This window comes from Brachyistius frenatus, unplaced genomic scaffold (genome assembly GCF_029030835.1).
Source record: "Brachyistius frenatus isolate BFR_SWC_R1_liver_20210118 unplaced genomic scaffold, ASM2903083v1 Contig_68, whole genome shotgun sequence".
NCBI lineage: Eukaryota > Metazoa > Chordata > Actinopteri > Embiotocidae > Brachyistius > Brachyistius frenatus.
Window position 1 is genome coordinate 759,086 of NW_027210667.1, and position 288,358 is coordinate 1,047,443.

The window sequence follows — 288,358 nt, forward strand, 5'->3', positions numbered from 1 at the left end:
TTGACAGTCAAACATTATTAAAAAACAGTCCTTGTAATTTATACTTCTGCATATTTAAGTACATTGCGAATGTACTTGCAGCAGGTGTTACGAATGGTAGTTCAGTAACAGTAATCTGTATGGACTCTAGAATTGCAGAAGCACATATTGCTGAGTGATGTCTAATGATAAAAGAATTGAGGATGTGTATATGAGAAGCACAATTTAGACTGCATGGGAATAATCACCCGATGTCTTAAAGATTTTACTTTTAAAATTTTGGCAAATTAGTTCCTCCAACCATCCTGCTGCTCAGTCACATATTGTAAATGAAGAACCTTCTGGCACCTGCCACCTTCGTCTGAGTTCTGGTTTAGCAAAGATATTAGGATCAAAGCAAACCTGTCATTCTCCTACATTTTAGAATTTATGACAAAAAAACGCATTGACAATAGGATTTGTTTTTTGATAGGAATTCCGGGATTTTGTAACTAAATTTAGGTTTGATAAGGAGTTATGGGGTTATACTCACGGCAAGCTGGAATTTGTTTTTATGGATGATGCTGCTTTATGGGCAGATTTTTGAACCACTGTGATACTTCAGTCACAGCTGTAAATTTGCAGAAGCCTCGGAGAAGGACATCTGACTTAAAGACTGATGAATTAAAAGGACAGCACCATGGTAACCATCAGTCTTTCGCTGTCCTCTGCTTCATACACAAATCCTAGTTTTAATGGTCTTGAAAAGGTTAAGATGGTAATTAAATTGGTGTGTATTTTAAACTTAAGAGATGGGTATTTAAAGCAAAATGTGATGTGCTGTCTCTTACAACCTGTCGCTGAATTACTACTATGGTGGGACCATGCTCTGTTGGATGAGAGAGGAAGCAGGAGTGGCACAGCTTTCCAGTCCATAAATGTTATGTTTATTTTTGAAGTTCTGGCCTGGTGTGCACCATTTCCTAAAATACCATCTCTATGAATCAAAATGGTGGGTGTACAAAGCCTGTCAGCTCTGACCTGGATGGTTTGGCCTTTAGTCCTGGGATGTAGGAGCAGGATGTTCATCAGTTCAAAGACATTTTAGCCACTTGTGATCATGTCAGGCCAAACTTCTTCCCTTTGGTGCAGCGAGAGAGAAAAAAAGATTATTTATGACATCAGTCTCTTCCATGCCACAATGTGCTACACCACTCAGCACTGATATGGAAAAAGCATGTAGAAACTGAGCAAAGCATAATTTGTTTTAATACAACCAGATATTTCCATTTCTTTAACACAAAAACTCGCTTTAGAGTTATATTCTTTTCTTGCTTCTTTTGGTGCAACTGTAAATCAAAAGGTTATACATTATACTTGTGTTGACTTCCTCTATTACGATCCCAGTAGCACAACTGGATAGAGGTGCTGGGTGGTTTCCAGAGAACTCTTTTCCGCAGCTGAAGCCACTTTACCATGCCTGTTTTCACCACAGTGAACCACAGGCCCTTCTGTGAGGTTACTGTGCTTCCGCTGTGTGCCTCTCAGAGCTTCCCCGGCCCTGCTCACGATAACACTACAGCCAACGCTGTTGAAGGATCAAAGATCACCTCACGCTTAACAAACAGCTAGACACTTGGCCTATCAGAAACATGTGGGAGTGGTTGGTTGCAGCTGCTGGTGTATGCCCACACCCCTGAAACAATCAGGATGCAGGCCAGATGTGGAGATCATCTCACGTAAGGTACAGATGTTTCTGTTCTTCAGAGTCAGTCACCACAGGGAGAAGTAGGATGCTTTCTGAAGTCCTATTAAATTTAGACTGTTTGTGCTGCTCCCAGATTGGGTTCGCTGCCTTGGGATACGCCACTGGCTTGTGGGTTGTCACTATTCGGAAAGCTGATTGAAAACAGTTCTGCATGCAAAATCTTATAGAAAAGAGCTCAAAAAAACAATGTTTTTTTTCCAAATGGGTGAATGTGAACCACTAAATATCACCTAGTCTGACCCTACTGATATACAGAGACAAAAATGTTGCAGAACTTTTTCATACATTTCACATAATAAGCACTTATATTGCAGTTCTAGAAATATAGTCCCTAAATCTAGTGCTTTTTGTCTAACACAGGACACTTGTAACATCCCATAACCTCTTAATGTCAAACCCTAGCAACTGTTCCACTCGGCTGTTTGCATGTGACACTTCTAAGTAGATGAAATATGTAGAAGACTAAAACATGACATGTAACATTCTTACTTACATTTCCAGACTTAAAAGAACAGTAGAAAGTACTATAAAGTAGTAGCAGTAAAATGTATATGTGTCTGTATCTGCATTATATTGTTGATTATCAATGTGTCAGGGTGGGCAAGCTATAGCCTCATACACAGAAATATGATGTGGTTGGTATCCATAACTCATTGATTCTTCAAAAGAATATATTTACACGTAAGGTTCTACACATTTAAATGTGATTTTGAAGGATAGTTTGCCATGTTTTTCAACATGTTTGATCTGTGCTCATTGATTAATCTTCAAGTCACATTAAATCATAAAATCTATACTGCCACAGCCCAGTTTGAGGAAACTCATCCAAACAAACTTTTCCCACACCATGCAATGTCTAATGAGAAATGTACAAAGACAGGTTTGCCTCAGTGTAAAGTATTGTACATGGTGCATTAGGATCCACTGTGGACATGTAAAGTTAATGATTCTTAGACACGAAGACACCCATTGAGTGATTGCGGGGTTGACATATTAATGCAGTGGATATGATGTTAATACCAGACCTGAGGCGGTCTAGAGAGAATCTTCCGCTCCTGGAGGCTCCCTATAGTGATTAGAAAAACACTTTGGTGGATATTACACCCTGTTATTCTTCCCCTCTCCTGTCTCTGCCTGTTCCCTCTCTCTGCACACCATTAAAACAACATCTTTGACCCAGGCTCACCGAGCATGACATCAGAAGGTAAGTTCAGCGCTTCACTGAACTTAACTCACGGTGAGTTCTCATCCCCCGTTCTCATAAATGCAATGGTTTTGTTGTGTACATCAAAGAGTGGTTTTCTGTTTGTACAAATTTGATTTTCCGTGAGTCTCTTTCTCCACTGTTCTCCTGTAATGTAGGCATGATGAGTTAGTCTTTTTAGAAGCACTTATCATGTCCTTGATGTGCAATTGTTTTTTGCTCTCAAATTTAGAATATCCTCCATTGTTGAAGTCAGATGTCTGCACTGCTTTTGCTGTCTCTCCACCTTCAGTTGTTCTTCTGCCTGGCGGTCCAGGAAGGGCCTTAATGTGGAACCATGTTAGTACCCAGAGGTCTTAACACTCAGGGGACAGTTACCTGAAAGAAGAAAGAAGATGTTGCTGTTAGTCAAATTGTGCTTTCATTGACAACCTTACTCCAGATATATCGTGCCAGCAGATACATGAGGAGAGTTAACAGGGTTTTCTTGTCAGTCAGTAGATGTGCTAGAGCAGTTCTTCCTCATCGTGATAAATCTCTCAAGCTTTTCGGCGTATCTATGATATTTCAATTATCAACCAATCTCTTGGCATATATTGCAATAAAAATCATCATTTAAAATGTAAGTCATACTATTCAAAATTACTTGCTTACTACTTTGACTTTGCTCTTTGTAACTGGTCTGTGACCTTACCAACATGCAGAAGCCAGCTGTCTGTCATTCATTTTGAGCCTCTTTCACACCATTGTTAGGTTAGGTTAGGTTAGGTTAGGTTAGGTTAGGTTAGGTTAGGTTAGGTTAGGTTAGGTTAGGTTAGGTTAGGTTAGGTTAGGTTAGGTTAGGTTAGGTTAGGTTAGGTTAGGTTAGGTTAGGTTAGGTTAGGTAGTTGTGATCATTGTGATCATACAGATGCTTTATCTGTTATGACAACCTTCCCATTTTGTTAATTATTTAGCTGTAGGTTTTTGGCTGCAGGTCCCTGAACTGCTTAGTAAGGGAATAAAGTGGCTTCTTGTGCTTCAGGAAAAGGATCTGGGCTCAAAACCTCGGTGAATCATCAAAGGGTAAAAAACGGATGTGATTATTTTTATACATCTGAGGTTATAAAATGATCTCTTTCACAATTAAAATGATTACGCTGGTATATTTATCTGTAATTTCTTATGTGAAACCTTGAACGTATATTTTTAGTTATGGACTCAGCAGCTGGTTTATAGAGTGCTACTGATTATAGAGTTTGTGCAAACCAATGAACATGTGTTTTTTTGACAGTGTCATAGCAGCTCCCCTCTTAAACATCTGTGCATGACGAACACTGCAACATGACATACTGATGTAGGATCTTCCCATGAGTCCTTTATACATTAGATTTACTCCCCATCACCTTTATACTTCATACCTCTTCTTGAGCGTGCCATGAATTTCATTAGCTTTACTATTTAGCATTGTTCCTAAACTTCTGACGAGCATTTATTGATTCCCAAGATGTGCCTATTTCACACAACAGGCTGTGTTGCATGCTACATGCACTGTTAAATTGGATGATTTAAGGCCAGAGATTATAGCTGACCAGCTGTCCAGACTCTCAGTAAATGGATGTACATGGTCACAGCTGTGTGTTACTGCCCTTTGATGTCACAATATTCCTGAGATTCTCACAGTATAAATTTGAGGTTAGATTCCTGGATTCAGCAGCTGAGCCAAGAAAACAAAACATATAAGTCTTTACAATTTAAAGGCTTTTCCCCAAGGACAAGCACACCATGGAAACCGAGGCCCATAGAGAATAATTTGTTTTGTTATTTATCAAACAGTCATATAAATCACTGCAGTGTATGAATGTGCCAGATACGATTCCAGCGAGATGTTTCTTCCAATAAATAAATCTTATCACTATGTAAATATCAATATTTGCTGAATACTTTCTTTTACTGTGCCCTCATATGGAGAAAAATGAGACACTTTATTATGAAAGGTAATCAGAGGAGTGTTGTCATTAATATCAATATAACAACAATAATATTGTTTATGAACCATAGTTTATGGTGCTCAAATTGTGGTTGTCTAATCCAGAAACTTACTTGCCCACTTTTAAGTTGGTTTTTTTTGGTACCCATCACATATTTTCCCAAATAAAATCATGTAAAATATAGAAATAGGTATTACAAATCTTTCCACCTTCTATGTTATACACAGTTGTGTTGTAGTCTTATTATTTGAATAATGACTTGTGCTCTTGATATTTGTATTCAATACAAATGAAAACCTTTAAACACATGCACATTTGAGACTTGAGGAATTTGAATTATTGAAAATGTATGGTTGTCAAAGATGAGCAGACATGCAGTACAGCAAGTGTATTAGACCTTAAAGTAGGATGTTGATATTGCCAAACTGTAGAAACCTAAAACGAACCCTGAGGATGAATATAGATCTGTGGGCCAGCAGGTTCCAAGGAGCTTCCATCATCACTGCACAGAGCTGATGAGGAATGGCCTTTAACTGTTCACGAAGATGCATAATTCCAGTGCATACTTCCTCGAACAGATAGCCAGATTCCCTGGACCTCTTATCCCACAGTCCTGGTGGGGGTTCTCCTCATAGCTGAATGATGATGACATTAGCATTCCCCTCTGTAGATGTGGACCTGTCTGTCGGCGCCTGGATCCACATAGTTTTTGAAAAACAACTCAGTATTAGCTCAATATAGGCTTCTGCTTTCGTTGTGCAGAAAGAAACATTACAAAAATAAATAAACAATTAGACTTCACAAGGCCATACTATGGCAGTAAATGAAGAAACCATGAAAGGTATTTGGTTGGGGTAATTCATACTTTCATCATGAAAGCGGACAATCAAAAATGTTCAAAGACAGACCAGGTTTCTGATTTGCAGGCTGTGGAACAATAACAATATATGTAAAGATTCCACATTGCTGTTGGCAAGATTTGTTCTTCTAATTTTTAGCAACAAATAAAAAAGACAGGAAAAAAGTGTAAATCCTCAGTTTTATGTTTTGGACCGGTTGCCATCAGAAAGCTGTTTTGTATTTGTATCTCCATGAGGAACCGTTTACCATTTCTAACTATTCAGCCCTGTTTCTTGTTATGTAAATGTTTGCTCATGAGCATGACCATATGGATCATGTGACCCTTGGACAAATTGTTGGTGAAGTTGGCAGCCTTGAGGGCCAATGCCTTATACCCCGCATAACACAACTGGCAGAACAACATTCTTGCACATTATGTCCTTTGAAAATGTAACCACAGCATAAAATAAACACACAAAAATCCTGCTGATACCTCGAACAAGAAAAATGTATGTTTGAACTATCAATGCAATAACATTGTTCAGAGGAACTTCGGCAACCTTAAATTACTTTAAAACAAATGACACTGACGCTTCTTCTGGACATTATACAGATCAGGTCAGTTTCTCCAAATCAACATGTCTCAAAGAGGTTGGCCATTCACTGTTTTGTTTTTTTCCCGAAATGTGGGTCACGGAAAACATTTTACAAATTGTTATTTACTATTCAGCTTCAGTATCTTTTCCCTGTGAACTGATGTTGATTGACAAGTTCAGATCTACGAGATTGTGCAAAGAGATGCCTTTTGGACCCCATAAATAAAGGAATATAATTTATTGTTGATAGTAGGGTGTGGGTCATTCATGTTTCCTGTGGAACCAACTGAAAGCTGCACATCTGCCAAAGAAAATGATCACAGCAACTGACTCATGGCAGAGAAAATAGTTTCCACGGTTATATATTATTTCAGTTCATCCTATCAATCCATCTATATGATGCTTTTAGTAAGCACCCTTTTTCTGTTAGTATTATTGGATGTGATCTGCTTGGGCGGTGAAAACATGCAGTTTTGATGGAGGGAGAGTTCAGTCAGGTTGCCATGATGAAATGGAGGAATTCCCTCAGGTTGCTCTGTGCTCACCCTGACAGTGATTGTTCACTTCAATGCCAAGTCTCATTGCAATGGTGTGTTTCAAAATGACAAACCAAGTAGAGTCAACCAATTCTAAACTTCCTCCTGTGACAGCATTGTGAAGTGTGGAGTAATGGGATTAGAGGCTTTTTCTCTCAAGTTGTTTTTTTTCTTTTCCTCAAAGAAATGATTGCTTGAGCAATTTAATTGTTTTGGGAATTCCAGGGCATCTCTCTCAATGCTGTGCATTCCTTCCCTCCATAACACAATGCATTCCTGGAGAATAAAAGTGATCTCCATCAGAATTAGTTAGACTCCCTACAATGACTCAGGAATTCCGTCCTGCAGGAGAACGACATGTTGGACCTTGTGATTGATAGTGTATTAATTAGAAAGCATTTGTCACTGAAGTGGGTGTCATTGTTACAAGCAAGACTGCTGTTAACTGGACAAAAGGCCCAAATGAGGTCTGATAGCATTTAGAGCCAATGAAATTTGCAGGATAGAGAATATTAGATTTTAATATTTTGGGATGTTGATTTAGCTTTTTAGGTCTGAGGTAATTAAATGAATTTTGACTCTTCAAGTAGCAAATATTTAATTCCAAATTGCATTAGTGATTGCATCCTCCAGTGAGAAAAATCATTTTCCTGACATGCTGAATTATTTTCCTTACTTACCTTTATAGCTTCCGTTTCACTCCTGGTTACAAGAAGAGCTCTTTTCTGTGTTCAATAAGGGTTTTTATTGATTTTCTCCTCAATTTGATTTATTTCCTACTTGCCCTAAGGCTCTTTTAAAAAACGTCATATATAAAATAATTGTCATTAACTAAAGCTGTTTGTACAATAAGCCTGTTATTTGAAAAAGCAGGACAACGGTGGCACTGCGTACCTTTTGATTGAACCCAGGATTAAAAAAAAAAAACTAAATAAATCATGTTTTGTCAGCTTCATTACACATCACGGTAAGAAGGCCAAACAAATTGTTAACGAAACATTAAACTCAATCTGAAACATTGGATATTCTTATTCTGTTTACTGTTTCTCATCAGTCATGACATATTTTATGTTTAACTGTTAAGGCAACCATTTGGCCTAAAAAAAAAAAAAAAAAACCTGTTCACTTGGAGAATCCCTGCCTCAGGTTGCAAAGTTCTCCAGTTTCAACCAGTAAAAAGCAGAATTTAAATAAAGATAAAGATACTACAACAAACAACATATCAGGACCCGAAATACAAGTGTATAGCCCTGGCTTTTTTTGCAGCAAAGTCTGTCTGCATACAATATGTAAAAGAAAAGCAAATACGTCACAGGCAACTTACTGGCTTTGTTGTCACAGAAGGCACGGAAAACATAATGTTGTTGTGGTTTGTGGGACTTTCTTTTTTTTGCCATTTTAATCCACCCAAGCTTTTACAGTGCAGGAAAGGTCTTTGTCTACAGAGCCGTGTTTTGTATTTATGTTGTCACGCATATTCACACCTTGGATTTGCTGAGCATAATCACATCTTTCCTCACAGGTCCCTGAGTCCTAACTGTCGAGGAAGAGCACGATGCTGCCAGAAGTATGCTTTGCCTCCCGGGTGACATTCTAGAAAAAATGACAAATGACAAACGAACACCATGTTTTTAAAGTCTTTATTCTTGTTTGGAGTAATAAATTATCTCTTCCCTTTGTCCATTGTTACAATGTGGAAAATGAGACCACAGTTTTAGACACAGGGAAAAACGAATTTAACAACTGAAAATTATTCATGATGGTTTGTGTAAACAGCTGCAAGAGAACATGGAACAAAAATGTCCTTTATCTGGCAGCTCAGACAGAAAATAATTACGTTTTCATCTGGCTGCTATCAAAGACAAGTTTGACCAGCAGCAGCAGGAGAGTGTTGGTAGGATCAGCTCTATACCACCATGGTAGAGGGACTTGAGAACAAACCTCTGAATTCTAAATTATGAGGAGTCTGTGGGCTTTTCTCTCAGGGTCCAGTCTGAGGTAACACAAGGACTTTTTTTTACTTAACATAAATGATTTATTGTGGCAAGTTTTGGAGACAGACGGCAGTAGTAAAACAAAGCAGAAATCTGTAAAAGATCTTTCAGATCATGATTAACCAGAAGATGACAAAGAGCTATGCCTTCCCAGAACTCAAATGAAAACCATCTGTGCACTCAATATTTAATATCCTTTAAAAAAAGATCATGCAGTGTGGGTCAATATGGAATATGTCAATACATACAACAAATGGACAAAGCCGGAGCACATATATGCAAATGTACTTTCATACAGTGCAAATTCAGATACTCAGATCTCAGGTTTCTGCATTTGATTTACACAATGTGTATCAAACATATTATGAACTTGTCCCATCCACATCTTTTAATGGAAACATTCAACAAACCAAAGCTCAGATTTCCTCAAATGCACAGCAATTTGGAGGAAATGGTCCACCAGTGCTTCTGGTTAGTGTTTTGTCTCAATGAGAGTCTACGTTAGACCTCTGCTCAAACACATGCCCAACCCCCCCCAAACATTCAACACAACCCACCTTAAAGACATATTATGTTGCTCTAGTAGAGCAGCAATGTGGAACCAGTATCCCTGCTGACTTCTGGTTTGCAGAGTATTTACATTTAATAAACATAAATTGATCCAGGACTTTTACAGAATAAACAGAATGTGAGTATGTTGAGATTACTTGTGCTTTAGTAGCTTCGGTTACAATGTATGTGCTGCTAAAATCTGTTTAATGGTTTTATGTATTGTGCAAAGTAATTTAAATTATGGATGCAGAAGGACAGAATTTTTAAAAAGTGGTGCCAAATTTGAATTACCTTTAGTTTTCTCTCTATTTTGTTATTTCCAACGTATGTTATGAATCACCAGAGATCATGCCCCGTTTCCGCAACTTTATTTTTTAAGGCTTGATAAAACTCAGATTTGTATTAACACGTGCTGCAAAAAGCAAACATTTAAAGGCTTTCCTGTTCACAAAAGTAGACTTGCCAACTGTAACAGAGACAAATCATAAATTCACAATTATTTAAAATGTATTGTAAATAAAATATTTAAAAAAGTGTAACATTGGTTTTAAAAAAGAAAGTCTAAAATATGCCTCCATAAAATAAAGTTCATTTTAATGTGAAATGTAACAGGTCACATGACCAAAGTTTACTGAAAGGCATGACTGTGGTACTGTGGGTCAGAACTCAACATGGAAGTGGAGTCAAGACAGACGACCCAAAGCGAACCTGATTCTACATGTGATCCTGGAAGTGCACAAGTTAACTGCTGCGGTTACTTTATAACTGTGGATAATGTTCGTTGATTTACATGGACATTGAGGTGCACTTTCAGGTATTTAATTTAATTTTGTCACGGTTCTGTTCTGCTGCTGTTTTTAAAAACTTTATTGTCACAAAAATATTCACAAACAAGACAGGGAATACATGAACAAAGACTTGGAATAGACATTGAATAACAATGGTGAAGATGTTACGGCACAATCTAAAGAGAGACACAAAACATAAAGGGGAGTTGGAGAACCTTTACTTTTGATTTTTTTTGGTGGTTTTCATGGTGTCTCCTCATGAAAATGTGAGAGAGAAACTAAATAAATCTTCAAAAGACATCTGTTTGATGTGTGGCCATTACTTTGAACAATAAAAACTTTGTGAGTGTAACAAACTCACCCCAGACATGGAGGATCTTCAGGTCACCTGCTGCACGAAAGAAAAATGGAAAAGAAATTTTAAAAAAAGGTGTCAAGAAAACCAAAAGTATTTCTTTATAACACAAAGAATTATTGGTTAGACGTACAGTTGAGTTTTATTCAGCTTCCCACTGCATTGACATTGCTTGTGGCAGCTCAATAATGATTGACTTCAGCGACTGTAGGGCAGAGCTTCATAATGTTTTTCAGAAAGCATTCATCAAATTCATACTTAATCTCATTTTATTACTTTCTGTGTGTCAGCTTGGATGAAATTTTGTTCTATTTGATATCAATTCCTTTGACAGAATGTCTTACCTTTAATTTTTATTAAACTTGATCTGTTTATTATTTCTTCTATGGACTTTCAGTGAGGCTAAAGGAACCAAGCTATGTGGTTTCCCCTCTAATCCATGGTCAAATGTCACTAAAATAGGCATCACAGAAAAATTACCAAGACCACAACCCTGTGATGTGGACAGCACCAAACCTCAAAGTAGAATTGCAGACTTATCCATCATTACAGCACCTTGTTTTTCTATTCATGGTCTTCGATGACTCACAGGAGGAGTCAAGACGCTCTAAATTCACTCAAAGCGCATTATATATTGGGCAATCTCATGCATGGAAAAAGGACATCAAAAATACAGTGAAAGTGTGAAGTTACCGCGGGTAAAATTAATGCAGATTAAGTTTTAAAGATGTAGACAGCCAAACAGGAACTTGAGAGCAAAGTTTTACTTTTCACTAATGATGCCATAAGGAATAGATGCTCCCCTGATGTTTGCTTGCTGTTTATCCACAGTATATACCTGAATCCATATCTGCTTGTTGTTTGTAAAACCATAAACAGATGCATCTGTTTGACATGTTTCACTTTTGGCTTCAGAATTTTTTTTCATCTTTGATAATTTATCAAAGTCAGAGTTGTCAGTTTTGTCCAGCAGGCATTTTGTCTGATTAGTGATGGTGACAGGATATTTGACAATCCATTGCCTTGTCAACAGACCACCAAAACTTTACCATGGAAAGGATATTTACAATAAAAGTGCATCCTGATAAGGCAAGAAATTTCACCATGTTTAATAAAACACATGGTGACAAACTGCACAGATATCATCTCAGTCATAAGTTTAGTCAACAATATGAAAAAGACCCACAGGTTATCTAAGAAAATAAATAAAAAAAACATAAACAATGTCCTTTGATTTCTTTCCAGATCTGCTATATATCTATGTATACTGCTACACGGACATTTAATAGATACCTTTCTTAGCGTCATATTTGTCTTCTTACTTCATTTCATGCAATGTGCAAAAAATATTTTGGTTGCAACATACTATTCAACTCTGTTTTTTAATTATTTTCATCCTTTGCTGGCTAAATTGCATATTATGCATAAAGAACAAAGTGAAATGTCACTTTAATTTCTGCTGTCTGTCTGGCATTGAAATAGCAACAGGTAGTGCAGATAATACAGATTATTGTCCCTGGATATATAGCTACAGGGTTTTCTGAGCATGTTGATTGGTGTGAGTTTCCCTCCCTTGCTCTGCTGTCACAGTCATAATGAGAAGCTGGCGCCGCTGGAACTCATTCCACTTGGTAATAGAGTCGTTCACAGAGTGAGAGTGGGGAAACATAATTAGCTCACCCGGAGGGAAGAAGGTTAGTCCATACAAATATTGTAATTGTAAAAACTGTAATAGGGATGACATTAAGAAAACTTTTATCATGATTTTTATTTATTTTCTAGTGCAAACAAAATAATATAACTATGTACTATTTATACTGACTTGTGTATGGTCACTGTATTTGGCTAATATGATTTTATTATAAATCATATGACTTCATTTTGTTTCACCAAATGTAAGTCAGTTTTAAAATGTTTCTTTATTCATGCTTACAAAGATCAATACACTTTGTTGCTATTCATCCTATTTATGTCAGCACAGCTGGGCCCCTCTGTTGTTCTCTTGTTTATAGGCTCTAAATGCAAAGTGACAAGGGTTTAATACATTTCAGAGCTTTCTGTGATTGATAAGAAAGTGAAGCAGAGTTATAGCTGCAACATGACAAGAGATAAAAGTGGAAGTTCTCTTGGGAGTTGATTGGAGATGTAGGCTTTGCTCCTTCCAATAGTCACAAGATATGACAAAAAGTTCCAGGCATGGTCTCTTTTCTGGATTTAGATGAAAAATATCTGGAGGAGGTTCTTGACTTAAAACATTTGAAGAAAAATGATCTTTGTATGATAGCTAGGCCGCCTTATGTTGCTGTGGTTTTTGTTGAGATTTTGTTGTTTTAGGTAGAAACTGAGCCTCATTATAGCACCGAAGAGTCTGAAAGTATAAGCAATTGAACATGATAACAGTTATTCATGCTTTTGTGTGTCCAGAAAGTTTTACACAAATTATTAGGGAACAGAAAGAAGTAGCACAGAGCCAAATCCGGCAACTAGGGGTGATGAGAGACGACTGTGTTGTTGTGGGTGAGAAACTAAAGCTCACAAAAGCCTGTGAAACTCAAGTGCTGATTTTTCTTTTTGATCCCCCTGAAAATATTCCAAATCATCCAGGAGGACACTATTTCAAAAGCATAAAATGTATACAGATATAATTGTGGCACTCAACATTTCAGAGATCCGGTCTATTTAGTTTTAAATCACACGTGGGCCTTTAGTGTGTGTCCATATAAATGCATATTATGGCAAAACATTTCTGGCCAATTGTACTTTATCACATTTTTCAGACTACTCAAACATTTAAAGTAACACTATGATAAGCCACGCAGATCACTGCAAGTTATATAGCTGATTTACAGTTCCCTTTTGCATAGGATGGTGGCACCAAAGCTCAGCATAACCTGGCCTGCCTCTCCACGGCCGGTGTGGTTCCTTGTGGTAATCACAGCAGCAGCAGCAGTAGAGCAGAGGAGCAGGAGGTTGCACTCTGTCACGTGTTCAATAAATTAGATTTTGGAAGCGGACATCCACCGCTCGGCCCCCACATCGTTTGGTTTCAGTTAGCGTGCGGCAGCAGTGAGTCTGCGACCAGACAGAGAGACAGAAAGACAGAGAGACAGACAGGCGGTGGATGCCGACAACTTGATAACGTCCACTAGAAGAGGACTGGAAAGTTTTGCAAGACACAACTTTGCATTTTTTACTTGTGATCTTTTCGTCTGACAAGAAATCGTTCAGAACTGATTTGGAGTTCAGCAAAGAAACGAATTGTGTGCAACGGGGCGAAATCTCCAGTCACTGGCGAAGAATTCAAGATTTTCCTGAGATGGATGTAACTTTAACTTTGTGCTTCGTCTTCAAAGGGGAATACTGAGAGGAATTTGGATACCTTGAAACTCGACTTGTCTCAAAAACACCGGAGAGGAACAGATGAATGTAAGTATCCTTCACAGCACAACCAATATCCACAAACTGATGTGTTGAAGTTGTCCATCAGTGCAGTCACACGTCTTTTTACTTTACAATTTAAACTCGGCGATCATGGCTGCAGTAGAGGCTTTCAGTGGTGTAAAACTCAGACGTTGGCCACTTTTTTGCAGATCGATGTTTAACTCAGTCGTGCCCAACCTTCTGTGGCGGTTCACTTCCACTACATTCATGCAACCTTACCTCTTTACCTTTTAAAAGTTCAAAATCGTTTTAAAACCCGATGCAAACTTATAGAAATGGAAAATATCATCATAAAAACAAACAAACAAACAAACAAACAAACAAAAAAAACAACAACAACTGCAATTAAATAAGCAATGTTTGAGTTGGTGTTTGCCGTTATTGCAAAAGATATACAGCGTGAAATGTTCTTGTGTTTTTGCCTTAAACATGACTGGTTGCTACACAGAGAAGTCTCGCTTTGCGCGCACACTTTGAAGAGCAGCCAAAAAAAACAAAATTGGACTGGCTGTTTTGTCGCACCTTATTAAAGCCCCCCTGAGACGGAGACATTCCTCTCAAATTGGTCAACCTACGGAGTTATTGTGTTGTCCTCCGAGTTCTGCTGCAGCCGCTGCGCCTTGCCTCCCTCTTAACTCCACTTGAACACATACCAAATGATTACCCACAGGTCGGCGCCGTTATTGTGATGGCAGACTTGTGTTCATTGACCGCGAATGGGTGTTTCTTTCCCTCAATTAATAAATTAATTAAATCTCCACTGGGTTCCATCAGCGCGCACTTTAGCTGTGAGAGTGATGGTTGACATGGTGCAGCTGCGTAACTCTGCAGCATTTTTTTTTCAGCTTCAGGCAAAACAACGACTGTGGCTCCTCCTTTCTTCAGTTTTTTTTTATTTTTTTTATTTCTCACCACCAATCATCATTTGGAGGAAGACGAAAAACTCCTGCTTTTGATTTAATTTGTTGCTGCCAGTCTAGAATACTTAAAACTTAGTAGTATTGAGGTATTCACTGGACCCTGACAGTGTAGCCAACCACTAAAGCTGAGGAAAATGTCTATTGTATTCCTTGCATCCATTCACCCATGCATTCATTTCTGTACCGGATTAGTTTTTGGGGAAACCTCAACTTTTTTTGGTGACAATTTCCATCAGTTTTTCTATTGCAGCTCCTCCAGTGTGAAACATGAATCTAATGTGTGCCATTTTTTTTTAAACAATGAGTTGAGTTCATGTCTATAACTCACAGGGAAAACAAACAAAAAAGCAGCACTGATGGATAAAACCAAAACTTGGACCTCCGCAGCTTTTGCAACAATCCAAGGATTATGTCATGAACCCATGGCGCAGTGCATGAAGTAATCATTTCACTGGTCTTGTCTTTGTACTGTGCATATGCTGTTGATGAAGCTAGTGTTCAAGACTCCTAAAAAAAGAATGACAAACACAAGATATGTTTCTCCCACTATGGCCACACCAGCACCACCCACCAAGTTTCTTGTTGCTAGCATTTCTGAAAATTGCCTGGATGTGGTTTTAGTCATGTCCTTGCAGTGTCGTCATCAATGAAGTAAGCCAAGTGTATATCAACCATGGGCTTTTGAGGCTGTTGTGCCAGAAGACTGTCACCTCTGGAGTTCATTTAATCATTTGTCAGCAGACTCTGTCATTTATAATAAATCATCTACATTTATGCTGAAAGCAGGAAACTTTTTGGGATTTTTTAAAAAATCCCGATTAGACATGAGAACGTGTGACTGTTCACACATGAGCTGAACTTTTACCTTAGTTGTGGTGCTGTTGTTACTCTTTGCACCCCTGCTACTGTAACCCGATGCACATGTGTTTTTAATGATGCAATCGCTAGTACTGCCCGTGCAATGTCAGACGGTGTCATCTTCAAAGACATTAGGTGTATGTTTTTTTTATCTGGAACATCTTACACAAACAGCTGAACCAACCCATGCTGCTCTTGCTGTGGGAAAGAGATGATCTCTCTTGTCACGGACCCTCAGAACCCTCACCGTGAAAAAGTATAGCCAGTGTGCTTTCCCAATCCGATGTTTGTTATGGCCGTGAAGTGCACACGTATCTGAGGCCCGTGATGGCTTTTCCTGGCCCTTTTTACATGCCCGGGGACTGAAGTTTCAAAGACTAATGCAGGGCACAGAAATGCGGCGCTTAGTCTGGCAAACATTCAGAGCATTTCACTTTTCTTTGTGCTAAGCCTGTCATCCTCATGTCCAGTCAATCTGCAGTTCTGTCTGTGGTTTCCATTATGGCTCCATTGAGCCTCAAGCAGGCTGGCATGTTCTCCAAACCACAAAAGTTTTCTTTGAGTTAACTGGAATCATGACATGGAATTAGAAGCTCATTTTACGTAGTCTGTCACTATAGTAGTCCCGCTTGGCCTGTTGGTGGTTGAAATGGTTTGGTTGTGTTAATTAAAGTAGTGCAGCTGAAGTACTGTATTTTGGGGTCATGTTTTTTATGCTTTTGATGAATTGAGATAGATTTTAGCCAGTATTTAGGCTGAGTCTTCCTAGATCAGAAACTTTAGTCAGATCAGGAAAGTGCCTGATTGACTTTTAAGGGATTCAATCTCAAATATTGTGCCATGTGGTTTGAGATATTAGCCAAAGACAAGTATTTGACAATTATTCAGTTTCAGGGCTATTCTCAAACTATGTAATCTCAGATGAAGTAATATGACTTGGCTGTATGATCTATGGCAAATCCACTGTTTTTATTCTCTTGTTTAACAGTATCTTTTGCTCGCATTGGTAAAAATTTTACCGTTGGCAGTCTTCTTTAATATAGGTAATGAATCATGGAGAGGCAGCAGTGTTTGTTTAGATATATTGCCTGTTTAAAGATTTGCCAAACCAAAGGCCTGCCAGTCTTGATAGCATCACGAGAAAGAAAAATAATATAATAGTTCACAGAAAACTGAAAAGCCAAATAGGAATAAGCAAATGTATTTTCAGCTATTAAGTTAATGTCTTACACATTTTGCCAAACACGATCTCGACAAGAGTGGAGAGGAAAAAGCACCGCCCTGATGTTCCCACTGTTCACTGCTGCCAGGGATTTTGGTGCCGATTCCAGTCATGCGAGCAAAGTACTCCGAATGATATGCACAGTATTCAAACAGAGGTTTAATTCTGCATGTAAATCCTACAAACCTTGGATTTGGTCGGTTGACTTAGTTGAAAGGATTCAAAAGAAACTGGGTCAGTCCTGTAGTAACTGCTAACAGTGAGGTGTATATATGATGTGTCACACACATATGTAAGTTTTAACAAAAAAATAACCTCAATGAAGCTCTAGCGACGTACAAATTAAATATCTTGGTGTCATTGTTGAAAGTACATGGGGGTTAATCCTCTTGAAGTTACATCATCTTAACAAAACTCATTAACAATGTTTAACAACCAGTATAGACGGACTATTAAGTGGGACAATGATGCAAGGAAAGCATTTGAATCCAAACCACAAAGGGATTGGCTGACTAAATGCAACAGCTTTCAACCATCATCAGCTTTTCTGAACTGTTTTTTTTTTCTTGCTGGATTGATTTCCTTGAAGCCCTATGCACAAATATGTCCTGCCTGCGAACTGGCTACTAACTTTCAGACATGAAACTCTCAGTGATGGAGGCCTGTGTGGGTGGGCGACAGTGTTAGTTATATCTGGTGAACGTCTTAGCTTTAAAGTGTAGAAATTTCTCTTTAACTTCATGGAGTCTTTTCAAACCATATGTCCTACTTAACCTGGTATTGTGCAATTAGGCTACCCAACTGTGTCTGCTATATCCATTAGGCTCCGCCGCTCTGCAGAGGCCCTCCGCTGCAGCTCAACCAGAAAGTGCATTATTTCAGTTGTGGCATTTGGTCCAAGATTCTGGCCTTGAAAAGCTATCCTTTGTGCTTTGTTGAAGTTCATCCCCAGTGTTGCAGTAAAGTAAATCAATGCTGAGACTTTAAAGTGCTGTCAAGATTCTCAGCCTGTCATGGATGTGCTTATGTTTTTTTTTTGCCAAGAACAGAGCTCACAAAAAAAAACCAAAGTAAGGAATGTAATGGTGAATTTGTAGTGCTTGACTTACACAGAATGGTCCATTCATTTGCAATTATTATGGTCTCTGTGAAAGCATTATGAATTAGAATGCCACACATTTGATCCAGCGCTCAGTTCTAGTATTGACCTGTTAAATAAACTTGAACTGGTAACGCATGAGGGAAAACATGTTAACAACACTGATTCTTTTGTCCTATTTCAAAACAAGGAGTGCTCAAAGGTGTCTTACCACTCACACTTAAGTTGAATTCAAAGCGATTTATGACGTTAAAGTTAGCATCTTCAGTGTTGTGGGCTCCAAATCATGGCAGACTGAAATAAGCACTGGAATCTTGTGTGCTTATGGCCAACTTCCAGCAGACCTCAATTACAATGCTGCAGAGCCAGAAAAAGGGAAAGAGGTAGACTGCATGGAGCCCTTCAATTCTGCTGTACTACTGTGTCACTCAAACACAGTGGTACCGCCGTGGCTAAGACAGATCGCCACACTGCGTTCAGGGAGACATGGGAGGCATTTAGTGCACACACACACACACACACACACACACACACACACACACACACACACACACACACACACACACACACACACACACACACACACACACACACACACACACACACACACACACACACACACACACACAGAGGATCTGCATACTCTCACCACAGATACACAGATGTCCTGTGGATGTTTCCTTGCAGGAATCATTTAAACCACTGGGGGGAGCCTTTAAGTGCTTTCACAAGAAACTAAATTCCTCAAAATTCAAAACACTGTAATGTTCCCTAATATTTCCCTAAAATTAAGGCAAAATTTACTTTGCAAACAAGTCAAAATAGTTTTGAATTACACAAATTCAGACAGAACCACAAGCAATTTGAAGCTGTACTCTTTATTTAATAAAACTGACACAATAAATTTTTGTGTGCCAGACACTTGGTGGTTTTGGATCATTCTGCAGATGATGACAGACTTGTTGAACAATTTCCACATTGCTCCACAGTGTCTTTCAGTCTCAATTACACATTATCTGCCGTGGTGAGGATCCATTGCCAGAGTGTGCCTATTGTTTACGCAAAGAATTCGAATATCCTCGCTACTTTTAAATGTCAATATTTGAATAATTTTTTTCCCCTTGATTCAATATTCAAACTGTTAATTCTGAAAAGATGGATAGATCTGTTGGTTTTGGGAGTGTTAAATTAATTAAACGGTTCTTGGAGGAGTGTTTTAAAGCTGCTCACTCCATGAGAGTTAAATGTGGTGGTAAATATTAAATCCAGGACTTCAACTCCCAGACTTACTAGAGAGTGTGCTGCTATGGTGAACACTGGGTAGCCTGGCAAATGAGATTCTCGCACCTTTTTTAATTAGAGCTGAATAGCGACAATCAAAGACTCCCTGTCTAAGGTGGTATGCTGTGGCCTGTGGTTTTGATGTTTCTTTAGCAAAGGAGCGCATTCTGGTATGTCGGAGGAACAAGGTGTTGACTTACTAGGTGAACTAAGAAGTGTAGGAAAATGTTTTGTGCTGGGCCTGTTGCATGTGGTGTGGTCGGGAACAGTACCAATAAAACATATGGGAAAGTGTTTAAGGCACATACCTGTTTTTCTTGCATTAACTTGCTCTAAAAATAATACACCTTTTCTTAGTTTCTGCTGTTGTGAGATTTTGATATTGCTCAGCTTTTCCTTTTTTTTTTCATCTCCAGGTTTAAAGAGAAAGGGCCAAAATGAAGACAGCTGCCAAGGGCTTTGGGAAGTCTATAATGGATCCTTTGCACCGTGAGGGTTGGTGGAGCAAAAGGATAGTGCTAATGGTGTATGTGGTCTTGGAGCTTGTAACGGTCCACTCACCCGTCGTCCTGGGGACCCTTGAGCTACAGCTCGATGAGGAACAACCAGCAGGCACAATTGTAGGTGACATCAGTGCAGGACTTCCCCCTGGCATCACAGCATCTTTGTACTTTATTTCAGACCATGAGGGCACAGGAGTGGGCAGCGATTTGGACATAGATGAAAGCACGGGCATTATTAAGACCGCCAAGGTTCTGGACAGAGAATTGAGGGATAGATACAACTTCATTGCAGTAACCATGACAGGTGTGACAGTGGAGGTGACTATCAAGGTGAATGATATAAATGACCACGCCCCAAAGTTCCCCAGAAAAAGGGCCACGTTTAAAATCCCTGAGCAGACAGCTATCGGCACCAGGTTTCCTCTTGAGCCAGCTGTTGACAGTGATAAAGGCCATCTCACAACACAGGGTTACCTAATCAAGGATGGAAATGTTGGCCAGGCATTCACCTTGGAGACCAGGAGGGGAAGCAATGAGGTCCTCTATCTTGACTTGGTGGTCAATGCCATTCTAGACAGAGAGAAAAGATCTACTTATACTCTGTCTTTGGAGGCTTTCGATGGTGGTTCCCCCAAAAGGACCGATCAGATGACATTAGATGTCACTGTACAAGATATCAACGACAATGCTCCTGTTTTCAACCAGAGCCGCTACCATGCTATAATATCAGAAAACCTCCAACCAGGAAGCAACATCCTGCAGGTTTTTGCCACAGATGCAGATGAGGGAGACAACGGAATGGTGCTTTATGAAATCAATAGGAGACAAAGTGACCCGGACCGCTACTTTGTCATAGACTCGCGCACCGGCGTCATCACGCTCAACAAGCCGTTGGACTTTGAGATGAGAAGAGTCCACGAGCTGGTGGTCCAGGCGCAAGACAACGCGACCCATCCTGAAGTGACCAATTCCTTCGCCACTATCCACGTCAGAGACTACAACGACAACCAGCCCACGATGACCATCATCTTTCTCAGTGAGGATGGATCTCCCAGAATCTCAGAAGGGGCACAGCCCGGCCAGTATGTAGCCCGCATCTCAGTCACTGACCCAGACTATGGCGAGTATGCCAATGTCAACGTGTCCCTAGAGGGAGGTGATGGAAAGTTTGCCCTGACCACGAAGGATAGCATCATTTATCTCATCTGTGTGGATCAGATTCTGGACCGGGAGGAGAGAGACACCTACGAGCTGAGGGTGATGGCGACAGACTCGGGCACACCTCCTCTCAGGGCCGAGTCCTCTTTCATCATCCAAGTGACCGACATCAACGACAACCCTCCTCTGTTTGACCAGCCAGTGTACAGACAAGTCATCCCTGAAGTGGTCTTTCCAGGCAGCTTTGTGTTACAGGTAACGGCTCGGGATAAAGACCAGGGGCCCAATGGGGACGTTAGCTACAGCATCCTGCAAGACCAAAGTGCTTACTATAGCTGGTTCAGTATAGACTCTGTTACGGGCATCATCACCACTCTCTCCCAGCTGGATTATGAAAAGAACCCTAGTCCCAGTGTAACGGTGGTGGCCACCGATGGAGGGAAGCCGCCCCTTTCCTCCACTGCAGTGGTAAACATCGTACTTCAGGATATAAATGACAACGAGCCTGTTTTTGAGAGAAACTTCTACAATATGTCCATTAAGGAGAACATGGCACCGGGGACCTGCATTCTTGAGGTAGGACATTTTCTTTGAGTTTTATTTCATTGAAAAGTTTGTGAATTGATTGTTAAATCACCCACACTGAGTCCATGAAAGAGTCCGTCCTCAACTTGGGGATAGTTGTGGAGAGCATAATGAATTGAACTTTTTTTTTTTAGACAAATAGGAGAGTTTGTTGAATTCCGTCATTCCGCTATGAAGACTTATCTTTTTGAATCGGAAAGCCGTTTAAATCGGACGGTGTAAGTGAGGATTTACCTGCAACTTTCAGCCAAGATGACCTCCTCTTTGGCTGTTCTCTTCACCTCTCAAAAGGTTTCCAGGGTAACAGAGGCTGTGTAAAGTCCTCTGTCAGCAAAGGCACAAAGGGGTTTTCACATATTCACAGGCAGAGACAAATTTAGGGCTTTATCTAAAGAAATAGTGTCACTTCACTCTGAAAAGGCACCTTAATTAGGCTTATTGAGCGTGAGAAAAAAATGTCCATAGGTGACAAGATGAATTAAAGTTCAGACAAATTACAGCACCCCATGTCGCTGCGGTTTTGTTTCTTTAAAAATATTGCTTTGTCAAGTTGTTCTTGGCCATCTTATTTAAAAGACAGCAATTACAAAAAGAAAAAGAAGCGTATCAGGTGTTAAAGCCATTCAAGAAGTTTTACACATCAGCAAAGCTTGTGTTTCTTTTTACAAGTATAAAAGTTCATATAAAATCTATTTTGCAAGTGTCTGCAGTAGTATACCATGGATCAAGGAGTTGGATGTAGAGTGCAGTCCAGATGGAGGGCCCAGCAGATGAGATCTTGGCCCACGGTTTGGCTGTGGGACATGGAGGGGTGAAGGGAGACGCAGACCTTTCTGGGACACTTGGCTTGAATGTAGAAATAGAAGCTATGAGGGCTTAGAAAAGAGAATGTACTGTAACTGATTGAAGAATTTGGAAAGTGAACCAAAGAATGATTTCAAAAATGTATGTTTTGGAGAAGTGTAAAGCTCTGCGATCACTGTTTCCAATACGGGTTGGAGTTCATGTTTTATGAAAATATGTGGAATATGTTTACTTTCAATAGATTTTTGAGTTTTTTTTCTTTCATCTGTATTGCCTACCTTACTACCTGCTCTCAGACAGTTCGTGGATGAAATGCTTGATCAGTTGGCTTATCGGGTGCAAGTTTGAAGTAGCTCTTCAAAGCCATTGCTCTCTGGCCTCCTTTGGGCCCGCGTGGTTGGTGCAGACGTGTTTGGCCGACCATGTGAGAACAGACTGCTCTTACTTAGGGTGCCAGCTCTACATCCAAACATCACAGCAAGACATCTAGTGGTTGCCTTTTTTCTCTGTAGTTGAAATTCTCACTGTCCCCCATTTTTCTGTACACAATGCTGTCCAAAAAATTTTGATTGAAGAGGTTTGAAGCTGCTTTTTAAAAAAAAAAAAAAAATTTTTTTTTCTATGCTGGTCACCAGCGCAACACTTATTATTATAATGTAGTCTGGCTCCACAGTGCTGAGCCTGTGATATTTTGTCACTTTCTGTTAAACATCAATTGGTTTATGGATGATTTCATAATTAGATGTGTGGGGGAAAAGATAACTAAAAATAAGGACTTAAGCCTATTAACAGCAATCAGTCTTGTAATTCAATATGTAAGATCTGCTGCAAAGAAAATAGGTCATTCTTGGGAGTGGAAATCAAACATGACATGAAAAACAAAATTTGTAAAACTATGAGCTGCGCTGTGGAATGTGTTTCATGAGGCATTAATTCCATCCTCTGTTATTAGTTTTCCAACTGTGTCCAATTTTACAAACTCTGGATGGTGTGGAGGTCAAATATAACTGTTGCACCTCAAATCTGAGGCCATTAGGAACCACAACACCATAATTTCTTGCCATAGTCTTTGCATGCATATATTTTATCCTTTTATTTTTGATGCAAATTATGTTCTCCTTCTTGATTTTGCATCTGTTTTACACTTTGAATTGCAAGCGTGTGTTCTCCCAGGAGGATCTTTTACACTGTGTCATGCCATTGTGCATTTTCAAAAAAAAGAAGTAAATAGATGAAAAATTTAATTATTTCACAGTTACTTAATTAGGGCTGTTAAGCAGGGGCTTTTGATTCTGACATGGAGAAGAGGAATAATACAAGGTGTTGTTAAGGATAATGAGTGTCCAAATTCAGTCAAATAAAGCATGCTTGTCTTGGCTTTGAGAGCTAGCCATTCATTCCCTATGTGTTATTTTACTTATGAAGTAATGACGCTTTTCTGTTGGTTATGTCAGAATCTTGCACTGGGGAATAATTTACACCTCATATTATTGTGTTTTTTGGTGAATTTGGAGGGCCTCTGAACATAATTGTGCCTCTGTCTGTTCTGGGGGGTTCTTCTGGCTCCAGCAGAAAGGCGAGAGGGGGTCTCCAGGCAGCTGAGGGGGAAATGAACCCTGACAGGCGCTTGCATGAGTGGCGGAGGTGACATGCGTAGGGGGGCTTCCTTGTCTGTCTGTTGGTCTGGCCATTTCCAAATTCTTATCTGATCTCACTTCATTTCTCATTAGCGAGGTGTGAGGATAGGCCAGATCTAATTTTTAAACCCACCTCCCCCACGTCCATGACAGAATGGACCACTTGTCATCCCTACAACCCCCTTTGCAACATGAGACGAGCAGTGATTGCTGCGATTGAAGGAGCAAAAATGTTTGCCATCTTCCTTTCTTGAACTTGTTACTTAAACTTTTGTATTTCTATGTTCCTTTGCAGCCCAAAGTGGTTCCCGTCCTGATGATGTTTTGGCAGCCTTTTCACGAAACATAATCTCCTTTTGAAAAAGTATTTGTGATATTGTGCAGGATTTTTCTACTTTGGCTACAATATTTTTTTATACAGCAATGATATAAACCTGCATATTTTTTGTGTAGATTAGTATGCGTACAAAGTATTTTTTTCAGCAATTTGACTTTCAGCAACGGTAAAATATATTCATTATTTCACACTGAATTCTTTTAAGGCAGCCTAGTTGAAAGAGGTACCTCAGTGAAGTGGCACTCTAAATCACTTCTCTGTTCCTGCCAACATAAAAGCTACCAATCCACGTGGGGGAAAAAGAGCACTTATAATTGCCCTGGAGAGAAAATATGAATGATTGAAATAATGTGTTTCTTTCACACTAGTCCCTTGTAGTTCCCACAGTTTTTTTTTTTTATACTGGCCACCTACAGTTAACTGGTAGGCATGTGCTAATAATGCAGTGTTCAGTACCCCAAGACACGGAGTCCTAAATCTGCAGTGTGGTCAGGACTAAGGTTTCACTGTTTAATTGAAGTTGCTTTTGTTCTAGTTTTCTCTGTGGAAAGGCTTCATTGCTGAATTACACGTTTTTCACAATCTGTCTTTATTCTTTTGTCTGTTCCCTTTAGAATAGACTCATTATACTTCATATCTAAATTTTTTTTATTATTTTTTTAATTTTTTTTTATATTTACTGATAGTAAATACATCAAGTTAACTATAAGTGAGATTTAGCTTGTAGCAAAAATGTGTTTGTTGTCATCTCTTTTATTTTTAAAACAATAATCTCCTATATTTTTATAATTGAACATTTACATTATGTAGCTTTCAGTGTTTTAGCTGATACTTTTAAATCACTATCACATTTTCCCAGGACTTTTCAACGTAGTGCATAAAAATTACTCATTTTGACTTGAACCAAAATTAAAGTTCTGCATAACAGCCATGTAAAGTGCAATGAGTTTTTTTTTACTGACAGGGACACCAGACGGCTCAATCACTCAGGCTACATATATTTCTAGATCCCCAAGTAAAGATTTTCTGGAGTATTCAAATGAGAGTTCATCTTTTTGAAAATAAGTGCGACCAACTATGAAGATGAGGGGAATTGCCAGTTTTAGACTGATATTTTGGTACACAAACCATGTAATCAATTCTCACCAGACATTTTTCTGGGGATGGTTTGTGTCAAATGAAATGTTCACTTGTCTGTTTTAATACCATACTGGCCTGTCTCCCCAATGAGACTGGCTTAGCTCGAGGCAAGTTGACTCTGCTTATGGTCTCTGTTCTGTTTCTTTTTCCTCCTACTAACTACCAAGCTTCACTGTGGCTCTGCGGTATAACAGTATTTTCAGGGAATGGTAAAATTGCAGGAAACTGGATGTGCTACTTAATGTGTTTGTGAATGTAATACTTCCTTGAACACTTACTCCTGGGCCTAGCTGGGGCAGTGAAGCGTACATAAACACTGATGTACATCTGGCTGGAGTGTGGGTGTTCAGGTCAAAGTTGCTGTGCTTGAGACAGCTGAGCGCATATTATTATGCTTAGATGTCCATCAGCGAATCCACTGCCTCTTTCTTTCCAACAGCATGGGAAGAGGAAAAAGTTGTGATGAAAAATGTAATGTTATATGGCTGAATACAGACGCTAGGAGGAAATACTGTTCATTTGTATAAAACCAAAGCTGTGAAACTAAATGGAAGGAACACTGCAGCTTTTACGGACTAAAAGTGAAACTTATGTGTTGTACTGTGGGAGGGCTGCAACTAAAATTCTGACAGGTGCACCAGCCAGTGATATTTTGAAAAACATGCACTCAAAATGTGGGTGTTGGCTGTTGTCCATGATGCGAGCACTGAGTGTTAAAGCAAAACTTCAGAGCAATGATGCAGCCACATGGCCATAAAGCCAAAGTTGTTAGGGATAAAAGCCCTCTGGAGGGGTTTCCTGCCCACATCTGGCAAGGAAGGAAGATGGATTTATATATTCCTCTTGTGGGACACGAAATTTCATTAATGCAGTCTGTCACCCAGACTGTCTGCTGCAGGTGAGGCAGACCTCTGAGCACTGCGGCCAAGTTTCTTTTAAAGAGTGTGTGAGTGTACAGAGAGAAAGAAAGAAAACAGTTGAGAGTGTCCGGAGGGACGCTCGGCCTCTGGCAGCTGTGACAAAGCTCCAACTCAGCATATGGATCCAGCTGTTGATCCTTATTTTCACATCTCTCCTCTGAGTCTGAGTTGGGATATTACTCTTCCTCTGTCATTGTCTGTGTTTGTCTCTCTTCACACTTTCTGCCTGAGCAGACTTCTTATCTTTTCCCGCTTCCTTTTCCCACACTGCTGTGGTCCCCTTTGTGATCCAATTACACCTCTTCACTTCCCCCTGTTTCCCTGCGGAGTGATGACATGTGGATCAGAGCAGGTGAGAGCAGCACATCTGCCTGCCTGGGGATGCACAGGCCTCCCTGTAGTGACACAAACACATTGCCTTGCGGGTCTCAGTCAGATCAGGCCCAGGCTTATCTACAAGGAGAGTAAATTGCTGACATGGTGAAGTCAGACTGCAGGTGTGCGTCTTCGTAGTCATGTTGTCACAGTGTTGCGTTCGGGGACGAGAGGAGCACTTTTGTTTGACCTTTGTAAATAGAGACAATTACTCACTTTTCGTTTTCCTTTGAGACAAACGGATGGGGAGGGGCGTAGACTTCGACGCTGACTGTGATGACGGCTGCCAGGCCTTCTGTTCTCACAGGCATTGGTCCTGCTGCACATGTGCAAGGCAGTTGGCACTGCTAAACAAGCTGGGCATCAGGAAGCATCATCTGCTCGTAATATTAATTCTGTTCCAAAGCAAATCTGTGCTAAATCATCCATGCCGTCCCCTGCTGTCCATCAGAAGCCACCAGACTGGAAAGCAGACGCTAAGTGACGTCTTGCCAGGTAACAAAAATCAGTAACCAGGAGACGATGGATTCCAAACAAACGGCAACAAATCAATTTTGGTGTGATGATGACAGGCTGGTATTGTAATTGTAGATAGCAGTTGCCAGCGTGTTGAATTTTACATTCATGAAAAAAGTACCTCTTCCTAGAAAAGCATGCATATATATATACACAGCCCTAAAATATCTCAACCACAGAGCAAATGTCTCCATATCCAGAACTTGACTGTTACAAAGAATGCGTTGCTTTCGCCTGCCAGCAACCTCAGCCCCCTCTTTTGCTCCAGCCTCTCTACTGCATTGACTGCCAGTTTAAAAAACGATTGTGAAGAATGTTACCGAGCCCAACAAACTCATGGGCGGAGCGGTGCGTTCAGTTACAGGGCGTGTGTCTGCTCTCAATTAGATCAGTTGTGGTTTTACAAGCAGGTCTGAGAAGATGGCTCAAATAAGGGATTGTTGAATAGCTGCTCATGTGATAAATAGATATAAATTGTGAACTGGCACTTTGTACCACCTTTTTTGATTCTTCTTTGACATGACAGATTTTAGAATTAAATTATAATTTTGGCAACTTTTGCCTGTTTTTTTTTCTTAAACCAAAGTTCTTATACAGCTGCGTGTTTTATTTGACGTTTGAGAAGTTTTGTTCTTTTTTTCACAAGTTGTAATTATTTATTTAAAAAAAACAACATTCTAGATTTATATTCCCCAAAGTAATATATTGGTAATAACATTTATCTGTATTGACATTTAGAAATACATTTCAGTTGTGATGGTGCTGAAATGATTAACGAATAGAACGGAACGGACAATGTTTCAACAGCAAACATTTTCTGTTACTGTTGGCCCACTTCTGAGTAGTTTTTTTCTTTTTCAAGCCCTGTACGACAGCACGTTTGGAGAGAGTGACAACAATCACAGAGAAGGAGCTTTGTGAGTAGAGATGCTCCACTTCTACGTTGTGGTTTGCCAGCGTTGCCCATCTTGGCTTCAGACAGAAAGGCACCCAGGCCTGCTTTAACCAGACTCCCAATCTGTGTGAACTGACACTCCATGGTGGTCCATCCTCGCACTGTCGTTTGCATATCTCGAAGCCTTCACTACATCCACCAGAAATGCCTGTAGTGTTAGAAGGAAGGACATCTGTTATGCCTTTTCTATTATATGGTAAAGCATCGACCCAGTAGGTTACTTGTAATAAGGTGACAACTGCTTGGCTCAGTGCTGATTTCCTCCGAGTGCATGGGGGTGATTTAAAGATTGAGCAGCAAAACTAATTACCACAGGGTTGTGTACCTCATCAATAAGGCTAATCTGGGCTGGTGCTGCAGAATTTATGTTGAGAGTTGTGTGCTGCTTCTTTTAGCCAGCGTGTTGAAAGGCTAAAAACTTTGTTTAGATTGTTGTGTATAGCCTGGTGCTGTGAGGATCCCGCACGGCACTTTGGGAGTAGAGGGACTCTCTGCTGTAATTAGATAGAGATGGTAGGCAGGACGACAGATGTGTGATGTGGTATCAGAGCAGGCGAACATAAAGCCAAGGGACGGAGTATGTGTGCACGTCATGGTGCAGACAAAGCTTTAGGGTGGAAGAAATATTCTCTTTTTGAGGCCCTCGGTTCCTCTCTGCTTCACAAAAGCATCTTGTTGAATCCTGATCATCAACATAGCAGACTCGGGAGCAAGGAATATGGAGTAGATGTGATTTTGGCTGTCTGCACTTAAACTAAAATGCTGCAGTCACTGCTGTGCACCACCCATCTATTCCAGCATAAATTTAAGGCGTCACATGAAGCCAATCAGATCCAATCAGGTCAGAACCACTCTGAGTTGAAGTGTGAAGTGAAAAATAATGACCTTACATTTTTGTTTTTAAAATATGATTGGCCCTAAGCACACTGCACAGAGATTCTCCGTCAGGCTTTCAGGTGAAGCTGATCACCCTCAGAGGATGAACGAAAAAAATACTTCATGGACAAGTGGTCAGAAAAAGTGTGTGTTGTCTACAGCGGCCTCTGCGAAGTAAACTACAGATTCAAATCAATGCAGACAAGGAGCCGGTTATTGGAGAAGCCGGCATAATGGAGAAATGAGTTGTGGAGGATTTCAACAAGTCAATGTATCATTGCCAAGGCTGAAGGCATCCAGACATCTGGTTTGGGAAGCGGTATCCATTCAAACCTGGCTGTGTCTTTATCGAGCATCCCTGAAAATTATACATCTTTCATCTGATCCCTGTTGCAACAGAGCCAAAAATCCTAGTATGACATTTTTGTCATGTTCTACAAGACACTGTATTATCTCGTCCTTCAACATATACTGTAACAGATCCACTTTACCTTCTTTACAACCAAGTGACCTTTTTAACCACCTGCTTTCTTAGACTTAGACTTTATTAATCCCACGGTGGTGAAATGTAGTCGTCGCAGCACAGAAACACAAAAAGTTTACAAATACGTAAACATAAAATAAGATGGATAAAAATAATTATTTTAGCAAAAAAAAAAAAAATTTGATAAATAAGAGCAATGAATAAATAAATACTCTCACACACACACAGAAATACAGCTTGGGATGAATGGAAAGTGTCAGGTGCTATGAAATCAAATCAAATGAACAGTGCAACGTTATTTTATGGTGGTGTTGAACAGTCTGACAGCCGTCGGAACCAACGACCTACGGTAGCGCTCTTTCCTGCACTGAGGGTGCAGCAGTCTGCCACTGAAGGAGCTGCTTAAAGCTCCTACAGTCTCATGAGAGATGTTGTCCATGATCGATGTTAGCTTGGCTCTATGGAGTCCAGAGGACTGTCCAGGACAGCGCTGGCCCTTTTGACCAGCCTGTTTAGTCTCCTCCTGTCCCTCTCTGTGCCTGCACAGCCCCAGCAGACCGCTGCATAGAAGATGTCCGACGCCACCACAGTGTCGTAGAACGTCCTCAGCAGAGTCCTGCAGACTCCGAAGGACCTCAGTCTTCTCAGCAGATGGAGTCGACTCTGGCCCTTCTTGAAGAGGAGATTCGTGTTGTCCGACCGGTCCAGTTTATTGTAGAGGTGAACACCCAGGAATTTATAAGTGTCCACAATGTCAATGTCCAATCCCTGGATGTTCACAGGTGTAGTTGGTGTTGCCTTCCTGCGGAAATCAATCACCATCTCCTTCGTCTTACTGTCGTTAATCCGGAGGTGATTGAGATGACAAAGTGCAGCTCTGAAACAACACAAGCGCTTTCAGAGGTTTAATTTTTGCACAACAGTTGTAGAGTGGCTTGAATACAAACATACTTTTATGTGGCGAACAGTGCTACCCGCATGTTATCTCACTGACAATGAGACTCTGTGGTGTGTAGATGTGAATGATCTTTGTTTGATGCCCGGAGTGAACTAAAGCGTCACAACTTACATCCTTGCAAGCTTTGATTATCCCAGACAATAGATACGATGACTCATGTAGGAATTTGCCCTTTGGATGTGAAGTCACGGCATGCTTGAATAACACTAACTCATCTAAAGATCTGCCTTACACTGCGTAGTTTATTTCCTTCTTGTGTCCGAATGATAGTTTTCCAGTGCTACCCCGGTCTCCACCTTGAAGGTCACTGAGCCGGTTTTGTTAAAGTGTAGTTTGTTGTTGTGGGAGGAAGAATTAATTACTCTAGTCACATTTACCCAGTTCATCAGGCTGGCACAGCTGTCACACTTTGAGTTGGGAGCCTGCTGGTGTGAGGTTGTGATGATCATAGTCTCCTGACAGATCAGCCAACACCAAACACAGGACACAGGCAGTTTCACCGCTGCTATTATACCAAAAGCTTTGATTAAAAATAAATACTGTGTTCAAACCAAGGAAAGCCATTGAGTGATGTTTAAAGATAACATCTGAAAAATCTCCCTGGCCTGTATCCAGTCAATGTGTGGTCTCCAAAGTAAATGCAATGTGTGATAAAATATAGTGCTGCAGTGTAGGTAATACCCTCATTCTCCTCATGTTTAATGTAAAAGCTGCTGCAGTACGTGCAGGGTTTTTAATGCACTTTATGATGGTATTGCATTCCTAAAATGTAATGTAGTGTGAGCATCCTGTAATATTTACAGTGATTAATTCTGCTGCATTAGAAATGGCCTCGATCAGTGTACCTGAGAGAAACTAAAATATCTGAAAGAAAATCTGACTTCCAACAATGTAACTCTGCATTGACAAATAATTTCCTTTATACCGTGCGTAATTTGAGCGTTTATGGTTAAGTTCAGAAGTTATATGCTCTGTCACAATGCTTTGACATTGATATTTTAGTGAGGAATCATGCACTGAGTATATTATGACTGTGCAACAGAAAATTGAGAAAATGATTAGGTGTATTTTCTAGCTTTAAATCTTATCTGGTTTCAGTCAGCGCCCTTCCCCTGTCACCATTCATGTCATCACTATTACTGCACTATTTTTTATTTATGGGCCCTTCCCTTGCATGTTTTTTTTTTTTTTTTTTTTTACCTCAAGCATGCTAATTTTACAGTCTGATAGGCTTAGTGGTATCTATGCATTTTTCATTCTCTTTTTCTACCATTGAGTCATCATGCATGGAAATCTCTTCCTCGTGATGTTTTCTACCTAAGAGGCAACATTTAGTTTTGAAGTAACCTTATTTCAGATAGTAGAGCCAGTAGTGCTTTTCTGCAGCCTCGTTTTATGAGGGCTTTACTTGGTGGAACTCCTCCAAGCCCCCCCCTGCCCCCCTCCGCAGTTCTGTAAATGACTTGTAAACAGGCTGTTTAAGTGTGAAGTCACCCTGTGCCCTGCTTCCGCTCTTTATTCATCACACTGACACACATACACATAGAAGCATAGTGAATGTTTTTGCTAAAGAGCCGGGGGAAGGGCACCACTGCAGTTGTGGGACTGGGCCAAGCTCTGACACACTCTGCAGAAAGTTATTTGTGCAGGAGAGGCACCAGAATTTTTTCTAAGAAAGACTCTTTTTTTAAAAAAAAATTATTTATTTATTTTTTTTTTTAACTCCGACTCATTCAAAATTGGGTTTGTTATTATTACTCTGTGATGTAAAGCATTAAAATAACTCAATATTTCTGACTGACATTTCGAAACTGCCCATTTAAGCCCGTCTCTTTAGACATTTCTTTAGTGATCTAATCCATAATGTATAAAGATAGAGATTTTAGAGTCCTAAATTGGTCAAAACTATGAAAAAAGAAAGTCATGAAGATGCTGAATGAAAGATTGAGCAGAAAAGAAGACTTAGCGAGGAAAATGGAAAATGATTGACTAAAATGGGGATCGCAGAGGGAGGGTGAATGACAAAGAAAGCAGATGCTGAGAGGGGAAAAAGAGGCAATTTACCTCATACGGAGCGCGTGCAAAAGTGGCGTGTATATGACGCTCAAGAGGTGGTTTGTTACCATGGGGATATTGGGAAATGAGGGAGAGTAAAGAGAAGCCCATTGAATTCATTGGCAAATCATCATCCCAAAGTGTCTGTTCTTTGGTTGTATGTATTTCAGTGGTGTAATTATGCACTAGGATAGTCTCTAAATGAAATGTGAGAGGTGAACTTGTGTAACTTAGAAAGCTCAGCCACTCCACAGCTTGTGCAAACACAATTCTTCACTTTTTGTTTTTTCAAGGTAGTGGCATGTTTATAGTTAAGCTGTCCTTTTTTTCCCCCCCAGAGTTCATCACTGTTTCTTTTTGGACTGTCTTGCTGTCTCAGCTATCACACGACATTATCAACATCCTAGAGGTCCAGGGAACATGTAGCAAGGTCTGAGGATGTTTGTTTGGAGATAGAAACATCATGATCTCTTGGCTAAGGAAGGTACATTTATCCTGGTGTATATAAACACATAGTATAAACTGAGCTATCAGATGAATCTATATTGTATATCAACTGAGATTTTCATTTGGAGGGGAAATCATGGGGGTAGCAGAGGTCTGAATACATTTATTCAACATGTTGGCCCTCCTCAACCCCCACCCTCACATTTAGTCAGTGGCTGGGCCTCTGAATCTGTCATGACGGACACACATGAGGGAGAGTTCACAAGGCCTCCTCTCTCCTAAATCCCGTATATAGTCGTTTTTTCCCTGCTTTTTGTCTCACTACGGGGGCTTCCCTTAACCTGGTCCTTCCCAACTCTCCTGGGCTCTGATAACAGATTGGGGCTACCTTAATGAAGTGCCAGCATGATTAGATTCAATTTGTCCCTCGCTTTCTTCTTGGGAGGGAAGAGCTATCGGTCTAAAAAACACTTCCCTTCAGAAACAGACTTATCCCACACCTACATCCCCCGCTGTTGCCAGAAGCTGCTAGACCGTTGCTAACATTCAGCCTTTATCTCCCACATGTTAGCCATGTGAAGAAACAAACACAAATCTCTTATCTCAGACTGGACAAAGCTTATATGGGCACAGTGGACAACAATATAAACCCTAAAGGAGAGCTTCAATTGGACTGGCGAGCATCTGAGGAAACAGGATGTGTTTGTCTGAAATATCAATTTTGGTAACATTTTTAAAAGGTTATATTACTTCTCACATGTCAGTCTAATTCAAGACATGTGGTTTCATAACAGAGAAGTGTGCCTTTCTGACGAACAGTATTTTTTTTGCTTGTTAAATGTTGTTGGGTTTCGGTATTACATTACATTTCATTTAGCTGACGCTTTTGTCCAAAGCGACTTACAATAAGTGCATTTCAACTATGAGGGTACAAAACCCAGAACAGCAAGAATCAAGAAAATATAATTTCTTCAAGAAAGCCAAACTACAAAGTGCTAAAAGTAAGTGCCATTTTAAGCGCTACTAGAGTGTTACCTATTCAAGGTAAAGTCGGAAGAGGTGTGTTTTTAGTTTGCGGCGGAAGATGTACAGAGTTTCCGCTGTCCTGATGTCGTTGGGGAGCTCTGGTAGTGACAGGAACTCTCTACATGATGGTAAAGTAAAACTTATTAGGAACATGTATTTTCCGGTCTAGTACTCAAAGCACCTAAATTATCGCTCTGAGATGTATCTAAAATTTCTTGAAAATTTTAGACCCAGGCAGGTCCAGGTTTGTGCAACAGGAGAAGTGTGCATCACAAGATGAAGCCAAACAAGCTGAAAAGATTTTGGCTTGGACATGAAGGAGACAATGCTCCAATCACAGCAGATTCTTACAGAGAAAGCAGTGGGATCTGAGAGGAATCTTTGACTTAATTGACCTAATTCTTCTGTGTATGCTTGTGATTGAATTAAATACATCAAATATAATTAACAAACTAATCTTATGACCAGACAAGTACTTAAAAATTGGAGCTTATTCAAAGAAATTAGATTATGTTAGAGAGGCCAATTTAACAGTCTGAATACAGTGTCACATCTGTCGATGTTGAGATGCACTTATAACCAAAAAGGCAAATTGAAAAGCAGCATCAATAAAAAATAAAAAATAAACTGTGCACGCGCTGGAAAAGGGGTACACTACAATTCGAAAAAAACAACTCAAATAATTGGCTTTGGCCCATGAAGAGTGATCTCATCTAGGTCATGACATGATTATGGGAATTGGTACATTTTAAGGGAAAAAAAGTACTATGGCGTTGGTGTTGCAACTTGTAACTAAACTATTTGAACTACTTTGGTCTATTGTTACCCTCATGAGAGCCTCCTCTCATCTGTAGGAGCAGCTCTACCATTTAGACATTTGTTAAAAACTCTACTGATTTGTTATAAACTTTATTGAAGTGGTTCAGTCTTTTCCTTTAAGTTAAATAATACCCCAGAGCCCCGTTTCCCTTTCTGGTACCGGCTCTACGCTACTCGATTCTACTCGCCTTTGGTACCAGCTAGTTTTCAGGAGTTTGTTTTCCGTTGCAGATAGTACCCCATCGCTATAGTAACTACACCTCACCGTAGGGTCATCTTTAGCGCGACACACACCCTCCCTGGATTCTTTCGTCGGCAACCAAAAAGAGGAACGTCTGCACCTTCTCAATCCCCTCCTGCGGACTGCCACAAATCGGGATGTCCAGTGAATAAAGAACGCTGCGTCCATCATAGCTGAAGTAAACGATAGCAGTTTTGTGCAAGATTTCCCATGTCGCACACGATTGTGCAGTGATTTTGACAATTCTCTCTAACCGATCAGTGGTCGGCAGTGTTTTCATGTCACCTTTTAGTATCGGCTCAACATGCTTGGAAACTGGACGGAGGTGATACTAAAAATATACACAACTTTTTCCCCGATGAAACCCCCCCCCCCCCCCCAAAAAAAAAAAAAGAGACTCAGTCGAGCCGAGCCGGCCCTTTTCTACCATTTCATGTGTGGCATTACAATCCTCTTGCTCCAGTTGTGTAATCCACCATAGCAGGCAACAAACATGTTTGATAACAAGTTAAGGGCAGATTGATTTCAAAAGTTTGCACCATGTTACACCATAAAAATTCATGCATACGACCTCTGTTTCACTGGTGCAGCTCTTAGTGCTTTGCCTTGTGTGAAGTCCATTACTGGTTTACAGTGTGTAATAAGCCTCATTAAAGCAATCCCAGGAGTGCTCACTCTTCTGTTTGGAGAACCGGGAGGTTGTGGGGGTGGGTGAGGGTTTGGTGTGGTCTTCCTGAGGCTTGGGTGGTATGGTGAAAGGGATTAATTGCGTGACGTCAGAGTGCTCTGACTGGAAAGAGTCGCATGATATGCTCACATAACTGTGTTCACACTGGACAGCATGTTAGTTTCCAATCTTCCCTTAAGCCTAGGAAACTTCAGATGTGGGTACCAAAGGAAACCAGTGGAAATGAACACCATGGCAGTGGTGTGCTCTGTGGATGACAGAGAGGAAATTGCTTGCTCACACAGCAGCAAACGAATTCACGGTTTTTGAACCATTTCCAGGCTCACCAAAGAAAACTTTATTATATAAGTAACTTTGTTTGCTATCTTTTTTTCTTTTAGCTCATTAGATGTACAAAAACAAAGAATGAGAGCAAACTGTTTTTCTAAAGCAGTGTCAGACTAGATTGATGGATCAACCATTTCCCCATATTCACACTATTCTGCAAAGTAAATTATTCAAATGAATTCAACTCAGCCAGGACAGCTCTCAGAATACTTTGTGTGAAACTCCTTTTTTGAGATACAGAGCTCGTTTCGCCACAGTTGTTGGTAGTGATTGGTGATGCTGAGAGGAAAGCAGTTTTTTTTCTAAATAAATCAAATAATTCTTTTGTCTTTTGCCAAGTACCATCTGACTTTCCTTTTGTCCTTTAATTTAAAAAACAAAAAAAACAAAACACCGTCTCAAGAGCAAAATAAATATCAACAGTTACAGACCTTTATTACTGTTTGGGACCCTGATAATTATGGTACTGACCCCACTGCTAACCTCATACTACTTACAAATCAAACTGTAGTTATTGTTTGTTCCAAACTAGAGTTATGGTAACCATTCCTAATTAGGCTTTTATTTACAAGTGCATCAGTATCCTTGTTGCACTGTTTCTTTTTTAACCCGGAGTGCTAATGTGAAGTGAGGGTCTCTTTAGAGGACTCGTCTAGACGCTTTTCACTCTGTGAGCTCGCTGTTGCCAGGCTGTGAAAAAATGCCGGAGGAGTTGCCACAATGTGGTTGTATAGAATGGCTTATGGCACAAACACTGCACTGTCTGTGTGTGTAGGGACTGTTGATGTGGACAGCTGCTTTATGATGGAAAACTCCTTTCCTGAAAGCTGGGGGACCCCCTGCAAACTCACCGGCATGTGAATCCACTCAACATGTTGGATTAGCTGGTTAAATGCAGTGATTCATTCCCTTAAAAGTACAATCATGACATTTAGGGGATTCTTATTCAAATAAAGACTTCTATTTTTCAGGACTTGATTTTCACGTTTTTTCTTGGCTCAATGCTCAAAGACATCAACCTGCATGTTAATTATTTGTGTGCAAATCTATGCTAAAGGTCATATGTTGGAATTAAATTGAAGTTTGATGGAGGCACGAGAGACTAGACAGTTTTGTGGTTTTGCCTCTGTTGTAAATATAGATGGCTGGATACATGGCTTTTTTGCTTAAGGGTTAAAGCACTTTATATACATTACACTGCACTACCGCCAAACCAGTGACAGGGAGCTGTAGCCATTTTGGCAAGTGTATGCGCAAAATAAATACAGCAAGAAAGAGAAGGGAAAAAAGCAAGTGAATATTGGGATCCAAACCAGGAACCGACCCATGTAGCTTTTTTTTACTTGTTATGCACGCACACTGAAACACCACACTCAGCACTATAGAAGAAGAAGAAAAAGATAGATAGAAGACAGTGTTGAAGAGATAGACGGAAAAGGCAAAACTAGAGAGTTGAAAAAAAGCGCAAGAGTGGTCTGAGTAGGGTAGAAGAAAAAAAAAGAAAGCCAGAAAATGGAATAAAAATAGGCTCATGATGGAGATGGTGTCTCGATGAGGCAGCCCGCTAACCTCAGAGGCGCCACACTCCCTGGCTTATCCCGGCCCAGTGAAAAGGAGGGGCCTCACCACAGATCTTTCTGGCTGCCAAGGCTCCAGCGCCAGGCCGACTCTCTCTCTTTCAGCCTGGTCGTGGGGGGGCCGGGCATTTCAGACTTTCAAAGACAACAAAGCGTGACTCCCAGGATGACAGGGCAGCCTCTCACGCCTCAGAGCAGTGACAGCTCCCAGCTAGGTGTCACTTTAGACCCTCAAGTGTTTTTTTTTCTCTGTATGTGACTGCCAGGATGGTTGTGTAGGTTTAGTAAAGGTACTGACTCAGTGTGGGAGATGGCTGCCACTGAGTCAGAAGCCTGACATCCGAACTGCCCAGGCAATATGACTGCATGCTGCAGAGTGGGTCATATCAGTCACAGCAAGTCGGGGCTCAGTGCATCAGACAGGAACCTGGCAGGTGGTCAGTGACCCGGGAGGGAAATTCCACTGGTTTACCATCACTTCCTGTTCTTCTGTGCTTTCCACAGGGATGGCTCAGTTAATATTAGTACAGTTTTCAATTTGGAAAATCTAATTAAATCCATTCCTGTGATCTCTATAATTTGCAATATACCTCTGCCTTGTACAGGTTATCAAATGTCTGAGGCAGCAAGGGATTGGCAGTTTTCAGAGCAGGTTTCTGCTTTGAAGTGTCATAAAATTGACTTTGTGCTGCATATGAAGACGACTGAATCTGATCTATCGGGAAGTCTACTCTGTCATCTGTGAAATATTGACAGACAAAGAAGGGAAGAGAACTAGACAGCTCAACATGATCGCTCATCTGGGGGATATTCAGAGGAAAAATGTTTTCATAACTCTTTGAAATTTTACATATTAGGTGGATTAAGGGTTCTGTACACACATATTTTCCACTCCAAAAAAAAAAAAAAACAACACATCTGGAGTGCATTAGTTGTGTTTTACAGAGAGTATAATGCTTCTTTCGATTTGTCACTTTTCAGTCAGACAGAAAACATAAAAAGATGTATTTTATTGTATTTGTCGCTTTTTGGAAACTTCCTTGAAAAAACCTCCAAAAAAACTACATACAGTATTGTTATAAGAATAACAATACTGTTACAATACAATACAATACAATACAATTTGGTGCCCAACGTGGGGCGCCAAATTGTCAAAAGAGTTTTTCGTTGACTTTTAGACAGAGGAGACCGGAGCCACAAGTTAAAAGGTTTAATCAGCAGTTGATTAATCTTGTACAAGAGGAGCCTTTTACTCTGTAACCACATGATGTCGGTGCATTGTTAAAACGCTCCTCTTGTACAAGATTAATCAACTGCTGATCCTTTTAACTTGTATTCTGGCTCCGATCTCCTCTGTCTAAAAGTCAACGAAAAACTCTTTTGACAAGTATACTGTAATTACGCTACAACAAAATAAAACCTGTTTTTTTTTAGAGCCCACAAACGTTTAAAATTTGATTTGCTGAATGGGTACATTGCTTTATTGTTCTATGGCAGGAATTGGCCAGTTAAGTCTTACTTTAGTAGAAAAGACCTGCAAAATTGCAGACTGGTTTCAGTCCCCCACTCAGTTCCTTTCTCTACAAAGAAAAGAGGAAATGATGTTGAAGTAGAATATGTTATATTCTTTCTTTGACAAGGCAGGTATAGTGTTTTTAAATTTCTTGCTTGCAATGAAATTGTGTGTCTGCACTGTGGCATCAACATTTTTTGCGCCAATAGCGGTAATACGTAGCCTGGTTCAAGTAGTTTGTCCCACCTGTTGCTCACAGTCTGGAAACGCTCTCTTCAGATGAGAGTTCGATTCGACCCTCTGAAGGGCAGACCATTCATTGACCAGTGGGGCCGGCTAAGTACGATGATTTTGGAGTCGTGTGTTTGTTTTTGAATGTAGTTCCAACAATGGCAGCGGTGGTGGAGCAAGATGAAGCGATTTGAACTGTTGTAGCAACAGTAGCAAATATTGAGAAATTGAAGCCCGAGCAAGAACAATGCCTAAAATTAAAAACAGAAATAAGTCAACAATGGTCATTAAACTACATGGCACGGCACTCTGCTCACACTGGGGGAGACACTTTGTTGTTTACAGCTTGGTGAGTTTCAACGCACAACGTATGGTAGTCAATGCCAATTGGTTAAAGGCTCTAATAGTTAAAAAAAAAAAAAAAAAAAACGAGGTCTACGCCCATTAGGATGCAACAACAGGAACTGATCCCATTGGAGCATAGCCAGACCCATATACTCATGCAGTGAACTCTGGTAAAATACCAGGCTATGTAAAAAGGACAGAAGTTAAAATATCAAAGAGCCCCTTTTGAAGAAAGTTGAAATGATGAAAATAATCATTTGTTTTGTTTAAGAGGAAGTCTCATTAGTCAAAATAAGGTGTTTAACCGCATTCCTAAAATGGAAAACAATAATTTGAAATTAATTTATGTACAAAGTCCAAGCCGCTCACGGACAAGCTTACTCCTTCAGCAGCATGTCTGCTTTGTTGCCAAGACAGAAAGACCTTTGAGATATTTCAATTTGGTGAATGTTTGTATTTATCTTTTGCAATAAAAGCTCACCAGAATAAATTTGTACTACACTTGATCTCATTGGGAGGCAAGCCCCACAAGTTCTGTACAACTTATTTTTGCAGAGCTGTAAACTTCTATATTTCCCTTGTTTTCCACACTTAATCACCCAGCAACCAAGACAAAAGGGAAGCTTAACACATTGCTGAAAGCCATTTTTGCAAAGCTTTAAGTTCATTTTTCAACTGTTTTTTCAAAATGGTTAACCTCAAAATACCTACTACCACCGAATATTTTGCTTTCGGCAAATAGGAGAAGACTTTTATTCAATATTCATTGGTTGTTGTTCAAAACTCTCATTATTGGACCATTTAGAGCCAAGTTTTGCTTCTGTCCATGTCACACTGCTGTTCTTTATTTCGTGTCTTCCTTGATAAAACTCTTGGGTGAGTGTAGAGTTATAGTGGCATTCAAAACCGCCCAGTTTGCACTCTAAGACCTTTTCATCTGGTAGCAATCTCTCTGTGAGCAGTTTCAGCCACCAAAAGCTCAATCCATCAGCCACTGTCATGTGCCGCAATGAAATGTAAAAGTAGAGAGGGATAATGTTTTTTTAAAATGGAAAATACCAGTTTAAATTTCATTTTTGCATAATTGCGTTTGGGAGAACAAGAAAATAAGAACATCTATTTAATATTCCCCTTATTTATTTTAAGCATTAAATGAAACACGTTTCTCTTTTTAAACTTGTCGGCTGTTCATTACTCTTAAGAAAACAATGGGATTGGGGTTAAATGTGCTTATTTCATTTATATACAACAGACTGGTTTTAATTGGTGCCTCTTTTATGTGTCATGGAACTGTCACCACACTGTGTTTGAGTTTGATGTGGAAAATGAGCACCAGATTGCATAAACTCCAATGCAAACAGGGTAAATGGGTGCTGTGTGCATGCAATGTAAGTGATTGTTGCCAGATTATATGCACCATATGTGTTCCTTTCAGAAAGTAGACCGTATATCCCTTTTTGAATTCCTCCCAAAGTCATCACATAGTGAAACCATATTGTCTTGAGCCCGTGGACAGAAGATAACAGCACAGCAGGTCATAGAAGGACAGGACAGCCTTCAGCTATCTCCCACACATAAAACAACTCCTATTCACTCAACTTTAAAGACTAAAACCTCGGATAAAAGGTAATAATAACTGTCTGTCTAAACAGATGAAAAGCATTCTGAGAGCATGCAGTCTCCTCGATCCTGCCCCGAGCACTGGGCATACGGTCAATGCTGCACAGTGCGTCCCCTCATAGAGGTCAATGGAGGGCTGCGTCAAGGGATTACGGGATGCAAGATGTCTGCCCTTACTAGACCGAGAGAAGGAAATGAGAGGTGTCTAAATAAAGCCAGTTAAAATGAGTCTGACAAAAAGTGAACGAGCATCTTGCACCATTCACTTGTGGCTTAAGATGAGAAGAACTTACTCTCAGAAAAGGATAATAAGGGATACAGAGAGAGAGAGAGAGAGAGAGAGGAGGCGAGGGGGGGGGGGCAGTCTTGCAAATCACAGTTGTTGGAAACACAAGCTGACTGACATTATTGAATTTCTCCTGTGGAGAAATGAGGGCTATGGGGTTGAAGGGTTACTTTGACAAACAAGAAAATTGATTTATTTTTAGAATTTGTTGTTGTGCTGTTTACCTAGTAATTTAACATTTTAGATAACTTTTAGATTGATTTATTCAAAAAGACCTAAAGTTGAGATTCATGCTGGGGCATTGCTATGGACCTCCATGATTGTTATCAGACTATTGATTAGGCAGTAATCATTGCACATATATCCTAAATATATGGACTAGTATGTGGCTTTTATCATCAATTTATTTCCTTGGTCCATTTAGACAGGGCTACTTGTACCTATACTGGTAGGCCATAAGGTTTAATTTATTCTAGTGGCTGCAGTAATTATGACGGGAGCAAACAAGTAGGTCACGTCACCTCGTATAAAGAGTGACAAAGTCCTTGTAGGGAAGAGGTCAAGGCTTTTTGGAAAGTTTAAACATAAGACCTTCTCCCAGGAGACTGCCGTTAGTGTCCCGCATGAGAACAAGGCAATGCTGACTTTATTTAGAGTTACCTGCTTAGGTTAACTTATGTAACATGTTTAAGTTGCACTGCGCACATCACGTAAGTTTAATACGTCAATCAACATCTTTTAAACCTAACTATGATCTGCTAAATCTAACCAAGTGGTTTTGGTGCCCAAACCAAACAGCAACCTTGTCACACTACGCCTGTCACTGGTGCTGTCCTATGGTTTGTAAAGGTTTGACTAGGTAATTATAATGGATACATTTAATGCAGGTCTTTCTCCTTGTATTTAAGACTGTCAGTAGTCAGTTTGTTAACGACCTACTCGGTCCACTAGGCCCCTACTAGCACATATACTTGAGTCAGACGTTCAATAGTCTGATAACAGTCAAACCTGGCAACCATCATCAGGCTTAGAAAAGTGATGGGTTGACTTATATCGTTCAACATCACCAGGGTGTCTCCGCGCCTGTAATGGTCTGATTTACATTGTTGCCGGGGAGGATTATGTGATATCTGATGGTACTGCTTGTGCTATACTTGTATTTGAAAAACACTCAGCCAATTTCCTTTATTCTTAACAAGTCTAATGCTACACCCTGGTCGGCTACAATGAGATGCTGCATCACACCAGATATATGCTTGTATATTCATGTTACAGTGCAAACATGTCAGCTGTGTGAACGTTGCTCTACAATTTTGAAACCACATATATTATAAGCACTATTCTCTTTGATTGAAAGTGAATGCTGAAGTTGTATATAGGTCAAACACTGTGATTGCATCATTTTTGAAGGATGGTTTTGAGTACACATTGTTAGTGTTTCTTGGTATGTTTCATATGAAATTGCAACTTTAAGAACCTGCCCTGTAGTTTATGGTTATTCAAATGATTTATTCCATTTACATGAATGGTTTTACCAGGGTAAAGTGAGGTCCAGCAAGTAGTCAGGAATAAGCAGCTGCTTCTCATCTTGTCTACAAGCATGAGTGTTATGGCTCCGCTCTGATTGGGTATCACATAACCCCCCCCCCCCTAGTATCTTCTGGGCCTTTTGAGACTGAATTATAGTCACTGTCTGTTTCATTAAGGCACCACAAGGGTTTCTGCACTATACTTTGTGAATAGCTCATGTCAGAAACAATGTTAAATGCTTAGCCATCATTTATTGTTTTATTAAGCAGACTAAACACTATACAGCTGACAAGATAAAGAAAAACACTTATAGGTGAATACAAGTTTTATTTTATTCTTTTATCAATGTTTTTTTCCAGCTACCTGTTATCATGAATGCAGTATCTGTTGAAGTTTACTGTTGTGTGTTGCAGTTTAGTAAACCTTTTTCCATTTTGCATGTCAAAAACACTTCTCATGAAAATCTAATTTCATTTAAGAGTTCAGCTAAAGCCCAAAAGTAACATCACTTTCTGAATTCTGTTGTAGAAGTTCATTATTGGACAGCAACTACTCAACCACCATTCAGGATGACATCTCCTTTTTAAGTTATCCCAGCTCTCTTTTCTCCCTTTCTTGTCAGGGTTCAGTTACTCAGATATAAACCTGGTCTCATGCCAGACGCAGACTTATATCTGTTTCTCTGTTTTGTAAGCTGGCTCCTCCACTTCCCCAATCGTGCACGGCAGTCCTTAAGGTTGTTTGTGAAATGGAAGTAGCACGGTACTCCTCTGGGACATAACAGAGAAGGCTAGGTCTGCAGCCCCCTCACCTCTGTGTTCCTGCAGAGTCCCCAGTGTCTCAACCAACAGCGGCCTCGCTATGCTGCTCTTTAGATTTCTTGTATTTGTGTTTGTCTGAGAAAGAGAGTGGTCTCTACATTTGCGTGTCGAGGGTGGTTCTTTTTTCTTTTTCTTTTTTTTTACGTTAAAGTAGATGTCATACTGAGTTAGTCCAGCAGTCTGGTGAGATCTGGCGAGACTGAAGAACAATATTTTTCCAAGATTGCCCTGAAGTGGCAGTAACCAACATGTAGAGATGCTGCCATCTAAGCTTCTTTCCATTCCTCTTGTTTCTCTGCATCATGCTTTCTAGCTCCATATTATTTTTATTTTTTTTATTTTGCTGCATCCTTGCAACAGGTTAAAATATGCAAATTTTCCACCTTATAACACATATTGTCTATGCCAGCCTATTAGTCTCGGTTTACCCCTGTAACACGGTGAGCTGCAGTGAGGTTTGCATACTCTTATCCTTATCTGCAGGATGCACCAGGCAGACTGCAGGAATACAGTCTGACTGAAGGGTGGTGTATTTACTGTGGGACAGACATCATTTATATCCAGCACCTTATTTCTGTGGTATCATTTGTAATTGATTTCAGTTGTGCTTTGTTCAGTTTTCTCATATTACTGGATATTCCCTTCTGTCCCGAAGCTTATTTACTGTAACTTTCAGGCTTGTTCGAGCTCATCAGTTGTAAAGGCAGATTTTCTTATCTGTGAAAATGTTTAAATCGATTAATAACAAGAAATATTTTCTTGGATGAGACATGAAACTCGTGCTCCACTAGTAGCAAATTAGGCTACCTCATTTATTCTCAACAAAAGCTCTGGGATATCCTCCATTACTTGCCAAATACTTGAATGAGGTGAAGGTCCACCCAATCTCACACTACCAGTGCTATAAAATTCAGTAGTTTCCATGCTCCACGTTTTTGCTCTTTTGTTTTTATTTTCAAAGCAGTAAATGCAAAGTGTTATGGGACATCATGCACACTTCCACTGGGTGTCTCTGGGCAGCTGTCTCACATAATGTACAGGTGGGGGTATTATTGACCGGGCGTAGTCGAGAGCAGAACTGTCTGGTCGCCAGCTTTAGCACGAATTCTATCAACACCAGCATGTTGTCTGTCAGCTGCACTAATCTGAAGCTGACAGTTGTAAAAATAGGAATGTTAGATGAAAGATATCCCTTCATCGACTCAAGTCCTCTGTTTTAATCCTGCAGTTGTTCCCCTGATTGGAAACAAATGCATCCTTTATCACTGCTGTCATCAAAACTACAATTCCTCCTAACAGGTTGATCTAAAGATGAATTAACATTTGATCAATGTTTTCCTTATGATAAACAGTATTTAGTGAAGTCAGTGCAGCAGCTTGTTACTGGCAGCTATTTTTATATATTCTTTTTTTAAACACTGGGTGCTTTAAGCTTTTTAGAAACAGACAGAATTAACTTCTGGCAGTGGAAGAATACACATTTAGGCATAAATTATGTTCAAAAGTGAAAGGCATGAAATAGTCTTTTGAGCAGCAAAAATGTAAGTCAGACACTTATTCTGTTCTTGTCTGGCCCCAGATCATCAGGGTAGGTAAAGCCAAGGGTCAGGGGTCAGAGGAGGGCCAAAAGTAGGCTTAGCAACTCGCCTTAAAGGCACCAGTAAATTAAAGACTCACTCACTGCTCAAAGCTATGCTCCAGGATTCTCAATCGAATCAGGTTTTTCCAAATGTGAACAAGAAGAAATAAAAACACTGAGACGGTCTCTCCCCAAGTCTCTGCTGCTTTCTCCACTCCAAATTTGATCTTTTTGTCTGGGTCTGGTGGGATCTGCTATATCCATTACCCCGCAGAGGCCTGTAGCTCTTTGTCTGAAGGAATATGTCAGTCTGCTAGCAGTGTATGGTGTATTGGCACATAACATCCTGCACAGAATTAAACCATGGGCTTTAAAAGAGAAACCGCTAAAAGGTTGACAGACGAAGTGAATGGAGTCCGTCAGCCATTAGCCATGGAGACGATTGGTCTCAGCTTTGACTTTCCAAAAACCAGGCTAAAGAATTTAGTTTGTAATTCTCAGATTAATGTAAATCTTACATGTTCAGAGAAAATGGCGAATAATGTATTTGACATTTAGAACAAGGATTCACCTGAATTTATTTCTCAAGTCAGTCATAAGCTTCATGATTTCATATATGAAAAAGTGATAAACAAAATTTGTGTCTTTTATAGTAGGTTGTGAATTTTTTACGTGGTGACCATTTGGGGATCCCTTGACAGATGAAGGTGGCTTTAAAAAAGACCATACACAGAGCATTTGGTTCTGTGCAGAGGAAGTTAGTGCTGAAAGAAAAGATGGTTAACGAATTGACCGACCCAAAGGGAAGCCTTGATGTCCAAATGACTATACCAGAAACAAAAGGGAAAGAGAGGTAAAGAAGCTACCATAAAACTGATTTGACCTTTGAAACATATTCTTTTCAACATAACGCAGTTTTTGTGAATCCAATGGCTCATTGCTGTCATCGTCCTGTGCATATTTAAAGAAAAACAAAACAGAAATACATGATAGGAGGTATTTTTTCTTCCAGTCTTTGTCCAAAGTCAGTGCCGTGAAGCATAAAAGAAAATCTTCACATACTGCAGGGAATTTAGGTGACTGTTGAGCCTTTGTTAGTTTATAAATGAGTGGTTTGTTATTTCCGTTGCCGCCTCCGCTGATTCAAGATCCCCGTCGTCTGTCTCTGGCTCTGTTTGGCAGTGCACGTTGTTGTGTTGCTTGTGGTGTCAAGCAGCAGGTCCACCAAAGTCATCCAGAAGCCAGGCCTCGAACCGTGAGAAAAGACTGCTGTGTGATTGGATTAACTTTTGAGCGCCACATTGCTTAATTAATGAAAATGACCCGGGAGCAGAGAGTGAAGTCATTGTCTACACAGTGACAAAGACCCTGCCCATCAACAGTATCCTCAACAGGATTTCACAAAGTACGCAAAGCGTTCTTAATTTGTTGGCTGAGACCACTGCAGAAAGACCCTGGCAGCTGAAATGTTGTCTTTTTTGCAGTGGAGAGTTTTCAGACACTCGCAGTTAAAGTCAGAATCACGAAAAAGAAGTTGAATTTTAAGTGGCATTTGTTCATTAGTTTTGTTTTGGCAGAGCGTTAACAGAGCCTTTTCACACGCCTTTCCCTCTCATCTTTAAACTGGCAAAAATGCTGTCCAGTGATCTAAGCCCTATTTCCATTTAGGCAGCCAGCAACTTACACCTGCACATTTTGGCACATTCATTTATTTCACATGTGAACAGTAGCTATGGCTCACTTGATGATGTGCGAGTCCCTCCTCTTTCCATCCTTCTCTCGTTCGTCTTCTTGTACCTTTCTATTGAGGGATGTCAATGTGGGCTGATGTAATGAAGGTGATGACCCAGCACGGTCTTCTGAGAGGTTCAGCAGAACCAGTGTGACCAGATTACTTTTTACATTCCTCAGTGCTGAATAGCTTTCTGGAAACTATTACCTGGAATTACTTCAAATCAAAGACTTATTATTATTATTTCATCAGTATCAGTCAAAGGAGACCATTCTGTGACTGCTAGTTAAGATGTTAGAATAACAACACTGCATACCTGTTTCCTTGACAACTATACCATGGATTTGCTGAATTAATCAACCAAAAAAATGTTTGACTTGGCAATTATGGAATGAAAAGTTAAAGTAATTAGACACTCTTATTAAACTTACATGTTTGTAATTACTTCTGTGCAATTATCCCCTGACAACTCAAGCAAACTAATAAAACAGGTTTATATGTTTTTTTTTTTTAACCGTTCTTGTTACCAAGACAAACACACACACACACACACACACACACACACACACGCACGCACGCACACACACACACACACACACACACACACACACACACACACACACACACACACACACACACACACACACACACACACACACTGCTGAGGTCCACACCTGTCAGTCTCTCTCCGCAGCCTCATGTTTCAATCACTGCTAACGCCTACTGACAGAGATAAATATTCCCCGACGCTCACTCTCTCATCATGGTGATGAAGATGTGTCGGACACAGTGGTGTGCTTTGTGTCTGCAGCCTATAGAAGACAGACTTCCTCTTGTGCACCTAACAGATTGTCCAACAGGACAACTGCTATATGAAAGGAGAGCTTATATTAGAGCAATGGCACACAGTTCCCAGACGTAGGGGCCAAGCAGTGGTTGTGAATCTGAGGAGAGTAATGCTGGAGTGAAAAATAAAGGTGAGCAAAAAGCAGAAACGTCAGAGACTGTGGCGCTCCCAACATTGAATCTTGAAAATTGTGACTTAATCTGAATTTTGCTAGCCATTGAGTAAGTCACATTTAGCTACTCACCGTGACCAAGACTCTTAATGGGCCTCTGAATATATGTTTTAAGTTTCTCTTTGATGTTTTTAAATATCTTCTCAAATTTGATATGCCATAAAACCTGCCTCCTTCTTCTCAATGCTTTTCTGGCCTTTTGTTATTCTTTCCCCCCCACAAGTGTTCGTGGTTTCAAATTTCTGCTTGGCCTACAAAGATCTGCAAATCTCTGGAGCTTTTGACTCCATCTGGAACACCGAACTTCTCATGCTCCGAGATAAAAAGTCTGTAATGGTTAATCCAGGGGATGTGTCTTCACAGCTTTGATTTTCACTGAGTTTTCATGATCATAAATTGAATCTTTTATTTCACTCTTCTCCAAGGAGAACATAAATTAATAACAAGCAATGGAGTAGACTTTGCTGCTTTGTAGTCACAGAGCAGTACAATTTAAACAACAGAGGGAAGGGGGAGTTATACATGAATAACTTCTACATGAATGAACTCTCCGGTTCTTTTTGGACAGTTTTTGGGCTTTTGAGTATCTCCATTTTGAACTGGTGTAGAGTCCCAAGCTACTTGTAGTTGGTTGGGCCTCTCGCTTTAGGAAGGTGAACAACAGCTCAAACACAAATGATCTATTATCTCCATAGTACTATGACCAGGGTTTATGGGCAGCTTGCCCACATACTTCTCTGACTGCAAGAGCATTTCATAAGATGTTTGTCTGTTTATCTGTACCTCACAAAATTACAGAATAAATACCTTTTACAGTATATGAGTGAATGCTGAGAGGGAAAAAGATCAACATCTTGCCTTCTTTGCTTTGTTCTCTTTATCTTACTATTAAAAAATTATGTATGATCTCCTTGACAAGGTGTGAACATACATTTTACTACAGAACTTCGACAATCAGTGTCCAACTCTGTCAAGATTAGAAAAGCGAAGTTTTTTTCCTCCCTGGTGCTCATGTTAACTCACAGCACATTTTGACTAGGACAAGCACGTACAGCCCTGCTATGACCTACAGTTTAAAATGTACATCATAAAAATGTCAGTCAGAGGAAAGGCATTTATCATTTCACAGATTCCCGCTGGAAAACATATCGGAAACAAATGGATCCAGAATCTGGAGACAGCCTCCCAGTTTTAGGTTATGTACTCAATACTTACAGTATAGCTGTTAGCACAACCCAGCTAACCCAGTGTCTAAACAGCTGTAGCAGTTAGACAGTAACACAGGAACACACAGGCACAATGGTACAGAAGTTATTGCTGTAAAAACGCCTGTAATCTAGGTGTGAAATCTGTGACTCTGTGTCTTGGTGAAAATCCAAGATGAAAACTTTTTAAAAATACAATCCAGGAAAACATAACGTGCGTTGTCAGAGATGAGGGCACTTTTGGTGGACTGCGAAAGGCAACAATCGTTTGCAGGTGTTGTGTTTTTAGTAGCACACGTGTTCACACCCTGAGGTCTAACCAGAGTCCTTACATGTCAAAGTAACATGTTTTATAGGTCAATCTGAGATAGGCTTTCTTGCCCTAAGTGCCACATATGTTAAGAAACTGGGAATTAGCTCTTTCTCGGTCAGTTTTGTAGAGAAGTATTGTAAAACATGCAGTTCTAAAACATAAAAAAGAGGTTGCATAATGACACTAAACTAACTTAGAAAAGTCTGAAAATTTAAGAAGTGGACCTTAGGTTATTTTTGTTAGATACGACACAGATACGATATATTAATTCACCCACATGATCTTAAATGTGCATATAGCATAAATAAATAATGGACTGATTTAAAAGAAACTTTGACTTTGGTACAAAAAACAAAACTGACAATGAAAACTAAACTCTGGACAGGAAACGGAAAAGATACATCTTCACCTGAATAAGCATGGATGTTAGTTTAAGATTTTGTTAACTTCTACAGTGTAAGTAGGTACAATTACAAAACCAACACTAAGCCCATATTTCCTCTTGCTGGAGCCACATGTACAAAAAATAAGTGAAGATTTGGACAGGATTAAATCACAGACATGTCCTGTGATGACTGTGACATGCCTCTGCTTTGCTTTATAAAAATAATCCCACATGAACAGGGCCTGAAGACTACATGCTATACATTTACTAGATCAAAGTAAATATGAAACCGTTTCTTCTCATTCATGTGTCCCAAGTCACTGGAAGATAAACAATTGTTACATCTAATTCTTCACTGGATTCTAAATAGAGCAAATAAATAATGCTGTTCAATGTAAACTCTTCTGTGATCACTGATTTAATCCTTTTCAACCTGTCTGATTTACAAGACCCTCTACAAATAAATGTACTTTCTGTGTGTCTGATATAATACCAACACTGACCAAACTACTGCTTATAAGATGTGAAAGATTCTGTGTGCGTAGTACTACGGTTGCTGTTCCATCCAATCATTAGCTACACCCGACTGGTGGATCAGAGAGTAAGGCAACAATTACTGCTGACATTCACAACTATGATCGATTCGGAAGTGCCTTTTTACCGAACATACATGTCTTTGGACTCTAGAAGAAGAAAAAAAACCACTGACTGCTGCACCATCCTGACGTCTCATTCTTACTCTCTAGTCCTGCTGAATGCAACTTTTTTTTTCAGTGTGGACTTAACTTTGGGTTTGTGCTTTTACTAGAGTTAAAGGTTGGCTCTTACCTCATAAATTATTCCCTTTTTTTCTCAGTTCATTGCTATGTCAACGACCTCAGTAATACATTCATAGATATGCTTATAGAATTTGTAAGAGAAAATAGTGTTTGGTATTTTATTTGGTTGGTGCTTAGCTTTGCAACAAGGCAACTACAGCATGCTGCTGGTGGTATAATTTTGATTACAGCTCATTTTTGAACAGCTCATTTGACAGTAAGTCCAATATCAAACAGGTTTACTAGAAGAGTTTGTGTGTCGTGAAGTGGCTTGTAAGGTGCCCGGTTCCTCTGATACTACATATAGAGAGGTGGGGCGTGATCACAGGCCACACACTCGGATCCATGCCGCCTGCTCCTTCAGCACATTTACTCACTGCCCCGCGTTCATTACCGATATTCTCCGAGCATGTTTTCTCAGCCGGCGTGTGACATCATCACATTTCAAAGCATCTCATAAACACAAAGTCTGGGAAAGCTTATAGCCACCCCACCACTCGCCGAGCCATTGTCTTTGCGGTGTTAGTGATCTAAGAGTCCATGAATGATGAAGGCACCTGAAAGAAAAGCAAAAAATTTGGGAGATTATAAAATATTTTTAGATCTAGGTTTGAATAGTTCCGTAGTATCTGTTTTTATTCACCTCAGCTTTAATTACAATACTAGGTGTTCTCATTGGGCATGCTGGGTACCAAGCTGTGCTATGTGGACAATGTTTTATTTATTCTGCCTTTACAAAACTCCTGGAATGTCTACAAATAATCCTCAAAGTATTTAAAAATGAATAAATAAATAAAAACAAATCCACAACACAGAAAAACATACAAAAAGTCAGTCTCTGGTCAGCTAAAAGGTCTTATGTCAGGTCATAATCATGAAGCCGAAAACTTAAAATGTGTGATGCCTGTTTTCCAATAGTATTGCCTTTTAAACCTTTAAGCAAAGGCCATGCAGGGCGCAGAACAAAAAGGGAAATATCTCAGAAATGGGGGCTTTGATCTGCACAGCAAGTGTTTGTCAATGAAAAAACAGTTTCTGCACTAAACTGCTTAATGGGGCTCAAAGAAAAGGCAGTAATCATCATGCACAAGCACTTCAACAGCCTGTTGGTGTGGTGAATCATAATGTGCACATGGTTCAAACAGATGCTGCTATCATTCCTCATTAACTATTGATCACTGATTTTTGGGTCATCATTTGCACTTTCCCACTTCAGAACCGGAGAAAAACAAAAAGGCTGCTGATATGGGGGTTTTGATCTGTGAATAGACAGATCAGGGATTTAGACTTGATCTACATTTGTCAGAATATCTCATTAATTCACATTTTTCTCACAGTAAAAGAGGAGAGAAACTTGATGATGTGCCACAGGTGGTTCTTTTGTGCAAAAATAGTCATGTCTTCTGCTGTAGTATGGCATGACACTGATTTGTTATCCAAAAAATATTTGATTTGACAGGAAATCATAGGGGAGTAGCAACAGTTCCTTTTCATACATAATGTACAGCATATGATCTTCCAGTCCAGTTTTGGTGTTCTCAGTTTTACCAGTTCTTCTCTCTGAGCTTTTCTCTGAAATAAGATGTAATCCCTTTGAGGGCTGGTTGATCAGCTTATCGTATAGCTATGCACAGAGCTAGTTTCCCCCCCAAATAATCTATCATGTGACATCTGAATCCTAAACCCGTCAAATGAGCTTAATTTATACAGGTGAAGCAAAGTTTTAGAGGTCCCATGATTTGCCAATAATCCACACTCCCTGTTTCCCCATTGTTTTTTTTTTTTTTTTTTAAATTACAATATGTTTTCTTTGTGGCATTTTTCTTTTCTGCTGCTAATGCTAGAACAGCCCGCATGGCCTTGGCTTTCTTTATGAAAGCCACAAATAATCTCTCATTACCCCACATTCAGGCATTTACCAAAATGTTTGCAATTAGCCTTGTATGTGGTCTTGCTGGTATAGTGGAATCAGCAATCCACAGCTGAGAATATCCAATACATACAATAAAAAAGCATCTTCTTTAGAGGCTCTCTGTGATGACCTGTGCCATATGAGGTTATTTTCTATGTCCTCCCATATGTCTCTTGCCATCATGCTGATCTATGAAAGTCACGGCCCCTCACAGCAGCTTCGGTTTCGGGAGATGCTGCAAACGGTTTGTAGTTGAAGAGAATGGACTCAAATGTGCTGATGTAATCTGTTAAAGGGAAGAAAAACATTGTATAGTTGCTTGTGAATGAGCCCTGGAAGGCCCTGGCCTCAGAGGGAAATGGAGGGGGGGTCAGACTTTGGCATTACTTTCTTTCCTCACTTTTTTCCTCACAGTTTTTCCCAGTTTCCTTTCGTTGTAAGAGGGTACTAAATTTGCTCCTGGCTTCATACAATGCAGCCTTTTACACTTTCAGACAAGTATAACTGGCAGTGTTAAGTTAGTGTTCAGTGTTTTGAATAAAACTACTTGACAATGCAAGATCTGAGATCAGTGTTATCTTTCCACACACAAATCATTACAACAGGACAGAGAATATTAACACATAGATCCACTTCGATTTTCTCAAAAGAACCTCAGACTAAATCTGAGCATGTGGTCACATAATGGTTATGCATTATCTTCAGCATTGTTGGTGTTCTTTAATGTGGCTTTATTTTCCAGTTCCAGTGCGCCCAATAAAGAGAAGACATCAGCAGTTTTTAAACCATAATAGAGTTCAAACCATACTTTGGCTGCCCTGCCAGTGAGCACGATGCTTATGTGAATGTTGAGGTCCACAGTTTGAGAGAATTGTCGAGGTTTTCCATGCTACATCCCAAATGTGATGATTTACTGAAAACTAAAACCAGGAAGTAGGCTACAGTAATGGATAGGAAACTAAAGTTTTAATGTCTCAGACAATACTCCTACACCACGTGATCTCGGGCATTAGTTGTGTTTTCATGTGTGATAAGGCAGGATTAATCAGCGAACCCATAAGGGTGCCATGTGCTCTGTTTTTCCTGCACATTTTTTTCTCCTTCTGTTACGCTCAAGTAGGTCACGTTTATCTTGACGTGGAAACCAACTCTGCTCCTCCAGAGCAGTTGTCCTTGCTCTATTTCAGTGTACTACTCAGTTCCGGAAGTAGAGACGTGCCAAGAGAAGAATAATGCCCCCCCCCCCCTTTTTTTTTTTTCTTTTTTTTTTAAGAAAATAATTTAAAGACCCTCCTCTTTTGTGTCACCAATGAAAACACATTCTCAAATCCTTATTTTCTTTTCGTCTCTTGTAAAGTCTCTGCTGTGTGTTTTTATTAGGTTGTTTATTTAGTTAACCTTTTTCCTTTGTCTGACTGGCTCGGAGCTGCTCTGCCACTCACACCAGTTCATCCACAATCCACGGAAATCCGTGACCAGGGCAGCCTCGCTGTCTTGACTCTTCTCCCATTTCACAGAAGCCCCAGGAGCATAAGGCACGCGTGCACGTGTCTTTCAGACAGTTTCTCCTCCTTATAACAGGACTTGAATTGCTCAGTATCCCCTGTCATTAAACAGTCTTCACCTCCCTTTGATCTGGTCAAGGTCTACGTCCTTTCTCTCTATCTGCTTTCATGACCTCTCCTGTAGCCCTATACTAAAATGTCACTATGAATGCCGTTATCTCCAAATGAGGATATGGCTCAGCCTCTACACTAACACTGAGCTTGAGATATGCTGACAGGTTTATGTCAGGAATAGGCTTTCTAAAACTACAAAGCAGTCTCTTATATTTAGCCAATTTTTTTATGGAACAGGTGCTGAGAGAATCTGTTCAAATTTTTTGCCACTAATATAAAGACCATATGAGGATTAATCTGAAAGTCAGTTCAAAAGCAAGAGCACATACCTGTACAGAGGAACCCATTCGATCCCAGTTAGCTCCTCTGTGTGTTACAGAAGACTCAAAAGAATGAAAATGCCAAAAATAACTGTTGGAAAATGTTTTCAAGCAACAACTTCTATAGAAAAGTCGCATCACCTTAACTTTGCCGCATTTGCTGAGATCAAAGTCTGGACACTCTGCTGGACAGTCTGCTGCCTTTGAGGAGTGACCTTTTAAATTCAGCAATATACCAATTACATAGCAGTTCATTAAATATCAGCAAACTAATGCTACATCTGAAGAAAGCTGCACTGTTTTTGCCTCCTTTTATATCAAGTAATCAGAGTGCAGCTAGTTTTAATACACAAGATTAAACAGGATGGCTTCATATGATTTCTGGCTGCTAAAGTAAACACTTATCTCATGCAGTTTACAGTTAACTTTTGTCTCTGTTTGACACAGATTTCTTTAGTTCCTGATCTTTCATCTTTTTCCCTTCATTTCTGTGCTCTTTTCAGAAAAAAACAGACTCCACCATAACATCCTTAACATCTTCCCCTTTAATCCACTGCTTCCCCTTTAAACCTTGCATAGGCAAGGAAGAGAAACAGTGACCTTTGACTGGTGCTGTGTCTGTTCGGTCAGGCGGTCCTCGCACCATGTGACACATTCCACTCCTGCCCATAAATCAGGAATCAAACTTTGATTTATTTCTGCCATTGTCACAGGGGTCTAGAGTCAAAGTGCTCAACTGAGAGTCACAGAGGTTAGTGCTCAGGGTCTCGCAGCAGGACATGATACATTATCCCATTCAGTTCCTGTGTAATGTCTTTAACACTGCTTTAATGGGTTCATTTGTTTAAGTATTATGGGCATGTTTGAAAGACTAATATGCATGACTATAAATAATATGGCCAACTGAACAATAACACGTGCAAGACACAAGAACTGATTTAGAATAATGAGTCCCTCTTAGGACCACAGTCAGCTGGAGACGTACAAATAATATGCTGCAATTTTAATTTGATTTGAGGTACATAGAATGCAACATTGCGTGGCAGGGAATATGTAAGACACCACTGAAACCCGATTTCTCTGCACCTGCTGGCATTAAGACACGAGGAAACAGAAATAGACCTGATGATCTTGGATTTAGCATAGTAAATCTTGGTCAATATATTATTGTGTTTACTGAATGCTTTCATGAGTAAATAACAAGTTTACCATTGTGTGAATGTTTTTCGTTTGAGGCTTATTCAAGCTGCCAATTCAGTTTGATATTTGTAGTGTTTGTAGTGCTCTTCATGTGACTTTTTGATCTCATCATTTGCATGTAAAATGTAATGCTTTAAGTCACACGAAAGTAATACATTTTAACGTGCTTGTTAAAAAAAAAAAAAAAAAAAAAAAGATATCTGACTAAAAAAATTGTGAGGATCAGCATCATGCGAGTTGAAAAAAAACATCTGGTATGCTCCTGTGAATCAAATAGGAGAGGAGTCAGAGAGATACTGGCATCAGCAGGCAGAGAGCTATTTGCACCCAGCTGGAAAGATGTCTTCTGCAGAGTATTCACATGAAACTAGTGATGATGAAGCTGTGCTGGCAGCTGATTATCTGCTCTCGGACAGAAAAGGATTTGACATTAACCATAGCACCCTGACATATGTTTTACTGGAACAATGTCCTACCGCAACCATACTAACAGCAGAAGTTCAGATTGAATTCGTTGGATGTGTGTGCAGATATGGAGATGATAGATGATCACCCATTCACCTCATCTGTGTGCATGATGTGTGCATTCAGTTGAAATGATGTCTCTCTGTTGTGCTCCTGAGGTCACTGCAACTCGGTGCAGTTTGTTCAGTTTGCGTTATGATTTTCATCACTCATAGAACAACTAGCCACAAATTGAGATTAAATGAAACGCCAATGATGCCTGGAAATGGATGTTTCAACATAGCCAATGAAGCGTTGACTCCAAGATCTAAATGACAGAGTGTGAATGGTGAACTGTAGCAAAACATATTAAAGCATTAGATGCAATGTTGTCTTTTTGCTTGACTTTCTTGTTTAATAAGTAGGTTACTGTTTGTGGCTTTTTTGAAGATCATATGGTGGACCGAGATGCCCTGTAATATCATACCTCAGAACATCAGAGGAGTCTTTAATTACAAGGGCAGCGCAGAATATACTGGGATGAACACAAAAGACTCCAGGGAGACGTTAGGTGCCAATTTATCTGTAATTTATATTACCCTTCCTTTTTCCTGTGCTGTAATTCACTTGTCTGTTATTGATGAAGGCTCGCTGACACACAAGTGGCGGGTGGCTGGTTACCACATGAAAGACAGAATAGATGGTTGCCGGGTCGAAGGTCACGGAGGGCAGCTGGACGTTTGGCTGACCTCTGACCCCGGACCTCACATGTTAGTCAGAACTTTCTGCTTGATTGGATTTGTTTAGCTATGCTTTGTAACCCCTTCTGTGTAAATCACACACACACACACACACACACACACACACACACACACACACACACACACACACACACACACACACACACACACACACACACACACACACACACACACACACACACACACACACACACACACAGATGCATAAAGTCTCACGAGCATAATCGTTGATTGTGTTTGCGGCTGGATTGGAAGACCCATGATCTCTTAAGACTGGAAAAATATGTCAGTTTCAGTTTTAGAAGCACAACATAGAGCTCACAGCTCATTATTTCAACCGCTTTCTGTGTTTTGTGTTGTGCGAACACCAAACAATCCTCACAAACAAGGTGGTTTCAGTTTGACTTTACAGAGCATGTAGCCTGTTTGAAAACAATACGATTTTTGCTTTGACAAGCAGAGACAACTGCTTCATTCATTTTTGCATTTAGTGCTTTGAAGGAAAAATATACATAATTATAGTGTGTCTTAGTTTTATAATAACAAAGGAGTTCAATTAGCATAACATTTATCTTTTATTTGTAATTATGTGGTTTTGTTTGATTTTGTTACATCTGATTTTGTCAGGAAACCGTTCCCTTATTTTTTTAAAAAGAAAACCAAATAAAGTTATTATAAGAGTATATATTAGCATAATGAAAAGACTCTTTTACCATACAACCACCATACAACCTTCTCATTATACTCTAATATACTCTATAACTGTACCTTTCATGCTTCAATTCCCAAACGACTAAACAGCTTACCTCTCTTCTCATATATCTATATTTTCAGTATCAATCAAAGAAACATTAATATTATGCTGGTATGTTTCAAAGTGACCCGTAATTTTGGAGTACACTCACAAACAGGCAAATATTGAGCTCAAAACATTTCTTTAATGAGCATTTCCTGCACTGTACACTCCCAGCATGATGCTTGTTTGAGTGTCTTGTTAAAAAATGACAGGCAGTGGACTCGTACCAAACACAAAGTGTAGTTAAAGCTGATGGGAATGTCAGTTACCTACACCAAGGAGGTCATTTTTTACAGTTTGTTTGTTTGTTTGTTTGTTTGTGTCAGCAGCAACACGACAAAACTTCCTGCCCCATTTCATGAAACTTGGTGTTGTGTCTGTGCTCTTGGCTGAATCGAGCTTCAATCTTTGGCTCTCGCAATTTTACAAATTAACAACAGATCCAAATATCGACTCAAAGGTAGGATTTGATATTACTGGGAAGCTTGCATCACTGAGCGTCTTTCCTCCAAAAGCACACAGAAGACACTCTCTTGCACAGCTGGACAAGTAATTAATAGTAAAGCATATGTCCAGACACCTGATAATAACAACTCCTTTCTATATAAGTCTGGTTGCTGAGCAACAAGCAGGAAATGTATCACTGAGCAGCTTTTGACCTGTGAATAAGTGCCGTCTGATAGTATGTGATGTGAATTTGAGGTGTGCATGAGTGTACTACAGGGATCATCAGACGGAAGGTTCTGGGTAAAGTTTGGCTTTTTTGTCTAACCCAAAGAGGTTTTTATGGTTTAAATAGATGAAATGTGTTTGATTGAGACTTGTTTTTGTTCCTTTTTAGGAGCTTGCGTGAGTGTAGTCTTGTGGAGGACATGTTTACTGCTGAGGTCGCTTTTGCTCTGAGAAACAACTGAAGTGCTCACTGACTACCTTATGTATACGCCAAGCGGATTGTTTAAAATATATCACGTGAAGGAGGGGATTGGACATATATACAAGATAAAATATAATTACCCTATCAACTAAATATTTTGCTGGGAACTAAATAAATATCCTCGCGAGGAAATGAAACCTGCCTATGGCTTTGGAGGCTCAAAGAATTTAAGTGAAAAAAACAAAAAGCTGCTCATGAATCAGAGCAAACATCATAGAAATTATATTGAATATGTCGTAAAGGGACCGAGCTCTAACATAACAGAAATGGTTCTAGTTCAGGAGGTGACTTTTATGTATAAAAACCTGCATGTGGAACAATGGAAAACCTCCCCAACAGATTGTCCAACACATTTAAAATCAGGATAAAAGGTGAGACGATGACAGGCTGCCAGAATCGCTATCCATCTCTATGTCACACAGCCAGAGGTTTATGTGAAAAGCAGCTGTTGTTTGTTGTTGGCAGGAAAGTTACTGTACATATCACGTGTGTGTGTGTGTGTGTGTGTGTGTGTGTGTGTGTGTGTGTGTGTGTGTGTGTGTGTGTGTGTGTGTGTGTGTGTGTGTGTGTGTGTGTGTGTGTGTGTGTGTGTGCGCGCGCGGGCACTCATCTGGTTATCTGTACATGCTTCTCTGTCCACCTCAGGATGGATCTGTCTTGGCTCACAATTATGCTACTCGGCAAAACAAAAGACTGAGATCTAAACAGATGCTCGGCTCTCTGGAAAAACTCCACTGCTGGAGTGTGTTGTCTTTGTGTCCGACCCATGCCTGAACCAGGGATGACTTCCTTCAACACTGGGCTTACAGCTAAACATAAGCTTACTGGAGAAACGGCACGCAACGCTAGGACGCAGCCCGAGCAGACTTAGTTTGTTTGCGGTGTTTATCGGTCAGTGACAGGGTGTGTTTATACGTAAGGTTCCAGTAGGCAGTCATGACCTCAATGCCCTGGCTCCACCCCACTCACACACACACACACACACACACACACACACACACACACACACACACACACACACACACACACACACACACACACACACACACACACACACACACACACACACACATCTCCCCCTCTAGTTTCCCACATTGCAGAGAGCATCATTAGAGAGTGATCCAGTTTTCTTCACTGACGAATGATTGTCACCACCAGAGTAGCGCTGTGAAGCGCTGGCTGCGAGGTGCTTGCTTTTTGGAGCTGGGTTGTAATCACTTCTTTTTAATCAGTAAGCTTACACTAACGTGCTTGAATGTTTACATGGATGATGAACTTCTTCACCATGTCAGAAAACTTGTTAAGGACATGCAGTATCTCTTTGGAAAACTGGAAAAAGAAAAAGAACAGAAATATTTGGGCTTAGTCATTACACACGTAAAGTTGTACAGTGTGACGTGTTACTCTGGCAGACAGCTGTATTAATTAAAACACATTGTGTCTAATCTGTCAGACAGCTGTGAAACGGACAACTGAAAGCTGATGTGAGATTCTGTGCAGATGAAATGCTGAAGGACCTTTCGCTATCAAAGAAAATGAGTGCTCACTGAGATGAAACTAACGGATTAAAATTGCCATGATATTGTGAAACAGTACAGAATGGTCATCAATGAGACTGTGCCAAAGAGAAGGACAGATTTTATTGACATCCATCGTGTCACAGCCCAGGTAGATAACCTTTTGTGTGAAAAAAAATGCCAGGAGAGGGTATACGAAACACTGCTCTCACACAGAAATGCGACATTGGAAAGAGTTTTTGCTGTCAATATGCAAATAAAGGTTGAAAACAAGGTAAGTACTTAAGTGTGCTCATTTGACACCAGTGGGTGGAATTAACACGTTTGTGGTAACAAAGGCCTTTACATCAGTCTGCATCCTTAGCAAGACAGCCAAACAGTGTGTGTGTGTGTGTGTGTGTGTGTGTGTGTGTGTGTGTGTGTGTGTGTGTGTGTGTGTGTGTGTGTGTGTGTGTGTGTGTGTAAAGTTTGTGTTATTTGTTGTTAAAGGCAGTAATATTAGAACTTCATATATTTAATGTTAAGTGCTGTGATATTTAATACTTTAGACATAAGTTCATGTTTGTAATCAATCCAAGTAAATTCATTACTTTTGTCCCATTTAAGAAAAACATTTTGCACCAAGTTTGTTGCATCAGGGTCGATGTGTTTATCATTGTGTATAGACTTAGTTGTGTGTGATCATAATTGTGCAAAATGTTGAAGCAGTGAAAACGTTAAGTTGTGTCCTTAAAACGCCTTTAAACCAGTAAATAAAGCTTGCAAATTGATGTGAAAAAGATAACGTGGCTGTTTTGTGTCTGCTCAGCAAAAAGGCAGCCTGTTTTTATGTTTATTATAGGTCACAGAAATACAGCTTTTAAATCAGTGAAAGTCAGGGAAAAGTCACTGACAAGTGGGAACCCTGATAGTATATTATTTTCCTGTTAGTTTATCTGTGAGACTGGATGGGTCTAGAATTTTAAATTCAGCAACTTCACAGTGACACAGTACTCCGTCTCTGCTTTCCAAACTGTCAGATTTAATTGTTGTTTTCAAGCAAGAAATTACAATGGTATGACTCTCGATAAACATCTTCCAAACTATATCACTTTGAAATATCAACCACCTAAAATGCCCATGTTTTTTGGAAGCTGCCAGTTGTGTGTGCGTGTGTGTGCATGCGTGTTTTCCCCCAGTTCCTGCCCTCTGAAAGATGAAAGCAGTGGGGGGGTTTAGTTTGAGTATTTCATCAGAGCCCTACTGATGCTGTCTAGTAAGCACTGCCGAGCACTGAAAGACTCGCATCTCTTTCACACCACAGGTATGGCTCCCTCTGCTGCACTAGTGAACCCGACCAATCCCTCCCAGTGTTACACTAACTGTGAACCTCAGCAGGGCGTCAAAGACAACACTGTAAATGTACAAAAAGTGAGCGCTGCCTGCATGTTTTCGTCTACAAGTCTGGATCGGTGGACACGATATGTGTCACATTGTCAGCGTCTGTATGCGAGTCTGTGTGCAGCCGAGGGTTCTTCATGCAAATTTGAAAGATTATTAAAGTCGAGATCTGCTAAATGAACAGTCAGTCTAAGTGTTATCCGAAGACAACTGGACCGGCTTGACAGCTTTTTCAAGGAATTCCAGTTGCCTTTGGATAACAAATCTGAGGTCTGCAATGTGTTATTCATTATTCTCAGGTTGAACACTGAATAATAAATCTACCTTGTGGTTGCATGGTTCTTATTTTGAATGTCTCTATTGGAGAACACAAATCTATGTAAATGATAAAGGGTTTACCATCTCCGAGAGGATTGGGGATTTTGTTGGTTCGGTTCTTTGTTGCCAGTTGTGTTTCCAAATTTACTGAAAGACAGCTTGATCATAGGAATGTTGCAGCTTGTACTGTTGACCTGGCTCACGCAGAGAAAAGAGAACGAACTCCAGAACTGAATAATCTCCATCCACCTCATCAAACAGGCTCGTGGCTCTTTGGTAACCAGGTCCAAACAGGCTCAGCAACCGCATCTGCACTGTGTTTGTGCATGCCATGCTCAGTGGGCATTCTCCCACCCACTGCAGGCAGCTGTAGCACTCCATCCTAGCCCACATGAGTACTCCTGAACCCCCCATGCTGTGCACGGTTCGTATCCGCTCCCCTCCCTGCAATGCCTCAGCAGATCAGTGCTCAGCACAGCTATTGGATGGCTGTGAAAGGGATGACTGGCTGAAACGGAGCCAAGCAAGAGCCTGACAAGGCTGCCTCCATGGGTATCTGATAGAGGGTCACCTAACCTAGTCCTGTGAGAGGGAATCAACTCGGCAAGCTTCTAGCATCAGTTCACCTCCCAAACTCTCTGAGGTTTTAAAATGGCTTTACCAGGGATTGTGATAGTTTGAATATACATGAGGTTACTTCAGAGGTGTGCTGTGACCCATCATGTACCGTCAAACATCATCAGTAAACATCCCTTTGCATTGTTCAAAATGTAATATGAACGAAAGAATCGACAACAGCAAGGCAGCTAAAGGCAAACACCTTTACGGCCATTACAAATATAAAGCTGAGGTAAAACGGAGCTTCCTCCAACGCATTGTTTGTTTTAAATCCTCTAACCTCTACATCGTGTGTCATTTAAAATTATTGTTCTTCGATGTGAATAAATCAAGCCAACAATTTTCTCTTTGTTTTTTTTCCCATTGACTAAGCAGAGATCAGCATGCATAAGAAAATAATGGCAGGTATGTTTCCCCTATTTGACCTTTGGAAAACAAACAGACTAATGTTTTGAGCAGGAGCCTCTCGAATGGAGCCTCTGTCATTCCAGGAGGCCGGAGGTCAATGCCACACCAGCGGTCCACTCAGCTAGAGCAACGCAATGAGAATTTTCCTTCATGTTGTTTAAAAATGTTTTTTTCAGCGGTTGCAAAGACTGCTTGTAATGGTGAAAACCTCACCAGCTGTGAACCTATACCAGGGTCAGCCACTTGTTGGGCACAAAGTGCTTTCCTTCCATTGTCCGCAAACCTTTGCACACGTGGTTTTCAAAAGTGAAAAGTCTTTTATTTGGTCCTGCTGCAGTACAGTTTATAAAAGAGCTATACAAATCAATGCACCTTTTTAAACTGTTTGGCTCATGGTTCATATCGAATACTGACTGAGTCATTACAGATAAGAGGTATTTCAAAAAACAACTTTGAAGTTGTTTTCAACGTGCTTTAGTAGCATTCCATCTTGATGACCTGCAACCTGCCTGTACATACACATAAGTACTATACACATGCTTTTATAGCATCCTCACCCTCTGTAGGCCTTTTTTTTTTATCATCATTATTACAAGAGTTTGTACTTTATTAACTTGCACAGATGATTTAAAAGCTATAATGTGGTATTGCATGTCTGGTCTTGAATGCACTTTCCACTCCATTCAGCTTTATTAGCTCTACTTTTTTTTTCTTTAGCTGCCTAATATTCCCCCTCCCCCTGCTCATTCTGTCTTTTTTTTTTTTTGGAACCCTTCTCTCCTTAAATGGTTAGATGGTTTAATTGCTTCCAGATGTGAGGTCCAGATGAAAGACAGAGGCTTTGGTTTTAGAGGAAAGTAATGAAAGTTTAAAAAAAACGCAGGCCACCTAATGCCCAACTGAAGTTTGTCACAACTCTTGAATTGCAAACTACAAAGTGCCTGAATATATAAAACATGTATTGTGAGAATTGAAGATATTTTTTTCGTTGATTTATTTAGACTACATTTCTTTTGTTGTTAGATTCCTTTTTTAGAAATAAAAAAGGACAATTTTATACATTTATACTACATCTGGTGTGAAAAGTTTATTAGGGCAAATTCATAATTATCATCAGAGTATAGCATTAAACTTTGAAATGTTCTTGCTAAATGATTCATGCTGCAATAATGTCACGGCATTATTAAACTTAACAGAAAATCTCAAAAGCAAAACTGTATGTTTTTGGAAAGTGGACTTCCTAAAAATCATCCTTGGTAACATAAACATATTCAGTACTCTGACCCAATGTTCTTAAATTACATGTTATATCACATTTAATTAAGCAACACACTGACCTGACTTGTGCAGTGTAGTAGTTACGGTGAGGTATGTAGGAGAGAAAAGGAAAGAGACAAAACTTACCCCATCCAAAGTCTGCACTCGAGCACAGAGTGTTATTATTTCCCTGTCTGCTATATTACCTCCCCTCTGTTCCTCTGCCAGACATGTGAACCTTACAGCATACTAACCTGCTGCCCTCAACCAAGGTCCTCCACATTTATTTCAGTACATTACACAGAGAAAGACAAAAAAGCTGCAGTTCTTGGAGCCATTGTTGATTTAGGAAGCAATACTTCTTTGTCCCCTCGTGTGAGGAAGTTGTTTTTTTAATGACCTAAAACAGCTGAGACAATCCAATTCCAAGAAACGAGGACAGAAGAACCTGCATGGGGCTGTAAGGTTGGCAAAATGCTGCTTTCACACTGCCGATCAGTCAAACAGAAATTGCACAGTTTATTTATAGGCAGCCAAACGTTTCTCAGACTGGGCAACTGAATTATGTCAAGGCCAAATAATGTTGGAAAGATTTGTGTAAAATGTTATCTGTTGTCATATTTATCAGGCAGCATGTGTAATGGATTTCATTAGTGTTCATCTACAGTTCGCGTCTGGTTGGATCGTTACCTCTGCAAGGACAGTTGGAGCCCATTTCTACGGTGAAAGGACAGTTCTGGATGACAGGATTTGGAAACCTGAACACGTGATATTTTTTGGTGAAATCAGTGTGATTAAGACAGTTACTGACCATGACAGTTATACAGTGTGGCGCCGGACACTGGACAGATGTTTTTTAATTACTTCTGGAGAGCACCTGACAAATCTGGTATAAATTGTTCATATTCAAGTCATGCTGCGACACTGAAGGAGGTTTTGTGAATTAGAATTGCTAATGACAATGAATAAATCTAGCTGTTCTGTAATTATCAAGACTATGCCGCAGTGCCAACATAAGTGTATTGTTGATGAGGCTTTTACAATGGAAATTATGAGAGGGAAAATTGAGAGCCGGTGTGAAATATTAATTTAAAGGAGTTGCGCTTCAAGTGTTTTATTTGAATGTTTCTAATGAATTGAATTTTTTTGGCAGGCCACACAAAAAGGTTTTCTCCCAACCAAAATATTTTTTCCCCCAAAAGCAGCGGGGTCTAAGCAGGTTAAGGTTGTGTATTATCCCACCTGAAGCCTTTTGTCTTGAATTTTAATCAAGTCAACATTTAGCTTTTTCAAAAACTGGCAAATGATAGGGTGTTATTGAGACTGTTCTCTGTCTCTTGGCTCCATTAAATTCACTGTGGATATTAATAGTCCCCGGAGGGTGAATCTTGATGGTTTTACTACCCTTGACCTTTCCTGCTGCATCACCACAAAGCCAAATATTTATATCCGAGAAATGTCAAAATCAGTGAAGTTTACAAAAGTTTACAACCTACCTGAAAGTGGAGGAATACACAGAACAACAAACCACCTTTCAAACCAAGTCTAAGTCTAAAGGCCTTTTTCATCCATCATGTCCATGTGATGTACAGAGTGTTTGAGCCTGTTGGTAGTGCCTTCAGACAGTTTCTGGCTTTCTTACACGACTACGTAGACCTGGTTTGTGTACATATGTGAAGCTGGGATAATTTTTGAACATGTTTAATGCTTCAGGCTCAACATCTTTCAAAATTTCATGACTTTTATCGCACTTTACACAAAGTGGCCAGACATCACAGGCCACAGTATTTAATGTCACCATTTTGTAACCCTTACACATGCCTTAAACTATGCCGTGAAGATTTTAGCTTTTTGTCTCCTGACTAACCAACAAAATCTTTCACATATGGTTGGTTCGACTCCCAACAATACTGTCTGTGCGACAAATGTTTGGACTTTTGATATATTCGTCAACAACGTGTGGGCTTCTTCCTTCCACCGGCCCGGTGTGGTCTCGGCCTGGGTCTTTGGTGTGGCGGTGGACATGTCACAAAGTCTCTGACCTGCATATGTGCTACTCTAGCGAGGAGTAAAAGAGGCCTTGAGGAGGTCTCCACCTCGCTTTCCTCATCGCTGCTCTCCTCAGAAGTGATGCCAGTACAATAGAGAGAGAGAGCAGCGTGCACGGCTTCACACCAGCTGTGAAAGCTCAAAGCATTTCTCGGCCCAGATTTCTATAACTCGCCCACTCGTTTGATTTCTTTGAGCCTACACTTTACTCTCCACCTCTACTTTTAATGATCTAACGCCTCTGATTGCTCTTGTAGGAGTCTTGCTATTACAAGACTAATTGGTCCTGTCTGTGTAACTGTCCAAAATATTATGTTTGCTGTTGACTTTTTGCCATTTTTGAATTAATATCAAGAAAAAAATCAAAGGCCTTTAATGGGCTGTAAATCTCTGACCAAGTTGACATAAATTGTTGCATCACTGCAGTTAAAGCTACCCATCATGAATATGGCAGGTAAAATCTCGCTAGCGGGTGTAGTATCCAGTTTCCTCACCTTTTATACATCTCTCTCATTGAGGTAATCTTTATAGTCAAACCTGAGGGATAAAAACGTGTTCCTGTTCAACATCCTCACTGGTTTTTGTTAATTAATCACTTCTTCAAACCTGCATCAACTGTCTGGCCAGCATACGTAGTCTAAATACCAGTAAGCAAGCTCAATTATAAATGTGGGCTTAAGAGATGGAGAGAAAATGACATTCAGCATTTTATGAAAAAGTTAGCATTTTGTATAACTTGGGCCAGAATCACAGTAGCCACTGTTGCACTCGTCTGTGCTGGGTTTGTTTGCAGAGAGAACACTATAAATATTTTGATGTCGTCAGAGTACAGAAGTAACTTGGTCTTGCTCTTTTTGCTTGCAGGCATCATGAGACTGTAATGAGTTATCATTTTATCCCCAGTGTTTGTGCGTTTGTGTCTTTGCTTACGTATCTAAGGTACACTCATAGGATGTGTGCACGCACAGTTTGATTGATGTGTGTGATAATTTCCCAGTTGGCAAACATTTACACGCACACTCCGTCATTTGCGGCCTGTTTGGATTGGCAGAGGTGGCGTCCTGATTGGCTGGTTTCACCGAGGGCTACGTGAGATGGATTTGTTTGACTGGGCACTCTAAAATATGGGGAGCATGATTGAAAAGTACATCGGCTTCATTTCACCCCTCGTTGGCCTCAATGGTTTCGACTTTGCATCATTTATTTACTCACAGGTTTTTGGAAGAATTCTTTCCACTGTGGGGCTTTTTTGCATGGCTGCACAATGAAAATGGAGCAGGGAGTACGAGCTCGGGCAAGTAAGGTCACGCTAACATACACGTTTGTATTATCCACAGAAATTGAAGAACATGATCTATAAAGCCACTGTGGTCATTTATATACAGTGACTCAAACTGGCCTTTTGAGAAATTCATATCTAAAAATAGAAACCACCCAATTCCCGGTCTTGTTCTTTTCCAGGCCTGGCTCCTTCTCAGACCACAGAGTGAAGACATTAGATGGGCCAGAACACTTTGGAGCGTCCAAAAGCCTCGGGATCATTATTCCATTTGGATATATCATGCATAAACATACAAAGGCCTGTTCTCTCCTGTGAATCCTGTCCTCTTGATTGGACAGTCAGTCAGTCAGAAAGTTTCCTCTGGAAGGCTCCTAGACTCTGATGTGAGAACCACGAAGTGCCCCAGTTATCTTTGGATTCCCCCAGCTTGTTTTACTAAGGACTCAGCCAAACGTTGCCTTTCCCCTGCTGATAAGACAGCTCCCATCATGCCTCACTCACACATATGAAGTGTAGGGAGAATACTCCTGGCCCGCTGATGATAATCTAAGATTACTCTTGCTTTTGAACTCTTAATCCAATAACAATAGAGTTTGTGTAATACCTATACACGACAGAGGAAAGATTAAAAAGTCACTGGGAAGCAGAGGCCCCTCATCCATGTTGAGATGAGTACAACAAAGTGGTATTTTTCTACCCCCTGCTGGGCAGAAGATCCCTAGTCATGTCTGGTATATCTGAAGTAACTTTCTGAACTTTCTGGATGCGAGTACAAATATTAATAAACAACATCTGGAAGGGAAATAAACAGGTGTAAAAGTATCTCAAAGTACTGAATTGAGTGATGGATGACTCCCTGCTGTAACATGTTTGCTTAAGTATTGCATTATGCAACAACCTAAGCACACTTCAATTTATCACTTTATTCAAGACCTTATTTGAATCTTGTTTCATCTACAGAGATTTACAATTACAATGCTATTGGTTTATTTGATTCATATGAATCTTTTTTCATTTTTTTTCATCTGACTTAAACGACAGAATCTCTGATGCTAGAAGCCACATTGTGTTAGATTGTCCTCATCTCTCAGGGTTCATGGGTTGTGGTTTGACTAATTTGTCTGCTAATTTTTCATCTGCACATGGCCTCCTGTGTCATTTCATATATGCGGCTGGCAAATTATAATCTCCTGGACAGACAAGCTTCTACGTTCCAGCAAGATGACACTGATACGCTGCTATTAACCCACAAATAAGAGGCTTTAGATTGCAGTCTCTGCAGATTCCACATTAGACTGATTGCTTCAGGCATCCTACTGGTGGTTTATGCAAGTTTCATTATGTGGTTCATTACCGTACAGTATATTCTCCAAAACAGTCGTACATATGGAACATATTGTTTTGAGGTTTTTAAATCACATATGGCTCCAAATATCCTCGCTACTTTATGCACACTTGAAGCCCTCAGAGAAGTGCAATTATTACAGCACAGGATCCTCCTAATGTGAATTAACAGTATTACTCAGTCCATTGTCTCTCCTGAACTTGTTCTTAACAGAAAAGCTTCGTATCTCCTTAGCACACACTGCACCACTGCGCTTTTTAAACTCAAAGGACACCCTTAATTTAATGTGAACTGCGTGTTGAGTCTGAACAGAATAGAGTGAAAAGAGCCCCACCTAAAGAAACTTTCATTTTTCTTCTCTTTTCTTCCTTTGTTCATCTTTTTCCTCCATTTTTTTTTTAAGTTTTCAAAACCTGAATACAGTGTAGACATATTGAGATTCTATGTAGTGTATGTGGGTGTACTTTAAAAAAAAATGTTTTTTTTATGGATGGTTGTGGCTAAAATGGAAAGCAACACAGAGTCTTCTAAAATAGCTTGCACATTCAATGTATACCACACGTGTCAGTCACAAGAGAAGAAAAATGTTCCGACGGATCTGTCAGGAAATATTTGGTGCATTTCTGCTAGCTTTTGAAAGCTTTTTTTTTCTCTCACAAGATTCAGGTATTCATGCTGCAGTGCTTCTTCACCATGCCCTACAGTGGACATTCATAACACAACTGTAAATTAAACAAACATAAAAGCTGTACGGTTGTTATAAATAACTTGCCCCCCTGCAAAATGATAAAATATTACAGTAAGTTGCAGCTTCTGCACATTAAAAGATGAAGTGGCTTTCTTGTATGGCTCTTGGTTTCCCCTTTCCTCATGCGGTTTATTATTCTTCTCTTTGGCTTGCGTCTCTGCCAGCTTTACAGCTCTCTCACTCCTACACACCACTCACCCTCTGTTAGGAGTTACAGTCAAGAGTGTGGGGCATGCTCTCTGCCGAGTCCCCCGTCTGCCATCTGCTCAGGAAAGAAACGGAGGATGAATTACTGCAGCCAAACCTTCCTCACCTCGAATGAATGACTTCCATGTACTGACAGTAGTACGGATGCCATCTTTTTTTTTTTTTTTAAAGTCAGTGCTTGATGATAAGCACTGCTTGCCTTATTTTTCTTGGCAATGTTCCTGATGACTGCTCACTCTTACACAGAGGAGACTCCCCGCTGCTGAGAGTTGGAGCATCAAAGCATGAATTGAGCTTCTATTATCTTCCAATTAGTGTTTTGTGAAAAGATCCATTTTTACAACATTAAAAGAAGAAGAATTCTAATCAACTTCTGAGGATTACCCTTTTGTAATCTGCGATCTTGAGCCAACACTTGCAAACAATTACACTGCTAGTACCCAGGGGCCCGATCTGATTCGTCTGTTTGCCTTGTGCTGTCTTGGGAGATCCTGCAGTAATTGAGTCGGCTCTTTGGCTGATGGCTTGCGAGTTCCTTTTATAGCTCCACTGGTTCAGTCGCTGTGTAGATGTGCAGCATTATTAAAACCAGACCGCAAGCGGGACATTACATTAGGATATAATACGCTGCACTGAAGCGTACTGTGTGGTATCCCACTGTTGCCCAGCCGTCCCTGTCACTGTCCCTTGCAGACAGACAGCACTACCAGAGCAGACAGTTTTTTCCTGCTGGCAGACCTCCCAGAGCCTGTAGAAGTCATCCTGCTTCCTGACACCTCCCTTCATTACCTCGGAGACCCTTTCTGCCAAAGGGACTATTTGGTTTGTGTTCTGGCTCAAATGAACAACAAAGACCAGGTCCAAAGATGCTTTCAAAGGCACCTGGTACGGTGCTCTCAATTTGTGGATTGCCATCACCCTAACATCCCTCTCATACAATTTAGATTTGATCTGCTGTGACTTAAGAGAAGCATTGTTGAGTGTGGAAATTGAAGAGTTTATCCAGTCAGATAATTCCCTTCCAGCTTAATACACTTTTATTTTAATGAATGAAATTGTAATGTTTAACAGATATCATGTTTTCCTCCCTATAGGTGACTGCGACTGATGCGGACGGCGGCTCCTTTGGCTCCATTACCTATTCCCTTGGCTCTGGCATTAACAGCGCCGTTCCGTCTCAGTTCACCATTGGCAAGGAGACTGGGCAGATCTGTACTAGTGCTGTACTTGACAGAGATCAGGGGCCGGCCAGCTTCGACTTTACTGTCATTGCAGTAGATGGGGTAAGCCCCTCCCTTTTTAAAATCATGCTTAATATGAATCCATTGAGCCACAATGTAATCCTATAAACACAGCAGCAATGCTTTTTTTTTTTTTTTTTTTTTTTTTTACAGACAGGAGAGCAAAGACATGGCCAACTGTGTAAAAAAAAAAAAAAAAAAAAGCAGAGTAAAAAAATAAAAGTATGAATAGCTCTCCATGGTAGGTCGACTTCTTTAAAAGTTTGTATGGCATCCTGTTCACTTAATGCCATAAAATACTAAAAGAATAAAAGGTTAAAAATGAAAGAAAATTACTGCGGGCATGTTAAAGCAATCAGATGGAGAAATATCTCAACTGACAGGCAGTAATATTTTAACAAGTTGGACTGCCGCCTCCCTAGTTTTTGCCACCTGGTCCAAATGAAAAGCCTGCACTGTATTTTCTGAAAATGAAAAGCCTATGAAACAGACTTGGGTTGCAGCGAGCCCTCTCACCCTCCATGGGTCATGACATATTGCTCTTTCCCAAGGGAAACTATCAATCTGTGTCCCAGCACGAACTTGCTGGGACTATATTTCAGAGGCTACGCCATACATCGAAACTTAAACTGGGTTTACTGCTGGTTTTTACTTCCCCCATTAATGTGGCATACGTGCACTGTTAATGTTGCCTAAATCCTGCTTTCAGGTGTGTTTTTTCTGTTCATGATTTAATGTACGTGAAGGTATAACAAAAGAGCTTTTTGTTTCCTTTGCAGGGCGGACTGAGCTCAGTGGCCTATGTGAAGGTAGATCTGGTTGACATTAATGATAACAGACCAGCTTTTTACCCACTGAGCTATGCTGTTAGTTTGAGCACACAGAGTTCCCCTGGGACATCTGTTGTCAGAGTGACAGCTTATGACCCAGACTCAGGCAAGAACGGCAAAATCACATACAAAACAGTGCCGGGAGGGGCCTCCCCATACTTCACTCTCAACAAAGACACAGGTAGGCAGTACTATTTTTCCTGTGTTTTTTTTTTTTATAAAGATTTTTAGTAAAAAAAATTTTTTTTTTAAATTGATTATTGGGTGATGTAAAAATAGCCTGTTTATACCTTGTCCTTGAACCTTTCTTTAGGTGTGATCTCACTGTCTCGGTCTGTCTATGGGAAGGCCAACTCTGTCATTCCACTGGTTATCTCTGCTCAGGATGGTGGTGGCCTTGTTGCATCTGTCAATGCTAGAGTCAACATTAGTGTGGTGGCCGGGCTGGTGGCGCCGCCTGTGTTTGAACAGACTCAGTACTACTTCACTGTCTCAGAGGACGCCCTGCGGGGGACAGTTTTAGGCATCGTCCAGGCCAGCAGTAAGACAGGTGGGGACTACAAACACATGCACTCACTTACCCACTCACTCAATCTATTTAAACTCACTCGCTCACTTGCTCACTTGCTCACTCACTCACTCACTCACTCACTCACTCTATCTGCAGTGCATCCGGAAAGTATTCACAGCGCTTCACTTTTTCCACATTTTGTTATATTACAGCCTTGTTCCAAAATGGATTAAATTCATTTTTTCCCTCAAAATTCTACACACAATACCCCATAATGACAACGTGAAATAAAAAAATTTGAAATTTTTGCAAATCTATTAAAAATCAAAAACAAAACAAAAAAAAATCACATGTACATAAGTATTCACAGCCTTTGCCATTACACTCAAAATTGAGCTCAGGTGCATCCTGTTTCCACTGATCATCCTTGAGATGTTTCTACAACTTGATTGGAGTCCACCTGGTAAATTCAGTTGATTGGACATGATTTGGAAAGACACACACTGTCTATATAAGGTCCCACAGTGGGCAGTGCATGTCAGAGCACAAACCAAGCCATGAAGTCCAAAGAATTGTTTGTAGACCTCCGAGACAGGATTGTATGGAGGCACAGATCTGGGGAAGGGTACAGAAAAATGTCTGCAGCATTGAAGGTCCCAATGAGCACAGTGGCCTCCATCATCCATAAATGGAAGAAGTTTGGAACTGACAGGACTCTTCCTGGAGTTGGCCGCCCAGCCAAACTGAGTGATCGGGGGAGAAGGGCCTTAGTCAGGGAGGTGACCAAGAACCCGATGGCCACTCCGACAGAGCTCCAACGTTGCTCTGTGAAGAGAGAAAAACCTTCCAGAAGGACAACCATCTCTGCAGCACTCCACCAAGCAGGCCTGTATGGTAGAGTGGCCAGACGGAAGTCACTCCTCAGTAAAAGGCTCATGACAGCCCAACTGGAGTTTACCAAAAGGCACCTAAAGGACTGTCAGACCATGAGAAACTAAATTCTCTGGTCTGATGAAACAAAGATTGAACTCTGTGGCCTGAATGCCAAGCGTCATGTTTGGAGGAAACCAGGCACCGCTCATCACCTGGCCAATACCATCTCTACGGTGGAGCATGGTGGTGGCAGCATCATGCTGTGGGGATGTTTTTCAGCAGCAGGAACTGGGAGACTAGTCAGGATGGAGGGAAAGATGAATGCAGCAATGTACAGAGACATCCTTGATGAAAACCTGCTCCAGAGCGCTCTGGACCTCAGACTGGGGCGAAGGTTCATCTTCCAACAGGACAACGACCTGAAGCACACAGCCAAGATAACAAAGGAATGGCTTCGGGACAACTCTGTGAATGTCTTTGAGAGGCCCAGGCAGAGCCCAGACTTGAACCCGATTGAACATCTCTGGAGAGATCTGAAAATGGCTGTGCACCGACGCTCCCCATCCAACCTGATGGAGCTCGAGAGGTCCTGCAAAGAAGAATGGGAGAAATTGCCCAAGAATAGGTGTGCCAAGCTTATAGCATCATACTCAAAAAGACTTGAGGCTGTAATTTCTGCCAAAGGTGCTTCAACAAAGTATTGAGCAAAGGCTGTGAATACTTATGCACGTGTTATATTTTCGTTCTTTATTTTTAATAGATTTGCAAAAATTTTAAACAAACTATTTTCACTTTGTCATTATGGGATATTGCGTGTAGAATTTTGAGGAAAAAAATGAATTTAATCCATTTTGGAATAAGGCTGTAATATAACAAAATGTGTAAAAAGTGAAGTGCTGTGAATACTTTCCGGATGTACTGTATCTATTTAAGCTCGCTCGCTCGCTCGCTCGCTCACTCACTCACTCACTCACTCACTCACTCACTCACTCACTCACTCACTCACTCAATCTATCTAAACTCACTCACTCTAAACTTACTCACTCACTCACTCACTCACTCACTCACTCACTCACTCAATCTATCTAAACTAGCTCACTCACTCAAAGTCAGCCCATGTTGAGTAGTTCAGTCTACATTTATCAGTCACACTGGGTTATGCTGAAAAATGTGTCCTTCTTCCCCGCACCACTTGTATAAATAGATGTTGGGCCACGATACACACCTAAATCTGAGACTGCATCAATCAAGAATTCCATGAACACCATGACACCTGTGGAGTGTACTGTTACGTCAACTTTTAGCGCCACCTCCTGGGCCACCAGTGACATGTCTGTATGATTTTCTCCCTCGCTGCAGGCACCTCCAGAGATATCTCCTACACCATCAGCTCTGGGGATCCTGCAGGTTACATCACTGTGGATCCTGACACTGGGGCCCTAAGAACCAGTCTGCCCCTGGATCATGAAACCCAGTCCTCTCTTGATCTGGAGCTGCAGGCCCGCAGTGGTAATCCACCTGCCTTTGGCCAGACCCGTGTCCACATCACCATCGCAGACGTCAACGACAACCCGCCTGTTTTTCTGCCCTCGTCCTCGGAGTCCTTGCTGTTGCCAGAGCATACAGAAATGGGCACAGTGGTGTATCGGGTCCAAGCTGAGGACAGAGATTCAGGAGTGAATGGACAACTCACCTTTGATTTTTCCTCTTCAAGTGGCATCCAGAAGATCTTCAGCATAGAGCGCAGCAGCGGAGAGATTCGATTGGTGGGAAGCCTCTCCTATGAAAACAAACCCCGGTATGATCTCCAGGTGATTACCAAGGACAGTGGAGTTCCCCAGCTTAGCGCCACTTTCACACTTGTGGTTCATGTTCAGGCAGAAAATGACCAGGGACCTGTGTTTGATACTCTCACCTACCGAGTGGAACTAAAAGAAGGAACTCCACTAAGCACCCGCTTCCTGCAAGTCAGGGCTTTGAACAGGGAAACACCTGGCTCAGGTCACTTCAGTCCCTTGGCGTATCACCTGCGACCAGATGGAGATGCCGCAGGGTTTGGCATCGCTGCAGACAGTGGCTGGCTCTTTGTAAAGAGTGCCCTGGACAGGGAAGTCAAGGACATGTATCTTCTAACAGTGCTGGCCAGTGCAGGACATGGGCAGTTAAAGAAGACGGGCAGCGCTACAGTGCGGATATCGGTGACTGATGAGAATGACAACTCGCCTCGGCTCACGCAGGAGAGGGTTTTCATGGCTGTGAGAGAGAACCTGCCTCCAGGAACGGGCTTTGGTCACGTGTTGGCCACAGACCGAGACAGTGGGCCCAACGGACGCCTCAACTATCGCCTCCTGCACCCTGACCGCCACTTCCAGATAAACACCCACACAGGTTAATTTAAAATTGTACAGTATGTACTGAATGACATGAAAAAACTGCATGCCCAAATATGTGTTCAGATCATTTAAAAAGGGAGAATGAAAGAACAGAGCAGGCATGCATGAAAAAAGCAGCTGCTGACTGTAATATCATGTTTTAATAATGAAAGGCAGGACTGATGATATTACTTGTTAAATGTATTGTATTTTTATGTAGACGGAGTTAAAACTAAACTGAAGTATTCAAACAAGTAATTTGTTTTTATGAGATGTGAAAAACCATTGTCCATTTTACATGAAAAAAAAATTCTGTCGTAGAAATATGAAATGACTTGTAAAAAACGAACCGCAATCAATGTTTAGTCACTTCACTGAGTCATCTCTAAAAGATGAGAGACTACAATTGCCTCTTCACAACAGTCGTAAATTAGTCAGATGATGGTGACAGCAGCTCTAAGCGTCTTGCTCGCCTCTAATTGGCCTGCTGAGCCTGTTAGTCTGTGGGAGGAGACTCAGGCCCTGATTTGCGATCAGTTTCTGGCAGAGTTTGGGGTCTCTACAGCATCTGCCAACCCTCCAAGCTTCCTTTATTTGTGTGTATGTGCGTGTAGATCTGCAAACTGTGCATGTCTATTAGTTGTGTGTCGTTGATCAAAGCCTGCTGGATCTTAAGTCTCTCATCATTATTCCTTTGGGTGTCTGCATAAAATCCCTCTTATCCCTCCTCTTCTCTCCCCAGGTGAGATCAGTACAAGGATGACTCTGGACAGAGAGCAGCAGTCTAGTTACCAGCTGCTGGTGGTGGTACAAGATGGAGGTTCACCCCCTCGTAGTGCCACGGGCACAACTTTCATCACTGTCCTGGATGACAACGACAATGACCCTGTTTTCAGCCACAGTCGATCCGGCAAGAACATCATTATACAGGTGATGTCACAAGACCAGAAACATAGATGGGCAGAAAATGAAATGTTTACATGTCTTTATAGTGACGTGTATTTGTTTTTTTTAACACATAGGTGACAGAAGGTCAGTCCTCCGGGGTTGTACTGGGCACACTGCAAGCCAAAGACCCTGATGAAGGGGAGAATGGCACCATATTCTACTCTTTGTCAGGTACATTATGCACAAGTAGTAAAAAAGTACTCATTTGTCCAAAATAATTACTAACAGATTTATCTTAGATAGTATCTTACTAAAAGCATTTCTAAAAAAAAAAAAAAAAAAAGATAATTATTTATATCTACACATGTACACACAGCAAACAAAAGACATAATGGTTGAGTTAATTAGTCTCATCTGCCACAAATGTCTGTAAATGGCTTCAGTGTGATACTTTGGGTTTGTGTATTTAGCCCTCCTACGCACTTCATCTCGAGTCAAAGTTTGGCCTCTCTGTCTCTCCTACGCAGGTCCCAGGGCCGAGCGTTTCTCTTTGAACACAAACACTGGTGAGCTGCGTTCATCATCCCCTCTCAGCCACTCGGAACGGGCCGAGTACACCCTGACGGTGACAGCCACTGACAGAGGACTGCCCCCTCGCAGCACCTCCTGCTCGCTTACCATTCAGGTCAGACTTCCACTGGAGTCCGGCCAGCACAAACACCCTCACTACACACCTATTTAATATCAAAGAATAGACTTGGAGCTGAGAGGATCCATGTCTCCGGGCCCGTCAGACTAGCTGCAGACATATCAGCCGCACTTCTGACAAGGTTCCCTCCCTTTCCCTCCCTTTTCTTCCCCTGTGAATTTTCAAAAGGGAAATTTCTATCTGAAATGGAAAAGTGGGTCTGAATCAAATACTCCCAGCTGGCTTGTGATGAGGGCCAGCTGTAGACTGCTCTGATCAAGGTCATACTCAATGACTTCAACACTTTTTTAATACAGTAGCCCTTTTTGCAAAGAGCAGCAGGACTATACACTTAAAATAGAGCGTTGAAGTTAATTTAATATTTTATATAGAACAGAAATGGACACAATGGAAGAAGCCTGGAAGGAACATAGATTTATAGGCTCCAGGAAAATAGACTTGCCATATAAACAGCTCCAGCACCAGTTCAGTTTTTCCTCCTTTCCAATAACAAAAAAATTAAAGTCTTAATTATTAATGAATTGGATTAAACAGTGCAGTGTTGTTCTTGCCAGGTGACGTATTTCTGTAATTTCCTTTAATCATCTTTTCAGACAGAGTTTTTAAATCCGTCAATGATAGGATGGACGATACCTATTTATTTTTGGTTAAACTCCTTTTCCATCTAATGTGAAACTAATTTACAGTTTGTCAAGAAAGACTGCCTACTCGCTGTGAGGACTGTGAATGTAAGATGCTGAGTATCCAAATCACCCCATCAGGTTTCAAAACACTGTTATTTTGCTGAAAATTTGATCATGAAAGCCTCTGCACTTTCCCTCTTCCATAATTTTCTCAGTACATGCTGGTCTCAAAGGAAAAACATGTTTTATTAAAACAATGTGCTCTTTTTATACAAGGAAGAAAAGTCATGTTGCAGTCTTTGAACACACTTGAACTGCTCACCAAGTGTAACGCCGTACACAGTACAAGAATATGTCCCAGTGCTAAATTCAAACTCTCTCACCATTTCCTCCTCTCATTGTGTTACTTTTATCATCTATTATTTTTCCTGGCAGCGACATGAGTATCAGATTAAATGTGATTAATGTTCGCAGCCGTGTTATTCAAGTCTATAAAAACCTCGTGTAACTGGTTTCATTTATTCCCAGTGAACAGGAAATCTGTTTTTGCTTTCCCCAAAATGAAATATTTTCATTCTGTATTGAAAACTGCCTTGAGGTATCCAAATGAAGCATTAGATCTACTGCCATGTTGCCTCATCCTCAAACACACATAGTGTTTTTCCTTCATTGCAGGTTAGCAGCATTAACAGACCTACAACTAAGACCAATTCACTCTCCATATCTTTCAACTCTGTGGAGGAGGCCAGGCCTGGCTCTGTTGTTGGCTCCGTCCGCCTCCATGACAGAGGTACCTTAGAGGAAGGCGAGGTGACCTACACAGTGGTGGGGGGTACAGACCGAGACGGGACCTTTGTTGTGGACCGTCTGACTGGAGATGTGTACCTGGCCCGTCCTCTTGATTATGAGCGAGACGCACGCTACAACCTGCAGATTGAGGTGGATGACTTCTTTCAGGTCCCTCCCAGCAGCACCCTCGTCCACCTGGACATTGACGTAGAGGACAGCAATGACCACACCCCTCAGTTCCCCGAGGATCCCATCACCATCGTCATCTCTGAGAGCATGGAGCCCGGCTCTTCTGTCTACACTTTCCAGGCCACAGATAAGGACGGCAGCGGGCCCAACAGCGAGCTGATGTATTCCATTCTTCACCAGTGGCCAAACACCCCCAACCTATTAAACCTCGACCCTTCTACTGGGATTCTCTCTTTAGTCCAGGAGCCGGACCACGAGGTCACCTCCAACATGATCCTGGTTGTAAAGGCAACAGATTCTGCCCTCGATGCCAGCCAGAGGCGCTGGGGCTCCGTCACGGCGAGGGTCTTCATAACCGATGAGAACGACAATCCGCCGGTGTTCATATCGCCAACAGCTGTCAGTGTGATGGAGGACCAGCCGGTGGGCTTCGTGGCTCTGTATGTCATGGCCAGAGATGCAGACCAAGGGGAGAATGGTAGAGTGACGTACAGAATCCAGACGGGCAACACTGGAGGGTCTTTCAGCCTCAATCCTAACACAGGTAAGTCCAGCCCACAGCCAAAGCAGGAAGCACTGCATGCTTTATGTAAGAACAAAGTTTGGGTTTGGAGATAAAGGTGGTGGATGAGGTTGTTGCAGCGCTGACTACATGCTGTTGACCAGTTTTCATGTCAACAATCCCAGCAATTAGTGTTTGCTATTTTTTATCCACAACCAGAGTCTTTTACAAACCATGCTGTAGAATACAGTAGCTCATTTGAAAAATTAGGTAATTGAACATAATTTGTACAATCATTTATGTTTGATAACACCACTGCGTAAGTCTGAGGAAACTATTTGGATGTAAATGATATTCTGGATAAGTAAGTTTCCCCTGTCAGTGTGTATTTGGATACACTGCAAAAAAAGGTTTTAATTTTGACTTCAGGAATGTTTTTCCTTGTCCTATGTTTTAGCCACCAACAGCAAACCTGTGTATCTGGAGTATTTGGCATACCTGGAAAGGAGGGCAGTATTCATGTAGAATATGAATTAAGTAAATGTTAACATCAGATATGCACATTTTTAACAGTGCAAACAGCAGATAAGCACAATAAATTTGAATGGTGTTATAAGGGAAAGTTTTAAATCTGTGACTGACTACTTATTTTCCATCAGGCCCACTACTTTTGGCTTCTTCTTGCTAATAATAATACTAGAGCTTTCAGTTTGTGCTCTGTTTTTATATTTCACTTAAGCACTACTTACGTGATGCAAATGTCTGGCTCAAGAGCCAATCTGCATCTGTTCAACTCTGTTTGGGCTTTTAATTGATTCATTAAGCATTTGTGTTGAACTTCTAAATTTCTCTTCACATGTGTACTCTTCTCCGTGTGCTTCAACACAGCCATCCACCATGTTCACCAAACCTTCCCTTCCATAAACACACACAAACTCCTTCAATTCTCTGCTTTCTTTTAAGTACAGCACAAGTCTTGCTTCACCTTTCATGACTTATTCCTCTCAGTTGGAGGCCAGACGGAGCAGCCTGCCAAATATTAAACACACACACACACACACACACACACACACACACACACACACACACACACACACACACACACACACACACACACACACACACACACACACACACACACACACACACACACACACACAACAACCCATCATCTGTTATTGTGGATCTATTCCCATGAAAGACCAAAGAACCTCATGCTCAGGCTTCTGGGAACCATTAGAGAGGGGATCAGTTACTCGTGTGTGTGTGTGTGTGTGTGTGTGTGTGTGTGTGTGTGTGTGTGTGTGTGTGTGTGTGTGTGTGTGTGTGTGTGTGTGTGTGTGTGTGTGTGTGTGTGTCGGCATGCACATACGTATGTGTTTGTGTGCTTGCATCAGACTGTCACTTAGTCAAAGCTGACCTTGGGCTATTTGGTCCTGTGGGCTTTGTTGTGGTGTTTGAGACACGTGTCAACGTTTGCTCCGCCTTCCCCTTCAAGTCGCCAACCAGGATGCCCCCTGGAGCAGCTCGGGGATGGAAACACTCAGGGTCTGTCATGCATGTCACTTCTGCTGCAGTCCAGTGTGTGCACTCATCTTGAAGTGTTTTCATGCACACTAGATATTTGTTAGAATAATGACAGAGTTAATCCTCTGAGCACCTGGTTTGCTCCTGTTTTGGGGTCGGTGACCAGAGACCTGGGACCAACTCTACACACTCTGTTTTCATTACTTTGGCATCACAGTTAACCACAAAAGAGAAAACTATCAAGCTATTATTAAGAATCTCTAAAGTCAGAGAGTGAGACACGTTCTCATCACTCATTGTCAGAAAGGAGATCATTCATTTCACTTTTGGAGCAAAGGGAGTGTGCACTGTTGATACGGTGGATTACTTTCCTGCAAAAGACAACACTATTCAGAGATTAACACATCCAAGGTTGACGAATCACTTTGGTATAGAAGACAAGAAAGATGTGTTTGTTGTCCTTAGCTGGTGCTTTTACTGCAGTCCAAAGTGTTGGCGCCACAAACCTCTCATCTGCTTAAGACGTTAAAATTAAAAACATTCCCACTGTCTTTTTTTCCTGACCATGTGTTATCAGTGACCGGGGACATGGCAGGATCACAGAGAAATTAAATTTAGGTGAAAAAATTCCAGCCTGTAACTTTTACCAGATTAAAAGCTTTGGGGCGAGTTATCTCGGTCCGAGCACGACATAAAGTGAAAAGCATACACAAACAGTTGAAAGCAAAACAACCCTGGCTCTCTCTGTCTTTAACAGTTGCATCTCATTTTAAAGCATGAAACTGAAATTGGATCAATGCAAGCTCTACCCTCTAAGGGCAGGATAATGACAAGGCAAGGCTGCCCCTAATTCCTGCGGAGCACGGCAGGCCTGGCTGTTGCGTGTCTAGAGCGTGTGTTTACTGCCTCTTGCTCGATAGCTGCGGCATTCTCCAGTGGAAAATCTCGTAAACTGTGGTCAGACCGTTTGGGCTGTTACAGCAGTGGTGGTGGTAGCACTCAGGTAGGCAGAGCTGTATGTGTGGAGGAGATTAGCTCTGATTTGGCCCTCACACGACAGCTTTTTACACTTGCTTTTTAAATAACTTGACTACACACTCTCATGCAAAGTGGTATATTTGATTGCCTTTGATAGCATGCTTTCATACTGTAGTTGTCAAGTGTAAATGTGTCGGTGACACTGGGTGTAATAAAGCGTGCTCACACACAGGAAGTCTCTTGTAACATTTCACCCTTTATTCTTGTCTCCACAGGCTCTTTGTCTATTTTCAAACCTCTGGACCGTGAGGAGCAGGACATCTTTAACCTCACAGTAATCGCTGAGGATCATGGGATACCCCAGCACTCGTCTAGCCAGCTGCTGTGTGTCCATGTGATTGATGTTAATGATGAGGTGCCCTGGTTTGAGGAGAGCCAGTACGAAGCCCAGATCTCTGAGAACCAGCCTCCAGGAACTAGTGTGGTGACAGTGTCCGCCTCTGACCTGGACCAAGGTGAGACGTAGTCACTGCAGCTTCCGTACATCTAATCCTGTTTTTTAATCAACAATACATTCCCAGTGAGCTTTAATGTGGTGATTTACAGGTGGGAAATGTGGCTAATTTAAAACTTGGTCAAATTTGGCTCAGTTTATGTTTGTTCATGTTCATTATTTCAAGGTCATTTAATTAAAAATGATCTGATGTAAAATGTCTAATGACTCTTAAAATATGATAATCTAGACATTTAAGAACTGCACATGTGTGTGGATTATGTGTTAACAGATATCAGATTGTGCTGACGCAGAAATCAAGATGAACAACAAGCGGTTAATTCTTCTTAGCCATGTGCTGAGTTCACATTACAGACATTAACAGTTGTTTCTAATTGAAGACTGCACAGGAAGGTGGGGGTGGGAGATGCAGAGAGGGTGCATTCTCCTGGACTTAGTCAGAAGCACATAAAACAGAAGGATTTTAAACTTTCTCCTCAAAAGCAATTAGTGAAGTAAACAGGTGAGATTGCCAAACTGCTTTCTCTTAGCACGCAATCTGGCATCCAGACCCCTGAGGGAGGGCTGACACTGCTAAATGCTAACACAGCAAAACTCTTGACAAACAAACAAGCATACAAGCTATTAAAAAAAGAAATCCAAATATCTAAATGCTGTTTTTTTGTTTTTTATTCGAAGATTATAAGAATTCACTTTCGAGGCTCTAGTGACATTTTCTATTGATTTTTATTTTTTTTATTTTTTTACCTTCCAGTTTTTAATTAAAGTATTGTTCCTTTGTGTGTTTTTCTGCAGGTACCAATGGGCAGGTAACATATGGCGGTATCTCAGACAAAGGATTCACCATCAACCCAGTGACGGGTGTCATAACAACCACTAAGTCTCTGGACAGGGAGATTCAGGATGACTATGTAGTTACAGGTACTGCCCCCTGACACCATACCCTACACCATAACATATGAAATAAGGCTGCTTTGAGATACACATTGTTAAGAGATGTTTTCTAATGTTCAAATTAATTGTGTGGTATTTATTATGCAAGATGACTATTAATGCTAGTGTGTTTTTTTTTTAATGTTTTGTCAGTCTATGCTAAAGATGGAGGCCTTCCCCCCAACTATGCTAAAGCAACCGTGAGGATCAAATTGCTGGATGTTAATGACAACGCCCCAGTCTTTGGACGTCTCTTCTACAGCATAGAGGTGCCTGAAAACCAGGAGGCGTTACCTCTGTTCACCCTAAGAGCCACTGACCCAGATGCGGGAGACAGCGGGGAGATAAACTACAGAATTACGGGTGAGGATTTGTTTTGGTGTACAATTCGGTTTCTAAATGATCAGCTGAACTTCTGCTAGTTTCAGGGTGGTGTCATTTTATAATCAGAAAGTCTTTTGTCATTGCTCCCTTTGCAGCTGGGGATCCATCCGGAGACTTCCGCTTGGACAGAAAGTCAGGTGTCCTGTCCACTTCGAGGCCTCTGGATCGGGAGAACAGGGCTGGATACATGCTAACAGTTGTAGTTCTGGACCAGGGAAACCCTCCCCTTAGCAGCACTGCCACTATAGAGGTGACTGTCATGGACATCAATGACCACAGCCCCCACTTTCAGAGCAGCAGCTACACGGCAGACATTTCGGAAGATGTTCCCATTGGCTCGCTGGTCCTGGAGGTGAAAGCCATCGATCTGGACCATGGCCCTAACAGCCAGGTGCTGTACTTTCTGAGCCGTGGCTCCCGGAGCATGTTGATCATAGACCAGAACACAGGCCGCATCATCACTGCAGCACCCCTAGACAGAGAAAGAACCGCCTCTTACACCTTTGAGGTGATTGCCACCGACTCCTCCCCTGCAAACCCGCGTAACTCCACTGTTCAGGTGACCATCTACATTCAGGACGTGAACGACAATGCTCCCTTCTTCATTCAGGACCCACTTATTGTGAACATCTCTGCTAGCAGCATGTCCAGCCGCCAAGTGTTGGCCACCATGAGGGCAGAGGACAAGGACTTTGGGGCTAATGGCTCTGTTTTTTACCGCTTTGCCAACCCTGTGAGGGGATTCACCATTAACTCACTGACAGGAGACATCCAGGCCACAGAGAAGCTGCAGACTCTGACACAAAGCCAGAGGACTATAATAGTTCAGGCCATGGACCAAGGAAACCCGGCTCAGTCTTCCCTGGGGGTGGTTATCATTTATATCAGGGAACAGAGCTACAGGGGGATCCGCTTCTCCCGCACGGCAAGAGATGTCACTCTGCAAGAGAACGCTGCTAAAGGTATGATATACAATTTTGTAAAGTAAACGTTTTTGAATGTGTAATGGAAATAAACTGGATTGAATGTTTTCAACATAGTGTGTTTTTCACCTTTACAGGCACAGTAGTAACACAGAACCAGGCCCAGTACCCTGATGGCTCTAAAACTGGTATCAGCTACAGCATTTTCAGCGGGAACAGAATGGAGTCTTTTGGAATAAACACCATCACAGGTAAATGCACAGATTATAACAGGCTCCTCAAGACAATATTTTTCATATATACAAAGTGACATATTCCTATTCTTGTGAATTAGGTGAAATATGGGTTCAGAAATCTGAAGGACTCGACTTTGAGGAGACCCCCAAACTCCGCCTTGTGGTAAAAGCTGAGACGGCGTCCTCCAGCTCCTACATGGCTGTCAACTTAATCCTGCAAGACGTGAATGACAACCTGCCACGCTTCCAACTCCAGAGCTACATAGCCTACATTAGGGAGGCACAAGGCCACGATTTTCCCATTATCCAGGTGCAGTAGCCTGTCCCCCACATGTTTATTATTGTTTAAGTGTGAAGTTGTAAAATATAAAAAATAATTAAGCTCTAGAAATCTGGATAGCTTCAACACTGTAGAGAAATGACTCTTCATTGCATCCCAACTGATTCGACTACATGATCATCTGTGCCATAAAGTCAGGTCTACATAACTGATTTTTACAAACTCTCTGACTTCCAAGTCAATATTGCTCAATAGCTCAAGTTACACTGAAACAGCTGTTGCAAATATTTCTGTATTTTTGTTTCTAAAATGGGCTGGTAATTTCCTCAGGTTGCTGCAGATGACCTGGACCAGGGTCAAAACGGTCAGGTGACCTACTCTATCAGGTCCTCATCCATGAGTGGCTTGTTCAAGATAGACCCGCTGACTGGCAGCATCACCACTGCAGCCATAATGGACAGAGAGATCTGGACGCAGACAAAGTGAGTCTTTTTTTTCTTCTTTTCTTTGTTTATAATTACATACCATAATGCAGTTCCCCTCAGCTCATATCTGGGCTTCACAAATGCCTGTTTATGGTTTGTTACTGTGATAATATCCATGTTGTAATGGTTAAGCAATTTTTGGTATATATTTTCATTAAAAGAAGTTTATCAGTTTCATCTGACTTAGCTGGATTTTGTGTTTACTACTGCAAGAACATAGTCTTAGCTACACTTAAAATTAACAAGGACTGCAAAAAGTGTAAATAAACTTATGACGACAGGCTGTCGAAGCTATAAAATGTTGTTTGCCTTGCAGACAATATTTTATAATCAGATTTTCATCAAACTTTGTTTAATTGATATAAATAAGTAAATGTATAAATTTAAGTGTAAATAAGAATCTGAAAATTCCACATTTGTAATGTTTTTGGGAAAGAAAAAAGTGTGTCCTATTTCATGTTAAAGAAAAAGTGTCTTCTCATGCTCATTCTGAAAGAAAAGGCTGGTCTTGGTGGGGTTGGGTTTGAAACATTACACAACTGGGTTAAAAAAAGATTCAAAGTTCAGACACTGACATTCATTTTGGGGCACCAGGCTCGTTGTTACGGCAACAGACCGGGGAACCCCGCGGCTGGCTGGATCGGCCACCCTCACTGTGATCATCATCGACCTCAACGACAACAGTCCCATGATTCCTCTGCCTCGAAATATTCGAGTTCCTGAGGGTAAGTCAGCTTCACAGTGGAAGTTAGTCCAGTGATCTTATCATAAAGCCTCACGTCACACTCGCTGGCAGCTCGCTCAGCAGGGCTCAGTGAGAAAAGTCTGACCCTTTTATGAAACAAGTTATTGCCAAGTTCCTCTGTTCATTTCCTGTCTATTAGTTCAAGGCTTTCCAGAACCGGATATTTCTTCACAAAGAGCAGAAAACTTTTTTTTCTTTTTCTTTTCTTCCCAAAGACTCTCTGTGCTTCATATCAGTTTCAACCTAAATGTCTGCTCTTCTTCCCCTGCCTCCCTGCCCTGTTATCACACACATACAGATACTCTCATCGGCACAGTTATCACGCAGGTAACAGGAAATGACGTAGACTCTGGGCCAGCCCTCTCCTACACATTACACCTGGACGTAAACAGCCAAGGGATGTTTGGGATCCATCGTTACGGAGGCGGGGTGTCTTTGACCGGCCCTCTAGATTATGAGGAAAGGACATGGTACACTCTGACCGTCCGCTCATCTGACTCTAAACATCAAAGTGAGGCCAACCTCACTGTGCTGGTGGATGATGTGAATGATAATGCCCCCACCTTCACTCATGATTTATATCAGGTACGGCTTCATTTGCACACCTGTCATCACACCTAATAAACCTGTAACGTATCTACAGGTGTTTATTTATTTATTGTGTTTCTCATCAGGTCACTGTATCGGAGCATCTCCCAGCAGGCAGTGCAGTCATCACACTGACAGCCACTGACCGTGACTCTGGGGAGAATGGAAAGATCACCTACACAGTAATGTCATCCACTAAGGGTGTTTTCTACATTGACCCAAGCAATGGTAAGATTACTGTGTGCACTTTCTTGGTCGTTTTGAACTGTTTTCTAACCAGAGCTCCCCTTAATTACACTTGTAAAAAAAAATGTCTATCCCTAAGGCCCTCCTTGGAAGCACATTTGGGGTTTGGCCCTACAGTATTTGCAACAAGCATTGCAAAATATTTAATCATTTTGTCCATTAAAAGTCATTGAAAACCAGATCTGATGTTATTTGCCACAGATGTTTTGCTTGAGATGGCATCTAGAAATGAGTGTACTAAAAAACAGGACTGCGTTTGCTTCAAGCTATGCTGTTTCTTATTCTCAAGTGCAATTAATTTGCCTCAAACAGTATTGTCTTCACAGCATGTGCCCCAACCCACAACAGTGTTTACAGAATGTTTTTTGTAATTACTGTAGTATTATTTTTTTTAGTCATTCATTGCCATTTTTTTCATTAATAGCAAACTGTCTTGTGTATTGAACAGCTTCAATAATGAATATGATTAAATCTGGACAGCATGCTTGCTGCTCTTTTTATGACCATATTCTTTGTTTCTTCACAGGTACACTGTTCATCAAGCAAAAAACTGAGTTTGATGTTGAGAATCCCTCAATACTGTTGGTAATAGAGGCTCGGGACCACGGTACTCCATCCCTTTCGTCCATTGCCACTGTCCAGGTCCAAGTGGCGGACATCAACGACAACGCCCCCATCTTCCACCAGTCCGAGTACAGAGCCACTGTGTCTGAAGATGGGCTTCCTGGATCAACTGTTCTCACATTAGAAGCTGTGGATGGAGACCTTTTCCGGGACAACTGTGGTTTTGATTTTGCCATTGCCAGTGGAAACTCAGGTAATGTCTTCCAGATTGAGAGCAGCGTGCGCTTCTTGGAGGGGCGGGGCTTCCAGACAGTCGGCAGCCTGATCCTGGTGGAGAAGCTGGACTTTGAAGCGGTGCCAAGTTATAACCTGACTGTTGTGGTATCAGATCGTGGGATCCCTCAGCGTAGCTCCAGCGTGCCTATCCTTATTAGTGTTACAGATGCCAATGACAACCCTCCAGCTTTTAGCCGAACAGAGTACAGCATGGTACTGAGCGAAGGTACCGCAGTAGGGACTGAGGTCCTTCATTTATCTGCCACAGATCCAGACTCTGCTCCCAACGGAGAGGTGCAGTACTCTATAAGCTCAGGGGATGAGACAGACCTTTTCCAGGTGGACCGGTGGACTGGAGCGTTGAGGCTGAAGAGACCTCTGGACAGCGAGACACGGTTGTCCCATATAATTGTTGTCCAAGCGACTGACGGTCAAGGGCACTACGCTTTGGCCCCGGTCAGTATCGAAGTGAAGGACATCAATGATAACCGGCCCTTCTTTCCCCTCAAACAAGTAACTGCAAGCATCAGAGAAAACCAACCCCAGAATGCCTTAGTGACCATGCTGCATGCAATCGACCGTGACCGAGGTGTTTTTGGACAGCTGAAGTACTACATGTTAGATACAGCTAAAGAGGGAAGAGACGGCTTCCTCATCAATCAAACTTCAGGCGAAGTACGGACTCGCTCGACCTTTGACTTTGAGAGAGTAAACTCTTTCCACTTTGTGGCTGTTGCAATGGATGCTGGCAACTATTCTGCTACTGTAACAGTACAGGTTTATATAAGAGGGGAGGATGAATATAATCCTGTTTTCACCTCCTCCGAGTTCTCATTTGAAGTGCCTGAGGGAGCAAAGAAAGGTCAGATCATTGGCAAAGTTCAAGCCAGAGATGAGGACGGAGGCGTGGACGGCGTCGTCCTCTACTCTTTATCAGACCATTCGCCTTATTTTGAAGTCAATAAATCAACTGGAGCAATTACTTTAAAGATGGACAGCTACAGTAGACACGGGAGTCGCTCTAAAAGAGAGGTCCGCCTGGTGACACTGGATGTGACTGCTCACAGCCCTCTGGAGACATCTCGCATTGGAGTGGCCAAAGTTACCATCGATGTGACTCATACCTCCTTTGGCCTCAGCACAGACATGAATATGCTGCTTATTAGTGTCATTGCAGTCTCACTCGGGACCATAGTCATACTAATAGTAATTGCTGTGGCGCTATTTTTTGTTAAATTAAGACGTCAGAGGAAGAAGCAAAAATCGCAGGAACGAACACCAATGTCAGGCACCCTGCTGCACAAGTTCGAGGAAACAAAAATAGCAGCAAATGAAATGATTTACCACCAGGCCCTTCCTGGATATGCAGCTGATCAGAGTGGCAGCAGCGGGGGTCCGTACAACCGCGGGGGATCGCTGGATCCTTCCCACTCCAGTGGGCGTGGCTCTGCCGAGGCAGAGGCGGCAGAAGACGATGAGATCAGAATGATTAATGAATATCCTCGAGTGTCAAGCATCTCCTCCTCCATGCAGGAGCGCATTTCTGCCCGCGGCCCGGACTCTGGGATCCAGCAGGACGCCGATCAGTTATCAGATGTGTCCTGTGAGCCTTCTATAGATTGGTTCAAAGGGAAGAAAGTGGGCAGTCTCAATGGGACTTTATTAGCCGGCCAGATGCCTGTCTACAGGGATGAAGGGAGTGGGTATGTGGGTGTGGGACGGGGACTCAGCATCTCCCGCCCTAAAGACTATTCTTTCCCACAAGATGGAAAGCCCCCTGTGGACGGCTCCCTGACAGCCATTGTGGCCAGTGATGAGGAACTGAGGGGCAGCTATAACTGGGACTACCTGCTAAACTGGTGTCCCCAGTTCCAACCCTTAGCTAACGTTTTTACTGAAATAGCACGTTTAAAAGATGAAACGGCTCCTCCTCATCCTCGCAGGTCATTTCATCACAAAGCAAAAGCAGAGTCGAGAATCGACCCCCCACCTCTCATAACCTCTGTGGCCCACCCCGGGGCCAAAACTGTTCCACCGAAGCCGGCGGTAGGGAGAACGTTCCCCAACTTGGCGTCTTTACGAAGATCTCCCATCAGCGTGGATGGATCCATCTCCTCAGTCGCAATGTCTCCAAATTTCTCCCCTTCTCTTTCACCGCTGGCAGCCCGTTCTCCCGCAGTCACGCCCTTCAGTATCTCACAGGGCCCCTCTACCTCCATGATCAGCGCAACCGAACACAATTTGGAGCACATCGAGGAGGCAGAGCTTAGAATTTAAATTCTAAAGTGTGAATTAAAACTGCTGCCATGAATTTGTTCTACTGTATGACCACAGAGGCTGCAACCTGAAAATGAGTCAATTCTAGTCTCTCCTCTGTTCTCTTTTTTAAGAGAACAGGTACACGATATTACAGTAAGAAGTCCAAATAGCTGAAGTTGTGGTGCTTTCTGAAGACAAACTACATGAATAACAGGCCAAAAAGGACTATGCCTTTGTGTGAGTGAGTGAGTGAGTGAGTGAGTGAGTGAGTGAGTGAGTGAGTGAGTGAGTGAGTGAGTGTGTGTGTGTGTGTGTGTGTGTGTGTGTGTGTGTGTGTGTGTGTGTGTGTGTGTGTGTGTGTGTGTGTGTGTGTGTGTGTGAAAGAAACATATTCTTCTGTTGATCAGTGTTAATTTGCACATTCTAATGGAGATTCATACATGATGTCAATATTTTGTACAAAAGCATTGTCTATATTTTTATATTTCCATGTGGTTTCTGACAAAAAAAATGGCATTGAAGTGTCAAAGGGTTGCTAAAAACCTGAATATATTTGTATATTTGTACATTGTACTGTATACATGTTTGTACTGTAAGTTTGTGGTATCTCTTTTAATTCTTAAACTTGTGGTTTGAAATGAATTTCCTCATTAATGCTTTATGAATTGGGATTTTTGCAGGAGATAATTGTAAATATTTAAAGAAGAGACATTTTTGCTTGAACAAATGAAACATCAGTCAGAATACAGTATTGTGTGATCAGATTTTCTCACAATCCGGTGTTTGATCTCGCATCAAAAGGTAATCATCAATGTGAAATGCTGAAAAATTGTATTAGTGTCAATATTTGTCCCTTAATATTCTGCAAAGAAAAATGGAACTTGACATCCAGTGGTGCCGTCCTTCAGGCGCATTGGCATTAAACGTCTCACAGCAAGCCTTACTGAGTTTCATTTAGCATCGTGAAAATAATTAATCTGAGGAGAACATTGAGCAGCTATGTGGTAAATGTACAATTGTTTGCTTTATCAGCAGCCAAATAATTCCAGAGAATTTAAGCTGGTATTTGTCTACTCATCTGATGTCCCTCAGTAAAATATTAAAGAAACATAACTTAAGCTGTAAATCGGTGTTATCGTAACACTGAAACATGCAGCATTTTTTTTTCTCGAATTTCTGATAGTTTTGTTGTATGAATTAATTGTCAAACCTTAATGAATGTTATTTGGGGCCACATTTCTTCCCTCTTTTTTAGTAACATTATAAAGAAAATGTATATGGATTCAAACTAATACTAACAAATGATGGAGGAAAAATTTCTATATTTCTGAATGTTCAAACACCACCAGAGAATGTTTCACATAATGCTTTTACACAGATGCCTACGACATAAAACATTCATGACCATAATTGTGTTTTTGGCAGCCTTTATCAAATAAACTAACGTGTCAATTTGCATTTGTTACTACCTAGAGCCCTTACCTAACCCATAGTTTTAGACTCTATAACATTATCTAACATCCTACAGCATTTTTATTTATCATTTATGTGGGCCTGTGAAGCTGCGAGGCTTGTTAAGTTATTTACAAGGATACGGTTTTGACCATGGCCAAAAATACATGAACACTACCTATTTAAAAGAGTGAAGGTACTTTGTTGTCTGTATGGTTTTGTATTCAACAGTGTTACCTGCCGCTTGCATTTCATTTCGTCCCAACTGTGTAAAGTGTTATCATAGAAGAGAAATTCCTCCATGTGTTTACACATATCATTCTAGGCTTGTCCAGAGAAATGTTTTGAGCAAAAAGTGCCTGAATAAAGTACTTGTGCTGACGTTGTTGCATCTGTCACATCTTTCTCGGATCAGAGAAAGGATCATACTGTAGGTATATCTCTGTTTTCAGAGCCGCTGGATTTTCGATTATATGTGAAATTTCCCAAAGATATTTTATTGCAGAGACATGTCCAATGTCCTACCCTAAGGGTTCCTTTGCACTCATGTTTCTTCTTCCCGTCTTCCTTTCTTTTTTCAAAGGCCTCCAAAATGTGAAAATAGCTAAATTCACAAACACTCTCTGTACTCTCAGACTTGTATAAACTCCACAGCTAATGAACTCTCTATCACCCCAGGGACAATCGGATGAACGGAAGAACTGTGGGCCTCAAACAGCCCAAAATGATCCCAATCTTAAGAAAATCTTGAACAATATTTGATATAATGATGGCCATTAAGTATTATTTAGATCTTGATAGGCATAATATGATGTAACACAGTCACAATCCTATGAATTATTTGAAATAATGGCTCCCTTTCCACTGACAAAGCTGTTTTGCCAAAAGATCTCATTCACATCTTTTAGAAGTCGTTCTAAATTATGTTTATGCTGCTGTGATGACGGCACCAAACCCCAGGTCTAAAAGTTTTATCTTTAGGTGTATTTACCTGATGTTCAATTCTCTCAATTAGTAATACTTGGTTAATTTGCCCTCACTCATCTTGTTTTGCCTCCTTTGAAATGTCAATATATTTGGCTGTTTTTATATATAACACAAGATCAGCAGAGTAAAGTACAACAAACTGGAGAAATTGTACGTCTATAATTGGGTATTTGTTTTACTAAAATGTTTTCCTCAATGTTTAAAAGTTAATACTGGCTTTCAAACATTTCAGCAACATTTTGAAATTCAATGTAAAAAAAAAAAAAAAATCCTAAAAATTATCAACAAACATCACTTATTTTATTTCAGTTTATCTTTCATCAAACTGTAGAGTAATTATCAAAGATTTCTGACTTGAGCTGCATTTGTTGGAGCTCTTTTAAACTTTAACATGTAAGAATTATTGCATGTCAACAAAGTTACAAAACAGTGTTATTTTTTCGTATCCATGTGGGAACGCATTACATATCTCTTTTACTGCCTGAGGCTGGACAGCACTCCTACTGCCTGATGAAACAGCTGAAACTGGACCAGTGCTGTTTGCCTGCTTCTGACTGGCTCAAACCTAAACTGTGTGCTATTCTGAGAAATTACATATGCACATGCACTGTGGTGAATTAATGTGTGTATTTTTTGTCCCTAGCCTGAAAATACAGGCGGAGCTGGCTGAGCTGGACAGCACGTTGATGATACAACTCTGGGAGTGTCATGGCAGACTCAGGTTATGAGCACCTTGGATCAGAGGCCAGTATATACACAACAGAACGTAGATGATATGAGTAAGAGGGCAAAAGCCAAGTCATTACTCAAAGCTAAATTAAAGGCTCTGTGTAAACCAAATGTAATCTATCATTTTCCCGTCAACACAAAATGGATACACAGAAGGCAGCTCTGTTAACATGCAATCTTCAGTGCCAGGTTGCCCATTTCCCTTCACTGACTACTACTTCACTGACATACTGCTTCAACCTCTGCGTCTCTTATTGAGTTGTCAGGGCTGTCATGCTTTTATGAAACTAAAAATCCACAGATCTTGCAGACTTTTTCAGTCGTCTCCACTCGCTGTTTACGTACTTCATGTCATACGTAAATACGTTTTGTTATTTTTCAAGGCAGCATTTATTTTCCTAGATGTTATCCTATTCTTGTCCATTATAATTCCATCACGTTAACATTATACTCATCGTGTCCATTGCATGGACAAGAATTGGGGGATACTGATTGGGGCAAAGCTGTAGTGTAAGCTGCATAGAGAAAATACACACAAAGAAGTCCTTTGTTCATCATAAGTTGTATATTTAAAAAAAAAAAAAAAATCTGATTTGTGTGTAATTTTAAACCTCAGCCTCACACTGATCAGCATGTGTGCACGAATACCTCATATATGGAAAATTGAACCAGAAGGGATCTTTATGTTTTCTGCAAAAGCTGCATGCATTTCTAGACAGTTATTTTAGTTGTGTTACATTTAGTCCAACTCAAAAGTGGACTCAAAAGTCAGACTCACATATATCTTTGTGGATATTTATGTTTGCGAAAAGACTAATAGTCACAATGGACAAGAATGAGAATAAGACCCAGGTTGACAAATACCAAACTTTTTCAAGCACGCTCATTTGTATTCTCTGTCAGTGTGTTTATTAAGCTACCTGTGTTAATAATGTTCATTTTTCACAAAGGAGGCATCAAGCCTTTGAAATCCTTCAACTTGCTGCAAACAAATGTTGTTATTCATAATGATCAGTTCCACATTTCCATCAAAGAATATGTTAATTAAGTAATTTCATGCATTGTGGAATGATTTCTTGTTGTTACCAGCATATAGCACTCTTCCGAGAAGATGCAATATTTAGTTTTTCTTGTAACACAATAAGAGAATTTTTCCTCCCCTTGTAGCATCATTTTATTTACTGACCGTCATACCTGTGAAGGATTTAGTTTGCTTCACGATTCAGGTGCACCTTGTTTTAGTTGTATTATGTAAAGTTGCATCCGGACATGATGACCTTCTCTGATGGTACCCCATGGAAAACATCTGATGGTCTCATTCTGTTTAATCTTCCCCAAGCAAGTTTTAAAGACATGTTTTTAGAGAAAATAGAGTCTATGAATGTCTGAGGAGAGTTTTAGTGTTGATTTTCACACCTTATTGCATATCATTTTGTAGAAATCCTTCTGGAAACAGTATCACAGTTTTGGAAGGTCATTTGCTTTCTCTTCTGAATTTTTGTTTGGCAATTGCATTATTTACAGTTTAGTCCACTGCTACAAGTCACAATCATGCTTGGCGCATGTCTTATCTTGTACTTTACCACATTGCATACTTGCATATAATGAGTAAACGGATGGAAATGTTACACAGGTTAGCTTGGATTTCTCCAGACATCTGTGAGCTTGACATAATGGCTGCAAACGCATATTTCGTGATCAAGTAAAACTCAATCTATCATACAGTATATTCAAGCAAGCAAATGTTACATTTGCATACAACAATGTGACTAATTTAACCAGATTTTATGTAGCTATATCAAAAATATTATTCTTTGGACAACAGTTATTCTTGTTAAGTAAATATTTTTCATACCAAATATTGCCAGGTGAGTTAAACTATAAATGGTTACCAAGAGTTTTAGTCGGCAATGTTTTGGTCAGCACCATAATGTTAAAGGTCTAAAATTGCATGTCCGCATTGAAAAAGACCTGCAGTCAGATTTGATTTGGTTATTTTAGAATTGCCAGTCAATGTAAAGGAGCTAATGCTTGCCCTTCATCACAAAAGTCCTAATAATATATGTCCGTAATGCATATACCATTGTACCACCTGGTCATTGAAATTTCTTTTATCAGAAAATGAGGCAGTTTGTCGTCTTGGTCTTGCAAAAAAGAATCTCCTCTTGCAGCATGCTTGCTGATCCTCTGTTCTTGCATAGTTGAAAAAAAAATGGGAGCCTGGTATCATGGCAAAACAGGAAATACACCCATCAGTCCACTGGAGGATGCCTTGTTAGTGTCAATTGTTTGCTTTGCTTAGGCATGAAAAGAAGGTGTCTTAGTTTAAAGCACCTAAAACAACACCATTCGGTTTAGAAAACTATAATCATTTGGATTGGATGTGACACGGTTGCAATTTGGTTAGGTTTAGGCACCAAACTACTTGGCTAGAGCAATTTATCAGTGATCTTCCACTGGACTAACTTTGCTATGATACCCGACTAAACATTAGGGGGAAGAAATTCTTAAAATAGTGGTGAAAGTAGTGAAAGACAGAGGGTTTTAAAAGTTGATGGGTGGAAAACTTAATTTAAAGACAGAAATACTAATCATGAACTAAACCTTAAGCCCCATATCTCAACACAAGGCAAAGTACTCGTTTATTTAACAAACCTATCAACATACTACATCAGTATCACAATTACCTAATGCTTCACTGGTGTGCAAACCTTAAAAGGGAGACAAAAATCGAACCAAATTTCTCCGTTTACTGACTTTTTCGTCACCTTCTACTGATTTACATCGTTAACAATAAACACAATTTACTGACAATGTGAAAGTGAATTGACAAACATACTAAATGTGTGAAGTGTTGAGATTAAAGTCTAGAAAAAATGTCCTTCAGTGGAGCTACTCGTTTAAAACGGCACTGGAGCACAGGATGGGGACCACATGTCACATGTTTTAAAGGGACCAGAGTTCTTTGTAGCCTGTCTTGTTGTTAAAGGTAGCCAGAAAAATATTAACCCTTACTCAGATGTTCCAGAGAACCTCAATGCTCTTTAACAGTAGAGGGCTTATGGAGCCTTGAAGGAATAATGACTCTAACGACTGGAGGATATAATGGTTTTAGCATGGCTTCTGCAGAAGAGCTTGTGCTATGGGTTCTTCTCACTGTTCAATGTTCAAAAGCACTTTCTATAATGAAGCTTCCAAAATAGGCAGACTTTCAAAGGTAGTTAACCAGGGCTCAATAATGTCTCTCTTTTTTTTTTATATATAATTTAGGCAGTGATCTCATCTTAATGACACAGTATATGATGTGACAGATACAAAGATGAATACCAGCTGCAGAGACGTGAAGCGAATCACAGTAAAGGATATGGGCTTACTAGGGGTATAAGGAATGGGAATCTTTGCATTCGAGTGTGAGCTGCTTTGTCTGCAGGCCCTTTGGTAAGGATCAGACTCTTCTCTGGAGAAGCCCAGGCTTCCATCCAGTTAAAATGAGGCCAGACCAGAGAGACGTCTCTCTGCTCATGCTTGGATTACCCATAAACCCCTCATACCTGAAGCTTGCACGGAAGTCTCTGCTCCTTGTTCCCTCAGCAGAGGGCTAGGCTCCAGGGATGCTCCATCCTCAGCTTACCACGATCCTTTTTACAAACACTCCAAACAGACTTTTTTTCCCTCTACGATCCTCTTGTCTCTTACGAGTTCTGGTTTTTCCCCTGCTCTCTCTTCAAGGTCTTGCCAGGCTGCTTGCGTGACTAGAGGGAGTGGAAAAAAAGGTTTCAAAACCCATTGGCACGCGAGCCCCAAATCTATTTTTGGAGAGCGTTCTTTTTTTCTTTGAAAACAAAAAAGCCACAGGGAGAAATAGGCAATACTGGGGTGAAGGGGGTCTGTTTCTCATTTGGCCGGGCCTGCCTTCTGTCTTGCCCCGCCAGCGTCAGAACCACAGCACTAAGGGAAAATAGGGTGGCTCAGACTAGGGAGGAGAAGTGTTTTTCCTGCAAAACCGCGGCCAAAGCTGTGGACCCTCATCTTAGCCCTTGTCACTTAGCAACCAGTCCAACCTGCTTCCCATTACTTGGCCATCTGCTTGAGTTTCATGCTTTACTTTGTTTTGATTTGTTTCGACCCGTTTTAACTTTTGTCTTAAATTTGCCTTGATTAAGTTACTGCATTCAAATTCGTCTCTCGTGAATTCATTTTCATCAAGCATTGTGTGGTAGGCCTGCTGCAGAAGCATTAACTGTAATGCTTAATCCAAGCCTGCTTCAGTGATTTGTTGCACTTATTGTTTGCAGCAGTTTGTGGAGCCAACAGACGATCTGATAGGAATTTCAATAAATTATGTATGAAGCGTTTATTGTTTAACAAACGTGAAAATATTATTTGCGGTTTTGGCTCGTTTTTAGAGCAAGACATTTACAATATAGGGTTACAACTGCTCTGAATTTTGAGCATTTACCTGGAGTCAGTGTTTCAAACTAACATTTCTGACCTATTCCTTTGAAGCATTTGGTGTAACTGCACCGCAATGATTGCGTCGGACACCAATCGAATTTTGAGATTCACAGTGACGGCCCTGTAAGAAAATACACACCCTCATTAATTGGACAGCAAAAAAAAAAAAATCAAAATCATTTTAGCATAATTTTACAGCTGGCATATGTTGTCCTGATTGTTGAATGGGATGCTTGTTTATGCCGTGTCAAAAAGATATCTTTGTTCTGTGACCAAAAGGCTAGAAAATGACATGATGTATATTCTGAAAATTACTGTTATACATAATGAAAAAATTATTATGATGTAATTATTTTCAAGACTTTTATGTAGGGCTATTAAGACTGACAACCAATCTGAGTTTATAATGACAGCAGTTGTAATTATGCCATTCTGGGAAAAAGATGCTGCAATCTGTCAGCCTGGGTGGCGTGCCAAAACATTAAGCCATGAATGAAAACGGAGAGCTTTGTGGTTGCAGAGTGATGACTCACAGCAGTGTGCTGCTGTGCTGATGACAAAGTATTTCCCATCACTGATTCTGTAGATTCTATAATTTCATACAGAAACATAGGAAAACCACTGTGTCTTCAAATGATTCTGTCAAAACATAAGCCTCTTTTCCTATTTCTGCATATTTCAATATACTGGAAAGCAGTTGAGAAAATGTCTAAACGTGACTAGTGATTCTGGAGCCTGCTGTTGCTCCATTCACTTCTATAAGACCAAACTTTTCAAATTTCAAAACATTGTACCTCCCAAACCTCCTAAACACACATTATTATCAAAAACTAATCGGATTGGCATTTGTAGTGATGTAACAATGACATTTTCTGGGACATCCTAATTCAAATCTGATTCACTTAAATCAAATCTGAATTCTCCGATATTGACTGAGTTTAATCTTTCAGATACAGAAAAACAGACTTTTTTTTTTTTTTTTAGAAATATCCCTTATCCAGATGTTATGGTGACACCGTTTACCAAATAAGATTGCAGAAAGGTGAGGGAGAAGTATCTCTTTTAAGAAAGCATTCAGAAGACTGCAGACCTTCAGTAGTGTTGTTTAAACCAAGGCTCAACCTGACAGCGAAAAGAGTAAGATACCAAGAAATCGTCTGCATGGTTACTTTAAAAATATACTTGATATTGGTAAAACCCAAACTTGTGCTCAAGGTCAGAATGCCATATTTTGATAAGATTTCTAAAAGAAAAAAAAAGTAGCTTTAGTTAAAGTTTTGGAACAAATTAAGCAGCATTTTCAGTTGCTCTTCTGTATGATCTCAATTTAAACCAACCCTCAATGCAACTCACAACAATCAACCACATGTTAATTTTTGTCTGCATCAAATCTTGAACCTCCAAAAATTTCACATAGTTTAAAATCTTTTCTGAAAGATTATTGTCCTTGTTTTTGCAGGAGACATCACTATGTTTATCTAACCTTGTTGTTGAGAGTTGGGACTGTTTTCTTTGGTTTGGTATCTCTACGGGAGTCTGGTTCAGTGTTCTGGCAAACCTTTGAAGAGTCAGGTTGACTAAATGTGGACAGATTCCAGCTCCCTTTTTGTTAATGAATCAAAGAAATGCTTGTTAGTACACCTCTACTATAAAAAAAATAAAAAAAACAGCCACAGGCAGTTTCAGAGGAGAATGTTAAATATGAAGTTTCCCCACAAAATAATCAGCCAACCTGTATCTCCTGTAGAGTGTTATAACGCTGAAGAAGATCATAATGTATCCAGGGGGAAAATGGCCTCATAGTGGCACAATAATATACCCTCCAGACAGATTTGGTCCGATAAAACAACACTTAAGTTCAACTGTTGTAACTGAAGAACTCAGCACTCAACACTTGCTTTAACAGACATCTCTACCTTCCAGCACAATCCATCTAAGGGGCATAAATCAGGGACTGTGAAAATATGTGCTGACATGCATAAATAAGGAGACTAGAAGAAGCCTGAGTTATTTTCATTTCTCTTCTTATTAAACGTTTGTATATTAAACTATATATCATGTTGGAGGATCTTTACTATGCCAGTATCTTCTGTATCAAGCCTCATGCGGTAATGAAAGGAAATGTCAGCTGAAATCTCAGGAATCCTGCAAGCAAGCTACTAATTATACGAAATATGGAAAACCTATCACAATCCCGGACATGTGGGCTAATATGAAATTAAATCAAATAGTTTCTCAGTTTAGCGCTCGAACTGTGAAAACACCCTGAACTCAGGTAGTTCTCGCTGGTAATACGCAAAAAGACATTTCATTTTCATCATTCATTTTTCACACTTTAAATAGATGCTGCACTCACATTGACCTTCATAACCAGTTTTTCCTGGTTTGCAGCAGTAAAATATTAAAATATTGTGACAGCCCTGACTGCAATTTTATGATTGCGACTGCGAACTTTCCTCTATCTTGAAAAGCTCTCAAGTTTATAATCAGCTGACAAATCTTGAAGTATTGTTCCCTGATTAATAAAGGATAAACCTTTGGTTGAGATACAGACAGAGAATTTGTTGCTGTTGACCTTCAAAACTAAAGAAAGAAAAACAGAGGGAATATTAATTATATAAATGAGCTGGTGCCAGAAAAAGTTCACATGCTTGCTACTGTTGGCAGACAGTTATTTAATGCTTAACATTTGCCAGTAAACCACCTGAGTACGAACATAAAGAAATACTTAATCCCTGATGTTAATTAACCTCTTGACATAAAATGTACAAAGGCCTGGAAGGAACTTCCTGCCAATTTAGATTTAAAACCCATCTAGCACTGATAAAGAGATTTCTGGATCTTTGTTGCGACCCATTGCCTTTTAGGGTCTAGTTTTAATAACTGTGTTTCCTCTGTGTGTTGATGGAGCACATTAATGTGTGGTTTTGTTTGTATTTTCTTTGATCAGGAGGGATTCCAGCAGGGTCCCACCAGACATGAGCATAGCTGCAAGCCTAGAGGTTTGAACATTGGACTGACTTACTTAAGCTCATCAGACTCTGCACACTTTCTCTTATTTGCATATGATCCTTGGCAGCGGAAAAGGTGGGGGACAATAATGGAAGTTGCAGCCAATGGGACAATAGTAATTTATGATGATCCCCTTATGTGTGTATATCAAAAAACGCCTCGAGGATTTATTGTGGTACGCACGATCACTCGAGAAAACATACAAGTGTTTGGCTGACGAGTGCATTCTTTTATGTAGGCTCACTATCCTCACTGCTCAATAAAGAGTGGTGCGATTGTTAACACTGAATGGGGATGTTACCACTCAGTTGTTGTACACGGTCACAGGAGTTGGTGATTAGAGTGCCTTTCATGGCTAAAATGCTTTTCCTTACTGTCGTTATCATTTTTATTTCACATTTCAGTTTCATATAATTGCACAATGATCCCTGGAACCTTTCTCAGCTGACACGTTGACACAGTTCTTTGGCAAAGCGTCTTTAACATCCTGGGAAACAAAACCTGGTTGGTTTTGATACAAATTTAGAACAAATCTCCACCTGGGATGCCAGCTGAATGCAACAAACTCTAATTAACAAACCTTTCTCATACAAAACAAACAGCCTACCTGTGCACCAGAACTAAAAACTGCTGCTTTAAGAGCTCCTTGCCCGATTTTATTCCTCTCAGCCTGTGGTTTGAGTGGTTTCTTTCCAACAATACGAATAACAGTCAATACTATATGGTCAATCACACCTTGATATTCCTCTTTAAAAATCCCTCTAGTTAATGTATAAACAAATTGCTTGTCAAGTTTTCAAATGAAAAGGCCTCTAGCGTTGTCCATCCATATGCAAGGTTTTGACCTAGTCAGCTTTGTGTTAATTTAATCACCACATGGGAACATGGGAAGCTTTTATGACCAACGTCCTGCTGGTTATTTGTCAGTGGTAACACAAATGACTTTGGAGGCCTTGAGGGTTGTAAAACGAGCAGCTGTATTTTCACTATAACAACATAAATTAGACAGTGAAGATGAGCGATATAATACCCTCTATGGTGTAGACCACACATAAGGAAAAATAACGAATAATTTTAATCCTTTTAAATTAATTAATCAAAAATGTTACTGCACTGACAATATTATCATGGCACATGATAGATACAATGAGCCAAGCTCTCTTCTTTCTACACACTCACGTTGTGTTTGGATCAGGACCATGCATCTTTTTTTATGACAGCTGTTTATATGTGGGTGTCACATACAGGTGTGAAAGAGCCTTTCCAGCTTCCATTATACAATCATGTACCATGTGCTTTGGGCACCTAATTTGTCTGTGAGCAGCTTGCACACTTTAAAAGTGAAAGTATACTGGGCTTGACTGTTGTGCATTTAATGGAGGAACACTGAAAACATAACCTCCTGCTTTAATATCAAATCAGCTTAAAAGAGTCAAATTGCAAATAATTCTAGTAAATCTAACTAGAAAGAATAATTGGAAACACCCGTGTGGGTGAGCAGGGTGTTTAATGTGGCTATACAGATAACAAAAGCTATAAGTCATACATTGAAATCTTATCAGCATATAATGTAGGATATATTGTTTCCAGATTGTCAGCATTTTTACTGTTTTGATTACTCTTTTATGAGTAATTCACATCTTTCTTGGTGAGTTTTCTACATTCCTTTTCACTTGTAGCAGCTGTATATGTGTATTATATGGCGACAACTCACAAAAATACACTGTTGTATCTGGATTCTTGGGGTGCCATTCTTCATCTCTCCCCTGAGCTCGTTTCAGCTCAGGAGCTGGACTTCAGTTGTAAATCAATGCTTTACCCAACGATAGCGTGGTGAGAGTGGTGGGAGCCAAGCAGTTTGAACTTCACTTCTACTGCCGGGTGTCTGGAACAAGCCCAGCTACCGAGAGAGCTCTGAATAAGAGTGGCCTACTTGAAGTGGAAAGTATTTTAGCCTAGAGTTCCATCTGCTTTCACTTTGATTCCTCATCTAAATAGATACTGTCTACAGTGTATGAATGATTATGCATTTTACACTGCAATTCACTTCAAAAATATTGATGCTAAGGAGATTTTCTCTCATCATAATAAGTTGTTCAGTATGCACAGTCTACTTCGATGTTGGAGTAACACACTCAGCATCTCATAAAAGTTATGGCTCATAATTGCAAAAGTTTTTACTGCTCATAGGAAACTATTAAGTTTGAAACTTTAAACTCAGACAAGAATGTAATTGATATCCTGAGAAACTGACTGCTTGTTCCTTTGAGTCCCCTACATCAAAATAGCTTTTAGTGTTGCCAGAAAAGAACCCACGTGAGGGATGAAGTTTAATCTCACACATAATTTGCATGAGTGAGAGTCTATTATGTAGTGGAACAGTGGGTGCATGGCACCGTTAAAGCTCACAGCATCCACCACTTCAACAGCCATTGGGCATTAATTACTAAAAAAAAAAATGTTGCTGTTATAGAATCTTAAAGCAAGAAACTAAAACGTCTCTGCTTGATTCTGGCTTCTTACTAACTAAAAGTAAATGTGTACAAACAAATCCATAACCTTCTGCAGCAAAAAGAAAATTTGGAATGAAGCAAATAGTGAAGAAAAAAACGTCACACTTAATCAGGTCTCATGTCAATAACTCTCTATAGTTAGTGAGAGCTCTGTGAACCTGGCATTTAATCACAGCAGAAATCTAGAGCGAAATAAATTCATTCTATCAGAACCTTTGACAGTGCTGATCTTAGACTGAACTGGAGAATGATATTCTGATGAAATGGAACTAAGCTTTTGAGAAGATCCACAGAAAAATCTCTTTAAGTAGTTATGTGTAACTAGGCACGTAAATGAGCCCACGTGTACACCTCCCAAATCCCAACATGTAATACAGACCTGACCTTCAAATCTGATGTTTTGGGGATCCAACTACTGTTGTGAGGCAGGTTTGGAATGAGGAAGAAAAAAAACCACACATACAAGGCTGGATACGGGAGAAAACAGCCTCAAAAAAGTTCCTGAATGAGACTAGTGCACATTTGCCTAAACATCCAGCCTGGAGAAACATTCTGCCCTGATCTGCAGAATCATCATTTTGTATTTCCCAACTATGTCTAATGGAATTGATGCGAACAAGATTTCCTCATATTTATTTTGTCATTATTGGAACTAGCTGTGACCAGTGGTAGCAACTGCACAACCTGCAAGCATGTAGGTCACCAAACTATCAAAACCGAGTATTCTGTGGAAAAGCATGATGTAATATTGCTCTACTGCTTTTTAGTGTGGCCTTTACTATTTGGAGCGTCTCTAGCCGGAACCTGATGCTGTGTGCTCTGCATACTGTAGTCTCAGATAATCCATTCATTCACATGGATTTCTGAATCTAATATTTTTCCACCACTGAAAAATGTTTTTAGTAAACCAACAGTTAAACAACCTGAGTTTTTCCAGGTGGCTTGTAGTATTTTATATTGAACAGTAGATGTGGGAATATCATGATGTCTATTTGGCTAGATCCAAAGTATATAGTGGCAAAAAAAATTAATAAATCATTAATAATGCAATGTGCTGTTGAACAGAAATTAACATTTGACGATGACAGACTTTAAAAGATCCATAAGATCTCACGTGAGCGGCTAATTACTCTACCGGCTGCTGATGGAGTGCTCTGATCAAACTTTGACCACTCATCTATTTCTGTCCGTGAGTGTTGGTCATGATGCTGCCAGTTCATAGAGAAGCATGATTGTTTTGCTCTCTGGGTCATATTAAAAAGACTAAAAAAAAAAAATCATTATCATTTTTAATTGTCTTCTCCACATGCTGATTGGTCTCATGTCATCTCAGATGGTTTAGCAATGCAATGGCAAAAATTCCTCTCAAAGTACATCTGAAATTCAGTATATGACTGTTATGGAATTACATGACAACTTTAAACATTTCTTTTTAAATCAATACATTTTTTGAAACTTGTATTTAACCCCTGTTGCTTTGAAAGCAGGCCCAGATTGAAAAAGAACAGAATGTGAATAGGTCAATTGATCTCGGTGCAACATGAGTGTAGACACACATGGATTAGGAGCCTGTAGAATTAGAGTTGAACTTCCTGCAGTTATTAAAGGTCTCTATGATCCTCTCTTGGATTGTGTTAATAAGAAAGTGACCCTCTGATTTGCAAATCTGGTTTAACACTTCAAAGAATGTCCTTAAGTATTCAGAGAGTGGTGTGTTAATCGTGATTCTACCCTTAAAGCTCATGAAAAAAAAAAAAAACATAATGGGTTTAATAGGCTTTTATCCCTCACTAAGATTTTGACCATTTGGTTCGCCAACTTTTTCACACCAGTTCCATGTACTGCATATTCAAAAACTGTTGATTGAAACAGATTATACCAAGTAGCTCCTAACGCTTCCGATAAGCATCAAAACACACCCTGGATATACTCTCTGTTTAAACTGACCACAACCGTCCAGTCCCTCTTGTCAGTCACACAATAGCTGTTTTGAAAAACATTTTCATAAATTTGGACATTCTGCTGAATGGCATACTGTATCTCTAACAGAGACAAGCTGGCTGTGTTCTTTCTGTCCAACTTTAAATTCCATGTAATTACAGAGCCAAAATCCATCCCTTTTAACTGGAATCACAGTTTAATTACACACATACTCGCATGTTTTATATCGCCACAGCAGCACATAAACCCAAAGCCTCCACACCCCCACCAATGGTGCTAGCACAGTCATGCGAAGGTGATGGAGTAGCAGTTTGTGTTTAGTGCATTGCTCAAACATATAGTATACAGAATTACCAGCCATCAAACTACCATGAGATAACCCAATAACAGCTGCCACAAGAAAGGACCAAAAGATGTTTTTTTTCACCTGTGCACTTTTTTCACTTTTGAAATGATTTTTGTCATTTTTAGCAGAACTGTGTGGGTAATTTATACAGCAGATTCATTGAAATGGAGAGCATGTAAAGAGGAAATTCTAAATTTAAGAGTGCAAAGCAGAACTGGAAGGCACATTCACATATTTATTCTACAAAGTATGCTTTGTATTTTAGGAAACGTGAACTCAGACAAAGAGGGGTATTTTTTGGGACCATAATCAACACGATATCATTTTGAAATATAATTGTTCTATCCATTATCCCTCGATGTGGCAAGTTGTGAAATGTCCCCTCTGCTGTAGATTCTTTCTAAGTGTATCAGGCTTCAGCTTCATAATTTCCAACAGATTTACATATCACTTTGAACACTGCGAGGCACTCATCAGTATGTACTGTACCTCATAAAAAGTGTAGAAACCTCGCAAAAGGTTCAGATAGGGTCTGCAGTAGAGCCAGGAACCATCACAGGCACATCTGTGAAGCAGCTTGTACCCTAATGAGCGACAGAGTTTCAGTAGTATTTGGTGTGTAGGGCTTTGGAAATGGTACCAGTTTCAAGGTGCACAGGGGTCTGAGTTGATGGTGACAGAGGGTAAATCACATCTTAACCAACACATGTCACTTGGCTCCACATCTGCTTTATCACATCTCGCCTGTTGCTGTGATTTAGAGGGCAGGACGCCTACAGGTGTTGTTTCACTTACTGCATGCCAGAGGAATCGTGTCCCATGTGATAAAGAAAAGAAAGAATAACAGAGGTCAGCCTCCCATACAGCGCCGAGCCATTTCTGCAATGTGTGCTCTTTTGTGTGATACTTGCTGAAGAATTTGTCTTTAATAGATTCAATAGACACATTTTGTTGATGTCCCTGTTTAACATCAGTCTGCAAAAATGTTGAACATGGCGATCACTTGTAGAAAACAATGATAAAAACACATCACAAGCCATAGGCATGCTTTCTGCTCAGGAGGCAGACTGCCTGAACACATGTCCTTGGCAGATGTCCCTGATATATAAAATCCTGCACTGGTAAAAGAGTGCTTAAATAAATGCCCAATACTCCAGACATTGAATGCTCTAAATCCATCATCAGCTTTTGAAACGAGTACACTTGATTCAGCAAACTGTCACAACCTCCCTGGAAAACCTCTGCCCAAGTGAGACTTCAGCCAATTAAATCCAATCAAACCCATTCCATCTAAAATAACTCTTTGGATTCCTTCTAGGTTGCAGAATGGTGCCTCTTTTATTCTCTCTGTTTATGGAGGCATCACGAAAATGCAATAATCCTGTCTATGTGTTTTGTGAATTTGGAAAAAGCTTTCAACCAAGTTCCCCCAATTTGTAAAGACATTTTGTTCTGTACATTTAGAATGCGAGCTGTGATTATTCTCTGACTTTTCTCAAAATGAGCATTAATTAAAGGTTATGTTCAATATCCACACTTCTGCTCATGGTATATTCATGAACTTCACCGTGCTAGACCAATTGATTTGATCAATATATGTGTAAACTTAAAGTCTATCATTATTTACTGTATAGTATTTCACTGTTTAGAGATGACACATTCCTTTTGACATCACCTCGTGTTTATCTACAACGTAAATCAGCATGTGCATGTACTGTATAAGTGAAGGATAATGTGTCCAAAAAGCTGATTTACTCCCATTCAAGTGAAGCTTTTAAGAACTGCAGGAGGAAGTCATGTAGCTCAACTGTTCTCCTGAGTAATAGTTAATAGGATGACAGGGCTTTAACGTGTGTGCTATCCCCTGCACACGCCTTAAACACAATTTAGAGCAAGTGGCCCACTGTTCACTTGCAATCTGTCGCACACTGGAAAGATGTGAAGAACAGCTAATGTTTCACCAATTCATTTATTGGGACTTTTTGGAATTGTAACCTTGGACTTTTTTTCTTCTAAACTTCCCTTTTACAAACACAACTTCAATCTGTATTTCTATTATAATGATAACTTGCTATGAGGGTTTTTAACTCTATTTCCATAACCATCATCCTCCTGCATTACTGGTGGTCAGAAGAAGAGCAGGAATCTCTTTTTGAATTGCATTTTCTGAGGTGGTTTTTCCACAAGTGCAATAACAAGTTCCATTTTAGACTATACAAATTAGCTTCAGATGACTGCTGATTAAGGGAAAAACATACCACAAAGCAAAGTAATTAGCTTACAATTTAAACTCTATTGTTCGCTCATATCACAGGCTTTGAATAAAGTAGTCATCTGAAGTGGCCACCATTTTGAGTATGTACCTAACTGGGCAGGGCTGATTTGAAGTGGACCTGTGGCAATTCTAGAAATAATATATCTTTAGGCTCACCTAAGAGCACCTTAAAGAGGAAGTTCCTGAAAAATAGTGCACAAACTGTAGCCTACTTTTGTCCAGCAGTTATTATGGTGATCTAGACCTGAATATATTAGGCTGGGGTAAAAAGACTGTTTTGATTCTTCATCGGTGCATTGGCCATGTTTTTTTTTCTCATAATGGTCATATTTTTTGTGTTATTAATGTGTACATTTGGGATATTACAGTATTTTCCAAGAATCACCACATTCAAATGATGGAAATAAAGATTTGTTAGAGTAAAAAGTTCTCCAACTGACAAAAAAAAGTGCTCCATTGTCCACACATCACTCTATTTGGCCTTTTTTTTACACGATGGTTTTGTGATTTTAGGACATCGACATCCTTTTGAATGCAATATTTTTCTCCCTCAGTAGTCTCTGTTCACTATTGGAGAAGCTGCATAATTATTAGTGAACAGAAGCACACACTGTGCAGCAGGCTACAGCACAACACAGGAATAAATTGTGAGGACTCTGGTCACAGATGGCAGCAGTAATGAAGGGCATTTTTCAGCCAGGCACTGAAACTCTCACAGTTTGCTAAAATTTAATTACAAGACATACTTGTTGTCATTAAAACTTCTTTCTTATAACAGCTTCTTTAAAAACGTGCTGATAGCTATATTTCTGAACATACAAGAAGTATTTTTACTGCTGAGCTAAAATCTCATTATGTGGAATTTCTAACTCCAAGTTAAAGAGAAAGCACAAAACTAAAAATTGCACGACAAAGTAAACAGTATAAAGAGAGTAAACATAGCCCTTCGTGCTTACCCTGACCACAGCCTCGGTGTGCCAACCAAAGGTAGCATTCATGAAAACAAATAACAACTACTTTAACACTTCAGTGAAAATGCCACCAATCCCTCGTGGGATTTACGATTCCTAAATTGCTCTCTCAGTTTATTTGCGGCCTCTGACTGGTCGTTCCTCTGATTATGCAGGTGAATTTAAACAGAAACATCAGAGCAATAGCTTTACTTGGGTTTTATGGAGGCCACTGCTCTCACGCCATATACCCAGGGTCATTGAGCTCACTGCCACAGAGGTGGTGTGCAGAGGAGAAAATCTGTCTTGGAAAATAAACACGGCATTCACCTTTAAAATGTTCTCGATTTTCTTTTCTTTACTTTCCCCATTATTTGGGAATAATATTCAAAGAAATACTCTTGACAGCTCGATGTTTACTCTTAACTGAAAGCCTTAAAAAAGAGAATGATGGCACAAAAATGGAACAAAGAGTCTCCAAGTCAGCAATAATTCTTCTGAAAAAAAATCTGTCTGCCATAAAAACGTTTCTTGTCATTAGAAATTGGATGTACTCCCTTGAAAACCATCATTTCACACAGACCCATATCTATACTTTTTCTTTGGTTGAAGCCTTTTCAAAGCATACATTTGAGATTATTCTGAGAGTAATATTCAGTAAAGTGAAAGCACTTCAATATTTATCGTTCTTGATTATGTGTTGTCTTTTCAGAGTTTTTATAACTGACATTTACAGCATCCCAGGATCTATTATGATGATGAATTGCTGTTTCTCCGGGAGAGCATTGATTGAACCACCAATTGGGAAAGCGGTTGGTAGACTGTTTGAAATGGCACATTAAAGACACTATTAAAAAATTGCTTCCACATGCTCCACAATGTAAAAATTGAGCACTGTTTGTAATTCCCATGCAGTACGCATATGCACTGCTTTGCGCTGTTTTCCTGGAATCCACTGTTTCACTTCACTCTTGTTTTCTGCTGCACTGCACACGGGACTGTGTGAGGATGAATTTCCCTCCCAACATCTGGAAGCATGCTTAATGATCATTAAAAAACAAGATGAACTATTCTCTAAAATGACAGGGGGAGGGGTACGCTGTGGTTTCGGTCTCACGCTCCCCAAGCATAAGCTGCCTTTGTGACTTGCAGTACAATCTCAGAGGGGAGCCCTCCCTCCCTGAGACCTTTAAAATTTAATTTGACCTTGTTCTAAATTTATAGGCAACACTAAATTTGCATTCTCCTGTGTGAGAATATGGTGTCTTGATATTTAAGGATAGACTGGAGAGATTAACATGTTGTATAAAACCCCCAACGCTGCTTTGATTAATTATATAACTGTTACAAAGCTATATCTGCAATGTTTATTGCATTAACGAGCTCAAACATGAGCGAATTTGTGATTAAGCTCTGTGTTAATCAGACTTAATCACCTAATTGCAGCTTGCAATCTTGTCCAATGCTAGAAACTAATACCGCACATAATTTACTTTCCTTTCTTTCCAAAAACCAAAACAACTGGTTTTAAAATTCAACTCTCAAAAACAGCAGGCATAACATGAATAATGTGGCGGTCAAAGGTTGTTGCGTAAAGGATGTTGAGTCACTCACTCTCTTCAAACAGTAAGTCAAAACATGCTCTTTCAATTATGCACACGCCATACAGTAAAAAAAAAAAGTAGCCGGAAAAACACTGAAACACTCAGCTTTGTGACAACAGCAACAGTCCCCTTACTTTTACATTTCTGTGACTTCACTTCCTGCCTTCTGTAAAAATACCTTAATTGGCTAAAATTGATGATTGACAAGTAGGATTTTTGCTTATTTTCCTGTTCCAGGCAAATTTACAATCACCCTTTTTTACCAAGTTACATGAGATTTACCAGGTGATATTGTGTTCTCAACAAAGAGTGTCAAGACATAGTTTTATCAAGTAAACTTAAAGGTGATAGGTATTCTTACGTTTACTTCATTGAGTATAAAACAGAGCACCCATATAGACTGACGATACAATACACACAAAGAAATAGTGGGCGTAAACTTTGACCTCAACAGTTTCCATGTGACATCACGGTATGAACTGTGCATTAAGTATTAAGGTACGGTCGCATTAGATGTTTGCCCTACAAATATTCACCTCATCCCTAATTCATGTATCCTGAAGAAGCAGAATAAACTAATTCAAACAGAAGTTTTCCCTGTTTCATGTGGCTGGAGTTCACCTTTGTTCAACCTTTACCTTGCAGATGTGCAGCACCAGGTTGGCCAACAGAAACATTGATGAACTATGTCTGCACGAAAATTTTCACTCTGGTGTTTCATCCCCAGGCTTAGTTTATTATCAACATTGCTGCAAACTAAAGCATTAGTTCAAAGTCTAAAATTTGTGAGCATTCTTTTCAATATTTATTATGACCCACATCCAAAGGGTGACATCACGTTATGTTTTAGGACTGTGTGCATGGCAATTTTGCCTCACACCTGGAGGACTGCAGTGTGAAGAGAGCATACTTTTTAGATTTGAAAAGTTACAGGTTTTATTTACCAAGTATCTCAATTCTAATACTGTTCGAGTGGCGTGTGGATGAGGGGTTCAGATACAGTTTGACGGTACACACGGCACTCCCTTCTGCCCTCTAGATTCTATCGTACTTGTACACAATTCTAAATATCTTATAATATGACCGAGCATGTTTTAATATACAGAAATGTACATATGCTAAATTGGTGCAAACTACCACTACCGCTTAATACTAGAAAACACATTCATTCGGTTGGAGGATCAAAAGCAGTCCACATATCATGCCAGTCAAACAACCTTTGACATGTTGATTTCTTGATTAAGGGGAAAACATGAATAACCAAGCTTCATCATTTACCATTTTGCTGGCTTTGATCTCAGGGATGCAGTTGTCAAATTCAGTCATGTTCAGAAAACCAGACAACTGGAGTTTTTCATCACGAGATTTTAAATGTTTGGAAAATACGTCACTTATTGTTAATCAGCACATCAAGGGGAAATTAACCATTATGCTGTAGGAATATATTGCTGGTGTGAGTGAGGGGTCAGTTCTCTGGTCTGGAGTAATTACAGATTAACATCTGCATTTAGAGACCATGTGCACTTCCCTTGAATCCCTGATTAAAACAAATGAGGCAAATAATTGGAAGGGTGGTCAGTGTTTACAGGGGTGAGATCTACCTTGAGGCCTTTCACATATCCAAACACACGACTGAAGTTATACAGTTTGATTTCAGGAGATGGATCAGGACGTAACAACCTTTTGTTCAATGATTAATACGTTTAAAGGGCCATCGCCGTAATGGAAGTAATGACGGAAGAGTAGACTTTTTTTAATTTTTTTTATTACTGGTTAATGAAGTGATAGTGACATCTTCAGGGGCGAGATAACACTGCAGTTGAGGGATAAAGCTACGTCAGCATTGCACGACGTGGAAGATGGAGCGGGGGAGGCTTGACGATGACGTCACGTTTAAAGGTATTATCCTTCAAAGTAAGAGCGTCTATTTACAGTATCGCTTCCAGCCTCACATTTGTAAACTAACACACGCTAAACATCCACAGATTATACATTTTTACTCCAAGTGCTGTGCTTTTAAAGCCCACCCACGTGACATACAATGAAATAAATACCAAGCACACCTTTATTTCGAAGTGATACTCCTAAAGCTGTTGGCTGGCTGGATGCAGGGATTTTGCTGTCTGTGATATGGAGGCAGGCGGATGGTCATGTGAGCGTTTTAAGGATGCATAATGACGGATGTTGCATGGCATGATAATTAAAATACAACCGTGCTCTCACGTTTGTGAGGTTACATTTAAAAGTCCGCTGCCGGTAGCGAGGTATTTCTCTTTCGGGACGGCTGGACTTGGCTCCAAAAATCAGGCTGCTACAGTGGCTGTCGGGCAGTAGCTCACCAGCCAGCCAGCCACATCAGCACCGCTGAGATTAGCTCGCCACGTTAGCGTCAGTGTAAGCGAGCTGTCTCTGTGGTGTCGACGTGGGCTTTGAAAGCTGTTTCAGGTCGTCGGGCTGAAAACATGACGCCGTCTTAACGTGTCAATGTCTGTCTTGCAGAGATTTTCGTCATGGCAGACAGTATCATGAGCAAGGCTGCGACCATGGAGATCCCCATTAACAGCAATGGAGACACAGGGACTCTCCCAGAGGATGACAGCCTGGAGCAGGTCGGTCATGTCTTCTCTCACCACACTGACACTAATCTTATGATAAGATGCAGCATTGCACGTTGTGGTCAGTTTATTGTCCTCTTTTGCTTTACACGACAGCACAGTCCAGGGCTGAGGCTGGTTAGGCCAAGTGTTACCTAACCATGCACAGGCCCGTTTATGTATTAAAGTAATACTGTGAGCCACTATAATACATAATAAAAGAACACATGAGAAAGTCCCATGTGTGCCATCTGTGTGCAGGTTGGTCAGAATAATTCAGTTTACAAAACTTTTTTTTTTTTTTTTAAACTGCACGGTTTCTTTACCTTTGAGGTGAAGAACTTCTCTTTTTTCATAACTTATCAGGAATATGCTATTTCAAATTGTAGAGTATTTTATCATAATAATAACTACATTGGATTAATTATATTCAAATTAACAATGTAAAACCAAAAGTACCAGTTTTATGGGTCTTTTTAAAAAAAAAAAAAAATCTTTCCATGTCATCATCAAGGGTATTTTTAAGTCGCCCTGTACTTTCCATGTAAATTCCGAAAAATATGTTAATTATAGGCAATAAATATGGTTTAAAAGGCAAAAAGTATTATTTCTGTATATCCATCAGGACCTGCAGCAGGTGATGGTGTCTGGACCCAACCTGAACGAGACCAGCATTGTCTCCGGAGGTTATGGAGGACCAGCAGGGGGCATCATTCCAACCAGCACCATCAAAGGTACTGCTGTCGGAGCAGACTGTTGTTGATGTTTCAAAGTAGTTTGCTCTGCAGAAGATATCTCAAAGTTAAAGGTCCGTTAGGAGTTGCCGTATCATAAGCTCAATATTATGCTAATATCTATTCATCAGTTTAATAGATTGTCCAGCAAGACAGATGAACCTGCAGTTACTTTGCCTGGTGCTGACGTACATGTCTTTAAATAGCTCTGTTCAATCCACCTCTCTTTTCTACCCATCTGTCTATTGTCAACTGCAGGCTGTCATGAGCTGTGCCAGAGATCTGTCACTGTTGTGGCAATCCTTAACTGAAAGAGGTCGATACTTAATGCACCTTTAAGAAACCACAGCAAGAGCTTTTCCTCCATGTGTTTTAATTTGCCACTAGAGCTGCTGACCTCTAGGCTCCTGGTCTATATTACAAACATCCATATCCCATAGGACCTGCAGTTTGCTTCAACCCTGAGTATCTGGACAGAAGACGAGCCCCTGCCCCAGGACCAGGTGGCTGTGTATATTAATGACTGTTTTTATTCGTTTTCTTAGTTAAGCTTTATGTGTTGGTCTGCTGTGGCCCTCTTATAGGTTTTGGTATTGCTTGACTGAGGAAATTGTATGCAAGTTTGCTTGTACCTTTTCAACTCACAGCTTTGGCAATAAGAAATGTTTTGGCAGCTTTCAAGAGTAGGGATGCACTAACGTGATATCACAGGGCTGCCACTTGAAGTGTTGTATTGATGGCTAATAAGGACGTCCTCTTTCGTAATGTGAAATGCACTTTGGATGACTATTTTGTTACTTGGTACCTAATTTTCATCCCATTAAGTACATTTTCATCTGCATGACAAACCTGCATGGTGGATTATTACTACATCCAAACCCTTTTAACCCCTACTTGTTATGTATCATCCATCATGGAGCCTAACACTTTTCTTTCAGTCTACATACTCTCCTGTCCAGCTGCATATCTCATTGCCAAGCTCCTCTGAAACATTTCACCAGTCATTTTTAACGTGTCTTCCTCTCATTCTTCCTCTTTATCACCACCATGCTCATTTCAGACATTCGCATGAAATCCAGGGGTGTTAACTTGCCTAAAAGTCAGTCTGCAGCCAGTCGACTTGCCCAACACACAGACCAGCATCCAGGTACCACCATGCTCATCACCATGTCCACACTGTCCTCACTTATTGTCCTTACCCATGCAATGTCTGTGAACCACTGCCTAGTTAACTATAATGGACAAACATGAAGTTTAGTGTACATTATTTCTTTTCTTTTTCTCTTTTAGGGTCATCGAACCACAACACTAATTCAACTGAAGAAGTGTCTCGTGGTGTAGCAGTGGAGAAACTGGACAGTGTAAAGAAATGGGGCTTAAACACATACAAGGTAGTTATGCACTATGTAGATACTTTTTTTTTTTTTTTAAATGATAAAATTCATAATTTTGTCCAGTAGATCATTGCTTGCATTACCCCGATAACCATCTGACATCACGCTTATCTATAATGTGCATATATGTGGTTTATTACGTATACTACTTTCTTATTTCTGCCACACAGATAACATTTACTTTACTGAAATAGCAGTTGAGGAGTATATATTCTGATTTTATCTAAAAAAAAATAAACAAATAAAATAAACTGGGGACACTCATGCACAGGTTTTTCCAAGCCTAAGCATGTACACTGTGTGCTGGGTTTAATGTAATCTCTGTTCATATTTACCTCGCAGTGTACGAAGCAGATGTTCTCCGAGAGGTTTGGCCGAGGCTCACGAACAGTAGACCTGGAACTCGAGGCTCAGATCGACGTGTTGAGAGACACCAAGAGCAAGTACGAAAACATTCTCAGACTGGCCACTGCGCTCATTGGCCATTTTGAAAGCATGGTGCAGACGCAACAGGCTCTAGGGGACACCTTCACCGACCTCAGCCAGAAGTCCCCGGAGTTGCAGGTGTGGTATTGCCAATGCTCTCCTTGTGAAGTGAACATGAAGTTATCAGGTAAAACTGAAGAAATGTTTATCTCCGCAGGATGAGTTTGGGTATAATGCAGAAACACAAAAGCTGTTGTGTAAGAATGGCGAGGGGCTACTTGGTGCCATCCACTTCTTCGTGTCTAGTGTCAACACCCTGGTCAACAAAACAATGGACGATACTTTAATGACCATAAAGCATTATGAAAACGCAAGGTAAGAAAACCTGTAATCGTTTTAGGGAGTTAAATAATATAGTATGAGTGCCTGTGGGGTGATCACCTGGGAAATGACTGTTGTGTGCAGACTTGAGTTTGATGCCTATCGGTCTGATCTGGAGGAGATGAGTTTGGGTCCAAGAGATGCAGCTACCATGGTTCGCATTGAGATGGCTCAGCATGACTACCAGCTCCACAGAGACAAATATGAAAGGTTGCGCAGTGATGTCACCATCAAGCTCAAATTCCTGGAGGAAAACAAGGTATCGTTTACAATTTTGATATTTCCAAGAAAGTGCAGCATGTTTAGAGAGTAACTGCCCCAGAAATGTTGTTTTTGTCGAGCGCCAGTGGTTACACTTCTCACTATGCTGTGGTGGTGTGGTTACAAATGCTCAAATTTCAGCACACCCCAAAGTCAGGGATTACTGTAGCTGGGTGTGGTCCAAGCTGTCACACAAAATTGCTTTGAAATATTCAATGTGAAAGTGGGCCAAAATAAAAAAAAAATTGAACAAGTTGAGGAATTAGACTAGATGGAGCATGTTGTGATGTATTGCTCTGATGTTGGTTTCTCACACCGTATTCATTTGTTTGTAGTGTAAATGTAATTCATTTTACTGTGTTAAGTCGGCCCATATACAAATGCTGCTTTCAACTGGAGATCAACGGTTATCATTTTTATCGCAGCATTGTTCAAATATGCTGTAAATGTTTAAAAAGTACTGATACACACACTGAAATAATTGTACCAACTTTGATCTCGAAAACCACAAAAAAATATATAAAATATTACTAAAATATCTTAAAAAGCCTGTTTGATGTGCAAGAATACATGTGCAAGTTATTTTTAGGTTGATTCCCCAGAAACTATTGTGAGGAGCAACTTGTGAACTTGATTTTAATAGATGTTTGCAGGATGTGCTTGTATGTAAACACTTGAAACGGTGTTTGTAATGGGTCAAACTTCTTTCTTTTTTTTTCTTCTAGGTGAAGGTGATGCACAAGCAGCTGCTTCTCTTCCATAATGCTATCTCAGCTTACTTTGCTGGCAACCAGCAGCAGCTGGAACAAACTCTAATACAGTTCAATGTAAAGTTAAAGCCCCCCGGATCAGACAAGCCATCCTGGCTGGAGGAGCAGTAATGAGCACCCAGCAGTCAGGTGTTTGAGGTGTATACTGACATAGGTGAAAAGCGTGCATTGATGTTAGACGGACACGAAAGAAATGCATAAAGGAGTACATAGTAGGATCAGTAGCAGACAGAGATGATCTCTTTTGTAATGTTTCTTGCATCATTTATTACATAGAACAATGATTTCAGTTGTATTTAGGATTTTTATGTTAAATCACAAAATTACCTTTTCTTATTTTCATATTTTTTTTGTTAGCACAATCCTTTACATGTATATCATGTATTTATGCATAGGACAGTCAACTATTGTGGAGATCCCCCTTGGCCGTTTTGCACACTCATTATTTTGTTTTTGTTTTTTAAATGTTGTCAAAAGTTATCTTTAATATTTCTGTGTATATCAAATGAGAGGAATTCCACAAATCAGACATGCAATTTACAAGATACTGTTCAAAATATTATGAAATATCCTCTGAAATTGTCTTTATTTTCTTTATGCATGACTGAAACCATATTCTCCAAAATCAGGAAATGGCATCATTTTCAAGGTTTTCCCACTATGCTGTCACTACGTGGAATACCTGCCTGAAAGGTCAGTTTACAGTTTACATAGAAGGGAAAATATATATATAGTGAATATAGTGATTTTCTCTAACCTAATATACAATCAGAATTAGTTTGATCTCCTAAATTTTGAATACCTTCAGGAACATTATGCCATGAATCCAGTACCGTTGTAAGTATCTCTCTTTTTTACTCCAGTGTTTACACATTGAAACAAACCTGAGAAAGAGAAGTTATTCAGCATCAATCCATACAGATGCTTTAATAATCAATACAAATATCTCAACCATCATAAAGACATCCAAATCGCAATGTAGCACAGAGCCTGTGTCTGTTTGACAGTGTTACAGTAGGAGGTGTGCATCTCTAACTTTGAGACTTATTCTTCAAGTCTCAAATATTACAATACAAATAGTGAACAGAAATACAGGAGCATGTGATATCACATGCACTTTACTAGACAATACCAATTTCAGTGTCTCTTCAAAGACAGAATGTTTGGGTACATTTATCTTACTTTGTGTTATTTATCTACCTGTTTGTAACTTAACATCATATGTTAATTTGATTATTTGAAGTTCTTGTCAGCTGATCGTCTTTATCTTGTTCTGCATTTCCAATAAAGTCTGCTGGATGTTTTGTTCCACTTCACTGTGCGGTTGACACAAGTCTGTCAATTTGGGTGGAATTCACAATATGTCCAAAAAATAATAATTAAAAAAAAAAAATCATAATATATGTAATATGTCGATTATGCACATGATAATACAATATATCTATAAGACACGTTCCATGACTTACATTTCTTATTGACTTGACACCTTAATTAACCAAAATATTAAATTACAACAACTTACAAACTGACTTGAATCAGTTTTTTTTCCAAGTCACCTACATAGTGTAAATTCAGTTAGTGCTATGGTTTTATTTACTCTTACCTTCAATTTGAGTGGAGAATCCAGCACATCCAAATCCAAGGAGCTGCTCCTCCACTCACAGGAGCAGTTGTTGCCATTTATCTCATGATGTTATATCACTATTCTAATTTAAATGTTTCCATTCTAGTTTCTAATACATGATTATTTTTTTTCTCCGTAGTTTATTTAACCCACTCATTCTAATAACAATGAACAAAGTTATGTTCAGTTTAAGCTGGCACAGGAAAAGAAAGTACACTCACTGGGGAATAACCACCAAAGCACATCAAATTTGGATTATACCGTAGCCTATGTCTAACAAACAAACTTTGAAGCAGTGAAACAACTTTATCTTTTCAATTTAGCTGGCTTACATACTGGACTTTGCTTGTTTGTCTTTGTTTAAACTGCCTCTTAAGAGCATTTGTGCAGGGGCTCCTACTGAAGCCACACCCGCATCCGGGTACGCCCCCCCCCCTGATCTGAAGACTGAAGCTGCTTTTTAACGAACTCTCCAAATGGTGTCAAAGTACAGAAACAATTTCTAAAATGAATCATATCTATAAACCAAACAAAGAAAACTCTTAACGAGACCATATTTGACCATTAAACATGGAAATGTGAAAAGACTGTCCCCTCCTCCTCCCCCACACTATTAGGCACGAACATGGACTCTCCCACCCGACCAGGAAGCGCCCACAGACGGACAACGTGCTGCTTGAGACGGCGTTAGGATACATTTGTGATGTGATGATAACAACCCGTAAAAAAAAAAAAAAAAGACACCTAATCATCCCCGGTCCCTCTCTTCCCTGAAGGGGGATATCCCAGCCTCCCCTTCTAACAGCAACTGCTCCATACTTAGTTGTCTTCACTGCTGGGAACATTAAAAAAAAAAAGAGAGTCTGATTTACAGGGAAGGTTTAATCCCTACTTGTATTCCTGCATGGTCGTCCACACCCTCTGACACAGGTGAGAGTCATCAGTCATTACAATTTACAGTTAATCAGCAAAAGTTGCAATCCTGAGGAATCCCTGATTCTGCTGTCGTCATTTCCAGATGAGCATCTGTTCCTTGCTGCTAATTGACCAACCTGCAAACGCACAAACACCAGTCTGGCCATCAGCCGTAAAGTTTGTCCAAAGTATGAAGCTTTTTTTTTTTTTTCCCCTCAAAACTTTTTAGTCATTTATTTACTCGCCAGGTGATTAACATGTGTTATGTATAAGATAACGCACCGTGTTTAGTGGATCAATGTGAGAAATCGATAGGCTTTCCTTATCAGTCCGGAAATATATCCCACAAACCCAGAGGACTTCTCACCTACTGGGCTCATGGCAGCCGGTCACAAACTCCAGCCAATAAACCTGGAAAAAAAAACCAGTAGGTGTAAATCCCACAATTCCTCCTGCTGGGAAGGTGTGGGCTGTCCTTGACATACACCAGGTGAGTTACCTGGGCGTGTCGCTTCCACGCAGGCAGTTTCGACACTCTTTTCTAACGCTATCCAGTTTAATGCCTGCGTTTGAATTTTCAACAAGTGGACGAAAGAAAAAGACACAAAAAAGGGAAACATGATAATGGAGGCTCCGCTGAGTCCTTTGCAAAGGTAAGTTGTCTTTTTACTTCCTGATCTGTATCTGAAAATAATTTAGAAACACTGTTTTAGCTGCTTATTTAAGATTTGTTATTTAAATTTGTTTTGGGTTTTAGTTCACATGGGCTTATTTACCACATAGTATAAGCCACTGGAGTAATTTACAAACTGAATGCTCAATAGCTAGTTATTTACAGTTTCTTCTAAGGTGACAGCTTGTCAGAATGGTCACAGATTTACTTCTTTGTTATGATTCTAAAGTGGATCATAGATTAATATGTTTTTTTTTTTTATAAGTTGCAAGAACCCTTTATGAGGATAATACAGCAGAGGGTAAATAATTGTATGTACTGTGAGGAAAGTGAATGCTTTGTCCTGTGCGAAGGACTGCTGCTCACTATTGTAGTGCACAGTACATGGGTGTATTTGTAACTGCGTCCGCACCCTGTTCTGTTTCTTTTAGTCTGAATGAATCAACCTAACTGACAACATCTTGGATCACTCCAACACAAATGGCTTCACCACAGTCCAACAACAGCATTCATTAAGAACGGCTTATACTTCACTGCAAATTCCTGAAGCTGAAGTCCTGCCTGTATGTGTGGCTGGGATTTTGACTGCATCCCAAATCTCCTGCGAGGTTCTTGTTAAAAGATGCAACCAGGAGGTCCTCCTCCACCTCCACCGCCACCACCACCTCCTCCACCACCACCTCCTCCACCTCCACCTCCTCCACCTCCACCTCCAGCTCCGGGCCTTCCTCCATCCTTACATGGCCTCATTGCCAAGGGAGAGCACCGGCGCTCCAGAATGCGCAATTTCAACTGGGAAACCCTTCCCAAACACAGCGTGATAGGAAAGCACAACATCTGGACAGCAGATGAGACTGATGGGCAGTATGAGCTGGACACTGATCACATGGAGGAGTTGTTCAGCCACAAGCAGGGCCAGCAACAAATCAAGGCCCTGAAACGCCAGAGTGTGAGGGGTCTGCCAACTTCTGCCACAGGAGGGGAAATGGTGAGTACAGCCAGCCAGAGTATACAGGTGTCACATGTCACCAACTTAACTTCAAAGGGTTCTTAGCAGTAGATTCAAATGATTGGTATTTGCTGCATAATGGTGAGATAAGGAGGCAAGTTCTTTTGACCTGGATTGATTTGTTGTTTCTGGTTATGCATGCGAGATAAGCAAGAAGCATCCTTACAATGTTTAACTCTTTCAAATCCTGTGTATTGTCATTGGTGGTGATGAGCTAAACAGAGGAGATCATTATCCACATACAATAGTGGATCGGCTGCTATAACAAAAAATGGTTTCTCACATTGCATTGCCGAAATGTTAATAAAAACCTCATGCTATGTCTGTATTCGAGACATTCTGTATTGATGTAGAATCACTCAATACATGGGTGTTGTCTCACTATTCTTTGTATTTGTTTGCTCAAGGCAGGTATAATTGCATCCACATACAACAGCTGCCGGTACAGTAGCCTACTTATGCTCTAAGATGTTGTCTATAATAAACTGCATGTATTTGCATTTGATTAACGGATGTAGATCAATCAACCTTTGTCCAAAAACAGTTGAAAGAAATCTGTGACTAAATTTGACTTTGTTTGTAAATTTGACCTCTCTGTAAAAGAGACTCAGAGGAAATGCACCACTGGTACAAAAAGGTATCTTTACCCTGGTAGTTATATTATCTTAACCTTTGGAATCCACAGTCTCTTTGGAAAGCTGAGGTATCTGTGACACAAAACACACTGCTGAAGCCAATAGTGAAATTATCTAAGCAACTGACAAGCTGATTGTACTCGGGCCTGTTTCCCTTCCCAGGTTTCCGTCCTCAGCTCCAAGAGGAGCATGAACATTGGAATTTTCCTGAAGCAATTCAAGCGGTGAGTCATTGGTAGTATTCGTAAGGTGTGATTGGTTTTGCACAATAGTCACCCCGTGTTACAGTGCAGAACAACACGGGATGAGGCAGACAGATTTGTCTGCAACATGGCTACATCATGTTCAGAAACATTTGAAAGCCTGCATGTTCCAGCAGGTCTGATGAACACTGTTCAACAGCTCCAACAGGTTACGTCTCTCAGGTATTTAGTTTAGATTAGTTAATGTGTGTGTATTGTAAATGTGTTTCTTAAGGCTATTTGGCACACACAGCAAATCTACAGTAGCAGGAAGTGGAAAAAATATTATATAATTCTTAATGCCCTAAAACATTTGTCATCAAACTGACAGAAATGTCACCAGCAGGCCAACAAAGCATTTGGATGTACACATTATTCTATCAATTAAGTCTGTCGACCCAAAAATGTTTTTCTCTCTGTTTCAAACACATATTTTTGGCAAAGGATATTCCATCATTCTCATGTCCTGTACAAGATGAACTTTTCTGAGGATTGAAATTAGAAGTGTTGTGACTCTGCTCAGCGATTTGAGCAGGTAGAGGCTTGTTGGTCTCAGCAGAAGTTTTCTGAGCAGTGTGTTAACGTAGACACACTGCTCATGAGGTGTCCCAACCCTAAACAAATACTAAAAACATTAAGATAAGTGATAACCACTGAACTGAATCCTATCTCTCTCTCTCCACCTCTATCTACAGGCCTTTAAAAGACATGATTGAAGAAATTAAAACAGGAAATAGTCTCGGGTTTGGTTCTGGAAAACTGCGAGAGTTGTGCAAGATGCTGCCAGATGAAGGGGAGGTACTTGAGTCAGCTACTGATTTTTCTTTTCTTTTTTTGTGTCATGTAAATCTTAGAACATTGTTGCTTGTAATTTTCCCTCAAAATAATCTGTCTGTAAGATTCAGAGGCTTTATTTTCCATGAATGCAGGTGAAGCAGCTGGTGGGTTTTAAAGGAGAGCTCTCTGCTCTTCCTGAAGCAGATCTCTTTATGGTAATGCTGGTCAAAATTCCCAGGTAAGCTACATGAATGTATTCCATAAATTTCACTTTTTATTTCCTGGTGCTGGTTTACTAATGATGAAAACTTTGTGTCTGTTAGTTATGAGGAGCGTCTGAGCAGCTTATTGCTGAAAGAGGAGTTTTTCCCCCTCATGGATGAAATGAAAGAATTAATTGGGACTTTGACAGCTGCTGGAAGTGGTATTGTTTGTTTTCCTGGATAATAGATGAGACTCAACATATTTTTAGCAAGAAAAGAAACCCATTCAGTCTGGGAAACAACCACATATGTCTTCTTTTAGAGCTGCTAGAGTCGGATCATCTCCATTCTGTCATCCGTCTGGTACTGAAGACTGGAAATTACATGAATGCTGTAAGTGTATGATATGTGATGGGGAAGTCTTGGATGACATTCGTTTGTTTTTGTGCATCTCTGATCTCAATTAATTTGTTTGATCACAGGGTGGCTATGCAGGCAGTGCAATTGGCTTCCGAATGTCTTCTCTGCTGAAGCTAGTGGATACCAAAGCAAACAAACCTGGAATGAATCTCATGCATTACGTCGTGATGGCAAGTAGCTTACTTTTATCTGATTGCAATGTAGTCACTTTGTCTATTGTAATATATGTTTAGAGAATGTGATTTTTATACAAACGTTTGTTCACCACAGCAAGCCCTGAAGGCAGATGGGGCCCTGCTTAAATTTCCAGATCAACTCAACCACATTGAAGCTGCAGCAAAGTAAACAGTTTTTAAAATGTACACGGTATATTTTAACTCTTTTTATTTACTGTAACAACACAAATAATCTCTTTTTTTTTTCTTTTTTTTTTAACTTTTAGAATAAATAAAGGTGACATTGAAGCAGAGTTTAAAAGACAGGTAAAGAATGTACAAGATGCCAAAGCAGACACCTTGAAGCAGGAAGACCTACAAGTACAAATGGAGGATTTTCTAAAGGTGAGCAATTCTTTTTTCAGGAAATTCACTCCAGTTTGTGTCAATTTCAATGATGAATAAATGTTCTAATATTTTGGGTTGGAATCCAATTAGGCAGCTGAGGTTTGCTTGGCAGAAATAGAGACTGAACTTCAGGAATTGCAGACAGTAAGTGACTCTGTGGCAGAGTACTTCTGTGAGGACCCCAAGAAATTCCAACTGGAGGAGTGTTGCTCCATTTTCAACTCCTTTTGTGAGAAATTCATGCGGGCCATGCAGGTAAGCCTTTATACTGGCGTGTTCAATTGCTAATGTAAAAAAAAAAAAAAAATCCTTTTACTCTATTAATTGTGTGATTTATTTATTTTTTTCTGCAGGAAAACAAGGCGAGAGAGATGGCAGATGTGAAACGTAGACACAGAGACAGATTACAGAGCAACGTCAAGCGCAGGTCTACAGCTACCTGCTCCACTAGAGACAAGGAAATGGATGACGTTGCATTAGAGTCCGTACTACAGAATCTCCTCACCAATCGCGTCTCTCGGCGGAGAATTGGGAGGCCCTCATCCACTAATGGAAGCCCCACCAGTGTCAGCCCTAGTAGCCCTAACGGGAGCCTATCAGAAATGACTTCTCAGACAAACCTCCCCATTGGAAAGCCAAAGTGTGCAGACTCTTTTAGAGCGAAAGAGATGGGCAGAAAAGAATGGAATTCAGCAGCTGAACTTAGAACTCAAAATAAAGCCCCGTCAAATATGGAGGACAACAAAGCAAAAGGTGGCATTCATCATGAAGAAGAGGCGAAAACCTCCAGAGGAGAGGACTCTAGAGGATGTACACACCCAGTCACTAGGACTGCGAGCATCACCTCCACAGTTAGATCTTTCTCCGCCACCACTGATGATGATGAGGAAGATCTGCAGGACAATAATAAGGAGGAGGCCCAAAAGTTACGTGAAACCTCTATAAAAGTTTTGCGTTATCAGAATAGCCGTGGCAGTGTCTCATCTGGGGAATATTCTTTTGAAAATCAAAAATCTCCGCGTGCAAGACCCACCCTGTCTCGTCAGCGCACCGTTGATGAGGACACAGTGAGTCATCCTGAAAACCTGGCCAATGAGGATTTGGTTAGACTTTTACTTCCTTCTCAATCCTCCTCAAAACACAACCTCGGCCGCCGCCATACTCTACCTACCAAAGTCCCTAAAACGGAAGAGGAGGAAGATAATCTTTGGACTCGGCCTACAGTCAGAACCCCAAATCTTGAGGCACAAGTAAAAGGAACATTGTCAGAAGAGGGTGCTGAATACATTCCCTTTAAACCATTGTTTGATTTTACTGATATTTCTCACAACTTAAAAAAATCAGGTGCACATGACCAGAATTCTCCATCAGCAGTAAAGAAAAGCAAGCCAACAGTTTCTTCAGCCCATGTTTCAGATGAAGGGTTTGTGGAGCACAGCAAAGAGGGCAAATCAGTGGAGCCCACAGGCAACCACCTACAAAAAAATAATGAAAATATTCCCCCCAAGAGTATGTGGTATAAGACTGAAACCTCTGGATTTTTTAGCTTTTTTAAACGCCTTGGAGATATGAGCAAACCGCACGACAGCAAGGAAACTGCCCATAAAGGTGCTGGTTCTGGTGTGTAAGCTTTAAAATGTATAATCTTTAAAAAGCTCATAGAATTTTAGTGTTACTTGCAATTAACTCATTCAAGGTATAGGATGGCTGGTTGCCAGGGTAACGATATTGTTTTACCTTCAAGGTTAATTTACAAATTGATACTGAGGTTGATTTGAGAGAAAGTTCTAGGAAAGTGGTTGAGACTGTTTTTGTTGAGAAAAGGCTATTTTATAAGTTGCACCACTAGATGGCAGAATGTAACAGTAAAATGAAATTAGAGGCGTTGTGGAGTTTCAGGCAATCTTTATATTGCCTAGTTAACGAGATATAACTAAATAAAGATGGGCTCACTCACTGTAACACATTTTATCTTAATTTTATCGAAGCGAACGACATGGTATTGTCCTCTAAAGTTGAATTAAAAACTTGCAGTGTGTGTTCTTTGTCAGAATTAAAATATACAACCTGGCAGAATGTACTGAGAAAGTGAATGAGTGTTGAGTGTGAAGGTAAGCGAGCTTAGAGATCAAACTGAATTGAAATTTTGGTTTGGTTGTTGTTTTTGATCAAAGTATTTGCATGTGTTCTGCTGTATGCTTAAGTACAATATTGCTACTTTTCAGCTGTATTACGATAAATATATTTGCGTTCTGACTGTCAATAATGCAGAAGATTGTGGTTGCTTTCAGGGTCTTACTCAATTCAACCATTGTTTCAGATGTTAAATGGGTCAGTGTTTACAAAGGAAGGCTTGATTTCTGAGCAAAGCTGAACCATGGACGGTCCAGAGCAGAGTAAAGGATGCTGATCCCAAATTAACTTGAGAAGAGATTAACATAGTTGAGGGGCTAACACCTGATTGTGATGGAATGTACCATCTTGTGACACCTCCAGATACAACAGCAGCAGCACTATTAGCTGGGAACGGTCGAAGGTCAGAGAGGCCACAGCTTGTTCCATTATATAAAGGAGTTCATAGTGGAAGTTCAACTACTGGCATCTTTTAGCTGTTGATTTACAATAGTTAGGCGTTTGGTGCTCTGTTAGGCCGTCGGACTTCAGTGTAACTATGAAGTAATGAAAAAGTACCTTCTGTTTAGTGTTCTCAACTGAAATGATCTGAATGCTTTTTTGTCTTTCTTTGTGATAGATTATTTATAACACTGAGATGCATGGCCCCTGAAATTATAGCGATGTAAAGACTATTGTTCCAATTTGTGAGTTGTCATGTTGTTCTTTGTCGCATATCAGTCGTGAATAAATGCGTTTTATATAACGTATAATATAATTGCTAAGTTGTGCTGGTCACTGTACTCACCAAAGTATATTAATTTATATTTACAAATCACGTGTGTGATGACACCGCCTACATTGTACTAAAGGATGCAGGTTTTGCCTATCTGCTCCACTCATGATGAGCTTGTGTTGGGGTATCATAGTCTGAACTGGACAACAACAATATAGTTCTTCATTTATGTAGCTATGTAACAACTCTATATTAAAGAGGAAACAGAAGAGTAGCTCTCCTTAATGCTGTTTAAACATGAGCTGTACAATTATTCTTAAAATGAACATGTCACGTGATCATAAAAACAGTTTCCAATGTGGTGACTGGCTGTATAATTGCATTATTGTGCCAGCTTTAAGTCTGATGTTATTAGGTGTGGAACATGCTCTATATTTGTTGTGCTGTAATGGCTGTGTACGACACTGTGCCTTGTTATTTGATGCACACATGCCATTATTTGATTGTGCTATTATTTCCATATCTACTATGAAATATTTGCAATCACGAACATACATAAGAAAATAAAGGCCAATTTAATTAATTACATTTTTAATTTCCCCTGGCAAGCTTGACTTACTGTAATATTATATTAATGTGATTAAGTACTGAGAAATTCTGATTCTTTATTATTTAATATGTTGCAAACCGTGTTATGAGATATTCAGGTTGTGTCAGTCTTGCCGGTGAGACAGACATGATTGTAAGTGTGTCCTGTTCACTGCTGTGCCAGGCTGCAGGAGCCATCTTGACTAAACTGGAAGCAGTCTCCATGGCAACTCCTCGTTGCGGAATAAAAAACCAGAGATGACTGTGTTTGCCCCTCACCCCAAGCCCCACCCCCAACAAACTCCTCACTGCATGCACCACCACAGCAGCCTCACACTGCACAATACATTATACTACAGTGCCATGTTTTCTATTCATAAGTCTTAACCTACAGATCCTAAATACTGACCATCCCGTTCAAATAAACCTTCAGCGAGAGATATAGCATCCATTGAGATTCAGCTTGAGTATATGGCTTTGTTCTTTAATTAGGCTACCCCTTTTTTTTTTTTTTTTTTTTTAACTGTTTTACACAGCCTATCCTACTGCATTTTATATACTCCAGTAGACACATCCAGTGCCCTGACACCAACCCCATACCAACTCCTGACTCCACCCAAAGAATGCTATTACCAGAACTAGCAGGGCTCCCATGCTGAGTGAACACACCCATCTCCCTGCCTTCCCCAAAACTCTCTCATCACCCGGCTGTCAAAAACCTTACATAGTACTGTAATTAGAAAATCCCTGTTTACAGTGAAAAGTGCAAAAGCAAATAGAGCTACAGGAGGTGAGTTCAAGCAGAATATAACATGAAACTTTCTGTTACACTGTTCAATCACTGAACTGCAGTTAGTTTCAAGACTATTTCATGAATGTTTTATTAGCAGGTATATTATTTTTGTCTTAACACTAATAATTATTTGCATCTAAGTATTCCAAAGCTTAAAAGATAATAAACGGCATCCTTTGTCCTTTTAAGGGAAAAGGGTGGTATCTAAGGAAGCCAAACCCCTTTGCACCAGACAGATTTATCCCTCAGTCAGTTCTGAGATTTTACCTCATTTGCATATTCCCTGCCCCCTCCATATGCTATTGGGTTCTCCAACTCCTCCCATCAGCCATCTGACCAATACTATGTGTAAGCCACTCCTCTAATCTCCTCCTTTCCCTTGTCCTCTTCCTTACTGTCCCCTTCTACTCCCAGACAGACCCTGCCCTTTCCTTTCTGTCGCCCTGTCTGTGGATTCTGTTGTAAAGCATTGGGACACTGACAATGGGAGGCTTTTTCTACGGCCTACAATGCTGACACTTCGATTCCTCCTGCTGGGAATTCATGTGAGTACAATCTGGCCATTCCCTTCTTTTTATGGCGTCATATTTGTGCTTTCTCATCTTGTTTGTGCCGTTATCTTTAGTCCTCAATAATACAATGACTGGGATAGGAACAGATGAATAATTGATTACTTCATCCCAACAAGCATCTGTGCTTTAGTAAAGCACAGAGGGGCTTTGCTCAGTAACTATGATGTCTTTTCTTTTGTTCTATATTCTATTTGTATCACTTAGAATTACTGAAAAATGTAAGTTAGAAGTGTTTTATGCCAGCCTCGTTTAAGAGCAACTGTTGCACTAAAAGACCCTGCTCCCCTTATTCTTTATTGCTTCCTCAAGCAGCCCACACACTTCTCCATTTTAGCTCCTAGCTGGGTGCCGGCTGGCTGCCGGCTCTGTAGCAGGTGGGCATCTCTGCTGCAGTCTGAGGGCTTGGCTATGTAATCAGGAATACATGCTCTTTTGTTTAGCGGATTAGTGATCTTTCATTGGTTTTCTGATCTGAATTTGTATAGAGTATACTGCTGGGAAGCTGTGTGAGGAGCCACATGTGAATCAGCCTCTTGTTTGCTTATGTCACCCTGTCACTCCTTGTGTTGCATTACACTGCAGCAACAGCACCAGGCAATGCATCATTTTCACACCTCCTGCCTAGACTGTGAGCAGATGGTTCAGTTTTCTGTTCTGTATTGATTGGTCTTTGTTCTGGAAGACGGTTCATCATTGTGTACAACTATCTGAAAAGTTAGTTTTGATGAGTGCAGTTGATGTTTGTCTGGTTTTGCTCTGCTGGCTGTGTGCACTGGGTCACAGGGAGGTTGCAGACAGTCCTGGATGCTGTGCCACAGGGCAGATTCTTAGCAGGGCTTACATGTCTACAGGGCTTCAGGGCACCATTCAGTTACACGGGCAAGGAGTCTCATCCTACATCTGTGTTTTTAGATGTCCTGGGCCAGCAGCATGCTCAAAAGAACTGGGGGACAAACAAGGGTGTGCTGTTGGTCACACTGTACAAATACACTCTGAATTGTTTCTCCACATCTTGGGAAACCTTGAACTAATGGTCAAGTGTTGAATACCAGGAACAGAGCTCAAATTGTAGCTTAGAAGTGACCAGATACAAAACAACCTTGGAATACTAATTTGATGAAAGGCAGGCAAACATGTGGCAGTCTGAAGATGTAACATGAACCCTACTTGTTATCAATATCAACTCCCTTTGCACGCACACACAATAAAATATTGATAAATAGATTATACATAGATAGATTGTTCAGGATAATTTGATCCTGATTTTTTTATACTCAATAATGTAATAATTTAGCCTCCAGGTTATATCACTATTTAAATTAGGCCCATGGCAGTAGATTTTACTGGGGTTATCTTCTTATCTTGTGCACTAAAATGAAATGATAAAAAAAACTGAATTTCACATTAGTTGAAATATTTGATCTGGCTCAAACTTTAAATTGCTAATTTTTTGTCTCATTATTCTGATTTCAAATAAGTTAGGTTCTTTATTGTATTTCTGGCCTTTTTTACTTGACATCATGAGGTCCTTAAAATAAACATGCAAATTAAAGGCTGAACTATTGCTTCCAATTTGATCCATACTGCAGTATAATAGCTCTGAAAGTGGCCAATGAGAAAGTACAGAATACTGATATACACAATAAAACATTCAAGAGTAAATTTTAACTTGAGATGCCCCTATTTAATAAACAAGGAATAAGGACTTTACATTTTGCATGTTGAATCTTGTTGTCAATTTAAATTGGCTCATTCACACACAAGGAACTGTATCTTCGCATTGACCAGCACTGATTGTGTTCTGCTCAAATAATGTGTGTGTTCTGTAGCTCGACACTTGAGACTGATCAAAGCCAATCACAACGCTGTAATTTTTCCTCATCTAAGATGGATTTTCCCGAAACCACCTGTCACCTGTTTTCACAAGCACCATTTTCACTAGTTGATAACCAATTTCTTTATATACCTGCATACGAGGCATCAGGAGTCTACCATAACCTCATGAAGAAGGATGCAGGCACATCAAACATAATACAAGGTAAAACAGTATCTTACTGTCTAAGCTATAATTTCAGGAAAAGCAGTACCATCATTGCACAAAGAGGTGATTTCAGTCACTGGACTTTGAAATGCCACCTTATATTTAGTGAACTGCAGTATGTAGTTTAAAAGTCTGTGGCTATATGGCAGGATGAGATAAACTGAACCCAGGTGAGGAAGTGTTTCTAGAAATTACAAAATTACAGCCATTTTTAAAAGTTAACATTTACTCTGCGAAATGTATCACGGCACGTAGATGGTCAGATCAGATGGTGTAAATCAGTACAAAAAAACAAATACAATGCCACACAAATCCCTGATATTTAATCTAAATTATATAATTCTCCATATTCAGATTTTACTTTTTTTCTATTATGGTAATGTTGCTTAGGTTACTCAGCACGGATGCCGTACATTTCAACAAACCAAAAGTTTGTGTTGCTCAAATAACTGTCAAGCCAAATTCTAAACCGCCACATGTTGTTTAAGTCATTTACAGTTTGTGTACCAAATTTGAACACCATTGTTGTCACCATGAGGCTATTAGTGCACAAACTGATCATTGGTAATCAAATAGCTAAGCAATAAGCACAGGACTACATGTACGTGACATTATGTGACCACGTGAGTCGCTCTGTGGCTCTTACTGCAGGTGAAGAAGTGTTGCGGGCCCTGCTGATGCACTGATCGACCTTTTGTGAAATCTGCAGTGCATGTTGTGCCTGCAGACACGCTGCCTGCATGCCGCATTGTCTTCTGCCAATGTTTATGATAGTGGGCTCGTTGTGAGAGACACGGATATCTCCTGACATGATGTGGTCACTTTGTCTCATCTCCTCTCATTAGCTGTCAGATCTCATCAAGCTAATATCTGCAAACAAAAAACCCACAATTGACTAAAACAGGATTTTTTTTTTTTTAGGTTTCTTGACTAATTGCACTCAATGTCAGCACCTTTTTTTTTAATTAAATATTTCTAATACACAAACTCAGCAAATTTTAGTCAGGCCTTTGTTATGTATGCAAATCTATTCCTATGCACGCAGACTTAGAAAGTCAGTCAAACATAAAAGTATCAAATTAAACAAAATAATTAAAATAAATATAGATTTCAAGCCTTCTTGTCCCTAAGATGGCCTCCATGGAAACACTATAACGTCATTCAAACAGCAGTGGTTAGAATATTTGTGTCCTATGTCGAGTCTATTGTTCTGTAAAGCCGTATACAACATGTAATTCTTTCATTATGTGAGACTCCTATGACCGTTCTGACAGACACTGATGCAGTGAGACAGATGCCTTCATCTGATGCAGCGAAGTGTAAGGGGAGCTTGTTAGTTTGAGGAGAAGTTTCTGCGCTGTGTGAATAATGATTGATGAGTCATCATATAGCCGCGCACCCATGGTGGCCCCTCAGCAGTCCCTTAACACACACAAAAAAAAAACTCCCACTGAAATGCAGTTTGAGAGATCTGACTGCCTGGATCCAGTCTCTTTGCCAGGTCTGCATCATGCTTGTTGTCCTAAACAGTGCAAGATTGGCATTGCTAATATTATTGGGATGATGCAATGAGTAATTCTTGACCTGAGTCTAGATTAGACTCTGTCAGATATTGCTGAAAATGTACATAATGATTGCATGTTACTGATTTGCTTATTGCTTTACTACCGATGGTGAAGCAAAAAAAAAAGCTAAATTCAGAACACCTTTGAAATGATGATGACAGTTAGATTTCAAACAACTTAGATATTTTTAGCAATGCAGTTGGTTTATGACATTCACAGTACTGTAGAAAGCAGCTCAGATAGATTGGTATTATGTAATTCATGAAGTGTCTCCCGAGGTAAAGTCTCTGGTACACAGCTGCGTTTCTCGTTTGAACTCTTTCTTCTGCTTTCTCTCTGTCAAACATACAGATATTTACACTCATTAAAGATTTAGGTTATTTCTGCTCAGGTTAGCACAAGAACAATTGCTGCATGATGGCAGTCGATGACACAACAGATGTGGTTGGAGACATAAACTATAGTCTATATTTAAACACCATCTTGAGAGCACGTCATGATGGGCCAACACGTCTGACTTCAGGTCTGTGAGATTTTTGGCCAATGTTTACTGGTGCAGCACACAGCCAACTGCTGAAATACAGTCTACAGATCTCACCGGAGAGTGAAACAATTACAAAGCAGTAATGATTAATATAATCTAACAATCTAAAAAAAAAATGAACCGGTATTACTAAAACACACCTAAAATACTGAAAGGAGTTGTGAGAGAATAAGCTTGACTTTTGCTCGAACATAAGAAAAGGAAGCAAAGAGGAAAATACTTTTTATGGCCTTTGAAGCACAAACATCCTGGAATCCTAAATGGTCACAGTTAAGGAATGATATTAAGAATCTACAAATTACAGCCTTCTTAAAGGAACAGTTCCCCATTCATTGTTTTATCCCTTATTAACGCTAAGAGGAATTACATCACAATTATATAAAGGTGAAACATGTTTGATTATTTAACATGTGATTTTGCTTGTATTCATTCTATATTATAATTGTTTTCTAATAATTAATTTCATGGATCATTGATCATATCCAGCCCAATTCTTCAACTGAGTAAATGCAGTTAGATGTGTTTTGCTCAAAGTATAAGACACAAAAACTCAACAGAAAAATGTCTTTCTACAATGTCCCAGTTAGACCAGATAATCCACAGATGTTTTGACACAATATTTGTTCTACCAAATTCCAATTCTATATCAATACCAGTTCAACAGTAAATTGTATCCCTTTGACTGATTTCCATTAACTGACGGAAGATGTTGACCCTCAAAATATATTATTTCCTGAAAGCAAGCTGATTTATAACCACTAATTGAAAAAATATTTAGAAAATAACTTTTTGGAATTCAAAGATCTTTAATGGCTCTCACTTTGATTAGTCTGACTGACCAAGAGGTTTTATTTTCCACAGAATCTAGTCAGTCTGACACTTTTTGGGTGACTCTGCGTAGATTGTTTTCACATCCATAAAAGATGGCATCACTCATTAAATCCTTTATTCATGTGGCAAACAAAAAATGTATTAATTTATTTCACTTTACAAAGTAATAAAATGCACTGAATAGCAGACGTGAGTCATCACATTTACAGGCTTCTGGTCAAGTCAGCACACAAATCACAAAGACCAAAACAAGTTGCGGTTTATGGGAGCAGCGTATGGCTACCTGCTCTATCACAGACGAATTCCAAGCAGATTACGCGGAGAGCAATGTTTTGTCATGTTAGAATCCGATTAAACACTATGTTAGACGGAGAAAGGTGTTGAGCGCACAAAAAACTCACCTCAAGCATGATATACCTCTATCATCTGGTCTATGGACAAGCAATGACAGGCACATGCAGCATTTTCTTTAAAACACTGATTTAATTTGACTGGGCATGATCGTTTCATACGAATCGAGGCGACACAGTAATCCAGATGGCAGACAGGGCCTGACCCTGCAGGAGGACTCTAAGCCACTTAAGTGTAATGCAGGGTGAGAGTGGCAAGTGATGGTTTGGAGTCGAGACAGCTGAGTTGGAAAACCTCCATGTTCTGTGGATCTCTGCAGGCAACATGTTCCACCATGACATACAAAGAGAGAAAACATTGTTGCATACTGACAGGGATGGTTGACCTGATCTGTGCTGATCATGCATTTCCCATGACAAAGCCTTGTAGTGGATATCAAATCACGTGCTTCAACGAACATCACAGTAGACTGCAGATCTCAGTCTGTAGTCTCTTTAATGCCCCGACTGTTACTATATGTCCATTATTACTATCAGGCATAAAGAGCTTTGTGAAAAAGAGCTTGTAAAGTTACATAATTAAACCCTCTGCAGAGATTTCATGAACATTCTTTGTGTGTTCTCTGTTCATTTTTCATTACCGTTTTTGCTCATATAATGGAGCCTTTCTCTGAGTACATGCACACACCTACGGAGGGCTGCTGTCAGTGAGTGACTGTTTTTAAAGAAAGATATTCTTTCTGTGGTGAGGCAAGTGGGAGTAATTGAGCCGAGGAGGGCTGGGGAACAGACAGGCAGAGAGGAAGGGAAGTGAAGGCGGGGGAGACCGTTGCAATCCTACAGGCAGCGGCCAGCCAGCCGAGAGGGGAGGAGCATGAGGGCTTTGGCTTCCTCCTGATGTCACTCTTAGCTGCTACAATTCAGAGTGCATATATATATATATATTAAAAAAAAGGAAGATAGCCCGGGGTGGGGGGGGGGGGGCTTTTGAGGGGAGGCAAGGAAGGGGGAGGCATAGACGGTTGGGGAAGGGCTTGTTGTGTGGACAGTGAAAGGGCTCTTTAGTCCGTAGGCCTTCTAATAATCACTTGGGAAGAAGCAACAATGAAGCCTGCATGCCTGATAAAAAAAAAAAAAAACCATCTGCACGATGCTTGTGGCTGAGATCAGGCCTGCTGATGCTATGAGTGCATTTCTGTGGCTGAGAGAAAAGGGAAAAAATACCAGGATAATAAAAAGAAGGAGAAGAGATGAAGGGAGGGGAAGAGATGTGGGGTGCTGAGCTTTGAGCAGAGCTGGAATGCCATTGTTAGAGGTCGCTGCTCTGTGCTGCAGAGAGACAGCTGCCTCTGAGGCCTGCTTTCTCATGTGAGACAGGCAACCAAGCTCACCATGACTTTTCCCCACAGACAGACAGACAGGTGGTTCCTGAACTTTGCCTGCTCTGAGTCAAGGGAAGGAACAAGCAGGAATTTGGGGAGGGGAATTTTAAGGCTTCCTCTTTTTTCCTCTTACTCTCAACGAAAAGAGGCCCAGCTTTATGTGTCAAGGCACTGCTCAGAGCTGAGAGAGTGGGACGCTTTAGCATCCCAGGTCAGAATGAGCTCCAAACTGGGCTATTAACGATTGCATTGATGCTTGTCAATTGCAATGATGCTTGTCATTGTCTGCTCTGTGTATGTATAAGATGCATTAAATGGCAATAAGCAGGGCGTTCTTTTCATATTCAAAGTAATGTTATAGTAAATTATACAACGGTGCGCTGCACTCGAATCCACAGTGTTTTTAGGGCAGGTTTTTTTGGTTCACATTGAGGCTTTTCTTTGAAGGTGCAGTTGAATCAAGTCAAACGTGACAGTTCAGGTGCAGTTGTCATATTCCGCTGCTCTCACGTTCACTTTGATTACACTACCACTATAACAGAGTTACATAAAAATATTTCCTGAGTAATATAATATTTGCTCAGCGTGTGTGTTTCAGCATATTTCAGTCAGGTTTGATTATCACAGGGCTCTGCAGTCGAAGATAGTTTCCACTGGCATTTGTACAAACTATTAAAATCTCACTCAGCTAAACTAGAGGCTACCTTGCTTAGAAGCTTTGTTAAGTGTTTATGAAGTAATTGAGCTTCCATGACGGTAGTACGTGTTCACATTACAAGAACTCAATCAAGCAGGATGTTGCACACATGACACACTTTGCATGAACTTTTACTCTAATTCAAAATGTCTTTTTTATTAATGCGAGACTTTACCAGACATTACTACATCAGTTTTTATAAACGTCATGGTCATGAGAGGATGGGCTATTACAGGCACGGTTAAAGACAACAAGAGTAACATCTGAAATTAAGTTACATTTCCAAGGAGCCTGTGGCTAATGACGTGCTCTCTACAACATCTGAGTTGCCTGACAGAAGGTGTCACAGAGGAGAGGATGTCTGGGGAAAACTCTGAAAAAAACAGAGGGCTTAATAGTTTCTGATTTTACACAGATGAACTGACCAACACAGACCCATCAGTGGCTGAAATGTGAACGTTACATGAAATACACTTTTTTTTTTCAGCATTGTGTCTGTGCATGTAATCCTTTTTGTGCTTATGTGCAATATGACAGATGTGCAACATATCATTGGCACACTCATTTAATCTGTGCTTGACCCAGTGATACAGTTTCATATAACAGCATCTCTGCTATCTGAACAGAGAGCCAGCAGGCGTCCACTCATCTGGAATTCAAATCGGATAATGAAACTAACTGTGTGACAAAATATTGCCAGGAACGAAGCACAATATGCATCCCAGCCATTTCTGTCATATAGACACATACTATGCAATACTCACGCCACTGAGTACAGACTTGTTGGCTTCTAAACAACATAGTTGTCCCGGTTCAGAGTTTTACCCTGCAGAGTTGATCACATGTATTCGGTTCTTTTCCACTGCATTAACTTGACTAGGATTTTCACTTATGAAGTCAAACAACCTCTGGCTAAGAAGCTTATACTACTGACACAGTTTGATAAGGGACAGCATGAATTGCCAGCAAATACAGGACGTGGAAGTGGTTTTATAATGTTAACAGCATTATGACTCATTTCTTCCTTTGCTCGAGCTACGCCCTCCTCGCCCTGCTGTGGTGTTTCCTTAAGGCTTTGTTGACCTTTCCCCTGTTTTTTTCCACCCTGTGTGTGCAGGTTAAGTGGTCCCTGTGCCCCCTTTGAATGTCTGCCACTATGGCGAAGCGTGAGACCGGCAGCACCAGCCCTGTGGTGAGGCAGATAGACAAGCAGTTCCTAGTCTGCAGCATCTGTTTGGATCATTATCACAACCCCAAGGTTTTGCCCTGCCTGCACACATTCTGTGAGAAGTAAGCTCTGAATCAACCACTCAAATTTGATTTGTACCTTTTTATAAAGTGCTTTACAGGTGACTGACAAACTTGGATTAATTTGACAGTAAAAATATGAATGGACATTAAGGGGAGAAAATAAAATTCAAGTTGAAAATGTAATCAGAACCTTAAAAATGTTTGAAGCTAAATTTAAAAAATAAGACCGCTTTGAAACTATTTTCGGAAAAAATGTCTTTGAATTATGTGGATTATCATGTGTTTAGAAATGTCAGAATTAGGTGTAATAGTAAAAACCCAATTTGTCACATCATTAAAGCCAGCTATTCTCATGAATGTGTCTCTTGCATGAAGTAAAGCACTAAATGCTCTGAGCTTGGCTACAAGTGAAACAGACAGCCTTCTTCATTACACAGCGTTGTTGGCAGCAATTTCCACAGATGTCCAGCTAGTACAGTTCTTAAATTGTTGTGCCCAGTAAAAAGTGTAAGAACCACAATCACATTTTCTTCTAAACAAGTTTACGAGAGGTTTGGCATCTATTTGAACACTTAATCATAGCACTATCTCTCTAATTGATTTCTTTTTTTTGTTTTATCTTATCTCATTGTAGATGTCTACAGAACTATATTCCTCCGCAGTCTTTGACGCTGTCCTGTCCAGTGTGCAGACAGACCTCTATCTTGCCAGAGAAGGGTGTGGCAGCCCTGCAGAACAACTTCTTCATCACAAACCTAATGGAGGTGTTGCAGCGAGACCCAGAGTGCAGCCGACCCGAGGCGGGCAGTGTTCTCGAGTCGGCCAATGCAGCTACAACCTGCCAGCCGCTTTCTTGCCCCAACCACGAGGGCAAGGTAAGCCAAAATAAAAAGGACAGGGAGTCTCATATACATGTCATATCTGTCAGAGATTTATGACAACACTGTTCACTGTTACCAGGTCTTCTAATGAGCATTTTTTTTTTTTAAATATATGTTTAAATTTATAAGCATCTTTAGCCCCAGAGATGTGGTGATCATTTGTCTTGTGCTCCACTGCACCATCTGCAGGTGATGGAGTTTTACTGCGAGTCATGTGAAACAGCCATGTGTCTGGAGTGCACCGAAGGAGAACACAGAGAGCATGTGACAGTTCCTCTGAGGGATGTGCTGGAACAGCACAAGTCAGCTCTTAAAAATCAGCTGGACACTGTACGCAACAGGTATAACTTTTAGTGTGCTAATCATTATTTAATTATGTAATTACTTTTCGAAGATCCTTCAAATATTGGAAATATAAAGAATGCAGATTTAAAAGTTGTATCCTGTGTTCATCCCTCTTTTTGGGCAGATTACCTCAGCTGACGGCTGCCATTGATCTTGTGAATGAGATCTCCAAGCAGCTTACAGAGAGGAAAAATGGGGCAGTGACTGAAATCAGTAATACTTTTGATGAGCTGGAGAAGGCCTTACATCAGCGCAAGACTGCTCTCATTACTGAGGTGGAAAACATCTGCAGCACCAAGCAGAAGGTCAGAGGTCCTCTGAGTTGTATCTTGTCGTAATGTTTCACATTTCAGTACAAGCACCACTTACTGTCTGCCTCTGTGTCTTTGGGCATTTTTTTTAGGTGCTTCAAGCCCAGCTAACGTCCTTGCTGCAGGGCAAAGAGAATATCCAGAGCAGTTGTAACTTCACAGAGCATGCCCTGAGCCACGGCAGCGCCACCGAGGTCCTGCTGGTTCAGAAGCAAATGGGAGAGCGTGTCGGTGCTTTGGCACGACACAGTTTTCCTGAACAGCCTCACGAAAATGGACATCTTGAATGCCAGGTAGAGACGGACGGACTGAGGCGCTCCATCCAGAACCTGGGAGTCCTGATCACAACAGGGGCTGTAGGCCATACCAGTGTTGCCACCGGTGAGGGCCTGCGGCACGCACTGGTCGGCCAGCACACCACCATCACAGTTACCACGAAAGACAAAGACGGAGAACTGGTGAAAACTGGCAATGCTGCTCTCCGGGCAGAGATTGTCTCTGCAGACAGAGTGTGCACTGAAGCTGAGGTGGTGGACAACAAGAACGGCACCTACGAGGTTGGATATACCATCCGCTCTGAAGGAGAATTCACCTTCTCCTTGCTGCTGTATGAACAGCCTGTGAGGGGGAGTCCGTTCCGCTTGCGTGCCGTCAAGCCGTCAGATGTCCTGCAGTCGCCAGACGACGTGAAGAGAAGAGTGAAGTCCCCGAGTGGAGGAGGAGGTCATGTTCGACAGAAAGCTGTGCGCAGGCCCTCCAGCATGTACAGCACCACAAAGAAAAAGGAGAACCCAATAGAGGATGAGCTGATCTACAGAGTCGGTGGGTGAATAACAGCCAGTTCTGCTGTTAATTATAGTAACTGCTGACTGAGCTGCTTGATGCCTTTCTCATATCTCAGGAAAAAGAGGCCTCATCAGGGACTCAAATTATCCAGAGTCAAGCTGTTATGATGCAAATTAAACATTAACCTTATCAAGACATCCCAAACAAAATACAGAACAGAGCTCATATGTACATTATTTTCACTCATGCATAGTGCTAAAGCACCTTCATGTCTTGTTGGTACGACAGGAACAAGAGGGCGAGATAAAGGAGAATTCACCAACCTTCAAGGCATCTCAACCTCCAGTAATGGGCGGATTGTGGTGGCAGACAGCAACAACCAGTGCATACAGGTCATTGTCTATCACTCTCTTAAACTGTGAAAAAATGTAATGCATAATTTCATAGTTCAGTTTCTGAAGTAACTGAATGTTCTCTTTTTCTAGGTCTTCTCTAATGATGGCCAGTTTAAGATGAGGTTTGGGGTGAGGGGTCGTTCACCAGGGCAGCTGCAGCGTCCCACAGGGGTCACAGTAGACATGAATGGTGACATAATTGTTGCTGACTATGACAATAGATGGATTAGCATCTTCTCCTCCGATGGAAAGTTCAAGGTAAGTGTTCTCAGCCAGGAATGAAAATACAATTTTCCCCACAAAAATGTTGAATACAAAAAACTGAATGACCAAACTGTACCTGTCACAGAATAAAATTGGGGCTGGAAGATTGATGGGACCCAAAGGTGTGGCTGTGGATAAAAACGGACACATCATCACCGTTGATAATAAAGCCTGCTGTGTCTTCATCTTCCAATCAAACGGGAAGTTAGTGACGAAGTTCGGAGCGAGAGGAACATCAGACAGACACTTTGCAGGTACTGCTTGCTGTTACAAATAAACAAGAGTATGTCATTCAGCAACGATATCTCTTACAGGAAGAGACTGAGATGCACTTTTAAAGAAGCTTCATATTTTAGGGCATGTTGGGCCAGATTTACAGATTTTATTCATGTTTTTTTACAGGACTGTTGATTTGTACAAATATCATTTATTTCAGGGGTCTCCAACCCGTGGTTTGCAAACTACCAGTAGCTCGGACCCGATTCTAAGTGGATTGCTGAAGATTTGGACAATATGCACTGCTTCCGATACATAGACTTACTTGGGCGTGCCACCCAGGTATAATGAGAGACGCTCAAGTATATTTGGTGATCAATTTCAGCATTTCTTATCTATTTATTTCTTTAACCAAGAGGACGTCGCTATCAACGCGATCGATGAACGAGTGGACAATCTCCCCCCGCTCCCTTCACCTGTGTCCACACCGTGTCAGTGCAGCAGAGGTTGAGCTCAGCCCTTCATTAAACACGCAGAGATCAGAGGACAGAAACTGTGATCTGCAACACACCTGCAAAACACAGCAGAGACTCTCACACTAAGCCAGAAAGAAACGGGTGCTCATAAATTAGGTATATTACATAAATACGATATTTTCGGCTAGACCGCAACAGCGAGTGTCTGTCTCTAAGTGATTGAGAGATCAAAGTAACACCGCAAGGTCGCTGAACGACTTTTCTAATTAATTAAAAGCTCTCCAGTTTCACACAGGGTCCAGTCATATACTAAGCTTTGACACAGACACAAGTTTCTTCAATTTTATATTAGAAGGATTTATTTGACCAGTTTGGCCACTCATGAGTTGTCAATTTGTTATTGTTCACGTATTGGAAACTTATTGAGCTGGTTTGGATGGAGCTCAGCTATGTGAGTAAATGTTGTAAAAAACATGAAGTGCTCCAGGACACTTTCATTTTGTCAAAGAGGCTGTCAGAGGAAAAAAGGTTGGAGACCCCTGATTTATTGAGTTATCAGCATGTTTCTGTAGACCCTTTATTTTACAGTCTAGCTAATGTATGCTTGTGTTGATGCACACAGTTAATTTGTTTTATTTTTTATTGTTGCACTGATTACCTTAAACTATAAACATGCACCAAATCATCATCTATGAGGAGGCAAAAACTCCTAATGCATGAAAAAATGTGATGATTGTTCATGCCTCAGTCAGATTTCAATAATTGGCTTGTGTCACTCGAACCCCTCACTGATGATGCTTCAGTTGTTCCACAGACTGCAGTGTTTAAGTTGAAACTCACCCGTTCTTGCAGGTTTCCTTTCTCACTTGGACCTTTTCTTTTCTTTTCTTTTCTTTTCTTTTAGAGAAAAGTGGTGCAAACATTGCACTGGAAACAAAGCTTAGTAAATCTGGCCCTGTTTTCAGTAAGTAATCAATTCACTGTGGGTGTGAACTAAGGAAATTAATCTTTGTTCTTTTTAAATGTTGATGCATCCGCTCTGCCATGTCTCACATTTTGTCCCACGTCAACCCTCAGAGTCTCTGTGACCACTGTGTGTCTTGTTTTCAAAAGTCCAAAAATAGTGTGGAACTTCCTCTCGTACGTTGTAAAGCAACAGATGACTCCTCTTTACTCTTTCCTTTTCTGTCTCCTCTGCTGTTTTCAGGTCCTCACTTTGTGGCTGTGAATAACAAAAATGAGATAGTGGTCACAGACTTCCATAACCATTCGGTCAAGGTATGGCTTGTAGTAAACATGCAATGGATGAATTGTAAATAAATGGCTTGTCAAAAAACATATATACTAAAGTCAGTTTAACTGGCCAAAGCTACTGCAAACCCGTCCCCTAGTATCTGTGCTTTGCCGTGCCGAACCTTATACAAATTCATTGTTCTAAAAGATGTGCTGGGGCTAAAAGGTTAACGCGGCTAACCACAATGATGTCAGCTTTAAAATTCTTCAGACTCAACCAAACAAACTTCACAAAACCGGAAACAAAAGGAAAACAGTTGCTGTTCCTGATTGGCTGTATTGTTATGAATAGTTTTAGAGATATGCTTTGTATCCTATTTTAGTTTACGTATTTCTATTATGTTTGACAGCGTCATTCTCCCATTGTCTTCCATGTTTAATCCCGCTGACAGGTGTACAATGCAGATGGGGAGTTCTTGTTTAAATTTGGCTCCCACGGAGAGGGCAACGGCCAGTTCAACGCTCCGACCGGTGTGGCTGTGGATGGCAATGGAAATATCATTGTTGCTGATTGGGGCAACAGTCGGATCCAGGTTAGCTTGAGGAAACTACATTTTACCGAAAGCAGAGAGCAATTTTTCAAAGTGTATCAATCACTGGCACTAACCTGTCCTTCTGTGCTCTCTAACCAACCAGGTGTTTGACAGCTCAGGATCCTTCCTCTCCTACATCAACACAACAGCTGACCCGCTTTACGGCCCCCAGGGCTTGGCCCTCACATCTGACGGTCATGTGGCGGTGGCAGACTCCGGGAACCACTGCTTCAAGGTCTACCGCTACCTGCAGTAGAGAACCCAGACAGCCATCTTAGGTAAACTCCAAGCACTGATGACACAAACAATGTATTCCACAGGGTGCAATGATATTTCCAGTACAGCCTTTTGATGTGCACATCAGTCGATCTCCCAGATATAACTGTCACCTCACTTTATCTTTGTGATGTGAATTGAAGGTTGATTTTAAAGTTGAGTGATGTAGCGTCCTTGGGACAAGTAATAACACAAAGCTATGGACCGGTTTTAGGGAAGGTTCAAAAGCATTTCTGTGTATTATTAAACCACACTTTCTGTGAGAGCAGACAGGGTAGGAGATAGATTGAAGTATTTAATCAGCCATAACTTGTCCAGATGCATGAAGTTTTATTTGATCTCAAAGCCTTGTTAACAGCACAGTGTACCTATCAGTTGCTCTTCTCATGAACTATATAATGCTTACAGTGAAATGAACAGCGCTATGCTTCTCCAGCGAGGAAATGTAAAATATCTCATTTACCAACATCTCACATAAAAATTTCACCACCATCTGTGCATTGATTTGCTGTATGTACTGTATATACATGAATGTATATTGTGTATATTAGATCACTCTGTATGTGTGCTATGATTTTGAAACACTGCGCCTTTTGGCTATTCAGAGCGCAGCAGTCAATGATTCCAAGATTTTAAACACGTGTGTATGGCAGCTGGTAAAGAGTATGCTTTTCAAACATACCCAGCACATGCGTTAAAGAAGAGTGTCATATTTATTGCTAATGTAAGCGGCACAATAATCTTTTTTTTGTTAATATCTGTTATTTTGAAGGGGATAAAACAATGGAAAATGCTAATTTATTTTATTTTATACTCGCTCAACATTTACAAATTATTTTTCTAAATTGATGTGCTTTTTTTTTGTGGAACTCAAGATTTTCACCCTTTACCTGGTAGGAAATGTCCCCTTAAAGCAGAATTCAGATTTCCACCCACATATCAAAAATGTAGATCTATGTTTGTACACATCGGCAGCTCTTTTCCAAAGCTAAAAACCTGTCTTTGTTTTCATTTTGGATGCCAACAAAAGCAAAGTTTCTTTGTTCATGGAATGTAAGGCTAAATTTTGTTATTCATATCAGGATTTTTTTTTTTTGCCTTTAACAATTTGGTAGCTTTATTCATTCAAGTGCCACCATCTAACCAGAAATAATACATATATCTCAGGAAATCCATCTGAATTTGATCATAATGTCAATGACACAATAATATATATATATATATATATATATTTTTTTTTTTTCCCCCCCCCCCTGGTAACATAGAGACAGGAGTGTGAGGGGCACACCGGGAGCTTTCTGAAAAAAAACCCTGCTGATTTATGCAAATGTAGTCTGGATCCAAGATTTTAGAAATTATTGGGATGGAATATGAATTCTGTTTCACTCTGTCATTTTGTGGCTTCTTTAATATTACTGTAAATTACCATTTGTTAAATGACATTGGCTAGTGAACATATCCACGCTTAAGAATACCCTCACCATGACAGTTCTACTTGTTAGATATGAGTTTCTGCCTGCACTACATCAAGCCACGACTCCAAAGGAAGGACTCCTGCATCCGTGGCTGCTCTTGCTCCCCCTCGTGTTCATTCTATGTAATGTCATATAAAAACATAGTGCCACAGCAGAAGAGAGACCAGGTGCAGCCAAGACAGGCTCCTGGTCTGACTTAATTACCTACAGCACTGCGTTTAACATCCAAACACCAACATGAACCCGTCAGAATGGGGAGCTTTTTAGACCACGGGACTCAAATATGATTCAAATATGACCAGTTATGTCAGCCAGGAAGCTGCTGTTTTTCATGCATCCGATCTGTTGTTTGACTTGTTGCCAAACAGGAGCAGAGACATCTTTTGAGAGTCAAATGCTCACCTTTTTGAGCTGTGTCTAAAGCATTTTACCCTACCCAATTTTGTTTTCTCTATTAATATGCACTGGTAATAAAAGCACATGGTTTACTGAGTTGTTGTGTATGTTTGTGACTGTCTGTTTTGCTTAAATTGCGCCGAAGGGAATTGGATATGTTTTTAGATAGGCTTATATTAAATCATACAAGTAGTTCTGACCCAGGAATCTGATTGGTCAACTTGACAGCATGACAGCACACCATGCTCGTAACTAGAAAATTGCACCAACAAAAAAGTTTTAATATTTTGAGAGCAACTTGCTCCCCAATATGAATTCATTTTGATAACACATTTTATTTAGTTGGTAACTTGTATAATTGCAATATTACAGGAGTTGGTATGCGGTCAGGTACACCCTCTCCTGTAATATCGCTTAAGTAGTAACCTGTAGTAGTTAAGTATAACAGTATTTATGGCTTCGCACTGCTCTTCTAAAAAATTCTGCATCCCGTAAAGCCAATTCATTTACTACAGTTTTCTTGAAAAATTATTTATTTGCAGACCATTTTGTGCTTCTGGTCTATGTTACAAATACTTACAGCACATACAGTATGCATTTTTAACAATGACCATTCCCAAAACATCCAAATGATATATTTATATGTAATACATATGTATATACATACATGTATATATATATATATGTATATATATATATATACATGTGCATAAAAAGCTCAGAATGCACTCGAAGCATTAGAGTGTACTAAAAGAAACACAGTACATTGATACAGTGACAAATCTAGATTAGCAAGCAAGTTGTGCACTAAAAAAACACACTTGGGGGAAAACATTTTATGAAGGTGTTATATCACAGGTTGCATAGAATTGTTTTCAATTTCAAAGTAAAATTGCAAATAAACCTGACGTTTATAAAGTGGTGATTATGAAGCTAATGTTTATGATAGGATATACAGCAGTACGAGGTAATCAGATTTTATGGCAATCCGGTGCCTGGATCTGAGAAAAAAACAATAAAAACACTGATAAACAAAAAGCCTATAGAATGCTTTGTGTGCACCATGTTTTTAATGCAAGCACGGTGCACATAAACTGTTTATAAATACAGTATATTCATGTCACAATAACAAACATGGAATACAGTTTGAGAAATAAAGGTTCAGCTCAAAATTCAAAAGGTAGAAGAGAATGGTATATGATTTGTGCCAAAATGATAATGCATTGAAAAATAAATAAATATATTTAAAACTAATTAATCTAGGGGAGAATTTCTGACAATAAAGACGTCGATTAAGGGCAAAACATTTTGTTCCCTTTAAGTGAAATCCGAAACAGCATAATGAACACATAACCTTGTTGTGAGGGGGATGTTGAGTCACTGCTATCAGGAGTCAACATTTAGAAATTAAGCAGACCAGTTGTGCCAAGAGTGAAAGCAGTTTCTTTTACCCATTACTTTACCACACTACATTGCAGACCAGCTGTCTTAAAAGTCGCTGCAATACTGGAGACTATTTTTACAGAAAACTTTCACTTCTCTTACTTGATTTAGTGCCATGTGTCAATCATACGTTCTTACAGTGTTTCAACAACTAAATAACAGGGAAAATTTAGCAAAAGTCAGCTACTGATGAATACTGGTTTTCATGGGATATACTATAAAATACAAACGGGTGGAAATACAGTAGATCAGACACATTTGTCACAATTCAAATCAGCATTTAGACTTTTTTTTAATCTTAAAATACAAAACTTAAATGCATGCAAAAAACGTGAGCACAAGAAAACAATATTCACCCATGTGATTTTTCATTTGAATGGTTATTTTGCTGATCACACAGGACAAACATTTTACACCATAAAACCTCAAAATCCTGTGACTTCTTAGGCACACACTGAATCTAAGGACAAATCATTCTCTATAAGAACAGACAGATTATCCCAGTGTAAGCAAAACTGTGTCTTGGTGCAGCAAATCAAACACAACAACAACAACAACAACAACAACAACAGTATGCAAAATATCCTGCTTCTTGTACTCAGCAAAACACCAAATGCCCATCAAGTCAAGAGGCATCATCTGTAGCACCTTTGGAAATGTAATAATACATTTGTTTTTGGATCAAGTAGCATCACAAGCCAATCATGAAGTGAGTGCCGACAACTTGAAACAGCTCCTAACACTGTCCATGTCCATGTGAGCGTCCGGACCGCTCCCTAGCTGTGAAAGTGATGCAGTATTTCAAGTAGATTTCTGAACAGAACCAAAGCTCTTGTAGTTTGTGTTGCTTCACACACAATCTTCAATTTATATCTAAACGTGAGGCACTTGCAAAATAAAAATATCAACTAGATCTCTCAATCATCCGTCTGCGGGTTAGACTTCTGAACTGTCACTGTTACTGAGGCCTCGAGTCATCATAGGCTCTGCGCTGCTGGAGTTCCTGGGTACTTCCTTCTTTTCTTGCTTGGACCGTACCAGTAACAACACCAAAATGATGAGGAGCACCGTGAGGAGCAGCCCAACGAAAATACCAATGAACAACACCAGTCTGTCATCACCCTCTCTCTGGTTGAGCTCACGGGGGATGTTCCCTTTGGTGAAGATCTCCCTCTCGGGGCTGGTCCTCCGTTGGCTGCCGCGGTCCAGCGCGATGTGCAGGATGTTGGTGCCACGGTTGTTACTCACGCCGATCTCCTCTGCTATGTCTGGCACATCGTTGGCTGATCTTCTGGGACGATGGTGACTCTTTGGGAGCGTACTTGTGTGCTGAGTCATCACATGGTATTCCAGGCTTCTCTTCCCTATGCCGCGGTTGGCATTGTCCCGAGAACGGACAGTATAGATGGTGTGTATGTACCACTCTCTCCCTGCGGCCACCTGGAAAAAGCAACAAATACTATTTAAAAGTATATTTGTATATCTTTACGTCATTTTCATCATTTTGTTGATCCCTACGAGTTGAGTAGAAAATAAAAGAAATCCACCATGAAAAGCATTTAACAAAAATACAGCTACTGTCCTTGTAACGCCCCCTTGTGGACTCCTTTCAACATTTGTTATGGTGTTCTTTATGTATTAGTGTTTACATGGTCAAACATAAACCACACAACTTCACCTCAAACATACAGTATGTCCCCTCACTCTACAATTGAGTATAACATCATAAAAGCTTGTAACTATTGGAACATACCTTTCCAGCCTGTAAATCTACTAATGTTGACTTTTTCCTCCTAACAGGTCATGTACCACCTACTGTCCAGAAGAAGCAGTCTGGATCAATTAATGGCACAGAGTGGGAGTCATACATATGATTGCTTTGCCAAAGGCAATATAAAGGCCAGCCCACTTGGTGACAAGGTTGTTCACTCAAAACGAAGTTCCCACGAGGACACAGAAAGTGTCTGCGAGGTGAATTGTTTTTTCCATTAACTTGTTAAGAGAAAAAGTAAAGTGTCGGAGGGGAAAAGACACATTTATGGACACTTCCTGTGACTTGTATAAAGCACAGTAGTTTCATCTGCGTGTACAGCAGGATGACATATTATCACCAGTTCCATTAAAGTTAAGTGGCCAGACAAATCCCAGTACAAAATAATCTCTGGAATTTATAATGGACTGGTGAAATGTGAGAATGTGAAATATTTGAGGGTGTGCACTGAATCTGTTTATTGTACTTGACCTTTATACTGACCTGGAAGAGAGCTGTGGAATCCATCCTGAAACCATCTGCCCCAGGCTGTCTCACCAGAGCTAAAGCACCGGAGTCATCCACAGCCAGGAAGGCGTTGAAAGCCACATCGCCAAATGACCGAGCCTGCGTCTCTGGCTGGGCCTTATCCTGGAGTGAAAGAATGCTGAGGTTTGAATATACACAAAGTACATGAGACATAATACGAGATATCATTGTCATTATCATTGTTGTTCCTTACGATGATCTTGAATCTGTAGAGCAGTGATGGAGCATCAGCCAGACAGCCAAACTCAAAGTTGCTGGGGTTGTATTTAGGGACATATCCATCAGCTCCAGTACACAGGAACACTTTCTCTATGTTACAAATAAAAGAGTTTCCCAGGTTCTGCACTGGATCCACCATCACTCTGCCGTATACCGCATCCCCTGAGGAAAGAGATATCCAGTTTTTAATTACTGCAAAACACAAACTCAATGGTTTAATTAAAGGCTTCTAATATATCTATTTTTTTATTATGCCCGCTGATTGAGTTCTCTGAAAAATTATATTTTGCTCAGCTACAGTATTCAGAACAAAAACTCTTAGTCTGGGTAACAACAACAGCTTTCTACACTCACTTGGACATCAGCTTCAAAGAATGTTCAAAAAACTTTCAAGAGCTTGTTGAACAAAATACAATTCAGGCTCTCACATCAATATCAGCTTGTTTAGGAAAAAAGACGTGAAAGTAGTCAAAATGAAAGCTTCATTTTGGTTTCCTTTTATGTTATTGAGTCAGGAAATAAATGAGAACAAATGAATGTCAATATTTGTCATATTGGGATTTCTTTTTGATCTGTAGAATGGAGAGAAATTCAGAGAGATGAGAAATGAAAAAAAAAAAAAAAAAACAGCTCTCTATTCAATTTCAACAAATATTGGAGCCTTTTTAAAAAATATATATTTTTCAAAAGGTGGTCGTTTTATGACTATGTGACTATCTTACCCTGGGAGAAGGCAATGTCACTCTCCTGTCCGAAGCCCATGGAGCCGTCCGACAGCCAGAGCGTACGTTTGGAGAGTAAGATCATCTGTGTGTTTAGACTGAACTCAGCAGCCACTGGGTCGCTAACCTGGAAACACACAGGAGACAGAACAAGCACATTTAGAGACGAAGCCAATAAAAGATATCAGTATAGTATACTATCTTGCATTTGTAAATAGTTCCAATTCTCCAACCAATTATACTGTAGACAATCAGAGGAACTCTGTGCTGAAGTTCGAACCAGAAAATGTGAGAATTTGCTTGCTCTTTATTTTATATAATCGTTAGTGGTTTGTTAGTGGTTGGGGTTTTAAGTGCTAGACAAAATATAACATTTCGAGACATCTCTTTGGGTTTCGATTCATTTTTTTTTTCATTCATGAATTTGATCATCTTTACTTTTACCCACGATGGTGCTTTGACTTTTAGGTGATTGGATGTTGGCACTAGAACCAGAGGCTAAACACACTCTAGGTGCAGCTAAATGGACTAAAATGAGAATGATGATTATAGATTTGTTTCTTTATAAGTATTTGATCAGATGGAGGGAACATGGATGCCGTTTTCTCTGATGATAGAGATATAAAAGAATTGAGGGAACAGGAGCCAAGAGGCACGACTTACAGGAAGCAATGAGTGAAGCAGTGAATGAATAATTCAGTGATCATTATTAAATAAGTAGTTTTTACTCCAAATATAACTTGTATCAACTTAATTGACATGTTGGTAAAAAAAATAATGGAGCTTTGCAGTTGTCCTGCATCGCTCTCACATTACACTACTTCAGATTTGCAACTCATCTCCCTCAACCTCCTTATGCATCATTCAACGTTGTTCTCTGTGTTCATTTATTCAAATGTTGTGAATCTCAGGCTCTTCCGGCTGGTTTGTGATCTCCAGGACTGTCTCTGTCATACTTGCTCAGATGGATTTGATGCATCACTCGAGCAGAGTCACCGCCAAACACCAATGAGTGTCATTATGAAATAGATCTGACAAAACTGCCAGAAGTGCAATTTTCTATACGCGTTGAAATTACCTGCTGAAAGCGAATATCCAGATCGAAGGTGAGAGGCTCTCTGGGATTGCAGACAGCAGGGATGGTGTACTCCAGGCTGGGAGGGGATGTGCACGGGATCAGCTTCACTGTGTACATGCCAGAGTAGTCACGCACCTGAGAGTGGAAAACATGGTCCGAAATAATTAGATGTGTGAAAAATAAATAAATAAATAAATTCAAAAAAATAAAATTAAACTGGTTTCTGGAAAACAAACTGCGTTCTCACAGCAAAATCAGAGATGAACGTCCACTGTTGGATGGGCTGGTTGTAGGTTGGCTCATTCCTCACAAGACTGAGGTTAAAGGTTAAACCAGGGTGGTCGGCACACATAACCATGGAGGTGATTGGTGAAGCTGATGGGAAAAAAAACACATCAATTCAATTATTTGCACCTGAATAATCATCATGCTCTGATATTATAGTTAAAAAACAAACAGAAAACTAACTCATAATAAATCACAGATGAAAGCCACAAAGTTACAAACTGTGTTCACTTTCACTAAACAAAGAAACCTGAACATTTCAATTTCTATACAAAACATTATGACATGGTTTAATGCAGTATTATATATCACATCAAATTCATATGACATGTCTTCCATATGATGTACTGTACCTGGATGTGCGAACACAAACAGCCCTCTGAATCGAGCCTCTGTTCTGAAGTTAACTACTAGTTGTCCCTGCCCATTTATTCTCATGCTGGTTGGATAAAGGGCACCTGCAAGGAAAGTGAAAGATTGTTTAAATTGGGCTACTTCATTGATTTACATTCCCTCATTTGGTGAACCCGACACACATTCAAAAATAAAACTGTATATTGCAAATTACTGCTCAAATCTTGCCTTGTAGTTCAGCCTCCGGTGGGCTACCGATGCCGTCCCGCCATAAGATGGCAGTGTCGTACACAAATGTGAGCCTCATCTCCGACTGTAAATCAAAGTGCTGCCATCCCCCTGCTCCCACAGGTGAGTGGAAGACATATGACACATGTAACGGGACTCGAAGGGTCACGTAAGACTGGACCAGGTTCAGCACCTGCGGTTAAAACAAAGCAATGACATGTCAGTGCAAAATGGAATTCAAACTTCTCAGATCAACCTATAGGATAGTCTTGTTACTGAGACATTAGTATGTAAACATGATGACATCCTGCAGTACACATATTATATCTAACAAACAAAATACACAACAATATTCTGCCATCATGGCTAATATATGTTCTGTTCTGCATTGTGCTTTATTAAGTCCATTGTTTTATTGGACTTCCAAACACATACATTAGAGAACATGAAGCACACTTTACTGGGAAATCATGCTTATAAAGTTTACTTTAAGCAGAGTAATGTCCATTGCTTATATATGGCTGTAAGGTTTAATGTATTCCATTACAGATCAAATTCTGCATTTCTTAGTAATTTCACTGCAAATTAACTATGAACTAACCATGATGTGTGGTTGATTTTACTTCGCATCAAGTGGAATATCAAATACTTTAAGAAAAATATACACTACATGAATGCACTTCACCCCAACATTCTCTGTTTCGTCAAAGAGCTTTTGTAAAATAGGCAAAGAATGATCTAAGTGGTGAGAGTCCTGGGAGACAGCGCTCCCTGGTATCTGCACTTTCCTCTGACCTGTGAGAGGTACCTGCCTGCACTGGCTTTGTGTTCATGTGGAGACGTGCCTGCGCCTCTGGGCGTTGAGAGCTCAGGCAAATGATTTGCAGAGTGGCCCTCTGACACAACATGCTGGGCCTTAATAGATTCCTGCCGTCCTGTTAAGCTGGACACTAAGCCCTGCACTGTGACATGACACTGGCCCCGGCCTTCACAGAGATGTCTCCGGTCCTGCCTGCCCACTTAGAGCAGCACTTGGGTCACAGGGCACCCCCAAACAAAGGCTGTTCCTTTTTCCATTGAAAAACAGATCCTGAAACTGAACCTGCGAGGCCTCACTCTGTTCGTCTATAAACCTCTTTTGTTCTGTTCAATAAACATACAAGAGCTAAATTCATATCATTCTCTCCCACAATGGAAAGACAGCATTCATATTATTTGTACCTAATTCTTTTTCTCTTCTATAAATTATTACCTCCAATGAATGTGGTCACTAATCAGTGAAGAGGCAGTCGACGTGCCCACCATTTATTGAGTATTGTGTGGGTCCGTGTTGTGTTTATTGGTTTCTGACCTCGAGGTACTATAAGTGACAGGAGGTGAAGTTTATTTTACTGGCATCATGCTGCTTACTTGTCAAGACAGGTTTATGACTGCTGCATTCACATTTACATCATGTAGCTACAGGCAACACAGTTCTCCTTGTTGACAGAGGCTGTTATCACCTAGGTGATGCCTTTGTTATTGAATGGAGCACACTTGCACAGGGCAAGAAAGACCAATTTTATTAAGCTGCTGGTTATTGACTTGCCGCTTTGACAAGACAAATAACTGGTCGTGCGAGGCAAGTAACCGGTCCTAGAGGGAGCTAAAGGAAGCAAGGTGTTGGGTTAGACATTACTACAGAGTTTAATATGAGACTCCAGACAATCATTAATTACTTCTTTGCATGCTAGTATTTACTTCAGGATCATTCAAGAAAAACCTCGTAGGCAAGGAAGGTTTTAATATGACTGTAAATTATTAATTAGGTTTGAAAATGGGCTAGACTTGTTATAGGACAGACCAGTAACTGCTGAGTCCATATTCCTATCCTCAAGGGAGGCCAAAGCTTTATTGAACTGACTCGTTGCAGTTCATGTTTAGAAATGAAAAAAAGGGGTCAAAGGTGAGCGAAAGCTCAAAGGTGGGGCTGCTTACTTGTCCATCAGTCCCGATGGTGCCTCCGCAGTCACTGAGAAGCTCAGACATGTCATAGTAGCTGGTGAATTCCCATAAACACGCCTCCACATTGAGATTTCTGTAGAAGCGAAGAGCGCTGGATCCCCTGAGGGAAGTGCTGTATTGGTAAGGTGCAGTCTCGCCGATCACTTCTGGGTTTTTGGTGTCTTCAGTAAGGAAGCCATAGCGAGTCTTGACCTCAGCGTAGTCCAACAAATTGGAGCAGCGATGGTTACCAACACGGGTACCATCAGGGCTCAGCGTCAGCTCAAAGTTAGACAGGGGCCGGGTGGACACGACAGGCAACATACCTGCAGAGAGAGGAGACACAGGAGTGTTAGATCAGAAATTAAGGATTAACTAACTGAAGTACCTTCATATTGAAACAATTAGGTTGATAAGGGATGTATGGAACCAACATTTGTAAGTGCCTCTTAGCTTGAGAGGGGTTTTAAACCCACCAGAGGCCTGTTAGTGATAAACTAACATAAAATCTGCTATTTTTACCATCAATGTGAGGCATGGTGACAATTAGTTTGATGAGGTTGGGATGGTCCGTATCTTCTGCCCCACTGTACCGCAGCTTGGCCGAGAAGGGCTCGGCCCCCACTGTGCCTGCAACACGAGGCTGGCACATTCCTGCAACCACAACATACAGAAAGAAGCATGAAATGGTTTCAGTTTATATTTCTTAGTTTTCTGTCAGAGTAAAAATAAAAACACTGTTGTGGGAGACTAAATGCAGCCAGCAGCTGGTTATTGTGCTGAACCACTTCCACTAAAAATTTGAAGTTAGGGAATGAGCTGAACTCACCCTCGTCTATGCTGATAGACACAATGGGGCTACTTAGTTCTAGACCTTCATCCCCGTTGGAGTTCACAGCCCTCGCCGCACACTGGACTCTGGAGCCAGCCTGGAAATAGACTGAGTCCAAGGTTATGAGTTTGGAGGAGGTGAAGAAGGTATCGAAGTCAACTTCCCTCATCGGGCTGGTGACGCCGTCGGGGCCGGTGGGGGCACTGACGAGCCAACGATAACGAGTCAGGGTGTTGTTGATGTTCTCGCTTACACAGATGGAGCCTGTTTTGTCATAGTCTGGGTACTTGGCGTTACAGGCCTGGAAAAGGGAAAAGAAAGTATGCATGTGAGTAAAATGCACTCAAAAAGCCAAAGATATTTCAGTGTACAACAGAGGGCTCCTCAAGGGAGCTGAAAATAAAGCAAAGTGTGCAAATGTGCTGAATACTACCTCATTAACAAATTTACCCGTTGAAAACTTGTGTGGCAAAAAGCTTTGTTAATCAATAGCAGAGTAATTGATTTAAAAAGTATGTGAACAAGTACTTGTTGGGACCTACAGAAACACAAATGACAGGGTATCCGGCCACAGGCAGAGCGTCACTGGTCCTGTCGATGTCATCGTATTGTAACAGAGAAACCACTCTGGGCACTGAGGGGAACGTGACGTCCGCCATGCTGTTGGTCTCCTCAATATAAATGATGGCTTTACTCATCTATTGATTGACAAAGAAGAGTAATTAAGGGGATGCTAAAGACAAACAAATTGCTGCTCATAATGTGATAATAGACACATTAAATGTTATACTAATCTGGCTTAACCCTCACCTTCGTCTCCGCCACCATGTTCTCATCAGGCTTTAGGTGCACAGTGAACGCCTCCCTCATTTCTCTGACACCGTCATATAAAATCTCCACCTCCACATAGTGCTCTTTGTCCCCGTGTTTGAACACAATTTCTGTCGGGAAAAAGCAGAGACATTTGACAAATATTTGACAAAAATGCTCACTCTTTACTGGCCCTGACAAAAGGTGTCTGGCAGTGTTATTTACCCTCAGATATGGGATGGTAGTCCTCCCCCGAGGTGGCGGATCCATCTTTGGTGTGAATTCTGACAACAGAGACCTTGGAGGTGTCTCCAACGCGCAGCACTGGGATCTTCACCACAGACACTTGGCCCCTTTCCTTCGGCTCGTTCACACTGAATTTGGTCTCTCCAAAACTGATAATCGCCTCTGAGAAAGCATATTGCATTGTTTTAAATCTGCTAGCAAACTGCAGCATCACAGGATACCACATTTTACTGTCGTCGTGGGTACAACTTTCACAGTCTGTTGCCCCAGTGGTAATATAAAACACACTATGGTAGATATAATCCAACTTGAAAGTTGGTTTTGTCATTTGTAAATTATGTACATGGAGGCTTTGAAAGACAACACATAACAAGAGAACAAAGCATTCTTACTGTCTGCGTCATCTTTTATCTTGATGAGTGTTTCATTCTGCCCTCCAATAGAAGCTCCAAATGGAGATTCGCTCTTGGGGCTTCCCAGCACAAGACGAAGCTCTTCCTCTTCCTCATGTTCCGTGTCATCAACTAGCACCAGTAAGCAAGGTTTTTCAACCTCTCCTGTAAGAAAAAAAGCAATATGTAAATCTGATACTGAGTGAGCACATGTGTGTAAATTATTATGCAAAGGCAGGTGTGCTCGGTCTTATTACACCACCTGGTAAGAAGGTGATGATGGAAGCATCTGTGTTGGGCCTCTCATTAAAATCCATCATGACCTGGGCTGTTCCCTGCCTGCTGTAACAGCGTACTGTGGACTTGTAGCTGATATCACCGCTACGGTACACAGTGGCTGAGATCTGCCCGGAGTTCTCATTGCCCACGTACACAGCATCGCGGAACTGCACCTTTGGCACTAGAGAGACATAATTAAATCCATTATAGTCAGAAATGTAGCATAACACAATCATGAATCACTAATCATTTGAATACATTTATATTATAACCAAGATTTCTGCTCACAGTCAGAAACGGAGTCATTGATGAGGATGACAGTCTTGCCGGGCTCCCCGAGGATCCCACTCATGGGCATCCGTAGCACCAGCTCGAACCTCTCTGGCCCTTCCAGCACCGGCTGACCCAGATCATCCAGGATGATCACACGAAACGTCTGCATGGTGACCCCCGGAGCAAAGTCCAGATTCCGGCTGATCCCCACGTAATCCGCCCCAGCTGCCCCCACCACACAACAATATAAGTCAGACATGTTTCAAAGAGTTCAGTGTTTATGGTGGATATGGCACAAATGGACTACGGTACTTGGTCTTATTTTGACAGCAGATCCCATGTCACTTCATAATTCATTTGTGAAAATGAGGCACGAAGCGGGATGAAAGGATACGGCCTACATGCTGACAAAATGACTGTTTCTATCTCACGGTCAATAGCTGTGAACAGCTGAAATTTGCGTGATTAAAGCAGCGCTGCAAGAAACTGGACATGTCCCCGAGCGCTGACAGGTTATTCATTTGCCATTCTTTGAAGAGTCCAGGTATTGCGGGCTCAGCCTTGGCCCACAGGCTTTCTTTATGTACTTCTGACCCAGTTATGTGTGTTAAGTGTGGGCTTGCATTTTTACCATGTTGCATGCATATGATTAGATGCTAGTTATTTTTGCACATAAAATGCAGGCAGGAGCAGAGATGTTCAGACGCTGTGTGAAGGGGGTGAAAACCGCCTGGAGGCGAGAGATAATAACAGCTGTGGGAAAGACTTGAGGAGATAGCAACCGGTCTTAAAGTCCAAAGCGCTTGCTAAATTGCAGAACAATCAGAATGCATTCCTGAAGCTCCGTCCTCACTCACACTACTATTAACTTCATAAACAATGTGTAGATCCAGTGCCTGAAGACAAGTGTCCACCAGTGGACTCTCCCCCCTCAACCTACAGCAATGTTTACATTCCCCAGGTGATCCACTCAACATATCCAGAGTTAAAATCTCCTTGCACTGTTGAGCTTGGAAAAACAAAGACTGACAGGGTGATGACTTAAGATATTGTTTCCTGTGGTTTACATTTATCTAAGCACAAACTAGCTAAATCTGTCGGAAAAGGCACCTATCTGGGACACGTACCCTGAGCTGAGATGGGATCTGTCTTTCTGGAGCGCACCGTGACGCTTCCTCCTTTGGAAAGATCAGTCCCTGTCCTCCACACCTGCACCTCCACGACGCCGTCGCTCTCATCCACATGGTAGTCTGTGTTGCCAAAGTAGAAGACAGGATCTAGGAACAACAAGAGAGGAAGGAGTGAAATAGATGAAGAGACGCGCACAGGAGGATGTAGTCCATAATAATCTTTCATCTGTTTCACAGCAGGATATTTCCTGATGTAATTGCTGCGTTGAATCTTTAATGCTAGCATGCTCGATAAGATTATCTCTGATTATAGGAGAATTGAGAGAACATTTCTATTGAATCAGCAGCAGGTAGTAAACACTATAATTGTCGACCTTTATCTGTACTTTGTAACTTCCTGGCATGTTTTAGGGGTATTTCTGGAGCCGCAACAAGTATTAAAAGACAAAAAGAAACCTGGAGGCAAAACTGAGTTTCCTAGTTTTGGTCTTGATGAGGCTGGTGGTGGAGCTGACTTTGATAGTGATGGGTTTGAGAGGCAGACAGGAGGCCTGACAGGAGGTCTGGGGGATGTAAAGATCGATGTGCCAGCCCAGGCCTGCCTCACTGCAATTAGTATTTCTATGAGCTGAGATTCCACTGCAGCCAAAATCATCCAATGGTTTTCTGTTTAACCCATTAAGAGCCAGTTTTCTCTCAATGATGTCAAACATGTCATGCTGCATGTGAAATGACTGCTGTAGGGGATGCACCTTAGTGTATGTGTCCTTGGGGGAGGTGGGCGGGGGGTAAAGTGAGCTACTGTGACACCAATAGAACCCTTTTCATGAATATAAACTGAGGTGGGTCAGTCGATTACAACAAATCTAAAGCCGAGCCACCAAAAACTGAAACCAATCTCATCTAATTAATTGATTGAATATATATTGTTTGTATCAAAATAGGAATAAGCCACAGCTGAGCAGGAAAAATCTTGTGCCTTTGAAAGCAGCTGAGACCAAATAATGAATACATTAAATGAATGGCGATGGCTATGGGCAGAGTTGTGGTTTCCATGACAATGGAACACTGCACCTTACAAAATGCTACTTAGCTGTTTCTCATCTCACAGCATGCGGTAAACTAAAGAATATAGATCTGAGATGCACGGAATAAAAATGAATCTACATCGTCGGGCATGGTGATTATGTTATGTAGGGAAACCAAAATGCCACAGCAGGAAAAAAAAGAGACAGAGATTAATCGTCAGTCAACAGTGCCGGCAGGCACAATTACTGATCAGAAAAAAAGAGTGTTTATAGTTTTACACTATATAATTATTCTTCCAAGTAATGACTCATAATTTGATGCAGTTTGCTTTGGCAGTAGTAGCAAGAAAAGACAAGTTCTGAAATGTAAAAAGCCTTTTAAGCAAAACCTTGGGGTGTGCGATTCTCAAAGGAACCGTCTGTGTGGTTGAAATAATGTTACTCCTGAGTGCAAGGAAAGGGCAGAAAACTTTTATGCTTTAATCTGTGCTGAGAGCTTGGCTAGGACAATGAATGCCGCATCAAGAGGCTTGCAGCTGCCAGAATTTCTACCCTAAGAGAAACCAAACAAAGATGGTTTTGGCTGCCTGCACTGGTCCCCAACTGGAGGAGTAATCAGATCTACTAGCCTCAGGTTGATAGCCAGGAACTCAGGCCCTGTTGTACTAGTCCAGTAATCAGATAAGGTTTGTGCAGCAGACAAACAGTGATCTTCAAAGAGCTATGGCCCATTAGCTGAAAGGTAAACCGCTGGCTTTTGGGCTCCATCAGCGGAGCAGCAGCCTCCTACACTACAAAACACATCGAAGGATACAAGAGTACAAGAGGAGATGATCCAGATTTATACCTACACTTATGTAAAATTAGGGAAGCTGAATAAATGATCATTTAATGTGTAAACAAAAAAAAAGAAAAAAATTAACAGATTTATGAGATGAGATTTTGTATTCATTGACTTTTATTAAAGTATTTTAAAAATACACTATCAGCTTTGTTTTATCAACATCTTTTTAAACTTTTTTATATTTACAAATTGAGTGAAATGTAAATATTTGATCTTTTGATGGTTGTTTGAAATGATAACACAATGCAAATATTGATTTAAAAAACAAACGTGTGGTTTCCTTCTTTGGAAATTGAAAATACAAAACACAAGAATAGGGGCATGTTATACATAGTCATTATGCTGGTCCCTTTATTGTGTTATGTGCTGGAGGTACAACGCCAAACAAAGGAAATATCTTTACTGTTGCATATGAGTGAACATAAAAAAAAAGAGTATGCATAAGAAGAGATGCAGAGATCCCTAAGGGGACTGTTACACTCCCACTGACTGCTTGATTTCGGCTTGAACTTTGCATGACATTCCCACAGTGCTAAGTGGCTTCGCTAATGGTGAGAATCAGTTGAGCCCTGGCAAATGCTCCTTTGCTGGATATATTTATCTCCAGCAGAAAAAGCATACAAAAGAGCCTCCATATTCAATACAGAAAATTCAACGACTTTCACAACGCCTGCAAAAAAACTTTCAAAACATTTTCAAAGCAGGTTCTAGAGTGAGCGTCTTAAGAGTGTCGATTTAAGTCAGCACCTTTCTGCTTAAGTGCCGGGTACATCTGTTTATATGAGAAGGAATGGAAATCCAGGTGAGTCATAATGACAGGGTTCGTGAGTTCCCCCTGGATTCATCCCCATGTAGAATACAATGCACACTCACTGGACCCGCCCACCTTTAAAGCAGCTCCTAATCATACGTTCAGAGCAAAATTTACAGGAAAGTGACACAAGGCTATAAATACACCAGTCCAGTCCTGCTGTACAAGCATTCTCATGTCTTTAAGTCCCAACCACCAAAAATGTTTCCCCGGATGCAGAGTCAATATCAAACAGCAATTACCTCTGCAAGAAAGGACAAGTTTCTCCAAAGCCATCGCAGGTAAAAGCCAGAGTGGAAACTGTAAGGATGTGGCCGTTTACGTGCAGATGGTGTGCTGCTGGGAAAATAGCAGGTATTCTATGGACTGCAGCTGTTCAAGCCACTATAAAATGCCTGGACAGCTTGTAAAACTTTACAGTCTTCGCTGCTAAAAGATTTACTTCTATGCAAAAAAAACAACATTATAATAATTCATGTCCCTGGTGTAAATTTTTATATTTAAGTAGTTCACCAATAAACTTGGCAAAAACAGTGTTTTTAACAGATTGTACTACAAAGCAGCACATGTGCAGAATGTCTCTGTTTGTGCATTAGTGTGTGTGTGTGGAGAGGGGTGGGGTGGGGCGGGGGGGGGGGGATGAAAAGGAAACAAAAATAAAGTGTGAAAGGTTATTAGGCTGTGTGTTTAGATCTCTTTATTAGCCATATTAAAAAAAAAGCCTCCGGTACACATTCGCACACACCAGCTAATTACCGCACTGCCTTTTAAGTTTTTTTTTACCTCGTCAGTTCAAACGTTTTTTTTGTTTTTTGCTGTCATTTAAATTCAGTTTTTTCAGTCCTGTTGTTGTTGTTTTTCCGCTTCTTTTTATCTTTTTTAACAGATTGCTGCTCTCTGTTGATTTTAAGGTGGATTTTGTTATTGTTGTTTTCTGCCCTCTATGGTTTAGTTGTTTCTGTGGAGTCCACGGCAAAGTTAAAATTGTTCTCTTACATTCACTGTGCATTGTGCATGGTATTCTTATGCAGGAATGCCCCTGTATCATGTAATTTGATTCTGTGGCATATCTGTGCATATTGTTAAAGAAACATTCAATGAATTCGGTAGCACAAAGTGAACCTGAGTGTTTAGAGCCCCTCTGGATCTGCAGCTGGCTTTATTTAATTGACAGGAGACACCAATTATTGGAACCTAAATTTGCAGAATTGCGTTTGCAGATTGTGAACAGACAACCTCAACGGCATTGTAAATGGTTTCTCAATTAAAATTCCCCAAAATATTAGCAATGACAGATTTCTTTCCATTATAACAGCCCCTAATCTTATGACTGTGGATTAACACAAGGTATAAGGCCCACAACATGCATGTAAAGTAAAAAAAAATGATATGTATGAAAAACTTCACTAATTGTACTCAATTTAAGCCATTACAAATCATTTTTTACCAAATGACTGTGCTGTATAGACTGAAATATGTAAAATTGTCAAAGTCCAGAGACCACCTAGTGGGATTTTCTACAAGTTTAATTATACTTTCTATGCTTCCCTAAATAGCAGGAATATCAATTTCTCAATCAATCAATGTCAATTCCTCTACCGTGTAAGAGTCTAGTGGTTTTCATTTCAGGCAAAGCTTATCTTCATTACTCCTTCTCTGTGGGAGAAGATGTGCTAATTAGTGAAATTCATGTTTTGGTTGGGAAGAAAACAGGCCCCCTCCTCAATACCACAGCTCCTCAAAACTGGTTATTAGTGCATTAAACTTCAACCTTTTTTGATGCAAAAGCTACAGACGTTTTAGAATCCCGTAAACTGTCAGATTAACATCAGACTCTTGGCAGACGGTACAAACTCCACCTCTACTGCACTTATGTGGCTTCTTGCACATGCTCGTTCCTTCGTAGGTGGCCGGGATTGTGTTTGCACGAAACACACAGTACATACATTAGTGCCCTGCTTCTGTTTTCATTATGATACTCTGGTTTGTTGGCTTGGAAAGAAGACATCTTGCTATAATGCATTTTTTGGAATATATCATAATTGTGCATTTCTTTTAACTATTTCAGCCCACAACCCGGTATAGCTGCTAAAAGCCCTCCTCTGGAGGTCCAGCAGAGACCTTTCACAGGCTGGGACAGGTGTTTGGCCAGGCCTCGGCTCCCCCATGTTCAACACCTACTTCACAACTATTTCTACATGAAGGATGACCAGGAAGGATGTGATGCCCCCATTGGCCTCATTTCCATATATACTGGGGTGAAGTTCAAAAAGCAACCTGGATTATAAACCTGAGTTTAATACCAAACTAGACAGCTGTTCTGAAAGTGGGATTGAGTCTCCTGCTGCCTCTCTTATCTTTCAGACAGAAGATTGGTCTTTTTCTGTTTGCCTCAGAGCTATTTACCATTTACTTCACCATCAATGCTCCAGCCATTTTATCATTACCTCCTTCAGGGAAATACGAAGAGTTGACACCACCTTATTTCTCCCTGTTTTTCACTTTACATTTATTCGACGGATGACGGCAACATTTATCACCTAATCCCAAAATTATACTTTGGAGATCTTGTACCACCAACTTTACACTTACTGTGCGTGTGTGTGTGTGTGTGTGTGTGTGTGTGTGTGTGTGTGTGTGTGTGTGTGTGTGTGTGTGTGTGTGTGAGGGGGGTGGAGCCAGGGCATTGAGGTCATGACTGCCTACTGGAACCTTACGTATAAACACACCCTGTCACTGACCGATAAACACCGCAAACAAACTAAGTCTGCTCGGGCTGTGTCCTAGCGTTGCGTGCCGTTTCTCCAGTAAGCTTATGTTTAGCTGTAAGCCCAGTGTTGAAGGAAGTCATCCCTGGTTCAGGCATGGGTCGGACACAAAGACAACACACTCCAGCAGTGGAGTTTTTCCAGAGAGCCGAGCATCTTTTTAGATCTCTTTCTTTTGTTTTGCCGAGTAGCATAATTGTGAGCCAAGACAGATCCATCCTGAGGTGGACAGAGAAGCATGTACAGATAACCAGATGAGTGCCCGCGCACACACACACACACACACACACACACACACACACACACACACACACACACACACACACACACACACACACACACACACACACACACACACACACACACACACACACACACACACACACACACACACACGTGATATGTACAGTAACTTTCCTGCCAACAACAAACAACAGCTGCTTTTCACATAAACCTCTGGCTGTGTGACATAGAGATGGATAGCGATTCTGGCAGCCTGTCATCGTCTCACCTTTTATCCTGATTTTAAATGTGTTGGACAATCTGTTGGGGAGGTTTTCCATTGTTCCACATGCAGGTTTTTATACATAAAAGTCACCTCCTGAACTAGAACCATTTCTGTTATGTTAGAGCTCGGTCCCTTTACAACATATTCAATATAATTTCTATGATGTTTGCTCTGATTCATGAGCAGCTTTTTGTTTTTTTCACTTAAATTCTTTGAGCCTCCAAAGCCATAGGCAGGTTTCATTTCCTCGCGAGGATATTTATTTAGTTCTCAGCAAAATATTTAGTTGATAGGGTAATTATATTTTATCTTGTATATATGTCCAATCCCCTCCTTCACGTGATATATTTTAAACAATCCGCTTGGCGTATACATAAGGTAGTCAGTGAGCACTTCAGTTGTTTCTCAGAGCAAAAGCGACCTCAGCAGTAAACATGTCCTCCACAAGACTACACTCACGCAAGCTCCTAAAAAGGAACAAAAACAAGTCTCAATCAAACTTATTTCATCTATTTAAACCATAAAAACCTCTTTGGGTTAGACAAAAAAGCCAAACTTTACCCAGTGTGTGTGTGTGTGTGTGTGTGTGTGTGCGTGTACAGTTAGCCAATCTGATGTCAGATACGGGTGTCGTTATAATAAGGAACCAACCTGTCGTAGTAGAGTATAGCTTCAGGCATTGTTTCTTTCCATGTCAAACTATAAGGCTTGACAATAGCAGGAATCAGAATTTGAGAATAACAAAAACAGCACACACATTATGTTTTCTCAAAAGGGGGCTGTGTTGTGTATTCCTTACAATTATGATGTATAGGGGCACCCTTGTGAGTTTGGTGCTTTCTGACAAACAATATGCATAATAAGTCTTTGATTGTCACTCAACCACGCTGAAAAAGCTAGAGGCAAAGAAAACAACTGCAGATAAGGCAGGAATAAACCTGAGTACAGGCTGTTAATGCTGGTTGTCAGTCTGAGTCGAGGTAATCCTGTGACGCACTGAGTCTGCTTTTCTCCTGTTGCTGTGTGATAATACACTGAGGACCGCTAATATCGGCAACAGCATGCTGCTCAAATATGCAGTGATAACATTTCTCAGTATATTTTATAAATAAATTGTGTTTTTGAGCTACAAAATGAATTACTCAGGCAAGTGATTGTTTATAACACCTGAGATAAGTACTGGCTGACTCTATGAAACAAGGGCAAACAAAAAATAATTTGTCTTCCACAATTGCATGAAAATGAACATGCTATTTATCAAATACAGGAAACTGTGCTCCATTAGAAGACTAGTTTCTTCAACCATTAATTCTTTGCCTTTGTTCGCCTAAGTCCTTATCTTTTACTAACTTATACTTCCTAATATCCAAATGCTTTACTTTTCAACCAGCCTGACTCTCAAAGTCAGAGTCAGACAGTAAGAGATTTATCAATACCGTCTCCAATCAATGAGCTCTCTGGCAGTCGTAAAGACATACATTACTTGCGCTGTCATAGAGTCAGACCATGACAATGTAATTTAATAGCTGCAGTGTTAAAGTAGTTCTTTGTGAAGCAAGCTGAATGCCGGGAAGACTAACTGTTGTAAAAACCTGTCTCAGCTGCTGTTCAGGCGGTCAATACACAGAGGCAGTAAGTCAAAAGACCCTCAGCTCACTCTGAGGTTACACCAGAGACTGCGAGAGACTGAGAACTTTCCAACCTCATAACTTTCTCAATACTCAAGCAGGTCAAACAAATACAGTTGAAATGTATCTGCCTCGGGTCCAATGTGGTCTGGCTCCGCCTGAAGCCTGCTCACACATTCATTTTTCTTCACTCTGATGATTGTCTGGAAACCTTGTTCGTATTAATGTTTGCTCAGACGCTCTGAATGGCAGACCAATCAGTGACCAGTGAGAGTGCAATGGCATTCAAGTCAAGCATTTTTTTTCTAAAAGTAGTTGCGGCCATGGTGGAGATTCAGTGAATATGGTGATCGATACCGATTGGTTAAATGCTGCTTGTTTCTAAATTAACCCGAGGTCTGCGCCCAGTGGGATGCAGGACTGGAAACGATGCCCCGTGGAGCGTCAGCAGACCTATTATTCATGCAAAGGCTAGATTTAATCAGACTTGAAAATTGCTGATTAATATTTGTGTTTTGAGATCCTTCTCATGTTTATCCAGACATGTACAGTGGTTGTGGTTGCAGGTTGCGTATGTCATACATAAGTAGACTATTGGCCTTGGTAGAGGTCTGCTCTCTGCGAGTGCCCTTCTAGTTTCAGACGCTGTCATGCTGAAGGCAACAGTGCAAACTGACCAAAAATAGCATGTTTTTGGTTGGACAGCGAGCAGCATCAACACTACATTATGCATAGAACATTTAGAGAATTTAAGCAGCAGGAACAGTTCTGGGAAATGGTGTCTCCTTATGTTGACTAATTTGAGAAGTTTAAATAGTTAAAATACATTTCAAAAGAAGCCACCTTACTTTAGTGATATGCAGTAAAAAGTAGTCATACCCAGTTGTCATTATTTTTCTGATTACTTAAACCAAACAATCACATAACAGAATGCAGAATTGAATGCTGCGCCATAACTTCAACTGGCTTCGATTTAGATTTGAGGGGGAAAAAAAGACAGTTGTGCAACCATGCTGCGTTTTTCAGCTCCAGTGTTGCCTTCCTGCGATCATAGAGTCTTGACTTCACAGCAGTGCTTCTGGAGATCGTCAGAGCGATAGAAAAATTAGAAAAGGCCTTCAGGTGTTGGGGAACAAAGAGGCGTCAGGAAGATATGGGAGACTATCGGCCCTCCGGGCTGAGCCTGCAGATAAAAGATAAAGGCTTTGCCTCCAGGTAGGAGGATCGCACACTCAAATGCTTTTTCTCCAAGACGTTGGCAGACAAGCAAAAACACACACAGACAAAAATTCCAACAGGCTTTTCACATCCACACCAACATGTTTGCTGTCTATACACCCACCTGCCGACCTGTTTGAACGTCTCTCTCTCTGGATCAATTCATGGAGCAAAATATTGCATTTACAAAACTTTTCCAAAACAATTTGTTTTGCTTCTGCCAAAGTGCTTATCTGTGGCCCATGTAAAATAAGAGACTACAAAAACAGCGAAACCTCAAATCAGATCAAAGCCCCTCTAAGAGACAAACCCACGCTGCCTGTTCTTGAGGCGTTAATCAGAAGTGAAAAACCTTTCAAATTGAAAGAAAAATGCACCAAAAAAAAAAGCATCTAAAAGCCTCAAAATGATGCAGTAAACAAAGCCTTATACCATGTATTGACCAGCATACACTGTATACACTGTATAATGTCATCTTACCGTCATCCATATCTGGAATGATTGTGATTTTGGCTGTGGGGAACTCCAAGCCCAGGCGGCCTCCCATGGGCATGCTGAGGGTTACGTTGAAGCTTTCCTCCTCTTCATACAGGGAGTCATCAATGATCACAACCCGGCAGGATTTCTCCATCTCACCCCTGTCGAAGCGCAGGATGCTGTGGTGGTCCTCACGCCTGGAGATGTAATCAGAGTAGGACAGCACTGTGGTGGGGACGGTGCCTGTGGCAGAAACTGAAGAGAAAACAGAATCACAGGAAAGTTAATGATCCAAACTATCCCACAAAACTTTTCTTCAGATAAAAATCAATATTTTAATATAGTTTCCTTTATCTTTAAAATCTCCTTTTTCACGAACAATGAAAGCTCTCTGCTTTCACAGGAAAGAGTAATTGAAGCAATCAAGACTATATTTACTCCCAATTTCTTTTCCTCAGTTACAGAGAAATTTAGATGCAAGATTGATCTTTATCAAGTCAAATCACTGATGAAAGGCAGACAAGCTTACAGGCTTCCTTTTTTCAGCTTGCGCCTACGTTTGATGAGCAGGAATGAAATTCTTTCAAACATTGAACAGACATACATAAAAAGCACAAAAGTCATTAGGGCTCCAGATTTATTATCAACTTGGCAACCTTGATCAGCTGCTGTACAGATGCTCAGCCGCAGTCCAGATCGAATTCCATAGAAGAGAGGTATTCAAGCTGAGTAACATTTGATCCAGCTGAGGTGGAGGGCAGCACTTAAGAAACTACACACTTTACTATGTCAACACAGTTGTTGTGTTACCTTGCTGGGTGTAGCATAGGACCATGAGCTCCTCACTGACATCTCCACTCCTGCGTACGGGGATAAGCAGCTCGCCAATGTCCTCCTCTATGTTGTACACAGCTGAGGGTATGAACACTGTTGACTCTATATGTGGGGAAAAATGTACATATCAGATCATTCATCTTACATAATGTGTTAATAAGATTAGCATTTAATGTCAATAAAACCATTAAATCATATTTGACTTCTGGTCTGAGGAAATTGCTTGTGCATGAAATTGAACGTGATGTGAATTGAAGTGAATTGAGATGAAGACGAGAGAAAAATGTCAGGATATCAAATCGCATTTCATTTTATGAAAAACCTCTAACTGACAGTTTTGCCCTCATTAAAGCTCCGATGACGATGTTCCATCGTTTTATTATAGCCCACCATCTACTTATTTTTTTTATAATAAATATCCTATCTATAATTAGTTTACACAGCATAACACAAACAAACTGAGATGTTTATTGACCGAGGAAGTGATGTGGAAGAATTGTAAGATAATGCTGTTCAGGAGAGAATTTTAATTAAAAAAAACAGTGTGAACTTCTAGCTCACACACGAAAAAGTCTATTTTTACTTGACCGAATCAATTGACGGCAATTTGAAAAGGTGTGTGAACACTGTTTCAAAGCAGATATTTTTTTCTCCGCATATGTTTTACTAGCAGCTTTCCATCTCTTTGTATTCTTCTCTCAGCTATGCATGAAATTCAGAGAGATAATGAGCTTGTAACATTTCAGCCTTGAGACCCGCAGAGTTAAACAGAGGTTTTGTATTCTTCTCATAGAGCATCGGGGTCGGACGCATAACTGGAGGGTTGTTAAGTCAACAAAACTGGACACTTCCTTTCTCATCCCAATGCAAACAGTGGCATTGGATGATGTGGCTACTTTTTGCTTGTTGTTTCCAGTCTGAGGTATTCTGGTCTTTTAATAATTTACTTTTTGCACATTCATTATGGCTGCCCCTGGGCTATCCATTTTTCTGCTTTCAGTGAAAAATAAGATGAAATACATTTGTATAAGCCTTTAGAGTTTATTTGACCTTGGGAGGCCAAGATAAATTTAAACTTTAAAACTATAAACAGCAAAATGATATGATAGTAGACATGTCTGTAGGAAGACAATGTCTGTTTGAGGAATTTTGCAGATACATATCTGCCGTTTGTTGTATTTTTTTGACTGCTCTGCAGAGACTGCTATTTTGTGAAACAAGGTTCACCGAAACATGTTAATTAGCACACATTGTTGACAGCAAATTCTGCTTTTTCCCCCAGTGGGGCCCTGTGGGAGGAGGAGAGGCATTATCCATATTTATATCACACAGTTCTCCATCTCAGGTCTCTTATAGTCAAGCTGCAGTTTTTGTTTTGTTTTTTCCCAGAAACTGTTCATCTGTTCTTGTAGTGCTTCCTCCATATTTACATTATCATCAGTTTACATGCAAGGCAGGTCAGTGTGGCTTCTGTATATTAAATCCTTCTGACCTTGTTAAGAGATACTAAAAGAGATATTTCGTTTTTTCGCACCATGTAGCCATCTTCATAATCAAGTTGGGTTCAAGATCAAATTAATTCATGTCAGTGTTCTTGTAAATGAATGCTATATTTAAACTACTGTGTGTTCTGATGCCCTGAGGAAAAATATTTTCCGGATCAAGGGATGTGGGTGGAAGGATTCCTAAATGGAGCAACCTGCTGCATCTTTGGACACTTAAACAGTTTAAATGACTTTCTTTGAATTTTTTTTTTTTTTTTTTTTTTTTTTGCCTACAAATTCCTTATCTTTCTTTGTTTTCATCAGTTTTAAATGCTCTAACCTGCAGATAAATGTTCGGTACAATCATATGTTCCTGGCAGTGAATGTTGGTAACTAGTTTGTCGTGAGTGTGTTGTGTAACTGAGGCTGGTCCCTTCATTCAGAATATAACTGACGTCTTTGTCTCTTCTTCAATAAGTCTTTCTGTAGTTGAGTATGAGTTAGTCTTTGCTGTAAAAACGTGGGATTGCTAAAAAATGTTCAATCAAACTCCATTGTAGCACGACTTGTAAAACCTGAATGTGCTGCTAGTTACACTAGAGCCTGGCACAATCCCCATGCTAAACAGGACAACGAAGTACATTTTCATTTAAATATTGAATCCCTGGGAGTGAAATCATTTCTGACCATCATCAGGGTCCAGGATCTCCACGGTAGCAACCTCCGGGAATTCAAGGGCTGCCATCACAGGCTCCGACAAAACGATCTGGAATGTCTCCGACACTTCGTACTCGCTATCTGACAGGATCCGAACCTTCCAGGTGGCCGTGGTCTGGCCGGGGTTGAACTGCACCTGTTTCTGGGACTTCCCCCGGAAATCTTTGTCTTTTTGTGCAGTGCCATCTTTTGTTCCAATACCTTAGGAAGGACATGAAAAAAGGCATCAGTTATTAGATAACGTGTAAAAATATCACAGCACCGCCAACCTTTACAACCACTTTTCATATTACTATACTTTTTTTGAATATATAATTGTATAATTATGAAAATTTATACAGTTATTGTCAATTAAGATGTTTTTTGTCTCCTATTAAAACCAGGAAAATGTCACATGCCAGTTGATCTATCTCAATAATATCTGTTCATCCTCTGGAGTCAGTTTCCAACCTCCCGTGTTTAAAAACATCATGGTAGAACAACCATGTATCCCTCATGTCAGCCTGGTCTCAACAGAAGGTGTGGGTGGCTGGCTTGCACTGTCTGACCTTCAGCATGTGAGCTCTTTGATGGAGCTTATAGTCACCATTGCTGTGACACTGGCAGGATTCCTGTACAGCAGGAGCACTGAAGCTGCTGAAACATCACACACCCTCTCCATTGTCTCTGCTAACTGGTCACCCAACACACAGCAGGGGTCTCACAGGAAATATAAATAAATCGCTACACACCCCGAGGCAATTTCTGCAAGCTGCCACAAATGTAGAAAGCAACAAATTATTGGGAAATAAAGCACTGGAAAAATGGGAAACCTTTAAAAAAAAAAATATATATATATATATATATTGTTTGTTTGTTCTCAACTGAGGAAGAAAGACTGAAATATCACAGTTGGACTACAAACAAGATCTTCAATAGACCTCAGATTGAGAAATGCAGTTAGATTTTTTTTTTAAATTCTTTTCTTTGTTGTAAATGGCCTTTAATAGGCAAGTACAAACAAGAAAAATACCTCTCCTCAAATACTCTGAGAGCTCAATGGAGCTTCAAAAACCCATTTCTGTCCCCTGCACAAAGCCTGGAGTGGATGCCCCTGATCACAGCAGTCGTTATGAAGCTTCACAGCAGGTGGGCTCGCTGTAACCTTCAAATTGGTGCTCTCCACTGGGCACACTAAACAGTGAAGCAATAGCCCACCAGTGGGCTCCTCTGATTACTATTCTCCAAGGCAAGCAGAGATATACCCGGTGTTCATTTGGAAACAAGTGACCACGGATCAGTTTTTATCGCATCACAACACTGAGGCAGATGGTTCGCAGTGCCAGGCTGCTCTGGTGGCTTGTTTATGCAAGTCAATCAACATGGTTTGCTGCTTTGACTCTCCTATCCTCATCACAGAGGAGGAAGAGGGAAACTCCTAACGATCACTGAGGAATTCATGAATGCTCTAGATTTTTTTTTAAGGCAGGATAACACCTTTCTGAGATAGGATATATGTTCTTACTTGTAGGAGGAATACTGCATTTTTGTTTTCGAAGCACCAGAACAGTTCAGTTCTTCTCTCTTTATAATAAATAAATAAATAAATAACAGTATTCGATCGCTATGCTGATCTTTGTTTCTCTTCCACTCCTCTTACCAGTGAGCCTGGTTCTCACAGGGGTTCTTTCTGTTAAAAGGGAGTTTTTCCTCCCAGCTGTCGCTCATGAAGGAATTGTTAAATTGTTGGGTTTCTCTCGATAACGTTGTAAAGTTCTGTTGTAAGGACTGTATTGTGTTATGTTCCCTGAAATAACTTGTGTTGTGATTTGCCGCTTGTCACAGTTCAACCTTGTGGTTTAGTTTTGCCATATTGGTTTCTTCCTGTCCCTATAGTCTGTTCTCATTGTTTAGTTGTCGTTCTGTATCTTCCTTGTCATTCAGTTATGTCTCCCTTTCCATTCAGGGTTTCATGTTCATTTGCTGTTTTATTTTGGTAACTGTCCTTGTGTCTTGTTTCAGTTGTCTTTACTTCCTGTCACCTGTGTCTGATTGTCTTCCAGGCCCTGATTGTTTCCAGCTGTGTTCAATTATCCCCTGACCTCCTTTGTATAAAGGGTGTGTGCTCCCTACTTCCTTTGTAAGATTGTCGTCGCTGCGACCTCTAAGCTGGGTGTCTTTGTGCTTCGAGCCATGTCGAATGAGTTTTATGTTTGACCTGTGTTTTCCCACCTCTTGGACTTTGTTTTTCCTTCAGGTTTTTTTTGGATCAAGGTCTGGATTTATGTGAGTTTCTGCACAGCTTTTGTATGAACTTATGTCTGTGGAAGTGTGAATTTCAGTGAAGGTGTCAAACTTGACTTATTATTGTTGTGCATTTGAGTCCAACCCCCTGAAATTGTGATAGCACTATATAGATCCAATTTAATTGAACTGAATAAATGATAAACAAAGTAAAATGTATGTTTTTGAACAAAAACATTTTTCACTCAAATTAATTATTAAAGCCTGCCATGCATTTGTGTTGCTTTCTAGAGATTTAAGCAACCTAAATGTCAAATGGTGCAAAAATTACAAACACAGATCAATGTAATACAAGGTTTCTTTTCGGTAAATGTTTTTCTTGGCTGGAAATTAAGATTTCCAAGCCTATTTGTTGAGACTAACAAAAATAGAACAGAGGGATGTATGATTAAGAAATCATTGCCTGATGGAGAGGAGGTAAACATGCACTCATTTAAAGTATTGAGAAATAGAAAACATTATTGCTGCTGGTTCTTTGAGGGCATTGTAAAAGCCAAAAAAACCACTTTCCTGTTTTTAATTTTTTTTTTTTAAGCTTTCCATCATCAGCATGGAGAGGTGCATCCTCCCTGCCTGATCCATCATCATTTGCCTTCATGCTAAAGTAATTATAAGATATCTGCACTGTGGAAAGCTTGTTTATTGTTTTAAAAACAAACAATAATATTTTTGAACATTTAAAAGATGTGAGGCTTGTTTTCTCTGGGCACTGAACGCAGTTAATCCAAACTTCGAAGGAGTGCTTCTTTAATTGATACTGTAACCATTAATAAAACAGTAGTGATGCTCCAGAAAAACATAAAGGACAATTATTTGATTTTTCGCCAAACCACCTTCACATATGTTTGATACTAACTTGCAGAGAGATCATTGTGGGAAAATCACAGCATATTGATTTTGCATTTTCTGTTTCTTTTGTTCTTGGATTTTATCAACATGAACAAAATGTACACATTTTCCCACTTTTTAATTGACTTCTATCAGTGAATTATTAATAACCATATCTGCCTGCACTACGGTACGATGATCTGTCTTAAGTTATGATTTTTTTCCTTAATTTCACTGAGGAAGAGCAGATATACTGTGCAGTGTAAAGGTTATTTTGTTTGCATATCACCAGAGAAATGTTTCATTAGTCTTGGTGCCCTGGGGCATACAAAGACACAGAAGACGGAACACTAAATGACCATAAGGGATTTGACCTTTTTGAGGTCATTTTAATCTCTCATCATCTTGATGGACAATAAATGTCAGCAATAAAACAGGCCATTGGTACCCGTGGTAAGAATCCCTGCCACTCATAAATGCTTATAGCAGCTTGTTTTTTCTTTTTTAAAACAGCGTGAACAGTTATTGCTTGTTTCGTTCTGGTCAGTAAATTGCCTCGACTAACATTTGGATTGGCGCCTTTCTATGGCCACTAACCTCAGGTGACCTTTCTCGTGCATACACAGTCCCTGAGGGATTGTCCTGCGCTATTGTGCGATTGGGATGTAAACACTGTCCAGAAGACAGAAGTGAAGGGTCATGACCTGTGAGACCCTCTGGGCTAACCTTACAACTGCTCTAAAATTGATCAAAGTATGTGCATGTGTGTAGTTGTCTGTGTGCTGTGAGTGGTGTCTATTGATTTGCTGGCCTCTAGCCCTCATCTTCAAGTAAACAAACACGAGGTGAAAAAGTTAGCGAAAGAGAAGGCATGAAAAATGCTTTCAAGGATTCCCAAACCACATCTAATGATAAGGAGTGAAAGGGATGTATTTATTAATCTTGTGTGTTTCTTAGTCTATTTGAATGTTACCCATCAAGATAACTAAAATAAGCAGATTTGGTGGTAAATTGGTCTAAAAGCAAAGCATTCAGTGGGTAGTTGGTGGTATGGATACACCAAGTGTTTCAAAAATGGCCATCAGCAGATCTTGTGATCTAGTCTTTTCATGAAAAAAAAAAAAAATCTATCATTTATCCTCTGGCACTTTTTTTAATATTTCTTCTTACTACTTTCTTTTATTTTGAAGTATATCATTATTATTATTATTTTTATTCATAATGACATTCATCTATTAATTATTTTGGTGCTTATCTGGAATCAGATCAGGCTCAATATTTATGCCAAAATAAAGTTTAATAAATTACAATGCATGCTCTTAGTTTTTTTTATTTTTTATAATTGGACACCTAAAATGGAATTAGTGCTGTAAGTAGCTATAGATGAACTGTACTTACTAATGAATGAAGTCTCCCCCAAGTATCCCCGACGTTTCAGCACCACCTCCAGGAACTTCACCTCCTCATCCACCACGTAGTGTTCCTTCTCTAATGAGATCCAAGCCCAGTTCAGACGGAACTGTTGGTTCTTCAGTTTGTTGCCTCCTGTAAACAAAAAATATTTAAGTTAAAGACTTTAAATGTATTCCTAGAACTGAGCATACAGCCAAAGAGAACAGAAGAATTAAATGGACTAACCAGGGTTTTGAAAATGAACAGAACATTTTGTTACTGGGGTGACTCAGAAACTTTCAAACGCTTTGAGGAGGATTTTTTTTGGAAACCTTTAGAAGCTGACTCTGACTCCTACCCAGCACTGAGTCTTTCATGCATGCAAAGACCTTATGCAAAGGCAGAGTTTGTACCATCTAATTGCTTCATTTCTAATTAAGATAAAAGGTGTCTGTTTCCTGTCTGAACTGGGTTACTTTATCCTTTTCCTTTTGAAGTTGCATTCAAAGGCTGAACCTACACTCCTGGAGGGCACGGCTACTGCCATTTGACCATAAAGACTCCAAACAGAGCAACATACACAGGTATCAAACACGCATACACAAACCACAAATGTGCAAAGATGTTCAGATGGAGACTCTCACACACAAATCCAGTAATTTTCAGAGCAAGGGCTTGCAGCCTGAATTATATTACAGTGGTTAATACAAATCTGAGTGCATCCCTCAGGTTGCACAGTGAGACCTTCTGCTTGGGACTGTAATGGATGAGGATAGTAAGATCCAGATGAGTGAGCCACTAAACATCCAGCAGTTCAGCAAGTGGTAGAATAAAAGTGAAACTGCCGGGAGGTTGCAGGGACATTGTTCAGAGGTCTCCGAGTTGCTTCTGTTGTTGGTGTTAGGCACAACTGAGAGTCTCTACCGCGCCTCACCCTTCTTGTTACAGCTAGTAAATCTGTCACATCCAGCCGACCGCTCCACTGTGTCCATTTCCTAACTCGTTGCGCCGGGTGAAACCCATACACATTCACCCCGGGTGTTTTATCATGTGTGAGCATGCATGACTCTATACGCGTGTGTGTGTTTGTGTGCACATGTCTGTCTGCACCTGTTCCGAGCTTTTCCCTGCAGTCTACATCACACAGAGTAAAATTGGGCTTTAATGCCCCTGACTTTGAAGCTTTGTGACAATATAGTGCAATAGTTGGAACAAAAGGACCGAATCTGTGTGACGTACAAGGACAAGGAGCACTGAGAGCTCATTTGAATCACTTAGGTTATTAATCTCTAAAGGATGCAGAGGTACTTCATTTTTTTTTCAACCAGATAGAGGACTTAAAGTTGTGAAACATTTTCCTTTTCCTTATTTTGTCAGTAGAGTCTACCAAAACTTCTGTATAGACGAGGAATACAGAAAACATAAACTGATGTTCCTCAGAGATCCAGTTCACACAGACTCAATGATCTCAACACTGAGCTGTAAGTGGGACAAAAGGCTCAGTACGTAAAGCCTGAGCAGAAGCTAGACTGTTTTCTCTGTAAAATTAACAAGAGCGTGAATAATTTAGTAATATAATGCATTTTGTATTTCATTAAATTCTCATGAACAATATTCTGGTATGTTTGATGTTGGGTCTTGTTGTTCGACACAACACTTCAATAAATCTGTGTACAGCAGTGTTAATGACGAACCTTATAACTCAAACAACTGCCTCCCTCAGTTAATACTAAAGTAAAAAATGGCCTCAATATTTTCTTGAAAAAAAACTAACATTTTAAAATGCAAAAGTTTGGATATCTCATTGATCAAAATGTCTCTGTAAAATTTTTTTTAATTTTTTTTAAAATCCGATTTCTAATCTCTAATGCTGGCGCTCACTTTTGTCTGCATCCTGTCATTGTGCAATAACCATTTTCTGTTCATGCCAAATAAGCTGCTATTACTGATGGCAATTTTCAGTATTTTATGTGCTTTCCAGTATCTTATGGCAAAATTTGCATCACTTAAGGCACATAAATGATCGTAAGACCAAGAGACAAGTTGTTTGGTAAATCAATCTGAGATTTACCAAAGCAAGAAGAAAAGCAATTCAATCAAACACCCAACATGATGTCTGCAAAGAAAACACATTTTTCGGGAAAACAATTGTTGGCACCACACAGTGTGTTCAAAGCAGTGAATGTTGCTCATGTAAAAGATGACTCCTATTGTACCATACTAGCTGGTAATAAAGACGCTTATGAAAAAGTGATATATTTAATGAGCAAGAATACATTCTTGAGGTCTACCGCAGTCTGGGATTTGAGCTCCCTGTGTGTTCCCCAGTGTTCTTCTGGAGACAGGTGACCTGTGTGTGACAGGACCTCCCTACACCATTTAGATCAAAGCCAGCAGCATGGCACTAATGCCACCGGTAAACACTGCATGTGTGATCTCTGAGCTGTGGAGACAGTCTTCCAGTTAGGCAATGGAAACAGAGAAGGTCATGGCTATTAATGTGACTGCACTTGTTCGCCCAGACATTGTAATAGTTAGTATGTATAGCATTGCTAATGCATTTGATAATAATTCAGTGTATTTGAAACCAGTTTATTTGCACAATCAAACATTCAGGAAGGGCCAATTATAAGGATTTAGCCAAAGTATGTAATACATTAACAATTTAAATTGGTGATGTGTTTTGCATAGGTGTTCATATGACACTAACGAACAAGCCTAGATATCAAACTAAGCCTCAAAGAGGGTGCTCTGCTTTTTGAGATGAATCACATTAAACACCTGTTTGCCGTCACCAGTTTTTAAAAACTCAGCTGGCTTCATCAATTATTCATTTTCTCATATCCAGCAAGGTCTGAAGAGAATACATCCCCAGACTTCAATTTCAAACCTCAGAGAAATGACTTATGTTTTCAATTAATACCACGGCACATACAATCCCAGAATGACATGAGCAAACACGGAGTTTAGGAGGCCTTCAGGTCTCTGTAAAGCTTCAGTGTGGCCTTCAGGGAGCTGGGGAGTGGAGGTGCTCATTTCCAGAGGACCACTTCACTCCCCCAGATTTCTTTCTAATTAAGATAAGCAGGGGTTGGAGTAAGTCCACTTCAAAGAGGCCCCAAGGAAAACACCAGAGTTAATCTGTAACTAGGTCTCACAGCATTGACACAGAATTGAGGGAACAGTATTGATATCTCTTCTGCCTGGGTCTTGGCGCACGACTTAGGCTTAATATTTCCACATAATACCCATTTTTGAAGAGAAATCTTTATTCAGTCACTGAATCGACTGCCTGCCTGTCGTCGGTCTAGTTGGTTTCCAAAATGCTTTTAAGCACTCGGAGTGCAAGTCCCTCAAAATATTACTGACAACAAACTGTCAACATTTACAATTTTAACTCCTTAATGAGAGACAAGCTTGTGTAAATAAGATCATTTCACAAAAACACTTGTTCAGTTCATGAAGCTGCACCAGTTCTGTCCACTCCGAGTGGATGTGTGATGAGGGACAGAAGCCTTTTGAGAGGGGCCAAAGAATGTTTGAGGCTGCTCTGTGCCAACTTGGTGCCCCCGTCTCCTCCCTGTATACATGTTGCAGACAGCCCTTATTTGGTCACTGTCAAGCATCATGGGGCCCCATGGACCCTCGCCTGCTCATTCAACCAGGCAGACAGACAGACGGGCGGCCCTTCGCCGGCAGAGACAGCCCCACACTGATTAGGCAGGATAAACTGTGACTAGCCTATGAATCCTGTTCAATACACACAATACAGCTAAAAATACTTAATGATCATATCGTCCAAATTGACTTCCAAACTAATCTATTGCAGCATTAAACCATCAAGTAACACATAGCCAGATGAACAACTGTGCAGAGGACGACCAAAGTGATTTTGGTTGGGTGTTACATGTGTGATTTACAACGAATCCTTTCAAATGCAATTAAAAACAGACCACAGTAGAAGACAAAGCCAAACATTTTGCTTTACAATATTCTCATTTAATAATAAAGGCATGAAATGTGGTGAAACATAACCTCTATCTACCAACTGTACAACTCTTCACAGCTGTAGTAAAGGAGACAGGAGGCCAAGCAGTTTTAGCTTTCAATTACATATTCATTTTACAGGATTTTAAATTGGAAGGACTTTTATGTCGTCTCCATTTAAAATAAATTTTAAAGTGACAGTTACTGATTTCCCTCAGAACTAACAACACCACAAACGGTAAAGATTTTTTTCTGTTTATGGTAACCATTTGTTTAGGCGCATAAAAATACTTAATAAGGATAATGAAATGCTGGATAGGGACTTTTTGCACCTGCACTGGGAGCCACAGAGTCTAATGAAGTACTATGCTTCAGATGCTTCACTCATATTAATTACAAAATTCATCAAAGCCCCCAAATCAGATGATATTTTTCTCAAATAAACAGCAGAAAAAGTAATTGTCTACAAAAATAACTATAATAATAATTATTTTTCATGCTTAGACCTCAGCAACAGAATCAAAACATTGCATTGAGTTTTTCTGTTTATTCAACATTTGGATTTGAGCAAGACATCACTCCAACCACTGAACAGACTGTCATAAAGCCGTGGATTAACTGGATTAATTTTATGACCTCTATGATTTCACTCATTTTAGACCTTTGACAAGGTACTTTATGTTAATATTCAGGATTTACAGATCAGATTTCCTTGAAATTTGTTACGGCTCTTAGGTCTGTTGCGGCTACCCATGATATTTAGGACACTCCATGAGATTCCCTTTTGAGGCAAGACTTTAATACAGTGTGTATGATGAACATTGTATCATCTAGAGGATGCTGGAGGGATTTTAGGCTTTTAATCTTGTTTTAATTTCTGTTATAAAAGCAGTTGCGCCTTCAAGAAATTCACATTTTTAGCTGACTTTTAGGTGATGGTCAGCTGACTTAACATGTAATTTAGAGAAAAATCAATACGTAATTCTGTTCTGGGGAAACGGCAAAGATTAATTTCTGTGATGAAAGTAAACATATTCCATCATCATAACTTTGAACTTTTTAAAATGACCTGTCTTTGAGGTGCATAGTGTACCAGAGCATATCAGCATACTTTTCACCTCTCCAATTAAGGGAAAAGGGATATGATAATCCTGTCGAAGGAAAAAAAAGAAAGCACATAGCGGAGCAGAGAGGGGGAGAGCAATATGGTCTAATCACCCTAAGCTTTGTATCTGCTGTAATGAGTAAGGAGTTGGCCGGGGCTTGAAAGATTTAGAGCAGTTATGATTTCACAGGCCCTAAACCGTTTTCTAGCAGCACAGCCTTTTGGTCTGTTGTAAAACGCGGGCCCTTTCAGAGGGGTCCTTTCGGGCTGCTGTTGCCTCCGTGTCCACTCTGACACAGTGGTCACCCTGAGGCGAAGAAAAGGCCAGAGGTGCTTCGGAACAAAAGTGCCAGGTCAGAGAGCCTTGCAAGGCTTAAAGCTAGCAATGCTTTGCTCTCAGCAGGGAAAGTTCTTTAAGATTAACAGCTGAACCACAACTATAGAGGTGATTAAACTCTTAGTGTGCTTTCCAAATTTGGAATACAATTGCTACAATTACTTTTATCCTTTAATGACCATTTCATGAATAGGTTTGTTAAAGCTATTTAGAAACGGTTTCATTGCAATAAACAAGTGGTGTTTAGTTACACTGTAAAAACAAAATCTAATTATGCATCATTGTGCAGCCTTATGCTGGCAAAAAACAACAAGACCGACAAACTACAACTCCTCAGAGTCCGTACATAACATACATTAAAATAGTTGGATGAGCACAGAAACTGATGATGCTCATGAGAACAAGAATGCTGAACAAGTAACCACCATCCACTCAGTGCTTTACAAAATAAAGCACTTCACTGTATGGTTTATAATCTAAATGTTGTCCTCCACCCAGTGATTGACAGTAGGAACCATTTTAGGCAAAGCAACAACCTTCCCCCTGCATGTGCACACTTTCAGTCTTTGATTCCAAATTGCAGCATGAGGTTGTTGTGGAAACGGCACAGCGACTTTCCTTCGGGGTCAAGTTGGAGCCCCTCTTGCATGTGTGGAAAAGCAATGAGGAATTCCCAGAGCTCTTATTTCAGATGGGGCTCCTTTATTAGTGGCCCAGGAGAGAAATACAGCAGAGGAAATGCTGTACAATGTGACTGCAGGGAAAGGTCACTGCTGTCCCGGGAGTCTGCTTCACGCTCCAGGACCCTCACACACTGCCACAAATGACGTCATTTGTCGGCCGCTACAGAGAACACTTCAAGTAGGGAAATAACATTTTTGAAATTATAAGGGAAGATCTAAATTTAATTTGCTAAAAATACAAATTATGTATTTGCTAAGGGCAGTTTTTCTCAAATTACTGACATCATATACATGCAAACGTCAACGTTTTTTTTTGTATAATCCTTTTTAGCCGAGGCCTGAAATGTGCTTTAGAATATTCGCAGAAGATTAGCGAGTACCTCTGCAGATAGCTAACTCTGAACGCACAACTCTGCAGTGGATCTGCTAGGTTGTGGTTCGTCCAACCGAGGGCACAGAGTGTCCTGCCAAGCACACAAGGTCGGGACCCATCCCTGCTTATCTGTAGGGCTGGAAAACAGACTGATGCCACGTGGGTGGGCGCAAAGTGTTTGAAAGTTTTTTTTCCTTCTTTTCGATGAAGCTAGAGTTGTTAACAAGAGTATGATTCAATCTTCATCTTGCTGTTCAATACAAAAGGCAGTTAAAAAACTTAAAGTATAAATCCACTGACATGCAGAGACCTTTTTTCTGTCTGGCCTCTCTCAGCAGGATGGTGGCCACTGCACCAAAAAACCTGAAAAGATTAAACGTCCAGGTCTCCTATATTTCTATACGAGATCCAAAAGAGGTATAAAAGCCGTTGGTGAGGGCTTTTCTTACTTTGGTTGTATAGGTGAGGTCACACAAAGTGCTCCCTGATTGCCCTTGAATAGCATTCCTGTCTGTCAAAGCGAACGCGGCCTCGAGTGTCTTAATTAACAGTTGGCCACACTGTTTAGAGAGCAAAAGCCTGAACTCTCAATAGCAAGGGAAGTAACAACAAAAGGCTGAATTAGCAGCTACAGGGCTTTCTATGGCGTTCACATGTAAAGGTCAGTGTGGATTTAAAATCAAGAGTTTCTCACTCATTATCACTCAATTATGTGGAGCTTGAATGCGCTGATGCATGGGTAGCTGAAGCAGATCTGGCAACGCTTCTGTGGGCCTCTAGAAAAACATGCATACGGAGAAAACTGTAAAAAAAAATATCCAGGACTTTTGTACAACACTTATGAAGTCATCACAACACCTCCCACAACAGTACGTTGTAAAGGAATAACATGCTTTTTGAGCTTATCATGGAAAACAAAACAAATATTTTCAAGTCATGTCAGACATGACCTGTATGAGGAGATGAGCTCATGGAGACAAAAATATGTCTCTGTCCCAGCAGCTGAAAGGCTCCCATTGTTACAAGTTCATGTGTTAAATGTATCTCAACTTTCCAGTGTTGCTGGTGGCTGAACAGAAAGGAACAGAGGCAGTGAAACAACAAGGAGGTACAAGTGGAAGTGTGAAAATGTGAGAAAAAACAAAGCAACATATGGATGCAGGGAGACAGGACTTGACAAAGAGAGGGGGACGTGCTTTTTCTTGACCATTGAATGCAGTGTTTGCTCTCTTGTCAGACCGAATAATGGTGAACTGTTTGCTGAAAGCAGCAGCGTGAGGCCATAGAATATAAAACCCCATCCCAGTCTCACAGACTCATGTGCTCCATACTAATAAAGCCGGGTATTTGTTGAATCTGTTCTAAGGGCCGGCCCCCACTGGTTTAATTTATAACATGTTTCTGCTGCATTTCACAGTTGTTACTTCCAAATCCTGACATGTAGGAAGGCCTTTGCCTGAGAGGAAAATGCTGCCTGAACTGCTGTAATGGTAATTCCCAAAGACGTGTTAAATGACTCTTATTCCTTTGTTTATGAAGGGAGAAAAGGAGCCATCAAGTAGAACTGTTCAAACCTGCATGTTAAAGATAAACATGCTGTTCCGCCTTCAAGAAAAGAGAGAGGAACATGTCTGAGGATTTATGGTTGTTATTGTATGCTCCTTGTAATATTGGACTGTAGATTAGTCTGTGCAGTGGTACGGACCCTGGGTTCAAAAATAAGTGCTGCCATGTTCAAAAGAAGACTACTTTGAAGGACGCTTGTGAAATTTTGTTTAAACGCTCAAACTACAAACAGTTTTCTTTGAATTATTGTAAATACTTCTGGATGTCTTTTTTGAAGACTGTGATTCTTATGAGTGAGAAATGTCCAAGAACTTTTGGTGCTCACTTTTGTTGTTGCAGGGAGAAATTTTGCGAAATGTAACTGCTGTATCAGATTGCTCTGTTGTCTAGACCTGCACCTTCCGGCCTTTCTTGCTTCCTCTCATCCCATGTGCTTGCTAATATGTTACTCTTCACTCAAAGCCCATGTCCTGGAAAACTAAGATAAGCCCATGCATGGTCTAGTTAATTTCAGGCAGAAAGACATTCCTCAGTATTCTTCATGCGGGGAGGGTTCATCTGGGCTCTTCACATTTCCCTAACTGACTGTTCAAGACACTGTCAATTATTTTTTTTAAACATTTCTTAAACTTATATGGGACAAAAAAAAAAAAAGAAAACAAAAAAGAATTTGATTTGAAATTAATATAATGTTCTGCAAGAACTGACACACAAATCTTGTATAATTTCCAAGAGAACATATGTTAAATAAAAAAAATTAAAAAACACTTGATGAACAGTGTTGTGCAGGTTAAAACCAGAGGAGCTTAAAAAGAACGGTGTTTTAGTTAAAGGTTGCATTGCAATAAAAACAACACAGATACTGATTTACTGATGGCACCATCTACATTTTAAATAAGACTTTATTTCACTTGAAGTTCAAGTCATTTGATGACATAAAGAGTGCAATTGGAAACCTTCTATTTTAAAAGTTGACTGTTCAGAGATGTAATGTGGACCACAAAGGTGAACACAAAACATGTGTTTGAGGGACTCGTATCCTCTTAGAAATGTAGAGAAGCAGTGTACACCCTTCAATTATGAGTCTGCTTTTTGTGTACAGGTAATGAAGTCTATGGCAAATATCAAAATCAATTCTATTCATACGCAGATGAGGTTTCATGCAGGGCTTACCTACATGTGAGCTTGCACAACTTGACAACACAGGTGGTGTGAAAAGAGTGAACTGCACATCAGCACATTCACGCCATCACTGTAGGCTACAGGAAGCAGCTTGACGCTTTGCCCCCATCAATACTGAGACCAACAGAGCACTTCTTTCTTTCATCTCCTCTGAATGCTCCTCCCTCCCGTTTCTCAACAACATGAGTTCTTATATCCTGCACATCAGCCTACACCTATAGAAGGCATGTGGTGGTGGAGGTGGTGGTGAGTGGGAGGTTGATCCAAACACAGAATCCCCGAAAGGTTTCATCATCGCCTTTTATTAAATGAGAGCCCTGTTAGTTTCAAGACACACTCCTACCGTGTGTGGAAATGAAAACCTTCTCAAAGGACCTCGCATCAAACTGTGTAAGATTTTAAACTCTACTGCATTGTATATTTTCTTGGCATACTGACATGCTGATGATATCAAAATGAAATAAGCTTTTCTTGATCTACATCACAGCACAGTAATCAAACGAGATGACGGCTTGAAATCAAAGACAAAACAGTTTTCAATTAAACTGTCATTGATGCCCAGCATCTTGATGAAACATTCCAGCTGTGCCAGCTTCATCTCTGATTATGAAATCAGGCAGCTGGCCCCGTGACAGATAGATAGAGGGTGCGTTGTGTGTGCGAATATACATAAAAAGGGCGTACAAAAGCTGTGTACTCCGCATCGGGTTCCAATCGTGAAACCCGGGCTCAGTTGAAGAGAGTTGTGACATTCAGCCTCAGCCCAGCTGTCGGAGGCTTATCATGCAGCAGGGCTGACAAGAGCAGCTCCGGCCCACTGCTGGGATTCAGTGGCCAAAAACACATTATCCAGGGTGATTTTGCAAAACTGAACAAAAGCTCTGCTGCTGTGGAAAGAGCGATGTCACAGCAGCAACTGTACCATTACTGTCACTCAGAATTTCTACCGTTTTATGGTGCTGTCAGATTTGTTAAAAAAAAAAGTCTCATGAAAACATTTGATACAGTCAGGACCAAAATCAAACATGACACAAATGAAATGCTCTGATAAGAGACTGGCACTTTAATTTGGCCTTCATTATAATTTGGCAAAACATTCCAGGCTTGTTTTTTTTGTTGTTGCTTCTTTTAAATATATTTCATGCATGTATTCATCAGGTTTTCTATAATTAATATGTGTGGGACTGTCCTTCAAACAGACTACACAAACTTTAGCCTGCAAGCTCTTTTCCACAAAACAGGGATTTTTCTCCAAATACTAGAACGAGAACATCCCCGGTTCTGCTACACTGACATCCTAAGGCAATTATGAAGACACATATCACCATCCTCAGAACAAGCCTGGGCCTGGGGTTTCTATACTTTTGGGAATGTGCCTTTGCTTTGTTAACTCTGGCCCCATACACTTAGTTTGGCAGTATTTTAAGACAGGGGGGGAAAAAGAATCATCAAGCAGGGTTCACCTCCTGTTTTCTGAAGGGAAAATTAATTGCGCCAAAGATTCTTCGTGACAATGACCAGAAGGAAAAATACATCAGACATTGTGGTGGCTCTTCTGAATCATTGTCTTTCATTAATACATTTGGGGCTCTTTATTTCCTGTCCCACGCAGCAGACACATCTGAGGAAGCGGAATATGTTTCTGACTAAATATGGACTGTTCGGCAGTACTCAAGAGAAAAATATACTATAAAGGAGGAAGTGAAGTAAAACGTTAACACACAAGCTGATAGTAAACCAACAGTCTTGGCCAAAGCAAACCCAAAGAAAAAGACAGAAAATCCTTCATGTGCTAATTCAATGCATGATTCATAATTGAACAATGAAAGCCCACGTCAACATGTTTTGGCTTAGTGGCTTTTTGGGATGAATCAATCATTAGTAATGGCTTATTTCATCTTTTTCTAAGAGGAATTACATTGGTTCAAGTCTGCTAGATCACAATGGATGTTTGATTCCTTTATTGATCGTTTATCACTTCTTTGCTGAGTCACTGCAGCTCTTGCCAGGTATGCCTTCACCTAAGTCATCTCTGCTCTTCACAAACACATTAAAGGAAAATGAATTTGCAGATATATCTCGTTATCCTGCGTTGAAACGAGAAGATGGGGTAATCAACACTGCAAAAATAACTGCAATGCAGACTGGTGAGAAGATTACAACAGAAAGTTATCTACTGACGGCATAAGGGGCCGGCAAGAGACACAAATCACTCTCTAACTAAAACGATTAGCCTAAATCCTTTCTGTAATTCAGTTTTTTCATCCCCAAAGTGAAGCAGCTGTTACCCAGGAATAGCTCTATAATCAACTCCCAGATGTTTTATCACAAAAAAATGTCTTTCTATCACAATAAAATGACTATACCTAACATTTTATTAGCTGCTGCACAGATGGACAGTGAAGAAAACCTAACACCCTGAAATCTCTTTAAAACACAACAACCGGACCAGCTATGTAATTTGCAGCAGCTTACTGCATACTTTATGAATATGATTCATACCATAGCTCCCAAGGACAGAGGAATGTTATACCCCCCCCAAGAAAAGTATAGGAGAGACCGTTTCATTAATAACAGGATAGAAAAACACTGCAAAATTGCACAGTCATCACCTATGCTGTGATGGGGATATTATAGCATACACAAATCCTATACTAACCTCACAACTGCATGTGAGTGCATGTTCTACCTTACGTTTGTTGTGCTCCAGCACGCTATGGGGAGTAAAATAATCCCACCCTAACCTGGAATTAAAGACAAGGGGAGACGAGGGAGATGGAGTGTGCGCTCGGTGTCACAAGTGATTACACACAGATAACATGAAGGATGTTGACAACCAACATATCAGATGTTACTGCCAGCCCAAAAGGTTCAGAGGATTTATAAGTCTGAAGCACTCATGGTGACCTGAACTTATCTTGTTTCATGAAGCAGAAATAACAAACAACAAATGCTTGTTGAGGTGGGCTCTGCAGAAATGCGTTAGAAACTGGAGAGGGGAAACATTCCTCTCTTTTTCGAGGGTTTAAATGAAAGAAAAAGTGCTCCAGTCAGGAATTTGTTCTATTTTGTACACTACAAACTGAATGACTGACTTAAATTCTTTCTGCTTCTTAATCTGAATAAGTCTCATTAATAAAACGGGAAACATGAGGGAACTGAACTTTTTGTGGAGTTTGACCTTCAGAGATGGCAAATTTTTGTATGCACCAAGCAATTAATGATCTTTTTCTGCTGCTGTCACTCAGTGAAGGAAAAGAAATAAGGTGGTTTGTGCGTCTGGAATGAAAAACAAAGACCGCAGCAGTGTGTCTGTCATTACGGACATCCGTGATGATGATTGACTGGCTGGAGGCAGACAGGGGTTTAGCTCCACAAACAACTGCATGGAAATGCCAGGGCTTGTGTGTGCTCAGGTAAGCTCACCTCAATGCACCTGAATCCCCAGGAGACAAGGGGAGGCCTGGAGTCCACCGAAACACGGCAATTAACTGACTCAGAATGACAAGGGCAGCCCCCCTCCCACGCACAAACGCACACGCACACGCACAAGCACACACACACGCGCGCACACACACACACACACACACACACACACACACACACACACACACGCGCACACACACACACCAATCTTGTTCTAAACAAGACACTTTCTCAGTTATTAACCGGCTTTCAAGGTCCTGCCTCTGTTCGTGACTGTGCTGTCCAGGTGTGATGTTTCTCTAAAACCGTGAACAGATACCCACAAATTAATACATGTAGTTTCAGTCCTCTGTGATGAATCATTCAAAGCTTTGACAAGCTTCACAAATAATGACACACACACAAACAGCTCTTGGAAAATAAGCCATGTCATTTCCTTTTTGGTGAAAGCATCTTAAGCACCACAGTAAAAAACAAAAAATAAAAAACAGCACTCGGTGGCAGCTTCTGAAATGAAAAATAAACTGCAGACAGGAGAAAATTACACATAAAGTCCTGAAATTACCAACAATTAAATGGCTGCAGACTGTTACAAAAAATGCACAGAATCATTTGGAAGTAAATTCAAAAATGTTCTGTTTTCTTTACACCCCAACAAGGTTAAAAGTAATGTTTAGGTCAGACTTTCAGAATCTAACTAATCACAAAGCACTTTGGGATGTGGTCAAATTTTAATTTATATTGAAAAGTATCTGTTGTCTTTAAGTAGCCAAGTTAATTGGGGGAAACACTTAAAATGTTATTTTAAAACTTAATTTGTCGAACTAAACAACAATTTACTTCGTATTCGTCATCCTTTTTAGTGGTTCTTAAACATCACCTGCCCACTTAAAAGGTCGTTACTTCAAATTCAACTGGGCCAAACACTAGACGAGAGAAAGTCAGGTCCAACATCACATCATGGCTATGAATCTGCTATTCTCAGTGAAAACGGAGTAGGAAGCAGCAGATGCATCGCCACAGAGAAGCAGCTGACCTCCTGGCAGCTCAATTTAAGACTGACTGTGCCCTGTTACAAGACAATCCATCTGCTCCAGAAGCTATGATCTCAGCTCCAGCAATTAAAACAACTTTGTGGTTAGAAGTCAGACTGCCAAGAGTAAAAGTGCCAACAGTAAATTAGTGTCCTGCCCTGTAATAAGTGCCAGTTGTAAGTGTCTGTATATTTGTATTGAGAATGGAGGCAGCAGAAATCCTAAAACAATCAGTTATGTGGTGCACTAATCCCACGGGAATTCTCCTGAAGGAGGCAACAAATGTCTGACCACCATGCTCATATAATTCCTACATACTGTAAAGACAATGACCACTGAACTAAAATACACACTGTACAAAGGCAAAAAAATTCTGGTATAAATTCATCAGCAGTAAGCACATGCATATACTTAAAACTCTGCATACATTCATGCTTCCTCACAGTTGTTGGCACAAACTGCTGGAATCCCACTGAACAGCTGTGACATGAAAAGTAACTTTTCCCCCTGAAAGCATTGCAAAGTACAGTTGGTATATTTCCCAATGAGCTTGAAGTGAAGAGGAGATGGTTTTCCACTGCTGAACGTAACATGGAGCAGCTGTGTGCCAGTGCACACTATTCAGCCCCTCCACAACACGGCTGTTCAAAGAGCTGCAGGCTCTGTCTGGGGATTTAGGGCAGCCACCAGCACAGCTTAAATCTTATTAAAAAAATGTTCACTTACTGCCTCACAAGCTGCAGTGCAGTATGTGTTGAGTCCTTTATGGATGGGTCATCCCATTGACTATGCATTAATTTGTTAAGCCATTTAGGTAAAAAAGCAGAATTTCCATGTCAAAGAATGACATTTTAGACGTGTGCTGACTGTTCTAGCACATTGTAACTGCAGACAGTTTGTAAGACAAAAGCGTTTTTTTGAATTTGAATTTTGAATGTAGTGGGTGCTGAAATTTGTTTTTATCTAATTGCCAGCTGTGGAAGATAAACTACTAGTGCAGGATACAATTATGTCATCAGGCATCAAGCAAGCTGCAAAGAGAGAGAAAGTGACGGAGAGGGAAAGAAGCCCGCAGAAATCCATGACAAATAACTCAAGTGAAACAAAAATAAAGGGTATGAGGGAACCTCATTCCACAACAAAAGAGGGCTGACATTTCAGCTCAGGTAAAACACTGTCATCCAGACCAGCTTCTGCATTTAAGCCATTAGCACTCCTTCTATCTGTTGCTATTCATTTGAACCTGTCCACTACGAAGCTGAAGCCATAGATTAGTCCTTAGAAATGAGAACACGGGTACAGGGGCCCACTGAGGTGCTGGTGGGAAAAGAGGGCTCCTATTAGAGTGGTCCTTTGTGCTCACTCATCACAGCTGAGGGGCAGCAGAAAGGACACACTGTCAGGCACGCTGCTTCTGCTAATTGTCAACACCAGGCATGATAGCCTCCAAGCATTCACTGAGTCTGCGCCCAGTTACATATCTGCAGTAAAGGGAAGCTCTTTGCTAATTGCTCTTCTAATTAGATACTTGCTGAAGTGATCATTACTTTCTAATAATCAATAGTGATTATGGGTGTTTTCTATAACACTGGCCTACACCGACGATATATTTGTAGTAAGACTAACAAGACTGTTCAGATAAACTTTTAATAAGCGTGGGAGCGCTGACATTCAATGTTTTTTTTGTGAGCTTCTGGTTGAATGGGAATCAACAGAGCAGGGCAGAGACAAAAGCTATCTATAAACAGCACATCTTTCCTTCTTATTTCCTCCGTTTCTTTTTCCCCATCCATTCTTCAAATAAGAAACCGTGTGAAGTTACGGTTTAGGAATTTTTTGCACATACGGTTTGCTTGGTGAAGTTACTTAATTGGGAAATTGGGAATCAAAGCAAGCCATTCCCATCTCTTAAGGTTCAGTTTTAGACCGTGTAAAATTAAATGTAATATTTCAGCCTCTGGAGTTGGCATAACAAGGACTCATTTCAAACCTAACAGTTATCACACAAGATAACTTTCAGATGGGATGTTTAAATAAAAGAACTCACCGCTGTCCTCGATGGAGAAATGAAAGATGTCGTTCGTAGAATTGTCGCCATCCCTCAGAACATAGCATATGTTCATGTCATCAATTTCAGCTGAAAAAGAGAACATTTGCATTAATAACCTTGTCATCCTTCTCACAAAAGTTTAGAGCTATTATTTAACTTAAAATAACAAGTCAGAAGATGTGATCAGTTGTGTTTTTGTCACAATATTTGCTTTCAGAGGCAGACTGTGATGAGATGTGCAACTCTGACACTGTCAAGGGACTCCGAAAGAAGAAACTGCCTGTTAAAAAGGGGGCTATGTATCTATAAGACTCCTGTATGACCCTAAACATGAAGAATGGCTCGACTCTCTGGGCTCTATTACCGTGGTCTGTTTACCAGCCTGATAGTTTGGTGCTTTGGTGCGAAGTTTACACCCTTGCTGCCTTCAATATTTGATATCAAAATATCTCCCGGCAAAGGGGCCAAAGCATAAAAATGCATAGCCAAAAATGTTAAAGTGCCCAGAAGAGAATCTTTATTTACCATCTGTTTACTCTTGTGAAAACTCTTGAAATATTGAACAGGCCTCCAGGGAAAAGCATCACACAGTGGCTCATTTATAAAAGCATGGACATTGACTGTACACTACAGCCGTGATGTTTACCATTTAATATAGCCCCTCTGGTCTGTTTGAAATGTAACTGCTGTGCTGCACTGCATTGCTTACAAAGCCAGCGATTTGCTTTCAGCCAGACTACCATGACACTCTCCCCTTTGGCATGTTTGCATGTTCACATTATCCATCTTCATGTCTGTACTTCACCAAATTTGGGTTAGAAAATATTACTTGGGCAGTGTACAAATCACCAACAGTTCTCTCCCAAAGTGAAATAAATTAGAGGCTGTGTGAAAAATGCTCCTCTCTGGTGATATGTGGTCAGCCTGAGGCACTGGCATACTTCATCTCTGTAAATAAGAGCTCTCATGAGTGAAAACAAAAAGCTTTATGTTTGAACTCAGCATTTTTTCAGGCATCAGATGGGGAGTAAATTTAGCAGTAAATGTAAAGTGAGTTTAAGATTGGCATCAAAATACCTCTGAGAAACAGAAAATGTCTCCAGTGTGAGTCTCTCTGCAAAAGATTACAAACCCAGAGGCATGTCACAGGATTGCAAAGTAGTTTAAAAATCAGCTCTCTTACCTTGTGTGAAGGACGTGACGGTGGCATTTCCTCTGCCAAGGTTGATCAGGTAGCCGTGTTCCGGGGCAACAGTAATCCTGAAGGTCACAGAATCCTGAATGCTGTCTCTGTCCTCTGCTCTTAGAGACCTACTGGTGATCACAAACCCAGAGTGACCCGTCTCCAGAACGCGTAATGTCGGGGCACCCTTGTTCACTAGCACCTGCGGTACCCCATTGTCCACTGGAAAGATAGTAATCTTCATCACTTGGGGCTTTCGAGTCTCAAACACGGTGTCAGGGAAGACGTAGAAGTCTGTGTGAGTGCCATCAGTGACGGTGAAGGAGAAACTGTCCTCTGCACTCTCTGTGCCATCATGCTTGTAGCTGATCAAGTTCTCATTCAGGTCCTGCTTTGTGAAGGAGGTGACGGGCCGGCTGTTGTTGAGGAGCAGACGACCGTGAACTGGGATTTGAGTGACTGTGAATTTCAAGCGCCGGTCGACGGTGTCTCTGTCCTCAACTGTTAGCTCGAAAGGTGTGATGAGTTTGTTTTCTCCCTCAGTCACCACCAGGCTGTGAACTGTCACTACAGGCTTTTTATTGTCCACGTCGGCGATGGAGACGCGGAAAGTGCGGAACACTGGGTTGTAGCCATCAGTCACTTCGAATTCAAAGCTATCCATTTTCACTTCGTCGTCAGCGGTGTGGATGTAGTAGATTTTGTTGCCAGCCAGCTGAAGCTGTGTAAAGGAGGAGATGGGCATCCCAGGTGTGTCTGTGCACTCCAAGTGTCCTCTCATTGGAGCTCGGGTGATTGTGAAAACCAAGTGCTCATCTGGGCTGTTGAGGTCACTCGTACTGAGAAGGTCTGTTGTCAAAGTAACCCTGCCGCCCTCCTTAAGGGACACACCTTTACTGACCACATCAGGGAATACCATGTCAATGCCACCAACAGTGACATAGAAGTATCTGTCAATCAAAGGGTTGATTCCATCCGTGACATCAAATTTGATGAGGTCTCGAATTCCCTCTTGCCCGTTATGGATGTATACAATCAAACCTTGATCCACTTCGTTCTGCGTAAAATTCATTCCGACTGTGATATTTTGCAGTGTCCCGAAAGGCATTGTTTTCTGTAGATAGCCCTGACCAGGCCCATATCGAATAATGTAAGTAAGCATGCTATCCTCCGAGTCCAGATCCGTAGCTTTTAAAACATCGCTGTTGATAACTTTCACGTCACCTATTTCAATTTCAAGGCCATCATTGATCGCCATCCTTGGGGTTTCGTCATCCACGGGTATGATCATAACTATCACCGTTTTCTCCACACTGAACTTTCCATCTGTGAGAACAATATCAAACGTGTCCTCTGTGGTCTCTGAATCATCATGCTCATACACAATGCTGGAGGCCTCCCTGATCTGATCCAAGGTGAAGTTAAAGACGGGGACAGTCCCGGTGGTGAGCTGATTGAGAATAAATCCGTGCTTGGGGGGTTTGGTGATGATAAATGTGAGCTGATCAGAGGGGAGATCTGCATCAGCACCATTTAGGATGGGAGTGTCGATAACAATGTTCATGCCCTCCATAACTACAAACTCTCTCATGTAAATCTCTGGCTTTTCATCATTAGAGGGGATTATGGAGATAGGGAAAAAGTGCCTTTCAGAGAAATTGATGCCATCAGAGCATCTAAACGTAAACCTGTCCTCTATTGGCTCGACTCCTTTGTGAATGCTTTGAACATAGTAAATGTGATTCTGTCTGATGTCCTTGATGGTAAAAGCACTAATAGCTGTTCCAGACCTGGATTTCTCAGAGCCTGGGGCTGGGGAGATATTTTCCACGTAGCCTGAAGTTGGCTGTACGATGATTGTACAAAGAAGGTCATCGTTGGGGGTGTCGACATCATCAGCGCTTATATGAAGAATCTGAATGACATTCTTCTCTCCCTCAACGACAGTGAACTGAGGCCCCACAAAGACCTCCGGAGCCTGGCTGTCCAGGGGAAGAATAGTCACGTGCACTCTGACACCTGTGATCTTATTTCCCCCTACAGTCCACTCATCGGACATGTCTGTCAGAGTGAGATTGAAAAAGTCCTCCTTTGTGGTCGAGCCTATCTCGCCACTGGTATGAGCATAGACCACAAGGCCGTTAATGACATCTGCCTGCGTGAATGTTCCAGATGGGACACCTTTCACCAGGATTTCTCCTAAAGTTGGAGGGTCCTCAACAATGAAGGTCAAGCGGAGGTCATCAGTGTCCTCGTCTCGTCCCTGAATGACGTTACTCGTGATTTCTGTTGCTCCATTTTCCAGAACATCTATGTAGGAGCCGATGGTTCCCACTGGGAGATTAATAGTTGGAGTCTCATCGTCAACTGGCTTCACAGTAATCTTTATAGTTATTGGAAGAATGTGTACTCCGTCACTGACATCTATTTGTATTGAATCAATCGTTGATTCATCTCCGTTATGGATGTATGAAATTCTGCCATTTCCAATATCCTGTAAACTGAAAGTGTCTCCTTTTGTCATATCGGTAAATATAAACTGGATCTGACCGTGCAGTGGTGGCTGAGTGATCGTGAAGGTTATCATTTTGCTATCCGTGTCCGTGTCCGAGGTGTCCAGCTCAGCGCTTGTGAGGATGTGTGTGCCACGTTCAAGCACAGTAAACCCAGAGTTCGTTATTTGAGGCGGCGTGTTGTCCACAGGCTTCAAAACTATAGTGAAAACTCCTTCTACACTGTTTCTAGAAACATCCTCCACCGTGTACCTAAACTGCAAAATATGAGTTGTAATTCCAAGCTCCAGATCCGGTGGTTTGTAAGCTATTTTATGGTGATTAATTTGTGCCTGAGTGAAAGTTGTGACTTCAGTGTTTGGCGTTTCAGTTAAAACAAGAGCTCCTAATACAACGGGGCTATTCTCATCTGTGTCCGTCGGAAGCTGGATGATTGTGTATTTGAGATCCCGATCTTCTGAGTCAAGGTCAGTGTACCGGAGGAATTTCTTGCGGAAGAAAGTGAGCTGATATTCATGCACAGTCATCTGCAGGGTCGTGTCAGAGTACAGTTCAGGTGGGAGGTCGTCAACGGGGAGAATTTTGACAATGAAGGAGCTCTCAGTTGATTGATTTGGTGGATCATTGTCATCTTGAACTCTAAACACAAACTGATCCATGACTGTGCTCGTGCTGTGCGGCCCAATGTGCTTGTAGAACAGTTTCCCATCAGTAATATCCTGCTGCAGCCACTCAGTCACTACTTTCTCATACATTTCATCCTCCGTATTAAACTTCCAGGTTGATGGGTCCTCTGGAGCCTCCGACTGACGCAGCATCACCTGCCCCACTGTTGAAAAGGGGAGCTCTATTGTGAATTTGATTGTTGAATCCTCTGAGTCAATGTCTGCCGCACTGAGCATGAGGGAGGAGATTGGCATCATTTGGTTTTTGAACAGAACCAAACCGGTGTTGGCGTTGATAATGGGAGGCTCATCATCTGTTGGTACAACAGTGATAGGAAACAGAAACTCCACCTCATTTGTGCCATCTGTCATTCTGAAAATAATATTGTCACTGTATGTGTCACTGCCGTCATGTTGATATATGACTACTCCAGCATCGAGGTCAGCTGGGGTGAAAAACTTCTTCCTGGAGCCCAGAACAGTCAACTCTCCGTGCCTAAGACCATCAATAACAGCAATTTTGACATTATCTAAATTGTCCTCATCACTGATTTCCAGGTTCTGTGAACTGGACAAAGGCCTGGACTGACCCTCGTACAGTAACTGTCCAGTATTCCTAGTAACCACGGGGGCCAGCGTGTTCATAGGCTTAACAACAATCATGAAAGCAAAAGGGTCTGACACGACCCCCTCTGTGTCCACAACCTCAAACTCAATCTGGAAAATCCGCTCTGTGTCTGAATCCACAGCAGGGGGTTTGTAGGCGATCTTCAGCTCTTTCAGGTCTCCTTGGTAAAATGAGGTTATTGGTAAATTCCTATCATCTGTGCTCACTATGTAGCCCTCCTCAAAGGACAGGGGGGATGTGATGTTGAATATTAATTCATCAGGATTAGACTCAACATCCTCTGCAGCCAACATATCCGTGGTTATTGCTGTCATGACAAACTGGTCTACTTCCATCATCATCATTGCAACAAAACTGGGTTTAGGGGGCGTGTTGTCTTCTCCCTCTCTGATTCTGGCCAAAATCTGGAAAAATTCCTGCTTGAGCAAATTGCCTTCTTTGTCTTGTAATTCCACAACCATGGGAATGTAATCTCTGTTTGGTGACTTCAAAGCGAAAGTATGCTGATAACGAGTGTTCATTTTAAGAAATTCGTCACAGTCCACCATTGTTCCCAGGCTGTCCTCGTCTACAAGTTTCCCATACCTGGGCAGCACGCTGCCGCTGGAGAGGGAGGCGACTTTGCATTGTTGTGCGCTTCTATCGTAGGTGAATTCTAAAATGTTCCTATCGATGGGGTTACTTGTGCTGAGCAGTTTCTCCACAGTGAGCGGCATGTTTTTCGTCAACACTTCCAGCTGTGTGAAAATAACCTGCACCTCCATCATAAAGGGGATTATTATTGTATCCGTCTGGGTGTCATACCTGAGCTGCAACCTCACTCTGTCCCTCGGAGGACTCCTGGAGCCAAAGTGAGAATACTTCACGTCGTTGGGGCCGAATTCACACGGAAACTTTTTCGGAGACAGGTGTCCAGGCCTTAGAGACAAGGGATCATTGTCCAGCACTGTTATGCTGCATCTATCATCGGGCTGAACTTGGATAACCAAATCGTTGATGGGTTCAACGAAGACCGATCTCCCGAAAGGCACGCGGATCCCATTATTGGCAACCAATATCGTGTCCTCTGACAGCTCGGACCTCAAGGCGTACGATAATCCATAGCTGTCAAAAACCTGTGCAAGCGCATCACCTGTCAGAATCACAGCAAGCACAATGAAAGCAGCGCCAGTCCCGTGCAGATGCGGGGGAATAATCCAAGCCATTTGTAGAGTGGAACCGCAGCGGAGACGCGTTGAACTTTGCGCACACACCCGTGGAAACTACGTACCTCGGTTAAAGTTGCAAGAGTATAAAATCGGAGTTGGAAAAAATCACGCAACTACGGGCACTGAGGTGCACCATTCTCTCACAGCTGCCGTGCACTGCTAATCTAAACTTCATACTACGGTTTTGCTGGAGTAAGGAGCGCCACGCCCTCCTCTCAGCCAATTGGTCGATATCTCCGCTGGAACGCGATGGTCAGGTTTTAAATGGACGAGTCTTGTGTCAGTCTGTGCTGAGAAAAGGATGCCGCGCAGGATGGACCTCGTCGGGTTCGATAAGGAAAAAGAAATGAATAGGTGATATTTGGATGTGATGCATCACTTAGTCTGCAGCCTGCTGTACGACTTGCAATGCAAATAATGTCCGAATTATTTAATTTCAACACTTCTAAAGCACAACAAACTCTTTCATGTATGTCAAATGTTATTTAAAAAAAATGTCAATCCCTCCAGAACATTCCTAAACATAAGGGAAATTCATCAAAAGCTGTATAAATGGATGCGTAATCCTGATCTGACTGGAGAAGAGCTTTATCTCCCTCTCCTGGTCGATGCTGTTGAGGAGGGAGGATGCCCTGCACACATCCATCATTGAAACTCATACTCTGTCTTCGATATCAATTTCCCCTTAAGTTTTTCCTGAACCCTGAATCTGTCAAACAAAACTCTGTTTTGACACGGGATTCTTATATCAGGTTTAGCATTGCGCATGAGGTGTCACTATTAATGTGAATTATTGGACAAGAATAGAAGTCAGAAATGTGAGGCACTGCATAGACTCTGTGGAAGGGCTGCAGTGCATAAATTAGACTGTGTCCACTCTCATGCAATGGAGCCAGAAATACAGGATGTCATCTCAACACATTTCACCCTTATAGGCAGATTGAAGGTTCTGTTAATTGGAGTCGTGCAGTGACATTTTCCTATTTCCTGCTGGTTCTCACCACACAGTTCCTCCAGGCGTCAGACAGCTTCCCCCCAGCAGAGCATTTTCTGACATGACTTTTCACAAGTCCAATCATGATACTGCACCACTTATCTGGAGAACCAGCTTTGATTAAGAGAACACAGACAAAGATACTACACAACACACAGGTCAAAATGACTGAATTATATAAAAAGGAGGTTTTGGATCACAGAGCACTGCTGCACACCCTGATAAGAGTCACAGATCTGTTACAATGAAATGGGTGTAGTTTAACAATGTTGAACTGAGAGATCGAGCCATGCTAAATCCCTAATCTCTGTATTTATACTGTTTTCACATTCAATTCAATTATCTTCAAAAAAAAAAAGGGGGGGTATTTATATAACATGTCGTTGGTATGTACACCTGCAAGTACGGCTGTACTGTATGTTCAATCAACCCTACAGCCTTTGTAGCAACCCCAGAGCTTCACATTGCTCAGAAGAATTTACTTCAACCTGGCTCAAGTTCCTTTTATCTCCCTTAGATGATTGTCATTCCATCTACAAGCTCGTGGGTGCAACCATTGTGTTTGCACCCACCTATAGTTGAGCATTAACGAAATACAAACCATTGTACAGCTGGTATGTGTTGAAATCTGTCCACAATTGGCACAAACCTCACACAGGAGTTGCACTGGACACTGTTGACAGGGTCCAATTATAAATATAGCCCAGCAAACTGCAAGGCAAAGCCCCCAGGCCTTGACAGCTCCTAGTTACAAGAGAAAATGAAAAAGAAGATGAATAGAACTTTCTGACAGCAGCGACAGCACAGAGGGAATTGGATCACACCAAACCTTCTAGCTTATTTTTGAGGTAGGGGAAGTTTGATGATATTCTGTCATATCACATTTATATCAAATTGATTGTGAATGACCTATCCTTCTTAGTAGATAGAACTGTCAGTCTATAAAGGTGCAAAAAATTGTGATCACACTCCTGAAATGCAGAAGATTTATTACCGGGCAGAGACACACGGTACAGGTGGGAGTAAAGTGGAAATATTGCTGTTCAGCTCACTTTTGTAAACAACAACAGATGATTTTTGGGTTGCTCATTCATTTAAAGTTTTCTCACAGCCGAATGCTGAAAACAAAGTATTCAAAGCACTTTGTTCAGAGCTCATCTATTCTTTTGTGGTTGTTAGCACTCAAGAACGCGGTTGGTTTTGCTTTGTGCTGACTTTGGTGACAGCTAACTATGCTTCTACCAGCAGTCCAAAGATACCGACTGCCTAGAGGAAAACAATAAAAAAGATATTTGCAGTAGATGCATCCATAATCTAAAAATATTCTGCTTTTCTTTTTGTTTACCTTGGTTCTAACTTCCAATTTTCTCTCAGCTGAACGCATCTTGTCATTGCACAGCACAAACAGGCCAAACACTGGGAGACTTGCATTGCCTCCTGTCAATGACACCACTGTAATTATAACGGTGTTAACAGAGATATACATCATGTAATGTGCCTAGAGCTCTGAGATGCGACATCAAGTCAACATGATACTTGGATAATGAGGTGCTGCAGTAAGGACCATCTGTGTGTTGAGTCTGAGCTCAGAACTGCAGCCAAACTATCTCCTCATATTGCTCTGTTATACTGTCTTTATAATTGTACCCAAAGACGTGCTTGTATTGTATTTAGTATTATATTATTTTAGAGTGACTATGGTACAGTGGCTGGAAAGTAGCCTTAATGTGGACTGTCTTAATTGAATAATAAATAATACAGTTGTTAATGTCCGATATCATTTCTGGATAAAATATGAATCAAAACAATATCTCAAATCAATTATATAAAATGTTTCCCAAAATGCAGAGCTACACAGAATCAATAGTATCAATATTTTCACTATTTGTTCTCTCCGTAAATTCTCCTCTTTTGCTAGAAAATCTCTTGATATCTGTCTCATGTGGTGTTACCCCACTGTTTGTCTGTGTTGCTAGTGACTCCATTCTAACAATTGCTTGGACTTATCAATACTATTTTTGCTTGTGGTTATTCCCCAGAGACAATACAACCCTGGCCTCACTGATTATATGAAAGCTATTTTAGTTCATTACATCTCTGCCAGACACAATTCTTCTGAGCTGACGCTCGATGCTGAAACGGTGGCAGTGGCTCCTCTGAAAACTTCCCCTATAAAAGAAAATTGTGGAACCTATAGAAGCATAACGCACACTCAACCGACAGCCAAATCCATCTTTCCCAGCTTATGTTCCTCTTGGGATTCTACAGAACTAAAAAGGCAGCTGAGCCAGTCAAGTTAAATCATACTCTTTGTTTGCGCTCTCAAATTCCCCAGGCGTGTGTGGGCCCATGTATTAGGACTATAAAATATGGCCAGAGCCATCATACTGCTTACAAAACAACTAAAGTTTATTTACGGCATGCTTTTAACAAATAGGTTCATTGCAAAGTACTTTGCAAGATGTTCAAAAGAGGAAGAATATATTCTAAGAATGGGGACAAGCGCTTGCATGTGTGTAAAATGAAGCTCAGGCCACATTATGTTGGCCTCCTCTTAAATCACAGCCAAATCAAAGACTGTTGCAATTTATTAGCCACCTGCTTGGCTAATAACTCCGATTGACAGCATACAGTGCTTCAAATATGGATTTTGCTGGGAAGTTGCAGTTTCTAATATGTGGATGCTTTGCAGAAATCTTCAGTCCTGACAGCACAGAAGATGTATACATTCACCACAACAGTTTGAAAGTGGATGCCCAACATTAGTGTCACTAATTTTGCATCTGTCATAAAAGTGAAATATGGTTACAATCTCCCTTCCTGTGTTTTTGTGTTGAATAATGGCCAGAAAAGTCTTTATGCTAAATATTATGATGTCACAGTGAAGTTTGACTCTTTGAATATAAAATGCCATCACTTCATCATTGACCTTGACCTTTGATGAAATGAGCAATGTGCCAAATTCAAGGCTATGGCTATCATATCATAGCATAGTCAAAATAATAAGGCAGAGAATCAGGACCAAAGAACAGGGACTAGTGACTTAATAGAAATTAGAAACATAATTTTTTTTTTAGCTAGGCTAGTATAAATAGTGGGAGGGCTAATGGGGAAATAAGAAATGTGTAGAGAGGTGTAGGGAATCGTGATTATGATTGGTAGGAAAGTAGGACAGCATTTGGCCTGTGGAAATTCTAATTGACATGCTATTTTAAGTTCACAGAATGGTGTGTTAGTTTTCATGACAAAGGTGCATGCTGTCCAGAAAAGATGGTTGTTCCCTAAAGATTTTAAATTATAAAAGGCTATGAAATAGTTCAAATTAATTCCAAATTAATTGTTTTAACTGAACCCAGTTTCTGCACCAAATATAACAAAATCACTTTATCTTTGAGAGCAATTAATGCTTTGATGTTGTTGCATTCTTGCAGGGAGACTCGTTACAGAGATGTTAATAAAGTGTGATCTGTGATGCTGTGCCTAAAATCGTCTGCAGTGGAGCAGTGCAAAAGTAACTGTAGGGGCACCAGGATGCTGTCAAAACACCCTTCAATATATTCTAACTAACCTGACTGATAAGTTTGCAGTTAAGAACACAAGGAACCACTAACCAGCAGATATTAAGCCATTCATCCGTCACTGAAAACTGTGTTTCTGACTGCAGTCTTTTATAAGTTATTAAAACTCAAAAATCATGGGCTTCCTGTGGTGATGTATTCACCTACAGGTCAGGGGTTACATCATTTAATGGGATTGCTGTCGGCTGCCCCACAGGCCTTTCTACTCCTGACGAGCTTTCAAACTAAGAGGCACTTAATGTGCATGCCTTCCCTGTGAGCTGAACTCATTTATACCGCTCAACAAGAAAGAGAAATGAGAATTCACCTGGTGGGAGTCACTGTGTGACATCTGCACATTGTCGTGTTATCAGCAGAAAAATGTGATAATAACATTTCATACGTGATTATTGGGGGGGAGGGGTGGAATTGTGTTGTGTAAGACCTTCAGCACTGAGAGAAAACTCTGGAAAAATGAATTATAGATAATAAAAATGACAGCTCACCAAATCTATTTGTACCTCATCTGTAGAGGACTCGTTTATTAGTCTATTTTATCCTCCACAACCAATCCGAGTCTCTGGATTTTTAAGAGGTGAATGCATTCTCTTTGCTGTTTGATCTAAAGTTGGGGACTAAGTCAGCAAAACCATCGAGATGAAACAGAGTGCATGCACTTAGATGCTCACGAAAAAGCTGCACACACTGCACATGTGGGGACAACAGTGAGTTCATTTGGACTGCATTTCACAGATAGCATTATTATTATTAAGATTTACTTTTTAAAAATAAAACAAACCATATTTCATTGTATTTACTCTGATATAATGACATTTACTGCCACAAAGTGACAGCATATTTGTGGGTGTCTATTGTTCCAATAATCTGGGGAATGTCTCGTGTGTCCCCCTGCCAAGCTGTAATTGACTTAATCTTTCCATTATCCCCTACGTGCCAACCGTCATCTGTCAAAGTTAACTGCTGTAACAAGGTGCTTTTCATGCTTCCTTATAGATGTGAGTTTTAGCTATGAGACTTCAGGGTGATTTTTAACCCACTGACCGCCAGCAGAACATGCAGACAAACATACATTAGTACCACACACACACCTCTCCTGCTGACAACTCTAATAAGCACCAAGCTTTCCTTCTGTCAGGTAATGGGGAGTTGTTGATCTCACTGAGCTTAGTAAATACTCCCGCAGACAGACATAAACAGAACCTATAACCTCCGTGCATCATCACTTCTCCACAGGTAACTGCGATAACAAATCCCTGCAGAGTCCATGGATACAATTATAATCGCATCAGTAATACATATAGAATGAGATCAAAACAACAGTTCTTTTAAAAAAATTTTTTTTTTATAAGAAAGCTATTCAAATGTGTAAAATTAGCATACAATATTTATACATTTTGAATATATGGTTCAAACATGTGCCATATACTTCTCTGCCACTGCCAGAAGATGGCAACATCACATTATACATCTAATGTGTTAAAAACTACATGTTACAGAGTTTTGCATCATAAGCATACTATATTATGATAGCAGCTATATATTGCTAAGAGACTAATAATAAAATATATACATAGTAAAAATTGGAAAAATAATTGTACTTGGAGAATTCGGTAGGAGTTTGTCATTTCAAATCTGTTAAACTTGACTGTTTAAAATCAAGCAAAGAATTTGTGGAACAACTGATCATGTTTCCTTCCTTTAGGTGTATCTGGTTTGGTCCGATTGAGTGAAAACCAATGAAGAAGGGGCAGTGGCTCACTCTCTTTCACCTTTCACCTCTCCTGCAACACCAATTCTTGTTTCGAGTTCAAATGATTTTACGTTCTGTGTTGTTGTTTCTGAAAGGTGGTAGTCCTCCTTTATTTCTGTTAGGTTTAGATTAGATATTGGTTTAGGTTAGAAGGAAAACATCAGAATTTATGAGCCTCAGGGTTTGTCTGTGGTTTTCTTAATTTTTTTTAAAGTTTGGCCCTCTGCTCTCTATTGTTTGTGGATATCGGCTTTTTTAAAAATTATTATTATTTCTTTATTTCGGTCATAAATGAAATGTTTTGCTATAACTATTTGACTGTTTTTGTTATGTTGGACTTTCTGGTGTCATAATAAGTGACGATTGAATTTTTATATATAGTGAAAACTCATTAATGTACTCTTGCAGTTGGATTTGGCACTAAGTAAGTGGGAGTAGTACACCATCAAATTTTCAGATGTGTTCAGTTTGCCTCAACTTGTCAGTCAAGCTAAATTCTGCAGCTGTGTTTTCTCACTACTAAAAGACTGGCAGGCCTGATTAGTTCAAGACCTTATCTAATGACTTTGAACTTCTGCTGCCAGCTTGACTATTGCATCAGGGTTCATTTTTAGAAGCAAGGTCGAAACCTGGTCGATGCACACTGCATCTAATTGACAGAGCTGAACTACAATGTCAAATGAGTTGTACACCCACATGCACAGCAAAGGGCAAAGAGGTCATGTAAAGTTAAACCAAGCATAAATAACACACAACACTAAGTTCCAAAAAAGGCCCTGCTGTCATGACTAAGTACTTTGACTCTATCTCTGTATATGTGAAAAATATTTCTGAGCTCACACAAATAGAATTTGATTCCGATGAAGCAAACATTCAACTCAAAAGAGTATCAACAAAGCCAGTTAAAACTAGAAGTGCACTTGGAGAGCACAGACCTTTGCCAAGGCCAGTGGTCCATTCAACTATTATTTGATAATCTGCAATGCAACCGCTCTACACATGTCTGGATATACTTCCAAAATGTAGTTAAGTGTTAAGTGACACACAGGATCCAGTATTAGCATGTATAGTATTTAGCTGTCTAAATGTTTTATCTTGCAATGTTAATGACAGAGAAAACAAAAAATTTGTGGAGCCGCTCAGTGATTCAGCTCTCCTCCAAAATTGAATGGGTTTTTCTTTGGTATAAGTTACACCCTTCCACAAAGTGTCATGAAGACTTTTTGGTAATCCTGCTGATAAACAGGTAAAAAAAAAAACATGCACAAACAAACACACGAACAAAGATCCCCAAAAACTCCTTTGCGGAGGAAAACATAGACTGATTTTAATTTAGCTTTCACTCAATCACTATCAGTGCTTGTAACCTAATTGCAGAATTCAAATATTTCACCTAAAAATGGGACACTTATAACTGTTATTTGGCTAAGTGTCAATGTATTTATCTCAGTTTACATCATTTATCGTAGCTCTACCATTTCATAATAAGACAAGTGACACCTTACATAACATCAATATTTCCCACTTAATATAAATTTACTGCTCTGTAAATGTCTGCTGGCAGCTGGTAAACTAGAAAGCTGCTTACTACTGAGAACGCACACATTTTCTCAGTAAGTGCACTGCAGTTTTTTTTTTTATTATTATTTATTACATGCAGATTAAAGACATAAATCCCTAGTGCTGGCACAAGAAAGTGAGAGTCTCTGCATGCTTAAGAAAAGTGAAAGCAGTAATCAACATGCCAGGAACTGGGTCACAGGTTTCTTTGGCAATGGCAAACATCATTAACAAACATTTGGCCCAGATTTCCTAACACGCACTGAACATAAACTTTTGTAGGTTTTTTTCAACTGGTTTCCTGTAATTCCCTGATTGAAAATGAGGAAGAGTCAGTGTTTTGACCAGGTCCCAAATGTAGAGGTTACCACCAAAGACCAGATACGACAGACAGTAATTAAAAGAAAAAAATTCTATCAGAAGTCTGGTGGCCATAAAATCAATGCATTAGATGAGGCTCATGAGGATTATGGAAGATAAGGAAATATGTCTGCCCTCTAGTGGCGAGGGAGTTGACTGATTAACTGAGTTACCGTGTTAAACTCTATCAGAAGTATAAACCCAATAAGTTCACCAATAATTAAAGAATGGGACTTAGATATATTTTTTTTAAATGAGTACAACTGAAAATATATTTCAAATGTAGCCCAAATTTGCTAATGTGTTTGCAAATATTTCCAATTAAAAACATCAGAGGCTCTAGACCACAGCTTAGATTTCGCTGTTGTCTAGAGCTTGTAATGCATGATGAAGGTTTCTCTCACTGAGCTTTGCATTTTTGTGATGTTGATAGTATTTACAGATTATGTTTCTGAAATGGTTCAGAGACAGCTCTCCTGATCTGTGACTTTATCACATGCACAGAACCCCTAATGTAAATAAATAACATATACTGTATATATACCTGTATTTGTTGCATTACAGTTTATCAGCACCAGGAAGACGATCTAATGCAACACAGGTCATTCTGCATCCTGGTGTGAGCTTTTTCTATTGAGTCTTCTCAAAAAGTATCAACAATAAACATACAGCACATGATCATATTGTGTGACCTTAAATTGACTGGGCAATATGATGGTAGGCACTTCAAACTGCTTCGTCTAAAAAAAAAAAAAAAAGCAGGTTATATTCCAAAGGTGGCTGCAACAGAATTCTTATATTTCAGCAGTAATTAAATAGAAAAGATGCTCTACTGAAAGCTCCTCCGGGCAAAAAACTACAGCTGCTACCTCAGCTGTGCTCTCTAACACTGAAGTGCTCTTCTACGAGGGGAGAAAGGGAAAGCGACGACATCCTCCCGTATTGTAACAAACCTTTTCAAATGCCACTCATGAACCCACTGATCATTTTGATCTTCAGCAGAATTTGTGAATGAATACTGAATTACATTACTAATTTGAATATTTTTTAAACTACATGAATTACGCATTAACTTTAGATTAATTATTTGTTCTTAGATGATTGCTTTATACTCTTTTAAAATGTAGATAAAAAAAAATCTACTATGAATAAGACATAATACAAATGATTTAGTTTCATTTTTATTTTATTCTCAGTTGAGCAGATTAAACTACCAATGCTGCATATTGTGTTAATTGACTTAAGTTAACTCTGACATGTTGACTACACAGTCTCTGTTAGCCATAATGTTTTTTCAGTGACGCAAAACTTAAGTGTATTTTTCAAAAAGTAGACCAATTTAATAAATATTCTCAAGAAGGACAAACCTAAGACATGAAAAAACAGTGCAATTGTCTTTTTTCCAAACAGACATTTTGACTGGTTATTATAGGAAAAGCACAGGTGTATTAATGTGCACAGTTTCATTCTGTTCCCTTTGTTTGGGTTGTTCTTGTCACTCACTCCATCCACCAGAGGTCTCCTTTTTTATTTTTTTTTTTTTTTTTTTTTGCTCTCTCAGCTCAGCTCAATTCAAGCTCCTGCTCCTGCCTTAGTGTTTTTGTTCTGAGTACTTATTCCTGTTTTGTTTTTTTTAAATTGTATTTCTCTCTCTCTCTCTCTCTCTCTCTCTCTCTCTCTCCTAAATTAGATGCAGCCTTTATTAAGACACCTTTGCTTTAATATTTATTTTTATTTAGGTAACCCATGCAAAACTGATCCATGCCTGTAAGAGCACAGAAGCAGGATGCATTGTTATTGTCTGAATACAAATTTGTAGTGAAACTGCAACATGATCTTTCTACTTCAGTCTAAATTATAATCTTTCTCTGTCTGATTTCACTGTGGCTGTAAAGGTTTTTAAATACTTTTACACAAATTGAGTATTTTTAAGTTGGATCTGAAGCTGATCTTGTTTTGTCCTTTCTTAAGTCAAGTTGTGGTGCTTTCAACCCATCAACAACATATGTGTAATAGATTTTAAATACATTTTGTTGTGCATGTTGGTCCAGTTGGGGCAGCTGCCCAGCTAACCCATGTAGCTTTTAATGTTTAAAGAAATTTGACAATGCATGGACAGTATACAGTGCATGTATGTAAAATCAAATAAACATTGTTTGTTCATATCATAACTGTACCCCTGGAGAAGATGGTGCTGGTATAACTGTATTGGTAATTGCACAAAACACCAGATTGTCTTGCAACACCTGCAGCAATGATAATAGTGCCCACAAGTTGTGTAACTGAGAGATCCTGTTTGACTCTGGAGGAGTGACATTTCTCTTATCATACAAAGTGTCCTCTCGCATACAGTAGCTGCAAAAATCACACACAAGCAGACACATTTCTCGGGAGTTCATCACACGCTAATTGCAATGACTCTGAGGAAATACTGAATGTGAACTCATGATTCATGGAGCATGATGCACTTGGTGAAACGCATTATCTCAACCACAATGTCCTCTTATGATGCATGCAACTGATGAAGTCTTTTCACAATCCCGATGCTCTTTAACCGGCTGTATTTGGTAATTCAGATCATTGTGAATAGCTATGAAATGACCAAAAACTCTAATAAAATACAAGAAAGGTTGGAGAGAGAACAGTCGATCTCGGCATGTGGAGCATCTGTGAAACCCTTAAGGTTAGAGTGTAAAGAGATGAGAATGGGAATGAACTGATGCAAGTCTGCTTTTCACGTGGAAATCTGTGACATTACTAAAGGGTGAACTTTGTGGTTCACTTTAATTTATGTATAGTACAGTAATTTGTTCTAATGGGCCCTCATCTGCTCTACAATGATGTTTATATCTTCCTTGTGGTTTCCAGCAAACATTACATCATGTTTTTTGCAACACTGTATAAGTCCCCTTGTGGCATACTTAGAGCCCACAACATTAATGAGAAACTGCGTTACTGGCTCCTTTTAGGAGTTCAGTAGACACTAAGTACAAATCTGTCACTGCACATTTTCTGAAGCGTTTGAAATCATTATGCTTTATTACTGATTATTTTTTTTTCTACTGAGGAAGGCACTATGGCCGTCCTGTGCTAAATGTATCTTTGAGTAAAAGGTAAATATTAATTGGGGTATTTTTTTTTACCTCAAGCATATTGTTGCAAGGTATCTTAAAGTTCCACCAAAGTAATACTGCATTAACACTGAATCTGATTTATTGTTCAAGTTGGCTTTATCTGGCTCATGGCGCACTGTGCCGTCGAGTCTTTCCGCCCTCATCAACTTATTTGATAGCTTGCTACCTGCTCACACAGTTGCAGGCCTAGTTAATAATGATCTGGTTAAGTAGAAGGACTGAATATAACAAATATACACCTGGATAGCAGGATGTGTTACCGGAGTTTGAAAGGGATGGCGGTAAGTTTGGACTATGATGTCATAAGTCTCTGTCCTCTATCTTAACTGTGATAAACGATTAATATTTTTTTTTCCAGGAGTACACATGTACGTACTCAAACTTAGTAGAGTAGTTGGTCATCATTGAACACTTGAGGAAAGTGAATTAATTGAGGGGAACCAGTACAGTTGTAACATCCCCATAATTGTAAATATATCCAGACATAATTAGTGGTTGCGGATTTGCATATCATACAAGAGTGGACTCTTGACCTTGGCGGAGATCTGCACCTTCTGACTGCCCGTCTAATTTAATTGGTTTTCATTTCCAAAGCAATTTAGAAATGTTCACCAGGACCACGCAACTACAGCCAAGTTGAGGACGGGATTCTTTTTGGCAAGAATATATATCTGAGAGGAGTTTAACATGCCCTGAAATGACTTCTGCCCCTCAACTCTGCAACGATGTTACAGCAGGACCTTCAAATCAGACCTAGTTATTATTTTAACTTTGTTTGGTGAATTATTTTGAAGCAATAGAGGACAAAATTGATTGGTACATTTGTTCCCACCTGACTCCGTGTGTGTGTGTGTGTGTGTGTATTTTTTTGCAGATACATTTGCAGGTCGGTGGTTTGAGCCAAAGGAGTGGGCAGGGCACATGACAACATGACATGCCATTAAGTTCCAGCGTCTGTGGCGGAGACTTCAGTGGGAGACCGAGGCTCTGGCCACGGAGACTTCAGTGGGAGACCGAGGCTCTGGCCACGGAGACTTCAGTGGGAGACCGAGGCTCTGACCACGCGACTTCCCTCTTCGGCAGCCGCGGTGCGCGCACAGCTCTCTGTCGAGTGATCGATGTAAATCAGAGCAACAGGACAACGGTAAAGTTGCTGTGTCTTTTGTGCATGATTATAATCCCATGAAATGACGATTGAGCTCGTTTGAAAGAAGAAGAAGAAGAAAAAAAAAAGGAATCTCCTGTAGTCATCTGCTGACGTGGCTTTCTATGTTGACTATCTCAAATGTTGTAGGTATTCACAGGAAGCATAACACGTTTTGAATGCAAACATATATGCATCTTTTTTTGTCGCTCAAATGTTGCCTATCCTAAAATGTGTTATAAACTCATAATATAAAGTGCACTTTGTAATTTTGAAGTAGTCTACATAGTTTGAAAGGGTGTGTTTAATCACAAAAATGTGTCATAGGCATCAAAGTTGAACCTACATTTTCTTTTCTTTTTTGATGCGTCTCAACCATTCTCAGTTGATTCTGTAGTAGCAATGGACCAGCTGTATTACAGGAAAACGGACAACTCCTCGTACAGGGACCGCATCCCCCTGCGGGTCGTGCGGGCAGAGTCCGAGCTCTCTCCCATGGAGAAGGTCTACCTGGGGGCTGTTGAGAAGGGGGACTATGCCAGCGTGAAGCAAGCCCTAGAGGAGGCAGAGATCTACTTCAGGATCAACATCAACTGCATTGACCCTCTGGGACGCACAGCCCTGCTCATTGCCATTGAAAACGAGAACCTGGAGATGATAGAGCTGCTGCTCAGCTATAATGTATACGTGGGTGATGCTCTGCTTCACGCCATTCGTAAAGAAGTGGTGGGAGCTGTGGAGCTGCTGCTCAACCACAAGAAGCCACGTGGGGAAAAACAGGTAGGTTTACCATAATCCATAATAACATCTCTTTTTCGCTGACCTTTTAACCCACACGTTGATATTTTTGGGGGATTTTCACTTTCGTATTCAGAAAAGTTTTTTTGAGCCTCTTCTGCACAACAGATCATGACACACAATTATGCCTCATATCATGTGTTACTGTACTGCTTTATTTATTGAGGTTACAACATCACTGTTTACAAGTCTGAGTCTAGAGTGTGTCTCACTGTAAGTTACTAATTCTGATCAGGCTTGTAAGGCGGTTTCCTTCATTTGATGCTTTCTTTGAAATGCATCCTACTCATGTCGCCAAATGCAAATGCTCTTATGTTCATGCCAGTACAGAAAAAAGGCACAAGTACATATGGAGGGCCTTTAATGTGCTCCTATGAGAAACATTATGAAATGTAGTGAAATATAAAGGCACATTTATTATTAATATTAGTCAATGCTGAGTTCAAAAATCAAAACATTTTTTACCGAAAATGATATAAACAATTATGCATGTCTTTTAAAGCTGTATTCCCACCCAGCTGGTTGTATTTGTTCATATGTTTCTGATAATGCCTCTAAAGAGCAAGATTCTGGGGATTCTGATAGCGAGCCTGGCTTTCATGAAGACCAGCACTGGCTGTACAGCAAGTTTTAATCTACTAGGACAGCACAAACCATTTACATCAATGTTATGTCTGACCGTGTTAACTTGGCTTCAGTTGTGACATGTTTTCCTTTAATTTTATCCTCAAAGTATAAGAGAGGAAAGCAGATCATTTTTTAATTCCTTATGTCGAACACGACCGTGTTTATTTTCTGAATCAAGCTGTTATTTTCTGCTCAGTTACAGAACTAATGCTGCTGTGGATCTGTCTGACACGGCAAAAGGCCGTTCTCCGCAGTATCAGGCTCTTTGATAAAGGCGTTGTGTTTTTTTTCTGACATCTTTATAAATTATGGTGTTTTTTTGGGGGGGGGGGGTTCTAGGCTGCTTGGTCTGTTCTGTAAAGGAGCTGGCATCTTCTGTGAAGCAACGGAAAATAAAAAAGGGTGTTGTTGCTTCCAACCATTAAGATATTGTGAGGCCATCTGAACCACAAGCCATTAGTGATGTGCTTTCTGTTATACAACATGGTCAGTGACTGAAAACGGATGAAATTAGACGTGCTCAAAGTTGTATCTTTTCCGTTGATGGGTTCAAAAGCAATGCTAATCTGTGAACTATCTGATCTAATCGTTGTGTCTTGTAAATATATTCTGTTTCATTTGTATTTGTTTGTGTTTTCCTCTCTTGACTTCCTGAAAAGGTCCCACCAATTCTGCTGGACAAACAATTTTCAGACTTCACCCCAGACATCACTCCGATCATCCTCGCAGCTCACACTAACAACTATGAGATCATTAAACTGCTTGTGCAGCGAGGTGTTTCCATACCTCAACCACATGCCGTGCGTTGCAACTGTGTGGAGTGTGTATCCAGTTCAGACGTGGACAGCCTGCGCAACTCGCGCTCTCGTCTCAACATCTACAAGGCCCTCTCCAGTCCGTCTCTCATCGCCCTCTCCAGCGAGGACCCCTTCCTCACGGCTTTTCAGCTCAGCTGGGAGCTGGAAGAGCTCAGCACCGTGGAGAACGAGTTCAAGGCTGAATATGAGGAGCTGTCCCATATTTGTAAACAATTTGCAAAAGACCTCTTGGACCAGACCCGAAGTTCCAGAGAGCTGGAACTAATCCTCAACTACCGTGATGACGTCAATCCTCTGCTGGATGACACCAGTAATGATCTGGCTCGGCTCAAACTGGCTATCAAATATTGCCAGAAAGGGGTAAGCTCCTGATTGATTCCTATATTGCCTTGGTAATGTGACTGCTATGGCTGACATCAACAGGTTTTTTTTTTTTTCAGGATATCTTCAAGTACAGGAATGTGTCTGCAAACACCGCTACACATACAGGCATGTTGAGAACTGAGAGGGTATTACAGAATAAACGGTTATGGAACAATTTGATAAAAGGAATAAATACTGTTTGAATACAATGGACTGGATGACAAGAAAAGTGCCGAGATGAGTTGCACATGGCCTGAGATGGGTGGAGATATCCTTTGGGAGTTTAGAACATGTAATTGCCAAGCTGGCTCTTAGCAATGCATTACAGTAGCCCTCTTAGACAGTCCCATGATGATTGGATAATTGAGGATAATGATGGAAGAAGCAATGGCCATTTCCCTGAAATCTAAACTCATAATATTTTAATTAGGGAAGGAACCTTTTTACTGTCATTTTAACATCTTCTTTGGAGCATTTATCCCCTACCAATGCCAACTTTGTCATTTCCTTTTGGGATATAGAGGTAACCTACTAAAAATTACACAGTCAGTACAAATAATAATGTCATAGATGTTTTATTTTTTCCAAACTACAATATAAAGGGCACATTACGTACATTCAGCGGGGGATTTTAGTTTTTCCACTCATTAAAGAGACTAATTCAAGGTTTGGGGTCTTGTTTGTATGCAGCAGTTGTATAGTATCTGCAGAGTTAATGGCTCATACCACATGTTTACATTTTAAATTTAGTCTTGACATTAAAATAAGAGTCTGCATGCAGCGTTTTGTCTTTTGTTGTCTTTTCTGTTATATTTTGATGACACAGTTGGCAGTGTGAGGATAACAGATCAGTGTGACTGTCAGCTACTTCATGTGCTCCACTTTGTCTCCATGGAAAAGGTTGTGACGTTAGACTATAACCATTTCAGGCAGGCCTTGCTACTCATGTTGTCTATGTAATTATATGTCCTAGATGAACAAGAGTGAGGCTGAAACAAAAATGAATTTCATAAAACAACAGGTAGACTTAAGATTTTGACTTGTCCTTATAAAGATTTGTCTATTTAAAACTTGATCAGAAATTTAAAAACTTTCAAAATGATTAAGGGCACGAACAAACAGATGTATGAGAGAGTTGCATAGTAAACTGAAGTGTTTTGCAAGCAAAAAGTTAACTAAAACTGCAACCAGTACTAAACAAGTAAAATTAATATAGGGGAGCTGCCTTAAATTTCAAAAGATTTCCCCTCGGGGATTAATAAAGTAACTACCTAACCTAACCTAACCTAACCTAACCTAACCTAACCTAACCTAACCTAACCGTATAGTGATTGTTGTGCACTCCCAGTGCGTTCTTGTATGTAGTACATAGAATGCCATATTTCAAATGTCAATGAATACTCGCAGTCAGACAAGACAACACATTTTGTTAAGCTGTGCTGTTTGCCACTCCTGATTTCTCTCAAGACCAAAACTGGTTGGAGTTTTATTGGAATACACAGACCACAAGCACTTACTGGATGTTCACATTATTGGTGGTAAAATCATCCTTTTAAAGTGTTCAGTAAAGATGTTTCCTTGCTATCCTCTACAATTATTTTACTTTTGCATTGATTCTGCTCTGACCTTTCAACCCACCTATTGGTATGAGAACTGCTGTTTTGAAGCCTTGTGTCTGGTATTTTGGCTGTCAGTATTTGGTGGGTTTTTTGGAGCAAAAAGTGACCATATTTGGACTAGTGGGTGTAGGAGGTGAGAAGTAAAGGGAGGGTCTGACTCTTTTAGATCTAACCAAGCGGCTATCTCTGGGCCTGAAAAATAAAGTTAACACAGAAGTGCGAAAAACTGCAGTTCCTCAAATGATCACTTGAGGCTGGCTCCAAAAGCCAGTAAAGACTTCATTCACGCACCACCTCTTTGCCCATTTCCTGGTAACAGTCAGAGCTACCAACACTGAATGACAAAACTGGTCTTCTGGTATCCTATGTGTGACATCATGAAGGCTATGTGCATTTTTTTTTATCATCATGGATCTGACTGGGAACCTGAGGTCACTATGCCTGCCTACCTGTAACGGGAGCCTGACTGCACCCCAGCCATTTCAATAAAACCAGGCACACCCCCAAACATACCTAAGTTTTTAAATGGGAGTCTATTGGCAGCCCCTAAAGTATTGCATTTTAAGGCACTTTCAAATTGACTTCACTTTTCAGACTACGTCCATTTTTATAGTTGTATTAAGTCCATGGACCTGGGTTCTCTATTATTATTATTATTATTATTTTTTTTTTAAATGCATTGCAGTTCCATCACGTGGATACCGTCTTGAACCCAAAAGTACAAAACAGTATATATATAAAAACAAGCCATTGCTGATTAGGCAGTATTCTATGTACAGTAAGGAAATACCAGGTGATTTTTAAAAGATTCTTATCTATAAAAAAAAACTAAAAAAAAAAAATTTAAAAAAAAAATCACCTTTTAATCATATGCAATTAAACTGATGAAATGTCACTATAATTTCCGACATTTATTTGCACTATACAGTATGCCATCACTATGAATGTGCCTTAGGACAGAATTAACACCAGAATAGTGCAGTGTGACATGTGGATGAGGTCGTTTTCACCTTCCAAAAATGTTCTCGGACAAAATCTGTTCCTTCCAGATGCTACCTTTTGCCTCCAGTCACATCATAGCAAGTCAAAATCCCACAAGGACAGTTAGAAAACATTTAAAGAGTCAGATTCTGCACTGATGGATAACCTCAATTTAATGCTACATTATGTAGTACCATTACGGGGATCCATTTGGCCATAACTTGGTTAAAATGAAATTATCTTCCATCACCATCTGCAGATGTCCAGGAAGATGTTTATATTAAATTTCAGAAGACGAGAGAAAGTGTGTGTGTGTGTGTGTGTGTGTGTGTGTGTGTGTGTGTGTGTGTGTGTGTGTGTGTGTGTGTGTGTGTGTGTGTGTGTGTGTGTGTGTGTGTGTGTGTGTGTGTGTGTGTGTGTGTGAGAAACACATTTTTCTTTTTGAAACATTTGTCTAGCACTAGTGTTCGCGGAATATGTTTCTGTTATTAATTTTGCATCTCAGGAGTAATATGGAGTGTTTTTACAGTACTCTTAGTTGCATTTTAGATATTAGGTGATTAAAACAAAGAGCATACGTTATTAGTCTGGACAATCTTTCCTTGTTTTTGTAGGAGCTCTTTTTCTGTTCAGTAGGGTGAAGAATTTAACATGTTTTCTCCATCTCTAAATGTTGTCCTTGATGTATGTGGAAGGAGGAGGAGTCTGTGTTCTGATGCACAAAACTTCACATGACAACACTCTGTATTGGGGCGATCAATACAAACTTTACAGTTTTTATTTACAACCATTTTTTTGCATACTGTTTGCATATCTTGGATGGTCAAGACAAAAGCTTAATTGCCTTTATTCTGATTTGTAATTTTCTGATGGGGTTTTAAAAACAAAATGAATCTATAAAAAAAAGTTAGATTATAGGTAACATAAATTAACGTTACTCTGTCTCTCTCTATCTCTCAGTTTGTTGCTCAGCCCAACTGCCAGCAGCTGCTGGCTTCTCGGTGGTATGATGAATTCCCTGGCTGGAGGAGGCGTCACTGGGCAGTAAAGCTCATCACTTGTTTCTTCATTGGCCTCCTCTTTCCTCTGTTATGCATCTTCTACCTGACCTCTCCAAAGAGCCGCTATGGCTTATTCATCCGTAAGCCCTTCATCAAGTTCATCTGTCACACTTCTTCCTACTTGACCTTCCTCTTCCTGCTCTTCTTGACCTCGCAGCATGTTGACTCTAAAAAGCGGGACTCTCAGGGTCCGGCACCCACCCCTGTGGAATGGATGATCCTGCCCTGGGTGCTTGGTAACGTTACACACACAGACACACCAAAGCCCCTTGTCCCCTACTGTTACCTGCTCTAGTCTACACGACTGTGTTCGCTTTTGGTACGAGGTATTCTTCTGGATTATGTTTTCCACCGCACATAGTACCCGCTAACAATGTGCACGAAACTGCCGTTACATCATCCTCAAGGCAACACACACCCTAACAATGGTGGGTTTATAGAGAATACTGTTCTTGATTGTCGGTATGTAGCTGTTTGTCATAGCAAATAGACAAATTATGTTTTCCAGTGAATAAAGTTTGCAGTTCCAAAGGTAGCTTCGATTGATAACAATAGCGTGTTTAGACGATTAGCTAACTTGGAACCTTGACAGAGATGATACCATTAATAAAATTTTTAAAAAACCAAAACACAACTTTTCCCTAATGGAAAACCAAAAAAAGCAAGAACAGTCAAGCCGACCGAAGCTGATAGCACTAGTGGAAAATGATTCTCCTGTTAGCCTACACTGTTGTAAACATGTACACTGTGGGCACACACATTTGAAAGAAGTCAAAGCCAAGGTGCTTAACTGTGGACATGGTCATCTATACAATATGCTAATATCTGCACGTTCTTTATTTCTCCCATATCATTTTTTTCCCCTGTGGAACTTTACCTGAGCATTGGTGTTACAATAGCAAATGACTGATGTTTTATTTTGTTCATCTCTCCAAGGCTTTGTATGGACTGAGATCAAGCAGATGTGGGATAGTGGTTTCGAGGACTACATAGATGACTGGTGGAATTTAATGGACTTTGTTATGAACGCTTTGTATCTTGCAACCATTTCACTAAAAATTGTCGCATATGCCAAGGTAATGTATATCAAGGTATTTGACAGCCATAGATTAAAAAATATTACCAAAATATAACACAGGAAAATAAAGTGTGCTGGAAATCCTGAAGCTCTGCAGCATCTATAATTAATGGGACTCTGTATTTATTGTTTTTATTTTTTCAACAGTACAATGGGAGTAAACCCAGAAACACATGGGAAACGTGGCACCCAACTTTGGTGGCAGAAGCATTGTTTGCCATTGCCAACATCTTCAGCTCCTTGCGCCTCATCTGCCTTTTTACTGCCAACTCCCATCTGGGCCCTTTACAGATTTCACTGGGCCGCATGCTTCTGGACATCCTAAAATTCCTCTTCATCTACTGTCTGGTGCTGCTGGCCTTTGCCAATGGCCTCAACCAGCTCTACTTTTATTACGAAACAGTTGAGGCTGATAAATGCAGGGGTATTCGCTGTAGTCATCAAAACAACGCTTTCGTAACGCAAGTTCAAGTTCTTTTAATAAATTGTCCCTGACAAATCTGCACTGGTTATAATAACTAAGTTTGTTTTTCAGCATGTCGTGATGTATGGTTATTTGCTTTTCAGGCTTTTCGAGACGCTGCAGTCATTATTTTGGTCGGTATTTGGCCTGATTTCCCTCTATGTGACCAATGTGCAGCCAGATCATGAATTCACAGAGTTTGTGGGCAGTACCATGTTTGGCACTTATAATGTCATCTCATTGGTTGTGCTTCTGAACATGCTAATTGCAATGATGAACAACTCCTACCAGCACATTGCTGTGAGTGGTATTGATTAAAACCAATTCTAGTTTGTTTTTTAAATAGTTTTATCAATTTATAAAAAAAAATGTCTGGTACTTCTTTGTCAAATGTTTTGCTAAATTGTTTGTTTTTCTTTTCAGGATCATGCAGATATAGAGTGGAAATTTGCAAGAACAAAGTTATGGATGAGCTATTTTGAAGAAGGGGGAACCTTGCCATCTCCATTCAATATAGTACCCAGTCCAAAGTCGGTTTACTATATAACTGCATGGATAAAGACGCATTTGTTTAGGAGACAAAGCATACAAAGACTTGAAACCTTCGAAACCTTGGGGGTAAGAGGTTTCCAGAGATTTGCTGTTTAGATGTGTTGTCACCACTTCACTCCATACATTTTCAATGCCTGTCCTTACTATAGCCTTAAAGTGGGTGGCTCCAAAGAAATTAAGAGTAAATTAGATTACGTGTTCTCATTTTTGTTAATGTGCATCATAAGACCACCTATTGAGAAAGGTCAAGTCACCACAAATAACATGTTACTTGGTAATTAGCCTTTTGCTTTTCCTTCAACTGTAGAGACGTGCTGCAGAAAATGTACGACTAAACTATGAGTATCAGGTAAAAATCTTATTTTCCATTCAGTGCTGTTGTATTTTGATATTCTCTGTGTATTTGTATTAAAGAATAATGTGTGTGTGTTTTTAAGGAGGTTTTGAGGAACCTTGTGAAGCGGTATGTTGCTGCAATGATCAGAGATGCCAAGACAGAGGAGGGGCTGACAGAAGACAATTTTAAGGTAGTGCGCCATTATTCATCATTTTAACCTTAATTAAGTCTTCTTCTTTTTTTGCCATGTAATCTCTTCTGCTGTTTAATCTCACATTTTCAATTATCAATAGGAGCTTAAGCAGGATATCTCCAGCTTCCGCTATGAAGTTCTGGGAATGATGAAGGGTAAACCTCATGGTGGGGTAGCAGGTAACGTTGCATGCTCCACCTTGACTTATGCTGGAAACTCATTAAAATATTCTCCCATATTCTCTATTGATGAGCCTCAACAGAAGCTGGTTGAAGTGATCACCACCACACTGCACAGTGAATCTACCAGCACCACCGGCTCTGTTTGCTCTAATTGTGCCAACGGTTCAGTTGTGTTGTCCGGTACCGGACAGTCTCAAAACAAGCTAGCCAAAGAAGTTTCCAATGTTGGATCCCTTCAGAGACAGAAAAAAAAACCTTCTCAGAAATGTGATGAAATATATTCATTGCCAGAGGAAGATACGTTGAGATCGGGTGGACAAAGCCAAGAACAACTTCAGACTGAAAAAGTAATCGTGGAAGTCGTACAGGAAGTGGAGGACATTCAGGAGACCGAACATTTGTGCAGCGATCACGTTAAGGAAGGGACAAACGGGCCAAAACATATGAAAACCAATCTGTCGGCAAGTGAAAGACATAAATCATGTTAAAGCAACATTTTGGGTTTTTAATTTTTAAATGTTCATTCTTTCATCTAGCATCATAAGTATTTTGTGGAAATAAAGTCACTCATAATAAACAGTACTGTAGTTGAAATTGCATATTTGGTATATTTTATCTTATATCCATTCACGTATGCAATGGCACAATAATGCTATGTCATTTTCCAATATATTACATGCATACACATAAAATATATAGAATGACACACAGCTGCCTATCCTGTCCTCTTACTGTGATTACATGCAAAAAGTACTGCATCTTAACTCTCCATATCTATTGAACAAGTATTACTCCTCATGTGCTGACAGTACCCTGTTCATTTGGCTGAAGTTTATTATGCAGAAAGAAATAAGCCAGACTATTAATACGCAGTATAAACATATTTATTGTATCTAATACCTGAGTGAATTTTATATTTAATTTTGGCACATTAATAAATTAATGAGCAATGTAGCACCCTAATTCAGAGTTCAGAGGCAGATTCTTTTTACCTTCACCCTTTTAACATGTTTAGTGTGAGAGGAAAAGTGTTACTCTTGTTGTTGTTGAAGAGGCACACAATGTAATGGCACACGGGCTTTCTAGAAATGTACTACTGTGCAATTTAGTAGCTTGCGATGTATTTAAATTACTCTGATTAAATAAAATGTGAATGCCAGTTTACGAGTGTTGCAAACTATTCTTGGTCTCATCTATAAAGATGACAGTTCAGTTCTCTCTCTTATATTACAGCACACTTTATTGTTTTTCTTCTCTCATTTCAAAACAACAAATTAACTGTAAGGCAGAGAGTAGATGGGGTAGATACGGACGCAACTGAACAAATTGCATGAACTGGCTGAAATCTCCCTGATGTTTACTGGACAAGAGTTCAGTAAATAGTTTACTTTCTCCCTCTCGCCTTGTATACAGTTGTCCCCCTGACATATTGCTCTTGATGCACAGCTTACATCAACATGCTCACTATTTTCTTGCACTGTGTGCTTGGTCAGAGGAGAAGCATTACTGAAGGCTCTGTTGCACTCTCTTATTTGCAAAACAAATAACAATGTATCAATATTCTGTCTGTTCAGTCAGGTAGGAACTGACTCATGTTCTTATATCTACAGAACCAAAGGACCTAAGTTCATTAGAACTGTACAATGTTAAGATACTAGTACTTTTTAAATATTAATGTTGCCTATTTTTATGCAATTCATAATTTTGTATTAACTACAGTAATCAATTTGCAAATGTTTTATTTACATGCAGTATACAGACTATATTGAGGAGAAACAATGACACACTGTTATTATTTAAACTGCCTAAATTATATAAATATGTTGAAATTAGGTCTGCTTTGTTGAGTTACAAAATAAAAAAGTGGTGTTGATGTGGTAACGCATCAGTAATAACAATCCAATGATATAACACTGAAGGGAATATTTGTTTTTGTTGGTGTTTATTAAAAGGATTTTTTTTTTCTGTTAACCTACCACTGTGCCCAATATGACGATCACTGGAAGCAACACAATACAACTTCCTACTAACTTAATACATTTAAGAGCTTTACTGTTTTAAATTTAACACTCGCTGCCAACTGTGTGATTTCCGGCTCTCATAGGATTCAGTGAATCAGTGGTTGGGAGGAAAATTAGCTGGCATCAGAGATACTCCAATTCAGACTACCAGGCAGGCATTGAGCCCCCTCTACTGATGGGCGAGAGACTAATGCAGTGGGCTCTATGAAAATATGTTAACAGTGCATCGCTGTGTTTGTGCAATTTGCGTTCAATCATGTTACTTAAAATAGAAAAATTCCAAACCTTTGAAAAACATGTAATGCAAGCTGTACTTTTAGTTTTTAACCTGTAACATAAGGACGCTGAGTTTATTATGGAAGCACCACCAGGTAGCAGAGAGTTGAGTTTTACCAGTGCTATGCAAGAGAAGCTTAATTATAGTCTGGATTTACACAGATATTCAGCTCATAGTTCAGGTATATGAACTGTATCTGAAAAGCTCATTCACTTTAGATTGCTGTCACATTTTTGATTTAATTTCCACTTGTAAAAGGAGCTTTCTAGCTCTGTACAAAGAAAGGAGACTTACTTTTTCACTGTACATTCTTTGCTATGCATGGGGTGTGTGTGTGTGTGTGTGTGTGTGTGTGTGTGTGTGTGTGTGTGTGTGTGTGTGTGTGTGTGTGTGTGTGTGTGTGTGTGTGTGTGTGTGTGTGTGTGTGTGTGTGTGTGTGTGTGTGTGTGTATGAAGTGAAGTAGTGTGAGTGATTCAGACAGAGAGTGTTGATATTCCAAGTGCAAAAGCCACACTGCATTCAATTATCACTGTAGTGACTTCTTTGATGCATTTATTTATCAGTCCAAGCAGGCGCAGGCTTTGGTTTGAAATTTAGCTGTTTAATGGAATGAGTGGAAAAGTTCATGTATAATCCGGTGTTTGGGATTTTAGAGAGTTTTATGTCTAGATAGTTCAGCAGCTTGCTGCCTTGAAAGTGTCAACTTTGGAACAGACATGTGATTCGTTTTTTTTATAACTTTTTCAGGCTGCTGTTGAAAACAAATAAACAAGTCAGATAAGACATTTCTTGATCACATTTGGAACATCTGGCTATCGGCACATGTGGCAGACTGAATGGTGTAACTGTTAACCCCTTGGGTATCACAACTACACGTATAGAAAATAAAATATTTTCATGGAAAAAAAAACAAAAATGAGGTTGTCTTTCATCAACCAGTGTCATGGCTCATTTTGCATAGGGGTTAAGTGTGATTTCGTCGTTGTCATCGTTTTACTCATATCTGAGTATTCGTGACCTTTTTGATGAAGTTTCTCCGTTCATAGCGGTTTTGAGCTTTGATGGAGCAACTATAAATTGATTTCTACTGAAAATAATATATATATATATATATATATATATATATATATATATATATATATATATATATATATATATATATATATATATATATATATATATATATATATATATATATATATATATCTGTTAATGTGTTAACAGATATATTGTCAGCTTCAAGTTTATAAAAAAAAAAAAAACGGACTGAGATGTTTTTGTTGCAGTGCACTGAGAAAGTATGTTGAGCCTTAAAATTTTGAATTAGAAAAGGTGTGCTGATTTGTCAAGATCAATTGACTTGCTTTTAATGCAATTGCAATCAACTTCTATTAATTCTTAATCAATAAGCACTTTATTTGCACTTGAGTTGTGAAGTTACTTCCAGAGAACTCTTAAAACAAGTAAGTTATTTTGTGGGATTAAAATGCATCACAAAGTTGCATAAATGAAGAATGGTAAAAGATTACGAAACATTTTGTAAATGTGGTGGTGTTTCTACTTTCTATAAAGAATTCCCTTCTCAAATCACTATATAAAAGAATCCTCCTAATATAAAGATCTGTAGTTTATAATTAATCACACAATATATAATTAACCCCAGTGTACAGATGTGTGGTATTTTGAGAGGTTGGGTGGTCCATGCATGTAAGAAATGTTGCCATGCTCTGAGAGTGGAGGGTGAGACTTGTATATAAACTCCTGCTCTGAGTGTGCTCTCCTTACTCTGGGTCTGGGAGGGCTAGCTGAGGGACCAAGGATGAAGCTCCTCTTTGTAGCTGCCTTTGCACTTTTTGTGCTCTCTGCATTTGACAGTGCTGACTCCTCAGCTTATGACAAAATAGTTGCCCACAGTCGCATCAGGGCAAGAAAAGAAGGGTAAGTGCATCCATATTATTAATTCTGATTATTTCAGTGTTGTTGGTTGTTTTGTTTTTTTCTCTCTTTCTGATGTACACATGAACTTTGAGTATAATGAGCATCAGTACTTCTTATCATTCCTGCAAATTTGTATCTTTGTTATTTTTAGTGAAAAAAATCTGCTATAATGGGCTTCACAATAATTCATTTATCTTAAAATGTTATTAAATAATGCTGCATTTCACTTTGAGAAGGTTTAAACCAATTAGGTTAAAGTTGCTAAATAATAACTCAACACGTGTTACGTCCAGCATGTAGCTATCATTATTCATATTTGTCTGGTCTTAGATGCAGCAGCGGCAGTTGCAAAATAAATATTCATAATTGACAGTCTGGTATCTTACCCAGCAGGGATCTTTGTCGCATAATAATTTACATGTGAATTATTTCTTATTAGATTCTTACTTGTGTTGTACCTACTGATTTATGCTTTGTCTCCTTTTCACCATCAATTCCCATCAGACCCAATGTGTGTGCGCTCCAGCAAGTCATGGGGACCAAGAAGAAGTATTTCAGTACTTGTCGTAATTGGTACCGGGGTTCCATCTGTGGGAAAAAAGCGTAAGTGCTGTTTTGTGTATACGATAGGACAAACATTTTTGTCTGGTTCAAGACAATGATTTAAAAGTTTAACTTGAGCGTGAATCATATTTATGCTTCAGAAAATGCCATTTCCTCTTCACTGTCTGCTTGCTCTTCTTCATTTACTTCATCTTAAGGGTTTGGAAACTTGGAAACTTTTGATGTTTCCACAGAGATACACATCTGTTATCTCACTCTGAGTTAAACCACCCGTTAAAATGAAAAACACATTTATGGACGCCGCTCTAAACTCTTTGTACTGAAGACAGTCCCATTTGTTCCTATGAACTCCAAGTTAGGGTTTTCATAACTTAAGAAGCCTGGTTGTCGTTGGATAGTGGTGAACCGCTGATTCCAGGATTTGATGTGGCTGCAAAATGTTGACTGTTTTCATGAATGGAAAAGTGTTCAGCTCAATGATTCTGGTGAACCTCTTTTTCTGTTACTGTTCCAGTCCTCTCAGCACTTTTAACTTTAAACATGGATCCAGGCCATGCCTATTTTGCAGTCTCTCTTATTCCTTTTCCCCCTCTCACACACATATACATGCATATAGGACACACACTGAGTTCAACTTTGACTGAGACATGCTTAGCACTCTAAACAGGCTTAAAGTTTCATGATGAACTCACACATGCTCACTCAACTTAGCAAATGATAATGTTTGAAACAAAGCTTTCTTAGGGGGAGTCTGACATGGTACTGTGGAATCAATCAAAAGATAGCTTAGCCAAATTACACTCACACATCAAACTGATTCACTTTTTTTTTTTTTTTTATGGTGTTGCACAACTTTTAAAAGTAATAGATTCCACTTACCAAAATTGCCAAAATGTTCTTATTAGTCAATAAAGTTTACTTAGATGAGTAGGTTTGGTGTATATATTCTGGTTTTTTTTAATTGTTTTTTTTTAGTTTAATACTAACTAAATTGGTTGTGGATTGAGAGGGTTGCACAAACATGTTAAAGACCAGTTTAACTTTGGGTTGTAGTTTTCCTGAACACAGTAGCAAACATGACAAAGATCATATTACCTTCCCAAACCAAGCCAATTGTCCGTCCCACCCCGTCTTCCACAGAATCCCCAGATGTGTCCCAGTGGTCCCCGGCATAGCAGCAGAACATGTTTTGTTTTCATAACAACTGTGTTTGTAATTACTTTCAGGAGTGCTTTTTCAAAAGCATGCAGTTTTGCTCAACTTTTGCTTGTAGCAGAGTACACCACATACAGTGTGTGCATTCACATCTACATGCCTCAACTAGTATTAGAAGGTTTAGGTGGAATTGTCAAACGAAAACAAAAATTTCAATAAAGATGATCTTATAAGACGATATCGCTCCTAAAACACCTAAGCATGAGCTAAAAGGCCACCTTTGCCTTTTTGCTGAGACAAAGTACTTCCTATCTGATCAAGATTATCTGAGGCTGTATACCTTAAATTGTACCTTTTAGTTTGTGGCAACTGATGCTCAGTCCAGCTTTATTCAGCCAGGCAAAACGTTTATCTTCTCCCACTGTGGGAAAATGTCTGCTTTCAGAGCAAGTCTGTCTCCAAGAAAACTATACATCCAAACCTCCAGACTGCCCACTGGTGATGTGTTGAATTGGAATGCAGCCACATACAGCTTACATTATGACAAAGTTATCGTTATTGTTAGTGGAACAGACCGTCTGCAGAGATGCTGACAAGTTGAAAGTTTCCATTTCCATTACAGACACAGTCCTTCAGTGTGGGAGAGCAGTGTAACGGGGGTTTTGCTGACTCTGCCCCAATGGAGCTTGTGTGACCTCATCCCAGTGCCTGCAACTCCATTCAACCTTGATTCAAATATAGCTGTTAAAGAGGTGCAGTTAGCCATAACTCAGAAGCACTGGTCTGTGCCTTGTGTGAAACATCAGCAGTGGATAAAACAGAGAACAGAGTGCCTCAGTAAAGTACAGTCTCTGAAGTCTTGTGTCTCGATGGTCTGAAGGTCTTGATTTTTAGTCAGTAGTTGCTCATAATCTCAAGCTATTTGTGGTACATCTCTACTGTTGATCAACTGCATTCCCAAACAAACATTATATCTATGTGCATAATTCCAGTCACTTTTGTCCATTTTAAACTACAAATAGCACACGTATGGAGCTTTATGGTATAGATTTCACAGAGAGAGAGTACTGATGAAGAGGAACTGTTAAACCTGAGCACTTTATCATCTTTCAGAGGACTTTTCTCTGTATGTACTACACTGTGACAGTAGGTGATTGATTTGTAAATAGACTAGATATTATTCTCACGACATGCCTTCATTATTTTAATCATGATCAGGTGACGCTTTCCTGTTTCTAACAATAAAAATTGCTATATATACCGTAATGAACTCCTCCGCCAACTATGGGCACATATAGTATTGTTTACCCTTACCAGCTTCATGTGTGGTGTTCTTTATGGCTTGTGAGCCTTTTTTATATTGTTGAATACCTGTTAGTTATTTAAGGTGAAATGTCCAAATGCCTGCTTCTCCCAGAGCTGGAGACAATTCTACTGTTTCAACATGCTCAAACCTGCTGACGCAAGTCAAGTTTGCATCTCACAGCTGCTCTTTACTGTTCTCTTCAGGCGATGGGTTCATGTGCTATGGACTGCTTGTTTGTTTAACAGCAAATAAGCCGTTCTAACTTGTGTCTAATTTATCGAAAGATGACAAATGTCAATGACCATTCTCTTAATTCTAAATTTCTATTTTAAAAAAAGATGGGAAAATTCTGATGTCAATGTTTTTCAGATTAGCTCAACTGTTTCCATACAGACCATCAAAACCATTAATGTCTCTCGTATTAACCAAAATGTCCTAAGTTAACCATAATAACACAGCAGTATGTCAAGGCCCAAATCGTACTATTTCTGAGGTTAGTCAAATGCCAAGTCGAGTCCAAACTTCTGTAATTGTTAAGCTTCAAAGAGGAGGTCTTGGTAGTATAAATCTACTACTGTAGTGGTAGCATAAGCCTCAAGGCACCCTTTCCATTAGGTTTGGGCCTAAGCTGCTGGATCACACGGTCTGTTTGAGTAATGCAGGAGATAATGAGTAACATCTGGAAACACTTCAAACACCAGACCATAACACTATGGTGACTCAGCTCAATGCATGGCAGCCAGAATAAATCCAATTTTTTTTACAAGGCAATGTTGAAAGATTCTCGCGGTATTTCAGAGCATGTGCACTAACCGTATTCGTGACCTGTGTGTTCTGCCTGCAGGACTGTGCTTTATGAGTGCTGCCCAGGGTACATGAAGATGGAGGGCATCCTTGGTTGCCCTGCAGGTACAGTGCGACAGCAGAAGTAGTTGTACTACAATGTAATCAGTGTATTAAGGTTAGATGAGGCCATACAGCTGTTGAACAGATGTGTGGTATTAAAAAAAACTCAGACCAAACAAACAGAAGGAGATGCCACACCATATTGTCAACACATTATTTTTCTTTTCAGGCACCAAACGTTTCACGGATTAATTTTTTCTATTTTCAGAAAGACACGCCGATATCTAATAATGCTTTTTTCCCCCCCTCTTAGTTGCCCCAATTGACAATGTTTATGGCAGTCTTGGTCTAGTGAAGGCCACTTCAACCCAAAGATACGCTGACATTTCTAAGCTAAGACCTGAGATTGAGGGTTCAGGATCTTACACTATCTTTGCACCCAGCAACGAGGCCTGGGAGCTTTTGGATGAGGTGAGTCAGGACAATACAAACAGCTATGGAGCCTCTCTATCTGTGAGGTTTTAACATCTACTTTTCCTCATCGAACAGGATATGAGGAACGCACTGGTCAGCAATGTCAACATTGAACTGTACAATGCTCTCCATTATCACATGGCCAACAAACGCCTCTTGACCAAAGATTTGAGGAATGGAATGACGGTCACATCCATGTACAATGACCTTGGTCTCCAAATCAACCATTACTCCAATGGGGTGAGTATGACCATTCAGTGTCATTATCTGCTTTTTGTTGCGCTATACACACTTGTCAGGAGTATAGCATTGACGTGTATGTTGTGTGCAGGTGGTGACTGTGAACTGTGCCAGGATTATCCATGGCAACCAGGTTGCCACCAATGGAGTCGTGCATGTCATTGACCGTGTCATCAGCGCTGTTGGAAACACCATTCAAGACACCATTGAGGTCCATGACGATTTGACAACTCTGAGTGTGAGTACACACAGGGGAAGGTCGAATAAAATAAACGCCTGAAGGAAAGAGAACAAACTGCAAACTCTGCTGCACATCTGGATCACATTGGATTTCATGTCAATTTAATGTAGGAGTTAATGTGGTCAATTAACAGAGCAAAGACAAATCCTTTGTTTCCCTTACTTTGTCATTAAAGACGGATTGTGCACATAGTAAATATAAACATACTATAATACGACATGTAGTCACTTTTAAATAAAAATTTTATTACAAGTTATAATAGGCAGTTATTATGGCTACCTCCTGCAATTGTTTCAACTGTATTTTAGTGAAAAATAAAGTTCACTAAACATAATCTTGCTGGTTGAAATCATCATCCAGGACATTGCTCAAAGCGCTGGACTGTTGGAGAAACTGGGTCAGTCAGGACATTACACTCTCTTTGCTCCCACCAACGACGCCTTTGAGAAGCTCGGTGCTGATGTGTTGGAAAGACTTTACAGCGACAAAGAGGTCCTCAAAGGTAAAAAAAAAAGAAAAAAAACAACAACTAATCGTTAAGGGTTTATTCTTAAATGAGGATTTAGATTAACTGTAGCAAGACCACATTTATATTTAATGATGAATGTATAGGAAAAGAAATGTCGTGGTTTCTGGCAGCAAGTTTGCTACAAGTCTTCTGTATTTTTTTCCACATCTTCAACTTTTTAAAATTCAAAACAGATGAAGCCACAGTGAATCTGGGACACACATAGCTTTACGTAACAAAGTTGTCCCAAAGATTAATAAAATAAAAGCCTCCAGTTTCAAGTCATGCATAAAATTGTGACTGGAGAAGTCAAACAATGCCACACATCATTTAACATTATAACACTTTAGTTTTATACTGTATATTGATGGGTATTTGTATTTAAATCAAATATTTTCAAGAGTTATACCATTCTTATGAACTGAATTTCAACATTAGCCTTTTTGCAGAAACACTTTGAGGTGGGAAACATCTGAACTGAGACAGCTGATCAAATTGGCAATATGTCTCAACTCAGCTCGCTCGTAGCTCGTCCACCGTGAGCTCAAAACCAGCTCACACAGAGTTAAAAAGACCTCTGGGATCCAAGGGGTCTGCAGGTTTCCTGAGCATTGTTTCTTCAGCTGCAGTACAACATGAGAAAGAACATAAAACTGTCAATGGATCAAATGTACATCTGCTTCTACAACTAAACCACATATTAATTCCAAACTGCATCTTGTTTCAGCTCTTCTAAATTTCCACACCCTGAACTCAGTCGAGTGCTCGGAGGCCATCATGGCAGGCAGCTCTTATGAGACCCTGGAGGGCAACAACATTGAAATCGGCTGTGACGGAGAGAGCTTAACAGTTAATGGCATCAAAATGGTGCTCAAGAAGGACATTGTCACCACCAATGGTGTCATCCACCTTATTGACCAAGTACTAATGCCAGACTCAGGTTAGACTCCATTCTCCCTGTTTTTTACCAAAACTATATTTTGTCCCAGGCATTGATGTTTTTCTGTAATTCATATTTTAATATTGTCCGGATTTTCTGTCCTCCTTAAGCTAAGCAGGTAATGGAACTGTTGGGAGACTCCCAGTCAACCTTTGGTGACATGGTGTCCGAGCTGGGCATTGCTGGTTCCATGAGACAAGAGGTCGAGTACACTTTGCTGGCTCCCCTTAATGTTGTCTTCAATGGTGAGTCTCATATTGCTCGCAATATCGTGCACACTCCTCTGTTTTCTACCCAGCAAATGGTTAACTATGAGTGCTGGATGGTCCACATTGCATGATGACTCATAGGCGAATATATATATGTATATAGAAATGGCACCTCAGGGAAATTAAGGATTTACTGGAATTATTTTTTTGCCATGTATGACCAAAAACTTCCCGCAAAGAACATTCCTGGACTTCAGCTGCTGCTTTTGGGTCTTTTTTTTTTTAATCAAAATACTCACATTAAGAATGCAATTATTGCTGCTAAAGCCAATACATTAAATGCAAATACAGTGTTGCTGGAGTGTCTCATTTTAATTGGGAAATATAAAACTATTTCTTTCTTCCACAGATGAAGTGATGTCCATGGATCAGAGGCAACTCAGGATTATCCTGGAGAACCACATCTTGAAAAATAAAATTGCCCTGGAACAACTGTATAATGGCCAGCGGCTGGAGACCATCGGAGGAAAAATTCTTCGGGTCTTCATCTATCGCACAGTGCGTCCTCTTTGAAGTTGTGCCCAAAAATTGTGGCCGGATGCCATGAAACACACATTATATGCGTTACCCTTGTCATTTGACCATCAATCCTTGTTTGAGACATCACATTACTCTCTGTGTCTTTAACGTGATTGATTGATTCCTGTTGTTCTGGTTTTGTACCCTCATGGTTGAAATGCACTTATTGTAAGTCGCTTTGGGTAAAAGCATCAGCTAAATGAAATGTAATGTAATGTAATGTAACATATGGATTATATCTGCAGGCTGCGTGCTTTGAGAATGCCTGCCTTGTACGAGGCAGTAAAGTGGGAAGCAATGGGGCCCTTCATCTCATGAGGACTCTGTTGAAACCTGCAGAAAAAACTATGTTGGAGATTCTGACAGAAAATGGAGGGTTTAAGTGAGTACAGGCTAGTGTTAATGAAAATTGACTGGTCTTAAAATGCAGTATAATACTAAAACCACATCTTTCTGTGTCTTTCCATTAAATCCACATGGCACATATGGGAATGAGAAACTGCTGTTGTTGCAATATGTCAGTCCTCAGCGGTTTCTATAACAGTCAAGTTACTGTTTTCTTCTCTGTGCTGCAGGATCTTTTTGTCTTTGATGGAAGCTGCAGGCTTGACTGACCTGCTCCAACAGGAAGGAGACTTTACTCTGTTTGCCCCAAGCGATAAGGCTTTTGTTGGTTTAAGCAACAGTGATTTGAGCTTGTTGAAGAGTAGGTCTACCAGACTCTCTTTTATTTTTATTTTTTTAAAGGCTCCAGGCACTTATGTTGCCAGTTTAAAACAACACTGAATAAATAAATGCTTTATCTGTTTGCCATTTTTTATTTCAGGTGACATAAGCGCTCTTCAAACCATCCTTCTCTATCACATTAACAATGGCGTCTTCATCGGTGGTGGTTTGGAGCCCGGGGTAACAAACCTTCTCAAATCTCTCCAGGGCAGCAACCTCAGAGTCATGTCTGTAAGTATTTAGTGAAGCAAAAACATATACCTTATATCTTAAAGTTACTTTATACCTGGAGCAACTCAACCTTTATACATTTTCTTATCTTTAAGTATACAAAAATGTTGTACTTATTCGGTAAAGTTACTTTTCATAGAACTGTCAATCATTATTGTTTGATTAAAACTCATTCTCAGTTTGGAAACTTAGTGACCTCAGAAAGCTAATGAAATTTACTCAGAGCTCATTCACTCATATGTTTTAAAATACAGGTTGACTCACGCCTCGCATTGTCTGTTTTTTATATCTGTGATCATTTTAACTCTATCTATCTATCTATCTATCTATCTATCTATCTATCTATCTATCTATCTATCTATCTATCTATCTATCTATCTATCTATCTATCTATCTATCTATCTATCTATCTATCTATCTATCTATCTATCTATCTATCTATCTATCTATCTATCTATCTATCTATCTATCTATCTATCTATCTATCTATCTATCTATCTATCTATCTATCTATCTATCTATCTATCTATCTATCTATCTATCTATCTATCTATCTATCTATCTATCTATCTATCTATCTATCTATCTATCTATCTATCTATCTATCTATCTATCTATCTATCTATCTTTCTTTCTTTCTTTCTTTCTTTCTTTCTTTCTTTCTTTCTTTCTTTCTTTCTTTCTTTCTTTCTTTCTTTCTTTCTTTCTTTCTTTCTTTCTTTCTTTCTTTCTTTCTTTCTTTCTTTCTTTCTTTCTTTCTTTCTTTCTTTCTTTCTTTCTTTCTATCTATCTATCTACCTCAGGCAAACAACACCATGCAAGTCAATACTGTCCAAGTCCCTGAATCTGATATCATGGCCACAAATGGAGTAATTCACTTTGTCAACCAAGTTTTATATCCTGGAGGTACAAAGTTCATCGTGTTAACTTGGCTAATATTCTCTTCCCATTATAAATCTGTCAAAACATGCACTTTACGTGCTGTTTTTATAATGATTGTAAAAGTCAAAATTTGGGTAACGCCCTGTGCTTTCTTCCAGATATACCCGTTGGAAGCCAGGATCTCCTCATGCTACTGAAGAGGCTCATCACTTACATGCAAATCAAGGTGTCATATCAAAAACTGACTTGCTATTATTAAAGCTGCAAGGCATGTAAAGGGCAGGGTGCAGTTTTATGTATGCGGGTATTTTATTCTTTCTGTGACTGTCAAAACATGTTTCATGTCACGCAATCTAAAGTGCAAGACAAGAACCTACTTGCAAAGCATCTGTGCAGGGTGTGCAGCTCGTTGACGAGTAGTCACACGACTTTGGTTCTAAATCATGATGACAGTTGATTTATTTTTGTTGTAAATCAGTCACACGGTCTAGATAGATACATTAATTATAGGCTTTGTTTTGCAGCATACTGTTGTTAAAATGTGTTGTTTTTAATGTCTGTTAAACATTGTTAATATTTAATCTTCTATAACAGGTGTTTGCCTTTTTTTCCACAGTACATTGTAGGATTCAGATATCAGGAAATCCCCCTCACATTTATGAGTAAGTAGTGATATAATTATAATGATTATTTATAGTAATTTTGTTTTATTTTCTCAATCTTCTAAGAGGCATTCTTCCCTGCCAATAATGGCTTTATATCTTCTGTCATTATTAGAGAGGATCATCACACGTGTCATCCAGGAAGGTACAGTAATGATGATTACAGACTATCATCAGCATGTGATTCCTAATCAGTAAAGTCTATTAGATCTTTCAATGAAACAGTTTCATGTATAAAACAATGTGAAAATTACCAGCAAGAAGAAATTTGGATATGTCTCGTACCAGTCAGAGATATAAACCGATCAAAATTGTCATTTTTATAATTGAAATATTTAAAAAGACATTAAAAACAACACATTTTAACAAATAAAACTGCCATGCAAAATTATATTAAAAACCTACATATCTGGCAGAAGTTACTTGATTATGAATCACATTTTTGTCAAAGCAACCATTCTGATCCAGAGAAAGGTTCATTTGTTTTAATACCTGCATACAAATGGAAAATCCCCTGCATCAAAGGGCAATGCAGCACACCTGCAATTTCAGTCTGGTGAAAAAGTCCTTCTGTGCTTTTACAGTTCCTGATGTAACCACAGTGAGGAGGGTTATCCAAGGGGAGCCCACCATCACCAAGGTTACCAGAGTAATTGAAGGTCAACCCTCCGTCACCAAGGTTACCAGGGTTATTGAAGGTCAACCCTCCGTCACCAAGGTTACCAGGGTTATTGAAGGTCAACCTCCCATCACCAAAGTCACCAGGCTGGTCTCAGGTAAATATAGGCATACATGTATATTTCAATCAGTATGTCAATATATCAATTAGCTTCTTCAAAACTCATGAGTACCTTTGTTTCCAGTCCCTCAGTACTCAGCCAGCAGTAGCACCACCATCAACCTGGAAGGTCAGTGAAACTAATTCCAATTTGGAAACATAAACTTTAAGGGTGATTCCTGTAATTTTAAGCACTATTGTCCAAGTTTGTTTAATTATAACAATCAGCAGTCTTCAATGTTGTATTACTCACTTCTCTGCCCTTCAGCCTCCCAGTGGTAAATGTGGTTGGATTTGTAGGGGGGGGGAAATCATTATTACATATCATATATTGTACTATAAAAGTTTAATTCAGTCCAGTTCAAATAATTTGTGTATCCAGAATTGCACAAATATTTTAATGATATTTTATTTTTTCCATCAGGAACTGACCTTTCAGAAATTTCCACCATTGAAGGGAACATTAATCTCGACTCTGAAAAGCTTACCAAACTCATCCAAAGTAAGTTTTATCTTTTGGTAAATCTCAGACACTGGGAAAAATAATTCATAAATATTATGTGACTTTTATGTTTTTTGCCGTTGTAGAAGGCAATTCAAGAGGAACTTCTACCCGGAGAGTTATAGGTAACAGAGAAGGGAAGAAAGAAAGAAATTAACCAGCCTAAAAAAATCCTGCATTTATAACAAATGCTGTGAGCTACTTTAGGCTGGAAATTTGTGTCTGCTGTTGCATTCATGTGGCACAGGCTAAGTCTATTCTTCTCCCACCATCATATATCCAACACACCCTTCAAACATGGGGGGGTGTCCTTAGGAAGTAACAGCTGGTCATTTTTGGAAATGTGTTTACACCACTCACTTTCTTGCTGACAGTCAGATGAGAAGACTGCTAAGACTCTCATGTATACATGATACATGTAAAGTGAAAGTCAGTCGCAGTTAACTTAACTTAGCACAAAAAGTAGAAAGAGGCACAAACAGTTTGCCTATACCAGCACCCGTGGAGTTCACAATTGAACACACTATGTCCTGTTAGTAATCAAAGGCAGGATGTTTCCCAGGAGGTTTTGTGATGGAATATTTCTAAGCCAGGCACAGAAACTACCTGGAGCTGCACAGGTTGCCTGGCAGCCTCACTATGATGGCAAGAAACCATGAAGAGTCTAGCCAAGAAGTAGTCCTGCATGTAACCCCTTTGTGAAACCACAATGTGTGGTTTTTACACTTCTGATTTTGTACAGATTAAACAAACAATAATTCATAAACGGTGGATGGTTTTGTTGATTTTGGACAGAGCCAGGCTAACTGTTTCCCTCCGTTTCAAATGTTGAGTTAAGTCAACCGGCTCCTGACTATAGCTAGCTTTATATTTTCCGTGCAGACTCAGGATTGGTATCAGTCTTCTCATCTAACTCTTGGAAAGAAAAGACAGAATTTCCCAAAATGTCATCGTATTTCTTTATGCCAGCTGTGGGCTGCTCTCTCACTTGCTGCCATGCTTGCCGGCACAATGCTCACCTGAAAAGCTATGCTGACACTTGGTGCTAATGCCGCTACAGCTGCTGTTCATATATCATTTCACCAGGCCTACCTCCACCGCAGCCTCCACCGGTAGGTTCTGCCTGGTCCTCCCCTCAGGGGGAAGTTATTACTCCCACTCCCTGCTGTGCTGAGCTTGGTGTTTCCCATGTGGGGAGTGATGAGATCGGAGCATAGAAGCCAAACTTCAACATGGTGTATATATTACATTTAGACAATATATTCCACGTGACTGATGTATTTTTATTGTTCTATCTCTTTTTTGCCAGCTGGCACCAGGAGGAGGGCAAGGGACTGAGCTTGGATGGATGAGAGTATCTCCCTTCTAATGGCAGAGACACCAAATCCAGAGGCTGAAACTGGTGTTTTAACAAAGAAGACCTGCCTAACATGTCAGTGATTTCAGTTATACTGTAACAGCCGTAACTGACAAGAATGCTGGTGCTTTTGAATGTACTATGTATATATATATATCAAGTCTTTTGGTCGGGTACATGTAAACAGTTCAAATGAACCTTTTGGCATGACTTTAAATACACCGCAAGTCAAAACAGCCATAAAATCATCTAAATCCAAGCCATTACATTAGTAATAATAACACTGCAACTCTAAACTTCTCCATGCCTTTGCTAGAAGTGAAGATTAAAGCAAGAAGACTTTACAAGCTGTTTGGGAAGATTTTAAAATCTCTGCATGATAAAAACTGAAAGAAAGAAAAGGCTGTGTTTTTGACCTTAACTGTTATATTATTAGAATGTCTCTGGCTGTGAGTTGTTTACAGGTTCATGTAAATGTTGTCTATGCTTTTATCTTTTTGGAATGATGTACCATAGCTAAATGCAGGTATTTTTGTTTTTATTTTCCAAACATCTTCCAATAAAGTGCTTTTGTTGAGATAAATATTCCAGTTTGAAAAGGGCATCTGATGAAATTGTGGTTTGGAGTCATTTCTATGTCCTCAAAAAGTTATCAAGTAAATTCAGGAAACATAAATATTTAGTCTGCATATTGCAGTTCCATATACAAGGTGTTTAAACTAGTCATCCTTCTCAATGGTCCAGTAATACATAGGTTTACATGGAAGCTTAGCAGTCCACTTCTGATTATTTCCTAAAAGAGACTTTGTAGAAAATAAATCTAACTAGGTTTAAGAAAAACCTATTTTTCTATTTCTCAAGAAAAGTATCTCCATGAAATAAATTGTATGAAACTTGCATAAAAAAATACAAGTAACTTAACATCAGTAATTCTAATTACTATTTTAAAATGAACAATAATGAATGCATTGCTTGTTGTTGTTTGTAAATCATCAATGTGTAAATCATATTTGAGTTGGAGTAACAGTGCAGCCTGATGAAATATTTGCCCTGAGGTTACAGGGACATTAAGCGAGCTCTTGTGTGCAAACATTTGGGTCCGACCCAGCTCCTGTGTTACTTGGCTCGTGTGCAAAATTCTTTAGAGCAGTTTATGGCTTCTTGGATGTGACTAAAATGTGTAAAAATCATGAGCAACTGCCAAGATATGAAAAGAAACTCTTGCAACATACATGACAAAAAGTAAAAATAAATCTTTTGTTCATCTGTAATTTCACATTAAAAACAATTTTCAGGATTCAAAAACAAGCTTTAGTGAGCTAGACAGCTGGTTCACCACTGCCTGACATGATGAAGTCATCGTGCTATTAATAATCAGTGTGTCGCCAGTCACATGCTGTTTTGTTCAATAATATTTGAAGCATTGAGTCTGTTCATCCAGTCACTGGCCTCTAGAAAATCAGAATAATAACCTGTTTGCTTGTAAAGATGTACAAAAAATATTATATTAGTATTTCCTACAGTGCCAATAGTTTGCACACTTTGCACATCTCTGATTAAAACATGCAGAGCTGACAGACTTCATCACTCAATGTTTTACAACATACAAGGACGTCAGCTGCTCAGTTTGGCATCTTGTCAGTATATGTAAGTCTGCATATCTGACACGTTGATGAAAAGAAATGCAGTTTGACTTATTTGTATGTTACTGATGTTTTGTAGCTGTTTCTTTCAGTGTAATAAAGAAAGAAGAAATGTCATACATGCATTCAACATTTGTTTGTATAGTGTGTTGTCCTGTGAAACTGTGGCCCTTAATTCAGAATCAGTGGAACATCCTCAGCTGCATAGATAGTGTATGTCAGTAGGAATATTTTATTGGTATGAAGTTGTCTGTTGGCGAAGCTGGAGGTCGGCTGGCGATGAGACATGAAAACAAATGATTTATCCTTGTGTTTGTTTGCATTATCCTCTTTACTATAATCCCTGTGGAGTTATTATGTGTTTAGACTGTCAGTCACTGTTATGTTAATTGTACCAGCAGAGATGAAGTAACTGTTTACACAAACTACTACAGTAACATGCAAACACCCCACAGAGAGAATGAATACATTCTGCAGTCAGACACACAGCGGGCAATATTTTATACATTTACAACATTGAGAAAACATCTGCTGGAGGATCATATTGCTTTTCCTTTTGGTTTGGGATTTTCCATGCTTTACTCAGCAGTGATCCACCGATCAATTACTAAGTCATTTACGAGACTGCTGATATCACCAACAACTGACTCAAATATCACTTTGATTGGCTTGACAGTTTCCACTGTTCACCAACAGGCAGCTGTCTTTTCATCCGTAACTGAAACCACACAGGCTGCGAATTTATGTGGAGCATTTCTATGTTGAGAGAGCTTTAACTAATCTGTTAGGCTTTCGTTGTTTCCAGTTTTGTCCAAACAATGCCACAACAAAATAAGTTGTCAGTGCCTCAAATCAATCTTAATCTTAAATCTTAATAAGTCGTTGATGGTGCACCAGGCTGCAGCTTTTGTGCAAAATCCTACGTTTAAAAAAAAAAGTGTAACTGCTAGAGTTAATGCATGACATCTTTATTTGTTTTGATGGAACAGAGTATTCAATAATCCCTTACATACCTGGTCATTTACTAGAAATAAAACTATTAATTGCTACTCTCCTTTTTTGTGAATCTTGTATCTGTCAAAGTTAATTGCAGTTAAGATTTTGGCTGCTATGGAATACCTTTTAATGTTTAATCAATCATATAAGCACACTATCGCTTTGGTTACATGGTTGTATGAAAACTTTTTTTACATTCCTAAAGAGCAAACATGTTTCTGGCACAGGGGCTGTGTCTTTGATGACGTACTACGATGCAATCGTGTATCAACTTGGCCATGACCAAGACCTTAATTACAAAATACAATAATTATTTAGTCACTCTCTATCTCGCTCCATGAGATGTGAAGGTGAGCATTATGTAGCCGTGTTAGTTCAGAGAAGCGTGTCTTCACCTTCTGTTACTGTTCTACAACACCACGTGACTAACAACTCAATGTTTACTAGGGATTGCCCTTTCAAGGAAAAAAACTATTCGAAAATTGCACAGGACTTTTCAACCATTAATCTTAGTGCTTCACGACCTGATAGCTTTACCTGCAAAGTTTGCACTGCAGCTTATCTTCATGTCTTTTTTTAAGGAGATCCACACAGAACTTTTTGATGGCTACAGTCGTCTTTGCATGTTTCTGCTTTTTGCACTCTGGGATCTAATCTCACAGTGTCACAGTTTTACCTGGCAAAGCTCCAGAGCTTGGTGGCAATGTGTTCCTCTTCTTCTTATGATGTTGAATGACAGCTTAATTTAATCTCTTTTTTCTTTCTTTCAAATATTTAATGAATCAGTTTTCAAATGTAATGCCTATTTGTCATTAATGTCCCGTCCCCAGTGTTTACTTTAGCAGCATGGGATGAGAATTTCCACTTTGCTTGAGGCCATTTTTGGGGTCATAGCTTGTCTATTAGCTTTTTGTTATGAAGCCCACCTGATATGAATGAACACTCTGTATGGCTAATAGGAAAAAATATGTATTAGCAGAGCCAAATAACCAGTTTTGTCCCAGTGTCATTAGTATTATATTTTGTAAAGGATTTACGGTAAACTCACAATGATAAACTTGTTTTATGAAAAAGTCTCACTAAAATCTTTTGCTTTCAAAATCTCACAATCCAGCCTGTGGGCCTGCTGCCATTTCTCTCTTATATCCACTGTGAAGTATTACCTTTTCATCTCAAGAATGTATAGTTCAACAGTGTCCTTTTGTGACCAAAAGAGTAAGTGAGGAACTATTGGTCAAAAGTTCAAAGAAAAAAAGGTTTTTGGTTTACTTCAAAACCACCATTTCCACAAACTGTCAGGTCAAAGAAGTAAATAATGCACATCAGGTTTGGTATCTTATGAATTAACACTATTAAATCTAAAACTAATCAAGGTTATTGACTTTTTACCTAGTTGATAAGGATTTGTAGAGCACAGTGATTTAACTTTTACAAAGACAAGCTGATTCAAAAGTTACATAATCGGTAATGCTCTGACAGACTTCCAGGAATAACTGCCAGAGTGACAAAAATGGATCGTAATAAATAATCTGCTCTGTGTTCAAATCTGTTCTTTATTAAACATATTTTGCCAAACGTTTTCTTTACTCCACCGCAACATGGATACAAATATTTGGGTCTAAACATTTATATTGTTCAAGTCTTCTTTTATCTACTTTCAGGGCCAGATGTCTTTGATTACCAGTTTTTAATTGCCATTAACTGCAAATAAAAATATCAGCTATAAATATACACAACAACAGAATTTATTATGCCAGTTATCCTTGACACATCCAATCTTATAGCCATGACTATTCATTTGAAGATTGTGTTTGATGGTGAATGCCAGGATGTTACATAATATTTGGGCTGTCCAAGAGACGCATGAGAAGAACATTATTCATTTCATTCATCACCATTGGATGAATGCATTATAAAGAACAGATTTCACAAAGATGTTGTAATAAACATCCCTGTGCTTTTGCCTTGAAAATTGTTGATAGCTGCCAAACATTGACAACAGCGATAATGGGATCGCTTTATTGATAAATCTCCAGAGAATTATTGCCCAAACCTGAAGCTCCAAACTCAAATCAGTATTCCTGACCAGCATGCAACTTTACTGTTTTGGTTCACAGCTGCAGCTGTCAGCTGTAAAACTCAGTCAGACTAGTGAACAGAGTATTTAAGAAGCAAAAGAGCCGAGCAGATTTAAAATATTTTTTTAAAACTGACTTGATGTGAAGAAGACAGATGAGGTCAGATGAGGACCAAAAACAGACTAGACTACATGACTTTATAAACATTGGATGCCCAGAGACTCCTGATGAGTGATACTGCTATAAATGCATAATTAAGTAAGTACTTCCTATGAAAGTTTAAAAGGGGTATTATGACAATGCTGCCTTCACAACTTGTTTCTGCTGCCAAAAGTGGCCAAAACAGTAGTTAATTCACATTTAAAGGCTATTGCACATTTGTGAACAAACATTAATGACCAAATCTGGCAAAGTAAACTCTGGCAGACGGTTAAAGATAATGTTTATGTGGCACATAAAATCCCTCAGGAATTTTGCTTTCTCACGGACTCAAACACCTCCTCTACACGGACACTGTCACTTTTCTGTGTCAGATGACTTTATTCTTGGACAAGCCAGTCTCACATGTAAACATCTCCCAGTTTGTGGACCATTTTTGTGAAACTAACATGTTTTGTGCTTTGAAGCAAACCATTTTGATGTGAGACTGAGTGGAATGATATTATAATCACGTTAAAATAAAAACAGGCTTTTCTAAAATGCTAAATATTTATTTTGCATTAAAAACTTGACAAGAATGGTTTGCCCATCATTCAAATCTAGTATAAAAGGTCTGATGCCATAATTATGCGCTTTATTATTACAGACCCCAAAAAGAAAGAAAAAACAATAACAAACAAAAACTTTTAAAAAATGGGAAAAAACTCAAACAAAATCAATAAACCTAATACAAAAAACTAAACAATAACAAAAAATACAAATCAAATTTGATTTCATATTTACCAATTTCTTGGATTTCTGTCCGAACTACCACAAACTTTATCCCCCAAAATGCCATTAAATAAATTTAAAAAAAAAAAAAGAAAAAAAAAAAGACTTTTAACATGAGATAATGCAGCGAACCTCAGTTACTGTTAATTGCCTGATGGTGGCAGCAGAGGACAATTTATATAATTATATAAAGTATATGTTTTTGTTAGAATGGAAAAATAAAAAACTGTGCTTGCGTGGGTTCTCTCCGGGTTCTCCGGCTTCCTCCCATCATCCAAAAACATGCACCTCAGGTCAGGTTACCTGGCGCCGCGCTAGTAGCAGCCTGTTGCAGCAGCTCCCCCCTGAGAGCCCCCCCTGCTGTAGCGAAGAAATTTCCCCTCGGGATTAATAAAGTGAAAAAAATAAAAATAAAAAATAAATAAAAGAACCTCTAACTCCACCGTCCACAAATATTCATTCAAATGCGACTAAAATTGATGCAGACAGTCTCTGGATATACATGTTTTCAAGGGGGTTCTGTTTGGTAAAACGGTGCTTCTACAGTGATATTAAATATCTTCCTGTAATGTCTAGTGCATACACAACATTTTTTTATTGTTTAAGGTGAGTCCCTCTAAGGGTAAGCCATACAGTTCACGGGAGGGTAAGTCCCTCTAAGGGTAAGCCACATGGTTTCGAGTTTGTGATGGAAATACAATCACACTAATACCAAACCAAAGGTCAACTACAATACAACACAAAACAAATGGAAAAATAAACTAACACAAACTCAAAAAATAAAGGGTGTGTGAATTTTATTCGTTGGATTTCTTTCCGAACTACCACAAATGACAGTACATGATAATGCAGCGAACCTCAGTTACTGTTAATTGCCTGATGGTGGAAGCAGTGGACAATTTATATAATGATAATGATGTGCTTTCGCAAGAATGGAACCTCGAACCCTGAATGTTCGTGCTCTGAGGCGACAGTGCGAATCACTGCACCACCAATCAGCTTGGACCACGATTATTTCCCCTTGAAGTTATATTCACAATTCAAAATCTTTTGCCATTTCACATTAAAAAAAATTTATAATTACAATAAATTGCCCCTTTTTTCAGTACCTCCTCTACATTGTATTTTATGCACATTGTATTTTGTGTTTTTTATGAGCCTTCGTCATCCCTTATGTAATTTCCTGAGTGTGATTTAATGTGTTTTGACATTGTTCAAAGTATTTTTGTAACATTTAAAAATCATTTAAATGTACTTCCCTGAGATGTGCTACATGGTTGGTGCTTTAGGTTTTATTATGTGCTCCAATTAAAGCTAATTATACATGCAAACTGTTGCATTGATGATCCAGCGATTTATAGTGTATTACATAACATGCAGATATAAACACATTTGTCATTTTAGTGCATTTTCACTCTCAATATTTCCATGAAAATGTAAGATGAAAAATAGTGTCAGAGATTTCCCTGAAACTCAGCCACAGATTATTCACCTTTCCTCATCTAATCTTTTTCCCAAAATGTCCTCTCCAGTTCTTTAAAATGCCACTGTAAGTCTCTCAATGTTAAGCTAGCATATAATATCTTATCATTAAAAAAACATTTTCAACATCAGCAGCTGCAGTCTCATGTTTTTCCCAAATTCCACGGCTGGCTCAAAGCTCGAAAAGGATCAACAGCATGCAACAACTTCCCGGACAGATTGCCCAACACAGACAGAAAAGATTTGACAAGGTTAAATCTTTCTGGAAAATACATAAACTTTCCTGGCAGCATAAACTCTAAGATGCAGTGTTTGAATTATACTCCTAGTTTTGCACAGCACCAACACAAAACATCGCTGACAGAACATCAATTTTGTTTGCATTTGTCTGTTTCTACTGAATGCCCTTTATTTATGCAGCTGTGCATTTGACTGGGTGACTTGTTTTGAATTATAACCTGACAGCAGACTGCTTGTGTGTGCTGAGTAAAAGACATCAGGATACAATGTTCAAATCATCCTTGTTGTCATGCACACCCTGGTCTGACACCTTTCATTACTTGGGCCAACTCAAATACTGTGCAATGCCTGACTCATATGACAGCTTGCATGACACAATGAGGATTTTAACTCTTTCAGAATCCTGAATATTATGTAAGTCAGAACACATTAGCTATAATGGTCATTTAAAAAAAACACACAAAAAAACCATGTTGCTACTGTTACTGTAATTGGAAATATTTGTGTTATATTTGTTTGTTTTTTCAACCTACAAACCAGTTCAACAGCTGGGAAATGTTTTTCAGTGCAACCTTGTTGCTTCCAAGAACGATGTAAATCACTTGTCTAAACAAGAGCCTAGAGAGTCTAGTATGACTCTCAGAAGAGCCATTTGCTTTCCTCTGGAGCTCTATCCCCTTATATTGCACACATGCTGGACTGTTGTGTCATAACACACTTTATTTTTACTGGATATGTATTTGAGTGCTTTTGGCTTGATTAACACCGTGGAGAATATTTAATATCATGGGGCAAGTGCAAATTGGACAGTACAACCAACAGACCGTGCTGGTTTGTACGGAGGCCCTAGCTTCACTTGACAAAAATCCCATTATAATAATTAATTCCTTTCAGCATATTGTATTTCAAGTGATCTGACAGAACAGTAGACGTTTGCACCTCCTCTTGAATCTGTATTCAGACTTTAGAAAACCTAACCCATGACTGAGACTTTAGGCCAATCGCAGGTCATTTCAGAGAGAGGGTGTTCCTATTGGCAGTCTGTAAAAACGGTGCAAAGTAACCCAAAAAAGGAACACTGACTTTTCTGTCTGACAATAAACACAATAACAGGTGCAGCGGGAAAGAATTCACGATTTACCCGATTGCCCCTTCACCACTGAACGCAAAACAATGTGTTGATATATTGGTCAAGCATTTCAGAGATGGAGAGATTTTGCATTTTGAAGTTACAGCAGTGTAAACTGGTCCGTCTCAGCTCAACTCAAGCCAGCTGATGGTGTCACCTGAGACTTAGCTTGTCAAGTTGCAAGTGGGCAATTTTAGTTTGTAATAGTTTGTGTTTTTTCTGCTTATGAAAGGAGACACTCCTCTAAACCACAGAATTGCTCTGGAAAAAGACCGGAGAAATTGACCAAACAGTAGAGATCGCCTGTCTCAAGGTCATGGCATGGATTTGCATAAGGCCCCTAAGTATTCCATTGAAGCCCTCATGGGTGGCTCCAAATTCTTGAACCTTCATTGTCCTTATCCTCATTCATGTTTTAAGATGCTACAAATCATATGCACCTACCAAAAAGTCAACAGCAAAAACAGAAGTACAGAGAGTTGTTAAAGAAGGAATAAATTCCTGTCGGATGTCTACATTGGTTATTTTGTTTAAAAAAAGAACATGAAAACTGCTGCAATAAGTGAATTTGTCATCATTTGTTTTAGTTTACAACTGTACTTAAAAAAAACATTAAGGAACAGCTTGTATGCAGGAATTCAGGCAATTCTCTTATGACCTTCAGGAGGGGAAGAGAGAAAGGGAAATGCAATGTGTAATGGGGATCATTTTCTCAGGGGGACATTAACATTGTTGGATTGAGATGTACACAAAATAGTTGAGTAACAAATGAAAAGCTATAAGACTACAGTGACAAACTCCTCTCTCACCTTCTTGTGGGTAATAATAAATCAAAAAATGTCCCCTCGGGGATTAATAAAGTAACTACCTAACCTAACCTAACCTAATACAAGCACAAGGTGGGTGTTAATGTCGGTGCAAACCATCACTATCACTGAATGTGAACATTGTAGTGCAGCAGCATCTAGTAAAATACAATACTTTTAACACGTCTTTGTTGTTTTGGAGGCGGTTTTGCCTTTTCTGACATAATAAGCCGAATGATGACACCACGGTTATCTCATCTTGGTCTTGGAAATGTTTATTAGAAACTCTGTGTTACAGTTGGGGGCATGGAGGAAAAACCCATTGCATTAATGGAAACTCTATCCAAAAGACAAAAGTTCAAGTTGCATTATGGAAAATGAGGGATTGCGCATTTTTAGAGCTTTCCTGATTCACAGAATAATCATTGTTCATCATGCTCACAGGAGAGGAAAGGCAATATTTCACTCTATTTGTTCAAGAACAACAACACTCCCCTTCCCCTCCTCCAGCAACTTCTGGGAGTCATGAGCCACGTAGATGGGATTCCCTGTGCTTCTGTTGTCCAGGTTTCCATTCTGCTATTTCCTCTTTGTATGCAATGGTCTGAGACTTAGCTCTGTGCTTCATTGGCACTGCAGAGAGAAGAAAGTTAACAGTTACAAAATGTGAACATTATTATATTTTCAGGCAGCCAAATGAACAGCTGAACCATTAATTATATATTATAACACAGGGAATGTTGGTAAGAAATTCCCTGGAGGTTGCTATGGAAGAAAAACGTTTTGTTCATGTGCAAAATAATTTCTTTATAGAGAAAGTTTTGTCAGGGGATGCATGATGTTACCTCGCCAAACCTATGGAAGTTCATCATTAGTCATGTTTTCAAGCATGGTTCAAACCCACAGAAGTTTATTTTGAATTCAAGACAGAGTTTCCAAAGACTCTGGACATGTCTGACTAAATTACAGGAAAATGTGTATAAAATAATGCTCAAGATACTTCGAATCTTCCATGTGATGCAATTGAGGTCCATAAAAAGCAATGACTTGGAAATTAATATTTCACTCCAGGATAAAATATGTGATCGGTTCAAACAAAATGGGAAAAACATGTTTAAAGACATGCAGCCCCTCCCCCTCCCGCTTTCAAGAATTTACGTTTTAAAAGGTTTAATATGAACTAAGTTATGTTCCTAATGATGGTAAAGAGAACTGTATAAAAAAAAACCTTTTATGGATTTTTGAGGCTGGGAAGATCCAGAACCTCATGACTATTCATAGGAGAACAGCTAAAAAGTTGATTTGAACTTTAAAAAATATATATATATTTATAGTATTTTACACAATGATTGATGGGCCATAGGTCTGTGGGGTACATACAGATAAAACAACATTTGCTTGCGGGTTATTTATTTCAGGTTATACATTACTCAGAATATTTATTCTATTCTTAAATATCGTGTTTTCCAGACCCTGGAATGAAAATGTATAGTATTAGTTGTCACCCTAAAATGAGACAATACAGCAGCGCCACACCTAAATACACCTAATGAATTCCTCTATCTGTGCTGGCACGCAAAAGGGCTGTAAGTCGGGATGTGTTGAGACGAGCAGTGACACAAGATCGTAATGGCTTCTTGCCTTTTTTGGGGGTTATGGTGAAATAATTGAATATATTTTTGTATGACTTTTTGTATGATGTCCATCTTATGTCAAAAACAAGATATCGCTCAAATGAATGGCTTCTGTTTTCAGCATTTAACTGATTATGAAAAGACCTTAAAATATAAATAAAATTTAAAAATCAAATGTCAGTAAAACACTTCATATGCTCCTCATTTCTCTATCTTTCAAATCAGTTGTTGGACCTCTTGATGTTGACGCAGCACACCCGATATGTTTGGCCTTTCTCCCGCACTTTTCCTGCCAGTGATATTTTACAGTCTGGAAACCACACCAGTGATGTCTGCATGTGTTTGTGAATCTTCCACTACTGGCTTTGTCATTAGTACGGTTCATGAACTTAACATTCTTCAAATATGGTCAGTGAGTTCAGGTTCACACACGAAATTCAACTTGCAAATCTGTTTCACTGTGATTAGTAGCTCCGCCATGACCATCAAACATGGCCTTGACCATGACAGAAGCACCGTAATGACCTCAGGCAGGGTTTTAGTTTTCAAACAGAAATGCTGTTCAACAGACTAGCTGGAAGCAAAGACGTCACACATGTTTGTACTTCTCGGCCAAACGAAAATGATACGTTATATGTATCACAATAACTTAGTGAGAGAAGAAGATTGTTCACAGCAAGTCAAATTGGACTACAAGTATAAACAGAGTAATACACCAAATATTAGTATAACTGCAATTATGCTTTTGAAAAAATTTGCTTTAGCCTGAGAATATTTCACCAACACGTGAATACAGTTCACTAGTTGAGCCATGCAAGGCCAAAATTGAAGCTGCCACTCCTTTCAATCTTATTCAGATTAAAGATGTAAGAACACGTGAACAAGAAGTAACAGCAGGGAAACTATAACATCTTGGATTTTTACACATGGAAATGTCTTAACACTAAACTACTCCAGGCCCAGCAGCATCTCTGTGCTGAGGTTTATGGGTAAAATACCTTAGCTCAGTGGAAATTACCTCAGGTTTCTTAGTCATTTCTCCTTAGGTAAAGTGCTCATGCATGTCAGGCTGTCAGACTGCTGGGAGGACTTTGCCTCTGGTAAAGATTATAACTTTTCAATGACTAGGTGATTTATTTAGGAAACTTAAAAAATATGTTTTTACTGGCAGCATTAGAAGTCATGTTATTGTTGATCACTACTTTAAGACCGCAGATTAATGTATTCCACATTCAGCACACTTTCAACCGGACGCAGCGGTTAAACTGGGACACAGGATTTTTTTCAAATACTAGATCCTTGTTTCACTTCAAGAATGATAGCTCAAGACTCTGCAGCTTGTTGGAGCCAGAAAAGAACAGGATCTCTCAGCCCATAAATCACAGGGTGAGACAGGTTTACTGTGGGCTGTGAGCCCGTCCCATTTTCTTCTTCTTTTTTTTTTTTTTTAAATTTTTTTATTCTTTTATTTTAAATCCGCCTCCTGCAACATATGTGGATATCAACAATAAGAATTTGTTCAAAAAGAGAATAGAATGGGTACATTTATCAGTGAACGTGAGTGTCCTCTAAATGAATGAACCTATTAGCCACTCATAAACAGAGTTCAAGAGATTTGATGATATGATCAAACACAACTCTCTTATTTCTCACTGTTGCCTGAACCTTGTAATGTTGTGTCTTCAGATTTTGTGTGATACTGTCTTATAATGCAGGGAATATACTGGAGGCAAAGATGTTTACTTGAGGTCGTAAATAAGATCTAAACTCAAAGTATTTAGTCTCATACCCCTCACAACCTTAAGCAGTTTTATGACACAAAGAACTATTCAGTCTCAACAAAAACTGCAACCTGTTAGTTTGTAGTAAATAATTGTTTAAAAAAAAACAAATTGTTAACAAACTAATGGAATTCTCTCATAATTGAGATTGATTTGAAAGCTGTTGTTGCAGGTTGAGGCTTTTCTTAAAACAGAAACATGTGTTTGGTTGGCTGACTCATTTAGCCAGTGCATCTATGCACTTTGGGGATAATAACCTTTACAAGTCTCAGTGGAGTGTTGAGGGGAAACTGAGACTTGAGGTCCTGATTTGTTTTTTTAGAAACTGCATTAACTCATACAAGTAAGGTGTGCACCAGAGGTACACTTTATATTTGTGTCACAAAAGTAATGAAATGTGGGACAGATTAATACAGCTTTAATAGAAAAAGTGGCAGCTTTAACAATGCATTAATTTGAACCAACCCTTTAAGAAAACTATAAGAAATTCAAGAGATTCAATTACGCATTTTTCATTTGACATTTGTTGAGTATTTGGACTGGGTGATGACCTGTATGGTTCTTGATATCAACATTTCTAACTAACTTTCCATGTGTCGTTTATTGCACTCATATGGCACTGCATTGACACAGCTTCCTTGTTATGTTGTTATCTTATTTGTTGTTCTTGCCCAAGGAGCATTACATGAGTTAATACAAACCTGAATCATGCAAGGTTTAAAGATAATTATGCAACTCCAATGTCAGATTTTGTTCGCCGTTTGTGTGCAATTTGTACCATAAATAATATTTTCTGTCAATTAACGTAACCAAAAACAAGACTGCTGTTTTCCTTTGTTATCTGCATGAACGGCCTCGTGGCGATATCTTACATTTACACAGGTGAAATGAACCCCTGAGAAAACTGCACAGAGGTCCTAACACCCATACTTTCCTCTGACCTATACGCTGTCTCCGTTTCAAAGAAATACCAATAAGTGCTATATCATTAGGTCATTTGATTGTCAATCATTTTGTGACCATAATTATTTCCATAAACACAGACCATAAAATATTCACACTACATATAATAAGTTATGGAACTAATGTTGGTCTGAAATAAAGTGAACATTATAATAAAGAAGGCCATAAATCATTGACTTCTTAAGTAATAAAGTCTGGCACACAGAACAAACAAAATCAATAAACTAGTACAAAACAAGTGAATCATGACTGATTAAACATTAAAAGTAATGGTAGGTTTGATCTGCTCAGTGATTAAACTGATGGAAAATACGAGATTAGGCAAAGGGAAAGTGGGGCAGAACGGTTTTATGAACTTCTTTTTAAAAGCAGCTACATGAACATTGTTAAAGCTAATAGCAGTGGCGTTGCCTATAAAAAAATCAGCAGATCTGGGTATTCATTACAGGCTCAAGTCATCCTTTCAGTTCTTCCATTATTATATTAGATATAGATTCGTTTACAATTTCATCACAACAAAACTGAGCAGCCAACTTAAAATTGAAACTCCATAAAAATACAGCTTACTGAATTTGAATAAACCAATAAACCACCTGCATATCATTTGAATGATGGCTGGGCTATCATTCCATATTTATCATTGGTCTGACACAAAAACATGCAGAAAGACTGTTTTAGGTTAAAGTAAATCTTAATGGGGCTTCTTTGCATGTGGCAGATGTTTATGAAGAACAATAAAAGAACAAGAACAGAATAAAATATCATTCTTTCTCTACAATAGGACCTCTAATTTAAATTCTGTGCAGCCAGAACAATAAGTAAAGGCAGTGCATGATGTCTTTCTCATTGGTGGAGCTAAAAATACATCGTTAAGACTATTTTGACATCTTCTGAGGAAAAATATTGCCGTGACTAAACCAAATTTATGATTCTATAGATTTAAAAGAAATCCGTTTTGCAAATGGTGATGGGCACATATGTTGCTCATATGTGAGCCAGCATTTAGAACAGAGAACATGGATTACCAGCTTGGTTGAGTTACAGACATTAGCTGACGTTGGACTCGCAATGAAGAAACATTTGTAAATTTACAACTTCCTTTGGAGAGTCACCTGGTAAAACAATCAGCAATATGAAGACATGCGACATATCTGCAGTATACAGCGCTGATAACCTCACCTCCATGCTTGACAATGCGATTATTATACCCATGAAATGATATGCACATTAAACCCTATACTGTGGATACACTACAAATACTCACTTTGCTCAACATTTTGACACGAGTGAGCTGACAAAAAAATAATGCATCAAAATTCCCAGGGATATATATATATATCATTTGGTATGACAGAGTTAAATAGGATAGTGAGGTAAAGCTGTGTTGTATTAACTCCATATGTGTGAAGAGCGTGTCTGGTCTAATCCCAGTGATGTGGTATCTGTGCACCATGAATGCTGGGAATCTTTCAAACTGGAAACGAGACTTGATGAGACTGCTGTTTATCACAGGCTTTTTTTCTTTGCAGCTACTATCACAGGAGAAACTGGTGCCAGTTGGAATAATAAAACAGGCACATGAAAGAATTTGAAAAAGTTACTTCTTGGTTAATTATGCACGCAGACTTCTACTCCTGGCTTTTAATGCCTGTAGCCTTTTCTGTGTAATGGCCAAATGCTTCAAAATGGGCAATTTAATGGTCATTAGTGGCACATTTATGCCATGCTGTAGGCCTAATCATTTCCATGCATGGGCAAAATGTTTAAATTACAAAGGATGTAAAAGGTTTTGATTAACTTGAATTTAGAGCAGTTTAAAAGCCATGCTGTTTTCCTCCACGTTTCATTGGATGTCTCTATTTGAGATGGGATTTGGCGCCCTCAGCAGATTGTAGTCCCCAGTGCAATCTCTGTCATTCCAACAGTCTTATCTGGTTTCATTTTCACAGTTATTATTAATGTATATCTCTGTTTTATCAAATCGATAACAAATCTTCTCTTTTTCTGTCGGTAAACTGCAATAACTTTTTCTTTACTGGTTTGTCTGAGCTTGTCTTACAATGATTTAAAGCCCTGGTAAGCACCTCTCTATGGGTGGTCAGTAGACAGACAAAGGTCACATTTCAGCATTAAGGTGGTCGCTTCCTGAACAAATCAATCTGGCTGGTGTTGGGTTTTCCCCCACAAATCATGTGGGAATGCAGCTTTCTCAGCAGCTGGGTTAACTTTTGACGTGACGTCGTCAGCGCAGCCCTTCTAAGTTAAACACAAAAATATTTTCGGAATGTCTTTAAACTAGTTGTCTATAATTTATTATTGTTGAAACATTGTTGTTGAATGTCACAGACTACACATTAATACTTTTTCCATCATTAGCAATATAAGCATTAAAATACCCACTTTACTGGGCTGTCCTGCGCCAATTTGGGATTTCTGTTGCTTTGTGGCTTTTTTTGTTTGTGTTGGTTTTGTTTCCTTGTTTTTTGTCAGATTAACTGGACCACTAGAGAACAACTCACAATAATTTTACAATTCCAAATGCTCAGCTGGCAGATCAGACTCATGAAGCAAATTTAGAAATTAAAAACAGAATATCAAAACTAATGCATTTAACTGTTGAGTCAAACTTAAAGCTCATGTGAAAAAGATCTGTATGATACATACTCTAAATTCTATATAGTTTGAGCATGTTTTCTTAAAGACGAAAGAGACTACAAACACACATACAACAGCAGCTGGGCACTAGCTCATAAGTAAACCAGATTTATACAATAAATGTTAATTAAACAGCTGTCACCTGCCATTTACTGGCAAAGCAGGTGATGATCGAGCACAATTCATTTACGTTTATTTAAGATTAATTTACGTTTATTTTGCTCCCTTTCAAACAACTGGTGCGTACCAGGTACAAACCAGGGCATACAGCCTCTGAAAGAATGTTGACAAGGCTCTTTGGGTGTTATATGTCCTTTTATGCCTTTTGTAAAGCACCATAAACTGCAGGTATGTACAATATGTGTTTTACAAATAAACTTGCACTGCCTTGTGTGCAGTTGCACTCTGCTGCTGTTAGCCAGCAGGCTTTCTCTTCCAGCTTAATAAACGTTCAGCTTCCTGCTATCTTATTGGTTGCAGAGAGAACTCTTGTCTATCGTCACTGATTCTGATCCACTGATTTAAAAAAAAAAAAAAAAATTCATGGATTCATTAAGTAGTCTGAAGTGTTCTTTATGCCGCCATTTTAATCACCTCTATGTAGTTACATCACCAGAGACCATTCTTCTTCTGTGGTTCGATTGGCGGATCGCAACCAACTTGAACAGGTACATACCGCCACATACCGTAGCGCAGTGTGTAGTTTCAGGGTGTTTATTTCATAACTGTTTTAAATTATGATAATAATAATAATTTAAAAACTAAAAACTAAATCCTATGGCCTAATCCTGTTTACCAGAGACCTTTGACCTGATCGGCTGACCTAAAACGTCGTTTCCATTGAACATTTGGAAACTGAGATCCACTTTTAACTTGGCTACTTAAATTAGAATATCATTGGAACATAAAAGTCAGTATAAAAAAATAAAACTTAAAAAAAATAAGAAAATAATCATTTTAATTTAGAGTTGTGGATGTGTAGGTCCCATAGAATGTATATAAGGCAAGTCCTCTTTTATATAGCCTGTAGTCCATGATCCTCTTCCATCTGCCAGATGATACATTTCTGTTCAATTCGGTTTGTGGGTTGTAGCCTATTTTGAAAGAATTTCCTGGAAATCTCCCTATTTTGTCAATTATACCTTGATGCTACTTTTGACCTTTTGGTCAATTTAATGTGTTTCAGTTCTGCCTCGTAACCGCGAGAGAATAATAAACACTTAATTTAAAATACACGACCGTCAGTCGTCATTACATGACAAACTAGGGAAAAACGAAAGTAAACCGTTTAGACGGTCGGTTCACAAGAACAAGGTTAAGCAGCAGACATTAGGGACAACAAACCTACAGACCGGCAGAGGACGAAAACAACTCCACTCATTGGGATGACCCCCAACTCATTCGACTGTCACTCAACAAGCATAGGATGACATCAAGTGACCTCCAAAAAGAACGGCAAACGGCAGCTGGGGTGAAGTGCACGGCGGGGACAGTTAGAAACAGACTCCTAGGGACAGGGCTGAAGTCGTGCAAAGCTACAAAAAAGCCCTTCATCAACGAGAAGCAAAGAAGAGCCAGGCAAAGGAGCATAAGGATTGGACCATAGAGGACTGGCGTAAGGTCATCTTCTCTGATGAGTCCAAGTTTCAGCTTTGCCCAACACCTGGTCATCTAATGGTTAGACGGAGACCTGGAGAGGCCTACAAGCCACAGTGTCTCGCACCTACTGTGACATTTGTTGGAGGATCGGTGAGGATCTGGGGGTGCTTCATCAAGGCTGGAATCGGGCAGATTTGTCTTTGTGAAGTACAAAGTTGTCCTGGAAGAAAACGTGCTTCCTTCTGCTCTGACAATGTTCCCCAACTCTGAGGAGTGTTTTTTTTTTTTTTTTTTCCAGCAGGACAAGTAAAGTCACCCAACAGCAATGTGAAAGACTGATGGAGAGCATGCCGAGACGCATGAAAGCTGTGATTTGTATACCAAGGTTATTCCACCAAATATTGATTTCTGAACTCTTCCTAAGTTAAAACATTAGTATTGTGTTGTTTAAAAATGAATATGAACTTTGCATTATTCGAGATCTGAAAACACTGCATATTTTGTGTTATTTTGACCGGTTGTCATTTTCTGCTAATAAATGCTCTAAATGACAATATATTTATTTGAAATTTGGGCGAAATGTTGTCAGTAGTTTATAGAATAAAACAAGCATTTTCATTTTACTCAACCACAAACCAATAAATAGTAAAACCAGAGAAACTGATCATTTTGAAGCATATAACTGTTATCTCTATTCAGCGTCTTTTACACACCGACTATGGCCGAGACATTAAAATGAGCGCTCACTGCTCTCCAGTGGTCATAGAGCAAATCTACAAAAACAGTCAAGTGCAGGCATAACAACGTATTTCCCGTTCCGGCTGGACCTTTCAAAATAAAAGGTCAAAGCGTAGCTGAGGTTCGTGGCTGATCCACCGGTTGTGGTGCGCACGTCCTGTCGAGATACTTTTGCTTTGAAAGGTTGTTACGTCGTCAGACGTCACGCTGCAGCCAGGAGTTGTCTGTCAGCTGACTCCACTTTACTGAGGAAGCTGGTTGACAATTGAAGTCAAAGCGAGCACGAAAGCGAGCTTACGAGAGAGCTATCTGGCAAAATACGCGTCGACGTTTTTTTTTTTTTTTCCGCTCAGTGCAGGTAAGACTATATCAAAAGAGCCAATGGTAACTGATAGCTGTTACCAACGACGCTGTCAACTGACTTGTTATAGTTGTCAGTACTGTGCCATCATGGCGTAACAGCTGAACTTGTGCGCGCGTAGATGCTTAGCGGCTGTTGGCTTGTGTTGGACATTTAAATCAGCACATATGACCGGAATCTGTCCGGTAACTTATCCTTCAGAGACGCTCGTCAGCTCGGTTAAAATGTAAGGCTTTCGGGGTGAAAAAAAAAAAAAAAAAAAAAAAGTGGCAGTGACATGTGAGTAGTGAGATAAGTGTGTCAACTCTTGGCTAAGGTGATCATGTGCCCACTCGTGCTGCACACGCGTTTGCTTTATTCGTTGTGCTGCTGTGTAAATGTTCAGTAATGCAGCAAAATTGTCAGTAAACCTAATTGTAAGTCTTATTTCAGAAGGAATGGAGAAATCTAAACAAGATGCCTTCGACAACGCCAGACTTCAAGTGATCAAAGATGGCTATGAAAGTGCCTTTGAGTGCATCAATAAAGGACTCACAGCAGATGAAGCTGGGGAGAAGACACGGGCCCTGGAGCTCTACAAGCGAGGACGACAGCACCTTCTCAGGGCCATCAGTGTGCCTTCGCAGGGAGAGGAGTGTGTTGGCAGCTCCTGGGAATCGGCAAGACAGACGCAGAAGAAGATGCAGGAGACGCTGAACAACATCACCACTCGCCTCGCCATACTAGAAACCAGCTCTGAAACTGGATCTAGACCCGCACCGAGCTCCAGCAGTGTGTCTGGCCCCGATGCCGAAGGCCTCTACCCAAAGCTCCCAACCAAAGAGAAGCCACAGAGGCCTGCTGGAGCTGCAGGAGGCCTGCATGTAAGCAGTGGCGTGGGTCCATCTCCCTCAACTTCCAGACAGCCGGTGGCGGAACAGCCTCCAGCTTACTCTCCTCAGGCGGCCGACGGCCACCTATCCATCTCTTACGGAACAGATTCAGGGGAGATGTCATTGGTTGGGGATGAGTTCTACAGTCGCTCGTCTAACTCGAGCTCGTCGCCCCGCAGCGTGGGTGAAGAGGGAGAGGAGTTGCTGTACATTCCTCGTGGTGTGCAGATATTCTTTGTCACACCCGAGGGGCAAGTGAGCGCGCCATCATACCCGGGCTTCCTGCGGCTGGTGAAGTTTACCAGCGATCACTCTGACACGTTGCCGGATCGACCACCAGCATTTCTGCAGGTAAGAGACCACATATTCTCCTCCAGAACATTGAACCTCCTCTTGGTCGAGATCAGCCTCCGTCATGCCCGTTTGATTCAGCAAGTAAAATGTCCCCGCTGTGTCGTGTCACCATTTCTCAAGTATTTGTTGTGCCCTTTAACCTGATTTTGTAAGATGTTTGCTCAACTTGTAAAGATCTTTTTGACTGCGAGTCATCAGTGGGAGGAGATGAGCTTGTTAACGATCAATACCTCTGACCCAATGGACATGCAACTGTTGTTTACCTCGTGCCCTAATCCCAATGGGTTCATCACTAGGACGTAATTCTCGGGGAAATTCCAGATCAGGATCCGATCTGACTCAAATTTAGAAAACAACTCCATGTCGTTATCCTGTTTTCACACATTTGACATCGCTGTTCATGGCGTCATTGTCTGTCTCCCCCTCTTGCCGAAACTCTTATTTTCTATCCCATCCTCGGTCTGAGCTGTCGGGTTTATAATATCGTTTTAGCGATGTGAATTCTGCTGTTCTTGACTCGCACGGATCAACTAGTGCATCATCCTGTTGTGTTTTCACTGATTGTCACCCTTGAGTGATTCTGCTGTTGCAATCAGTGTTGGTAGTGATGCATTATGGTCTTTTTACTGCCAGTGATTTCAGGTTTTGTTCAACTTGGAAAATCTGCCAAGGGAAGGGAAAACCCTACAACATTCAGTTCTGATTAATATCTTGCTTTTTTTTTTTTTTTTGGACAATGTTTTGCTCTGCCGTGTTTTCTGACACTAACCTAAGACTGAAATTTGACTCTTCATTGGGGAATGTCCCAGGTGCCATTGCCAGTGGGTGACATCACTGATTCACATGAGTGCAAGTAATTACGTAAATCCTGCTTGCACTGTTATGCCCTATAATCCTGTTAGACATGCAGCAGTCACAGGACAACGCTGTCCTCTGGTTTGTCCTCTCAATGCGTTCAGTGTTGAGCTCAGACATGTCTGCCTCGTCATTTCGAGGTTACATTTAAAATCTTGTATTTTAGCCGACTGTCTTTGCAGACCTCTTTCCCTCTTTTACATTTGACTTCCATGTGAATTCACTTATCATTGCACATTGCTGTCTATGAAGGCACACTGTTTATAAATCAGAAATTTGGGGATGACACATGGCAGCGCATATTTAACTTTTTTTTTTTATTATTTTATTTTTTTTATCCCATTTTCCAGCTGTTTCTGAATGTTCTTTTAATCCTGCAGGTGAGTGACTGGCTGTACCCTCTCATGGCCATGGACTCGCCGGCGCTGCTGTGTAACACCGGTGTGTTCATGTTTCCGGACATGATGGCACCAGCTCCAGGCTATTACGTGGGGGTGGTGTTGTCCTCTGAGCTTCCTGCTGCTGACAGAGACCTGTTTCAGGACCTGTTGTCACAGATGACAGATCTCAGGGTTCAGGTCAGTGTTACCGTGTGGTCAGATCTGCGACAGCACAACACATTTTGACATTCTTTAGTGAACGATTGCAAATGAGGCCAATATATATATATATATATATACACACATCAATAATACAGGTCATCTGCAGCTGAATGCCATGCCACACATACCCTGTTTTTCTGACTGACCAAAGTGAGAACAGAATCATTGTTCAGGGAAAAATCTCTCTACTGCTTAAAATAAAAATTCAACTGTCACCAAAGAATTGTCACACTATACCTTTTGGCAAATCCTCTTGAGCCACTAGGGGCACAGAGTGCTATTCTTCATGAATGACACTGTTCCAGGCGCCTGGCTCGTTGGTCTGCTTGTTCTAAAATTCTTATCCTTTTCAGCTTCAGCTGCTAATGTTGATTTAAAAAAAATAAATAAAAAAAAATCCCCGTATAGTAGCTAGAATAATCTATCCGGGTGACCATCTACATATATTTATACCCACAAAAAGATGTGTTTGTGTTTATTAGTTCTGTGTTTCAATGCATTTGACTTACTTACTGTATGTGAATATGCCAAATTGGTGCAGTTGTTGGTTAGCTTGTGATTTCACTGCTGTTTCGCAGACCTGGAACACCCTTTTCCAAGTGGATTATCACAAATAAATTCTGCAAGCATAGGAAACACTGCAATTATGAAATCTGTACCTCTCATAGGAACAATGGTATTTGCTGCTGACATACTACTTTGAGGCTGCAGACTGAGAAGATCCCCACATTTTTAATTGCATTGGTCTGGCATGAAACTCTTGCTGCGGCCTACCTCTGATCTGGCTCACTTCCTCACGTTACCCCTGCCTCAGCACTGTGGGGATTTGACACTGGCAGGTGAGGAGAATTAATCAGTTATAATGCTCTTATCTGCAGTGGTTAGAACAACCTCAGAGCTTCAGCTGAAAGACAAGTGCCAGTTCAGCCATGATGGAGGTGGAGACACAATTTCAGAGGGATGCAAAACAAGGTCATTTTTGATGAATGCAGTCACAATAGTTATCTTCTCTGATGGACGTGGTACCCTGTCAGAAAGTAAGCACTCTTTTTTTTTTTTTTTTTTTTTTCCATTTTCATTTTTTTCATTTTTGGGCCGAGTAGATGATTTGAGGATTTCAGCTCGAAGCTTTCTGACTGCGCGGACATTTTAAAGTGACGGTCTGTTTGTGGCGAACAAATAGTGCATTGTAATTAGAAGCACAGAATGAGAGGCGGTATTGTGTGCGTGGGAGGTCTTGTTGCGGTCAAATATTTGAACGGAGATGTGTACAACTTGCACAAAGTTACAAACAAGCAGCTCTAATTCCCCGCACACATTGTCTGTGTCCATCCTACTGTGGCTAACAAATGTGTCTATTTGACCAGGATCCAGACAAAGCTGCAGACACCATCAATCTCAGTCAGAAGGTGTCCATCGTGACACCCGAGGAGACTGCACCGGCAGAGACCGAGGAGGACAAAAGTCTGCCTGAGTGGAGTGAAAAGGTGGCAAGCGGGATCTTGACTGGTGAGTTTGTATTTGTTATTTTTACACTGCTCTTGTGTGTGTGTGTGTGTGTGTGTGTGTGTGTGTGTGCGTGTGCGTGTGCGTGTGTGTGTGTGTGTGTGTGAGTGTGAGACAACAGGCTGAGAATATGCAGTCTAAAAAGCACAAGTGTTTCTTTAAACTTCAATGTCCTTTTTCTTCAGTTCGTTAGTGAGTAGTTTGGAACATTGCTCATGGATATAAGTCAGCTGTCTAGACTGACTAACCCTGTGTGATCCTTTCAGGTGCATCCTGGTTAAGCTGGGGTTTGGTGAAAGGAGCCGAATTCACAGGCAAGGCCATTCACAAAGGGGCGTCTAAACTCAGAGAACACATCACTCCAGAGGACAACCCCGCCCAAGTCAGCCCCACAGTCACCAAAGGCCTCCATGTGGCCAAGCAAGCGACGGGAGGAGCTGTCAAAGTCAGCCAGTTTCTAGGTGACCAAGTCATCTTGAGTCCGCGGGTTTCACTGACCTTGTGTGGTTGTTTGGCTGTGGACGTCTAATTGAGTAACGCTGTGTTCCTGCAGTGGATGGGGTGTGTACTGTCGCTGGCTGTGTGGGTCGAGAGTTGGCGCCACATGTGAAAAAACACGGAGGCAAGCTGATCCCAGAGTCCATGAAGAAAGACAAGGATGGGCGTTCCAACATAGATGGAGCAATGGTGGTGGCTGCCAGCGGAGTGCAAGGTAGAGTGAACCTACATCTTGTATTCCCTAAGAGTGAAGTGGGTTAAAACATGTCATGCTTTGTGTTTACACAACATCTATAAGAGAGCTTTGCCTGTTTGCCCAGGATTTGCGACCATGTGGACTGGCTTGGAAGTAGCAGCAAAGGACATTACTACGAGTGTGGCATCAGAGACAGTCACCACCATAAAACATAAGTAAGTCTTACTTTCTGTATTAACTTACTTGTATGACTACTGTGACTTGCTTGAAAATACAGCTATTTAAATTTTTTTGCACAACACTGCTTGCTAGCCAGGTTTTTGATGTGTATGTTGCAAATCACCTCTTGCACTACACGAGCAAAAGCAAATGTGCACTCACCTGTATTCCTCTTCAATTTGCTTTGCAGATTTAGGGGTCTACAAAAGCTACTTGACCCACCTAATGAGAAGAACTGTAATTCTTTCTAATAATACACAGCTGTTTAACTCTTTAAACCACTAATCACAAACATCACCTGAGCCTCTTTCTCTTTTTTGAATGACTCTGTCCTTCCACAAAGCACTGCTGAATTCTGCACGGGATCAATTCACTTCCCTTGCCCATGTGCCAGTTCACATGAGGGTGCTGCTTTCACTGATTTCTAAAAATTGTTTGAATGGAAATCTTATCATTGACAATATTTCTGTTCTGCCTGATCTTAACATCTCCCCATACGCAATAAGCTGGAGTTACATGTTCCAATGCTTATCAAATATCTCTCTTTAGTATATTTGGTTGTAATAAGCCTTTGTCAGAAATCAATAAGCAGGACCTCATAATGGCAATATTCAATTTACAGGGATTTTGCATTGATGTGATAAAATGCCTTGATTTGCCAAATATTTTTTTAAACTAAATTAGCCAAAAGCAAATATGCCCATCTGACTGTTCAACCATTACATTTTTTTTTTTTTTTGGATATTGAAATCAGATTCTGGCAGACAGAAACGTCTTTTTTTCCAGATTGTGCACTTGCATGAGTGTAATTCTCACATTAAAATTCACATACAGCATGGCATGTATACAATCCGTGCACTGCATATTAATTTATTCTTCCCAAATCCTCTGTCTCCTGCCACTTGCTCTGACCTCTCACCCGATCTGACCCTGATGAAGGTACGGGGCAGCAGCAGGACAAGCTACAGACCACGCTGTCAATTCTGCCATTAATGTCGGTATCACTGCCTTCAATATTGACAACCTGGGGATCAAAGCTGTGGTGAAAAGGACTGGCAAGCACACGGCACAGGCCATTCTAGAAGACTACAAACTGCAGGAAAAACCAGGGACCGGGAAGCAGATGGAGAAACTGGACAAATAACTGGTAGTGTCCTGCCTCACGGCCCCAGCAAAGCCTTAAAACATAGCTTATATTTCTGATCAAATAAATATATATATATTTAATTATAATTGTGTATAAAAAAATTATTCTATCTTTAACTACTGTTATATGCATATCCTACAGTTTGATACAACCAGTAAGCACTTTAATTTATATGTAATATACAAGATACATGGACCTAAATGTGTAGAATCGGCAGATTATATAACCCAAACCAAAACATTAGTTTATACAGAATATTGATGATCATCTAACATTCAGGTATTATTACTTATCTCGAAAGGTAACTGCTTAACACTGCTGTTTGTATCAACAAACTATTGAATTGTTCTTGAGTAAACACTGAAATCTTTCATAATCTTCATGAAGAGTCTGTGTTTTTCCCTGCAATGATGAGAGCAAATTATATACTTTGAATAAACCAAAAAATATGAAGTTTCTCAGTATCTTCATGTGACTCGCATACGTTTCAGATAACTATTTTTTGCACTCCTGATTTCACTGTGCCTGCAAATATCGAACGATAATGCAAAAAAAAAAAAAAAAAAAAGCTAACATTTTAAGATGTAAAACTGACCACGCTGTTAGTTTGTTAGACCTTCAACACATAACATTCCTATTTGCCTATGAATCAAAGTTGGTAAAATTACTCTCATCTCGGGGTCTGAGGATTTGAAATTGTAACTATTTGAGTTCTGTCTGTTGTAGCTGCATATTTTCAAACTGTATTATATTTGATACATATCTAGATTTCTGTACTGTGCTCTGAACAAAACATCTAACAGTGAGAACGTTTTGAGTGATCTGGTTTTGAAGTCTAGCTTTAAGTCCTCAACTGTAATTTACTTAACTTAAATAAAAGAAGAGAACAAAAATGAGTGCATTCAAGATTTCAATTTTGCTGCATATACAATGCACACATTGGAGCAGGTTGGCTTTGAACAGAAACACTTTTGGGTTTGTATTTTCATTGCAGTTGTTTGTGAACATTGTGTAGAATCTCAGCCTAATATCTCTACTGAGTGGCTGGATGTTGTATCCACATTCAGGGTTAGTTGAAATCTGTAAGGGCCCTGCTCCAAAATGGAGAACAAGGAAGAATATGGGTCATCAAAATCATAAACATGTATCATTCAATCGGAAAGGAATCACATAAGTACCTGAAATTAAGTCCAATGATAAATATTTTTGGACAAATTTCAAAAAGAAATACTTTTTTTTTTTTTAAATAGGCTAATGGATTTTTTTGTTTCGCTTTTTTGCTGCTAACAATTTACACAAAAGGAGATGCAAATTGTAAAGCACTTTTGATTAACGTGCCATATAAATTTTGTCTTTTGCCATGTGTATCAGAGATAAACATTGGTCATGTAAGGAATTTTAACTAAACAAATATTTAAGATAAAAACAGCAGACCACCACTGGTTTCCCATTTATGTCACACAATCTACTATCTACTTTTAAAATTGTCTATTGGAAAATGCATTATTTATTTATTGATGTCAGAAATGAAAGATACACAGATACCATAAAATGTTGCATTGTTTTGCCAAAAGACTAAAGGTGTACTCAATACAATTGGAAATGCCATGTGACAACATAGGAAAAAACTGAAAGCACATTTTGACCTACATGATACAGATATGCAATACTGCAATAACATGCCAAGCTAATGTGTGTGAACCCCCTTAAACAAATGACATCAATGCAGTCACAAAAAACAAAAACAAAAAAAACTTTGCAATTCAAAACTGCTGTTCGTGTTAGTGACATGTAAAACCATACATTTAGTAGGACCCCATTTCGGGCAAAAGAGCCAGATCTACCAAATCAACGTCAGGGAAGCACCAGTTATTACTGCTATCCAAAAGCAAATCAAGCCAGGAGGGACATTCAAAGTCAGTCAGAGGGGTACTACTACACAGGTCAGTGTCCTGGAGAAGCCTTAAATCACATGGCGCTTCTAACACTGGATCAGTTCCATTATCAGGACTCGGGTCATAACAACTTGATGCTGCACTTTGAAATTTAGCCGCCGGGGTTAGCAGTTGGTCTGTAAAATCCTCTACTGAACTAATGTCAGATAGGTCAACCAGAGGTGAATCAATCAGACTTTGCTCTGGTGATGTGACGACATGTGTTACAGCACTGTGGTCAGGTGGGGTGTAGACTTGGTCAAAATAAACCGATGGGAAATCAACAGGATCTACTAGGCTAGAAGTGCTATCCCATAACATATCGCATGATGATGGGTCCAGTGCCTTCTCTGGTAAAAAAGTGTGGCTGATTGTTGCTGATGTGTTTGTAAATGCCGACGTTTGGTTTATCCAGTTATTTTCCACAAACTGAAATGAGGCAGAGGGAAATTGATCCTGGCACACTGGCAGCATTTGTCCTCGGGGAACTGTCGATTTGTCCAACAATATTGGCGGGGCATGAACTGTGGTCAGACAGTCAGCTGGAGGAAGCGCTTGACTCATCGTCGGAGGAAGGGTTACGGTCGTAGACGGCTGATGTACTTGTTCACGGGTCTTCTGCTGAGGGCTTCTTCCTGAAGCATGATCTAAAATTAAATACTAAAACTTAAAAACAACATTAAAAACAAACTCACACCGCACCAACACACACACACAAAAAATGTATATACCCGTATTTGACTTCTTAGCAGCTGGCTTTTTTCTCTGCAACATATTCCTCGTTAGCCTGACTGTTTTTCTGTTTGAGGGGAAAAAAAAAAAAAGTCTACTTAGAACTCTTAATTAAAATGTTTATTTAAATAACTTTGAATAGAAGTGTTTGTACCTTTTCTTTTGTGATTGCAGTACGTTTTTCCATAAACTGCTGGCACGCTCCTCAACTGCTTTATTAACCTGCAGAAAACAAGACATTGAGTCATTTAAATAATCACTGCACAGGTTTAACTGTTAAATGCTGCCATCAGGATGCATTAGACCTACGTTAGACAGAATGTGTGGAGGCAGAGTCTCCTGCAGGTAACTTATATACTTTGCAGGGAGCTCTAGTGTGGTTGCTGTGTCTAGCTGACCTTTAACAAAGGGCAGAAGATCACACAAGATGCTCTTATTTGAAGCCTGGGGACACATGCATATTATTACATGAGAATATATACAGTTAATACGTTGTTGTTGCTACAGTGTCACCCTCCAACTAATTCACCTCCTAAATAGGATTATGACACAACCAATAATATAACATAGTACAAAATGCCATGACAAACAAGGATATTAGCAGATAACTACTTTTGGTTGCTTTGACAGCACAATCTGGAATTGACTGAGTCCAACCTCCGTTGATGTTCCTTGCGAGAATGACGAATCTGGAGCTCACTATTCTGTCCAGAGGAGGGGTTGTCCTTCCTTTTATTGGCCTTTAAGCTTCCTTTAAGGTCATCCTTGGATCTGAGGAGACACAAACCCTCAACCTTCACAACACACAATGATGTATTCTTTGTATTTTAAAACCTTGATTTGCATAAAAAGATTCAGATGAGTAAATCTGAAAATGTGCCCCTCTCTTACTGCTCAGGTTTCCTGTGACTGCAGTGGCCTGCTCCTGGATTTGTCAAAAAAATGTTTTTAAAGAAAGTGCAAAGGCATGCGGTTATCACACATCTGATGAGCTTCGAAGGTACCTCTGTGATTATTCACTGAAAACCTGCATGAGGAAGACTAGGAACATGTGTTCATAAGCTTTCAGAAGGAATCTAGTAGCATTTACATACACTTCATACAGAGGAACCAACAAGAATACCACATGATCATGATATTTTAAGATATAGGAAAACACTTTTGTTTTTAAAGTCACAAGCTTATCCATTATACGAGGGCCTTTTAGTCATATAGCCTGATCAGCAAACTAACTCTTCCAAACTTGGAGGACAACAGGGTTATTTTCAGCAGGGCACTTGGACAAAAGCCCCCAAATAATGGAATTGTTGGCATCAGGTTGAACAAATTCAAAAATGCTGCTGCCACAAAAGTTAGTGCTGTGATCGCGCCTTTCTCCTCGAGAATCTGTTGTGAAGATTTTATACCAAATAAATAAATAATAATAAATGTGCAAATTACCCATTAGTTGGTCTTCTCATGCTTAAGTGGCGCCTATTAGTTTCCACGTGGAATTAATCCGTACATGCTTTTTACGCGGAGGCTCGACTGGACCAATTGATTATCCTCGATCACCTACACCTGTGAGTTGGTCCCCTCAAAACGTAGTCTGTACGATTACTCGATATGGAGATTTGAATACGTAAATACGTTAAGCACAATATCTTAATATCTGGAAATATCTGAAGCTTTATGCGCGTTAACGTTTGCTTACTTAAATGTTAAATGAAAACCAGACCTGAAAGCCTCAACTTAGTCCAACGCTCCCCTCTGGCTGTGAGCTATTCAGTGGACTGGCTGACTTTTTTTTTTTTTTTTTTTTAATTTTTTTTTTATCAAACGTAAATATCCCAAAAGGGGTTCTTCAAGCAGGTGAGCCTCGACGTAAACGCGCATCACGGTAACACGCGCCAGAGGTAACGTGAGCGCGCGCTCTCACAGCTGCGTGCACGAGGAAGGCTGACACGAGAGCGGTCCGGTAAATCACTGCAATGGAAGAGGAGTAGGGGAGGGTGGAGGACACCGGCTACAGCCCTGCCTCCAATCTGCATGTGAGCACACAGCAGAGTAGACACACGGCAGGAAGGCACAGCACCATCGCAGGGGCAACAAAGGGACGCATGGTTCAGCCAAGGCATCAAATAAATCAAAAAAGATTACTAGACACTCGCTCCGCTCGTAGATACGCGTTTGATTGCATCTGTCCTCACCTCAAAGGTAAGAGAGGTTGCACCTCAAAAATAAAACCCTGCTCTTTACCCTTTTATGTAAAGCCCGTTTTTGTGTGTGTGTGTGTGTGTGTTTATCTTGAAATAAGCTTTCAGCTAAGATCCCTAAGCAGGCTTTTACTGTTAATGTTCTGTAATCCACTCAAAAACGCATGTGGATTTTATTCAGATTGGGTTGAAACACACCAGGGAGCATGAAATGGGTGTGACATGTTACTTCATAATGTGTTTAGGAGCACCATTTGCAGCATCAACGCTTGTATCGGTGCTGTCTCAGGTGGATGAGACTGACACAGAGCATCATTTCTCTAATGTATCATTATAAGCATTCTCCTTCTCTTATTTAGGGTGTGATAGTACAACACAGTCATGGAGCTGGAGCACTTTGATGAGCGGGACAAGGCTCAGAGATACACCCGAAGGGGCTCAAGGGGGAATGGGCTCCCCAGTCCCACTCATAGCGCCCACTGCAGCCTATACAGAACCAGGACACTGCAAGCACTGAGCTCAGAAAAGAAGGCCAAGAAGATTCGATTCTACCGCAACGGGGACCGCTACTTCAAGGGAATTGTGTATGCCATTTCTCAGGAGAGATTTAGGTCTATAGAAGCACTCCTGGCTGACCTCACAAGAGCTCTGTCAGACAATGTCAACTTGCCCCAAGGTGTGCGGACCATTTACACCGTTGATGGAGCAACAAGGATCACCAGCATGGACCAGCTGGTGGAAGGTGAGCAGTGTGTAACTCAATGATTGTAAGTTTGCCCAATATTTAGTTTAAATTGAATAAGAAAAGATCATTAATGGGAACAAAATGGCTTGTACACATCAAAAGGCATGTCTGTCTTGAAGAGGCAGTTTTACACTATATCGCTATTTTTTGCTTTTCATAGTTAATGTATGTCGTGTCTTTGTTTTTTGACAGATAGAAAATATATGAATGTGTTTTGATTTTCTGCAGGAGAGAGCTATGTTTGTGCATCCATAGAGCCCTTCAAGAATCTGGAGTACACTAAGAATGTAAACCCCAACTGGTCAGTTGGTGCTAGGACAGTTGTGTCTGTCCGTGATCCCTCTTCCCTTGGTAGCGCCATGGCCGGATCTCCAGAATCCAGGGGGAGCAAGGACTTCATCAAGCCCAAACTGGTCACAATTGTCCGCAGTGGAGTAAAGCCTCGCAAGGCCGTGCGGGTCTTGCTCAACAAGAAAACGGCGCACTCCTTTGAGCAAGTTATGACTGACATCACTGATGCCATTAAGCTGGACTCTGGAGTCGTCAAAAGGCTTTTTACCCTGGACAACAAGATGGTAAGTGTTATCATTCCTACTTGTGAATCTTTGAAACTCGCACCTGTTTGCTCTTCTAATATTAACAAAACCATTTTTCCAAGTGGGATACAAACAGGAAAACATTTAAATGAATCAGTGGCTTTGGTAGTCTAAGACAAAACCAAAAAGGTGCCAACGCAAGAGCATTGATAAAACCATTTTTATCTCGGGAACAGGCGGAGAAAAGTTGTCAATTATTTAAACTTCATGAAAAAAATACTATAATATTGTAGTGCATATAATGACAGATTTTACTGTGTAATGCTACTTTTTTGTGGTCCTAAGCTCAATGTGTACACATCCCATATTAAGTGAAATCACTGAAGCTTGAGCTGTTTTATGTGTGAAATTACTTTCAGTGACATACATATTACCATTTGCATACAACACACAGATGTGACACTCAGGACAGAAGTAGTGACAAACACTGGAATTGAAGTTGCATAAGTCGCTTGTTGAGCTTCTCTGTGCACATATGGTTCAGTCTAATGTAACTCTCTTGGTTGTGCTTGCATTTGGACAATGATGTTATCCCGAATCAGTCACATTTGCAGTATACTTATATCAAACTAAAGCACTGGGACTGAACATGTGTGTTTAAAAATGTTTTTTTGTTTTTTGTTTTTTTTAAATCCATAGAAGACAGCAAAGCAGTCAGGACAACCGGTAGTGCTCTATACCTAAGAGACTGCACTTATCCTGTTCCTCTCTCCCTCACTTCTAGGCTGCATTAATTGCTCACAAGTGGGGAAAGACAGAAGGATGCTCTCGTTGAAGAGAAGTCTAGAAGTCTAGCACGTTGCACACAAGGCAGACTCGGTACACATTTGCTGAGAGTTTAGAAGAGATGGAAGTTTGCCTCTGACATTAGAGGTGGTCTGGTCTGTTCCTCCTTCGTGTCTCTGAGAATTACCTCCCGACTCAAAGAGGGAGACGGCCCAGTAGGTTTAACGTCACCTGGGAATATTTGCTAAATGTATTACCAGAAATAGGTTTCTAGGACTCCATCTCATATTTCTACCAACAGCAGCACACTATTAAATGGATATTCACTTATTGAGTTAGTTCCAGACAGCCACACTGATCAGTCCCCTTGCAAGTACATTACAAAGTACTTGTATTCTAGTTTCCTATGTATACATTTGAATTGAACTTTCTGGATAGTAATAATTATTATACTTTGAAATAATCGATAATTCTTAATGTAAGCAGCTTTTTAAAAAAAGGAAGAAATTATTGCAGTCATGGTGAATGTGGCCTTTGCTTTATGGGCTGATATAGATAAATGACATAAGTAGAATTTCAACATCTCATAGAAATATTCAGCTCTTTCAATATACCTATTTAAAAACTCTTATCACGTGCCCTTTATATTAGTTTTTTTTTTTTTTTTTTTTTTGGTGTGACGGTTTCTATGGTGAAATGGTTTCCTGGGCTGGTTGCTAAGGAACAGCCTCTGCGGCAGAGCAGTGCAGTAGTGATGTCAGTACTGTAGGTGGCTTGTGAGAGGGCTCACAAATGCAGTGCTTGGTCTGTCAGCCTTACTATACACATGGCGGCATGATGGAGCACATGGCTGAGGTATAATCCCAGGATAGGACACATTGTGTTGTGTTGTGTGGAGAGAACAGTTGGGGATTTTCACACCAACAAACAAATCTGCTCCATGCATATCCTCAAGATTATTTTAGGAATAGAGCTTGTTTAGGAAAACACAAATACTCGTGTAATTGCAAAGGATCAAAGTTAGATGGTCTGTACACACTGAGAAAGTGGGACATGAGGGTTTGTTTCTGTGCTTCTGCTAATTTCACTCTTTGACAGTTATTATTGCTCCTTCATTTCAGAGGTTTTGATATCATATCTATCTACGGCCTCCTAATAATATGCTGTTGTGTTAGGTGCTTGCCAGTGTAGCTCTGTGCCATAGATTCTCAGCTTTTTGTGCATGTTTCCATGTTGTGCCTCCAGATGGCCAAATAAGCTCCCGTCAGCATCAAAGAGGATATGTCCATGGGTGTTTAACCTTTGGTAATTTACCTGAGAGAGACCTGCTGATCGTTGATACCAATCATTCTAGCAAGTTTGTTCTTGCTTAGTTTTTTTTTTCTGCAGAAGTGATGGACATATTTGTGTGATTTTGTTGCTTAATTACTTATTTATTCTGCACTCACGATTCACGAGTCTATTAGTGGATCTGCTCGGCGGGTGGCTCTGCTTGATGGCTGTGATTTCTCCATACTGCTGAGTCACTCTGTAATGGTGTTCTGCCATGACAGGTTTACGTGGCCAAACAGACACAATCAAGTTAATGTTCCAGGGATGTACTTTATAAACCTTAATGATTGATATGATTAATAAAACATCCAGAATGTAAGGTACGGAGAAAGCATTGGAGAAACAGACACCCCACAGACTCAGCCCTTAGAGGCAGCAGAACATGCCATGGCCTGTTGTGACTCTGGTGTTATGTGTGGATGGAGCAGAGTATTTGTAGGACTGAGTAGGTCTGAGGAGACTTGGACCATGGCATTCCCATCCCCGCTGTGATGAATATGGCTCTGCACTTTAATTGCATTACGCACACTGCTACTTTTCTCTGTTAAGACTCAACACATCTTGTTTAAATAGATGTCAACAGTCATCCGCGGACAGAGCTTGGCTTCACGTCGGTGCATGAAAGTGCAGGCTTAAGCCTCCATGGGGAAATTGTGTATCAGTAGATGTTAAACAGCCCATTCATGCTTTAGAAATTAGATGACGACTGGAAGCTGTTCAGCTGTGTGGCTGAGAGCAGAGCCTAACTAATGTTTCCCAATTAATTTCTTCATTTTGACCTTGACTCTACCATTTGCTGTTGTGGCCGCCATGTGCCCACAATTCATCGCTTCTGTTCTCGGCTCATACCACATATGTCATGTCTGCACAATGCATAGAGGCTTAATGCATAAACAACAGTGTCTTAAAGTGATGTGCAAGGATGGTCAGAAGATAGCCTCTGCAGCTTGGTGTCTTTAGCATTAAATTTGGCATGATAAAGACGTATTACCTTTTGATGTGACTTAATTGTGTAGTGCTTTTTTTTTTACCAAAATAAATGAAAATGTAATGTAAAAAGGTGTTCTCAAACCCTGCCATTTTTAGAAGTCCTTCCTGGCTTTGACTCTCCCTAACAGGGAGAAAATAGGATGAAAATGATAACGAGACTGTCTGGCTTTCCTCTCGCCTCCTGCTGGGACTTGGCTGTTAAACACAATGCAGTGACTTGCTAAGTGTGCCACAGTATCTGGTATAGAACAGATTTATTTTGTCTAAATTAGAATACTGCAGTACTGTGAGCTGTCTTAATGGGAGATATGTGTTTTGTGATGTTACATTGGAACCTTATTTGAGTAATTTCAGTTAAATGATACACCTATCTAATGAGTTTCTGTTGGTCATTTAATAGACCTTTACATATGTTGATTCGCTACATTTTGTTACACAGTATCCCAAAATCTTCTTACAGGACAAGGTGATATATTTAGTTTTATCAGCTCAAATCAAATCACCCCACAATGCTGACTTTCACTTCTAAAGGAAGCTATTACTCATCTGTCTTTGCAGCAACTGTGACTATGTCTCAGCATTTTTGCAGCAGGCCTGATTTGAATCTGATTACAGCAATCTGCACATAAAGGCAACTCATGCAAGATGGATCTAGAACCATTTGAATATTACTTGCCAAGATGAGTCCTGTTTCTTCCCGGCATGACTAGTGAGTGGCTGCTGCTATGTCACACTTCAAAGTAAGCTTCAGCAACCTCGAGAGCTCCACCTGTTCACTTTTACATTAGTTGAATTACACATTTATGTGCTTGTGTAATATACCAGGGCTGAGACTGATTAGCCTGTATAGCATGCATGCAAACCCTCCATCGGGATTTTTCTGGACTGAAAAACCCTGATGATCAATATTTGCACAGGATGCTCCAGGTGTGTGTGTGTGTGTGTGTGTGTGTGTGTGTGTGTGTGTGTGTGTGTGTGTGTGTGTGTGTGTGTGTGTGTGTGTGTGTGTGTGTGTGTGTGTGTGTGTGTGTGTGTGTTAGGTGAAGGGTTGGCCGAATGGAGCTGCTGAGTCATTGAGCTAGAAGGCATATTAATCAATGTAACCTATCAAATTCACAATTCTCCCCATTCCATCATAAGTTAGAGGTTTCTAATTCCATAGTATTTAAGACAAACAACATATAACTCTTATTTAAGAGTTAAATATTTTCAATAACAGTGCCATGTCTGCAGTTTTCACTGTTCAGAGCACCAGATAGGACCTGATAGTGGATCTTAAAGTAGCCGTGTCCATCTCATTGTCTCGAACTAAGCTGTGATTCTGTCTGGCAACAGCTGTGCAGCTCCTCCCTTTGGGATCTTGTAATCTTTTGGGGTTTTTTTTGTTGGAGGAGGAGTAGGAGAATAAGCTGGTGGCAGGGGATATCAGAGTGAAGCATCTTTAGTGAAAAGGGCCATACTCAGCTTTCCTCTCTGCTCAACATTTATTTTAAGATTTTGTGGCTGAATGACCTTCGGCTGTTTGGAGGTGCTTTTGCAGCAGGTTATGTCAGGTGGATAATCTAACCCCTCAATATTTTAGATAAAGTGTGTTATTTATTCTCTAAATTGTAAATTGCACATTTCCTTCAATGCGATCTGAGATTTGTACAATAGAAACCAGAAAGTAGATGCATCATTTAGATGTATGATAACAGGACATTTATTATGTTTAGTGGGCAGTGGGGTGGATAGCCTGTGTTGGTTTCCCTGCCGGCTGTTTTTGCTCTGTCAGCACTTAAGTCCTCATTTGCCCTCATTTCCTGCTGAACTAAGCATGGTTCTTAATGATGAGACAATTAATAATGAATAAATACCAACATTTACTGAATTATTTATCATTTTAAAATGTTCTATATTTTCTAATTGCCCATATTGGACTTAATGCTGGTGGCACTAGCTTTATCTGTCAGGGCAGGACTGCAATAGAAAGACCTCCTGGAGAATCTCACACTGACAAATTATAAATCACCTCTAAAACTTATTTTACAATCTTTGATTTAATTGTATCTGTTGTTAATTATGTATTTGTGGAAATCTGCGGGTTGAATCAGAGCTTCAGAGTACTGTACACCAATAACCCTTTTTTTGGAGAAAATCCAGATCTGCATTTATATGTGACACTGCATCTCATGATATTGGCTTTTGTATTGCTGAAAGCAGTAGATGCATCCACTCAGGCATCCAGTTTTCTCTGTGTAGAAATCAAAAACAAGTATAATTTACATTTCTCTTTTATTATGGAGATCAACAGATATGTTCATGTGATTTTAAATAAAATTCCTTGGGACAGAAAAAAAAATCCTATACATTTACAAATCCAAACAAGCTTCCATTTGAGAAACAACATGATTGGCGTGTGTGATGTGCTTACTGATTGGATGACTGGTGTTAAATATTTTGTGACATGATTTTATATTAATGATAATCCACGACAACAGAAGTCAATTAACTTAATCTCCCAGTAGGGATGGAACGTGTTTCATGACTGGCAGATGCACACAGACTCTACTGAATACCATCAAACAGGTTTAAAAGAAGCTTTTCTTTTCATAGAAGACACATTCATTAGAAGCCAGTAGTTATAGTTATAGTTAGTAGAACAAGGTTAATTTTATTATTTGTATGCTTTATACACTGTAGCATACATTTTTCCTTTGTCCTTCGGTGGAATTGAATATGCAATTCAGTGTAATTGTTCATATCTACAATCCCATATCATTATTCCAGTGGCTGTTTTTGTAACATATTTTTTTTTAAATTTTGATCAATTAAGTAAATCTATACATCTGTACTAAGTGTACTTTTATAATTCGATTTGATACTATTGTAATGGTTAGGTTCAAAAAGAATGTTTTAATTGAGTTACTTCAAAAGCCACTGTATGTGTTGTACCTTAATAAACAGCATTGTATCCTTTGAATGCGCTAATGTGACATTTTATTATTTTAATGTGTAAAACTTGTTGATATGTTCAGTTTAAAACAGGTCTGTTGCACAGCAACGTAGATTTTTATTCATTTATAATCATGGCCAGCACACACATTTCATCCACGCACTGAAATTCTGAATCTCTGAATTCTGTTTTTTTTAAAAAGCAGTCAAAACCTGCAACAAAGTGCAGCAGCAGACAGCATTGGTTTTCAGGTCTGCCGAGTGTTTGAAAAATAATGCCTACACCTAAGTGGCTTCTGAGATAAAAAAAATAAAAAAAATCTATTTTAGTATGTGTATTTCAAGACAATGGTTCTCTCTTTGAAACTGACTTTATGCACAGCGTCACTATCAAACATGTTTTTGGACTATAGCTGACGAAAGCATTATCTTTATCAGGTCACCTGCCTTCAGGACTTTTTTGGGGAAGATGATATATTCTTTGCTTGCGGCCCCGAAAAGTTGCGCTACCAAGATGACTTCAACTTGGATGAAAGTGGTAAGTGTGCTTCCAGGGCTTTCATCGCTCAGTGGGGAGAGAATATAACAAACCCTCAGAGTTTTGGGATGTTTGTCTACTGTCGCTGTGCATGCTACTGAGCCAATGTGCTATATGTTGCTTTTTATTTGACCATCCTCCTCAGTGGCCCAAGTAAATGCTGAATGTGCCAAACATACAGAACTGTTATTGTTATCCCAAGTTTGTACTCATACAGCTGTTCTTTCTACTTTGCTACTACAAACAATTCTCATCCCATTAAAAGCACTACTACTAGACAGTATGAAGTGTTGCTCTTTTCTCATGTTAAATGTGTTTTAAATCTATAGGCCAGACTCAAACAGAGCAGTGCAGAGTGACACCATGTACTGTAGATCAGATTGCCATACTTTTTATTCTTTCCTTCTTATTTGTCTGTGCGAAAGGGTGGTGGTAGTGGTGGTGTAACAGCTTAAACACAGTATTCCATTAGTTTCGGTGGGAATATAGATGTCAGACTGAAAAATGACTGCAATATAAATTGGCTTCGCACTGCAGAGGGTATGAAATACCTTCTCATTACTTGTGTTTGTAAATACACAGAAAGTAACTTCAAAATGTCGCAGAGTCCAAGCCAACTGTTTATCACCTTGGAAACATGTTTCTGCAGAAGCTGTACAATTTTATCTTATTTCTGTATTTGTTATTTATCATTCAGAGTGCAGGGTGGCAAAGTCTGCATCGTACGGTCGGCTCCCCTCTTTGCAGGGTCGCATCTCCCCAAGAAGTGGTGGGATGTCCCGTAGGAGCAAGTCTCCCTCATCTACAGGTTCAGGTAAGCGTGTCTGTCTGTGTGTGTGTGTGTGTGGGCGTTATAGCTTTGATTCTTTATATTTAGACATATGTGTTGTTCTGTTCTAAAGTTTCACATTGCTCTTATATAAGTATGTGCTTCGTATTACAGGCACATCTTGTTTTAGTCTGCACTATTGAATCGTTGGGCTAATTGTGTCCCCTTTCCCTCTAACAGCTAATGGCACTGCAGGTAGTCAGCTGTCCACACCTCGCTCTGGAAAGTCTCCAAGCCACTCTCCAACCAGTCCTGCCAGCCTCCGAAGACGACAGGTAATAATAAAAAAGTTAAAAAAAAAAAAAAAAGGTTCCTCTACATAAGGTAAAGATTTGTGTGGTGTCATACACAGCATAACATACCAGGCAGTTTGTTTTAAGAACATGAATATTATATTTACATTAACGTTGCCATAAACCATAATTTAAAAGTATTGAAGGAACAAAAAATTAAACAAAACATTGAGATTCATTGAATTGGAATACATTTTAGGAAATTCCTTACCCTCACATTATTGCCTTGCAAATTCATGTGAGCCTTCACACTTCTTTCCTTACGGTTTATTGTTGTTTAGTAGCCATGGCACTGTAAAGTGGTCTGTATACACGGATGTAAATCTCAGTTCAAATATGACATGCTTCCACTTCAGAAAAAAAAAAATCTACCAAACTTCATATCCATTTGTTAACACAGGGTCCATTTGTATGGTGAAGCTTTTAGTATTTAGCTTTTAGTAAAGCTTTGCCTTCTCTGAAGTTTGTGTCCGACTTCAGTCAGTGCATCAGTGTGTCTTTTCAGCCTCACTCCACAGCTGTCTCTTCTTTCTAGGGTTCTCTATACGGTGGTTCTTCGCTCTCATTGGCTTCTACCAAGGTATGCAGTTCTATGGATGAATGGGATGGGGCTGGCAGTGAAGGTAAGAGATTGCACAAGACATAAACATAAGATCAAATTAAGATATAGGCTGATATATTAGATATTTTACTTAATCTTCTTTTGTTTTTCTTGACAGCTGACTTTATGGATGACTATTCTGCAGTTCCTGCCTCCATAGCAGAGAGGTACAAAGTGGGGAGGACTTTGGGAGACGGAAACTTTGCCGTGGTTCGAGAGTGTGTGGAGAGATCCACCGGAAGAGAGTACGCGCTCAAGATCATCAGCAAAGATAAATGCAGGGGAAAGGTGAGCATGCTTCTACATCTGTTGACTTTAGTTATCACACCATACGTTTTGGGCCAAATCATTTTCCTTTTTCAGTATAAAATGTTTTTGTTTCTGATTTAGTTGTATTTTCCTCATTGCTCAGCAGATGGTGTGATTTCTTCTGGTACTAAAATATAGCAGTAAAATGGAGGGTTTTTTTTGTTTCTTTTTCCTCGTTAAATGGCACCAATCAGATGAATGTACTTTGTTTCTGAAACTTGTTTGTGTCTAATATTTGCTCTGAAATGAGACAAAAGAACAATGTCACACCTCTGATATGTGTAAATCACTCTCTCTATATAGTGTTTACAGATTTTTATTAATTATAATTTCCTTTCTCACCCAGGAGCACATGATACAGAGTGAAGTATCAATCCTTCGGCGTGTGAAACATCCCAACATTGTACTTTTAATTGAGGAAATGGACACCCATAGGGACCTCTATCTTGTAATGGAGTTGGTTAAGGTACTACACATTTCTTGATTGTTGATGAGAATTTAAAGCTCAAAAGACATGTCAAAAACCTCAAAAGAAGAGGTCTACTTTGACATATTGTACTTTTTTCAGACTGATATAGAATTGCTCACACTCGGTGGCTGTTAACAGATCAAGTGTTCATATTAAATCTTCTAAATGATCCGCATCAGTCGTTTAACACATTTAGCACTTGGTTGTCTTTCACATCACACGTTTTCCTTCTGCAGGGGGGTGATCTCTTTGATGCCATCACCTCCTCCAACAAATACACAGAGCGAGATGCCAGCTCTATGCTCTTCAACCTGGCAAGTGCCATCAAGTACCTCCACAGTCTCAATATCGTCCATAGAGACATAAAACCAGAAAATCTGTTGGTAAGTACGATTCTACAAAGCTTCTGAACTGGCAGTGAGTTAAGTTGCATTTTAAAAGCTTCCCATATTGATTCAGTCCTCATAGGTCTGTGTTCCTGACTTCACCATCCCCCGTCACACTCTTCTCCAAAGCTATATGTATAAGATTGTATTTAAAACTGAATTCAATAACACGCGTAACATGAATAGCACAAATAAAATCATGAAGATGATCATATGAAATTACCTTACACCTCCATGAGGACTTTTTCCTATCATCTCAATGGGATCATTGGCAGTTACTTTTCCATCACACCACCACATGTATTGGCAACCACTGTTTTTTTTTTTTTACTTTGTTTTGTTTTTTTTAAATATAATTTTGCTCTATAAAGTCTGCACTCAGTGTTCATTTTATGACACCTTCTGTTTTTCACTTTCCCTTGCTTTGTTTTCTGCAGGTGTTTGAGCACCACGATGGCAGCAAATCTCTGAAGCTGGGTGACTTTGGCTTGGCTACCATTGTTAACGGGCCCCTCTTTACTGTGTGTGGCACGCCCACCTACGTCGCGCCAGAGATTGTTGCTGAAACAGGGTGAGTCAGTGTAGTTGCATCATCTGGTCCATCTGCCACATGATTATTAGCAGAATCAAAAACTGCGATAGTCTTTTTTTTTTTTTTTTTTTTTTTTCTTATTTCTTGTAGGTGTGTAAAGTCCGTCTGATCCCTGATGTTCCTTTTCAATTACAGGTATGGCCTCAAGGTGGACATTTGGGCAGCTGGTGTCATCGCTTACATACTGCTGTGTGGCTTTCCTCCTTTTCGTGGGTATGTGCTCATGTACCGGGTGGTTTATTTAATAGAGTATGTTTTAACCACATACATCGATTTAATTTGTTCAAATTACATCAGTAAGTGCTTATGGTATGCCGTCACGCTATTGACTATTATGTGTATCTAGAATATGTGTGGTTTGATTTGTACAGCAGCGGTGAAGACCCGGAGGCTCTCTTTGAACATATCTTGAAGGGCCAGCTGGATTTCCCTGCACCATACTGGGACAATGTGTCTGACACTGCCAAGGTTTGTGTTTGGAGGTGCTCTCCTCCTCCTCCTCCTCCTCTACCATGATTACGATCCACGTGAAACGACACAGCCTGTCAAACCTGCTGCTGTGGTGTTCAGGCTATGTCATTAAAGTGGATACTTATGGCTAACATGTTTCTCTTTAGGCTCTGATCACTGCGATGCTGCAGGTAGAGGTGGATCAAAGATGTGCAGCTGTACAGGTTCTCGATCACCCGTGGGTCAATGTAAGTTCAGCATTTTGAACTCAATTCTTTCACCAGCATCACCTGCATGCGCATAGATATGTATAAGTACCACTAAAGTTTCAAAAGTGCTGCAGCAGGTGGAGTTCCTGAGGCATTGCTCTTTGTGTTTCTCAGGATGATGGTGTGTTAGAGAATGTGCACCAGCTGCCGGTGGCGGGGAAAATCAAGAAGCACTTCAACACCGGACCCAAGCTCAACAACACGACAGCGGGAGTGTCAGTCATTACAGTAAGCTCTGATGCGCACTCCTCCACACTCTGACACTGCATGTAACTCTGCATCAGTAGATCACATTCACGCTCTTTTTTTTATGAACATGCTTTGGCGATGATGCTTTGAATGTCGTTCAAAAGAAGAAAAAAATACCTCCGTTTGGAACCGCCGTGTTCTTCATGCATCTGCTGCCTCTCTCCTCCCGGGTGCAGACGATTTTTTTTTTTAAATCTTTTTGATTTTGATGTCATTTGTAAGTTGACGCTAGCATTGCCTGCTTTTGCAAAATGGAAATGGAATCTACTCACCTTCTTTGTATTTCATAAATTAGCAGCTTCCCCGCTTTATTCTGTGTATACATCAGTTCATCCCTCTGCATGGAGCTGCCAGGTCTTCCTGTGTTCGCTCCGGCCTCTCATCCTCCTCTGTTAGCTGGACTGTCAGCACTGTTGGTAGCAGATCTTACAGATAACATAGTTGAGCTACACTGAATGGGTTTCAGTCGATATGGTTTCAACTTTAAGAGTTTCAAAGCTGAGCTTACGTTATACAGAAAGATGAATAACTTATTCTGGAAGTCAAACATGGTCTATTTTGGACTATTGGCTTTTTTTTTTTTTTTTTTTTTTTTAAGGTAAACCAAGTACTTGGTTGTCAGTTGCCAAATAGAAATATTTCTCTGACATTTCACAGGCTGTCAGTTGACAGTGACATGACATTTTTCTGCCAGTTTTTTTCTCCCTTCTCGTCACAGCGGTTATAACATACAGAGCCCTGGAGTGGCCAGAGAGAGAAAACCAAAAGATCATTTGGTGTGCACGTTTTAATTAATTTGTGCGCAGAAACACTAAATTGAGGCCATGATTTGCTCTTTTGTTCCTACGTTTGAATTAATTTGTGCGTACGAGATAAGATATTATATATATATATATATCTATATATATATAGATATATATATATATATATCCTAGCCTGATATATAGCCTGATATATAACAGGTTTTCTCCTCTCAGTATGGAGTGCACTGCACCTGCTTCAAGTATCAGTTGACCAAGGGATGCAAACGTTATTGTTATTAAAAGGTAAAAACGATGATATCGAGAGCTTGTGGATTATATTGTTGGCATTACGCTAACTGTGAGGATGCTATCGACTTTATAGATGGTCAAGTGACAGCTGAAGCAGGTGCAGTGCACTTCATGCTGAGAGGAGAAAGTCTGTTGTGCTGTATTTCGTGGCCTCAATTTAGTATTTCGTGCGCACAATTTAAATATTTTCTCTCTCTATCGCCACTCCCGGTTCTGTAATAACAGCAGAGTAGAGTTGTGCACTTTCATGCTAATCAGGTCAGTGATGCTTTGGGTTCAAGGTGATCCTCTGAGTTGCGCTCATCTCTCTCTGCTCAGCTGGACCAGGACTTTACCATCCAGAAGTCAGGGTCTTTGGACCACTACCAGCATCCATTGTACTGGATAAGGTATGACACAAGCATAGTGCTAAATGCAGTGAGTGCTTCCATGGTAGAGTGCTGGCAGTCTCCATTTCCCATCGATCAAGGGTTTGACTCACTGCCATGGGCGTAACCCACAAACTTCTAGGGGGGAGGGCTCATGTCCCCCCTCCCCCCCAATACTGAGAAAATACAGATCCCTATTTTATAATTTTATTTTATTTTATAATATAAATATATATATATATGTATGTATATATATGTGTATATATATATATATATATGTATATATATATATATATATATATATATATATATATATATATACACCGATGTCGACACCATGGTTACGCCCCTTCTCATCGCCCATCAATGGAGCCCTTTTCATGCCTCATGAGATCCTTCACTTTATCACGTTGCTTCATCTCACTAGTGCTGTGGCTGTTTCTTCTCAGCTGGTTGTGCAGTTTACTTTGCTATCTACGAATTTTGCATTCAAAACCTCTGTCTCTAATGCTACCTGCATTTGAGTATTCATGTGATGCATTTAGCAACAGGAGTTTGTTTCCCCACGATAAATGCAGTTTTGTCCAACACTGCGTGCGTGCGTGCGTGTGTGTGTGTGCGCGCGTGCGTGTGTGTGTGTGTGTGTGTGTGACAAGAGGAAGTTCAACTTTCTCTGTCACAGGAAGTTGAACTGTCTTAGAAGAGTTGTGAGACAAATGCAGCTTTTCACCTGCATGCTAACATTGCCTCAGTGAGTGGATGCCACTCCTCATGTCAGCGGTGTTGTGCAGAATCTAACGGTTGCTGCTGTGTCACCCTCTCACAGACCACGCCACTTGATAAAGAGAAGCAAGTTTTCCGACGAAGACGCTACCAGGATGTAAAGCCCGCTTCCCACCTCCCGCACAGTATCGGCGCCGTCGTCAACCCTGGCCTCTCCCCCGCCGAGTCTGAGGACTGTTCCCTAAGTTCGGCTGACACTGTCCGTTCTCCCACGTCTCCGTTCTAACAGCCTTCCTGAGGTCACGGCAACGCCCACTCCTCCTCCGTGGAGAACTACCTGTATCTATTTAACTTTTATTTTACTTACAAAGTACGTTGATCAGATTAAGGGACAAGTTGGTCTCTGGATCACAGAATACACCTTAAGAGCATGCAACAATGTTTAGAGGGGCATATCATGCATATCAATGCAGATTTGCCATCAGAGCCACAGAATACAAATAAACTCCAAATCCTCTACCGGCCATTCATGCAGCCCCTCAGTTCAGCCTCTGCCTGAAAAGGCCGTTTTGGCTGCTCTCTTCAAAGCCCTCCTCCCTATGAGCTCACTCTGTCCTAATTGTCTAGAGGCCCTACTCTCCACATGCTTTTACCAGATCCACAGCTATGAAAACAATCATTAGAATTAACTATTTATCTTTATTTTCTAAATAATAGCTTTGCGAATACATGTGTGTTCCAGCCCAAATCTGAAAATGTGGTTGTGAGCAAACTTGACAACAGAGCAGACGTGTGTTCGTGGGCATGCATGAACAACCCATATGGGGGTATATTACTGCCATTAGTCAAGACCATGTTCTTTCAGTTTGAGAGCATGATTTCTTGTTTTCACACTCCAACACTGTAATATTCTCTTTCTAAAGTCTCCCCTTGGACTCAAACAGTCGATGCTCCCTGGAGGACTTGCTGAGCTCTCTTTCAAAACTCTACATCTGCACTCAGATTCCCTGCGCTCCAGTTTAACCCCTCCTCTTTGCATTCTGCGTCCATGCACTCGCCCAATCAAGATGAGACTAAGGTCATGTCTGAAGCAATGTTCTCCTCCAGCAACTTAATGGCAAACCAATGTGCTACGGGGCTACAATTATATGTAGCTATTGTAGCAAAAATACAGACACTGGTACATTTATCAACTCCAAAAGTCCAATGAGGAAAAAAAAAAAAAAAAGCTCAGTTCATTTATTAAGGCCCCTGGAGGGCAGTAATAGATGAATCTGCTAAAACAGTAACCGTCCGTAAGGGACGCTGTAAGACATAAAGCAAGCACACCCACAAGAAGGCAGTGATGTTTTCACTGGTCAACATCATACCTGGCATTGTATTGGTTGGGGAATTTTGACGGGGTCATTTGGGGTAATTTCGCAAAAATTCGAGAGCTGAGATCCAAGAGCAGAACCTTTGTGAGTGCATGGAAGCAGGAAGGGTCAAAATGGAGGACAGAAAACTGAGTGCAGTTTTGAAAGAGAGCGTCGCAAGTCCTCGAGGGAGAATCGGCTATTTGAGTCCAAGGGGAGACTTTTGAGAGACAATATTGCAATATTTGATTGTAAAAAACTATAAATCATGCTCTTGACTTATGGCAGTAATATACCCTCATAAACCCAAGGTCAGTTTGATGGAAAACTTGAACTTAACATTGCAAACAATGGGTTCTGAGTTTTGGAAATTTGACCATATGTAACCAGTCATTTCTAATAACTTCTAACAACGGTGTATATATGTTAGAAAAGTTGATAAAGCATGATATGTCCCTTTTTAGATTTTAATCCCTTTTTCCTTCCAAAAAAACCACCAAACTGTTGAAGACTTATTTCTACTGAGCAAGCCCTGGTTCATTGTAGTACTGTGGAGCCCTCTGCTGGCTCACGTTGTAAACTGCAGGGGAGACAACCTGATTAGTTTCTAATGGAATTATAAATGCAACACATTGAAACCGTAGCTTTGAAATATTCCATGATTTTGTGATATGGACTGTTCAGTGTATATCACTTAAATTCAAATGTTATCAACTCAATACAAGTCAACTTTGTGTTGCACTGTAGGACATCTAGATTACTTTGTGCTGTGGTAACTGAGGTTGTGGGGCATAAATCTGAGAAATTATTGGAGAGGACTTTAGAAAGTTGCTGCTACATTGTACATTGTATAAGCGTTATATGGACTGAATTTTTATGGGGAAATGTTGTGCCACTTTGTAGCTTGCTTTTTAAAGAGGACGTAGGACCCTGATGTTTGACTGCGGATGGTCTCCTGTGTGCTTAAGGATGATCACTGAAATAGTTTTGTCCCGTGTCTGTGAGAGTGGTTGTAATTCGGTGGTGGTGCAGATGAATGTCAGTGCTTTGTAGTTGGTAGTAAGTGCATGTTTAAGGCCTCGGCACATATGGATCGAAGTGCAATTAGGTGTACTGCCCGATGAGCACAGTATCAAATGTGTCCTTTGTAACGCTCGCCTCAGTGAGAATGTGGTGCTGCGATTACTGGCAGCCAATAGACACACTGCTCGAGCAGATGTGGGCAACTGGTGCAACTTTGATTATTTTCACTCACTGAAATAAGCAACAAGATAAAGGTTAGTAAACACAACAGTGCTTCCAGTAAAATTCATTATTTTGATATTTGTTCAGTCAGTCAGCACCTTCGTTGGATGTTTTCTTTTTAACAATCAGATCAAACAACATGACTCACGAGACCGTGTCCTCTCACCATGTCATACACTGGGTCACCAGAGACCAAATACTCATGGATGTGAATGTCTGACTATAACCTGCATGTGTGTTAATATGCATCCCAAATCAGTTGTTCTGGTCCTTTACCGTTTGATATACGCCTGTCCGATATGAAACCCTTCCTGTTGTTATTGTACGTGCTGACTCGATGAAGGCAGATTACGCATAACCCATGTGAGTTAGGATTTGTATATACACATATGTAACTTCACACAACAGACTTTGTCATAAAAGGGCTTTTACGTTTTTGATTAGAAAGAAGTGAATTTACAAAGCACAACAGAAGCCAGTTGTTGGGAATGTGTTTGCTGTTAACTGTGTAACGTTTCCATACAGTTTGACAGAATGGTTTGGAGATGGTAGACAACTGGAAATGCCAGTTACTTAGTGGAAGCAGATGGAGAATGTGAACGCTGTATTATATTCACTCGTATTCCATTAATGTAAGAATGTTATAAAAAAAAATGTGAATGAGAACAGAAACCTGAAAAAAAAATCTGTCATATTCAAAAAGTAAATTTCCAACATGTACTCTGCAAAGAAACCAAACCTGGGAATAAAACTGATTTAATTTAAAAGTCAACGGCTTACCTCCAAGAGTCAGAGGGTCTTTTTTTTGTTTTGTTTTTGAAAGACATTTTACTGGGTTCCACTCCACCAAATTCAGACAGCAGATGGCAGTATGACCAAACAACACAAGCTTAGGTCTTAAATAAACTTCCCCCTTCAGTTACTCATTTACATCATGCATTCACTGCACTATAATACTTCTATACACTTCAGTACATGAATAATCTTTCAAAGGCAGTCTACACATGCAAAAGAAAAGACACTGATGTATTTATTCACTTTTATTAAAAACAACAAAAAAGGAACAGTTTTGATGTAATCACGAGAGCTTCTAACATGTCCCGCTTCATCCAAAACATCTGCAGAAACAACTGACAATTCAACTAAATATATATATATGTAAAATTAATAATACTCTGAATAATTCTAGTGTATCATTAATAGACTGTTTTTGTGCAAAGAAAATTAAGTAATGAAAATGATTTTACAGGAAAGCAAAAAAAAAAAACGTCCTCGTGATCTCTTTGCATGCAAAACGTCAGCTTTAGGTTGGGTAGGCTCCTGTAGCACCTGTAAGAGAAAAAAACTAAAAGCTCCTGTTATCCCCCTATTTGCATATTTTTGTTCATGTAAGTTAACAGCTCATACAAACTGGCTTCTCTCTGCAAACATAATAGTTTTCAGATCACACAGAAAATAGACCACTGTTCCTGTTCGTTGACCATTTTTTTTTCACAAGGCTGAAAACCTTCCTTTCTCCAAATTAGCGACCAAGTCAGAATATTGCTTTTCAATGTGTGGAGTTGTAGCATAAACCGGTGTTCACAAATTCACGTTTAAAATGGACGCGCAAACGTTTCTTCAAAATCAAAATCAAATCGTGAGATGCACGAGCAACAGTTGAAATGTTTTCAGCTATAAGAAGTCTTAAAAATTAACACCTCCTTTTAAAAAAAAAATGTCTAACTGCTTTACCACAAACACGTTGACAATCATTAGATATTTTCCAACAAATCTGGTATTTAATCCTGATGATATGTTTGTAAGAGAAACCAAAACAACAAAAACATATCTGTTAATATAAGCTGATGTTCCAAACAATCTTTACAATTGTACAGGAGGAGTTTGCCATTAATAAACTATATATTTTTTTTTAGTTTAAAATAAATATGGAAATATCATAATTTATTCTTCTTTTTGCTGACATGATCATTAAACATTTTTCACAAAGGACTGAACTCACACACTGAATTTGACATTTTGTCCATAAAGACATTCAAACACAACATTTTAACAATGAACACTTTGTCTTTTCACGTACACAAACATTTGACCCCTGTTAAAAAGGATGAGCAAACAATGGCCACAAACATGTAACTAACCAACTAATATCTGAAGAGACAAGTTCAACATTTAAACACGGCTTGCATGAAGGAAATGTTGAGAACATGGCAGCTAGTCTAACAGCATGTCGATCTTTTTCAGCACACTTCACACTGTCTGTATTTACAGGTGAACTTTTTTTCTTAGAAAAGTGTTCCAAGTATCTGCCATACAAATGTTGTATAAATGTTCCTAACAGAGGGTTGACTTTGTTTTGCGTTTTCACAGTTTGAAACAGGAACATTATGTTTTAATAACTTTACTGTGCGGTTGCGTTAATTGAACTTGATCTCAGTCTCCCCTCATCCAGAACAACAGACCTGCTCGAGTCACCGCTGGTGCTCAGGTAAGAACTAAAAACCAACAATGTGTCCGGATCGTTTAGCAGCAGATGAATGGCAGCACGTTCCAGGCCACGCCAACACATGCGAGGAAACCTTCACCGTGCTGGATGTTCTCCAGCTCAACAGATCTCCTTGCAGCTCTTTGGATCTTCTCGGTCACTGGTCCGTACGCGCTCCTCTTAAACCTCCCCACCAGCCTGCTGCTGCGCGGTTCCGCCACTTGTCAGTACCTGTTTTGATGCTCGTAGTGCCAGCGGTTGAAATCTATGTTAAATGCCACGATACTGCCAGAGGCCATGCCTGTGATCAAAGTCCTGGAGAGCAGCAAAACCACCAGGTGGTGGCATGAAATCAGAAAACAGATTATAAAGTGTGAAAATAGTTTTCTGTGTCATACGTTAACATGAGCATGGAACTAACATGGCTGAAAGATTATTTGCATGCAAATTAAAAATTGGTTACAATGCTCATACTGGTCAATGAAATGAGTCCCGGAGGTCATCAGGGGTTGTGTCAGTAAATCACTGGGTTGCCCTGACAACTGAAGCAGACCATTGAGTCCCAGTGTCTTCCTACAACCCCTGTCCCCTTGTGTCCACGTCTGGCTGGTATGTAGGAACAGCAGCTGATTTCATAGGGTCGTCTTATACTGCTACACCCCAGGGCTTTAAATGCTCAAGCACAATGAACAGAGCACCAGCAGAATGGCCTTCTGTTAATGGAGTTACGGAGACCGGATCACTTGGGTTACCTAATGTCAATTTACTGAGGCGAGAGATTGTAACTGAATCCAGGGGTTCTTAAAACATTTAAGTGATTTGTTAAATCCTGTTTAAAGAAAAGAAAAAAAAAAATCACAATTGGTAATGACGAAATTAAAATCTTAACAAATTCTCTCGTCTTGACCTGTTTGTGTACGTAGTCACCATGGTGCAGAAGTAATTTGGTTAAGAACCAGACCTCTGTTGGACGTTTGGATGAGCCTGCAAGTGCTGAGGCACATTTGGCCTGTGGCTCTGAAGTGCAGCTTGACTGTTCGGGCTGTCTAACCTCTCTTGACTGCCGGGGTCACATGATGACGTCAGGCTTGCGGCCCCAAAGCGAACACTGCTGCCTCTGAGCCGCCATCCTGGCACTTATTCTACCACTCCTAACACATCCTGCACAATACAGACTTTAAAGAAGCTGACCTGCCAATACACTTATGCAGGATGCATGTGTGCTTACTGTCATTCAAAATATAGGCATGTGCAGAAGATACGCCTGTAATTTATGTTTCAATGGCAACTGTAGCTTCTATTTAAAGGAAGAGGACGGTGGCTTTTCCCCTTCCTAAAATATACACCGACGATCTATGACACACACAGGCGACACAAGGCTTTTTCTTCCTAATCCTGCACATCGGCTAAAGTCTATCTAGTCTATGTCTGTCTGTCTGTCTGTCTGTCTGTCTGTGCGTGTGAGTGAACATCTTTGCGCTGTTAACGCCAAAGTCTGTCACTGAGAGAGATCAAAGTCACACCGCTGGTCTGCCAAATGCCGTGTGACTGACTCATTAAGGCACCACCAAGGCTGAATGCCGCGAATTCCTGTATCTGTTTCAAAATACAAGCTTAAGGGATGTCTGTAAATTGCAGCCACAGAAAATCACTTCGGGGTGCACTTTTTCTCTCCAAACTGCATTAATCTCTGCATGAACATCGGCCACACGCCGCGCCAACACGAGTGACTTCTCAACCTGCGGGAAACGCCGGTGCAAGTACACAAACACTGATTCGCATATGTGAGCTCATGCATGCACTTCAACTCACATCCCACTCAATATCTCAAGCAAACACGATAACTAACATACAGCTGCCTGCTCTGACCTTTGATCATGTGACAGGTCCATGGATCGGACGCCTGCGTCACAGCCCGGGTAGATGTAGAGCTGTTTGAAGTCACAAGCCTGCCACACCTCCACCACGCCGTTGTCCCCGCCTGTCACCAGGTTGTGGCCGTCGCTGCTCAGGAGAATGGCCTTCAGGAGGGACGGAGGGGAGTTCAACATGTCACGCACAGCTCAACAATTATTTACCCGTCCAGTGAACAGTTTTCCTGCCGCATGTGAAAGATGTCAGTAAATGAAGGATTACGTCCTGTGATTGTGGAAATGGACAGGAGAAAGAGAATGACATGCAGCAGTGACATTAAATTGCAATCTTGTACAATTTTAGAACATGATTAATAACATTTAGACATTTATATCAAATGAATAACTTTTTCTGTAAATGAATGTTTAGAATTCATCAGTGAGATGACATTGTTTAATGACTCCTGACATGGATTCTCTCTGACGTGGTGCACCCGCTTTACTTTTTATTAACTTATAAAGAAAACCTTAAAATATCTTGTTGATATTACGTTCACTTAATCCCATATAAAAACACCAAACAGTCACCGGAGATGCAGTTTTTATCTATAACTCAGTATTTAAATCAAAGATTGTGTACTTAGAGATTTGCAGCTATTTAAACCTGCAGTGTGGAACTTTTGTCTCCCCTTTCTCCCGCGAGAGCAATGACAAAACCTCTATCAATACTTGCTTACATCATAGCCTCCGCCTTAGACTTATACAATGCTACTGCTGTGGCTGTAAAACTGGTGGATAAGTAAACTGAAAGGCATCACAACCTCTATCACATGACTCGTTTCATTGTCAGAATTGGATTCCTTTTGGTCCAAGAACATTTGGAAAGTGTAGAAGAGCCACGTGGTTGTGTTATTTTATTCCTACTCAAGTCAGCATGAAGCTCGACTGGAAGTTAAGTCTGGTGCAGCTGCCCAGTGTGGAGTAATTCAGCCAGTACAGGAATGTCTCAGCAGACACCAGATTTAAAAAGTCTGTTTTATAGCTGGTGCTGATAGGTTTGAACAGCTTTGTGTGAACTTCTTTGGTAAGTAAAGGGTGTGTGAATCTCACAGACTTTCAAGACACGTTTTTAACAGTGCACATGAACAAAAATACATTCACATCTTTCTTGGTGCATACTGATGCTACAAAGTCAGCTTACCCTGATGGAATCATTGACCTCCATCTGTGCCAGCAGTTTTCCATTAATGCTGAAGTTGCAGAAGCAGCCCCTCTCGTAGTAGATGATGCAGTGGCCCTCGCTGGACACAGACATGAGCCGCGGGCTCTGGTAGAGGTCTGGTCCCTCCAGAGCCCGCAGTAGGTCCCCTGTGATGGTATGGACCAGACATGGACCCTCTGCAAAAAACAAACATACACAGAAGTGTCAACAAACTGTGCTCCTGGAAAAATAATCGAGCCTTCCGCCTTTGTAAAATAAGATCATGTCTACAGTGCAGCACGCTGGTATTCTTGGATGTCGTTCGGCAGGGTGAACATTCAGGTCTGCGGTGTCCATTGAAGCGTCTGTCTGTGTGAACGGGTCGGTGATAGACTGCTGTGTGTACACCAGTGCTGCAGCTCAAAGCACGAGTGTCCCTGATGCCCTCTTTTTTTTTTATTCTGATGACAGTGACATGAG

General features: G+C 40.1%; 10 protein-coding genes and 2 long non-coding RNA genes across 19 annotated transcripts in view; 8 read left to right on the top strand and 4 right to left on the bottom strand.

Annotated features, from left to right (window-relative positions):
* The first annotated feature begins 13,612 nt into the window (after nucleotides 1–13,612).
* LOC138626020 (protocadherin-16-like) lies at nucleotides 13,613–92,620 on the top strand. Its single transcript, XM_069707400.1, has 21 exons — nucleotides 13,613–13,987; nucleotides 19,799–21,619; nucleotides 71,417–71,605; nucleotides 72,343–72,574; nucleotides 72,707–72,943; nucleotides 75,137–76,165; nucleotides 76,892–77,079; nucleotides 77,172–77,268; nucleotides 77,565–77,722; nucleotides 79,045–79,891; nucleotides 82,630–82,869; nucleotides 83,664–83,789; nucleotides 83,955–84,164; nucleotides 84,281–85,147; nucleotides 85,246–85,359; nucleotides 85,443–85,654; nucleotides 85,955–86,106; nucleotides 86,704–86,834; nucleotides 87,153–87,439; nucleotides 87,529–87,670; nucleotides 88,215–92,620. Exons 2-21 carry the CDS (start codon nucleotides 19,820–19,822, stop codon nucleotides 90,803–90,805), a joined length of 9,849 nt encoding a protein of 3,282 aa, XP_069563501.1. The 5' UTR covers nucleotides 13,613–13,987; nucleotides 19,799–19,819; the 3' UTR covers nucleotides 90,806–92,620.
* A 20,514-nt stretch (nucleotides 92,621–113,134) lies between these two features.
* On the top strand, nucleotides 113,135–118,927 carry LOC138626021 (arfaptin-2-like). Of its 4 annotated transcripts, none has more exons than XM_069707402.1 (10): nucleotides 113,135–113,203; nucleotides 113,551–113,660; nucleotides 114,271–114,379; nucleotides 114,820–114,882; nucleotides 115,440–115,526; nucleotides 115,670–115,770; nucleotides 116,116–116,337; nucleotides 116,417–116,574; nucleotides 116,665–116,839; nucleotides 117,567–118,927. In XM_069707402.1, the coding sequence occupies exons 2-10, from the start codon at nucleotides 113,562–113,564 to the stop codon at nucleotides 117,720–117,722; spliced, it is 1,170 nt and encodes a 389-aa protein (XP_069563503.1). In that variant the 5' UTR covers nucleotides 113,135–113,203; nucleotides 113,551–113,561; the 3' UTR covers nucleotides 117,723–118,927. The 4 variants fall into 4 exon arrangements, with proteins under 4 accessions (XP_069563503.1, XP_069563502.1, XP_069563504.1 ...); XM_069707401.1 differs by lacking the exon at nucleotides 113,135–113,203 and adding an exon at nucleotides 113,211–113,445; XM_069707403.1 differs by lacking the exons at nucleotides 113,135–113,203; nucleotides 115,440–115,526 and adding an exon at nucleotides 113,211–113,445.
* A 1,763-nt stretch (nucleotides 118,928–120,690) lies between these two features.
* LOC138626023 (FH2 domain-containing protein 1-like) lies at nucleotides 120,691–127,880 on the top strand. Its single transcript, XM_069707405.1, has 12 exons — nucleotides 120,691–120,803; nucleotides 121,255–121,811; nucleotides 122,630–122,691; nucleotides 123,405–123,507; nucleotides 123,639–123,724; nucleotides 123,810–123,910; nucleotides 124,012–124,082; nucleotides 124,172–124,283; nucleotides 124,384–124,450; nucleotides 124,552–124,669; nucleotides 124,763–124,927; nucleotides 125,026–127,880. The coding sequence occupies exons 2-12, from the start codon at nucleotides 121,446–121,448 to the stop codon at nucleotides 126,298–126,300; spliced, it is 2,526 nt and encodes an 841-aa protein (XP_069563506.1). The 5' UTR covers nucleotides 120,691–120,803; nucleotides 121,255–121,445; the 3' UTR covers nucleotides 126,301–127,880.
* A 1,428-nt stretch (nucleotides 127,881–129,308) lies between these two features.
* Nucleotides 129,309–145,873, top strand: LOC138626024 (tripartite motif-containing protein 3-like). 2 transcript variants are annotated; one of them, XM_069707406.1, is made up of 13 exons: nucleotides 129,309–129,446; nucleotides 138,001–138,173; nucleotides 138,769–139,009; nucleotides 139,205–139,356; nucleotides 139,485–139,665; nucleotides 139,764–140,493; nucleotides 140,746–140,849; nucleotides 140,943–141,110; nucleotides 141,202–141,370; nucleotides 142,713–142,772; nucleotides 143,016–143,086; nucleotides 143,494–143,634; nucleotides 143,738–145,873. In XM_069707406.1, exons 2-13 carry the CDS (start codon nucleotides 138,028–138,030, stop codon nucleotides 143,888–143,890), a joined length of 2,316 nt encoding a protein of 771 aa, XP_069563507.1. In that variant the 5' UTR covers nucleotides 129,309–129,446; nucleotides 138,001–138,027; the 3' UTR covers nucleotides 143,891–145,873. The 2 variants fall into 2 exon arrangements, with proteins under 2 accessions (XP_069563507.1, XP_069563509.1); XM_069707408.1 differs by lacking the exon at nucleotides 142,713–142,772.
* A 429-nt stretch (nucleotides 145,874–146,302) lies between these two features.
* frem2b (FRAS1 related extracellular matrix 2b) lies at nucleotides 146,303–197,255 on the bottom strand. The gene is made up of 24 exons (XM_069707409.1): nucleotides 192,101–197,255; nucleotides 190,915–191,004; nucleotides 175,181–175,327; nucleotides 170,642–170,872; nucleotides 168,447–168,572; nucleotides 167,640–167,891; nucleotides 158,352–158,501; nucleotides 157,240–157,449; nucleotides 156,935–157,132; nucleotides 156,673–156,837; nucleotides 156,260–156,442; nucleotides 156,035–156,165; nucleotides 155,767–155,922; nucleotides 155,222–155,525; nucleotides 154,915–155,046; nucleotides 154,387–154,718; nucleotides 152,410–152,602; nucleotides 152,181–152,285; nucleotides 151,790–151,917; nucleotides 151,543–151,677; nucleotides 150,465–150,591; nucleotides 149,717–149,904; nucleotides 149,479–149,625; nucleotides 146,303–148,664 (listed from the first exon to the last, which is right to left on the bottom strand). The coding sequence occupies exons 1-24, from the start codon at nucleotides 197,109–197,111 to the stop codon at nucleotides 148,161–148,163; spliced, it is 9,345 nt and encodes a 3,114-aa protein (XP_069563510.1). The 5' UTR covers nucleotides 197,112–197,255; the 3' UTR covers nucleotides 146,303–148,160.
* Nucleotides 197,256–209,528: 12,273 nt separating this feature from the next.
* trpc4b (transient receptor potential cation channel, subfamily C, member 4b) lies at nucleotides 209,529–220,702 on the top strand. The gene is made up of 11 exons (XM_069707410.1): nucleotides 209,529–209,634; nucleotides 210,020–210,414; nucleotides 211,719–212,237; nucleotides 215,801–216,137; nucleotides 216,838–216,977; nucleotides 217,127–217,440; nucleotides 217,547–217,742; nucleotides 217,866–218,060; nucleotides 218,302–218,343; nucleotides 218,432–218,521; nucleotides 218,625–220,702. The coding sequence occupies exons 2-11, from the start codon at nucleotides 210,037–210,039 to the stop codon at nucleotides 219,192–219,194; spliced, it is 2,781 nt and encodes a 926-aa protein (XP_069563511.1). The 5' UTR covers nucleotides 209,529–209,634; nucleotides 210,020–210,036; the 3' UTR covers nucleotides 219,195–220,702.
* A 2,104-nt stretch (nucleotides 220,703–222,806) lies between these two features.
* postnb (periostin, osteoblast specific factor b) lies at nucleotides 222,807–235,257 on the top strand. 2 transcript variants are annotated; one of them, XM_069707411.1, is made up of 22 exons: nucleotides 222,807–222,943; nucleotides 223,448–223,546; nucleotides 226,813–226,877; nucleotides 227,128–227,285; nucleotides 227,364–227,528; nucleotides 227,620–227,766; nucleotides 228,130–228,271; nucleotides 229,005–229,217; nucleotides 229,328–229,462; nucleotides 229,836–229,984; nucleotides 230,251–230,387; nucleotides 230,581–230,711; nucleotides 230,832–230,962; nucleotides 231,766–231,868; nucleotides 232,003–232,070; nucleotides 232,461–232,506; nucleotides 232,622–232,651; nucleotides 233,091–233,282; nucleotides 233,370–233,414; nucleotides 233,709–233,786; nucleotides 233,873–233,911; nucleotides 235,096–235,257. In XM_069707411.1, the coding sequence occupies exons 1-22, from the start codon at nucleotides 222,825–222,827 to the stop codon at nucleotides 235,122–235,124; spliced, it is 2,421 nt and encodes an 806-aa protein (XP_069563512.1). In that variant the 5' UTR covers nucleotides 222,807–222,824; the 3' UTR covers nucleotides 235,125–235,257. The 2 variants fall into 2 exon arrangements, with proteins under 2 accessions (XP_069563512.1, XP_069563513.1); XM_069707412.1 differs by lacking the exon at nucleotides 233,873–233,911.
* Nucleotides 235,258–254,020: 18,763 nt separating this feature from the next.
* spartb (spartin b) lies at nucleotides 254,021–261,320 on the top strand. Of its 2 annotated transcripts, none has more exons than XM_069707414.1 (8): nucleotides 254,021–254,175; nucleotides 254,611–255,401; nucleotides 256,640–256,837; nucleotides 258,229–258,370; nucleotides 258,634–258,828; nucleotides 258,921–259,079; nucleotides 259,186–259,276; nucleotides 259,471–260,213. In XM_069707414.1, exons 2-8 carry the CDS (start codon nucleotides 254,616–254,618, stop codon nucleotides 259,529–259,531), a joined length of 1,632 nt encoding a protein of 543 aa, XP_069563515.1. In that variant the 5' UTR covers nucleotides 254,021–254,175; nucleotides 254,611–254,615; the 3' UTR covers nucleotides 259,532–260,213. The 2 variants fall into 2 exon arrangements, with proteins under 2 accessions (XP_069563515.1, XP_069563514.1); XM_069707413.1 differs by lacking the exon at nucleotides 259,471–260,213 and adding an exon at nucleotides 260,220–261,320 and having other exon boundaries at nucleotides 254,023–254,175.
* A 1,529-nt stretch (nucleotides 261,321–262,849) lies between these two features.
* On the bottom strand, nucleotides 262,850–263,317 carry LOC138625981 (uncharacterized). Its single transcript, XR_011311262.1, has 3 exons — nucleotides 263,248–263,317; nucleotides 263,093–263,160; nucleotides 262,850–263,008 (listed from the first exon to the last, which is right to left on the bottom strand). It is a non-coding gene; the product is annotated as an uncharacterized lncRNA (long non-coding RNA).
* A 140-nt stretch (nucleotides 263,318–263,457) lies between these two features.
* LOC138625982 (uncharacterized) lies at nucleotides 263,458–264,602 on the bottom strand. Its single transcript, XR_011311263.1, has 3 exons — nucleotides 264,534–264,602; nucleotides 263,751–263,864; nucleotides 263,458–263,491 (listed from the first exon to the last, which is right to left on the bottom strand). It is a non-coding gene; the product is annotated as an uncharacterized lncRNA (long non-coding RNA).
* Nucleotides 264,603–265,050: 448 nt separating this feature from the next.
* LOC138625956 (serine/threonine-protein kinase DCLK1-like) lies at nucleotides 265,051–283,111 on the top strand. Of its 2 annotated transcripts, XM_069707296.1 has the most exons (17): nucleotides 265,051–265,289; nucleotides 265,648–266,030; nucleotides 266,262–266,608; nucleotides 273,050–273,149; nucleotides 273,847–273,963; nucleotides 274,159–274,253; nucleotides 274,807–274,894; nucleotides 274,991–275,160; nucleotides 275,528–275,647; nucleotides 275,887–276,033; nucleotides 276,474–276,607; nucleotides 276,764–276,841; nucleotides 277,000–277,096; nucleotides 277,246–277,326; nucleotides 277,462–277,575; nucleotides 278,967–279,037; nucleotides 279,843–279,999. In XM_069707296.1, exons 2-17 carry the CDS (start codon nucleotides 265,670–265,672, stop codon nucleotides 279,898–279,900), a joined length of 2,178 nt encoding a protein of 725 aa, XP_069563397.1. In that variant the 5' UTR covers nucleotides 265,051–265,289; nucleotides 265,648–265,669; the 3' UTR covers nucleotides 279,901–279,999. The 2 variants fall into 2 exon arrangements, with proteins under 2 accessions (XP_069563397.1, XP_069563396.1); XM_069707295.1 differs by lacking the exon at nucleotides 278,967–279,037 and having other exon boundaries at nucleotides 265,053–265,289; nucleotides 279,843–283,111.
* Nucleotides 283,112–283,366: 255 nt separating this feature from the next.
* Nucleotides 283,367–288,358, bottom strand: part of nbeab (neurobeachin b) — a 185,485-nt gene continuing 180,493 nt past the window's right edge. The window contains exons 55-57 of the mRNA XM_069707305.1: nucleotides 287,879–288,075; nucleotides 286,694–286,845; nucleotides 283,367–285,139 (exon numbers count right to left, since the gene is read on the bottom strand). Of these exons, the coding sequence (XP_069563406.1) occupies nucleotides 285,049–285,139; nucleotides 286,694–286,845; nucleotides 287,879–288,075 (440 nt within the window). The 3' untranslated portion in view covers nucleotides 283,367–285,048. The remainder of the gene's footprint in view (nucleotides 285,140–286,693; nucleotides 286,846–287,878; nucleotides 288,076–288,358) is intronic.

Excerpts from the sequence above, each read along its gene's own strand:
- trpc4b (XM_069707410.1), top strand. The coding sequence starts at position 210,037 with ATGGACCAGCTGTATTACAGGAAAACGGACAACTCCTCGTACAGGGAC. Across the intron at positions 217,441-217,546 it reads CAAAACAACGCTTTCGTAAC|GCTTTTCGAGACGCTGCAGT; the intron begins GCAAGTTCAAGT and ends TTTGCTTTTCAG. Across the intron at positions 218,061-218,301 it reads AAACCTTCGAAACCTTGGGG|AGACGTGCTGCAGAAAATGT; the intron begins GTAAGAGGTTTC and ends CTTCAACTGTAG.
- LOC138626021 (XM_069707402.1), top strand. The coding sequence starts at position 113,562 with ATGGCAGACAGTATCATGAGCAAGGCTGCGACCATGGAGATCCCCATT. Across the intron at positions 114,380-114,819 it reads TCCAACCAGCACCATCAAAG|GACCTGCAGTTTGCTTCAAC; the intron begins GTACTGCTGTCG and ends CATATCCCATAG. Across the intron at positions 115,771-116,115 it reads GGGGCTTAAACACATACAAG|TGTACGAAGCAGATGTTCTC; the intron begins GTAGTTATGCAC and ends TTTACCTCGCAG.
- frem2b (XM_069707409.1), bottom strand. The coding sequence starts at position 197,111 with ATGGCTTGGATTATTCCCCCGCATCTGCACGGGACTGGCGCTGCTTTC. Across the intron at positions 168,573-170,641 it reads GATCCTGGACCCTGATGATG|AGTCAACAGTGTTCATACCC; the intron begins GTCAGAAATGAT and ends CCCCACATATAG. Across the intron at positions 155,526-155,766 it reads ACCCTGTCATTTGTGTTTCT|GCCTGTAACGCCAAGTACCC; the intron begins GTAGGTCCCAAC and ends TCCCTTTTCCAG.
- LOC138626024 (XM_069707406.1), top strand. The coding sequence starts at position 138,028 with ATGTCTGCCACTATGGCGAAGCGTGAGACCGGCAGCACCAGCCCTGTG. Across the intron at positions 140,494-140,745 it reads TGAGCTGATCTACAGAGTCG|GAACAAGAGGGCGAGATAAA; the intron begins GTGGGTGAATAA and ends TTGGTACGACAG. Across the intron at positions 142,773-143,015 it reads TAAATCTGGCCCTGTTTTCA|GTCCTCACTTTGTGGCTGTG; the intron begins GTAAGTAATCAA and ends TGCTGTTTTCAG.
- LOC138625956 (XM_069707295.1), top strand. The coding sequence starts at position 265,670 with ATGGAGCTGGAGCACTTTGATGAGCGGGACAAGGCTCAGAGATACACC. Across the intron at positions 276,608-276,763 it reads GAGATTGTTGCTGAAACAGG|GTATGGCCTCAAGGTGGACA; the intron begins GTGAGTCAGTGT and ends TTTCAATTACAG. Across the intron at positions 277,576-279,842 it reads CGGGAGTGTCAGTCATTACA|ACCACGCCACTTGATAAAGA; the intron begins GTAAGCTCTGAT and ends ACCCTCTCACAG.
- LOC138626023 (XM_069707405.1), top strand. The coding sequence starts at position 121,446 with ATGCAACCAGGAGGTCCTCCTCCACCTCCACCGCCACCACCACCTCCT. Across the intron at positions 124,284-124,383 it reads GCATTACGTCGTGATGGCAA|CCCTGAAGGCAGATGGGGCC; the intron begins GTAGCTTACTTT and ends CACCACAGCAAG. Across the intron at positions 124,928-125,025 it reads AATTCATGCGGGCCATGCAG|GAAAACAAGGCGAGAGAGAT; the intron begins GTAAGCCTTTAT and ends TTTTTTCTGCAG.
- LOC138626020 (XM_069707400.1), top strand. The coding sequence starts at position 19,820 with ATGAAGACAGCTGCCAAGGGCTTTGGGAAGTCTATAATGGATCCTTTG. Across the intron at positions 84,165-84,280 it reads GATAAACTACAGAATTACGG|CTGGGGATCCATCCGGAGAC; the intron begins GTGAGGATTTGT and ends CTCCCTTTGCAG. Across the intron at positions 87,440-87,528 it reads TCACTCATGATTTATATCAG|GTCACTGTATCGGAGCATCT; the intron begins GTACGGCTTCAT and ends GTTTCTCATCAG.
- spartb (XM_069707413.1), top strand. The coding sequence starts at position 254,616 with ATGGAGAAATCTAAACAAGATGCCTTCGACAACGCCAGACTTCAAGTG. Across the intron at positions 256,838-258,228 it reads TGACAGATCTCAGGGTTCAG|GATCCAGACAAAGCTGCAGA; the intron begins GTCAGTGTTACC and ends CTATTTGACCAG. Across the intron at positions 259,080-259,185 it reads GGCTGCCAGCGGAGTGCAAG|GATTTGCGACCATGTGGACT; the intron begins GTAGAGTGAACC and ends CTGTTTGCCCAG.
- postnb (XM_069707411.1), top strand. The coding sequence starts at position 222,825 with ATGAAGCTCCTCTTTGTAGCTGCCTTTGCACTTTTTGTGCTCTCTGCA. Across the intron at positions 227,286-227,363 it reads CCTGGGAGCTTTTGGATGAG|GATATGAGGAACGCACTGGT; the intron begins GTGAGTCAGGAC and ends CTCATCGAACAG. Across the intron at positions 233,912-235,095 it reads TTCTACCCGGAGAGTTATAG|CTGGCACCAGGAGGAGGGCA; the intron begins GTAACAGAGAAG and ends CTTTTTTGCCAG.